This window comes from Tripterygium wilfordii, chromosome 2 (genome assembly GCF_013401445.1).
Source record: "Tripterygium wilfordii isolate XIE 37 chromosome 2, ASM1340144v1, whole genome shotgun sequence".
NCBI lineage: Eukaryota > Viridiplantae > Streptophyta > Magnoliopsida > Celastrales > Celastraceae > Tripterygium > Tripterygium wilfordii.
Window position 1 is genome coordinate 7,403,396 of NC_052233.1, and position 227,402 is coordinate 7,630,797.

Below are 227,402 nucleotides of genomic sequence, written 5' to 3' on the forward strand. Positions count from 1 at the left end.
TATATATATATGAAGAGATTTTTATTTGGAAAGGAAGTAAAGTTTCAGCTTTAACACTTCCACTTGTCTCCTCATATATATTTATCTCAATAAGAGTGAACAAATTATCTATTTATAGATTATTCATGAACAATAATCCAAGAGAACTCATTGGAAAATTCATTTTCTGCTGTACATTCGCCCACACAGCCAAATGTATGGAAGTCTCTTTGTATAATAATGTTGACGTAAAATATATTCTAGCTTTTTTGTTTTCTCAGGTAAGAATCACAAGACGAAACCCAAACAGAACCCAAAAGCTCTACAAACCGAGCTCCTGAAACCCAAGGGAGAAAAAGGAAACGACAACTAGAATAAAAGAAAAAATAAAATAGACAAGTATACTAGGTCTTCAAGGGGAGTATTGTAGCACCTGGCTCGTGTGGGCACGGTAACAAGTCTTTGCAGTGTTAAAATTAACTGTGTTGGACGAGCTACCGAATGTCGATGAGATTAATCTCTTGTCTCCATCGCTCATGAGAAGATGTGAAGTGCAATATAATATATAGGTCAAACTTCTAAACTAGTAACAAACCTTTTTCCTGAGTTTAAACTAGTATGGACTAGTGATGACTTAGGAAGACAAACCCTACAAATTACTATGTTCTTGTCCAAAACGGACAAAATAATACTAATACAAAAGGGCGGGCTGTTACAAGATTTTTGCCACTATAAAGGTTTCATTGAAGTGTCGGAAGATAACAATTGGGAATGTCTCGACTCCACAGAGATGAGACTGCCCACTTGACTATTTCATGCTCAACCCAATCAATTGCATTGCGTCACTTATGCACACCCCAACTCTATTCAAAGAGTTAACCAACCTGAGCCATGCGAATTCTGCCTGCTAATCACAATGGTGCAATGCTATTGAGAACAACAAAATGTATTGAGAGACGTGTTTTACTGAGGTGAATGGGAGTGAGAATGAAATGTTACATGTGTTTGTGTAATGGTGTAAATTTGCTTGTTTGATTTTTGATGTAATAGAGATGGGACCAATATTTATTTTTTGTGTATTTGTGAGTGTGGTTTAGATGGAGTTTATGTTTGGAGTCGACATGGAGCCCGATCATGTTTCATGCTTGCAAGTTTGGCCCAACAAATTTCGGACACTAAATACCATCCATTGGAGCCCTTTTTGTTTCCATGGCCCATTAAAAGGGATATCAAATACCATCCATGGACCATTAAAATGCACCATTGTAGTTGCTAAAAGTCACGAGCTATCTTTATAAGAGTAAACAAGTGCGAGAGAGTGTTAACATATATATATAATTTTATTTCCTTACCATCCACAACGCGTTTTCATGAAGGAAAACATTTCGTAATAACTTAGCAGTTAAGCATGCTTCTGAGAGAGCACTATTTCTAATAAAGTAATAAGTTACCTCAACTCCCTTAACGAGGGTGACCGGAAATTCTAGTAAGTTACCTCAACTCCCTTAACGAAGGTGACCGTAACTGTGGAAGGTGGTCGCGGGTCCGCCGCTTGACCGTGAGCTGGCAGGCGGGGCTTAGATTCCTTGGCTTTGCGCGCATTGCACTGAGCCAAGAACTCCATGGAAGAGGCTAAGCGTGGTTCCAAGGCATTGAACTCCATCCGCACCTTCGTAAGCATTCTCTTAAGGGCTACAAATTTTTCAAAAAAGTAAAGTCACGTGATGTAAGAGTACATACACTACCTACTCTGTTTAGACTGTTTTGTTTATAGGAAGCACTTTCACTCACGTTGTAATTCAAGTACGATCTTAATTTGTAAGCTAGATTTCAACCCAATACCTTACAGAGAATCATAAATTAGTAAGGCAAAGGGCAGAGCTTTTACCTGCAGATCCTCAGATATGCAGTGAGAGAACCTTCAGTGAAGGATTCTTGCCAGATTGGGAGGATTTCAGGGCATGAGCCAGCCGCCGCTCTTTGAAAAGAAGGGCCTTTGTTTTACTTGTATTAAATTTAAATGGGCTCTTAATTCACCTGAGGCTATGGCCCATGGTTATGAACGATGGGCCATGATCCATAACGTTGCTAGAGTATTCTTGTACCTGATATTGGCAGGTGATAGTTCATATTCATTGGAGTGAAAACTGTCAACATAGTATGATGACCCAAACAGATTAATCCACTATATATATATATATATATATGATCCAATTTCCAATAATGTTTAGTTTGATATTGCAGGTCTAAATTTATAAGAAATGGGCCAGAGAAGAGAACACAAATCCACCAAATTCTGATTTCGTACGTTATTATAATAATGCTTTCCTTCCAAGTTAGTGTTAGTGTAAATAGGATTTGGATAGATTTTGATTTTGAAGATAATCATGTCTGTCTTGTGATCGAAGCGAACCACCGGCCATAATCAAGAAAATGTGTATATATTGGCTGTTGGTTTGGATTTTAGTCACAACACAAAATCATTGTCGGGATTAAAATTGAATTTGAATTTACACAAAATTCAAAAAATAAACTCAAAAGAAGGTTTTGCCTGTGATTTAGACAGAATTCAAAAAATAAATTTTGAATTTTGGATAAGCCCAAAGATAAACTGGACCCACACCTGTCACATTGAACTAACGGCTAGGATTCATTTCAAAGTCATGATAAAAATGGGGAACTACTTCCCCCTATTTTAACAAAAAAATAATATTTTAGGGGATCTATATTTTAACACCACTCCAATTATATCCTTCATATCATTATCACATCTAATATTTTAGTATTTTCTAATATAACTACCTTAATTTTAAATTAATGTTTTGAAAAGAATGAGGAAAGAAGAGATTGATGAGAGATAATATCTTATAAATTAATATTTTTATAATTTGGGAATTTTTAGGGAATCTCAAACTTTGGGGGAGAGTGAATACTCCTCCTCATTTTGGGATATTATTTAGGTTACATGTTAGAATGATAAAAAAACTAAGAGTGTGTTTGGATTGAAAGATTTGGGGAAGAGAAATGAAATTTCTTTTCAATTCTCTTGTTTGTATAGTTTATAAAAAATTAAGGGGAGAAATTTGAAGAGATTGAGGGGAATATTTCATTAAATTTTTGTCAAAATGACACAAATACTTCCGCCAAAAAATGGGGTCATTTAGAGGAAATAGATAACTAATTAAGTTATATATATATATATATATATATATATATATAGAGGATTTCTCACATAAGAGTATAATGTAATGGTGTAAAATAAGGGTTACATTTTAATGTAAGGGTGTAAAATAAGGGTTACATTTTAAAAGTCATACCATGCGTTCCTGCTCCGGCAAAGGCTCTAAACACAATGTTGTCAATGTGTGGTCCTTTTTTCAGCCAGAATTCAAAATTGTATATTGTCTCAATACCATTCAACCTCCTATTAAACAGACGAACCAATTTAGGGGTTTAAAAATCCTAATAAGATGGTAAAGATGGAATTGAAACTTAAAGGTAGGGGCAACTTTCGGCAGAATCGTGTGACAAACAACAATGACATTACTTGTTATTTAGGCAAAAAAAACCATTCACTTCTTCCCCTCTGGTCTCCACTATGTCCCACCTTTTTGTTGCACAAGACTTCTCCTTGGGGCAAATATTTAATGTTGTCTTTTACTAGGTATTGCTCATATATCCCTTATTCTATCTCCCTTCAAACACAAGCTTCTTCTAATCTTCGGTTTGTTGAATAAAAAAACAATGAGTACTAGTTGCACCCCTCATTTTACTATGTACACTCCATTAATCTTTAAAAAACCTAATCTATCAATACCCCCATTTGACCCTATCATTTTGTCTCCAATTCTTATCTCCTTCTTCTTTCTCCATGAAACCCTAAAACCCAACTACACAACCCATAAATTATCCTCCTCCTCCGGCCCAACCTCCACGCAAACCCAATACATTGATTCGATTGAGAAGTGAAGAGAGAATAGACTAGGTTTGATTCTACAACTCTTATTGTTTCAAGAAAGTCTTTTGTTGCTGGAAGTGTTGCTTTTGGAGCTGTGGTTTCTAAAGGTTATGGGGTTTTATCGGGTATATGAGTAGTTATTGTTGCAGCTGATGTTGCTGGAGAAGAATGGCTATGGTTTGTAGGAGTGGATATGCGGGTGTTTATGGTGGTGCAAGTTGGTGTTGTTGGGCATAACAATGGTTGGTAGGTTTGGGTAGCAATGGTAGTGATGAGATGCCATTTTTGAAGTTTGTGAGCAGAGGAAGTGTGGGCTCTAGAATGTGGATTGTGGGGTGTAAATTGAAAAAACAAAAAAAAAATAAACATACAAATTGAAATATATTCATAATTATTATGTTTTTAATTGGAATTTGTTTAAAATGCGTGTACTTAATTATGTTTTTAATTGGAATTTGTTTAAAATGCGTGTACTTAATTAAAAAAAAGATGCAACTACACTACAGTGATCATTAAAAAAACATTGCCTGTGTGAGAAAATGCACCGTTTGATATCCAACTTTTTGGATAAAAAGTCAACAAAAGGACATAAATCAACTTACCACAACTTTTCTAATCAGCCAAGGAAAAGTGGGGCTTGTGCTAGAAAGTCCCTCCCTCTCTTAGAATTTTTGAACTGTAAACATAACTGTCTAACATCACTAGCTGTAAGCCATTTTACTGTCTGATAACAGCCCAATATCTGCTTCAATACTAAATCCAGTTCATATGGGTCTTTGGTCTTGAAAATTTGTTTTTTATAAGTGAAAGTCTAGGACAAATCTAACCATATCCTTATCATGTTACAGTGGAGCAACTTTAACGTTTACTAAAGGGAGTGATTGATGTGGTTCAGCTCCCATATCCCTAGCTGTGATTCTAGGTTTGTGGAAGAGTGTATTTTTTTTGACCTGTGTTGGAGGTTCTGTTCTTAAACCTTGTCGTGCTACATCAGTAATGCATTATAGGGGCAAAAATACAGGGGAATATATGGTTATCATGGCAATATATATCTATGCCCTAGATTGAGAAGCCTTTGAAACAACGATTCAACATAAATAATGGCAATGCCTGAGCATAATCATAAAGACATAAACCACATGAATGATGACTATTTTATGCAGCTAGGAAACATGGGTAACAGAAAAAAACCAGGATTACCCCACATGCACCTTGTCTATCCATGTTGCAGAACACTGGATTAATCACGGTTACATTAGCATTGGTTTTCAAACAGTATACATGTAATTATCTTTGAAATAAAGATCAATTGGAACAATAAGCAGATACCCCTAATCATGTGAATTCTAACAAATCTACTACTGTAAATTGGGCTTCTTGTCTAGTGGTCTGTTATGTTGGAGCCTGGAGGTGAAGAAGCCAGAGGGAGTACCTGAGCAGTACTTGAAGGATACTGAGTTAGATGATGAAGAAGCTCTTTCTCTTTGTCAATACTACTAGTACTAACAAGGAAATTCACAAATGACCCATTAATCCCCTCTGTCACCATTGTTGAATTGGAAGCTTCAACCCGAGAATCTTGAGCACAAACACCATTTTGTGATTTCTTTCTCTCAGATTCTTCCATCAATTTCCTCTGCAGTTTCTCGTCTGCATCCCGCATAAACTTAAATTTTGGAGGAGGTGAAGATCTCAACCTGTTAAGTTCAGCCTCAGTTATTGATTCAAAGAGAGGATTGAATCCATGATGTGAATAAGAATCTAATGAAGACTTCAAAGGTGGAGAAACAAAAGGAGTATCAACAGCCAATATAAGATCACTCAAGCTTCTTGTTCTTGAACCCTTTCTACTCTTACCATCTCCCCTAGATTTCCCATCCTCAGACTCCAAATCCTCCTTGGTTTCCTCTTTAATTGTGAATAGAAATCTTGGTGGTCCTGCCAAATTGTGCAACCTCATAAGCTCTCCTTCCACACTCTCTTCCCCTGCAATTTTTAGCACTATTCCCTCCCCTAAACCAAGCTCTATGTCTTGTCCATGGCCATTCCCAACTGGGTCTCCTCCAATTTCCTGATTTTTTTTGTTTTTCTGCAAATAAAATGGTCTCTTGAAGCAGATAAATTGAAGAAATTTGTTGCTGTAATCGTCTTCAACCTCTGTGCATGTGAGTCTTCTCTTCCACCAAATCAGATAGGACAGCTGTGCAATCAGAGCTAACAAGAGACAACCAAAAGCTACACCCAACCCAATACCTAATCCACTCAAAGATATCATCTTTTCTTAGAAATCCAAGCTCACATCCCAAAACAATCAATCTCGGAGTCAATACTGCTCGAACCCACTAATACTAATATATACTTATAAACAAAAATCCTTGAATCACCTTCTCCTGGGAGAAAAAGGAATTAGGAGGCAAACAAGAACGAAATTCCACTTTGAATACTCGCTATCGTTGAAACACACAGAATTTGTCTCAAAGAAGTAGAGAGTAGCCTTACCTTGTAAAATGAAATCCCAAAAAGAACAAAATTGAGCATCAACAAAGGAATTGGGGATACTAACAATGAAAACTTAGCTTATAAACAATCCTTGGAAGTTCAAAATTCGATCTTGGGTTTGAAAGAAAAACAGAGAAGGGAAAAAGATGACTCATTGGAGTGCAGCTCACATGGGGTTTGCAAAAGCGTGTGCAGCTAATTTTAATCTGGAGCTGTAATTAAATAATCGAAAAGGATTATGGGTGGGTGTAAAAAAAATTAAAAAAGGAATTGCATCATCCCCGTAACCTAATTGGATTAGTAGACAATGCCAGAGAATAGGAGGTATTCTGGTTGGTCAGGTTGTCTGTCCAGGATTTTGAAATCCATGATTCTATTCTCACGAGGGGTTGAGATTTGGATAGTTTCTATCAGATGTGGTGACGCCTTCATGCCCCTCAGGCATGACTTAGCATGTGTGACCTATGGACCTTAAAAAAAAAAAAAAAGAGTAGACAATGCCAAATAACACACCCGTAGGTAAAGGATTTGAATAAAAAAGAAAGTAATTGAAAATAATTATCTATTTCAGATCAATTTACATATATAGTTTACTTGATTTAAGAATATATTTGAATTGAAACAAAAAAAAAAAAACTGATTTTGATTTAGTATTATTTCATTGGATTTTGTTTCTATTAGGGGTGTCCAAGGTCGGTTTTTTATTTTATTTTTTGATATATGGAGGTTTAGTCGGTTTTTTTGGTTATTCAGTCAGTCCTCACTAACATATGGTTAACAATAATCGATCAATCTGTTGTGTTTGGAGGTTGGTTCGATTTGATATGATTTTTTGGACTGCCCTAATTTCTAGACATTGATTAATTGTGTTCGAGGGTGACTAAGGAATCTAGACCATGTTAAGCAAGCACCAAAAAGGCAAACTTGCTGCCACCAAAAATTTCCTCTAAATTATATATACAAAGACAAATGGAGGTCCTTTATTGAGTTGGGCCCAGCTTATCCCCTGCTAAAAAGAATAAATATTCCGTACAATTTATTCCCAAGACAAAAAAGAATTATCACTATAAATTAATTATCTTTTAAGAAAAAAATAAAAAAATATGATCATTTTAATAGGCTGAAATTTAGGAGAGAGTTATACATTTATACTTAATTATCACCATAAATTAATTATCTTTTAAAGGAAAAAAAAATTGTTATGATCACATTAATGGGCTGAAATTTAGGAGAGAGTTATACTTAATTAGCTGTCATAGGCCCGCATTGTGAAAGAAAACCGGGCCGCAATTTGTGCAAATTAAAAAGACGTGCATGGGCCCATCTGACCTTAAGTGGGCTGCACCGGGCCCACTTCTGAGATATGACTAGAACAAATCGAAACTACTTAATGATTAGCCTCATCATAAACTACTACTGCTCCTCCACATTGCCTGCTGAGAGGGACCCTCTCTAACAAAGCGAGTTAAAAGGGGTTGGTTCCTAACTTTGGAGTGGTGCCTGCAACACCACAGGTGAAGTTTTGGTCTTTCTTTTGGTTATTGAAAGGAACTTTTGTGGAGAATTGGCTCCTAACTTGAGTGGTCCTCTTGACATAATGTTCCATTCTATACGTCGGAGTGAATAACAATAGAGTGGGGAAGACATTGTGAAAAAGCCCAAAAAAAAGCCAAAAGGCAATAAAATATTTGAGTGGATTTACTAGTCATTTACTACTTTTTATTGTAACATAATCCAAAAAGGGATAATATGGGCCAAATCTGGAGCAAAGAGAAAATGTTTATGGGCCCAATGTAATTTAGGCCCGGCACAACCTTGTTTGCTCTAGCGTTTGAGAAATTTTATCTACACACCACAAAAATACTATATTTACACCACTTTTTTAACATGATAAGTTTACACCAAAAAATTATAAGTCTATACACAAAATTACAGTGAAAAGACTAATTTACCCTTGATGTGTAAAATATTAGAAATTCTATTGTTAAGTTTACACACATTGTCTTTTTAATCCTAAATTCATTCCCTAGGGTTTTCGATCCAGCTATGCTCCCTCTATACATATTTAGAATACTTTAATATATTCGAAGGATCTGTTTATGATGTTATACGCGTAGATACTTTGATGGTGGTGTTCTTGATTTGGGGAGTGTTTCCGCTTTCATAGAATCATCCGAGGTTTTGTCATGGGAAGGAGCAAGCTGACTGTATTGGACATAGAGAATTTCGCAGCAGTTGGGAGATCCAAGAACAAGGGGTTCGTGATTGATGAGGGTGAGTATCCAATTGCTCCAGAATTGTCTAAGGAATCCCAAATTCTGGAGAAGGATGTAACTAATTATGGAAAGAAGGGAGAAAAAGCTTATTGGAATGCTTCACAGACCAAAAAAGATGATAAATATGATTTAGAGAACGATGATGATGCATCGGGTATGGTGATTAAAGGGAAGAAGAAGTCAAAGTCTAAGGAGGGAGGGGCTAGCGGTGTTTTTTCTGCTGCTAATTTTGGGCTGTTTTTGGAGGAAGATGATGATAATGGTAATGAGATCAGTGAAAAAGTTTCTTGGTGTGAAATTTTTTTTCCTTTGTAGAACTATGGTGTAAATTTAATAATTTCTAATTAAATATATAAAAGATTTATCTTAAATTTGTAGTTTAAGGGTTAATCTGTCATTGTGTACATTGATATTTATGTGAACTAAAAAAAGTTAAAAAGTGGTGTAAAGATAGTGTTTTTATGGTGTGTAGATAAAATTTCTCCTAACGTTTTTGTCTTCATATGCATGGAATCAAGTTCAAGATTGGGCTCTCTCTCACACACACACACAGAACACAGTGAACATCAGAGATATGAAGATGAAAACCATGCAAACAGTAAATTGTCGTGATCCTTCAGTTCATCGTTAAGAAGAGACAACGCGCAGATAACCCACCAATCTGCACAAACTCCCCTCTAGGTCTTTGCAAAATTAACCTATATGTCTCTACTTGTTTTGGCATTTGACCATCTCTGGCTGCAAGATTTAGTTATCCACTCTTTCTTCCCATACATGCATTAACAAATTAATTATAAGAGAAAATTTTAATTATATTATTTTAATTTTCAATTTTTTTACGTGAAGTTGTGACTATATATTGCGTGTAACACTCTTCATTAATTAGTTTTCACTGTTTTGCTCTTTCACATGTGTGTTTGGCCAAATCTGCCCAACACTTCCAGCCAAAGGCACCAGGTTAAAAGCTCTTGTCGATCTTATATAGGAAAACTAATCTAGAGAGGGAGAGAGAGTTAGCTTAGTAGCTATATATAGCTACGAATCTGTGTTGAATTTGGTGCGAAGAAAGAGCAGATAATAGGGAAACGGTTGGTTGTGTTGGGCATGCATGGAGGCACCTGAATAATTCACAAACAAAAAAAAAAAATTGATTATATTAACTGCTACTAATAATATTCATACAATTATCGTCTGTTGTGTACCCTATTTTAATGACCGTGTGACTACGGCCACTAATATGGCGTTGACCTTTTTATATTGCTTGACATGCATGCAAGCATTTGGATTGAAATTTCTCTTCCTTTTCTCTTCTTTTTTTTCTTTAATTTTTTGTATGTTGATCTGTGCATCTGCCTGCGCACTAACCACTATGACAATCAATCGTGTGTGTAGGTCGTTTCTACTTTTTGTAGCATAATTCTTCTTGGGATAAAGTTTGGTGTTTAACGTGCGATTGATCTGCCTCGTGATCATCATTGAACTGTAATCTGTAAATATTAATATTATCGGTTTTAGGAACAAGAAAAAGAAAACGAGGCCCCGGTGTTGAATTCTCAATTAATTCACAGTGTATATATATATATATATATACGCACGAAATGAATATTTACATTAAGTTTGTGTGTTCCTTTTCAATTTTAGTAAATTATATAGCTATATATATCGTAGTGGTTTTTCATACGTACGTACTCATCATACATTCATATGGTATTGTATCTTGATTAATGGCAATAACTAGGAGGTTTAAATGGAAATCTCATTACTTATAGGAGAGCTATATTAAATATTAATCCATCCAACTCCCACCAGCTACAAAACAAAGTTTTTTTAAGTAAGCTAAGACATTTCTCAACCATCTGCGGCGCCCACTTCAACTCCCAAAGGCCAAAGCATAGCCTTTGCCTACACCTTACAACCCAACCGGCTGTCCTTTTCTATATAATAACATTTATACCCTTCAGCGGCGGAGCTTACGTTCTTTAGTCGGTCTTTCATTCCCGAGGCATCGCCATTTAAACAGAACATCATTACATACAACAAATTAGCAAAGTAAAAAGAGAATGGACAGTATTGTCTTGCGCCTGCTTTTTTGTCATCTAGCGAGGAAGACTAGCCTTCCTCAGCCGCTGCCCGCCTCGTTTTCAGCACCAAATACAATACACTTATACGCATGTTCCTCTATTTGACTCTCTCTCTCCCTCTCTATAGAGCATAGACTATAGTCTATACACTTACACTCTGTGCGTATAGAACCACTATATAAGAGTTCACGACCAAAGCAAGGAATTGCCCTAGTTTTGTGAGTCAAGAAAATCTTAGTCTTTTCTCTATATCTGCTTGCTGTCATGGAAAGTGATCATAATAGGGATATTGGTGGTGCGGGTGCGGCGTCACAAGGGAGTTCAAGGTGGAATCCGACAAAAGAGCAGATAAGCACGCTTGAGGGTTTCTATACACAAGGTATAAGAACGCCAAGTGCGGAGCAGATAGAGCAAATCACAAACAGGCTTAAGGTTTATGGCCAGATTGAAGGAAAGAATGTGTTTTATTGGTTTCAAAATCACAAGGCAAGGCAGAGGCAGAAACAGAAACAAGAGAGTTTGGCTTCTATCAGTCGCTATCTTCACACGACTCGGCCCATTTTTCCTGTCTCATGCACTCCAAACGGTCAGTCTCTCTTATCATAGTCTGTTCAAAAAAATTTGCCTCGAAATTTATTTTATTAGTGGTAAGAAAAAAACCACGTCATATGTGTTTTATTCCAACGTGATCTCTTCATGCAAATGGAATGGAAACACGTGCTCAATGAATTATATTATATTCTTTTTTTTATCAGAATTATATTATATTCTTTCTAATACTAGCTAAACCATTTCATGGTATTTTCTATGCTTCTAGTCCTACTTCTATTGGAGCTTTATTTTACTTGTTTATTTCTATATTGTAGTCTATTCTGTAATTAGGGTGGTTTCTGTATCAGTTACTTGCGGCCCATATTACCTACCACAGAGCGAGAATCTAGGATTTTACCCTCCATATCCGAAAGTGCTAATACCTGGCGGATTCAAAAGGAGGTCAAGGGTTGAAAAGACTGAAAAGAATAATAGTACTTATGTCGGTCAAGGATATGAGTATTACAATACTACGATGCAAAAAAGGAGGAGTCTGTACGAGGAAGCCATCAATGTTGACAGTGAGCAAGAAACGCTTCCTCTATTTCCATTGAACCCAACTGATCAAGGAACAACAAAAATGTCGTCTCTTGCTGGTTCAGCTTCTGCCGAGAGTTCCACCACTTCTTCTGATAATATTAATGAAGAAGGTTTCAGCGACCAACCCTACTATGACTTCTTTTCTAGACAAGGTTATTTTGATAGTCATTGAATGTTGTGGGGGCATGCAGTGACCTGTAAATTATCACTATTTGATAGTCAATAATTTTAGATTGTAGAATGGATTTCATGATTATTGGACTCAATTAGAGGATTAAAATGTTTTCGGTCATGGACCATTTTTTAAGTAACTTACGCTTATTTTGGTGAATGAGGAGCGTAAATAATGATTCTTACGATTTTACTCTGTTGGTGTTGCATACCTGTAGAAAATCCCACGATGGCACAACCCAGAGCCAGCCTCCCCACCATCTCGGCCCTTTGGGCCGTGGCAGTTCTCAGCCCATCCACTTGGAAAAGGCTGGACAATGAGTTGAAGACTTGGGCAAGCTTATAAGCTAGACACCAAGCCCCTCAACAACCGATGTGAGATTTTATCCCTTTAACACTCCCCGCACTCGTGGATTGGGTATCAAAGCCCAATGCCCAACGAGTGGACCTTTTATCGGGGACGAGCACACCGGCTTCGATACTATGTAGAAAATCCCACGATGGCACAACCCACATCGGTTAAAAATAGCAACAATATTCAGTTTATAAGGAGCAAGCCTTCCTCCCCTTAATAGGCCTTTTAAGGGGAGGGCCAAGGGCCCAACTTTATAAGATGGTATCGAAGCAGGCCGTTGTGCACTCGTCCTCGATAAGAAGTCCACTCGTTGGGCCTTGGGCAGAGATACTCAGTCCACGAGTGCGAGGGAGTGTTGGACAAAGTCTCACATCGGTTAAAAATAGCAACAATATTCAGTTTATAAGGGGCAAGCCTTCCTCTCCTTAATAGGCCTTTTAGGGGGAGGGCCAAGGGCCCAACTTTATAATACCAATTGGTTCCAGGCCATGAATCTTCTCCCCATATACATGTATAGTGTTTTGTGTGTGTGTCTATATTATATGTATAGATATATATGTGTGTGTGTGTATATTCCCGGTATTCAAACATTCATTTCCTTAAAATCTTTATTATTTTATTTTAAGTTTCATGGTACTAAAGATATTCATGTAGAAACAATAAACAACATAGTTTGAGATTCTGACTGCCTAATGAGGACGAAGGTCAAAAATTCAAAAAGGAACGTGGACCACGGACAGCTTGCTTGGACCAGACTCCGTCAGAGTCAATTTCATGGTGTCATGATCAATTAGTCAATAAGGATGGCCAAAGTCAAGTTTGGACTTCATACTAGAGAGTTGTGAATCGTAAAATTTGGACCTGACCGGCCCATATTAAAACCCTGGACAGTGTGTGAATTTTTTGTAAGAGCCCAACCAATTTATCAAATTATCAAAATCAATTTTTCGTTGTAGTATGTAGCGTTTTGCCATCAAATTTTTTTTTTAAATGTTACAAATATGACTTCCATGTGACGTCCATGTTATATTAACTATCAACCATGCTCTGTCAAGTGTCAACCATGCTGTATTAACTTTCATTGCTGTTATTGTGTCCCCTAGATACTTGTATATATTATTATATACAAGTATACCATGTACTCGAGCAAGCAGAAATTGAATAATAAGAAATACACTTCTAAAAAAAAAACCCATAAATTTATAATATTCAACCTAACAAATTCAACGATTATTTTTTTTTCAAGAAAAAATAAAATTAAATATGAAAAAGACATTATATTGTTGGATCTATTAAACCGAATACTACACATTTATGATTTTAAAAAATAAAAAATATATTGGACCCTAAAAGGGACTACAACGGGCATCCGTCCACAAATTAACAAGATCAATTGGATGATGATCGATACATCTGAAACAAAATAACTTTTTATTAATCTTCAAACAGTAATAAAATTACGCATACATATATTCCCACACATAAAAATACATAAGCACAACGTAACACAAATACAAAATACTCCAAACAGGAACTAGAAACTGTGTAATGTACGTTGCATTATTACATTGTGTTCTATCTACAACAGATTTGATGAAAAAAGAAAACAAAATTACAGCTTTAATTTAATTTATTCACCGCAACAATCTTCGATTTTCCTTTTCTTTCATGCATTAATTGAGCATTCGGGAGGAAATCCTTGTGAGAAGCGCTTGGTATCAGTGCAGTAGTTGTAAATCATGTAATTCTTCTGCACCCACTTTATTTTCTCTTGTCCTGCGATGTCCAGCGACTGCGCCATCCACGAAGTGTTGGAGGTACCCGAAGAGCAAGACGAAGAGCCTGAAGACCAAATGCATGCCTGGGAGCTGAAGTTCCTGTATGACGCGGTGAAGGGTGCTTGGCTCCAATCGGTCTTCACAAGCCCGCCACGTGTCGCCCAATCGTCGGCGTTCCAAAGACTCGAGTATATCCACATAGGTTGACTTTTAGGGAACGGAAGACCTTTTGATTCCAAATTCTTGAACTCTCTAATTGGTGTCCCGTCCACGGAAAAACTAAAATAACAACAAAAGAAAAGAAAAAAAACACATTAAAGTTGTGTGTATATTTATATTATCAGTAGAAGCCAACGTTTTTTGTTATAGTTATCCCGAATATTGAGATGGACGCATAGAATTTTATATGGAATATGTGAGGGCATGTACGTCTACAAAAATCGTTATGATTTCACATGAATTATGTGCGTTCATTTCAACATTTAGAATAATTGAGAAAGAAAACATTGAGATCCTCAGTATTTTCGCTATATTATTTGTTCTTGTTGTAAGAGCATCTGCATCAGTTTCTCTTAACAGATTCCTTAAAATACAGATAAAATGCCACTTTCCCCTATTTTACAGATTCCCTATCCAATCAACACTGCATCAGATTACCTATCATATTCTCTATTGCATTAAAATAATATTTATTTCTCTTTCCTTTATTTATTCTATTCATATAAATTATTTCTATTTAAAATAATAAATTAATTACATTTAAAACAATATATTAATTAAAATAATAAATTAATGTTATTAAAAATTAGAGAAAAAAATTGAGGAGAGAGAAAGAAGAGAGAGAAAAAGTGAGGAGAGATAGAGGAGAGAGAAAGGAGTGAAAAAGTGAGGAGAGGAGAGAGAAAGAGATGAGTGATGAGAGAGAAAGAAGAGAGAGAAAGAAAGGAGTGAGGAGAGAGAGAGGAGTGAGAAAGAAGAGAGAGAAAGAGGAGAGAGAAAGAAGAGAGAGAGAGAAAGTGAGGAGAGAGAAAGAAGAGAGAGAAAGGAGTCAAAATGTGAGGAGAGGAGAGAGAAATAGATGAGAGAGAAAGAAGAGAGGGAAAGAAAGGAGTGAGGAGAGAGAGAGAAAAAGTGAGGAGAGAGTGAGGAGAGAGAAAGAGTGAGGAGAGAGAGAGGAGTGAGAAAGAGAGGAGTGAAGAGAGAGGAGGAAAAAAATGAGGAGAGAGGAGAGAGGAGAAAGTAAAGTAGTAAAAAATGTTATTTTATGTTTAGAGAAGTGAATAGTGGTTCTCTAGATGTAGGGAACTACTGTTCATATTCTGTAAAATAGGGAACCTCTAGGTAATCTGATGCAGAGCTCTATTTTGACAAAATCTCTATAATCTTTCCCTATTTTACAGACAGATTCATGTTTAGGTAATCTGATGTGGATGCTCTAAGAGAGATGTGTAATTACATGATGCTTCGTGGGTTCCACAATACGGAGTAGGTGTGGAAGTCTTTGGTGGGGTCGAACCAAAGATGGAATTGCTGCTCTCTGTTTCCTTTGCCTTGTGTAAATATATTAGAATGGAGAATATATGGGTCTCCACTTAGATTACCTAGAAACTCAAAGTCTATCTCATCATGACCCGACCCTTGCGACGATAGCTGCATCCATCAATCACAAAAGTAAATAAAATTAGGTCGTACTAGTTTACAAAAACAATAAAGATTCTTTAATCTGCATTTTAAATCCTTATCAGAGAATTTATGTAATAACCAAAATTTGAAATGTACGGAAGAAACTAACTCACATAGTAAGCGGTGACGGTGCCAGCAGAGTTACCAGGCACAAGCTTTATTTGCATATCAATTTTTCCGAACAAGTATTGTTTCTTGGATTGAAACCCCGAACCAGAGGTCTTGTCCAAGGACAACGTGAGAAGCTGGCCGTTGTTGAGGATTTTAGCACGTCCATCTCCCCAAGTTACGTCAAAATCTTGGTTGAAGTTGCCACCCAAAACACTCACAGAACTACATAAGAAAACAAAAGCGACAACACTAATTTTAGAAGCCATTGTTATTGAGAATTAAGAAAGAAGTGATCGAAGAGCGGTTTGGTGTTGGTGATATATATGCAGGAGAAGGTGTATATATATATATATATATAGTGGAAGGAGAAGGGATGTGGTTAGGAAATCATGCATGCGTGGGTAGGGGAGAGAGATGGATTTGTTTACTTGGGTGACAGCTGGGTATTGGTACTTATGACGTCCAAGAATCAAAGTTGTTCTTGAATAATTGAATTTTTTTTTTCTTTGTAAGTGATGTGAGGGTAAGAGAATAGAGAAGGTATTGGTTCAACATCCAAACACAGCTGTCCAAGAGCTAGAGCTAGCTAGTTCGCACTAACTTTAACAACTTGTGTTAAATATCAATGACAATAGTCATTAATCAAAATTCATTATGTTGTAAAAGTGTCGCATCGTTAAAATAACGATATAATTAATAAATTATAATTTCATGGTTTAGTTGACTTAATACGATGCATTTTAAAACCGTGAGCTCTAAAAGGCCTTGGATCTAGAAGGTCATGGAAGATATGTTATGGGCTTGGATTTGTGCTTCAGAAAGCAGACAATACCTTACAATAATAATCAAATTTGAGCAAGTGAATCAATTGGTGTTTCCTAACACATTACTCCTGTAAACTAATGTAAATGAAAGATGGTGTCTAATTTTGTCACTTTTTTTTTCTATTGAGAGACTTTCGAATCGAATCAGTAGATTTTCATGTTCTAGAGACTACCATAACTATCCCTAGAATTTAGTTTAGCCTTGTATAAGTGTATAATTGTACCTTTAGTTGCAATTAGACATCTTATAGCATGTTGTACTTTACGTAGAGTGCTGAATATATATATATATATATATATGAAAGGAATCAGAGGTGATTTCGTGTTAGGAAGGTAGCTGTATAGATAGAGTAGTTGTTAATTTGAAATGGACCCAAACATGAGTCCGAATTCTAGTCAAAGGTTGCTTTCATGCAAGCTGTGCCGATTGGATTTGGTGACCAAGTGCATTAGCTAGCGTCTACCAAAAATGGTTGTATTTTCTCATTATTATTAATTTTCACAATTGATTAAGCAGTTTCGACGTTTTCTAGATGATGTAATGAGACGCAGACGTTGAGTTCATCTGGTGCAGGTGGGTGGGGGCTATATGTGGATCATCCAATGAGGAAGCTATACAATGCAACCTAGATTGATAACATTGACGTACGGCTGGTCATCTTAATACATACAATTACATTATATATGTGTGATTAAATATATGTGATTATCATTTTAAGTTGTAAGAGGCACCACATTATTTTTCCATGGTTTCAGATTATTAGGGCCTATTCATGTTTTGTTGGAAATTGACAAGTGATTGGAGTCATGTCGGATAAATATAAGAAAGTTAATTGATTAATATACGTGGGTTGTCCAAATTTATGCTCAAAACATATTGAAGATATTATTCGCTTTGAGTCATTGATCCGCATATATTTATTCTTCATAAGCTGTCGTCAATGATTATTAGGCCCAAACAACACATATATAATGTGAGAGGAGTTGAACACTTGAACTTTATTTACAAACCATACGATTGAGTTGTGCTAAATTGATGTGAGATTTTAATCTCAAAATGGGTGAGGTTAAAACCTAATAACTTAAACTTTTGGATTCATATGGATTTCAAATATGTAAGTGACGTAACTACACAACTTTGTGGACATTTTAAATTGAAGAGTCTTCTCAAGTCATCATTATCATCATCATCCGAGCCTTTATCCCAAAAGTTTGGGGTTAGTTACACGAGTCTATGAGAACATTATTGGAAATCCACCAAATGTATTTATTTTCTCCATTCATTTCTATTATGGATCATACATTCATCCACTCCTATTAAATTAATATTATTTCTTATAACTTCAAGTCATGTCTTCTCAACTAGTTTTTTTAATTTAGGTCATGTTTGGTATCCATTTCAAAAATTGTGAAAACAAAAACAAAAAATAAAAACATAAGATACTCATATACTTCTGAGTTTTGATTACCTCCATGTAAATTTGTTTGCTTATCAATAAGACTCAAATGTAATTGTTTTTTTTGTTTTTCGATGATTTTGATTGTTCAAAACCGTGGACAATTCGTTGAAGCAGAACAGTTCTTATCCAGTGCCCAAAGTTTATCCAGTCCAAGTATACAACCAAAAAATCTGTTAATCTGCCAATATGTTTCCATCCCAAATCACCATATTGGCAAAGCCCATTCACTCTCCTCTAGGATGTAGCTATGGATTCAAGTTATCTATGTCCTCTGGCTATGGATTCAAGTTATCAATGTCCTCCTCATGTTGTAAGCATAGTTCTCCAATGCATTCTTTGCTTCCACCTCCTTTTTGTGCTCCTCATCCTCAGCCTTGTATTTCTCAGCTTCCTCTACCATTTTCTCAATCTCTTCATTTGAAAGCCTGCCCTTGTCATTGGTGATTGTAATTTTGTTCTTCTCGCCAGTGGTTTTGTCTTCCGCAGAAACATTTAAGATACCATTAGCACCAATATGTCAAAGCAGACATTAATCTGTGCAACTTCCCTAGGAGCAGGAGGAATGCCAGAGAGTTCAAACTTGCCAAGCAAGTTGTTGTCACAGGTTCTGGTTCTTTCACCTTAAAAAAACTTGAAGCAACACACCAGGCTGGTTATCCAAGTACGTTGAGAACAGCTATACCTTCTTAGTTGGAATGGTTGTGTTTCTTGGAATCAATAGAGTCATAACTCCACCAGCAGTCTCCAATCCAAGAGAGAGGTGTGACATTCAACAACAAAAGGTCTTGCACCTTCTTATTACTCTCACCACTCCTGGACAGCGGCACCATAAGCCACAGCCTCCTCAGGGTTGATGCTTTTGCAGAGCTCCATCTCATTAAAGAAGTCCTGCAATAATTGCTGAACCTTTGGATCCTAGTCGAGCCACCGACAAGGAAAACATCATACACAGTGCTCGTACCCATCCTAGCATCCCACAAACACACCTCCACTGGTTACATACACTTCCTGAACAAATCCATATTAAGTTTCTCAAATCTGGCTCAGGTAATGGTAGAGTAGAAATCAATACCCTCGTACAAAGAATCAATCTCAATTGTAGTCTGAGAAGTTGATTACAGAGTCCTCTTAGCTCTCTCACAAGCTGTCCTCAACCTCCTCCAAGCTCTTGGGTTTCCACTAATATCCTTTTTGTTCTTCCTCTAGAATTCCTGGACGAAGTGGTTCACCATCCTATTGTCAAAATCTTCACCACCCAAGTGGGTATCACCAGCTGTAACCTGCACTTCAAATATGTCCTCATCAATGGTAAGAAGTGATACATCAAAAGCGCCACCACCTAAGTCAAAGATAAGCACGTTCTTCTCACCAGCGCTGCTGGCTTTCTTGTCAAGGCATAAGCGATAGGAGCAGCAGTTGGTTCATTGATGATACGCATCACATTGAGGCCAGAAATGACACCAGCATCCTTGGTGGCTTGATGCTGGGAGTCACTAAACTATGCAGGAACGGTAAGGACAGCATTCTTGATGGTGATGCCCAGGCAAGCCTCAGCAATCTCCTTCATCATTATAAGCACCATTGACCAGATTTCTTCAGCAGCAAAATGCTTCACTTCCCCTAGTAATTGAACACGATCATTGGCTTATCACCAGGGCCAGCAATTTCATATCAGCCTGAACAGACGCCTCACTGAATCTTCTACCAATCAAACACTTGGCATCTGTCAATACAAATCCATTAGAACATTACCAACAATAAGTATCACAATTTCAATTCTAATGGAATGAAAAAAACTACGTATCATGATTCTCTGACTTAAGCAGGACGATTTAGAATTTGGTAAACCATGCTAGATTTGAATGTGTCAAGCGAAGATTCAATTTCGTGTTTGTTAATCTCAAACTGAATTCAGCGTCACCTCAAACTCATCACAGCTAAATCATGTATGCATGCTTTACCCAAAATTCTCTCCCTACAAAACATAATTTTACCAATTTCCCCAATAATTGATGTCGCATAATAGTAACGATTTCAAATATTCAACGCAACCACAAAACCTAACGAAACATCGTCAAATTGAGTAAGCCAAATAACAGAGTCTACAGCAGTCTATCTATCATACAATACAGCTACTTTCGAGAACTATCTGATATTAACCGATTCAACTATTTTCCTCCATTCTTCCAGCAACCAAACAGGAGACAAATAAGAAACCGTGACGCTAAAATAAAAACTGTGACAAGTAAGCAGGATCGGAATCTAAGACTTACCGAACACAGTGTTGTAGGTTTCATTGCTACCTGATCCTTTGCTGTATCTCCGATCAGACGCTCAGTATCAGTGGAGGCCACATAAGATGGCGTCGTCCGGTTACCTTGGTCGTTGGCTATGATCCCAATTTCAGGACTTCCTTCGCTAGCCATGGATGATCAAATTCTGAACACAAATCGCAGAGAGAATGAATATCGATTGGCAGGGAGAATGAGAGCTTTCCTTGTTTCTGTTGCTTGTATAGAAGAAGGATTGTTTCCGACTTCTGGAAAAGTGGAGCCTTCCCATTGTGGTGTGAGCCGTTGGATGAAAATAACGGACGGGGCGTCTCCAGTTTGTTCGAGAGATTCAGTCTCTGTTCTGTTTTAAGAGTGAAACACGTAGGCCGCGTGCCAAAAGATCTCGACCGTCCAAAAAGGTAACGTTAAGCACAGTATTGTCGCCAACGTAGAATTTTATGCCTTTTCCTTCCATTTATCTACGTGGGAGACACCCATTGGTTAATCACCAAAAGAGCGCGCTTCAATTCACTACTGATGGATTTTGCTCGACTTCTCGAGTTCTTGTCAGTCGTTACTGCTTCTCCACCATGAGGAGTTGAGCTCCCACTCCCTATTTAACGTTTTCTATTGAATTCATCGATAAAACCCTAATTTCGTCTCCGTAGTTCATCGGCACGCCGCCGTCCATCTCTCGCCATGTTCTCCCTTACCGCAGACTCGACTCCACCGGAGTCAAGCTCAGCTTCCATAAGATACCTCCAATTCATTCCATGGACTCATCGATTGATTTCAACGCTAATGTTAGAAAATCCGAGGGGCTTCTCTACACACTAGCTGACGCCATGGTCGCTGTGGATTCTACCTCTGGCGCCGCCGATGCTACCGCGCCGCAGAAGAATGGTGGTTGGTTCGGATTTATCTCGGATGGAATGGAATTCGTGCTCAAGGAAGGTAATAGTCACGGTAATGAATCGCTTGCTGTTATTCAGGTATATGTATGTATTTTAGTATTTAGGTGCCTGTCGTCGCTGTCGATACTGAATTGGAGCTTTAAATTGTATTGATTATGATAATTTCGTCTGAAAAATTTTGTATGTAGAAATTTTATTATTGAAGATTGTTGAATTCTGGATAATAGTGATCTCAAACTTTCTAATTTTTGTGCAAATTTTTTTGGCCTTCTGCACAATCTGAAGTCCAACTCTTGCTCGCCTTGATTTGCTATTTGTCCCAGTCCAAGTGTAATTGCTGGCTTGTAGTCATTTGGCCCAGCTTTTGCTCACCTTGTAGACCAGCCATTCTGCTATGCCTCTCATCTTTCTCTCCTAAGCGTGAGATAGGGCTTGCTATTTGCTAGTATATGGGATCAATGACTAGTTAGTTGCTATGCGCCCCTTAAGGCATGCTCTCTCCAAATGATATCATCATAAAATGATTTCAAAATATAAATTAACTTTCAATTATTATTTAGTCCTATTTTATAAACTTTTAATTTTTAGTGTTATTTTTCCTACTTTTGAAGGCATTGTTAATGAATAAACCAACAAAAATTTCCGAGGTATTGTCCTCAGACTCCAGTTGACTTTGCCACCCTGATATAAAATCTTGCGTCTAATACATATGTTTATTGGTTATGAGTTATTGTTGATAGTAATGTCTTGGTGCTTGACTGCTTGTATCAGGTGTTGAAGGATGGATTGAGTGCTGTTCATGTGCCATATCCATATGGAGTTGCGATTATTCTACTTACATTTATTGTTAACTAGATGCTGCTACTTCCATTAACATATCGAATCATTTTTACTACCTACTGTTACTGTTTTATTCTCCGTGTAGGTAAGACCAAATATTCAATGTTGATTTTCATCACTGCTTACGTGTCTTGCATTGATTATATTTCATGGAGTCATAGTTCATGCCTATCTGATTTCATACCCTTCCCATGGTGGCGGAATTGTTATTAGTAAACCACATATGTTCTGATGCAGGTGGAATCCACAATGGCTATGCAAAAGCTTCAACCAAAAATCAAAGCCATTCAACAAAGATACACATGCAATCAGATAGTTCATGCCGCCTATCTGATTTCATACCCTTCCTTTTCTTCTTGAATAATCTACCTCCCTCCCCCCCCCCCCCAACTTCTATGGTCTCTCCAGGAAAGAATACAACTCGAGAAATCACGCTTACACAGGCGGGCCAGGGTGAATCCATTGGCAGGTGTCTTTTGATAATCACTCAATATATTGCATCTTATTTAAATTCTGCCAACTTAGTCCAAAGTTTTATTTTCTTCTTTCCTTGTGTTGTTGGATGACTCCATTGATTTGATAAAGTAATGGTGGTCTCTGATCGAGAAGAAAACCTTGCAATACTTTGTTGTTTCTGTCCAGCTTCCACTAATTGGCCTTGTTGTCCAGGAAATCAATGTCACTAACTTCATGTTTGTTTTGTTGTTTAACTTTAATTAGCGGTTATTAATAATTGTGAAAATAACAAGAAGTTTGCTAACACAGGGATTTTCATTTATCCAAGATAACATGGTTCTTATGTCGTTTAATATTGATTAAGACATCGCTAGCAGCGGTATTTTTTCTGCTGTCATTTAATATTGTCACCTCTACCCTTACCCTAATTTATTGGTTTTCCTATTCTGATCATGAGGTCATGTTGCAGCTACAGGTGAACATATGACCAAGTAGTAGAGTTGTAGGAGTGTAACTGAGAGGTCATAGGTTCAATTCCTCCAAACAACCTCTCCACATATTATGTGGAGGTAAGGTCTGCGTACATCTTGTCTATCCCCGACCCCGTCCACTATAGGAGCCTTGTGAGTGTTGTTTACTTAAGGTCATCCTACAGGCTGCATCTATTTTCAAATCCTCCTTATTGCCCCAAACAAACATTTGCTCCTGCATGAGCACTTGCACAAGTATGTGCTGTATTAAACATTCTCTATATGGTAATTATTTTATGCTTTATAAACAAAGCCAACAGGCTCTGATTTCATGGTGGCTTGACCTAGAAATTTGGAGTCAGCATGTGTTCTTATGAAGAATTCATGCAGCCAACCTCTTATAGTTGGGATTAATGCTAGTCAGTGTTGCAAGTAGTAGAGTAAATCCAAATATTAGAATCGGTATCTCTTTTATAACAACTACAGAGTTTGCACAAGCTTTAGGTTACCAGAAATCTCATCTTGAAGGATACATTATTGGAAAAGTCTTTTTTGTTTTATGTTATTGGAAGTTGCATTGTTGATCATATCTTATCAATGATGGTGTGAGAAGAGTTTGACTTGCCTTGTCTAGTGCTGATGCTCTTCACAAATTCTGTTTCTATTACAACGGTACTAAACTTAAGCTGGGTACTAATTTCAGGTTCTTAAAAGGGTGAGGAGGTTCTAGAAGATGCATATGCTTCTAGTGCAAGCAAGCAACTTCCCGATGTTTCTTTGGCAAAGAGAAGCAAGCGATCAAAGCGAAAGGGCGCTGTATAACAAGGAATGTATACTGATATTGTTTTAATTTGAGGTGAGTTTTGTAAATCTCATAAACAAATTTAATTCTTGTTAATATATAGAGCCATTTTTATACTGGCTCTTCCAGACTTGTGCTTAATGACAAATGTAAACTTTTGTATTGTTATAACCACCTTGCATGTAATATTAGACGTGCTGGTCACATGGGGAGAGGCAAGACAATACAATAGCAAGTCGAAAGGAGAGGTACTATTGGCCACAACTAAAGAGAGATGCTGGCAATTTCGTGAAAAGGTGTTGCAGTTGTCAAACGTCAGAAGGTTAGTCCTAAAATACTGGTCTTTATATGCCTCTGCACGTTCCTAAAAATATGTGGGATTATCTAACAATGGATGTCTTGCTAGGCGTACAACACACAATGAGATGTAGGCTCTATTAGCATACTACCCAACACACAGGTCCGAGGATCATAACCTCACTCCGATACCATAAAGCAGCATATTCTCAGTAACTTTAGTAAATCAATAGTGTACAGAAATATATATATAGCACTGAGTATGTGGACTACTATATCGTACAATACATTATAAGTTACAATACAATACAGTTCAATATAAAACTATGGGTAGTATGCTAATAGGCTCTATGTTTGTCGTTGCTGACATATTTTAAAAAATGACACATTTTCTACCTTGTCGGAAAATATCTGATGCCACGTAAGGTAATTAAAATTGGATTTGAGCACGTCAAATCCGTAGAGCACTCTCTCACAAGAGAATAACATACAGTGCAAAGATGTATTGATATAAAAGAGTTTTCAACAACCTCCTTAAAAGGTTACAAGATGGTCATTATATAGACCTAGAAACTTAACCACTAAGTAAAAAACTTAACAACTAAGTGAACTTAACAAACGAGTAAACTTAAAGACTAAAATAATCCGTATGATGATATTGCATTGGGGTATGCAATGGTTAATCTTGCATGGAGGTATGCAATGGTTAATCTTTTGCATCTGGAAACTTCCATCTGATGGAATATAAGTGTGTGTATCCCACCTAGTGATGTAGGATGTGTTGCGGATGATTTCTCAAGCGATATGAGTGTGACAATTCGCATAGGCATAAATAAGGTTTCAGGCTATGATATCCGGACTCTTCACTTTATCGTGCCTCCCTCTATGGTAGCTTTCAATTTGAAGAACTGGACACACGAATATTTACCTGTACCAGAGTCCATGTATCATAGGTTTCAGGATTAAGTTGGCCAAATTGGGAGTGCGATACCGTGATTTCTTGGGATTTGAGCCAAATATCAAAACCCATGGTGTCCCGCCATGGCATACGTCGGATTTCGGTGTTTCATGGTCGTTTAGGCCTTCATATTTTCGTTTTTACCATTTTAGAAAAACTTTTGTTTTGGTTATAACTTTTCCAATAAGAGTCCGATTTGACTTCTGTCAAATCATACGTGTTTAGGAAGTCAAGTACTATCAGGAATTATAAGTATTTTCATTTTGCTATTTTTGGTAATTTTTGTTAGGTAATCATTGGTTGAAGCAGACTCACTACTAAAGATAAATTGAGAAATATAAATGAACAAAAGGTATTTTTACGTGGTTCATCCAAAATAGGCTACGTCCACGGGCAAGTATAGAAGGATTTTAGTAGGAGAAAATGTGAGAATTACAATCGCTCTCAATGTTAAGGAGAGAACAATTATCACTCTCTCTACTCAACTCTGATTACTTGATGCTCATTTATTTTCACCATGTCGTGGCTGAGCGCCAAAGAAAACAAACACTTTTGTTCCTTTTTTCTTTCGAGGATTTCGGCTACCAACCAAAGCTTTCAAATATGACAACTACCAATCGATCTTTCAATGCCAAGTTGCTTTCTTAGTCCAAGAATGCAGCTCCATATGACAACTTGATGCGTGTGTAGTACCCGATTTTCGTCCGGCTAAAATACAAAAAATACAAAAATGAGAAAAAACACAAAAATGCAAAAAAAACACATTTGTTGTACCTATAAGCCCATAAATATTCTCTTTCTTGGATTCTTAAGCCCACAAATACTCATATCTTAGCCCAATTCATACCAACCTATGTTCAACATTTGTTGGCCCATTTCATGAAGAGCTAATTTGCTTGTGTCCACTACCATCTTGACCAATGTCTTGATTATCATTTGAAAGCCCACCACATGATTTGTCAAACCCATTACTATTTCCACCTATACATATATACACATATATGTATATCTCTCTTGACATCATTCCATGCATCACCATCATTTTAGTGCAAATTGATGTGCAATTTTAGTGCAAATTCAATGGTGGTGACTCCATTTACATTCAATGGTGGTGAATCCACTTACTTAGTGCAAATTGGTTATTCAATGGTGGTGACTCCACTTAGGTTTCCATGGTTGGTCATTCAATGGATGGGTAGCTCCTAATTTCCTATAAATAGGAGAGCAAGGAGAGAGCTAAAGGAGGAGAGCAAGATAGAGAGCTAGGGGAGAGAGCTAAGGGGAGAGAGCTAAGGGAAGAGAGCAAAAATAGAGAGCTAGGGGGGAGAAAAAGAAAAAGAGAGAAAGAAAAGGGGAGAAACTTCTTGCTATCAAGTTCATCAATCATCAAGCTTTCCTGTTTTTTTTTTGCTACAACAATCTTCTCCAATGCGAGCCTCTACAATCAAGGACTTCAAACTGCAGGATTTTCAAGACCCTAATCTGTCCGAGATTAGCAGACTGCTTTAAAATTTGAATTTTGCTCTGAAATTTTGATATAGTGTTTATTGAGGTGTTGTGACATTGTATATAAAATTTCGTTGCATTTCGACCTCATTTGATAGGTGAAATCAGAGTTGAAAAATCTGTGCGCAATGTGTGGTTTGAAAATCTGTTTTGTGCAAATCTTGATTCTTTGATATGTTGTCATTTCAATTAAGGAAATCATAAGTTGATTTCACTTATCTGGATTATGGGCCATATTTGATTTCATTTATGAATTTGCCATAAGTTGGCAATAATGGATTAAATTGGCAAATGACATTTTTTCCAAATAATCATTTATACCATAAGTTGGTATTTAAAATTAAACCTACCAAAAGTTGGTAGGGCATTTTATCATTTACATCATAAGTTGGTATTTAAAATTAAACCTACCAAAAGTTGGTAGGGTATTTTATCATTTACATCATAAGTTGGTGTTCAAAATTAAACCTATCAAAAGTTGGTAGGGCATTTTATCATTTACATCATAAGTTGGTGTTCAAAATTAAACCTACCAAAAGTTGGTAGGGTATTTTATCATTAACATCATAAGTTGGTGTTTAAAACTAAATCTATCAAAAGTTGGTAGTGTGTCTCCAAATAAAAACTATCATAAGTTTTTAGTAAAATTACAATTTTTTTTAATGCTATCATAAGTTGATAGTATTCTTACAAATCTTTTCCCAAAACTATCATAAGTTGATAGTGTTATTTCAAACCTATTTCCAAATAAAAACCATCATAAATTGATAGTAATATTCCAAGCTTTTTTTCAAACACTATCATAAGTTGATAAGTGTGTTGAAAGTAATAATTCAAACTTTAACAATTACACCTTGTAAAGAGCAAGTTTCCATAAGATCATTTATACCATAAGTTGGTATTGAAAATTAAACCTACCAAAAGTTGGTAGTACATATAATCATTTATACCATAAGTTGGTATTTAAAATCAAACTTACCAAAAGTTGGTAGGGCATTTTGTTCAATAAACCATAAATTGGTATTTAAATTTAAACATACCAAAGTTGGCAGTGTATTCCCAAATAAAAACTATCATAAGTTGATAGTAATATTCCAAACCTTTTTTCAAACACTATCATAAGTTGATAAGTGTTATTTCAAACCCTTTTTCCAAAGCTATCATGAGTTGATAGTATTTTTCATACCAACCTTTTTCTCAAAATAATTATATCTTGCAAAGAGCAAGTTTCCATAAGATAGCCATTAGATTAATCCGGGTAACCGTTTTCAAACGGGAGTTGTGGGGTGCCTAACACCTTCCCCACACTCAATCGATCCCTGTACCCTTTTCTCTGGTTCGCAGGTTTTTTACGGTGTCCAATTGCACCTTAAATCAATTGGTGGCGACTCTAAACATTTTTCATCCTTTCAAACGTCGGACTGCGTCGTGACCCCGGTTGCGACAACTGGCGACTCTGCTGGGGAACACCAGGTTTTTTAAACCTAAGAGGGTCAAGCCCATATGATTAAACTGATTGGCTACGGTTACTTCTTTTTGTATGATTAATTGTTTGTTTCCTTTATATGGCAGAGATGTTGATTTATTTTGTTGTGGTAAAGTATTTGTGATCTCATACATTTACACTCACTGTAGCCTACCAGCTGGGCTCTACCTTTAGTATTAGAGAGGGTTGACCACTATTCTCGTGAGATTCCGTCTCCGCATGGGTAGTGGAAGATATCCTCACCGGATCGACTTCCCTTAAAAGTTAAGGGAGGAGCTTTTGTCCCAATAGTTGAGATTTTAAAAGCAACATGATCTGGGACCTCGCGGAATAGTTAGAAAAACTTACCCAAGCACTTTATAAAGCCCTAGATCCATGTCCGAAACCTCCAGAAATTTAGGTTACCCCGTGTAATGGCATATTCTATTTTTTTGTGATTTATTCATTTGTCGTTGATGTTTTGTTTTACACCTTTTTAATTGTAATTTCCATTATTGGTTTCTTCTCTCATGCATTCACGTAGGCACAGTCATTGTCAAACTAAATAAGTTCATAGTCATGCATGAGAAACAAAAAAGAAAGAAAAAAGAAAAATACCAATTCACTCATGTCATTGCCATCCTTATAGTACAAGATTACAGTTGTGAATTGATAAAACAATGAAAAATGAACAGCAAAAAATACTGGGGCAGTTTTGAGAAAATTGACTCTTAATTTTCTTGTTGATCGAGTTGGAATGGATCATTCTTTGTCTGATTCTGAGGAGGTTCATGTTTTGGCTATCGATGACAACCTTGTTGATAGAACGGTCATTGAAAGGTTGCTCAAGATTACTTCCTGTAAAGTGACTGCGGTGGATAGTGGAATAAATAGTACTTCAGTTTCTGGGATTACACGAGGAGAATAATTGTTCTGTTGGGTTTGATAGTTTGAAGGTGGATCTGATTATCACCGACTACTGTATACGAGTTGCTGAAGAAAATCAAGGGATCGTCTGCCTTGAGAGAGATTCCAGTGGTAATCATGTCATCTGAGAACGTAGTGACTCGATCAACAGATGCTTGAGAGAAGGAGCAAAGGATTTTATTGTAAAGCCAGTGAAGTTGTCAGATGTGAAGCGCTTGAAAGGTTACATGACCAGAGATGGAAACCAAGAGAGATGCATCAACAAACAAAAGAAAGCTTCCGGGGACTTGTGATCTATGTTCATCATCATCATCACCGTCACCGTCATCCTCCACTCTTAGCTCTCCGCCCCCATCGCTGTCAGTTTCTCCTTCATTACCACCATCACCATTAGAGTCATGTTCTCCACCTCCGTTGGAATCTCTTATCAGACAGCTTAGAAGGTCCTGCTGGGATTAAATCCTGATCGTCTGTTATGTACCCTGCCTCACTGTGCAAATATTCGTAATTTCTTGGAGAGTGTGAAAGTTTTTTTTTTATTTTTATTATTATTATTCTGTTTTATTTTTATTTAAGTTGAAAAAAAGAGAAAAGAAAAAAGAGAAAGAAAAAAGTTTGTCCTCAAACGGGAAATGAACAGTTGAGTGTGACAGTTTTGTTTTTTATTATTATCTTTGAAAAAAAGAAGGAAGAAAAGAGTTGTCCTCAAGCGGGAAAATAACAGTGGATGGTGACAGTCAAGTAAGTACTGATGTGACAGGCACCGCAAATGTCTTCGTATATGTAGAGCCATTTCCGTCTTCATCTCCATCTCAATTGCAAAAGTGTGTTTTCTCTCTGAGCTATCTTCATCTCCATCTCCATCTCCATCTTCATCTCAATCATTCCTGACAAAAGTGTGTTCTCTCACAAAGATCAAGAGCTATGCCGAGACGCTTGCGCACCATCGCCTCAAGATTACAGTCCAGGCTTGCGTTGTTCAACAAAGCTGAAATTATTCCTGAGTGTAGAATCGACGACACGGTACAGCGAGAAGCACTCAACAAATGGGCGATGCGCTACTTGAGGGAGCATTCCTTGCTGTTTCTAGTAGACCCAGATCCAGAAAATGACTTACTGGTGTATCCTCAGATCGTTCGCTCCTTCTATCACACTCTCATCGAGCTACCACGAAGTGAGCGGACTAGGAATCAACTGGTTTATCAGGTCATTCTAGATGGTATAAAAGTTCAATTCACGACAGCAGATCTGTGTTGCTGCTTGGGATATCCACCAGTAGATGATAAGCCCACTGGATCTCGACAACCGATCTGTGCGTCAAAGCAGAAAATTGTTGATGATATGTGCGGAGGAAAAAAGAATAGGCACAGCAACGCTACACGCCGTGCTTACTTGCCTTCAAAGATGTGGTTGCTGGATGATGCTGTCAGGAAAAATCTGTGCCCTATTAGCCATGAGCAAGAACGACGAGGAAAATTCTTGTCAGTCTTATACTCTATGTATAAAGGGCAGTGGTTTGATATTGGGAAGATCTATCTGGCCATTATCTTCAAAGCCAAGGATTTTGTCGAGACGAAGCCAACAAATGCGGGGAAGTTATTTTTCCCACGGCTTATCACAAGGTTGCTTTTGTTCAAAAGTATTCGACCTCCTCGGCCTCAAGCATCTTTGGGATATCAGGTCACCATGCTAGAAAGAAGGACATGGCGTCAGAGCATCAACCATTTGAAAACAACTTCTGCTGGAAAAAAGCAGACCCAAGAAGGTCCCTCAGCATCACCACCTGGTGATTCCTCATCAGTAATTGCAGCATCTCCACAATCAGATCGCATGCGTGCAGCGATAGCCCGACTAGAGATGGGGCTACAAACACTAGAAGATGGACAACACAGGCTGGAGCACATGTTGGTAGCAGTCATGGATATGATACGGAAGTGAAAACATAGCAATCCAACAGTCAGAAATTTTGGGGAGTTATGTGAGCAGTTTGAGGAATTCCATGTTGCTATTATGGGGAATGATCAAAACTTTGCTGTTAAGCCTTGCCATGTCCTTCAGGTTTTAAGCTCAACAACTGGACCAGTTTTGAATTGCCAGTCTCTATCAACAGCCTTCAAGAGTAATATCCATGTGCACTATGATCTGTGACCCAGCTCATGGCCACTGATTGGGTTTTTGTAATGAGCATGTCTTTACTTTATCTTTTGATGAATTCGCATAGTAAGGCCTTTGCATGTTCTCATGTTTCTGATGATTCTGATATGCTTATCATACACAAAAATCGTTGCTCATAATTCTCACATCTATTCATTTCATTTCATCCATCACCTCCAAAATTCCAAATCTCACATATTCCATTTTAACAGGATTGAAATTGAGGATAATGAAAAAGATGAATCGAATGAACCAGATTTTGGGGCACCCATTAACAATGTTGAATCTGACCCTGACATTAAGGACGAATTTGAGACATCGCCAGAAATGTTGAGACAAGTTAACCAAGAAGAGAGGATAATTCAGCCACACAAAGAAATAATTGAGGTTGTTAACTTGGAACTGAAGATCAGAAAAAGGAGGTTAGGATTGGTGCAGCTTTTGAAGGAGAAGATAGAAAAAATTGATAGGTCTCCTACATGAATACCAAGACTTCCTTTGCTCTATATGGATATCGGACTTCTGTGCGTACATTCACTAGTGAATGAGTGGGTTCGAACTCGTTATGAACATCTAAATTTTATTGAGGAGAGAAGATTAGGGGCACTTTGTAGAGGACAACTGTATCAAAGACGAATGATAAGAGCACATCACAAGAGGGTGCGACCTCGTTGTTTCAGAGAAGGGGATTTAGTACTAAAGATGATTCACCCACCTCAAAAAGATCATCGTGGAAAATGGACTCTTACCTACGAGGGACCATATGTGGAGAAGAAAGCATTCTCTGGTGGAGCAGTAATTTTGACAAGGATGGATGGAGATGATTTGCCTCACCCAGTAAATATCGATGTTCTTAGGCAGTATTATGCTTAAAAAAAAATAAAAAAAAACCGCTAGAGTGAAAACCCGCAAGGGCGCTCTAGGCAAAAATTAGGGACAAAATAAGAAAAATCTCGCTAGAGTGAAAACCTGAAAGGGCGCTCTAGGCAAAAATAGGGGCAAAAAAAAAGAAGAAGAATTCCGCTAAAGTGAAAAAAAACCCTTATGGGCATTTTAGTTTGGGCTGCAAGATGGTTGGATCACGAATCTGTTGAATTGATGAGTATTGCCTGAGTTGGCTGTTAACTTGTCTCACATTGACATAGGTGGGAGTGCAAAATTAATTTCGTAATTGAAGGGTTGGAGATCAGTTAATTGGACATGCACCCAAAACTGGGATAGATTTTGGGGTGCTCTTGATACCATCAGATATTTTACCTTGCTAAGGTGTTAGTCTGTTACATAGAAAGAAGAAGTTTGTTGGCAGAAATGGAAGGTTCAGAGATAGCCTCATACAAGTCAGTTTTGATTATTGTTAATTGGGTGCACACCAAAATTGGGGCAATTTTGGTACAATCTTTGAATTATCACATATTTCATCTTGAATAAGTTCGGTTTGTCCTTCTTGCCTTTGACCTCCCTAATTTCTTGTACATATTTCATTCTAAAATATTTTATTACCACCCATCCTTTTCAATAAAAATTGTGAGGAAATTCATTTCTTCAATTTTGTGGTTTGTAGTCTCCTTTTACATATCTCAATTCAATTCTCATTTGATACTCCAAGAAACAAATTGTGAGGAAATTCATTTCTTCAATTTTGTTGCTTGTTGTCTCCTTTTCCACATCCCAATTCAATTCTCATTTCATACTCCAAAAATTTATCATTTGCTTTCAATAATTGACAAGCATGGCTGTACTTTTGAATTTATCACTGACAAAGTTTTGACAGGAAATATAATGAGTGCATCAGGACAATACTTTTGATAGGAAGTTGATGGATTTTGGCATCTTAAGCTGGAAAGGATCTGAGTGAAAAGCCTGAAGCTGAAGCAGGTGTTAGCAGGAAAGAGAAGCTCACATTCCTAAGCCGTGCAAAAAAAAAATATTAAATTGAATAAAGAAATTCAGATAAATGGGTAGCTTTGAACTCAGATGCGTACGAACATGCAAATTTCAGGGAAAATCAATTGATTATGGGAATGCACATTGGAGAAGGAAAAGAGATAGCCCAAGAGCTAGAATCCAGAATGGAAAAAGGCCTTCACTAATCAGATTAGAGAAGATACATTGAAAGCTCAGTGAGTCAGAAGGTCAACCCTAACAGAGAAACAAATTTGGTTTAGCAATTCGTAATTGTGCGCTTGTTGGAGGATGGCAAAGCCTTGAGAAAACATGCATTCATTCATTCATGAGACATTCATAATTGAGCAAAATAGGTCAGTGCATGCATCATCGCTGCATAAATAAAAATTTTCCAGGCAAGCCGGGAATGACTATAATGATCCCAAGCATCTTTTTCTCAAAAAAAAAATCAAAAAATCAAAAAAATCAAAAAATCTTTTCCAGCCAATTCGGGAATGGCTACAATGATCCCGAGCACCTTTTTCACAATAAAAAAATCAAAAATAAAAAATTTTCAGCCAAGCCGGGAATGGCTACAGTGATCCCGAGCACCTTTTCACCAAAAAAAAAAAACAAAAGAAAAGTCAAAGATTAAAAAAAAACATTGGCCAAGCCGGGAATGGCCTTGTGATCCCGTGCCCCTTTATTTTCCTGCACAAATATTTGGCCAAGCCGGGAATGGCCTTGTGATCCCGTGCCCCTTTATTTTCCTGCACCAATATTTGGCCAAGCCGGGAATGGCCTTGTGATCCCGTGCCCCTTTATTTTCCTGCACCAATATTTGGCCAAGCCGGGAATGGCCTTGTGATCCCGTGCCCCTTTATTTTCCTGCACCAATATTTGGCCGAGCCGGGAATGGCCTAGTGATCCCGTGCCCCTTTATTTTCCTGCACCAATATTTGGCCGAGCCGGGAATGGCCTTGTGATCCCGTGCCCCTTTATTTTCCTGCACCAATATTTGGCCAAGCCGGGAATTGCCTTGTGATCCCGTGCCCCTTTATTTTCATGCACAAATATTTGGCCAAGCCGGGAATGGCCATAGTGACCCCTGCATTTCAATTCTCGTACGAAACTCGGTTGACTATACCTTTGTTTGCCTTTTATTTCATAAAAGACATACAAAGGGGGGCAGCTGTAGTACCCGATTTTCGTCCGGCTAAAATACAAAAAATACAAAAATGAGAAAAAACACAAAAATGCAAAAAAAACACATTTGTTGTACCTATAAGCCCATAAATATTCTCTTTCTTGGATTCTTAAGCCCACAAATACTCATATCTTAGCCCAATTCATACCAACCTATGTTCAACATTTGTTGGCCCATTTCATGAAGAGCTAATTTGCTTGTGTCCACTACCATCTTGACCAATGTCTTGATTATCATTTGAAAGCCCACCACATGATTTGTCAAACCCATTACTATTTCCACCTATACATATATACACATATATGTATATCTCTCTTGACATCATTCCATGCATCACCATCATTTTAGTGCAAATTGATGTGCAATTTTAGTGCAAATTCAATGGTGGTGACTCCATTTACATTCAATGGTGGTGAATCCACTTACTTAGTGCAAATTGGTTATTCAATGGTGGTGACTCCACTTAGGTTTCCATGGTTGGTCATTCAATGGATGGGTAGCTCCTAATTTCCTATAAATAGGAGAGCAAGGAGAGAGCTAAAGGAGGAGAGCAAGATAGAGAGCTAGGGGAGAGAGCTAAGGGAAGAGAGCAAAAATAGAGAGCTAGGGGGGAGAAAAAGAAAAAGAGAGAAAGAAAAGGGGAGAAACTTCTTGCTATCAAGTTCATCAATCATCAAGCTTTCCTGTTATTTTTTTTGCTACAACAATCTTCTCCAATGCGAGCCTCTACAATCAAGGACTTCAAACTGCAGGATTTTCAAGACCCTAATCTGTCCGAGATTAGCAGACTGCTTTAAAATTTGAATTTTGCTCTGAAATTTTGATATAGTGTTTATTGAGGTGTTGTGACATTGTATATAAAATTTCGTTGCATTTCGACCTCATTTGATAGGTGAAATCAGAGTTGAAAAATCTGTGCGCAATGTGTGGTTTGAAAATCTGTTTTGTGCAAATCTTGATTCTTTGATATGTTGTCATTTCAATTAAGGAAATCATAAGTTGATTTCACTTATCTGGATTATGGGCCATATTTGATTTTATTTATGAATTTGCCATAAGTTGGCAATAATGGATTAAATTGGCAAATGACATTTTTTCCAAATAATCATTTATACCATAAGTTGGTATTTAAAATTAAACCTACCAAAAGTTGGTAGGGCATTTTATCATTTACATCATAAGTTGGTATTTAAAATTAAACCTACCAAAAGTTGGTAGGACATTTTATCATTTACATCATAAGTTGGTATTTAAAATTAAACCTACCAAAAGTTGGTAGGGTATTTTATCATTTACATCATAAGTTGGTATTTAAAATTAAACCTATCAAAAGTTGGTAGGGCATTTTATCATTTACATCATAAGTTGGTGTTCAAAATTAAACCTACCAAAAGTTGGTAGGGTATTTTATCCTTAACACCATAAGTTGGTGTTTAAAACTAAATCTATCAAAAGTTGGTAGTGTGTCTCCAAATAAAAACTATCATAAGTTTTTAGTAAAATTACAATTTTTTTTAATGCTATCATAAGTTGATAGTATTCTTACAAATCTTTTCCCAAAACTATCATAAGTTGATAGTGTTATTTCAAACCTATTTCCAAATAAAAACCATCATAAATTGATAGTAATATTCCAAGCTTTTTTTCAAACACTATCATAAGTTGATAAGTGTGTTGAAAGTAATAATTCAAACTTTAACAATTACACCTTGTAAAGAGCAAGTTTCCATAAGATCATTTATACCATAAGTTGGTATTGAAAATTAAACCTACCAAAAGTTGGTAGTACATATAATCATTTATACCATAAGTTGGTATTTAAAATCAAACTTACCAAAAGTTGGTAGGGCATTTTGTTCAATAAACCATAAGTTGGTATTTAAATTTAAACCTACCAAAGTTGGCAGTGTATTCCCAAATAAAAACTATCATAAGTTGATAGTAATATTCCAAACCTTTTTTCAAACACTATCATAAGTTGATAAGTGTTATTTCAAACCCTTTTTCCAAAGCTATCATGAGTTGATAGTATTTTTCATACCAACCTTTTTCTCAAAATAATTATATCTTGCAAAGAGCAAGTTTCCATAAGATAGCCATTAGATTAATCCGGGTAACCGTTTTCAAACGGGAGTTGTGGGGTGCCTAACACCTTCCCCACACTCAATCGATCCCTGTACCCTTTTCTCTGGTTCGCAGGTTTTTTACGGTGTCCAATTGCACCTTAAATCAATTGGTGGCGACTCTAAACATTTTTCATCCTTTCAAACGTCGGACTGCGTCGTGACCCCGGTTGCGACAGCGTGCTTCTCCACATACTTTCTTAGTAAAATTGTGGCTTCACATGACAATTTCTCAATTGAAGACTTTGATTGAAATGTTTTTTAATCGTGTGTTCACATACAATCATATTTACTGTAAAGATGATCGTGTGTGAAGACATGATTAAATTTTTTTTTAATCAAATTCTTCAAGTGGGAGAATTGTCATGTGAAGTCACAATCTTTGACTAAGAAAGCATGTGGAGATGCGCACATCAAGTTGTCTTGTGAAGTTGCAGTCTTGGACTAAGAAAGCAACTTCGCACCGAAAGTTTGGTTGGTAGTCGTCATTTTGAAAGTTTTGGTTGGCAGTCAAAAGTTGTGGTTGGTAGCCAAAATATTTGAAAGAAAAAGGGAACATAAGTGTTTTTTTTCTTCAGTGCTCAGCCTATAAATAAGCTTCATACTACAAGGTGAAATAAGTGTGCAACAAGTAATCAGAGTTGTGTAGTGCAGAGGAGGAGTGTTGTGAGGATTTTACTTTTATTGTTAGAGGGAGTGATGATTGTTCTCTCCTTAAAATAGAGAGTGATATTAATTCCCACATTGCCGGTGGACGTAGCCTATTTTGGGTGAACCAAGTAAAATACCTATTGTTCATTTTATTTTTCTCTTGGATTGTGAGCTTGCCCCAACCCATAATTACCTAACAGTGGTATTGGAGCCTGAGGAAATCACACATGATGGCAAGTGGAACGAGATGGATGGTAAATTGTAATGCTATTACTAATTTACTCAACTCTGATTACTTGGTGCACACTTATTTTCACCTTGTAGTAGGAAGCCTATTTATAGGCTGAGCACTGAAGAAAAGATTGTCGCAACTTGATGCGTACCACTCCACATGATTTCGAGTGGCTTTCTTTGTATACACTCATCACACTTGCTCCTTTAGAGAATTAAGAAGCCTCTTCTTTCCTCCTCTTACTTAGATAGGAATGAAAGCTCAAATATCTAGTGCAAAATGGCATGTCCACTTCTGCAAACAGTTTATAGGGGAATCTCTTGGCCCTTTTCATCTTGGATGCATATGCATAATAAGTAAAGGGATTTTGTTGATTTGGACTGAAGCTTTTCAGAAAAGTTTCCAATAGATTAGATGAGCTGCATTGATTCCTGGATACTACTCTTAGATATGCATATCTTCAAATAAATTTCATGTTTTTTGTACAGTCGCAATTGTCCAAGGATGAGGACATTCAAACATAAATGAATACAGCTGCCTTCTTCAATTTCTAGGAAATGCCTGAACTTGTCTGCTCATTTGCTGAACATATTAATCCTCTGATTCACTGCTTAGTTGGTTAATGGTGATTGCCTATTGGATTAGGCCCCGATGGTTGCTTATGAATCTTCTTCTCTTCAGTCTGCTTTAACGAGCATCAGACATGCAGGAAACATAAACCTTTTGCATTATCTAGATTGCATAAATTTAATAGTTGAATAGTATTTATCAAAAACAATATTTTAATAGAAGGAAACTGTGTCCTTGTACTTACCCAGCCAGGAAAGAGGTTTGCCTTTTGTGGTCTTGCACTTTGTTCTTCAGGTCCAAGTTTGAAATGAGATGTGCCTGCAAATACAGAGATGACACATGTTGAAGAACTTTCATTAATATGCGGAAAATATTCATTTCGAAAGGGAAAAAGAAAATAAACTTGGCAGAAGCAACCCTAGTAGTAGTAGTAGAGAGAGTCTTGCCTTGTGCCATAGCTTGAACCTGGATGTTGAAGTGATGGTGTTTAGATCCTCCAAGAAGTAGCAATGTGAAGATAAGAAGGATTAGCTTATTTCTCTGAATCTCTGGCACGAGGTATGTCATATTGCAAGTAAATGGAGCTCAGATATGATGGGGGCTTCATGATGATGCACCTTTTATCAGATAGAAATTTGGTAATCATACCACACTTGGAAAAAAATGAGGGAATGTCTCTGAAAAGTGATGGAGGTATCCTATGCCATTTTAGTTATTGTGCGTTGACTTCTTCTCTATGATTATTACTGGGTTATCATTGCATCCATGATAAATTTGTAAGTACATATGCTATTATTTTGGTTTGAAGTTCTTGAGCCATGCCATTGCCCATTGGCATGGGTGTCGGGACCCGTGACTAACTTTTGCCTTCTACGTTTTGCCCTTTCTTTGTGCACCGTATGAGTAAGTTATAGATGTGTGCACATGCAATCTCAGCCCATATAGTATGCATCATTTGTCTTGTTTTCTTTTCTTTTTCTTTCTTCATTTTTAAGTAGCATGTTCTTTGTTGGCTCATTTACCCTGTAAACTGTCCTTTCAGAAAAGTATTATCGATGTCCTATTGCCCTTGTATAGAGAAGTTGAGTAAATTGCATTTTGAGCATTCCTTGTCATCACTGGATAATGAGGAAACCTTGGTGAGACTGTGACGAGCCTATCGACCTATACAGGTTACAGGGAGGAAGAAGTAACCCGAGATACCTGTAGTTATCCTGCCACATCAACTGATTGAATACCTTCTGATATTGAATCAATAGTTGAGATTGGACATGATTAATATATGTCATTAGTTTGTTTCATTATAAGCACTCACTGGGTTGATCCAGGGTCTAACTTGAAGAAGATCAGTCGGTTTTTTATTATTGTATTGTAAATTTCTGTAGTGCTCCATGGATGGGAATTTTGGCATATTAGATGATTGAGGTGCATGTAGTTCATCATCAATTTGTGTTTGAAATTTTTGTCCTAATTGTGTTAAATTATTGTCCTAAGATGGCCCACACATTGTGTCCGAAACATTAACTTGAACGAATGGTATTTTTCAAACTAAAGGAGTTATGAGGACTGGGTGAATGGCGAAATTTCGTTATCTGATTACTAGAAGTCTTCAGCCTGGGCTTTTTTGTGGGATCGATTGGTCTTCGTTCCCCCTAACACAGTCCTAATTGATCTGGTCCACTTGGTGATTCCAGAACCCCATTGGCAAAAGCAACCTCAAATATTTCGTTGAGCGGCTCGATGAAAATGGTCCAAATTGAACACCAATAATTGCCAAAGCTGCAGTACGTGATATGTGATAATGTTCATAACCATTTCAATTTCGCCCTAAGTCGTGGCTTCGGACAGGGGTATGGATACGACTCATATGATCCTTCCAAGAGCCTAGACGGAGAGAGAATATAAAAGACGGAGGGTTGCATATGGCAGTCGGACATTGGGTCCTCTAGGAAAGAGTTTGGGCATTTGGGCTAATACAGCAAGTTAAGGAAGGCCCAAACTGAACCCAAATGATTGGGCCAGTTATTTAGTGCAAATAACAGGACCACCTACCGTTTTTTTATTTTATTTTAAACGCATTTTTCATTATTACTTTTATTATTATTCACAAAAATGCCTCCGTACTCAGTAGTTTTTGATTTTATTACCTCAGGTCGTCGTCAGGCGTGGTTAGCGCAACTGTAATGGTGTCAAAATATTGGACCGGTCCCTTTTCTATTAAATAAAAAATTAAGTCAATCACGTCTTTCAATATAATCATCTAAACAAAACATATCTTCCAATACAGTCACATCAACAAAACATAAATTTCTATACATTATCCCTTCTCATCTAATATGGAGGTCAACAACATTCCACATTTCCATATTGTCCCTAACGAAACTATACAAAAACACACAATCCCAATACAATCATATCAACAAAACACGTTTCTCAATACAACCATTTCTTCAAAACATATTTTTCAATACAATCACATCAACAAAAGACAATAGTTTTGTTGGCCCAACAACAATTTATCATTACAAGTGCCCTTACGTGGACAAGGTTGCTTTCTGTTCATCTGACGTGGACGACCTTCCAATGATACCCAAATGAAAATGGTAAATTCACTTTACTCACTCGAGAAACCACTGGAATTTCCTTTTATAGTCCACCCAAATTGACCAGCTCGATGAGGTGTCAAGTTTCAATTCGCAATCACTCTGGCCCCGATAAAACATACCCGTATAAGATTCTGGCTTCACATCAGCTCCATGGGTGTCCAATATAGAAGCTTCCCTCCCTCCTATCTATAAATGCGTCAAGTGTCGACTCTCAATCTCTCTTTCGTCCCTCGCGCAATCTCGCTGGAGCTTTGTTGAAGCTCGCTGTTTCCTTCTACCCCTGTAACTCTCTCTCTGAGGCCCATATCTATTTATGGCATCTCAGGCCAGCCTCCTCCTCCAAAAACAGCTTAGAGGTAATCACCGAACGATTTGTTTTGTTTTGTCTTCTTGTTTTAATTATGATGTGTCCCTGGGTAATTTCGATAGGGTTTTGATGGATCGGATTTTTTGGGTGCAGATCTTTGTAAGCATCCGGTTGATGGATTCTCGGCTGGATTGGTCGATGAGACTAATATATTTGAATGGAGTGTTACAATTATTGGGCCCCCCGATACGCTTTAGTATGTTTTTGCTTAGAGTTGGATGACAATTTTGGCATAAATTTTGTGTCTTTCTATTTATTTATGCGTCAATTATGTTTCATGTGGTGTATTTTGTGCATGTTTAGGTGATTGAATATTGAGGATTGGGTCCAGAGTTGAGATTTTGGTTTCAGGCGTACTTTTGGCATTGAAATTGTTTTGGTTTTGTTAAAAATTCCATTAATTGTAATGAATTTGAGGCTAGCTGAATGATATGTGGTTCTTTGGACTTTTGGCAGTGGTCTGTGCTTAAATTTCAGGTTTTAGAATTGCATTTTTGTGTCCAACAGGCATATGGGGTTTCAAAATTGATTGCGTATTTATGTTAGGTGCTGGTAGTTGGGAGAGGAAAATGAATTCGTGATAGCGTCATTCAAGTATCAAAGTTGCAAGTCTGCTTCAAGATGTGTGTGTACTGCTTTTATATGCCCCCTCCTAATGAAAGGAGCGTTTAAAAGTCTATTCAAAATTCGCCATGGAATGTTGTTTTTTCTACATCAAGTGTTTACTTGACAGTTGACACTTTTTTCTTTTCTTAACGGATGAGTTTGGCATTTCTTATTTCGAAGTGTTGCTGCATAATTTTATCTATTTTAATACCATGATTATATTCTCCATATTTAGTTATGTTTATGGATTGAGTGTAATCTAGAGTTAATGTACCAGGGGTCCCTGCATTGCTGTAACGTTAATGTTTGGATTCTGATGTGTTTAGGAATTGTTTGGCATTATGGCCTTGGTTTTCTGCTGGTATTGTTTTGTTGCATTCCTGCAAACTTAGCTATTTATTATTCTCGAAGCATCTTAGTTGTTCCGAATTTTTCTTCATCTCCATCAGATCATCGTTCCGCTTTTGTAAAAAATTTGAATCATTCATTAGAGGGCTTATGTTGTCTCTTTGACTGCATATGTGTTTCTCCCCGTTTCACTGTTTGACATGCGATTGTTATTAGCTACGTCCCTAACTTGAAACTTGCAATATGGTAAATGCCTTCAAGTAATGGTATGTTACATTTTTACGTTCTTTACTGGAAATATTCCAATTTCAGTGAGGGTGGATTCTTCAATGCCATCATGAGCTTCCCGTCCAATTACCCAAATAGTCCGCCAACAGTGAAGTTTACTTCAGAGACCTGGCATCCTAATGGTTAGTTGCTCGTCTCTTGTGTAATTCTGATATTTTTACCTGGCCTTGGTAGCTGCTCATAATATATGTTAATGGATTTCTTTAATGTACGAGTTGCAGTTTACCCTGATGGTCGTGTTTGCATATCAATACTTCATCCTCCTGGTGACGATCCTAACGGATATGAGCTTGCAAGCGAGCGATGGGTGCCTGTCCACACGGTATGTGTTAAAATGCCAATCAATTGCCTCTATTTGGTGTCTATATTTGTGCATCATAAAGTTTTTAAATTCAATTTGATTCCTGAAGTAAGAGCTTCTCTTGGACTTTTCAGTTTCATTGAGTGTGCCTAATTTATTTTTTCAATAAATTCTGCTGCAACAAAATCTGTTAGACCGGTCACTTTGTTTTCTTGATGCAATTTCTCTTTAGCTAGTAATTCTGGAGCATCCTGTGCACCAATGGCATGGCTGCCCTAGTGCATCTTCTATTTTTTGCTGCCATGATCTGACATTTTTCTACCTTTTCCTGATGAAATTCAACTTCTGCTCAAACTAAATTTGCCTCTTCTGGTTGAGAAAAATTGCTTGCACTTACAAATCGTGAATTGTATATGACAGGTTGAAAGTATTGTTTTGAGTATCATATCGATGCTTTCCAGTCCAAATGATGAATCTCCTGCAAATGTCGAGGCTGCAGTAAGTATCACAGCTCTATTAATGCCACGTCTTTCTTTCTTGTCTGTGTTGGTTGTTTTATGATGAGTATTTTCAATTCCTGCATTGAAAGATTTTTTACTAATTTGATGTTCCATTTATTTATGACCACTCCCTGAAAAAATACTTATGCAAATTAAAAGTCTCAATGTGATAATAGTGAATCAAATAAAGTCTGCAATGATGTGATGTCATTTCATGAATTCCTTAGATTTGCTGATAAGCACGTGTTTCTTATTGTGGCATACCCGCTTATGTGATATAAAGAACCAATTAAGATCACAGGTTTGAGTGCCTTCTCATGCCAAATAATAATGATAAAAAATACATGAATTATCAAATAAAAGGAGGCAAATGAAATAATGCTTATCATCTAGAACAATTTATAGCTCTGAATTTGTGCTGACTATTTCCGTGAATCTCCTCTATAGCAGACATTTAAAGAAAAACCCTAGTCACTCATATGCGGCTTGTTTATGTATTAAGAGTTTTTCTGTTGCTACTTATAGTTTTATACTCCTACTGTTGGCGATGTCATGCATTTTTTATATAATTCAGATGCACAAATTGTAGAGTGCCTAAGAAACTTGCTGATTAGTTTGATTGAACGCTTAAAACTATTGTAATCTGGTGGAGGAAATTTGGGTAACTTTTAGTGATTTTTCATCTTACTTTAGTGATTATCGAACTAGATGATGCATTCGTGCCTGTTCATAGTCATGCATGTGAACATATATTTGGCATGATCTGTGTTGTCTAATCTATTTTTCTTGCTGTATGAAAGTTTCATAGTAGTGCTTCAGGTTTGCCAAAGCATATAAACATACTGGTTTATTGATGTCTTATTGCAGAAGGAATGGAGAGAGAGGAGAGATGATTTCAATAAGAAGGTCAGCAGATGCGTGAGGAAGTCGCAGGAAATGTTGTGATCAGATGCCTCTGCTTGTTTAGGTAAATGCCTCTGCCAGAGCGCATTTCCTTAATTAATTGTCTGAGGGAACTGGTTCACCGGATAATATGCTGGATCTTTAGAATGCTGTTGGGAATCCTCATACCCATCTCTTTTGCCTCTATCCCAACATTTCTGCACTATCCAGTAATTGTAAACTTGCGACAACTCTGTACGCAAAAAGGCTTTTGGGTTATTGTCTAATGACACGTACTTAGTTTGTTAAGTCCTTATCTCCTGGTGTCATCTGTTTAGGCATTCCATTATTTGTTTTTGCTTCTGTTTTTCTTTGTTTTTTAAATGAGACTGTTCTTCTTCTGTTCAAATCAACACTCGAAAGCTGCTGTTTGTTTTTGTTGTGATGTAATGCAAGTGGTGGTTCAATAAACGCAAATACTTCCTCTCTCTACATTCAGTTTCATGTCTTCAAACATTGTTTGATGTTTCAAGTCCTGAATAATGAATCTGTTCAATGACTTTTTCACGTTAAGTTTAACTTTTGTTTCGAATAAAAGAAATTACTGTTGAATTAATAAAATCGATCAAAATATAAATATAATTTTTTTAGATTAAAAAAAATTGAGCCCTATGATGGAGCTACATCAGTGTCGGGGGACTCCACGTCCTTCACGTACACAGTAATTTTTTGTTAAGACATTTTGATTCTCATCTTGCGATGGTCTCGGATGGTTTGTTTTTGTCATTTTCGGTGTCATAGTCATAGACATCGTGGTAAGTCATCCCTCAGACTATAATGTGTGAGCAACTTAAACTGTGCCACCTGGCATCGATAATTTTATTAGATGAAAAGGTTCTTAATTATTCAGAGGCTAATTAGGAAAAAAAATATGTAATTTCATTTTTACCCTAATACACTCAACATAACGTCTTAGTGTGTGTTTGGAAAGTGGCATTGTTCTACCAAACGATTATCAAAAACCAACGATACAACTGACTATAAGCCAACGGTAGCGTCACTGGCAAAGAAAAAGCTCCACCGTGAAGCTTTTGTTATTGAACCGTGACGGTGAGTAGTCCATCAACTTTATTATTATTTTTTACTTGTTTTTCATTTATTTTGTTTTATTAAATTGTAAATAATTTTAAATTTATTTTATCCAAAAATTATTTTAATAATAAATATAAAATGTTTTTCACAGCAACTAGTATCATTAAAACACTTAACTTATTTCACAGTTTTTATTACAATTTTTTTTTACTACTACATAACTTTTAAACTGGCGTTGAAATTGCTCTAGCTGGCAACCGTACACGTGTCAATACTGGTGACGAAAAGTTGGCAACCGTACACGTGTCAATACTGGTGGCGAAAAGTTGTTTCCAGAGCCCTACTTCCGTCTACCTTACTTTTGTCAAGCGTTTATTGATGGCGATGAAACTGTAAACTGTTTAGAAGAACCAGAATCTAGCTACCTCTTCAGAAAGTTTCCTTTCAAATTTTCTCGCAAGCCAATTTACGGAGAGTCCAAAGGATAAGAAGATAATTCGAAATCTGAGCAATTGCGAGTCAATAGAAACGAGGGTTTTGCCACTACCTCCTTAGATTTAGGATCCAGAAAAACTTTGCAGGTCCTCTCGGATTGCTGCGGAGATCTTCAGGTCGAGGAATTCTGACATCTTGTTTCTTTCAATTGATCTTTCCTTCTTTTTTTCACAATAGATTTCTTGCTAGAAATTAACTTTATTTTATGCCGTAACTGATAGACTTGCTGTATATGGTTCGTTTTGCTTTAAACGTGTTTGTTGTTTTGATTGCGTGATAATTAATGCATGATTCGAACAATTTACAGCTTTCGTTAAGGGTCTACTTGCTGTAGCAGGTTCGAAATTATTCTTTCTATTTGTTTGTTTGTTTGTTTGTAGCACATGATTACTGGAATAATTGGGCAACTTTGTTTGGCAAATTTGTAGAATATACAGTTCAAATATTCAGCGTTTGCATTTATAAACATGATTATGACTATGATTTGGTATATAACATGCACAATAATTCATCAGCTTAAACTCTTTGAGGTATTAAGCTACCATGAGTAGTACGAATGTTAGTTCCCCTATTAATTCCCTTGATCAAGGATAAAGGCTTGTTTCTCTGGTTTCATACTAAATCGTTTTACCAGAGCTTGTCATTAATTTCTTAAACGATAAAGAAATGATATTTATTCTTTACTAGGTGTTTAAGCCCTGCGTATATTCATATCATATTCAATAATTTCAATTTGCTTACGATCAGATGATGATGTCTTTAACTTTACTTGCAGGATGATATGTGTATGTCTCCGCTGATATTTGAAAGCTAGAAAGTTACCATTCATGATGGCAGGTACAACCTGCAATCTCCTATGTGATGGCCCCTTATAAATGGGCGGCAGTTTGTTCCTTGTTTAACTCTATCTATTGGTTACAAACTTTAGTCTTACTGAAGTAATTTGAGGTGTGATGGAACTCTGAATTTTGATCCTTAATGATCAATTTAAATGGGAGATCCGTTGCGTGCATCTGGTCCAAGTAGGAACTCTGAACTGAGCAGCCTTACTTCTAGGAACAAGGTTTCAAATCGAAGTTTAGTTGCCTCTGCTCATAAAGGTTTCTTGCAAAGTGCTTCTAGGAGCATAGCTTCACTGCGCCAAGGAAGAAAATCTGGTGGGGTAGCAGGTGATGTAGCAGTATTTTTACTCAAAGTTGCTGCATTAGAGACGGTGCGACGGGTTTCTAGGTCTAGGTGTCCCTTTGTATGGCGCAACATTCAGGGATTGCAAGTTCTTTGTTATCCGCCATTTAAGTGGATTCAGAGATGGGCTCCATTCAAGGGGTTGATTGGAAGAATACAGGTTTGTTGAAAATTTTATGAATTTGAAACTTCATCATATCAGATTATTCACCAGAAAATACATAAATACATTTGATCTCTCATGGTATTTTCACCAGCTACATAATGTCAGAAAACTGTACCTCTAGTCCTAATGATCTGCCTACAACATTGAAACACATAAGCTATTTTTTCTCAGATTTTTTCAAGACCATTGTTAGTCATATCAGTAGCGACAGCTTTTTCTGATCCATATGCCTGCCCCGTTGAAACATCAGATGGTAGTGATAGTTCTCATGCTGATTCAGGAACAGGTGCTGAGCCACCCCCAGTGCTGTCTACACTGGACACCAGGTACATAGTCATTAAAATTTTCTGGATTGGTCTTTTTGTTTTGCTGTTTCATGACAAACAATTAAATCTTAGAATCATATGACTTGTGATATTCTCAGAGTCACGAGAAGTTCACTCTTCTTGTAAACTTTCTTAACATTTTGAAAATTGACAATAGATTCATCCAATTTAAAAAAACTCATAAACTATGTGAAGTGCACAATTGGAATGAGAAATTGGAGCTTGCTTATCCTAATTGACATCAACACCTCTCTTTGCATTTTATAGTACCTTGCATGACCTGGTAAAGAATATTCAGTAATTGTTGATTCCATGTTATCCGCAGAAGTTCTGACGAAGCTCTTGAAAGTCCTGTATCTGAAACATGGATGATACAACTCCATAAGGATCTCAAAAGTCAAGGAATCAGTTTACCTGAAAGGTGATTCCTCATTTTTACATCAAATCCACAGTTCCCATGCCATAGCTTCCTTTTATCTTTATGGTCCAATTCTGTTGACTAATGTCGACAATGGGCATTTCATCCCCATAAGCATTGGGGATAGGTCTTTTTTGGTGGTTTAAACCCTCTACACTATGGTCTTACTGTTACGATTTGAGTATTCTGAAGGGGGATCAGATGTACGCTATATAGGTTAATGCTGCGTACGTTTTCCTTCTCCAAATTTCACAATGGTGCAAGCGTCGCGGATCATATAAGATTTGTTTGAGTTCCAACTCCATGTCTTAAAAATAATCATGAACTTGTATATTAAGTCTATGATGAACGAGGACATCGAGGAGGCCCTTTCTGCATGTCTTCAACTAAGTTACTGTATATTAGCTATACGATTTAGTACTAAATTTAGCAGTGAAAATAAATTTGTGGTGTCTCGCTAATTCCTCTGATGTGGCAGTTTTCCAAATCACTCTTATGCACTCTGATCTTCTTTTTTTTGGGTGTTTATTCCCCAATAAATTCAACTCAATACTGGTCTGGGAAGTCACTGCATCTTTACTTTGTAGTTATCATATTCATTTTGGATGTCTTTCCTCTTGTTGCAGCAGAGAATGACCTTGTAATGTTCATGCAGAATTAATGAGGATGAGTTTGTTCGATTTCATAAAGCTGCAAATGGAGACTATTCTGTATTGCTACCAGCAATTAAAAAGACAATTCTGTGGAGGCAGACTTATAGAATTCTTTCAGAAGAAGAGCTTGAGACATGGTCAAATATGGTCTTCTGGCATGGAGTTGATTTGATGCACCGACCTTGCCTCATTGTACGGCTTGGACTAGCTTGCTCGCTCTTACCACCTCATGACAAACCTCGCTTTGCTCAAGCAATCAGTACGTTTCTTTTGCTTTTCCAATAAATATTTGGGGGAAAATGGATTTGACTTTCCTCTAATTCTAACATTTGCGTCATTGTCTCCGAGTGACCTTAGACCAACACACTAAAGAATATTTTGTAACTGCAGTATCTCAGGTGGAGCATGGAGTCCTGCATTTAGTCAATGCAGATAATCCTTACATAACAGTTCTGGTGGATTGTGAAGGATTATCTCCATTGAGAATCCCCATGCAAACGATGAGAACCTGTTCTTCTCTTCTGCAGCACCACTTTCCAAATCTTCTTGGGTATTTGTTTGTTATACGGCTTCCTCCAATGGTTCGAGTTATTGCTCAAACCTTTTTTCAAGTAAGACCTGATCTGATTATCTGGCCTTCCTGCTACCCATTTCCCACTTTTCTTGTCTTCAATTTTTCATATGAAATCTGCCTGTGGTTATGCTTTTGGCCCTGTCTAAAGAATGTCCACTTATCTTTGGTTTTTCTCAGATTATGAAGCCCACCACTCGAAAGAAGTTGAAAATTGAGGGGGATATGTACCACAGGGTTCTCTCTGGGTATCTTCCAACACTGCCTTCATATCTTGGTGGCGATTGCATTTGTTCCATATGTTCAGACATAAGCTTACACAGTATGCAGCAGCCACACACAAGTAAGAGGAACAGAATAGAGTCGGATGCATATCTTAGTGATGATGAGGATTTGCATTCACCACATCTGATTTATGAGCCCAATATTCCCTCAGTTAGCAACTGTGACTGCGTGTTCAGAACCGCAGTAATAGGCATTCTCATGGTGTGGGTTTTTATAGCTTTAATTGCAGGACTAAACGATCCTGAAAGCCGTCCTTTCTAGTCATATTGAGGTAAAGGAGAACAACCTTTTCATTTACCTTGATGTTATATTTCTCTAAGCATCCTTAATGAATAATTATACCATCTGTCTATGATATTGACATCGATCTGATCCTCAATATAAATAACAAATTCAGTTGTTCTGCTACATAAAGATGCATTATTGTCCATTATTATCATCTATTATTGAATAGCATGCGACTCTGTTTATTAATATCTACTTCTGCTCAATATTTCTTTAATCTTGCATACTATGATCCTATAAGGTAGCTTTTCTGAAGTATGAGGGACTGCCCTGCCTTCCATTTGTTGATTAGCCCGTCTGATTGTCTGGTTGTTAGGTGAAACTCTGCATGGTAACAAGTGAGAGCTAAAAGCTTAAAGCAAGTAAATCTTGTTTCAGTTACACTTGTATCCCAAAGATGTCTCTGAAATTATGAATGATTCCATATGTGTGCCTGACGTAGGAACATCATTCGTACCTCAAACCATATTTCTGTTAGAAAGAAGAAAAATAATAAAATCACACCCATAAATCATATGCTTTGTGGTGCAGCTCAAATCAATGTGTTTTACACCAGACCTTTTCCCCGCCCACACCAAAAAATACTGCTGGTCTAAGGTTTGCATCAACGATTACAGGTTTTTGTTGCTGAACTTGTGGATAGAAGAGTATATCGAAGGTTAGGAATCACATACTTTTAATTGTAAGGGTGGTTGACCTGATGTGAATTTGTAAGTAGGATATGAAACATTGGAGTAGTGATGAACATCATGAACTTACAAACGAGTGATTTGAGGGAATTAGCTGGTCATACAAGTTGGCTAACATTGGACATTAGCTGGTTATATAAGTGGGTTAATATTGGACAAAGTTAGACTAATGTTGGTAATAAGCGGCACGAAAAGTTGTGTCCTATTGAAAAAAAAAATGTTTCACAATGTGAGATGATACTAGTATAATTTTTATATCAAAAGATTCAAAAGTGATCAATAGGTTTACAATAAAATATAAATATAAAATTTGGTGTTGGTATTTTATAAGTAGCACAATCGAGTTCACGTGAAAAGGTTACTAAGTTATTAAGGAATACCTATTTTTGACTGATTTTGGGCTGCTTTTAGCAACTTAGCATGCCTCTAGTCCCCAACAAATACAGGATATACTCTTTTTAATACTTTCAGCAGACACTTGATTTATGTTTTAGAAGTTTGATGGGTTAGGTATCATTGTGTGATGAAAGTATGCTGAATTAAGATTGAAGAAAGCGGTTCAGACTGCTGACATATAACAATGCAATTTACAGGGTGAATTAATATCGTCAAATAGGCACCATATTAATTTCCCCTACTTATTTATCGTTGGCTGGTTGCTTTGTTTTGATTCTTTTTAAGAGATTCTTAGCACCCGAGAAGCCACCAATGTCGTTCAAGACGTCCATTAACACCATTTTTGGGAGCTCCAGGAATGTCCTTTTCCTATCATTTTTTGCTGCCGCTACTAAATACAACGTACGCAGATATTTTAATGGCACTAGTAGTATATACTATAATATGTGGATGAGAAAAATGAGTCATGTCTAGTCAGCATATCAGGTGTCATAGGAACAAAGTCTCCACACTGAAACAACTTATTGAAAACAGTTAGAAAGTCAAGATAAATACTCAAGGAAAATCCGCAACAACGTTCAACCCAACGTCAAAAGACATCTGGGATCATAAATCATATCATCAGAGTGTTTGATCTTACTATGACATGGTTTGAAATGATAGTCTCAATAGCCAATGAAAGAATTATCTAATCACTAGTCGATTCCTATGTAAAGGAGGTTGAGGTGGATCCAAGGTACGTATGATAATTTGCAATCCCAAAAATTATTAGAACTCCCTAAGTTTGACATTAACTTGAATGTCGGAGTGTTCTCAGGCCGCCCTCTTCTTTTGTTTTTGCAGTAGGAAGTTCGTCGTTGCGTCAACCCTCTCAACAGTTGATGCGTGGATGATTCAGAAAATTGCATCCACGTCATGTATAAACGGTTAAAGTGGCGTACTACTATGCATCTAACAAAGGTGGGATGCGATGTAGCAACATGATATGTAGACCTTTGGGATTCTGAACAGAAACAAATACTTACGAGGGTGATAAAAGGGCTTTGATAAGTTATCGTGCCTAGACGCGTTCCATTATCCATTTCTACATGGATATGTTCGATCGAGTCTCTGAAACTTCCTGAGTTATCACTGTTTTGCCTAACTAGAAGGGCTAAGAAATTGGTTAAGGTAGAGAACACGCCAAATTTAGCTCCTTCAGTGATTCTAGTAAACATTCCCTTCTTGCTAGATTTTTTCTTTCTTTGTTTTTTTTTGTTCATTGGGTTGGTGATGGTGACATGTTACATAAAATATATATCCTCATCCTCCCCAGTATCTATTGAAACACTTAAATTTTAATTTTAACAATTGTCCTACATAGAATCCCACCATACGCGGTCATACATGGGCGGCATGAAACCTTTTCAGCTTCTTTTGATGTCAGCAGAACTCACACAGGGTTGGGGGTTCTCTCATGGAGTTGTCGGCACCCTCGCGTGTCTCCAACTTTTTGTGACTCTAAATGTATAAGGGAAATGATAATGTGTGTCGTTAAAGCATAAATAATAATGTAAAATGCGTATTGAAATATGAAAAAGATATGTATTTTAAATTTTAAAAATTAGGTGAGAGAGTGACGTATTTGTGATATGTTATAATGAAATCTTAATAAGTATCTTTAAGACACACGTTATTAATACCTTATATAAAATAAGTCCTTGTGTACGTACGTCAATCAAGGCATATAGAAAAAATATAAAATAAATCCTTGTGTACGTACCTCAATCACCTAATTTTGTGATGTAAGTAATTGCATTAGCAATAGTGTGCTAAAACTGTCAAGTATGCTTTAACTAACTTTGCACTATATTATTTGATCACTAGAATGCCCCTCCTGGCCCTTCCTCCCTCTCAAAGAACACAGATTTATTTTCAGAGGTTCAGTGGAAATCTATGGCAAACCCACTTTAATTCTTTTATGATCAATTTGAGCAACCAGTAATTGGCCTAGACTTAATGATTTTGAAAATGGAAGACAACGTGCTTTTTACTCCTTTTGCAACTTGTCTCTATGGATGAACTTTACTGATTTGGCTTAGTGGCTTGGCGCCTAAGTTGTTAGTCATGATTTCACATATAATTTGTTAGAACTCCAAAGTCCAAACGTATTAAGGATATTGTCTGTTTTGACCACGAGCCACCACTAATTTAATCATCATCCCCATTGATTCTTAGGTTCAGAAAACGCATCCTAGTATGAGAGATGTTAAGACTTTACTTATATACCACTCGGTGGAGTTATGCTAATCTAACGCGGATATTATTCTTGACATAATTAGTTGTTTGTCAAGCAAGTCAAGGGAGGCTTATGCCCTGAAACTCCAAAGAAGCTCCTTTTTCATGTCAATGATTTTTGTATTTTTGGTCATGTGATTACTCCTAGTCAGGAGTCTCTGCCTTTTCATGTCTATATGTACTTTCAGCCTACATTTCTTAGCGAAGTAAGGAACAGATATCTACTGCCTTTGCTCTCTTGAAATGTGCAGCAATTTGAGGCTGCTAGTACTGAACTTTAGAATAAGGTGAAATATAGAACACCCAGAAAGAAAAGAAGGTTTACATATCGCTATAGTTTATCGCAGAGGGCTGCGGCCATAGCCACACTACAGATCATAAAGTAAAACTGACCTTATCTTGGTCATCTAAATCTTCAATAGCGTAGAAGAAAACATTCCACTAACTTCGTGGGTTGGGTGTAATTTGACTCGCTAAGCCACGCGATCATTTACAGCTTTAGTAATTTATCAGCTCTGTTCAACAAATCGAAACCCATTAACCAATAACCACAGTGGGCCACTTAGTTGTTTATACGTGGTTCCAATTCTCCAATATTCTTGATTCTCTTACCTTTAAAATCCATGGCATAAGGGCGTTTCTTCCCCGCTCACCAAAGCACACTACTTATCTTCTCTGCTCGATCTGCTTTTGCATGAAATTTCTCCACCAACTCTTCACAATGCCAGAAACTCCAACCACTCAGCATAGCAGAACTCAAACCTTATGGCAGACCTGCCTTGTCTCTGCATACCACACAGCACTTGCATGCACCATCGTTGGCTGCACAACCCTCTACGGCCCTGCCATTCTTACTAACCAAATAGCTTACCCTGCATTTTCATACGTGACCGTGATTCTCGTGATCACGGACGCAACACTCGGTGACACTGTCCGTGGTTGTTGGCTAGCACTCTATGCGACGGTCATTAGTATAGGGCCGGCAATCTTGAGCTTGTGGTTGATTGGTCCGGGCCGGTTAACGAGTGGAACTACAGCCCTTGCAGTGACACTTGCTGCATTTGTAGTGGTACTGCCGGAGGGAACTCACTTGATTGCAAAGCGCATCGCTTTGGGACAGATTGTTATAACTTACGTGATTGGTTTTATTAATGGTCCGCACACTGAGGCTGTTATGCATCCTGTGCATGTAGCGGCTAGTACTGGTGTAGGGGTCATGGCTTGTGTACTTGCTTTGGTGTTTCCCTATCCCAGATTGGCTTGTCTAGAGGTATGTACATACTCGGTAGCAGAATAAAATGAGACTCATATTTTTGACATCTATAGCATTACTCCTTGGTAGCATCTCTACCATGCATTCATCTCATGCTATGTTCATTAGGGACTTGAATTTCTGCATTTTGCAGGTCAAACAGAACTGCAAACTACTTGCAGACAATGATTCAGAAAGATTAAAGCTATTGGTGAAGGCATTCTGTGCAGAAGACAACATATTAGCACAGGAATCTGTATCTCAAGCGAAGTACTTGACCGTTACCGGAACCAAACTTCTCCAAAGCATTAAAAGATACCAAGTAAGCAACTTTTTTCTTCTTTTTTTAAAACTATTTTACATATATAGTCCATCTCTATATGTAGCTTAAGTACATTTATTAATTAGTTACTGATGTACCATTGTTTCGTTTCGTTTCGTGATCGATGAGCAGGAAAGCATGAAGTGGGAGAAACTCCCGTTCAATTTTCTGAGATCTTATTACATAAACCCAAGTCAGAAATTGCAAGAGCTAGAGATACCCTTACGAGGGATGGAAATGGCTTTAACTGCTACTACTACTTCATTTCCTGCAAGAATGCTTGATACACAGATCAAAGATAGTCTATTGAGACTAGAAAAGCACATTAGCCTAACCCTTAATCGAGTCAGGAACGGTTTGGCCAGTGATTCCATAACCGTTCCTGAATCAAACACGGATGAGATAATGAATTGTCTCGACGCCATTCAAATAACCCCAACAACAAATGAAGACCTGTCCTCTCTTTTCTTCCTATTTTGCATAAAACTCCTCCAGGGCAAATCGTTGGCTAAACCAGCAGAAGTCAATTTAGCAACTAAAGGTGAAAATTCAAGCATTGAAAGCAAGGAAAATGGTTTCTTTAAGTCCATCTTGGCAAACAAATTAAGCATCAAGAGATTCATGCCTGCATTTAAATGCTCACTTTCATTAGGACTTGCAGTGCTATTTGGATTGAAATACAGCAAGGAAAACGGGTTCTGGTCGGGACTCCCGGTAGCCATAAGCCTTGCATCAACTAGAGAGGCTACATTTAAAGTTGCCAATGTGAAAGCACAAGGGACAGTATTAGGAACTGTCTATGGAGTTATCGGTTGCTTCGTGTTGGAAAGGTTTTTGCCAATCAGGTTCCTATCACTCCTTCCTTGGTTCATCTTTACCAGTTTTTTAAGGCGAAGCAGGATGTACGGCCAGGCAGGTGGAATTTCTGCAGTAATTGGGGCTGTACTAATTTTGGGAAGGAAAAATTTTGGTCCTCCAAGTGAGTTTGCCATAGCAAGAATTGTTGAGACCTTTATTGGGTTGTCTTGTTCGATTATGGTTGAGCTTGTTTTGCAACCCACAAGAGCTTCTGCTCTGTCTAAGCTCCAACTCTCTAATTGTCTGAGGACATTGCAGAACTGCATGGGTTCAATTAGTCTTGGAGCCAACAAAGCCGAGTTATTTGAGAGCCAAAATAGGTTGAAAGTTGAAGTAAATGAGCTAATGAGGTTCATTGGAGAAGCTGAGGTGGAGCCCAATTTCTGGTTTTTGCCTTTCCATAGTGCTTGCTATGGTAAGCTCTTGGATTCCTTATCAAAAATGGTAGATCTATTGCTTTTTAGTGCTCATGCTGTGGGGTTTCTTCAACAAGAATCACACAATTCCTGGAAACAGAATTTAAATAAGCTAGAAAATGACCTTAAACTATTCAAGGATATGGTTGTCTCCTTAATAAAATGTTTTGAGGAGATCACTATGATAAAATCACTCACAGCTCTTGACAAGGAACTGGAAAAAAATAATGTTTCTTGTGATCTTGAACTAGGAAAATCAACAAGTCCCAATTTCTTTAAGGTCTCTGGTTCGGACGAGGCAGAGAAAATATCGACTTCTTATCTTCAGCATTCTAGAGAAGCCGTTGAGAAAATCTGCATGAATGAATGTAATGAGAAGGAGGTCAAGTGCCAAATGGTTTTGAGCTTAGGTGCCCTGGGATATTGCATGAGCGATTTGGTAAGAGAAACAAGAAAGGTTGAGAATGAAATCAGTGAACTTGTTCAGTCGGAGAACCCTTCAAGCCACGTTAACTTACATGAAATTTCATGCAAGATACGTGCCTTGTATTGTTGTACTGGTAGTTGAAGATTGCAAGTGATATGTTTGATATTGAATTGAATAAAACAGAAGATTGCTTCATATGTAAGTTGTAATTTCATACCTTTAATCGCAAGACTGCAAATAGAAATTTACCAAAATGTTAAGAATCACGTACTCCGCATCATTATATATATATATATATATATATACTTTTTGAAATTATATGCATCTATCTTAACATTTCGGATAGTTATATGAGGTAAAACTTCTAAAAATGTATATCCACGGAGGGTGGGCGTAGCACCGATTCCCCGTACGCCTGTCAGTGCCAGATACGTATTCGCACAAAAGACAAAATCTTGCAAGAGCAGCGTGTGATTTCTTGTTTTAGCAAGAGTGAGGAACTCAAGCCCAAATACATCACTGGGCCCGCATACATCAGATCAACACTAACTAATCAGATAATCTTCTCTGTTTGTTAATCTCAAAACCACTCGTTTAATCCCTAGATTTCTCAAAGCTAATTAAGGTAATTAACATTAATAATCCAATTTGTTTTGTCAATTTTGATTTCTGTTGTGTTCCGTGAGCTGTAGTTTGGTGTGATTTCAGTTATGGAGGAGCTATCATCATAACTCATAAGACACCAGCTTTTCGTAATTTTGAAGTTTCCGATTTTTATTTTATTTATTTCTTTAATAATTACATGTTTGGTGAAAGAAGCTTCGAAATTTTTTTTGACTATAAATACTACTCTCCGATCTCTATGGTTTCGTAAATAGAAAGAGTAATTAGGGCTTCGGTCTTTTTCCTTTGTAGCTCACGAACAGGTCTTTTTCCTGTTTCTGTTTCTCCGATCTGTAAGTCAAGCTTCATTATGATGAATCATATGTATATTGATTGATTGGTCTTCGGTAATTCTGCAGGCGTTGAATTTTGCGGAGGAGATCTGAGCAATGGCGAGCAATTCATCAAACGGAGAGCAGCAGACAACTAAGCCACCTCCATCGCCATCTCCATTGCGTTTTTCAAAGTTTTTTCAGGTGAAGATTAGATCTTTTACAAGTTTCTGCATTAACTTTGATACAGTGCTAAATTTTGATGATTCTCTGTGTTGCTCGTATTACTATGGCAGATCGTTTATATAGCTTAATGCATTTTCCATGACCTAAATTTATGGGTGGAAAGAATAGTTTATTGGAGTCATTTTGGTGGGGTCATATTTGTATGGATGAGTCATTGCATAACTAGCCACACCTGAATGCAGATGAAAGTGGATGGGTAGGTATGTACTGTTTTGATTTTAATGGCATATCACCATTCCTTGACCCCCAAAAGTTAACCAAATCATTATCATTCATTCTAGGTATTGATGCTCCCCTTTAATCACAAATATGAAGATTGTGTTTCTTTATTGGCTGCAGAGAAAATAAGAAGCGATCCATCTCTCTCTCCTAATACAGGGATTTTACCTTGACCCTTGATATGTGAAAATATAACTTTCAGCCTTTTCAATCATTAGTTTGAATAATATTTTAAATGAGATAGAGAGGATTTCCTGGAATGAAAATCAAATATCAATTCACAGGGATATGATTTGCTTCACTGCTTTCAGCTTTTCAATCCTTAGATTCAATCATCTTCGAAATGCGTTAGATAGGATTTCATGGAATGGATTTCAAATATCAATTGACATATGGATATGATTTGCTTCACTGGAACAGGAGATGTACCTCTAGGCTCTCCTTTGCTAAAAGTACTGAAACTTGAAACTTCTATAACAGATTTCTGGCTTGCTGATCCTGGTTTTTAAATCTATTACTATAGATCTCTGAGCCAATGATATATTTATATACTATTTTCCTCTTAAAAGTTCTACAGTATGCCGTTCACTTGCTCTTACAAGATCGCTTTCTTACTGCCTTTTCCTTGATCAATTTCTTGGATGGATGTTGTCATGTTTATAATATATGCTACTGTTCTGCTCTTCAATAATATTTTTGAGTGCTGATGTGGCAGTCCAACATGAGAATTTTGGTTACTGGTGGAGCGGGATTCATAGGCTCGCATCTAGTTGACAAATTGATGGAAAATGAGAAAAACGAGGTCAGAATTTTTATTTTTTTATTTTTTGGTATTCTTACAATTTGGATGTGATTTCCCCTTGTTCCCCAAATCAGATAGTGGCTGAAATGGCAGACACCTATTTTCTGCTCATAAGATTAAATACAGATTAGATCACTGTGCCTCACAGTCATTTGTATATTTGATGCATTATCTCAGGTAGTTGTCGCTGATAACTACTTCACTGGATCAAAGGATAATCTTAAAAAATGGATTGGTCATCCAAGATTTGAGCTTATCCGTCATGGTACGCTTCTGTTTTCTAGCTATAACTGTTCCACATGGTCCTAAGTTGTTGCGTTATGGGAACCATTTTGGTTTTTTCCAACCCCTCATGCTGTGTATTTTCACCAACGGTGGAAAATTCTAGGCTTTTTTAAGTTAAGTGGCTATGTATGATAACAAAATAGAATTCTAGTTAATTCCAGTGCAAATAAAAAAAGTAAATTTAGTAGCTGGGGAAAAGAGGCTGCTGAACACTACAATGAGATTAACTTTGTTTTGATGATAGGGTCAGATGCTAACAAGATATTAGATAATAGAGTTAGAAAAATGAAAAATTGCAATTAGAAAACACAGTGCATATAGCTTCATGTTGGAATAGCACTGTCGCGAAATTAATTGACTCTGTATCATAAGAGTTCCATATGCGCCTGACTCTTAGCCATTACCATTAAAATTTCTGTTGTGTTTTGTTTGCAATATCATCTTGTTTATTTGGTGAATTGCTTATGTTTTTTCTTCTAGATGTCACTGAGCCATTGCTGATCGAGGTTGATCGGATTTACCATCTTGCATGTCCAGCTTCTCCCATTTTCTATAAATACAATCCTGTGAAGGTTTGTATGCTTGCCTATCTGACATTTACAATAACTTATATCTTAGGTTTTATATTATATACTTGCCAGGTAGCATGTTCTTGCTAAGTAGGACTGAAAGTGCTCACATGTTCTTTGCTGTCTGCAAATATTTGCCACATGATGTCACTGTGAATTTCCTCTCTCTTTTTTTTGAAGAATAAATGTACTTCCAGTGCAAAGATCTTATACAAATGTGTGTTTATATGTATATGTTAAGTTAATTGGAAATACCTGCTGGTAGCTGTTGTTTCGGTATGTTTTACATCCAAAATTTCTATCTAAATTATCACTGTAATAATTATGAATAGGAGAAATCATCTCTTCATCTGCAATACTTATCCATTGCATTGATCATAATTTGGTTGCCATGCATTTTCAATTTTGAAGGTGCATGATGCCCAATTCTTATTGTTTCCTTGTCCCTAGAAGATAAACAATTTTCAGTCGGCACCTGCTTTCATTTGATACCAACTGCTATTTCCGTATGGGGACATAGAGAGCAGATGCTAGAGCCATGATTGAAATATGGCATTCATACATATCTTTCATTTTCCTAGACATTTTATGTTTAATCACAATGTTTTGGAGAGTGAATGAAAAAAGGTCATAGTGGAGCGCATCCTCATAATAGCTTGTGTTTTTCGAACAGTCTTTTTTTTCCCCTTTCAGTGGAGCATGTGTTGTACCTCAATCAACATCTGACTCTGTGGCGTATAACATTTTAACAGACAATAAAGACAAATGTGATTGGCACACTGAACATGTTAGGCCTTGCCAAGCGAGTTGGAGCTAGGTAAGCGAATTTGGTTTGCTGTTTTTTTTTTGCCACCATAGAATTGTTTAATTCATAATTATACACTGTTGAACAGGATACTGCTGACATCAACTTCAGAGGTATATGGAGATCCTCTTGTGCATCCTCAACCTGAGAGCTACTGGGGAAATGTCAACCCAATTGGTACATTCAGCTCTCAGTTGAAAGCTGTTTTATGAAACTTGGCTGATTTTTTGGTTTGATTGGACCAAGTGGATAGATATTTTGAGGAGAAACTAGTACTTATTATTTATATATTCTCCTTGCGGAACTTAATAATCGTATTTTATTCAATTTTCCAGCACCAATAGAGAATCAGTATCCGGTCATACAGCAAATGGTTCACATGAATAGTTCATGCTAGTTAGTCATTATGGAGAGATTTAAAAAAGCTAACAAAATAAAAGGTTAAGTAACATGACTAGTCCATGCAGCTCCTTTTCTATTTTGGCACCTGTTCTGCCAATGCTACGTTTGGTATATTATCACCTGTTGATATCCTTGGTACATGTACCAACTTTTATGATATTCGTGGTGGCACTCATATACATGAATATCAACAGTCTTCCCATTTTCCTGCATCACAATTAGTTACAGCTATAGGGTTAGCTTTTACCAAATAAATCCTATATTAATACAAGTCATGTAGATGTAACTCTCCTCATATACAATTTTTTAAAAAGAAAAAGGAAAACTCATCTGCATCATTCTTTGTCCTGTAGGGGTTCGAAGCTGCTATGATGAAGGGAAGCGTGTGGCTGAGACTTTGATGTTTGATTATCATAGGCAGCATGGGATAGGTAATTCTAGCTTCTTACCTTACCATGTTACAAAGTTTCTGATGGTTTTCCTCAAACTTATCTTTTCTTTTTACCTTTTTTATAGAAATACGCATTGCTAGAATCTTTAACACATATGGACCAAGAATGAACATTGATGATGGGCGTGTTGTCAGCAATTTCATAGCTCAAGCACTTCGGTAAGTTCCTGTAATGTTTCATGTTTTTATCGTTGTCCGTATTATTATTCCATCTGTTTCTACATAGTCCCCTTGTTCTGTTTCATGTGTGATGCATTGCAAACTATTTTGTGCTTTGCAGTGGTGAACCATTGACTGTCCAAAAACCCGGAACACAAACTCGCAGTTTTTGTTATGTTTCTGACATGGTATGCCAAACTTATGACTCAATTCGTTTTTTCATGTCATTAGATATTCACTCAGTGAGTAATTGAAGAATTATTTGTAAATGTTTCAGGTTGACGGTCTCATCCGACTCATGGAAGGAGAGAACACTGGGCCAATCAACATTGGAAATCCAGGTTATTTTGTTAACTGAGTTATGCTGGCTAAGAAGACCATTGCTTAGATGCAAAACATCTGTTCCTCCTTCTTTTTTCCCTTTTTTTCCTCAAGTGGTTGCTTAAGAAGGTTCATCATATTCATCCGCAGGTGAATTTACTATGCTGGAACTTGCTGAGACAGTGAAGGAGGTTAGTGCCTTTCTTTTCTGTGCGTATCAGTGTTTTGACCCACCTGCAAGTATATGATTTCTTCACAGTTCACATGTATTGCTTTATTTTGATATTAATAAAAAATGAAATGTTCAATCTTCTGCTTGTGTAGCTGATTAGTCCTGAGGTGGAGATAAATCTGGTGGAGAATACTCCGGATGATCCTCGACAGAGGAAACCTGACATCACAAAGGCAAAGGAATTGCTTGGATGGGAGCCAAAGGTCAAGCTGCAGGATGGACTTCCCCTAATGGAGGAGGATTTCCGCTCGAGGCTTGGAGTCGCCAAAAAGAATTGAGTAAGCTTTTGACGGGTTGGATGAATCCGACCTTGAGTTGCCAAATTGCCATTCGGTACCGCTGGTTTTTCTTCTCAAATTTATGCTTGTTAAATTCTCTATAGAAAAATAAGAGGAGGTGGGTATTGTTGTTCTCTCTTGTTCATTTTTTCTCTTCTTAATTATGGATGTTGAGAACTTTGAACATTCTCAAAGTTCGGCATTCAACAATGTTATTAATTCGAACTTGTTGAAAATAGCTGTGGTGAATACTGTGTGTCATTACCCAGAATTTTGTTTTGATAATATAATAAACGCATTTAGCTCTATGCAATTTTTTAATTGTGTTCTTCTGTTTTCAAAGCATTTAGCTCTAATACACAAGGGTGGTGGAACTTTGGTTGTTGCTTAAAAAGTTAATGGTAAGACTAAAACCAAAACAGAGTAGTAGAACTAGGAGGACCTCAGAGCTCTACTCATATGTTTATCTTATAATTTAAGCTTAATTCGAGCTTACCTAAAATCAAAACAATGTCATGTATCATTGACCGTATTCATATTGAGTTTTTAAGTTCTTATTGATTGCTTGGGATACACGACCAATTCAAACGGCCAAAATCATATAAGCTTATTTTATTGCTCAAAATTTATTCACAGGTCGCCTAAAATCAAACGCATATCAAGTAAAACCTAGTTCGAGTTCAATTGTTCATTTTGTATCTTTATTTCCCATACATTCTCATTAAATCTTCATATTTTCCCCCACCTTTGTTAAAATTAATATACAAAGCAGAAGTTATTGATGATTTTATCGTTTAGAAATTAGAATACATCGATACTCTCTGCGATTTATTTACTATGTTATATGCTATGACACTATTTTGAATAGTGTCATTAGGCAATTTCATAAAATAAAATTTAAGAAAAAAAACTAATGACGCTTTAAGAATTGTTATACATCTAATTAATTATTAAAAAAGTTTATACATTTAAATTGTGGGGAGGGTTTGGAGGCATACTTGTCCCCGCTCCGCTCCGCATGCAGGTTGGGCTTCTTTGCCCCGTCCCTGCCCCGTTTGAGTCTTAGATTCCGGAAAACCCGCGTAGATCATAGCAGATCACATCAAGTCGAGTGCAAATTGCAATCCTATGAAGGATTCAAATAGAGAAATAGTATTCCCACCCCTCAAAATTAGTAATTTCACCCCCACTTTTTGAAATTTATTTTTTAATATTAATTTACATATGATTTGACATATGATTTTTTCAATTTGCGTGTGATTTGACATTTGATTCTCACTCTAAAAATTAGTTTTCCCACTCTATCAATTAATTAAAGTAAACTTATTATATCACATCAATATAGATTGGCGGGTACATTTAGTCGATTCCCGCTAATAAATGCAGCCTTATATTTTCTCCGTGACAAATGTAAAAGCATATGGAAATTGTGAATTTAGGGCTATTGCTGGGTTATTAGGGTTCGATAATAATGCATGAGCGTACATCATCTATCCACAGCTCACTGACATTACATATTACTATCACAATAGGATTTGTGAATGGTAATCACTTCGTTCAATTGGCATTAACATCTGGTTACCCGATACCTCCTAGTATGATTCAGTGGTTTAGATACATGTGGTATGATTATGCAAACAAATGGATCACTCCGCACGGAGAACATCTTGCAGCATACATTAAATGTATCCGACAATTTGCATTGATGAGATATAATAAGTTTATTTTAATTAATTGATGGGGGTGGAAAAATTAATTTTGGGATGTGAATCAAATATCAAATCACACGCAAATCAAAAAAATCAAATACCATATCATATGTAAATTAATATTAAAAATTAAAATTAAAAGAGTGGGTTGAGATTACTAATTTTAGGGGTGGGATTATCGTTTCTCATTCAAATATTATGGATTTAAATGGGCTAAATGCCCTTCTAGTAGCCCATCATCCCTCATCATTAAAAAAAATTAAAAGTTTTAAGCGTGTCCCTCCAAAATGAAACACTTTTAAATTTGAAAAATGCAAAATTCGCACTAATTTTTTCCCTTTTCGAGACCCCGCCCGAAGACAAAGTCCTAATCCGACGGTTATCATAAAGGAGTTCATTCTGGCCGTGTATTACAGCCTTATCGACGGCTCACATCTAATTTTTCTTTATTGCGCGGATCGATCTTTTTAACCGTCGATTAGAATCAATCCAACAGATGATATTCACCCTCGCTTGACGGTCGAATATTGCATTACGAAAAAAACAATAGGCTTACGTCCAATGGAGCAACGTCACGCGGATTGACTCTTTTGACCGTTGGATGAAATTTAAATGAACGATCCACATCAAACTCCACCAATCTTGAAAACGCAAAATCCCTCCGCCTCCCCTCTTTAAATATCCCCAAAATTCTCCTTCTCCGCCATCAGAAGAGTCTTCTTCGTAGCAATTCTTTATCACGAATTCTGTAGTTACCTAAAAAACTTTCCTAGAAAATGTCTGGGCGTGGAAAGGGAGGCAAGGGATTGGGTAAGGGAGGAGCCAAGAGGCATCGTAAGGTCCTCAGAGACAACATCCAGGGCATTACCAAGCCTGCCATTCGTCGACTGGCTCGCAGAGGAGGTGTGAAGCGGATCAGTGGTCTGATTTATGAGGAAACCAGAGGCGTTCTCAAGATCTTCTTGGAGAACGTGATTCGAGATGCTGTGACATATACTGAGCATGCCAGGAGAAAGACCGTGACTGCCATGGATGTGGTCTATGCTCTTAAAAGGCAAGGAAGGACTCTTTATGGATTTGGGGGTTAGGTTTCTATGCGTTATTTTGATGCCAGGGATCTAGATGTCTAGATCTTGTATTCAAGGTTTTTCTGTTTAATCTAGATTGTTCATCTGTAATCCCTAAATTTGATGTTTCCATTTGAAGAAATATAATTACAATTTTATGAAAAGTTGTCTATGTTTTGATTGGCTTTTCACTTGATTCCCATTGTTATTAAAATTAAATTATTCTTGATAGGATCAGGTAAGGAGTTTGAGATTTAATTGTTGCCGAGTAACAGTTAGTTAAGGATCACGTGCTGGAATGCTTGGAAACCCTAGTTGTAATGTGCATTCAAACTAGCTATGAAGACTGGATAGACTTCCAATTTTAGAGGGTAGTGAAGCAATTGATGATGAATAGGGCCTTGAATATTGTATTTTCTAAAAAATATTCTGCTGGGCTCAATGTTTGGTGTGTGCTTTTAATATTAGATTTTTGAGCTTTCCATAATCTTGCATCATCCTATTGTTGAGGTCTACCCAATCAGATCTGGAATGGCTTTCTTTGGACCGTGGTATCTGTTCAACTGAGTGGGATATTCAGGTGCCGGTAGAACTTCATTCATTTTGTATTTAGCTATATCTTTCCAGTAAAATACTGAGGCAAAAGTATAGATCATAAGATCATTTTCCCCAAGTACTGTATATCCAGGACATGAAACTCTAATAAGTTCACAACATGTAAAGCATTGTCCCTATCAATTGCACTTACTTACTAGTTACTTGCAGTTTGATTCGCCTGTATAGTTTCAGTCAGATGGCTGGCAGCAAGATGAGGAATGCTCAGTATAAAGGTAAATGAAGAAAGAGAGACACAGAAGAAAGAAAGAACAGAAAGAGATTGAGAGTATAAAGGTGAATGATCATTCTATAAGTATTGTTATTTCCATGTGTTTTTTGTCGGATCTAAATATTCAAAAATACACTAATAAATACCGACTTGGCATTGTCTCATTTATATATTTGTGATACAATGTGTGGTCGTGAGGCCCAAGGTTGTTTATTCCAAATTGTAAGAAAGCCAAAGCCCATCTAGCTAAAAGCTCAATTGATTCTCTCTCGTGTCCATTTTGGTTAAAAAGAAGACCTGGTAGACATGACCAATAACTTGGATATTTTGTTAAAATTTTAGTTGTTCGTAGTTTCTTCCTTAGTTTATGGTCTTTACTCTCGGCACAAGAGCACAATCAATGTTTGGGTTCTCCCCGTTGGTTTGTAATCTCTCTTCATCTTGATTTTGTAAACTTCATTCCTATTGTATTTAGGTTGTTACTTTTCGATGGGCATGTATAAGTTTGTTGGAGATTAGTTTGTGTTGTTAAACTGAGATGATGTTCCTGTGATGGTGCTAAAGCATGAAGCTTGGAGAGTTTAGACACACTGGGGGGACCTTTATGCGTTGCTAACCTTTTTTGTTAGTTTTGTGCTGATGCACATAACCTATTCGACTAATGGTCTGAACCAGAATCTGCATCAATTTGTGAAGTTATCACTTATCAATGAATTTTGGGGGAACCCTCTCCCTCGGAGAGAACAAAAATCTTGCTGGGAGCTAGTTGCACTCAACGGATTCCCATTCGTACCCCAAAAAATATAAATAAAAAAAACATTGTCTAAAAACACCCCACGTGCCAAAACTGTTTCTTCCCTCCTTCCCCCTTTTCTTCCCTCTCCCTCTCTATTTCTTCCCATTCCTCTCTCTTTAAAATCTTCAACGCCGTCGTCCTTCTCGCTTTTTAGTTTTATCCATGACGGTCACTCCTTCTATCTTCCCGGTGTATTGATAGGTTTACTTGTTCTATCTTTTTACTGCATTGTGGTAGTTGATGGCCTGGTATAAGGGTTTAAAAGACCATGCAGTGCATATTAAGTAAAGGGAGGTGAAAAAGAGCAAAAAAAATCCATAGAAGTAACAAACCTGAAGCATTTTCAGTAGCACGCAGAAAAATATCCATTTCACTTTGGTTTGTCTTAACCAAAAAGTTTCCTCCAGTTCTAAGGATGGTCGAAGGAAGAAAACCCTGAGATAAATTGTTGGGTCGAAGCAAAGGTGAGAGAAAATTCAAGTGTTCTATCCACTCCTGATCATTACAAGTCCACACAGATGAAAGCCACTGCAATGTCATCGATGGTGATGATGCAATGTCATCGATAGAGATGTGCAGGCATCATCAGGAGATCCATAACAGTTGGCAAAAGATTCTCAATGATAATCAAAACGACCCTTCTATTAAAGTAAAGAATGAAGATTATTAAAGTAAAGAATGTTTGGAGAAAATGATATGTGTTGTATATATTATATTACACTGAGGCCTTGGACCCAATATATATACATATAGTGCTAGCGTGATTCTAGGATGTCTTAGACAATTACAGCTAATTGACAAGCCAATAGTATGACTATTATTCAGATAATTGATATCAATCAGTGTTGGCTGTATCTCAATAAGTCAACTGATTGATATACAACTAACAGTGATTGATATACAGCTGACAACAATTGATATACAGCTAACAGCCCTCCTCAAACTCAAGATGGTAAGAAAGAGACCAGCTTGAGTTTGGAAACTAACAGCTGAAGTCGTCCTGGAGGATGTGCTTTGGTGAAGACGTCGGCAATTTGATCAATGGAGGAAATAGGGTCAAGACGTATAGTGCCACAAGTGAGATGATGCTGGACAAAATGACAGTCAATTTCAATATGCTTTGTACGTTCATGAAAGACATCATTATGCGCAATCTGAATAGCACTCCGATTGTCACAATTGATGATAGTGGCAGAAGTATGAGTGACTCACATGTCCTCAAGTAACCAACGAAGCCAGAGAAGTTCTTGAGTGGTATCTGCTAAAGCACGGTACTCAGCCTCTGTACTAGAACGAGCAACTACAGTTTGTTTCTTGCTTCGCCATGAAATAAGGGAATCACCGAGAAAGAAACAATAGCCAGTTGTAGAACGACGATTCGTTGGGTCACCTGCCCAGTCCGCATCGCAATAACCACGAAGTTCTAGAGATGATTCAGCGGAAAAATGAAGCCCATGAAATAAAGTTCCTTTGATATATCGCAATATGTGAATAACTGCAGCATAGTGAGTGGAACGTGGTGCAGAGAGAAACTGACTGACAATGTGTACAGCATGAGAGATATCTGGTCGAGTGACTGTAAGATAAACAAGACTCCCTACTAACTGTCGATATAAGGTGGGATCATCTAGAAGTGTACCATCCAAAGGAGTGAGTCTCGAATTGGGCTCAAGAGGAGTAGTACAAGTCTTACTATCTGTGATGGCAGCTCGGGCAAGGAGATCTGAAGCATATTTAGCTTGTGAGAGGGAGTGTCCCTCGGAATTGGAAGTAATCTCAAGTCCCAGAAAGTAGCTGAGTTTACCCAAATCTTTCATCTCAACATGCTGGGAAAGATAAGTCTTGAGTTCCAAGATTCTAGAAGTATCATCACCAGTGAGTATCATATCATCAACATAGAGGAGTAGAAGGATAATGCCTTGATCAGATTTGCGGATAAAGAGAGCAGAATCATATGGGCTAGAAGAAAATCCAAAATTCTCAACAATGGAACTGAACTTAGCAAACCATGCTCGGGGAGCTTGCTTGAGCCCATACAAAGCTCGACGGAGCTTACAAACTTGATGAGGTGAGTGTGGATAGCCAGTAGGAGGGCGCATATAGACTTCTTCAGTGAGATCACCATGAAGGAACGCATTTTTAACGTCCATTTGAAATAAATCCCAACGATGAACTGCAGCAACAGCAATTAGACTACGAACGGACGTTAGACGAGCAACGGGAGCAAAAGTTTCCTCATAGTCGATGCCATACTCTTGTGTGAAGCCCTTTGCTACGAGTCGAGCCTTATAGCGATCAATAGTTCCATCAGAGAGGGTTTTTACTTTATAGACCCACTTACAGCCCATAGCATTCTTTCCATCGGGTAACTCCACCAAGTCCCATGTGTGATTTTGGACAAGTGCCTGCAATTCATCATCCATGGCTTTCTGCCAAAGAGGGTCAGAGCTGGCCTCACGGTAAGAATGAGGCTCATGATGTGAAAGAATAGTAGAAAACACAACATAGTCACGGAGATTAATAGAGGTAGTTTTTACCCGATTACTACAACGAGCTGGTGGAACTGTGGAATCAGAAGTTGTTGGAGCAGATCCTTCGGACAAAACAAACAGCTCGGGAGAGGGCACGGTGGACATTGCAGTGGAGTCAGTTACAGAAATAGGTGGTAAAGGTGTAGTGTCAGTAGGAAAAAGGTCAATGGAAGGATCGGTAAAGAGCGGAGAAGTGGAGACCGATGATAGATGGAATTGTGACATGGAGGAGAACATCTTGTGTTCCCAAAAAACAACATGACGTGAAACACGCAAACGATTTGAATGAGGATCCCAACATCGGTAACCTTTGTGTTCCACACCATACCCCAGAAAACAACATAAACGTGATCGAGAGTCCAATTTGGTACGCTCATGGGGCTGCAGTAACACGAAACAAGCACACCCAAAAACCTTAAGCAAAGAGTAGTTTGGAGGTGTATTATAGAGACGCTCATAGGGTGACTGATTGTTGATAGTGGGAGAGGGAACACGGTTAATGGTATAGATGGCAGTCAGGGCAGCTTCTCCCCAAAAAATTTCAGGACAAGAGGCAGATGTAAGAAGAGTACGAACAAGGTTGAGAATATGCCTGTGTTTACGCTCGGTGATAGGTATGATAATACCTATTGTTTTTGGTAGAAATCTCCCCCTCTTAAGCTTCCTTTTGATAAATAATGAGTTTATTTATGTGTTGATTTGTATTTTGATAGGTTGATTGCGGTTTGGATGAAAAGCGACAGAAAATGGGCTGAATTGAAGGAAATGTCCACCGACCTTCGTGTGTTCAAATACTTATAACTTTTTGTCATGTTATCGTAATCGAGCGAAATAAAAGGCATTGGAAACTAGACATCTCAAGCTTTCCGTAGACGCTAAAATCGTGCAAATCGGACGTCGTATGGAGATTTTGAAATCATTCCACGCCTAGGCGCAATATTTGTGCACGCCCAGAATCACTCCTGCACGCCCAGTCCAGGAGATGGACTTGAAATTGAAGTGGTGCACGCCTAGGCGTGGTGCGCCTAGGCGTGAATTCAACACGCCTAGGCGCACAAAGCAATTTTCTGGGATGTTTTAATTCGCGAATTGCCCGAGCCGCAGGGGACTTTTTGACTTCGAACTGATTTTCTGGAGAGCGAAACCAGAGGGGGAAGGCGACTCTTGGAGCTAGGAGGAGAGATTCTTCAGCTCAACTTGGATTTACTCAACTAATTGGGTTTATTCATGATTTTCTCATCTCTCCTCTTGTGTTTTTCTCTCATTATGTGTAACTAAACCTCTTTTGCCAAGGCTAGGTTGAAGCCTTGGGTTTGATGACTTTGTTTATGACTTGATTTACATATATATGAGTTGATTTGGGTATAAATCTTTTGTTTCTATGTTTGATTGCAATTTCTTCATGCTTGTGGTGTTTGGCCAACACTTTAGGTTTTTGGATGAAATTGTTTGGAGAATTTGCTTAGACAATAATATGTCAAGTAGATTATGCCTCTTGAAACACTTGATTATGAATGTGTCTCCCTTTAATTAGGTGACAATTTGTATGAATTCTAATCTCCATAGAACTCCATGAATTCCTATGCATGTTTAGACCAATAAGATGGCTAGAATGTGTTTAGGAATATCCGACCTAGACCAATAAGATGGCTAGTAATCGATTTTAGGGAGATTTGGCTTAAGTGCGCTAAAACCGACTTAGGTACGGATTCGTTATGCCCGAATTAGCAAATATGTGTGTGAATTTGTGTCATTGCAAGTCATTTCCCAAGGGGGATTCCAAAGCCTTGGTGTTCATCTCATTTGCATTAGTTGCATCCTTATTCTAAGAAAATACCAAAAACACTTTGCTATTTGCTTGTTTTAGTTTAATTACCAAACCAAACAATTTTGAGTTGAACTTTACTTTTGGTTGAATTGTCCATACATACATACAAATATACATTTGGATTAGACATAACACCGTCCCTGTGGATTCGACCTTTGCTTATCATTGTGCTGTAGTCGCCGACTAGTACACTTGCTAGTAAGGTTAAATTTAGACCCAACAAGTTTATGGCGCCGTTGCCGGGGATGGTAGCTTATGTTTGATCCATTTTTGTTATTTGTCCATAATTTTTTTTCTTTGTTTGTACATAATACTTGTACATAATATTTTTTTTACTAATTTTGCTTTTGTTGGCATATATTTTGAGATGGGATATCCTCCACCATGTGCTTATCAAGGAGCAGGTTTTTATGGGTCAAGCTCATATTTGCAAGAATATAGTGCAAGGACAACTCCACCAAACTATGCCCCATATCCACCATGCAACCCCTTCTCCAACACTTATAACTCTGGAAGGTGCGAACGACCTCAATTCCTATAGAACAACTACCAGCATCAATTTGTTCCTAAACAAGTAGCACCACCACCATTGCTTGAGCAAGCACAAGACTCATCTCTAGAAGACGTACTAAATGCATTGGTTACAAGTACCCAAAAGTTGGATGCAAACACTCAAGCTTGTAGAGAGGAGATGTGTCAATGGGCTTCACCACCACCGCTTGAGCAAAGACATGAGTCATCTTTGGATGACCTACTCGATTCCTTAAATGCGAGTACCCAAACTTTAGAAGAGGCAACGCATAGGATGGTATCAAGCAAGAATCAACCTTGCCAGCCTACAACGAAAACAAGTTGGGAGTCATTGGTTGAGAACTCGTTACATGGGTTGACTAGAAAGCTTAAAGGAGTGAGCATTGCACAGTCCTAGTAAGATGAAAATAAAAAAATAAAAAAATAAAAAAAGAAGAAGAAGAAGAAGAAGAGAAGTATGTATATAAATAAAAGTGCATTGGTATTACTACTTGACTGTTCTTGGAATTCTTGGAATGTGACTATGTTTGGCGCCTATGAACTCTTGGAAGCCAAATATTTATACATTTCTTTTTTGCACGCACGTAATGTAGATGAAATAATAGAGTAGAAGGATAATCTTCACTGAGTATATGGTTTGGATGAAGTGTGGGGTCTCCACATCTTTTTGATTGGATGGCATTGATGTATGTTGTTTCGATTCTAGAGATTTCCCTCCCATATGTTTGATTTGAGTTATCTTGAAACGTTTGTGGGTGTCGTTCTTGTAAGCCCTCAGGAGACAAAACTCCTCCACTAGGGACACCTAGGGGTTTAAAGGCTTGTTGCATACGCTAAATGCAATCGCGATTCCTGCGTTAGTGAGTTAGGTGTTGGGTCTAAATTAACCTTACTAGCAAGTGTACTAGTCGGCGACTACAGCACAATGATAAGCAAGGGTCGAATCCACAGGGACGGTGTTATGTCTAGTCCAAAGTTATACTTGTATTTATGTATATACAATGCAAACAAAGTAAAGATCAACTCAAGATTGTTTGGGTTGGTAATTAAACTAAGACAAGCAAATAGCAAAATGTTTTTGGTATTTTCTTAGAATAAGGATGCAACTAATGCAAATGATATGAATGACAAGGATATGGAATCCCCCTTGGGAAATGATTTGCAATGACACAAATTCACACACATATTTGCTAATTCGGGCATAACGAATCCGTACCTAAGTCGGTTTTAGCGCACTTAAGCCAAATCTCCCTACAATCGATTACTAGCCATCTTATTGGTCTAGGTCGGATATTCCTAAATACATTCTAGCCATCTTATTGGTCTAAACATGCATAGGAATTCATGGAGTTCTATGGAGATTAGGATTCATACAAATTGTCACCTAATTAAATGGAGACACATTCATAATCAAGTGTTTCAAGAAGCATAATCTACTTGACATACTATTGTCTAAGCAAATTCTCCAAACAATTTCATCCAAAAACCTAAAGTGTTGGCCAAACACCACAAGCATGAAGAAGTTGCAATCAAACATAGAAACACAAGATTTATACCCAAATCAACTCATATATATGTAAATCAAGTCATAAACAAAGTCATCAAACCCAAGGCTTCATCCTAGCCTTGGCACAAGAGGTTTAGTTACACATAATGAGAGAAAAACACAAAAGGAGAGATGAGAAAATCATGAATAAACCTAATTAGTTGAGTAGATCCAAGTTGAGCTGAAGAATCTCTCCTCCTAGCTCCAAGAGTCGCCTCCCCCTCTGCTTTCGCTCCCCAGAAATTCTATTCTAGGTCTAAAAGTGCCCGCAGCTCGGACAAATCGCGACTTAAAACAACCCAGAAAATTGCTTTTTGCGCCTAGGCGCGTTGTTTTCACGCCTAGGCACACGCCTAGGCGCACGACTAGGCGCAATCCTAGGCGTGCACAACTTCAAATTCAAGTCCAACTCTCTGGACTGGGCGTGCAGGAGTGATCCTGGGCGTGCACAATTTGTGCGCCTAGGCGCGCCACGCCTAGGCGCGTTACCCCTAGACACATGATTCAAATGACCATAACTTCTCCATATGACCTCTGATTTGCATGATTTTAGATTCTACGGAAAGCTTGAGATGTCTAGTTTCCAATGCCTTTTGTTGCGCTCAATTCCAATAATGTGACAGAAAGTTATGACTATTTGAACACACGAAGGTCGGTGGACATTTTCTTCAATTCAGCCCTTTTTCCGTCGCTTTTCATCCAAACCGCAATCAACCTATCAAAATACAAATCAACACATAAATACACTCATTATTTATCAAAAGAAAGCTTAAGAGGGGGATATTTCTACCAAAAACAATAGGTATTATCATACCTATCATTAGGATGTTAGTTGGTAGATGTACTTAGTTTAGTTTTACTTGAGGACAAGTAAGGTTTAAGTGTGGGGTATTTGATAGCACTTTCGAGATCGGTAAACATAGGTTCAGACGAGGCAAGTTGATCCCAGATGAAATACAACTCAGAGAGGAAGTTATTGATGGATTGACTTGGTTTTTGCTTGATTTGGTGAAGAGTGGTTAGGAGCTGGTATTGGTGAGCCAAATCAGAGGTGGTATAGCGTTGTTCCAGAAAAGCCCAAAGAGATTGGGCAATTGAGAAACGACCAAACTGGAGACTGATGGAGTGAGTGCAAGTGTTGCGAATCCATGTGATGATTTGGTGATTCTTGCTATCCCATTCTTCAAGCTTTTCTGGGTCTGCGGGTTCTTTGTCTTTTGGTTTTGGTTTGGTGATGTCACCGGTTATATAGCGCCATAATCGTCGGCCTTTGAGAAAACTGGTCATGTCTTGGGCCCAAGGGATGTAGTTTGAGCCGTTCATGATAATGACAATGGGTTGAGATGCATCAGGACGATCCATGGTAGGGAAAAAAAAATGAGAATGTAAAGATAATATGAACGGTGATATTGAGAGTAAGAACAAGATGAAGAGGCAGCGGGTATGATCAATCGGAATAAAGCTCCGATACCATATTAAAGTAAAGAATGAAGATTATTAAAGTAAAGAATGTTTGGAGAAAATGATATGTGTTGTATATATTATATTACACTGAGGCCTTGGACCCAATATATATACATATAGTGCTAGCGTGATTCTAGGATGTCTTAGACAATTACAGCTAATTGACAAGCCAATAGTATGACTATTATTCAGATAATTGATATCAATCAGTGTTGGCTGTATATCAATAAGTCAACTGATTGATATATAGCTAACAGTGATTGATATACAGCTGACAGCAATTGATATACAGCTAACACCTTCAACAAAGGCTCCATCATTCTTATCATTGCTTTGTTTATCTCTCTCTTTAGTGTCTATCACACGAATTAAAAAAAGAACCAAGTTAATGTAAATGGTCTATGTCAAGTTAATGTTCTGCTCTTTTTTTCTAGTTGTAAGGGTGTTTGAGGTGTATTCAGTTTTTTTTAAAAAAACATAAAAAAGGATGTACTTAGACCCTATCAAATTTTAATGGAGTTTTTTAGTTTTGATCTGTAAATGGAAATGTGTGGAGTGTAATTAGTCCCTATCAAAAATCTCATCTTGAATGATATGCAAACACTTCTAATCCAATTCAATGCGCACCGGATCAGGTGTCCAACTATCTGGACGTTAACACGATAGAGGGCAATGACGCGTGGCCCTTAATCATTTTTTTTCTTTCTTTATTATTCTGTCCGAAATCACAATAAAGTCGTTTTGTAATTCCGAATGCGTTAAACACGTGTAGAATGTAAACAGAAGACGTCCCTCTCTATTCCCTACACCTCGCGCAATTTCCAAATCCTTTCTTGACCCGCCAGATCAAGCACCGAAACACGAGTACTATCCATCATTTTATCCATTACGACACAGTGGTAAGAGCATCCACAGTATGTTATTTGTGTACGTATTCCAAATTTCATTAAATTATATTCTCTCTCTTCTCCTCCCTCTTTGGCACAATTTAATTGAATAATTAGATCCCACAATCTATACTATTCATCAATACTCTATACATTTCAACACTCTATACTCATTTTCTTTATTTTCTCTCTTCCTTTTCATTATCTCTATCTTATTTTTCATCACCTCTCTCTTCCTTTTCATCTTCTCTCTTTCTTTTCATCATTCTCTCTTACTTTTCATCACATCTCTCTTCTTTTTTTCATCATCTCTTCACTATTCATTAATTATCATACACTTCAAAGATCAAGTATGAACTAATTTTTCAAGATCAAGTATGGACTAATTTTTCAAGTGTGATATTTTTATCACAAATGTATATATAGTGCTTAACTTGTCAAGAAAGTATCATCTCATGATCATTTCAAGCACTTTAAAAACATCCCATTATGATGTTCGAACTTTCCAGTGTTTTCTTATTCGGTAAAAGATCAAACAGTTCTTCCAAGGAAAAGCCTCGCTTTTAGGAAGGGAAGACGTCGATATCTGTGTTCTACGTTCTCTGTGTTTGGATCTAATCTAGGGATAGGGTTCGGATGAGCATGTTCTAGGAATTTCTCGCCTTAGGAAGAGAAGACGCCGATACCTGCATTTTTCTGTTTTCTGTTTTCTGTTTGGATCGAATTTAGGGATAGCGTTCTTGATTCTTATCCGTAACAATTCTTCGATGTTCACGCGAGATTTATAAAGGTCTCAGTCAAGAGAAATGGAGAAAGCTTCGTTCTCGCTTCGAAGCTCCGCTTATCTCGACGCTCTTACCCAAGAAATCGAAAGAAAGCTCCAACGGGTTCGTTTTCTCTGCCGATTTTCTTTTTTTTTGTTTATTTCCTGATAAAATGTGGAATTGTAGATTTTTTTTCTTGATTCAGTTTATTTTTCCATTATTTATCTATGAAATCGAAGGATCGTGCCTCTCAAGTTGATTTTCCTTCTCTTTTTAACCTAACTAGTCCTGAAGTAGTTTCCGGGCAATATCCTGGTCCACCAATCCCAATTTGCATCCAGGAGCCATGCACAAAGATAAGGAGCAGGCTGGATTGCAGGCATTTTAGTCCCATCGGTCATTGGTCTGCCGTTAGTTTGTTCCCAAACCGGGGCGCACTTGGCCTCTGAAACATTGCTTATTTTTTTTTCTTCTTTATGGCTGGGAAATCAAGTCGGGACGAGTGTTATGCGCACCTTGTGGTGTGTAGCCTTCACAATGCGCAAAAACTGCCAACGAAAATACAAATTTTAAGTATTAACCAATACTATATAAAATTAATTATTTCAATATAAATGTATATGTTATGGCAATAGAATTATTACCATATATATGTTTATAGAGTGTAAATAGCATTACCATAACAATCACAGTTTGTTTTTTTTTTATTTTCAGTAAAAAAAAATTCTTCTTGACTATTGCCACGTGGCGTGACACTTAAAACTCTAAAGGTTTCAGCTTTTAAGCATTCTTTATAGATTTCTTGGCAGCTAACCTGCAGTTAATGCGCATGCTATTGCTAGGTTAGTGTGTTAATTCAGCTCTCTGGCCTTAAGAGCTTCAATATATGCGTGTAATCTATCTTTGAAAGCAATGAATGTAGTTACAGAACAGTGATGGTTTACTAAACAATGTGTGCATTGTAGGCACTAGCTTATCCATCGCAGAGGCTAAAGGTGTTGCAAGAGTTGTTTGCTGACATAGCTTTGGAAGTTGATGACAGAGCTAGAGGTGGGTCAATATAAGAATAGGCCCCATTTTTTTTTTACGAAACTCAATAAAGTGAAAATGTATAGATATGCGTGAAACTCTTACAAGCTTCATTAGCCACCAAGTTTCTTTTAATACACTGTGTATGGAACACTAGAAATAATTGTAATTTTAACTAATTTTTAAAATCTCAACAGCTTTTGTCTTTATAGTAATGTTGTGAGGAGTTTTAGTAAAATATGCCGAGAATTTTTGTGGAGATGATGATGCGCTGGGATATAGTGATGTGGACAAACGTGCATTTGCCAAAATTAGAAAAAAAAGGTTATAGGATATGGTGCCTATAGTAACAAATAAGTTCGATTGATGTCCTTGTAGGACTTGGTGGTATTTTTGGTATAAAAAACCCGAATACTAAAATGTAAAGAGTATTGCAGATATAATGGTAGTTCTCAGCATTTTTGCTGTGTATATTTTGAAAGTTTATCTCATTTTTGTATTGTGCTTGAAATCAGAGATGATTGTTAGGACGGAACAAGATACAATTTCTCCTGCTGAGGATAGCATTCATGGCCAATTATGCTTTTATGATGTGCTTGCTGATTACTATGTTGAAGCGCCCAAGCAAGGAAAACCAATACTTGATCTGATTGTCCAGCTTTGGAGCCAGTCATTTGCTTCACATATATTCTCCCTCTTGTTCCACAAATGGGTACGCGAGCTTGCAATTAGAGTAATGATTTGTTTCATCTATGTTGTGAAATTTCAGTTTGTACACATGCAGATTTTGGTTTTTATAATTATTTGTGAAAGACGTGATGCCTTTTTCTAGACGAACATGTGGTCTATTGGTAGAGTTGCTGTGGTACAACTTAGAGGTCACAAGTTCAATTGCAAGAGATTGTCTTTCCACGTATTATGTGGGGTAAGGTCTGCGAACATCATGTCTATCTCCAACCCCGCCCACTGCATCATTGAATATGCAACATTGGGGTCAGAGATGTTTATATTCCACAAGCTGTAGTTATCTACAATTGTACATCCAAATAACAGGTTGTAGTAAATTTACCTGATAGATGAGTGTACTGAATGATATTCTTAATGGCCTCAAATTGTGGTGGGGTTCATTTCATTTACTAGAATTTCTTCTTTGTTTCATTTATTGAGTTGTTTACATTCTAAGATGGAACCTTTTAGGGTAGTACCCTGAACTTTTTCCTCAGATTTTAGAAAATGGTGAATCTTAAGATACCTCCGTTTTGGATAAAACCTTGAATGGACAAATATTTTTCCATTGTACATACCAAGGATGAAATATGGTTACCTTCCTGTATTATTAAGGGTTATGTTTATTTTGGGGCCTTCAATATCTCACTGGTTCAACTTTTCATTCTGTGCTCTCTGAATTTTATGTCTATTGAGGCGCCTGAATAGAGTCCCTATGAAGATGGCGCAATGATGCGTGTCAGCTTGCCAGCTGTCCTGGATCATCTTAAGAACATAATCACTTGTTTGGCTCATGGCTGGCTTTAGTTATTTTTCTAGTTATTTAATGTTAATATTGACGTAACTGGCAGATTGTACTATCGCTACTAGCTAGTAACAGGTAGTGGCAGGTCCTTTTTGTATTATACGCATATCAAGTATGCCTGGCAGGTCCTTTTTGTATTGTACGCATATCAAGTAGGCCTGAAGGCCAAATTTTACCTGGGGAGAATTAGCTATTAATGGGAATAGTAGGGGTAGTGCCTGAAACTTCTAAAGGGAAATTGTATTATGGGTTTTTGTTGTTTTACCACAACTCCTTATTATCACATTGCTAAGGTAAAAGGATGCTCAAGTTCACTTCTCGTATAGATGCAAAATAAATCTAAGTGTCTTGCCTCTGGAAATTAATAAGTACAGCATTTTAACATAAGTTTAGTGTACTGTGGAACTGTTGACATGTGTTTAAACTGGCAAGTCAAAACCTTTTCAATGTGTGTCTGTGACTTCTCAGGTAAGTTCAATTGTTTTTTCCATTCTTTTATTTGCAAAGGATGATTAACTAAAATTACGGATTTCTGTCAACTCTGTGGATGTTGCACATTTAGGATTGGCAGATTAAAATGATTTAGTTATAAGGCGAATTGGAAATGCTATGGTCGTTTTAACTTGCATGTTGTTAAGGATCTGATCTGGCTCCCATATATATGCTCATTGTTAATGGTTAAGACTTTTCTTGATGTTGTGGTAAAATCCACATATTTCTTTATTAAGGGTTAAAATGTGAGAGTTCAATGCAATTTATTGAATTCTATCAAGAACTGTGACAGATGGTTAATCTTGTGCTGCTTCACGTGATTTCGTGCTGAACAGTAAATTGTTTTCTTTTGTGCAGCTATTTGAAGTCCAACTTGACAATTCTGAAGTACTTCTCCGTTTCTCATCTGCTCTCGTACAAGGTGCTACAAATGTTTTCTGGTAAGAATATTAGCCATCTCATTTGTATAATGGTTGATCGGCTATGATAGAATTGAATGCTGATGTTATATTTTCATTTGCAGGATTGACATCCATACAAATACAAGGCGATTCCAGTCTTTTTTTGGGGTAAAATTTCTTGGTTGTGATAAAATAACAGTCCATGTGAATCTATGTTGATTAAAATGTCTATTACATCAGTATTACTTTGTTTCTAAGTTTTACTCTCCCCACTTTTGCTTGCTATGTTCTGTGTTGGTTCCAGTATCTGCTTGAGGAAGTTGCATTGGAGCCCAAGAGGGTGAACAAAATCCCTGTGCAAGTAAATTGTTGACTCCACAATCCTTGGAATTCATATGTGGATATCATTTTCTAGCTTGATTTATACCAGGAGTCGTTACTTTCTTTTCGTTTGTGGTAATACACTTTCAAATGAAATTTGCAAACGAGAAATAACATGTCTGCCTTTTATTGTTTCTTAGGTCCAGCGAGATTTTTATCTTTTACTTTCAAGGTTCATGCTATTTTACAACTCAGGCAAGTTTCGTAGTTAGTGGCTAGGCTTGCTCACTCTTAAAAGTATCTTCAACATTGTTCTCTGATGCATGATTTTGCAGCTGACAAGCTTGAAAGCTTCTTGAAGCATTTTCCTGTTTTCCCTAATGCTTTCTTGGTTGGTGGTCCAGTAGACTTCTTTGTTATTGAACTCACAGATCAGGTTTTTGGGTCACTGTTTCATTGCTTAAGACAAAGTCATTCATGCTCATCTATATATTCTCATATTGTGTTGAATCCTTCTGTTCTTCAGATTCAAAAGCTAAAGGTGGAGCCTGTACTGTTGCATTACTTTTCACAACTTAAAGCTCTTCAGGGTAGGATTGTGATGTTTAAGGTTGTCTAGATATGACATAAGTTAACACTAGGTCTTCTTAAAATGTTAATACCATCAACTTATGCAGGCATGGAACTTCGAATGACCACAAGCACGAGGTTGAAGGCATGTTTATATAGCTTCACTTCGCCTGGTGGTCCCATGTATCCCACAAGAACCGTCCGTCATGCAGCATGGGATGCTTTAGATTTACTTTTTCCGGTCAGTATACTTCTTCCTTTTTTCCTCACATTTTAAATTTCAAATACCACGGCAGATTAGAAAATCTTATTTGACTTGCAAAATCATTCAACTTTTAGCATACTGGAATTTGATACTAATTTAGTTATTTGTTAGCTCAAGGAACGGTCACCCCTTGAAGTCTCATTGTAAAAAAAATGAACAAAAAAAAGAGGAGTTTTTTTTGAAATTATTCAATAGAAAACAAAGCTTCTTTGAAACCCAATTAAAAAGAAACATGAATTGATTCCTTGGAAGTCAAATGAATTTTTTTTTGAAGAAGAGGAGCCATGGAAATGCTGGCCTTTTCCACTGAGGTAAGAATTAGTGTTGTCTATCTTAAGGAAATCAGGTGATCGTCTCTCTTGATACAAACTCTTTTGATCACTCTCAAGTCTCTTAACTCGGTGTTCTTTGAAAATTGGATTGTTTTTTCCCAATTATTTTGACATGCACCACAAATGCCCATTGAGTCTTTATAAGAGCAACATTAATAGGAACGAGCATCATGGTATTTTCTCTTGTTCGTCCTTAAGATGGTTAACTACTGCCCAGCCTGCTCCATTCCTCCTCCCCAAGAAAACAATGGTGGAGAACAATATCCTTGTATTTAAGATGTGTGTTTAGTTGACATTGGTGTTTTGGTACAGGTTGGACGATATCCAAGGCATCTTATAAGCCTGTTTTTCCGACTGTTATATCCATGGTACTGGCCTTCTTCATGTTGGAATTTTATAGTATCATGCATAAAGGCGGTGTTGTACTCTGTGTTGGGGTTGATCTTTTCTAGTTGGGCAAAGTTGGAGGAGCCAAAGATGTCCTGATTATCAGGTGTCGTTTTTTTTTTTTTTTAACTGCTTGTGGCCATCTAACTTTGTTTGCTTTTGGTAATTGTCTTGCTTATTAGCTATACCAATTGAATTGAGAACCTACCAGATGGTGAGAGTTGGTGGTATACCAGAGTAATGGCTCCACAAGACATCAGAGCATAAATTGTCATAAAAAATTCTCCTCAAATAATCCTTGGCGCGGTATACTTGCCTATTGTGAAGATAATTATCAAAAAAAAAATTTGTTTCTTAAATGTTTGTCCAGTTTTCTAAGTTTGTCACTTGACTCACTTTTCCTTTTGCAAGTGAATTGCGGAGACCAAAAAAACCATACGCGGTAATAAACCTGGACTGAAATTGTCCCGGGGGAGCTTTCTTAAAATTAGCTTTGTGGGCCGCAAGGACCATATATATTGGGCCTTTCGGAATTCAATATGTTGGGCTTTCGGCCCAGCCAAATCTGGTCCAGTTAAAATTTTAAGATCCATTAATTTTTCAAATAAAAATTTGCCCTAGTTATTGAGCCTAAGCCCAATAATGCTTGTCGAACCCACTTGTTTCAAGTATATCCCATAATTGACCTCTAGGCAGTTAGCGTCCGAGTGTGGGCCAATTGCCTCTAGGCAATTTGTACATACGACAATTAGCTGGGCGCCAAAGCCCATTGCCTTTTAGACTATACTCTCTTGGGCCTCAAAAGTTATGCGTAGCCCATTCTTTTTGGACTTTACTCTCTTGGGCCTCAAAAGGTTATTTGGTATGATTCTGCCCATTAAATTTACATATTCCAAAAATCAGTATTAATTTAGTAAATATTGTAATCAGTACTAAATATTTCGAAATAATAACTAATACGTTCAAACTTCTAACAATCTTACGACCATGGCATAGGTGAAAACCAGGATGAATGAAAGTAACTTGGATTCATATAAACTGGTGCAGATGATTGGCAAATCATTAACAGCAGCAGCAGATGAATTTAAAGATCCACATCAGATTTGACGGACTGGACATGAGTCAAACTGTCGAACAATCTTCCAACAGTTAAAAAAGAGCCCTTAAAGAGTTGCAAAAGCCTAACAACGAATGTCATCCAAACAAGAAAACACGCATCAACCTGCAGGTTTCCGCATGCCTGCCCAGAAATCATAACTGCATTTCTTGATAGTGTCAAAGCATTACCTCTGGACTTGGTACAAAAGTCAATGCAGGTACCACAAATGCTTATTCAATATGCATTGAAAAACTTTTCTCAAAATTAATGGCTCGCCATCACATCACTTTCCTGACCAACATCTTACATTAGGAGCTCACACCTCACTGAACCCCCAAAAAGTAGCATCATGCATATCTAATTAAGGTTTTCAGAACAAACCATACAGCAAATTCGTTAGAACTTCCCCATATGCAAAAGATACATCAGCAGCAAACAGCTCCGACCACAAATCACTTTTTGACAAGTGACTGAAAACTAAAACCAAATGCCCCAAAGAAAAAAAAAGCATGTAAGAGGATCCGCATACATCAGCACTTGCACAAACCACCGAAGACGCAGCCGCTTAAAGCAGCACAAATTCACTCTTTGACAAGCTTCTAAAACCATTTTATTCTTGAAACCAAACTCCATTTATTGAACACTTACTAGCTTCAAAGTTAATTTTATCTTCACTGTTCACACCAAACAGGTTGAAAAGTAGCATTGACCAAGATAAATCACCATTCTATGCTACATCAAGTGCCACATAAAATTAGCATGGCAACTAATGTTCCCTGTACAAAATATAGAGAAAAAGATGTAACACAAAAAATAAACAAAAGCAAAGGAGAAACCTAACCATGATAGCTAACTGTACCCTAACCATGACAGCTAACTGTACATCAACAAAAAATCACAGTTGAAGAGACAAAGGATTAGGAACCTACCTCAATTGAAGACATCCATCGATTAACGAAGCAGAAGCAACCCAAAGTTTGGAGCTCTGGCGATTTTACAACGCTCAGTCCTTTCACAGTTTGCCTCCAACAGCCTCTTTTGTACATGAATAAAGACAATAGTTCCAATGCTCTACCCGACTTGCGAATAAGACACTACCACTTAAGAAGCTAGCAAAAAGTAAATTACAAGCACAGATTACATGCTGACAGCTGTCTAAATCCCCCATAATTGGTACCCAAAGCAAATGAACAAGCATTAATAAAAGCACAAACTCCATAAACCAATATCCTAACAGCTCTTTCTATGAGTACCACATAACATTATCCTAACTAGTAAGACTTTGGTACAAATACAGAAAAGAGTCCAATTCTTGCACGATCGCATCAAGGCCACAGAAGGATAATCAAAAGCCAACCTAGAGAATTACAAGAGATGGAAAATACTTTTAACTCGTCTCCATTGCTTCTGAATGATACTTCTCCAAATCAGCATCGAGATCTTCTGAAGAAACTTTTTCACCACGGCCACGTCCTCTTCCACGGCCCCTTCCAGATTTGCGGCCACCACCACCACCACGACGAAGTCTACTCATTGCACCACCCCTACCTTGCCCCCTTTGAACATAACACAAAACAACATCAATCAGTGCACAAAAGAAAAACCCATGTCACATGGAGGAAATTTCCCTGACAATGAGGTTTCTAGCTAATTAACAAAAAAAAAACAGCAAAAAGATCCTGAAAACTCATACACAGATGCAAGTTAGTTGAATCACAAAACATATGCAAACTTGCAAAGTATTGATTAATTCCTCCAAAACCCTAGGAAACCCTAGATAGAAGAGCTTTAAACATGAATGTTGAGACATGCATTAATTAATCAATAATGCTTGAGACCCCCAAAATATGACCCTCAATTAATGTGGAGTGTTGAATGTTAAGTGTGCCCTACATGTGTGTTTATAATCACTGGCTATTTGCATGCCACATGACTTTGGGGCAAAATGGGTGTCTATGTAGCATTACTCTTAATTAATTCCTCCAAAACCCTAGATAGAAGTGCTTCAAACATGAATGTTAAAACATGTATGGTGGATTATAAAATTCAGAAATAAAATATGAACTGCCAAAAAAACTCCCTCAACCATGTCGCAGGAAGGGAGGGAGGGAGGGAGGGGTGGGGGCAAATATGGAAAAACAAAAGAAAAAATAAAACCTTTGATGCGCCATTTTGTGATGCAGCATCATTAATAAAAGCCTGAAATCCATAAAAACTATTGAACACACTAGAGGGTATTATCTCAACCCATTAAAGCTACTCTTTTGGTTCTTTTTTATGGAAAAAAAAATTATCCGAAACAGACTTCTCCTAAAACATGTCAACTAGACAGAAATCGCACAAACTCAGGGACTAAAACATCACAAGAGCAACAGGACAGAACCACAGATGAAGGCACAACAAATCCAGAAATACAAGCAAGAAAATTGTCAAAACAAGAGGTCATGGTTAGAATAGCTGAGAGAAGGAGGTATGGAGCAACTTACCCTCTGGGAACTCCATTTGAGTTTCCAAAAGTTCCATTGCCAGCAGGAGGTGCAGGGGTTGCTATGTTTGTTCCGACAATCTCGATTTTCATTGGTTTCCCATCAAGCTGAACATTATTGTATCTCTTGACAGCAGCCAAGGCATCTGCTCGACGGGAGAAGACAACTTCTGCCGTTCCCTAAGAAAAAGAGGTTTTCTCAACTACAGCAAGAAATAATGAATTCATCAGAATGGACCAGTTCATGCCAAACTTGGAGTAGATACCTTCGATCTCCCGCTCCTGTCATAATGGATTGAATGCCGTTTAAGGTCACCAACTTCATTAAACAACTCCTGCGCATAACAATACAGAATAAACAAACATGAGAAAGCAAAGAAAAAACCTTTTCCAGTTCTAAGATCTCTCTCACCCTCTTTCTAACTTTTTCCGAAAAGATAAAAATAAGATTATATTGAAGAAGCAACAAGGGGGACCGCTCTAGGACAACCAAAAATCAGTAACATCTATAGGATACTAAGTTCATTACATTTAGAAAATATCCGTTTTCCAGTACGCCATCTGAAACTGGCCGCTATAAAGATTGTGTGCTTGATTACAATGCAAATAGTTCCAAGATAGTCCTACCAATCACCATGAAAACCTCAATCCTAAACACTTTGATGTCAGCTACATGAATCCACAAGGAAAAAATTGTTAGCATCTATTGCGCAGATTTATGGATTCTTTTTTTTTTTTTTTGAATGGAAAAACTTATTAAGGCACCAAAGAGGTGCAACCCAGCAGAATTACAAAGAGGATAAATTCATAAGGTCAAAAATATTCCCTAAGAAAGTGATAAGAAAACTCCAATATTTAAGGCTATCGAACCAACTATCTATGAAGCTATATGAACTAGATTCTATGTTGTTGCAAATTCTATTATTTCGTTCGATCCAGATTAGCCACATTAAAGACATCGGGATCAGTTGAACGAAGCTTCTTTGATGCTTGTCATTGCCCACAAAGAACCATGCTAACAACTCTTTATCCACAGAAGCATGTGTTACCCAGCGGATGCCTAGTAGTGACAGAGCATTAGCCCAAACCTTTGTGGACCAGGAGCAATGCAAAAGAAGATGATTTATAGATCCCATGGCATCCTTGCATAAACAGCATCTATTTACCAGAGAAATGCCCCTCCTGTGTAAATTGTCCATTGTTAAAATTCTGCCCCAAACAACATCCCAACAGAAGAAGGTAACTTTAGGAGGAGCCTTTGACTTCCAAACCCACCGCCAAGGAAATCCCGAGTTACCTAAATGAATCTTGTCTTTAAGAAGCTCATTATAAAAGGAACTCACAGAGAACAGTTTGTTGCTTGCAAAATTCCAGCAGATTTTATCTTCTGCTGAGGGACTAATCTTAGCACTGTAAACAAACTTCCAGAAATTTGTGAATTCCTCTACTTCCCAGTCTTGAGCATTACGAATGAAGTTAATGTTCCAGGAAATGCCCCCATCAGTGGCTTGGTATAGCTGACTAATAGAGGCCTCCTTTAAGGAAGCTAGACTGTAAAGATTAGCATAATTGGTCCTGATTGTTGAATCTCCTGTCCACACGTCATTCCAGAAGCTAATGGAGTTGCCTCTACCCGCCTGGAAGTGAGTTGAAGCAAACCAAATATGCCAACCTTTCCTAATGGATCTCCACATGCTGCACCCGTAAGGGTCTCTATTCTGCTTGGTGGACCAACCATTGTTATCTGTACCATATTTGCAAGCAATGACTTTCCGCTATAAGTGATCTCTGTAAAAAGCAATACTCCTATTGTGTAAATAATTTTTCATCAATTCCATGTATGCATCATTTAGGTTCTCCCTTCTCTTTTCAGAATCTCTTTAGTAATATCACAAATAAGCACGTTGATGCTAAACAAAAAGATAATGGGGTATTCTTTTCCTATAACACTACTTTTGATCAAAAAGTAATTCTCCTATTGCGTAAATAATTTTTCATCACTTCCATCTAGGCATTATTTAGGTTCTCCCTTCTCTTTTCAGAATATCGTTAGTAATATCACAAATAAGCATGTTGATGCTAAACAAAAAGATAATGGGGGTATTATTTTCCTATTTGACTGAACCACCCACCCCACATGGTCATCTTAATTGAATGTAAATTAGGCTATAAAAGAGTAAAACAACATGATAAAAGCCTTGATTTTAACTTCTTAAAGCTCTGAGTCCAATATTGGGCCATCTGCATCTCATTTCTTCTTCCATGTGATCCTCTCAGCCCTCTGAAATATCCATGTTTGGAGTAAATTGAAGAAGCAAATACAGGTCAAAAAAACTTAGTAGTAGGATCTTTTGTCCAAAATCTGTATCCTACGTACGTTTTGACTTCTGACTTCATTTCTACCTAGGTTTGCCTCAAAATCTTCTACCAGTGAGATTGCATAAAAACTATACTTCCCGTTTTTTAAATGCTAAAGTCAGTAACATATGATACAATGTTAGTATGGCATGATTTCTCACTCCTAGTACAACAAAGAGATTCACTTAAATTTTCGCATGGCATATTTTGCATGCGTATAGCGAAATATTAGCAAATACTGTATCTACTGCTCTTTGTCATACATCTCCGACAACAGGCCTAACAATAATAACCAAAAATTATGAAGGATTTAAACCAGACAAACAATTATGTCCACAAAATGATACATGAGCTGAAATCAACAACTATAAAGAACGATTAGTCTCTGCAGGTGCCAGAAAACTGCAGTAAAGAAATCAAGGATCCTATATTTCGTTACATACATATTTCATCTAAAGCAAAAACAATTCACTCTCGTAATCCTTCAGTTCCAGGACCCAATTTTCCAACTCAGTCAGTAGAGCACACAAACCACATAAACAGGCAGAGATGTACACGCACAAATAGAAGTTAGAAGCCCTGTAGTAAAAAACCCTCGAGTATCAAGAACTCCAATGAAAATCACAAGAAAACTACCAATGGAACAGTACAATCGACATTCATCTAATCATAAAATTTCAAATACTGGGATGATAAACTACGGCCGGTACTCCCCAAAAAAACAACTGGTATTAAATCTAGATATAATACCTTGATATCCTCGTTTGAGACACTGTAATCTAGATTGGAGATATAGAGCTTCGTTCCGGTCTCAATCGAAGACGCCCGACCAGCTTGTACTCCGTACCCCATCCCTGGATCTGTGTACATATCGTGTTGCCACGGCGTTTCCGGCGCCTGATAACCAAACGACTTCCATAATCAGGCGAATAAACTCATCACAAAAAGACGAATCTTCATGAGATCTCAAACACTAGATCATTTACCTTCGCGGCCGCATACGGCGCCGCACGATTGGCGCCGCGATTGGGGAAGCGTCGGGCTGGACCGGGTCCAGAACCCCTGCCGCGGCCCCGGGCGTTACCGGATCCGGATTTTTTGCTATTCTTGATGATATCATCAAGAGACAAATCTAAGGAGTTCGACATCTTTTAAAGTAAAACTGAAAGACGACGCGACGATGAGGAGAGGAGGGTCTATGAGGGAAATTAGGGTTCCCTCGAAGAGAAGGAAGAATGGGGCAGAGAAGGAAGTGTTCGGATATCGCGTGGAATACTTTTTGAAGGCAAGAGGGTAGAATTAGAATGGATGACGTGTATTTGCACCCCTTAGGCCCAGCTTGATAAAAGCTTTGAAAATAACATACATGCTAACACGAATGATGATAACATAAATATTAGACAATTTTAATATCAAATATGTTATAGAAATGTTTGATAGTGTTTGATTAAATTCTTATTGATTATAATTATGTTATATAGTATATTGTGATAAATTATGTATAGGGATATTATGTATTTTAGTTGTAATATACATATATAAATTTTTTAAAAAAATAAAAATTAATTTAAAAAATAAAGTTAAATAATTAAAATATTTATAAATAGTTAGAATACTTGACTTTAAATATTTTTTTTGTCTTACAATATCATTATAGTTTTTTTTTCTTATAAATAACACTATTATATTTTTCTTAAAAAAACCCCTAACATTTGCATCCAAACCCAATTGGACTCTTCTATCTCCATCCCATCTCTCACTACCGAGGTCCAACTCCACTGCCTCTCTCTACCTCCATCCCCATCTTCCTCTCTCTCTTTCTATCTTTTTCAATCTTCTTTGTTGGCTTTTGCTACTCATATATTGGGCGCTATCCATCTATTTCAATATGTTGACAATGGAAGAATGGGTCACCCTCGACAGTGTCAAGGGAGGAGAACATGCTGTTTTCATCGGAGGATTCTTCGAGCCTCAATGATCGTGTTCTCGATCTGGGATTGAGCCTTGCTTCTGTCGGCCTCCATCAGAAGTCCACCTCTGTCAGTCGTGGTCGAAAGTCCACCTCTGTCGACTGCTCTCTTCAGTTCACGAGGGATATAAGTGGTAAGGGTAAAATGGGGATAAGAATCGCTAAGGACATAATGGCAATAAATGCGGAAATGTACTAAAATGCTTTAAATTTGGAGCATCTTGAAAAGGCATTGAAATGTTTCAGAAAATGCCTCGGATTCACCGTCCAAATATGCTTGTTTGACATGGACAAATCATTTATGTTAGAAAGTAGTATAAATGCTTGCCAATGCGTGGCCAAACTGGCCCTTAGTTAAGTAAGCAGACTCTATTCTAAATAAACTTCAATCAAAGACATAACATTTATGACTATACCCTAATTTTAATTTTTTAAAAATTTAACAATTTATACCCTATAATTTCAACCGTTGGAGCAGAGATTAAAGAAAATTAAATTAAATTAGACAATTCATCTTCTTCTAAACCCTAAATTCAAGCTTGGGTTTTCCTATTGGTCAGATTGTGGGTTTTTGGTGAACCTTGGAATCATTGATCTTTGAATTGACTGTTATTGGATTCAATTTTTATCACAACTTTTTCGACAAAAGGGTATTTTTCATTCCTCAATTATTGGTCGGATTTCATTTTTGTCCCTTAACCTTTTTTTTCCTCCTTTTTTCATCTCCCAACTATGAGAAAGAAATCCAACATGACATCCTATTGTTCGTCAAATCAGATTTCTCCGAAGTGCCACAAAGGTGTCACACAAGCATTTTCCGACCCCAATCTCACTTGAAAGACGAAAATTGTACTTTCCAATAGTTGAGGGACGAAAATGGGAAGGAAAAAAAAAGTTTAGAGACAAAAATGAAACTCGCCCTATAATTAAGGGATGAAAAATATCTTTTTACCCTTTCCAATCATACATATAGGTTTTGCAGAAAATACAATTGAAATAAGTAAATAAATCCAAACATACCCGCAGGCTGCAAATGCAGTCCGCAACACTTCAACCACAATAAACAACCCTCTTTCCCCACAAAGCTGTGCAACTAGCTTAGAGTTTCCATCATTACAAGTAGACAGAACCATGCAAAAAGGGTCACAAACCTCCCGACTCCTGACTGTACCAAGCATAAGCAATTTCTCAGGAAACACCCGATCCCAAATAACCCTCTGATGGTCTGATGTTCTTCTCTGGCTAAAGAAACATTCGCCAGAACCTGCACTCTCGTAGAAGGAGAACTGGAGAAAGGAAATAATTTGGGGGAATTTGGTATGGTCAATTGGAATGTTGTTAGATTGAGGATTTTTTTTTGGGTTTTTATGGTGTATTTAGTTAACTCAGGGGAACAATTAATCCCCATCATTAGAATTTGAAATTGTGTGCAAACCGGGCGTATATGCTCTCTTATTAATAGTTATCATGAAAGGTTGTAAAAATCGGACCGGTTACCGGTTACTGGTCACCGAACCAAAAATTTTAATGATCATGTTTTAAGGTTCAATCGGAGTCAAATCATTTCAATATAATACATTATTAAATATAGATAATAACTGTAAAATTATCATATTTCATATGGCCGTCTTTGGAGTCAGGCGACATTCATGGCCACATGTTTTTTTTAAAAATTAGTATTATATTAGCACCAAATATATTTAAATTACATTTAGGGGAAAAAAACCCAATAACTACCTGCTCATTTCAATTATAAATTATATTTTCTATCCACCATGTCACAAGAGGTTAAATGGATTAGTTATCTTGTCTATTGGAAAGTGATTTGGTGAAAAAGATTGATTACATCAACATAATTAGAGATTTTGTATCTCATAATGTTAGAATAATCATATTTAAGTAATATACGATATTTAAATTTTTTTAAGGAGGTATCTTTTTTGGAGTTTGCCCAAGACCCCCGAAGACTCAAATATGCCACTAAATTATTTCATTATACTCATAATAAAATAATATATTCAATTAGTGTCCTAAACTAAACCAAAAAAAAATGTAGGTTAGTTGTTTGGAGTACGAGTTTTATTTATGAAGGTATTGAGTTCAAACCCCACTATGATCAATTTTTTTAAATCCCTAGCTTATACAAATAAATCGGTCGATCCAATCAGAAACTAGTAAGTTCTCTTAGAAAAAATCACTTCATTAAATTTTCGATTGACATGCCATGGTGGTCGGACTAGCCTATCCAGTTTTTAAAACCTTGCTCTTATGTGGATTTACAACATTGTGGCTTTAGGGTTTTAAACCATAATATATTCAATTAGTGGCTTAAACTGAACAAAAAAAATGTCATGTGGGTTAGTTGTTTGGAGTGTTAGTTTTATTTATGAAGGTATTGAGTTTAAACCCCACCATAATCAATTTTTTTTAAAAAATTCCTATCTTATACAAATAGATTGGTTGGTCCAATCAAAAACTAGTCATTTCTCTTAGAAAAAATCGCTTCATTAAATTTTGGACTGACATGCCATGGTGGTCGGACATTGCTCTTATGTCGGTTTACAACATTGTGGCCTCGTAGTTGTGAGTCTTCTATTCGACTTCAGGAGCTAAACCTAGCCCTTAGAAGTTCATCATAGTTAGGGTCCATTTGGCTAACATAGTATAAAATGTTGATTTATGCTATAGTGTACATTGTAAAATACGTTATTTAGGTGTTTGATGAAAACTGAATTTAGACATAGAATATAAGTTGTTTGATCATGTTATGGATCTAGAGATTGTCTCCACACAAGCTTTGGGGTCCCCGAGGTTACCTCAGGGGACGCTCGAGTTATATATGCAAGTAACAAGGCTAACGAGACAGCTTGGCATTTTGATCTCTCTACTTAGCTAATAGTTAATAGTGGGAGAAGTTAGGGGGATTTACCTGAGTGAAAGTTCTATTTTATTAATCATAGTAAATGTAACTTATTTATATAATTGTATTTATTACAAAATAATAAGTAATAATTGTCGATTGGTACATTTTAACCGAATGATTTGAAAATTGATTAGATTTTTTTCAAAAAAAAAATTACCCAATAATTGATCAATTAGTTTTTTTAATAAACTTCATTATTAGACTCGACATAACAGTTGGTTCGGTAAGTCAGATTGATTTTTTCAAATTTTTTATAGCCCTAAGCAAAATGACATTTCCATTTGCATCTCCCATTGCATAGTGGGTAAATGATATTTATAGAAAGAGTATGTTACAACTCAGTCCCTTTCATTTCAAACGTAACAATTTGGTCATTGGAGTAACTGAGTTATTGCACAGTAAGGTTTTTCATTGGTTAGGGTAGTCTAACATGCTGAGCTGTCAAAAAAAAACTATTTTTCCAACTAACATTGCACACATGGAATTTAGGTGAAATTCTTTATTTCCTCATTTCCATGTGGCACATCCTACTATTAACAACTGCGAGATCAACCAACTGGATATGATATATTTGTTTAACTGTGACAAAATAGTCATTGAAAAATCCAATTTATCAAAAAAATTTGAAACATGATCATGAAACAAAGTTTGCTTGTTGTGGTTGTTATAACTTGATTGTGAAACAAACAACCCAGTTAATCTAGTGATCAAATTGTTACGTTTTAAATGTAAAGAATTGAGTTGTAACGATCAAAAATATCATTTACCCCATTTATTGTATTATCTTTCAATATTAACAAAAACAAATGGGGGTGGAAGCCAAAATTTGGCCCCGAGATTGAAAATTTGCGTGGGTGGCGCTCAAATTCTACCAACAAAAGGAGTGAAAATTTGAAAAATCCAAACTGCCTCCCAATTGGCCAAATACAAAGGACGCGGATCGATGGTTCAAGAACAGACAACCGTTGATCCGATGGTAATCCAACGGTGATAATAGTGGACTTCCCACTCCATGCACTATTATCCGGGACTCAACCCGATTTTCACCATCTTTATAAAACCGTCCTAAAACACGCCATCGAACCATCCAAACCCGTTTCATTTCTGCTGCCTTCAAGAGCGTTTGGTATTATTCGGGTCGGGTATTTGACTTATGGATGCCGGAGGGAAGGTGAAGAAGGGAGCCGGAGGAAGGAAAGGTGGAGGTCCCAAGAGCAAGCCAGTTTCTCGGTCGGTGAAGGCCGGTCTTCAGTTTCCGGTGGGAAGAATTGGGCGTTACTTGAAAAAGGGGAGGTACTCTGAGCGAGTCGGTTCCGGTGCTCCGGTGTATTTGGCCGCTGTCCTCGAGTACTTAGCCGCTGAAGTAAGCCCCCATCTCCTTGAATCAAGTATATAATTCCCAGATCTGTTACTGCTTAGTCTGGATCTTGCTTTTGTTGCTGTTTCATTGTTTTGCAACATTTGTTTGCCTATTGTGTGTTTGGTTTCTGGGATTGGAAAGTATGATTGGTTTTTTAGATCACGATTGAAAATAGGGTGAAGTTGAAGACTTATTGTATTACTACTTTGGTTTGCTTTCAACTGATTGCGAAGATTGGTGGTTCAGATTTCTTAGCCATTCCTATTTTTTCGTGCTTCTACAAATTTTGCTTGAAACCCATAGAATTAGGGCAGTTTAGTTCTCTGAGTTGATTCTAGGGTTTCTGATGCCGGACGAGTTTGATATATAATATTGGTGCAGGTGTTGGAGTTGGCAGGAAATGCTGCCCGTGACAACAAGAAGAACAGAATTATCCCAAGGCATGTTCTACTGGCTGTGAGGAATGATGAGGAGCTCGGGAAGCTTCTTTCTGGTGTCACCATTGCTCATGGAGGTGTTCTTCCCAACATCAACCCTGTTCTCTTACCCAAGAAGTCGGACAAGGCCTCCAAAGAGCCCAAGTCACCATCCAAAGCTACCAAGTCTCCCAAGAAGGCCTAATTTATGACAGCCATTGTAGCTTGTTAGTCTTTTAAGATGTATGTATTTGGGTTTAGGATTTGAATGCCATTGTTCTCTTTAATTGTAGGAATTAAATGTGATCTTACTGGAATACTATTTGAACTTCGGGATCTCTGTTGGGGATTTCTGTGGAAGGTAAAATCAGTGAAACTGCTTGTTTCTTGTTTACTGTAGTCTCATTTGAAGGGTCTATTTCTACAATATTGTGATATGCTTTTTGGAAATTTTTTGTCAATTCAGATGGTACTGGATGTTGGAGGAAAGAACCTTTTAATGCTTTTGCAAGGATTTTTCCTGACCCCATTAGAAAATTTTTGGCATCATATTCCTTGACCTTTTTGGGAAAGATTCATTCAACCCAATAGAGTTTTAGCGTTGCTAAGTATTGATGGCTCAGTAATGCATATTTTAGATGGACTCACCAAAGAAAGAGTGTATTTTATATGGATGTCTTTGTCAGTGAAGCTGGACCGATTTACTGCCAAGGGTTGAGGGAATGACAATTTTATCCATAGCCCATGGATACTTCAACTAAGAGCAACTCCATCAAGGAATTGTATATTGAGGTATGTAAATTTTATTTTTTTTTGTGAAGAAATAGAACTTGTATTAAACAAGCAAAACATAGGTTAAACAATACATAGAGGAGACTGCTGTAGAAACACAATAATAAAAAGAAACTCCTAAATCAAGAACAAGGGATACACCCAAAACAATAACATCCGTCACAAATGGACTAATAAAGAGAGATATTCTTTAGAGGTGAGTAGGGGCTTTTGAGCAATCGTTGAATGTTGAGGAATCGCCTTAAAACCTATTCAAAGATTAGAGCATGTGTTGTAGCTTTCGGACATATCCTTCGCTACCTTGATCTGAGCTCTCATAAGATGGACATTGCTGCCACCAAAAGCTGAGATGAACCTGGAAAATGTTGAGATGGACCTGGAAGACCTCGAGATGAACCCGGAGAAACAACACAAACAATAACCACAAATCACAACAGCGGAAGCCAACCAATGGGGGTAATCTTGAGTTATGTAAATTGTACTATACATACTCTAAAAGATTGTTATATACTTATTTATATATTTTGACCAAAGTTCATTCCAACAATAAGGTATGAAATCAGGGGTGGAACCACCCTTTCCTAAGGGTGGGCAAGCGCCCCTCCTTGAATTTTTTTAATAATAAATATACATAGATTTTTTTTTTTAATTTAACTATATCGTCCCTCCTTAAACATTGAGGGAAAAAAGTGAAAGTGTTTGATCGAATTTGTAAGGTTCATGAGATTTTAGTCTTTTGGAGAGAAAATGGTTGCGATGAGGTATAATTTGATGTATCGCGTGTGTATAAACTAATAACACTAACATTGACTTTACCTGTGGCACTATAACAATAGAGAGGGCTTTTTTAGTTATGAAGATTGTGAAACTTGTGAAATCGAATGGGGGATTAATTGCTCAATAATTGTCTAGTTACATATATTGAGAAATAAAAATGTTGATCGAATTCCGAATGAAGTTATTATGCAATGTTATCAAAACATGAGAATTTAGTAAAAGCAATTGTAAATATTTTATTAAATTTATGTATATGATTTTTTATTTTTATTTTAATGTTAACAAATGATATATATAGAACCGAAAAAAATTACGGGGCCGGACCCCTGCAACTAGGTTTCGCCCCCCTAATATCCAATACTGGTTCCGACCCTGTATAAAATGATTTTCCATATATTTTAATCCAAAATATACAACTTTTCTTCAGAATATACATGAGATTTGAGTTCCGGTTCTTATATTTAGGGAAATAAATGGGCTGTGTTAAGGTTCCGTATCAGTGGGCCCAGGTGTGTTGAACCACCCGTCGGCCCAGACTGCAGTGTTCTCAGTCCAAACTCTCCAGCATTTCACTCCACTCTTAGTTGTCATGCGCCGCAACAGAATGCAGAGATGGAATGGTCTCACGTGCTCCCATCTTCGCTAGATGGCTATCGTTTCGTCACTCACTCCTGCACCAAATTATTCGTTGGAGTCTCTTTCGATTTGTACGTCTTTGATTTATTTCATTCGTAAGTCATTCGGCCCGAAAGTTCTTGCTCCACCGAGAGCCCCTTCTTTCCAAAGAGCAGCGGCTCGTGCATTTCGTGAAATCCTTGTTTTGCCAGACTTATTCTCTACTCTCGCCGCTTTCACTGAAGGTTCTTTCGCCGGATATCAGAGGATCTCCAGGTAAAAGCTCTGCCCTTTGCCTTACCAAGTTTGTTTTCTTTGAGTATAAAATTTTCATTGTTTCCGTTTCTTTTGAACCATTTTGCCAATTTATGATTCTCTGTGGGGTATTGGGTTGAAATCTAACATACAAAGATTTTTTTTTTATTATCAAAGTCTGATATTGCGGGAGTGGAGGTTCTCTCGCCGGACGTCAATATAAGTTATTTTTTATTTCTTCTTTGTCAATAGTTTTATATTTGAGTTAATTGTCTCGGATGAAAGGACTAACTTTTGATTTTGGTGAACATATTCATCTTTTGATGAAAGAAGTTTTTGGATTTAGTGTGTTGAGAAACTCTATGTGCTCATACTAATGTGGAGATTTGGTTTTCAAAGTCAGAAAGTTTATAGGAAGATGTTGAAGTTCCTGTCGAAGGTGCGCATTGAGTTCAATGCCTTGGACCCACGCTTAGCCTCTTCCATGGAGTTCTTGGCCCAGTGCAATGCACGCAAAGCCAAGGAATCCAACCCTGCCTGCCAGGTCACGGTCAAGCGGCGGACAGACGACCACCCTCCACAGATTACGGTCACCTTCGTTAATGGAGTTGAGGAAACTTTTGATGCAACTAGCACCCCAGCCCAGGACATACGTTCCATGATCCTCGAGAAAGGCCAGTTCCTTGAGACCGAGCAGATGTTCCAAGAGGCCGGCGAGAAGTGGCCTGTCGTCATCCCTGAAGAGGAGATTCGCATGCCTGCTCCTGGAACCAAGGTTGGTTTGGGTTGCTTATTTTTCTTCAATGACTGTCTTTGGGTTCCTTTCTTGCGTTATTTACTGATCTGGCCGTTTGTCGAGCTATTTGTATGCTATGACAAATAATTGAATCCATTGAATGATTGATTGAGTTTAGGTCGATATGAAACTAAACTGGGGGTGTGTAGGATATATGGAAACGTAGAGATGGGTGAGAGGGTAGCCAATGCTCTCATGAAGTTAGAGCCCACAGAATCAGGTTCATATGTGCTATTGTCCAGCTTGTATGCTGCAAAGGGTGTATGGGATAAGGTGGCAAAATAAAGGAAAGGAAGGCAAGAGAAACGAGTGAAGAATGAAATAGGTATTTGCGGGTATTCATAAGATGACTAAATGCCTGGGATTAGAAATGAAACTTTTGAAAGATAGATTCATCCGGTGTGACATCCCCATATAAAACTGAAACCTTGGTTGATATGGGGTAATGATTTCAATATCTCCTTGTAGTTATTCACGAAAGATTCCCTACTTATACTTTCCCGAAAGAAAAAAAGTAAGAATGTTGTTCAGAAGATGGAGGAGGGTATCTATTCTATGTGCAAATTTAGCTGATAAAAAAAAATGTCGTCTGATAGATCTCTTGTGAATTTCTCTTCAACTATATGAGAATTCCTTTTCAAACTTCTTGAGTATTAGGACAGGTCTGTTGTGGATATATTACACGTAATTATAGCTTCCATGGTCATGAAATCATAGACTCATGGCTGCTCCGGTTGGCCCTTTATATTCGATGTTCTAACCTTCTTCTTTCTAATTTTGTTTTTCAGCCGAGGAAAGCAGAAGAGAAGAAGCAGTGACCGGCTTTTCCCCCCTTTCAGATGATGGCAGCCATCAAAGACTGCACCACTGAATTTGAGCCTTAGATTACATTGTTGGACATTATTTTGAATCCTGTTTCCAACTGTATCTCTACTTCATCATAAAAGCTTTGTAATTGTTGAATTGGAATTCCTTCAAATATGAAGTGATTTTTTTACTTGCATTGAAATTTTGAAAATTCGTTGCCAACTAACAAATTCAGTAAAATAAATGTTTTCATTTTACTTTGATATATTTCCCAACTGATATATTGTGGAATGCAGCTACAGGCGCAAAGGAAAGTTATGCTGTGCAACTGAGTCTGAAAATTTACTTTTCATTTTTGTAGGTTGTATTGGTACATGGAAGACGATAAATGAATACTCTCTCATGATATTGATTTCTTGAATCCAATAAGAACAAGGTGAAATACTAGGGAATATTATTTCTTTCACCATGCCAACGCATTTCTAGCCAAAGTCGTTGCCTTTATATCACTTTTAAATAAAGTAGACTGTTAATAACTTATATCGCCACTTAAAATGAGCGATGACAAAACATCATTTTCACTTTTCTTTTCTAAAAGCTAGGAGTGTACAAAACCCATTTAAAACCCGACCCAATCCACGAAACCCGATTCCCACTCATGTCAATATGAGTCAGATATGTGTTATTATATATATATATATATATATACAGGTTTTCTCACACGCGGGATCCCGTGTGTGAATTTATTTGCGGGATTGTGTTAATAGCCGCAAGATTCATCCAACGCCCACCATTACTCAAGACTTCTTTACCCATTTTCACACCTAACCCATCCTTCTAACCCGTTTCCACCTCTGCTTCCCCTGCAAATCTCCATACCCATCTCTTTGTTTGTGCCCAAGACACGATTCTTGTGCGATACCGTCTTTCTCGAGCTCATCTTTCTCGATCTCCATCGAATCTCCATACCCATCTTGTAGCTGGTTCTGGTAGCTGGTGCCCAAGCCCGATTCTCTTCTTATATATAGCGGCTAGGGGCTACTATAGATATATATATATATATATATATATATATATATATATATATATCTATATATATATACGCTTTCTCCTACATATACTCCTAACCATTTCTCTGATGTTACTATGACATTAGTCACCGTGTCGATTTGCTACGACGACAAGCGTCTCTGAAAATCGCAACAATTTTACGGTGTTGGTGGGTCATCGCCCTTGCGTTGCTCTGCAGATTGAGTTACAGACATGCAATTTTGTAAAGTTGAGTTGATTAGGGATTTTGGGTTTGTTAGAGATGAGGAATTTTGGGTATTTGCATAAATGAGTTGATTGAGTACTGCCTTGTTTTGCTTTGCAGCTCAGTGAGAGAGAGCTTTCGATTGTTGATGATTGATGACGAATTGGAGATCGAAGGAAAACATTTGCAGCTGTTGTAGTAAATAAACAAGAAGAACATAACCATGGTGTACTGTGCAAAACCAAGAAATCTCTCTCTGTCTATCTGCAATATATATATATTCAGTTTGACATACAAGAACTTATGATGAAGATTATGAAGGATGGCAAATGCTCCTGCAACGAATACTAGTCATCTAATTCCTCCAAATAATGTGACTGATTTTACACTTCTCTTTGAACCCTTCATACTGCTATACAATTGCAGGACAGTCTCAGAATGATTGATTTAGCTTCAACAATTGCAGGACACTTCTCTTGGGCACAAGCAAAGAGATGGGTATGGAGATTTGCAGGGATGGAGATTTGCAGGGGAAGCAGAGGTGGAAACGGGTTAGAAGGATGGGTTAGGTGTGAAAATGGGTAAAGAAGTCTTGAGTAATGGTGGGCGTTGGATGAATCTTGCGGCTATTAACACAATCCCGCAAATAAATTCACACACGGGATCCCGCGTGTGAGAAAACCTGTATATATATATATATATTTTTAATACAAACTTAAAATGGGTCGGATGAGGGTTGTGTTTTTTAATCCATTTTGACCTGACCCAACCCCATTTAACATTAAGTGACATAATTTATACTTGTATACAGGGGCGGAGCCAATTTAGGTTGAGCCCACTCTCAATTTTGAGAAAAATTTATTAAATATACCCAAATTTCAATATAAGTCCATTTCTTTTAATTCAAAATAAACCCTAATAAGCCCAACTCTCCACAAGCTCTAATAAACCCAACTCTCCACAAGTCCTAATAAGCCCATTTTTTCCCCCTAAACTTCATACGAGATATCAGACTAAGTCAGTAGAACTTGCCCCGTCGTCTCCATCTGATTTTCTTCAAATTCATCAATCGATTCTCAAATACATCGTTCTATTGGTCTTCTTCAAAGTCAGAGGTGAGAGGTCTCTCCTTATCTCTGTGTGGATCTTTGAATTTTGAATGGTTACTATAATATTTCTAGTCGACTTGTAAGCTTTCGAAAGGCTTATTCATACCTTCTTTGAACTAGTTTTAGACTAGACAAAATAGTATGAGTATGCAGCTGAAGAGAGAGAGCACTAAGAGTTGGGCTCTTGGAGTAGAAAATTAAATTGTAAGACTTTATCATCATATTAATATATGGATATATTTGGACTACTTTTTGTTGGATATTTGTAAATAGCTCTAAAAGAAATTTCGACGCTCTCTCCAATAGACCAAGCCCCCCTCTCATAACATTTCCTAAATCCGCCCCTGCTTGTATAAAGATACTAATATATGAATATATCACATCTTATACCAATATGTATCCACAATAATCACAACCCTTAACTATTAAATCTAATATGAAGTTCTTTTATATTAATCCTTAATCCTTAATTTTTTTATACTAATCCTTAATGCATTAACTTAAATTAATTGATTGATAATTATGAATTCAAACCCAACCTAAAATGAGGTTGCTTAAGGGTTGAAGAAACCCTTACCCAAACCTATGAGAGTCGGATGAGGTCTCTCTCCAAACCCGATCCATGTGCACCTACCTAAAACCTAGATCCATATACAGACCTCATGGAAGAGAACAAGGGAGTGGATAGAGAACAAGGGAGTAGATTGGCCCACTTTAAAAGGAGGAAGTGGATGAACATAAGCCCAGAAGGTTGGCCAACTTCAAAAATAGCCCAAAAGTCTCAACTCTGGACCGTGAATGTAAATTATGTAAAAAAGGCCCATTACATTTGTAAAGAGGGGTATTTTTGTAAAGTTGCTTACTTCAAAGCAGATTTTGAGATTTTCCGTTTGGACGCCCAAGCTCAAAACAAAACCCTAGTTGCCTCCCTACTCCCAAGTTTCAAGCTATTGGACGCAATCGGCGTTCTCTGATTTCAGGTAAAGCTCATCCCGACCTTCTTCTATTATTGATATCGAAGATATGTGATTTCATATCTGCACTTCTCTCACTAAGTCACTATACGCATTTTATAATATTGTCGATGTTTATGGATGAAAGTACGGAACTACGAATTGGTCAGTCGACGACGAGAATATGTATGTTTTTGCGTTTACATGATGATCTGTTTAGTTTTCGAGGCATCTAACGGTTCATCAACTGAAACTGGCTTTTGCTTCTGGGTTTCTGTTGAACACTTATTGTCACGTACAGAGTCTTGCGTTGTTGTTCTGTTTCTTTTGACGAGATTAAGATTATCTTTAATTGCGACAATGTTCCTGCATCGGGTCTCGTACTAGTGGTTTTCTGAGCCAATTTCTTGATATGTTTTTTTGTATTTTCAGATACGTTCTGTTTGTGTTGACATTTTGTCCTTTACTCCTTTTGCCTGTTTGCATCTATGTGCACCTAAGGCCATACGATTTGTTATCGATTTAGTTTCACATAAGGGTTCTGCTAAACAAGAAATGTCCTGATCATAAAACTAAAGAACTCCCAATTAATCATAATATTTTTTTCAAATACTGTTGACTGACTTGACTTTGAGTAGTATTTACTATTTAGCCAATGAGTTGTTAAGTTGATAATGCTAACTGCTAAATGTGGACGAAGTTGTGGGTTTGAGTTATCCTTCGTGGTCCACAGAAAAAGGAAGATAAATAAACATATATCCTCCATGGATTATTAGAATTTAGTTAAGTTTGTATTAGGGTTTAGGGAGATTAATGGACTGTCTTGATGTTCCGTATCCATGGGCCTAGGTGTGTTGAACTACCCGTCAGCCCAGCCTGCAGCACGAGTTCCAGTCCAAACACTTTAGCATTTCATTCCTCTCTTCGTTATCATGTGCTGCAATCTGGCGCACATAACCAAGAATGCATAGCTGGAATCTCTACGTTCCTCTCTCACGTGTTCCCACCTTCTCCAGATGGCTATCAGTTCGTCACGCCTGCACCAAATTATTTGTTGGAGGTCTCTTTGGCTCTGCACTTCTTTGATTATTTTATTCGCAGCTCGGAACTCATGTACCAACAATAATGGAAATTGTTTCTTTTTTCCGCTCTAATGGCTATTTTGTGTTGTAAGTTGCAGGTCTTTGCTATGATACTAATGAAGCTATTCTAAAGGATGCTTTTGGACAGCATGGTGAAATAGTTGAAGGTAATTTTGATGGGTTCTTTACAGCCATAAATATTGTGAAGGCAAGTAGGCAACTACCAAATATTTTTCTTTTTGAGCAGTTAAAGTGATATGTGATCATGTGAGTGGCAAGTCGAAGGGGTTTGGGTTTGTGAAGTTCACTAGTGAAAGTGCAGCCTCCACAGCTTTAAAAGAAATGGATGGTCAGGTATGTTTTGGTTGTGATGGGGAACTACTTCATGTCGTTCATGTTTGACATGGAGTCCTTGTTGACTAGTTTTTTGTGTTTCTTTTCAGTTGTTGGATGGAAGAAACATTCGGGTACATTATGCGCACAAGGGGTAGCAGCGGCCATCCATTTTGGACACGGATGGATGGCAGCGCTGCGTACCTTAGCGGCACCCAACCTTGGACACAAAGTTGAGCCCAGCGGACAGGATTAATGCTAACCAAAAGAGCAGCAGCCGAACAAACTTCCAACTTTTGGAACAAGGCAGACTTAAGTAATGCGACCAACGTGAAACCATAGATAGCCGATCTCATTCTAGCTGCTTTGCCAAAGGATCTTTATTAATCAAACGTGTGTGACATGAATTTGGAAGATCATGATTCATATGGTTGACGTCTCCTGCCTGAAACCCTTGTGGGAAGTGGACTTGATGTATGTTATGATTTATAATGTTCTACATCGCTTGGATAACCCAAGTGATGTGGGTTTATAAGGAAAAGTTTATACCTTCTTGCTTGAATGAGACCTTTTCACGGGAATTGGCTGACAGCATCGTTGATGTGGGTAAGGTCGGGGTTTTCAACAATATCAAGGAGAAGGAATGAAAGAGGTTGGGCTTTAAAGGGATAAATTAACATTATACCACATCATTGCGCTCGGGACTGGGTCTCCTCTTAAAACACATCTCCAATGTCATTTATGATTTATGCAACATATAAAAAAATTTAATACGGTTGGTCATTTTATTTCCTTTCATTTCTATTTTTTTTTCCTTTCCTTTTTTTTGATTGTAATCCAGTACAACTATGGAACCACCAGCAACAACTGTCAATGATCCATCAATTGGTAGTTGCCGGCAGGAGAATGGAGAACCAAATCATTTATTCATCCACTCCTTTACTAAAACAAGGACAGTTATCAGTTCCCTTACAGGACAAGAAAGTCCAACTGAATTGGTCCTCCAGAAAGCGAAGCCATTTCGATTGTGCTAAAACTTGGTCAAGTCGTCTCAAAAGCTGACTTTCGAACCCAGCCTCTTATACCATGCGGGATCTAACAATATATTGTGGGTCGGGTCTACAATGCGTGCGACCATTTTTTTATTGGGGAATCGTTTTGGGGCGATTAATAGCGTGCGCAAGGGAGCGATCAGCGTAAGAGAGAGAAAAAGAGGTGTGAAGAGCAAGTGGCGCATTTTAGCGACGCACTATACTCGGTCCAGGAGGAGTAGATCTCTTGATTCTCTTGTATTGTAGGTGGTGAGTTGATCAGGCATGCCTCTCTTTTGGTAAAGAAAGAGAAGTTTTTACAAAATTAGAAACAAACAATTAACAAAATCTTCTCTCAAATCTCCATGGCTATTCGCTTCTGAGTTCTCCGTTATCATCCCTGATCTGGTCTCTGCGCCTTTTACTCTCTATCATATTATCCCAGATTTTCTCATTTTATACACATACATGTATATTACACATGCATTCTTCGGTTTATTGTTCTTATTTTGTTTCCTTTGTTTTCATTGCAGGGAGGAGTTTGCGGTTAATTAATTAATTTATTTAATATTTCAAATTTTCAATGGCTGCTCCACCTGCAAGGGCTAGAGCCGACTACGATTACCTCATAAAGCTTTTATTGATCGGCGACAGCGGTATGCAGATACGCAATTCCTAGTTTTTTACTTCCTGTTCTTTTGAGCCATACGGATCATTGTTCCCTGCACTTCGCAGATCGCATATGTTGTTATTCCAGTTGTGATTTAAGTTTCTTTTGGAATTGATCCCGTAGTGAGTAACTTTGGGATGCTTGCGTTTGACATTGCCTATGCATTTTAATGGTTCAAAATAGATTTGATTTTCCTCTTGACTTTCTCTCTTTATGGATCTAATCTGGACCTATCTTCTGAGTTGTAAAGATCAAAATTATTCTACAAATTTGGCAAATGTAGTACTCAATTGGTCTATATACTTCATTCAAAATTTTGTTGACGTTTCTGTGGTAGATATATTGTTTGCGCAAAATTTGGTACTCAACTTGTAAGAATTTGAGCTTGTTAACTCCTAATAATGTTGTGAGCTGCACTGCCTCACATATGTCTAATGTCTACTTTTAATATGTTCTGGTTTCTGGTTGTTCTGTTGAATGTTTACTCTCCAAATGTTTCTAATTATATGCCTTGAAAAGAATTACATCGTCCCAAGTAAGCTATGGCTAGCTGTAGAAATAAAGGACCAAAATATATATGCTGTGTATTCTAGCCCTCCATCTTTGAAATTTCTGACTTTTCCTTTTGTTGAGCTTGTATTGTGTCTGAGCCCTGAGGGACATTGTTCACTGCAGTGATAGGGAAGGGGTACATGCTTTAACTGCATATGGAAATTTGAGAGCTACAAACAGCTGAATTGCAGTTCAGCTTATTCTAGAAATATGTAGTCTGTTATCTTGCTAGGTTTATGTTTTTAAGAGAACATCAACAGGAATCCATTTTGAATGATCTTCTTTCTTGTTGTTTCAAAACCGAGAGATTATCCACTTTAGTTGTTTGGAGAGTTAGGATGCTATATTAACTAGCAGCTGAGGTTGCAGCTAGGATTTGAATGCTTCTATTTCCTCCTTGCAGGTGTGGGTAAGAGTTGCCTTCTTTTGCGTTTCTCAGATGGATCTTTCACCACAAGTTTTATCACTACCATCGGGTGCGTATTTTCAACCTGTGGGGTTAAATTACAAATTTACAATATAGTTCACACTTCCCATATTGCGAAAAATCTTCTCAACCTGCCAACTCTGTCTTCCTCATCCAGCATTGATTTCAAAATAAGAACAATTGAGCTTGATGGCAAACGAATCAAGCTTCAAATATGGGATACAGCTGGTCAGGAGCGTTTCCGAACAATCACAACTGGTAACTTATTTGTTGATCTGTTTTCAAGTGATTTTGGCCTTGCGAAAGGTGGTTTTTCTGTGAAAATGTTGTGTGCGTGTCTGGAACATGAACTGGTGGGAGAACTGTAACCTTTGCACTACCCACCTCTGGATTTTTCCAGGTTGAGTCAACAGATTTCATAAACTTGATATTTTTGCATCATTCATATGAAAATGTATTATTGATTTTTGTTTGTTTTTAGAATTTTCTTTTCTTAATCGAGGTTGGAGGTGGCTGTTTGTTTGTTTCTTGAGCGATGTGTACATGTACCTGACAGAATATATAAGGGATAGGGCTTTGGTCCTTTGGATTCTTAGGGAAGAAGTGTAGTATGAAATAATGTTGATGAGAGATTTTTGTTTCATAAAATCTCTATTCTGGTGATGTATATATTAATGAATTATGGAGAGTAAAGTTTATTTTTACTGGATTAAAAGTCCAAAGATTAGAGTATCGGGACAGTTGGGGACCGGATGTCCAAGACGCATACGGGGCTCTTTCGCTAGTCATTGACACAGGTCGCCATGGGAACGTGTTCGTATCTTCTTATCCTGTATTTTGGGGTTTGAGGACTGCATAACATGACTTTTTTTCCACCGTAAAAAAAAATTTATTATGGCACCATAGGTGGGTAACCCCAGCTGGAATTTACTTTCTGGTTAGTCCAATGTGAATGCCTGAGAAATTGCTATTAGAGCAAACGCAAGATATGCTGCTTTAAATAATGTCCAAGTTTGGAATTCATCTCTGCCTTCTGTATCACTACTAACATGTTGCTTACAACTTTTCTTTTACAGCTTACTATCGTGGAGCCATGGGCATTTTGCTGGTTTATGATGTCACTGATGAATCATCTTTTAACAGTGAGTTTCCTTTCTTTCTTATAACTTCTTAAGCTACGTGGACACTGATTTAAATTTGAATTGGGGTTTACCTTTGCTTCTTTGGATTTAGTGTTTGGATTCTGGTTACCTGAACATTGGTCTGTGGAGGTGCTTTTTGACATGGTGTCCAGTTCCACTGAGGTGGATGATTGAGAATTGATGCTACTTCATCAAACTCCTTTCCTTTGTTTATGGGTTTTTGCAGTCTCTGATGAACTCTTTAAGGAACTTGTCTCTCCATTTCAGATATTAGGAACTGGATTCGCAACATTGAACAGCATGCTTCTGATAATGTCAACAAGATATTGGTAGGGAACAAGGCTGACATGGATGAAAGCAAGAGGGTATGTTGCTTAATCAATATTTTAACTGTGGCACTGATATTTGTAATTCTTATTTTGTCTGATTGCACTCCATAATTATTTTGCATTTTCGAGGTTGTTCATATAACTATGCATGCTCTTGGCTTATGAAGGGCAATTTTTGTTGGGGATTCGTAAATGATAAAATCCTTCTCGAGTCTGCACGAAGGCATTCATTGATTTGAGAGTTTGGGCAGCTCGTCTCATCCATTTATAATCTCTTGTCACTCTCATTTATAAGTGAATCAGTGCTCTGATGTTTCTCCCTCCCCCCATATTTTTCTCTTTTGGTTAGGCTGTTCCTACCTCCAAAGGCCAAGCACTAGCTGATGAGTACGGGATCAAATTCTTTGAAACTGTAAGTTACCTTAAAAATCATGTAACTAGTTGGATTATTTTGGACATGCATTGATTGAACTTCCGGCTGCAGAGTGCAAAGACGAATCTCAACGTGGAACAGGTTTTCTTTTCAATTGCAAAGGATATAAAGCAAAGACTTGCTGACACTGATTCTCGGGCTGAGGTATTTGGTTTCCTCTCAACATTTACAATGAGAACTTACATTCATTATCATAATCCTGGTTGTTGCTGGACCACCTCCACTGTAGTCTAGCGGCAAGTGTGCTTACCATCACTAATCCTATATAAGTGAAAACATTATTTCTAAAATATCAATTTTGTACGTCCCTTGCATTGTTGGCTAATTGAATATCTTTCCTCATTATATGGGATGAATGTCTGGAACACTGGTATTAAATTACAGTTAACTGGAAGTATGAAGTACACAGACCGACTATAGCAAATTTAAATAAAGTACCTGCTACTTCATATAATTGTTGAATTTTTTTTCTTGCTTTTGTGCATTACAGCCTACCGCTATCAAGATCAATCAACCAGACCAGGGAGCTGGGGCAGGACAAGCAGCTCAAAAATCAGCTTGCTGTGGTTCTTAAAGAAAACAACAAATTAATGGGCTACAAACCGAAGTTGATACATCTGTTGGTTAAAGAAAGGGAACTAATTGAATGACAATCTAGCGAGAGCTAGTAAGTTTATCACTGCCATTCTTTCCTGTATTGTTTATACCGTGTGTATGTAATTCCTTGTCATGGAGTTTTTATTTCTGGCACACAGTTATTGTATCTTTTGGTGCATTGCCCTTCAAGTTCCTTTGTTAAAAATACTGCAACTGATGCTTGTTATTCCGATTCACAATAGCCGGATAGATGGGCGCACGGCTATAACAGAAACGACGCGCAAAATATTCTACAAAATTTTGAAACTAACAGCATCAATTCCAACAGAGGGTTTCAGTCACAAACATGAACAACAATGATAGGAATGCACCCCAATAACAAGGCATCTCGCCTACTGTTTGCTAAGTAAAAATTATACATCTGCAAAAAGAACCTGACTTCACTTGACCATAAATACAGCTACAAATTTACAACAGCACTTTCTCAGCCTTCCAAGTGGCTATTCCTACATTTTACAGGAATTACCAGATTAATTAAAACTTATTTATATGCACACAGATACCATTCTACACTTCAGGATAGCCCTATAAGTTTAGTTCTTCCTTCCCATATATACGCTGAAGCTCTCGAGTAGCAGCCTGAAAAGATTCTGATAAAGAGTTGGGGGGGGGGGGATAAAAGAAGAAAACAATGAATAGTAAGAATACTAGATGGGAATGAGAAATTCTTTAAAATAAAAGCACATCTATTACCTTTCCAGATACGAAAGGCTTTCTGATTGATTGGTGCACCAAACACAGTTTGAATTGTATCAAACAACAAGCTTTCAGGTGTGCTCCTTAACTCTTGTACAATCTGATAGATAGTTTTCCCATTTTCAAAGTATATATGATTGTTTGGGTGTTTTGTCTTGCAAGTAGCATGCCGCTCGAACTCATATGCATTAAGCACCTTGTGCAAATCATGTAATCTATCAGGCGGATCCCGATACATTATTAAGCATAAGTAAGAAACCACTAAATGATTTACCTTTGAATAGTTACATGATTGACATCCACAAAGATAGCCAGAACCTTTTATAACTCCGCGAAGCTCCTTTTCACATGCACAAACACAAATAAATGTCACTGTCATGTAAAGCAAATTACTGAATATACAAATTTATTTAAAGACTTTCAAAGATGATATTTACCTCCCTCGATAAGGATATGTACTTTACAGGCACTCCATCAAGCATACCAGTTGAAATCAAACTTCTGACATTTGAAGGGAAGCTATTTGGAGCCTCTTTTTTTGTTGTTTTAAACTCTGGCTTACTTTTGGAAGCAGATTCAGGTCTTGGTTTTGCTATTGGGGTAGCATCTATAACTGCATTTACATTTGATGCATCGAACTCTTTCTCACCTCGTGCAGGTGCATCTGATGTTTGACCCGAAGAATGATTATATGATGGGTCATACCCACTGATGGGCCTGCCCACATGCATAATATCATGTTCATCGTGAAATCCTCCAAATGATATCATATTTGCATCCCCCTTACTAAAAGTGTCCACAATTGATATGACATTTTCATCTCCCTTGACATATGCAGAACCTGCCAAACCAATATGGGTGTCCCCTCTATTGTAGAGATGGCCCATTAATGTAATATTGTCATCCCCCTTATCATAGGCCTGAGACATAGATATAAAATCACTTTCATTTTCCCTGCTAAATGCCTGAACTGCAGAGATGTCACTGCACCTTTCCCTATTGAAACTGTGTTTCTTTTGAGTAGCCATACCATTATCAGAATCCCTAATTGGACTGATTTTTGCTTTTCTGAAACCACCGTAGCTTAGACATGTTGCCGAATCTTCAATAGCCTGCGATATCGATAAATCAATCGACGCGTCATCAAAGTGGTCATCAATACTCTTTCTTCCTATTCTCGAGTCATTCATTCCAACAGGAGATACATTCCCTTCAGCAAAATTTACAGATGTTTCAGACCCAAACAAGCGGTCGATGAGTTGGTTTGGGGCAGATTGGAAACCAGAATGCCAAGATCCAAAATTCGCGGTAGAAATTCCCAAACTTGATTTGTTATTTGGAGTTTGTATTGCTTGCTTCTTGTTCGGAAACAGCTCCGACTCCGCAGCATTCCCAAACCACTGATGAGCCCGTTTTTGTTCAATTATGGATGAACTATCAAATGCTGAGCCTGCATCAGTTATATGTCCATCACCCTTCGCCATCCAAAAACTCTTGTTCTGAAAAAGAAAGAAGAAACGAGTCAGAAGACCCAATTCCATCACATAGAGGCAGAGACTACAGAAGAAATAAAAAGATAGCAAATGCCAGCTCCACTTAACCCCTCATCGTCATCGATATAAATGAAAAGGATCGAAGCATCAAATTTCTCTATTTTCCAAACCATTGAACACAGACATTAGTCTTGTCAGTCTGTTCACAAGCCATAAATGCTCAGAGAAAACACTAGTAGTGATATCAACTCACATGTTTCTTTCTTTCTTTCTTTCTTTCGGGTGTGAGGGTGGTAGGGATCCAAAACTATGCCCTCAAGGCAGGGAGTTGAGAATGCAACCACTGCAAAGTCACCCTTCTCTTCCATACCCAAGCAACAAAAGCCCATTCACCACTTACAATGGAGTAAATTAACACAAAAAATAACTTCAAATAGAGAGCAAAAGATTCAGTTACGTATCCCACTCCTAGAATCTTTACCACTAAAGTACGTGAAATTAAAGAAAGATCAAAGCTGGTGTAGACAATAAGATATTCAAACTAGCAGGAACTAAAGTACTGAAAGGAAAAGGAAAAAAAAGAATAATATATGAGACTTCAAATATTATTCCAGAGCAGTAAGTACCATTTTGCTGCTTTGCTAATTGCCACACTACACGTCAATTTTTTGGTGAATGAAATTTGTTCAGACTTCACAATGGTAACACTCAACGCCACAGCAATCCCTGATAACAAAAACATATTCCGATGCAATCAAGCTCAAACCAAGTTAATTAAACTAGAAACCAACACCAAATCGGATACAACTTTTCATAATTTACAAAATCAAACCCCATGCCCCTCATGACCCCCATTCAAACCATTATCACTTCAATTTCAAGAACTTCAAAGCCAGTTTTGGAGCCAACGAGAAAAACGCGAAGTTAACATTCCAACCCTAGAAAAAAGTAGCCAACCGAGAGATTTTGACGATCAGTACCTTACACGATGCCCATGGACCAGAACGGCGTGTTTTTCATCCGTAAAGAAACGGTACAATTACCGGCACCGACACAACGGCGCGAGAGTGTGAGAAGCCAGACCGGCGTGATCCGGGACAGTGAGGAGCAGGTGATCTTTTCTCGTGAAGAGGAATCAGATAAAATTGGGTAAAACTAAACCCTGCTGCGAGATGAGAGATCACACAGGTCCCCTGCGTGTGGGGCCTGAACGACACCAAAAGAAAAAGATCACGGTTACGTCCCATCTACCATACACGTGTACGATGATGAATGAATACATCCGTAAGTTAACTGTAGCGATTTTTGAGTGGCCAAGTTGGTCTTTATGTGTTTGGTGTGGTAAAGATTACAGAACGACGACGTATGGATGAACGGCCAAATGCTCACGTAAAAAAAGGTGAATGGCCGAAACTGCCAAACACGTGGCAAATTACTGATGGGCAAAGGATCGTGGGCCAAAGCTCGGTCCAAGCCCGAAAAAATATCGGATATGGATAATCCAAAAATATCTATAGAAGAGTCTAGGCTTTAGTGATGAGGACTTATTTTTGTGTGTGACGAGTGGCATTGGCATGTGAGTCAAATAAAACATTAATGAGAAAGGGACCTTAATCAAATGGTGCAAGTAAATTCAAAGAACATAAAATCTAATCCAATAGTAATATTATTGGCATATGTGTAATAATTCAATCTTGAAATGACCATTTGACTGTTGCTTGTTCCAATACTTCAAATGTCCAATGCTCTTGCAAGGCTGCAGCCAACAACTACAACTCTACAAGACCAGCCTGTTCGTGATTGTTTGTTTCTTTGATGGAACTTTGTTTCAAAAATTCATTAATAAAAAGCTTACAAGCAGCTTTTTAATTCTTTGATAGAACTTTATCCAAATACAATATAGGTCCGACCCGGGGATGAAGCTCGAATTATTTGGGCCTAGATTGGGCTTGAATTGTGATTTTTGTCCTTGCCCCGGCTTGAAAAGTGAATCCGGGTTTGAACCCTAAATTTTAGGGTCGGGTCGGTCCTATCCCGATGCTGAGGCCTAATAGGATGGAGCTTCAGTGTGATCAGGGTTTTCAAATACTTGATTTTAATATATTGACAATCCAGAGAGAGGAAATTAAGTTTATGTATGACCAAACACATAAATGAAATTTCAAGATAGTATGTTTGCCTTGCTTTATTTGTCAATCCCAAATTAAAATTTCGCTATGCAACGATTATGAGAAGACATCTATTATTTTTTGACGTGGCGGTGGTACTACGTAGTTCCTAGCTGAATTTTTATTGTGACTTCTTAGAGTCTAAAATCTAATGATGGAGAAAAAAGGTAGATAAATTCACCAACTAAATCATTGGATTAAAATTGTAAACGCTTATATGTTAACATATATAAATGATTTCAGTTTCCAACCATCAACAACTCGTTTTCTTGGAGGAAAATATCTCGTAGTAACTCAATAGTCACTATTAGGATGGGTGGGTGACCTTCTGGGAAGGTAAAGCCGTGCGGGTTCGATGTATCCATGAAAACCGAACAATCCAAAGTGGACAATATTGTTGATGTGTATTGGGTTGGAAATTCTAATATTTATTCCAAAAATAAATTGCGAAATCCCTAGACCTAATCTATACTAGAATAAATCCAATCTATACTAGAATAAATATTTTGCTTTCCTTTCTTTTGTTCTTATTTACTCAGAAAATGCTTGCATATATTTTAATTATTACTTGCAACTTTTTTTCTTTTATAGAATAATTACTTACAACTTGAGGCACAAGTATTAGGTGTATTTTTTTAAAACTTGTAATGTATAAAACAAATACAACTACAACTATTATGCAACACTTTCGCTTCAAACAAATTAGTTGGGATTGATATAGAGAGTGACGTTGCAATTAATCTTATTTTAAAACGTGAGTTGGAAGCCATGACTTAGTTAAAAAGCTCATGCCTTATGAATATACAACTGAAATACTGAATAAGATAAAAGATAATTAGTGGTAAAGGAACTCAAAACAAAGAATCAATTAAAAAAATCTCTCTATCACTAGGTAACCAAATAAGTAATTAATAAAATCAACCAAATAATGCACTATATTTTTAAAGAAAAAAAAATAATCATAGTAAAAAAACCCTAAGCTAACTCTAGGAAGCTTTCACAAAGGATGGCCTCATGAATCTAGATAAAGCGATACAAAGGAGCCTCCTTTTGAAACTTCAAATCTTCATTCTCCGATGGCATCAAATTCAAATCCAAGCACAAGATCACTCTTTTACTCGTGGATCTCTTCAGAGCTGGCACTGACGGCAACAGAGGACGAGTAGTCATCAAGCTACGGTCACTCACAGCCGTGGCGCCGCTAGCTCTGTGTCTCCTCATGTGTCCTCCCAAGGCTTGTCCTATAGGAAATTCGAGGCCGCATATCGTACAAGCGTGTGTCTTCGGCTTCACAGGCGAACTCGGGGCTTCTTCTCGATCGAATTTGGGTTTCTTGTGACTTGCGCGATGTCCTCCCAGCGCCTGAAACGACGGGAATTGCCTGTTGCATGTCTTGCACGAAAACAAACGGCGTGTCGGTGTCGTTTGGTTTGCTTTGGAGAGTTGCATCAGGAGGTTGGCCATGTGTGCGGTCTCAATCTCTCCTTCCTCTTCTCTGTCTCTCTTCATTGTTTGTGAAATCTCAACTTACAAAAAGGTGGTGCGTTTGTTGAACGAATAAGAATGAATATGCAAGTAATATCGAGGAGTGAGTTGTGTTATGTATATGTATATGTGTGTATATATATATGGAGGGGAGACTTGCATAGTTGCATGCTACTTGCTAGATAAAGATGATTAGTGGGGTGACGTGGTATGGATCGAGGGCCCAATTTGCTCTCTGACTTGTTGATTAAGCAAAGGAAGAGAGTGTGGTAAGTGATGTAATATAAGAAACAAGCGAGGGCGAGTGGGTAGCCGCCTCCTTGGATACGGTTTGCGTTACCGCGTAGCGAAGCGCACCTGAGGAACAGAGCGAGTAATAAAATAGTAATTTATGAGTCTTCGTTAACGCCTTTGACAAATCTAGAACCTTTTACTAGTCAGAGTGTCCATACCCTTTTGCACTATCAAGGCGCGTATGGACACATACTATCAATTGTCTTTGCTTAATAGGCACCTGTAGATATGAATAAAAAATGTCTAGTCCCCATCACAGGTGGCACATAGAGAGAGGACAGTAAATCTTTAGCACATAGAGGAAAACCTCTTAGAGTCTATCCAAAAAGTAGTCAATATAGATCCTCGTATCACAATGAATCCAACGATAACGATAAGATCAACCTCTAAGTTAAGATTCTAGCAAACTTAACAATTGGGATAAGATAATCTTAACAAATGTCTCACAACACTTGTTATTGATGTTTTTGTTCGCCCCAACAACGCCTCCGTGGCTCGAACTTTTGATTTGGTTGGTGTGAGGAAGAGTCACTAGCACTACACCTATAAAATTAACTATCAATATGAGATAAAGTATACACTATGAATTGTTGCATTTGATACTTCATTCATTCTTGAGAAATACACTGACTTAAGTGTTAGAATGTTCCTGGGCCACGGAGGGCTACCCTCCTTTTATTTTTGTAGGTCAGAGATTTGCTTCCCACGTCACAGCTTGGACCCCAACTGTTGATGTGTGGGTGGTGCAGATTTTTGCATCGACAGTACCAAACATAAAACTAAAATGCCAAGTTTCTCATTATTTTTTTTGTCTCAGTTATCCCAAATCAAATGTTAAGATGGACGTATGCGATCCATATGAAATCATGGGTCACATATGATTCATATAAAATCATGTGTGTCTATCTCATCATTTAGTATAGTTGGGAAAAAAACACTGAAATCTGTAAAAACTACCGAACATTAAAAAAAAAAAATTATTGTGAGTACTACTACGTGGTCTTCGAAGCGCGTGGACGAGGACGGTCCAGTTAGGTTACCATGACCTTCCCACTTTCACACAACACATACCATCAATTGTTGTTTGGTCTTACCAGGACTAATAAGAAAGTGAGAACAATCACAATCACAAGGGGACAGAAACTTCCCTGGCAACTACACAATTGTTAAAAAAAAAAAAAAACAGAAGAGAAATGTAAACACACAATTGTTAAGTAGTGTGTATCAGTAACTCAACGCGGTCCATTTAGGTTACCATGACCTTCCTACTTTCACACTCTTTTATTTCCACTTGTGATCGTACATGCCTGCGTCAGTATATATGGACCTTCCTTGGTCTTACCTCTTCACAGGATCAATCCAACGTAATTTTTTTTGTTTATTATACAATTATTCAATCCAACTTTAATTATTATGATCATTCAAGATATGTTGGCGGTCCACTGGCTGATGAGCATCAGTGCATGATCGATTAGTTAATGTGAATCTATATAATATGTATGTATATATATATATAGCAAGGTCCACGAGGAGTAGTTTTAACAATGGTATATATTTCTTCTTCTTAGTCTGAACATCATTATCTTCTAGAAATGCAAACCTAAGCACCATGAATTTAGAATTTATATTGTAAATGTTCTTGAATTGACTGGATTAATCTTCAAGTGTAGTTTCTTAATTTCTTTAGTTTGCTCGCACACAATGATGTAGACCTTGATTTGTGCCTCTGAATTTTGTATGTGAACTTGGGGGAGGGGCTACCAGATTCGCAAACTTTGAATTATGACCATTTTTTATAAATTAAAATCTGATGGGTAATCATGTTGTCCAAAGGTCAGAACGAGGCGGCTTTTATAGGTTGTGAACACAGTGCCAAACGAGGCACTCGCATTTGTCGGTGACTCTCTCTCATAATGCCATTCTAGAATGAGCCGCCAGGCCCACCTACAATCAATAAGTCTACGGATCCCAGTAAAATCAATCCCAGTTATCCCAATTCATAGCTGCCATACAGACTTGGAAAAAAATGGATCCACTTCAACCCTATCTCTCAACCATTGTTCCCTCCCCTCTCTTAACCTAGGTTAACTTAATCAATTCCTTTATTCCAAGTTTCCACCCAAGCTGTGCGCCTCATCGCTCATTCTCGACATCAATGCCGAACTGAAACAATACTCTCCGATCTCAACCTCCACGCTGATCTCAAACTCCACGCCAATCTCAAACTTCAAGTCGATCAAGGTCGAGTCTGCAATTGCCAATGTATGGGTCTTGTTGATCCACCTCCGATTTGGTAAATCAAGTGAAAAAGCGAAGAAGATTGTTGAATCGAATGAAGAAGATACGAAGATGGTTCTGGGTGTGGGTGTGGGTGTGGGGTGGAACTGTTCGACAAGTGTTATCTACAGTTGTTTCTCTTCCTTCATGGTCTCAAATCTGTATAGGGAGATTTAGGGTAGTTTAATGGATAGCTTGATTTGAGTTGGTTAATTTTGTGGAATTGATAATGCCGATTTAGGGTATTTGCGTTAGGTATGAGTTGAGAAGATAGATGGGAATTTTACGTTAGGTCTGAGTTGAGAAATAGATGAGGCGCTAGGTATGGATTCGTGTGGAGGTTGAGATCGACGTGGAGTTGCAAAGAAATTGATTAGGTTAACCTAGGTTAAGAGAGGGGAGGGAACTATGGTTGAGAGATAGGGTTGAAGTGAGCCCATTTCTTTCCAAGTCAGCACTGGGATAATTGAGATTGATTTTACTGGGATCCGTTGACTTATTGCCCTATAATTGTCTACCCAAACAAACACTCTTTTTTTTTTTATAATATGGAACGCACTCAACTGTCCATGTTCGTTAGATAATTCCCTATTAAATTCGGGCCACATGAAGTTGTAGGTAGATAATTCACTGTTAAATCCGGGTCACATGGAATACCTATAAATTCATGGACTAGTTGAGAATCGTACTGAGGGCCCAGTATAAAAAGATAGTCCAATGTAATTATTCGCATACGCTCAGCTGAGTTAGATGGAAACGACCACACCTCCCGCTTATCGCGCTTAAGTTCCATGTGTCAGCCAACGAGAACCCGCGAAGCTCTTCGCCATGAAGAAGCGCAAATCTTCGCCGTCAATTCTCCGTCTCGACGACGAACCCGAAACCCCTCGCCAAACCACGAAATCGCTGATTGCTGGGCTTTCCTCCTCTTCCGCCGCCGCTTCGACTCCCTGGGAGAGCTTCAAACTGCCCGATGATTGGGTCGTCGAGAGAAGTCCCCGTGCTCGGTCCAACCAAGTCGACAAGGTGCAGTCCTATTTTGTCATTTTGATTTTCAGATTCTTGTACGCTGTATGATTCCTTTCGCTTGGGCAGTGTTTGTCTACTGAATTTATTTTTCAATTTTCCAGTAATTGGCATCATTGTCATGGTAATTTGGTATGTATATAGGGATTCCACCCGTTTGTTCGGGTTTGAATTCAATAAAATTGCAGTTCACGTATTAGGACCCGCCTACACTATCCAATCCGAATCCGACTGGACAAAATGTTCAGCATTATGCTAATTGTTTAATATTTGAACTGGCCATTCTCCAAATTAAGTTTGTAGGGCAGCGGTGTCTCACCAAGAGGATGGTTGATTTGTCCGAAGATATAATATTTTCAGTTGGAGACTGAAGTTATACTTGTCATGATAGCATCCCAGAGAAGATATTATTAGGATTTTGATTCTGGTATATCAGAGTATATTGGTGCAATTTCTGTAAGTTTAATGTAATCTTATAATTGAGTTTAGACCTGCTAGCCCAATGGAAAATCTCCCAGAATTGGAATATGGTAGTGGATTAAATGATTTGGATAGTATCCTACCTGGTCCTGTTTCTGTATGTATAAGAAATAGTAGTTGTCTGGTAATGTATAAGAAATAACGTAAAGGAGGTCTATATGTTGTTCTGTGCCACCCAATCATTGAGTTATTATTAAATAAATATGATGCTCATAAGCAGGTGGCAGGGAGGAAACTCGTAACAGCTAGCAAATTTAGTAGATTTGCTTCATCTCACTTCCTAAACATAGATTTTCCTTCATCTTTATCTTTAGCTTTGAAGAGAAGGCATACTAGTGCACACAGAGTTATATGTATATATCTCTAAATACGTACGCATATGTGAGCCGATTCTTTTTTATGGTTTAAGCCATGTTTGTATGAAACTGTAGAACCTTCTTTTTTTTTTCTTTTTTTTTTTCTGCTGTATCGCTTCTTCGTTTGTGTGTACTATTTAACTATTAGTTTACGATAGTCTAGGAAATTGTTAGATATAGTCATATAGATGATCTGTTGTCCTGTACGGAAACTTTATGTGCCTGATTCCAGTACCTTTCTATCAATGCTTTGCTATGATAACTTTTTGTTTGCTGTTTCACACATGTGAAGCAGAAGAGTTTTGTTTATTACGTTTACAAGTTCTGTATTTAACTTGCATGGTGGAACTTGGAAATCTTGAGGGTTCATATTTGTTGTGCAGTATTACATTGAGCCGGGACTAGACAACAGTTTCATTCCCGAATCCCTAGTTTCTGTGGAGAGATACCTTGCAGGATGGGAAGAATATTGTACCCCTAAGGCAATAAAACCTTCTGGATTTCAAGAGAAAGAAACAAAGTTCTGGAGAGGAGGCTGAAAACTCAGTGCTCGACTTTACTAGCCCACTGCCAAAAGTAAAGTGGATTATGACTTCTCGGGGGAAATATGTGGAGCCCTTTCATAGCTGATTCGGAAGTCCCAGAGTTCATAAAGCAGAAGTGCTCTGAGACATTTATATCATCCATTCGCAATAAATCCTAATGGACCTAGTTTAAGATATCTTCTATTCTATCATGATGACAGTGTTCTATGTTTGTGCCAGTTAACGCTTCAACTGATATCTATGAGTTTGCAAATTCATGCTAGCTGCTATTTGTCTCGGCTTCCATCTCTGCATTTGTTGTGCTGAACTTGTTACATTCTTCTTTAAAGACCTACTTCAAATGAAGAGTACTTGAAAGTTGAAAATGACATTGATATCGTTTCTATTAGCCTGCCAAGTAGCTCTAATTAATCCTCACTTGTTTTATTTGTGCTAGAGCTGACTACCATTGGAGGAATGTGGGGAAATTTGCATTGCGGAAGGTAGCTGCTTCTAGCATTTTGTTGGAGCCAGTTTCAGGTCGACCTAGTTTACCGTGTAAATAACTTTTGCAAACGTACTTAGAATGGCGCTTGCAGATGTATGAATGGTGATCTCCTATGCTAATGGTAGAGAGCAAGGTTCACCTTACCCTATGCCACTGTAATATTTTATTTTGCTGACTTGAAAAGATGATATGGCAGTATTACCGACATAGTTTGCTTCCTATGATCATTTGATTTTTTCCCCATCTTTAGTCCTTCGGCTTTTTTTTTTCCCTACTTTATCTTCGCTCACCAGTATCATCCCAAGGCGCAAGCTGTCATGGTAATAGATATAAATGTTGCAAAACAGGTTTCTCACAGACAATCACATAGAGAAGCAATCGAAGGGAGGGAAGAACACAACCATATAAAAATAACCAACCTACACCCAGAGTGAATGATCACTTTTTTTTTCCATTGCAAAACTTCAAAGAAGCCAAGGGACACATTTATCAGTAACGAAGGAAACTGAGAAATTTCTTATGTCTAGAACCATAAAACACCCCACATAGGAGCAGAAATATGCTCTTAGAGAAAAGACTAAAGGCATGAAATTATCCCATCATAAATCCAGTTTAAATCAATGATCAATCATCCATCATCAAACTCCGTTCCGTTCAGTTGAAAGAAAATATTACTGAGATCCTCACAAAATTCATTAAGAAAGAACATATAAAATTTTCTTCTTTTGGCAGGTTGCCCTGTTGGTGCATCTTTAGTCTGATTTGATAATTTGTTGAGGTTGAAATTCTCCAAAGCAGCACAAAGACAGGTTATCTCTGAGGTCAACATCCTTTGTGTCAACTCTCTGACAAATTTGCTGCCTGTAGCCAGGGTCATGGTCATAGAACAAAGGCCTTTCGTACTGCATCTCATCCTCCATATCAATAATGATATTATGAAGAATGCAGCAGACATGAATGATCCTCGGCAACTTATTCTTATCGGGTCTCCACAAGACACTTCCGATGATTCTCCACATCTCCTTCAACTTAGCTAATGCCATCTGTGCCGCCATCTGAGCAGCAGAAAGCCGTTTGTTCAACTCAGCCTTTAACACTGGAAGTTTTCCCTTCTGGTAAGGAGTCACGAGAAAAGGCAGCAAGCGGTAGGCAGCATCCCCTATTAAATATTCCCCTATTTCCAATCCTTCTGAAAGCTCAAGTTTCTTCCCATTCAATCTTTCTCCTTCGTTGCATAGTTTGCAGAAACCAGAACTTTCAAACACTGCCCATTCTTCTAATTGTCCTGGCCATCCAGTGACTATGTCCAAGAACCTCATAGAGTGATCCACAATTGCCTGCAATAACATGCTGTGATTCTTCTCGTGATCAAGCCACTTCTCGCTAGCAGGGTCTAAGGTTGACAAAGACATCAAGATATGAGTGGTATCAATCACACCACAACAATTAGGGAGGCCTAATTTTTTCTCGAAATTGGATTTAATTTCAGTCATTTTTGCTTCTGTGGAAGGCCACTGCAGGTGCCAATGACCCTTTTCTTGCATGGCCACCACAAAACGCCAGGTTACTTGGGCAACAGTCGAGTGGTTCAACCCAAGTGAATCACCAACTGCTGCCAGAGAGTCACCAGAGCTCAGCCTCCGCAAAGCAACAGCTACCTGATCAGGCAACGACAAAGGCTGGCCATCTGTAAACGTCAAATGCGCTTTCTTGGCCAGCATGTCTGCCTTGACAAGTGAACATATGTAATCGAATGTTCTTCTTGAAAACTTGAAAAGAGATTCAAAACTATCAAAGCCATTTGAAGAAGACGGTATACCTGCAGAGAGGAGAGAGCCAGAACGATAATGAAACAATTCTCAAATCTGAAGCATTTAGGCCAGATTCTGATACTAAATGTCGCACTAGGTACAAAACATCATCATTGTATGAAAAGGTCAAAACCCCAAAGATGATGCGTTTTCTGTTTTGGCATAAGACTAAATTAAGAAGGTTACAGAAAATGATGCAAGCTGAAATGAAGATACTAAAATTGTTGCAAGTTGAAGACCAGGAATTTACTAAGTCCGGATTTCAGAAGCCTAGTCTTGCTGGAGTCAGGATAAAAACCCAGATTGAGAACCCAGCACAAGCAAATAAAATACAGCAACAGCAGTGAAAGACGCATGCTAGATAGCCTTGCAAACTAGCATAGTATATTTTACAGGCACACTCATAACCTAGCAATTACATTCAATCATACATTACAAATGGGATGAAGTACCTAATTTCAGTAGATTAAATTGAATAATTAACTAGAATCTTAAAAACTAGCAGACATCGTTGCATTCTCATTCATATCCAGCACTCAAAACTGATGTCAGTCATCATCTGACAAATTGTAGTTACCTACAACGAAGGCACCCTAAGGGCATGAAGTTTTCTCATCAGGACATGCATGCTTATGGGGTATGAATATTAACAGCTTTAAATCAAAGATTTCGAATGACAAAAAAAAATTCCCTAGAAGAGTAGAATATGCAGAAATCTCGATTTAATTGGTCAAAAGGTTTGTATGGCTGGTTTTCAGACAATTTGTGTGTAATAAGAAAAATTAGAATACCAAGGATGCATAAACATTCAAATAATATTCAGCTGATGGCATGCCTTGGCACCATTACTAACTATCCTTCTAACCACTAGATCTCCTCTTCATTGCAGAAGGTCTATCAGTTAGTAAAATACAAACGTCAAAAGCAACTTCAAGGGTTTGACATCAAATATTCCAACTCTTCTAACAAACTTTAGATGAGATTTTCTTATAGTTCAGAAGAAAAGGTCATGAAAGCCCTCTTAAACTACATATAATCGTATGATATCCAAAAAAACATAGTATATTATATAATATTTGTACACCAGAAAGAGGAGCAACTTCAATCCCACTTCCAGGAACTTTCAGGGAGTCAAAATTTGAGCTTTTTCAAGCACCTAACTAAACTGCAGTGTGTTCAACAATAACTTAGGATGAACATGATTAAATACTCCGACGGAGAGAGCACTCCCTTTCTTTTTTTTCCAACTGTGTTACATATCTGACAGTCAATTTTAAAACTACCTAGTTGTCAAGAAAACATACCAGTGATTGGAATTCCCCAACTTAAATGAACAAATATCAATTCCTATGTGTATTTTTAAAATGAGAACGCACCCACAAGACGGCCAACCCTGGAACCCCCTCCTACGTGAGGAATTCAGAAGCAGCTGTACGGCCCAAGCACGAGTCCGATCCTCAGATGGGATTTGAACATCATTTTCCTATGTTTAACATTGTGATGTTTCAAAAATGGAAAAAACAAGAAAATTTTCTTATCCTCTTTTGCCTTTCTAGGACAAAGCCACATAGGTAAAAAAAGAGAACACAAAAGTCAGGTTGGGGATCCTCCTTGTATAAACCCAAACGAATTCGCAATGCCAATTCAACTTCAATGAGAGATAAATCATAAAGCAGTTAGAATTCAGCCAAAATCATGATTAACTCAACCCAAACCCAATTAGCTACAGAGGAATCAACAAGAGCGAGGATGAATGGTCAAAAAGAGAGATATCAACATATCAAACGAAGGAACAATAAGAAACAACTAAAAGCCAGAAAAAAAAAATTAATTGAGAAAACTTTATTAAAAAATATTACCATTAATCCTCTTGGAGAACTCAAACCACCAATCTACATACTCTTCTTTCCCCAAACCATTCTCTTCAACCTTTATCTCTGTCTTTCTCCTCTTTCTAAGCCTTCTTGTAGAACCCATCAGCGCAAAACGACCCAATTGAATAAAACCTCAAAAACCCACTTGTTCTATACAGCCACAATCAAGGAAACTCCGTTAGAAATCCAAAAAAAAAAACAAAACAAAATACACTCCAATGATAACACTGCAACCCTTTCTACAGACACAGAGAGATCATGTAACCAAGATGAGAGAAATAGCGGGTCATGACATGCAAAGAATTAACTAATAGACAAGATTATTTGCAGAGTTTCAGTGTCTCAAATGTTGTGTCTTTTTATTTTTTGACAACGAAGGCATGCAAAAAATAAATGAATAAACAGATAGCATGATATTGGTGAAATATGAAGAGTGTAGGAGAGAGTGAAGGTATGTGCTTGTGGGTAACCGATGATTAATCCAGGCAACACATGTGGGCTGGTGTTTGTTTTAGACCATGTAGTCATGTACCAAGACAAGTGAAGGGGGAAGGGAATCGGTATTTTAGTCAAGAAATGGTTCATTTTTCCCCTCTTTTACTATGTGCTCTACTCACAGAGAGAATGAAATGTGTAGTTTTAAGAGGTTTGCTGCTTACATTTTTGGGTCTTCTTAGAATAAGAGAAGAAATTGCATTGTCTAGTGCCTTGATGCATCATATATATATATGTACACTTAGAGAGCAAGAATTGAGGGTTATTTTTACCATTAATGTTGGTAGGTTGCGATATTTCTTATTTCCTTATCACCTACCGCAATCCTTTTCCTTTTTTCGTACGACGACAAAAAAAGATTAATTGAAACGTTACAATTAGGAATAACATAAATACATTTATATCTTTCGATATTGAATACGGAATAGATATGCTTTTGGACTCTTTTTTAAAATTCAAAGCGTATGTTCTCGCGTGAATTTCGACAATCCGCTTAGTCTTATCCCCTAGGGCTATTTTAGTGATAGATTCTATAGGAACGGTACATTCTTATTTGGTCAAATACTTAGAGAAAAACTCCCATGTCCTTTCACAATAAAGAAGAAGAAAGAAGGGGGAACAAATATACTTGCAGAACGCACAATGGAGAGTTGTTTAAGTTCAGAAATTAGGTTTGTGATAATTTGTAAAATACATATACTTGTGAGATAGTAAAGTTGACTTCATTCAGATAATAAATCATGGGTGAAATTAAGTTGAAATTAGGTAAATAAATGTATAAGTTGAAATTATGTGTCCAATTATTAGGAATCTCACATCGGTTAAATGTGAGAGTTTCATTCATTTAATAAGATGTGTCCAATCTCATAACACTTGAGGGCTATTTTAGGGACAAAATTCACAAGGACCTTTGCCCCAATATGAAACAATATCTCAAGTGTTTATTAAAACAATTTTGCTTGTCTACCCATTCTTCAAATTATTACCCATTCTTCAAATCATTACACGAATGCAATGCTACGGATGTACAACTAATTGAAGTATAGTTTGAAGAAGGCTGCATTAGAATTAAGCCCATATCCATATTGGCAACCACAAACCTAATCCTTTTGGGCTTCAATAAAGCTCAAACCTCGTATCTTACAGCGGATCAGATCCACAGGACCATAGATAAATAACAATACAAGTCGCCCCTGGCCCACACATTCTTGGACTAATAGTCATAGGTCATGGAAGTCCACGAAGCGATTTGTTCTTTGTCTGAAACAATGGGCCGTGCGAAAGATTGTCTTTGATGCGTGTCGGTTTTATCGAATGGTTTGCTTTTGTTTTCATACAAAAGGAATGAAATGAAAAGGCACACCTAATGATCATGGAGACAAAGTTGCCGTTCATACGATATCGCAACATATCAATTCTGCATTTCTGTGTTGTTGGCTTTCTCATCATAGGGATAGTTGGTTAATTATTGGGTGCTTACATTGCAACAAAAATAGAAGCCATACGTCAAAACATCACAGCTTCTACTCTGCTGTCATAGCTCCTCCTTTTGTCTGGGGAAATTTTGCTTGCTTCGGTTTGCAACGCTGTCGAGGAGGATCCTACAGTGTGGGTGTAGGGTGTGGCAAAATTTTATCCAATCCGAATGATCGAATTTGTCTGATTCGATTAAATCAAATTTGAACATAAGTGATATGTCCGAAATTCGGGTTTAAAAACAAAATTTTTATCCAGTTTAAAACCGAGTCCGGGTTCAGGCACATAAATCTTGTCCGTTTTACTTATCCGGACCCTAGCTCGAATTAAATTATTGTCCGATTTATTTATCTGATCTAAACCAATATGAGTTTGGTCAATTAAGTATGCCCGAAATCCAATCCGGGTTAAGGTCTGTACATATCAATATTTTGTAGATATGTGTTGTTGTCTGACCCGAAAACCGATTTTTTACCACCCTTAATAGGTGAGGCGATAGTTTTAGTTTGGAAGTTCAAAAATGATTAGATCTTCAATTGCAGTAGCCTTAATGGTTGTTAATGCCTTGTTTAGGTTTGGTTTCTTATTGGGCTATAGAGAATTTGATTGAGAAAGTCCGTAACAAATTGAATGGGTTGGAGCTGGTTTTGTGATATGGTTTGTAGTTTTGATTTAGACAATGTTAAAAACCCCCCAAAAATCCCTCAAATTTATGTGCCATTAAAATAACCATTGATTAAAAACATATATATAGAACCCACTTCATATCCAACACTTCACATTAAATGAATATTTTTTTGGGGTCACATTTTAAAAGTCTCAAGCATTATTCTTTTCATTTTTATGTGCCAAAAAATGGAGAGGAAAAGCCTGAAAGATTGTTAGGCCTGTTTGGTTACAGTTTTTAAAACTGTTTTCTGTTTTTGAAAATTCAAATGGGATTGAAAATTCGTTTGGTTGGGTGTTTTTAGAAACTGTTTTGTAAAATTGAAAACTGTTTTTGGTTTTTAAAAACTAAAAAACCAAAACTGTTATTTAAAGTTTTGTAAAATTATTTTCTGTTTTCTCTTTCATCTTTCCTCTTTCTCCGTGCAAAATCCTCTATCAAATGAATTTTGTTTTCATCATTATTTCTTAAAATTGTTTTCAAAATCTAATCTTAAAATCAGTTTTTGAAAACAAAAAACCAAAACCATTTCCAAACACACCTATTAATATCTATGTTTTCTAATGTGGACGGTGCCTAGGGCAACGTTCTACACATCCCATGTTTCGAAGTCGAAAATCAACTAGTCAAAAAGCATTAAACAATTGGGAGTTTAGCACCTAAGTCACCGGAATTAAGGCATATTTAACTCCCAAAAGCATTAAAGGGTACGAAAATGTCGACAGTTTTACATGCTTCAACAAAAATAACTTTATGGGAACACTCCCAAGTCCCATACTTTCTCGTAGCTTTTTCCTCCTCATAATGCGAGCTCCAGTATTCTTCACCATGTATTTAGCCTTTGTACCTTGATTCATTCATATTTCAGTTTGTTTTCTTTGTCTTTTTCAGGTATTTCCAATTAACGAAGCTCACTTTCATTTCACCCAACTTGTTGGACCTCGAGTCTTTTGCTCCATCGTTGACTAGTACTGCCACTATCCCCACCATGAATATCAGTGTTGCTTTCACTCTTGGATGGCTGTGTTTTAGGCTTCCCTGGTATGCATTTGACTCGTACTCCATCCATCTCATTCTCTGCCTTGAGCAATTGCGAGGTCCTGCATAAACAGGCCAAAAATATTACATCAACTCCAGCACATAGAACTAAAAGTCAACTCTTCAAATGAGAAGAGAATAGTTTGGTCCCCACAGATGCAGAATTCCAGTACAGCTGCTGTTCCAGATGATGATGGATTAAATTCTCAACGAAATATCTGACACTCACATGGTGGGAAATTGAAGATTGACAAGCTTAATGCGCATAATTCATTTGGCTGGTACGGATTAAATGTAAATTAGATAAAAAAAATAAATAAAACATAAATGAGATGTAGACAGAAGAACACTGATAACTCAATATTTTACTATGGCCAGTGTGCTGTCCATCAGAGTGGCACAGTAACTAGTTGGCATTTTGTCCAAGTTTGGTTCAAATCTTGCATTCAATCACAACCAAAAAAGCTAACAGAGAATCAATTGTATTCTGATTCAGAATCAAAGGACAAGAAGCCATACAATGTACTATGGATGAGTTACTATTGTTAGGTGAACTGCAAGAAAAGAACAACAATTACTTCTCGGAAAGGATGTGATGGCAGTAGAGTTATTGCGATGTCTTATCTTTTTCCAAACAGGAGGTAATGAAAATAGCATCGCCAGACCATACCCATATGACAAATAGGTGAAAACAAACAACTCTAGTGCCAAACAAGTCAATTGAAACAAGAAAACTAAACTATGAAAACAGACTTTTTCAAGTTGGATTGTTCATTGTTTATCAAGCACAAGAGACATGAATCTTAAGATCTTAATGGATAATGGATAATTAATCCACTACCAACATAGGAAAGTACATCATCATGAAGCAAAGACCAAAATCATACAAGTCATTTGAAACAAGAAAACTAAACTACGAAAACAGACTTTTCAAGTTGGATTGTTCATTGTTTATCAAGCACAAGACACATGAATCTTAAGATCTTAACGGATAATTAATACAGTACCAACGTAGGAAAGTACATTATCATGAAGCAAAGACCAAAATCATACATCATTAAGCAGTAAAGATCAGTCGAGCAACCCAAAAGGAGTTGAATTTGCTATGGCATCATAAGTCTGATAATGTAACAAGTGACACTAACTAGTGTTAATTTGATTAGAAATTACTTACCGATCTGCATTGTAGGAATTGGATCTCTTCAGAACTGGAATATCCTCTTTCTTGCTGTCAATCAGGCTCCCACTAAAATACTCCTTGTCTTCCAATTTTACCCCCGTAAAATTAGAAATTTCTGTCGAAGTCCCAACCTGATTCCCTCCGCCGCGAGGCAACCTCGCCTTGTAGTGCCCAACCAATGAGAACCCTTGATCCTTCGCCAATGTAGGTCCACAGTCCTTAAACGACATCGAACCGCAAGAAATCAACTGCATCAGGACCATGGATGCCTTCATTCTCCCGCTCGGGCAACTCTCAGATGTCCGATTTACTGCAGCTTCTTCTCCAGAACTCAGCGTCGGCCGTCCACAAGCTTTCATCAGGGACTCTAAAGTCTCCGGGCTAGAATCAGACGGTGGAGGTGATATCTCTTCCCTACTAAGTTCCGTACTCTGGTTCGATTCCTGATCTTTCTCTTCTTGAGATTCCTGTATTTCTTCTTCTTTGACCGGTTTTCTCCGTCTTCTCCTATCATCCGTCTGCGTAGACGCATCAGCGGCGAGATTTCGAGTCGACTCGGAGGTTGCCTCGGTCTTGTAAACCTTATACTCGTTAAGATCGATGGAACTCCAAGACTGGTTCCTTCTCCTCGTGATAACCGGGAAATCTGATTCTTCACCCGATTTCTCTATATCAGGCGGTTTAAGGGCTCGAAACGACGTCGTCTGAAGGGGCTTAGAGTTAATGGAAGCAGCGTCGAACTCTATAATCTCCGATCCTTTGAGAACGTACTCGTTTCCTTGAGTTGGATAAATGAAATCGTTCTCTGCTAAATCGTTCCATACGAATCCGTTCTTGTAGCTCCTGGTGATGTAAAAGATGATAAAATCAAATCAGATGTGCTCAATTAGATCAGGCGGTGAGGGAGTATTTCGTTTGTTTACCGTTTGGATGACCAAGAATAGAGGCTAGCCATTCCATTTCCTCGAAGTTGATTTAAGCGGTTTATCACATCTGAGAAACAGAGACATTTTACGAATGAGGCACTAGTAACGAATTACATGTTTTCTGTTTGGTTGCTGCGAAAATGAACGGGAAAGCAAAACAGAAAGGCAAAATGTAAGCTTAAATACTTTTCGTACTCCCTTTTTCCATCAAATTTCTGGGCAACCAAACAGAAACAAAAGAACACAAAAAAGTGAAAAACTACTACATTTCCGTTTGTCGTTTTACCTCTGAGATGGAGTCCTTCGTTTGAAGCGAGGGGGACCTCCATTAAGTGAGGTTGCTCAAGCTGGCCATTCCTGCAGAGAGAATAAACGACAGGAACTTTCCTCTCAGTGCTGGTCCTGCTTTTAGGTTCGATCCAAACTCTGTTCCTCTCTGGACTAGTCTCTCGCTCTTTCCACCTCCTAGAAATCCGTAGCTCTGCTGCCGCGGTGCTTCCTCTGGAACTGACCGCCATGACTTTCTCCTTCACGTTCTTTGTGTCTCTATTTGCATACAAAGACAGACAGACGACCAATAGAGTGAGAGTGAGAGATGAAAGGAGTGGTTGTTTTGTTTGACTGGCGAGAAACTGATTCAACGTATAGGGAGAAAGTGAGGGAAGGTGATTTTGGATTTATAGGAGGAAAGGGTGAGAGGGAGGGATGGTGTGAATAGAAAATTTCAAAAATTAGGGATGCGGCGGACAACAGCTACACAACAAAAACTGTTGCTGTCATTTTCTGTCATATGTAAATTACGGGATTAGGCTATTTTATCATTTTATGGATTGCGCTTAGATGCAGATCAGTCACAGATACCAGAGGGTCTGTAAGACGATGTCGTTTGCTTGACTGCCAAGTGCCAAGGAGTGAAACCTCCTTGGCAGAGACCATATTCAAATTTGAGAATGAAGTCAATTATTTCGGGTTACTTTAAACAAACAATTGAAAATTCAGCCTCTCAATTGGCTCAATTCTCAATTTGTTATGAATCTATTTGAGCTCACTCTACAACAATTTACATTACATCCCAAATAAAAAAAAGTGTAGCTTAGTTGGTTGAGTGACAAATTCTACTCCCACCAAGCATCAGGTGCTCCCTCAACGACATATTCTCATAAGGCTATCACGAAAATAAAATGGTGGATAAGCTCAGTCTCTATGTCTAAACTTATAAAATAAAAAAAAAAACTCTCAATCTCGTGCTCACATACTATAAAGAGGATAAATATGACAAAACTTCACTAAAGAAATGCACAGTATAGTAGTCTTCGTTTTTCTGCTTTCGATAACTATTAGTATTACTTTTTAATGTTTTTATGAAGTGATACATGTGATGATTATTCTATCAATCTTTTCTCCGAAATTCAAATATATATATATATTTACTCAAAGTAAGTGAGATGAGTTGACCTTTGCTTTGTGTTTATTAGGTCCACACCTAACTTTGACTATATCCAAACACAAGCGCTCATTGAGAGAAAAAAAGTATGGCCGTGGAGCCCACGTTAATTCAATCCCAGTTGACATGAAGTGGACCCAGAACCCATGAAAGATCATGGGCCAGGTTGGACAAGAATCGCACCGATATCAGTAGATGGAGCCGGCCACATGGACGACTAGATCAATAAATGACGCTCGCGATGCTGCCAAATCTTAGAACATCTTCAATGGGCACTCTTGTTTCCACACTCCATACACCTCAATTCTTGTGTATCTATTAATTTATCAAGTGTAACACTCCAATAAACCCACAATGGGTACTCTTGTGTTAACATTCTAAATGTTCAGTGGGGCTTACAAGAGAAAAACAAAAACAAAAGAGAGGCAAGAGATGATGTGGCATCAATTAATTGATTGAGTGGATCCCACAAAATTACTATTCATCAAACTAGAGACACCCAAATATGAAGTATGAATAAAATTTTTACATGTTTTCAAGTATGAAATGTTGTCAATTGTGGATAACTAACACTCCATTCATAAAAAAAAGTAACATTTGGAGCATCCCAAATGGCTCCCATTGGAGTTGTGATTTCTCCTATAAATGACGGTGTTATGTTTCTTAGAATGTGTTTTAGACCACCAGGAATACCATATGATTTTATGGTGTAAAATAATATACGCAAGTTTGAATTTTACGCATTTGGCATATTAAATATATATTAAGGTGGTCGGAAGTCTAAATTATCGGCGAAATAGTCCAAAACTTTCCCACACCATGCAAACATGAAATTACACGTGCATTGACCCACGACACTTTTACAATGCAGTTGGCCCCATCAAATGATATTATTGAACAATTACATTTCAAAAATAGTCAGTCTCAGTAGAGTAACCTAAATAGACTGCTACGTACAAGGAGGCAAAGAAGCAGTTGGGTGTTATAATCCGTCTTTGGAGAAATCTGGACTCTAAATCTGAATATTTGACCACCAAAACATTTCAAATCAGTTGAAAGCATAGATAAAATGAGGAAGAAGGTCATGGGTTGGTCACATAGAAACTTATCCAAGATAGGTAAAGAAGTTTTTATTAAATCTGTGTTACAAGCTATACCCACATATGCAATGCAATTATTTCAATTTCCTAAGAGTCTTTGTACTGAGGTGGATCAAATCCTGCGTAAGGTGTGGTGGGGTGATAATTCCAAAAGTACTTATAAAGCTTGGCTTTCTTGGTCTAAACTTTGTGAATCAAAGAAAAATGGAGGGATGGGTTTTAGAAATATTGAGGCGTTCAATGATGCATTACTTGCGAAACAGTGTTGGAGAATCATTATAAACCCAACCTCGTTATCCAGTCGTGTATTGAAAGCCAAATATTTTCCGAACACTGATTTCCTTAAGGTGGAGAAGAAGAGAAATGCTTCTTACTTGTGGACAAGCTTCTTGAATGTACGATATCTCATAGAAGATGGATTGAGGTGGAGGATAGGGAATGGAGCAACAGTACATATTTGGGGGAATAATTGGTTGCCGGAACCAATTATATATAATGTTAATATAGAAGAGTTAGACATTCCCAGGACAAATATGGTGGATACTCTTATAGATTGGTCAATTGGGTGGTGGAATGTTAGACTATTAGAGGAATTGTTTGAGGTGGAAACAGCAAGTATGATATTGAAACAACCAATTGGGTCTCCTTATGTTAGTGATTCAGTATATTGGAATGGGACATCCAATGGTTCATACACAGTTAGAAGTGGATATTACCGTGCGATTGAAATAAGAAAAAGACCATCTGCTTCTTGTTCGGAGCCAATAGCTAATCCTTGTACTACGGTTTGGACTCATATATGGTCCTTGAATGTCCCTCCTTCCACGAGGGTTTTTCTTTGGAGTGCAGTCCATGAAATATTGCCTACTAATTCTTTGTTACATCATAGGCATATTCTTGATAACCCGGTTTGTCAATTGTGTAAGCAGAATAATGAAACAACACTCTATGCACTTTGGGAATGCCCTTCGGCACGAGATGTATTTTGTGTTAGTCTCCGAAAATTACAAAAGCTGAATTCGTACTTCAATGGGTCCTTTGGGCAGTTTTGGAATGATATAAGGTGTGTTCTTTCTACCCAAGAAGTATCTACTTTGGCAATCACAATGCGGATGATCTGGTTAAGGAGAAATAAGTTTGTACATGAAGGGAATTTTGTGCATCCTACACAGATAGCCTTGAGAGGCATTCATACAGCTGATGATTTTATTAAAGCTAAACAAAGCTTGGAAGTCCCTCAACCTGGCGGAATTTCGGAGAATAATCAACGGATACTAGAGTTCTGGCGAGGTCCTCCTAGGAATGTCGTTAAATCTAATTGGGATGCTGCTATACATACTCAAACTAATCGTACAGGTATGGGTATTGTATTTAGAGATGAATATGGAGACGTTTTGGCCAGTTGTGCATTGGTGAGATCTACTATACTAGACCCGACCTTGGCTGAAGCTTTGGCTTGTTTACAAGCAGTGAAATTGTCTTCTGAGTTGGGCTTTACTGAGTTGATATTTGAAGGTGATTCTGCTGTCATTGTTAATGCAATTAATGGGAGTGTTCCAACCCGTGCTGTATGGAGTAAAGTGATAGAGGAAATCAAGAGATTGCTAGGCTATTTCATGAGTTGGAAGGTTGTCTTTGTGCGACGTACAGCAAATTTGGCTGCTCATTCCATGGCCAAACATGCGCTCCTCGTCCAAGACATGCATGTCTGGATTGAGGAAGTTCCTAGCTCGGTTGTGAATATTGTTTATGCAGAGAAGCTAGCTTGGGAAAGAGATATGCAAAGCCTAGGAGGAGAATCAGTATAAGGTGTTTTATAAGCTGATTTATCTCTTATTATTATATGTTTTGTCCAACTTTCTTATTTTGGTTGTATTCCATCATTATGGTGACCCGAGTACCTTTGATGGTCTCCATTTCTTTTACTCACGTGGTGAGTTATGAAATATATATTCAGTCTTTTGACCTTTTCAAAAAAAAAAACTAGGGTGCCTTCATTCAAGATGAGAAAAGGCCAAAAGGAAAGAGTAAATATGAGTCTCTCATAGATTTCTTTTGTGGGTTTATTTTAGTCCATAATCGCCAACGATCAGCGGAGTTTGTAGACTCGGAATGCAAATGGGCCGAATAAGATATCCATATTATGTAACGACTAGGAGTCAGCCTGTTTGGACACTGTACTAGTGTACCTACCGAAAGTCTTGTAGTCCAGGCCCAATTTTTTCCTATCTCACATTAAAGCTTCAAATATTGGGCCCATTCACCATCCATTACGTACAGCCCAATATACATTGGCTACAAATTAATAAAATGAGAGCTTTAATCACTCCCCACCATCACACCCCCACCATCTCTTTCTTCTTCCTCACGAGCACCCATTGCCTACTATGGTGTCATCAACGTTCGAACACCAATCCGGTAACCACTACTACCAAATTGAAGCTAAAGCCACTATGAACTAAACCCGACCAACCCCGATGAGTTTTGTCCACCGTAATCATCGAAGTCATGTTCGAAAATCTATGGCCATCACGAGAAAAGTCGTCCGATCTGTACAAGCTGACCACTGTTGGAGGAAACCGACACCACCTTTGGACTCCTCGTGACAAGACGCTTTCATTCCACCCATTTTTCAATCAATACGCTCTCAAAAATTGATGACCCGAGTTTGATCCCATGTTATAATAATATTTTTCATGGTGATTTCATGGGTTATGCTTAACAATGAGTGTATTTAGTAAATATTGAGATGCGACTAAAACTCCCCTTAATGAAATTATCCCAAACAACAAAAAGTCCGCATGACTTAAAAATTCAAGTCCGCACTAGGGTGACTGCTAACTATCCGGGAAAGAGGGCTATGATCCAATTGCAACAAAAAAAAAACCAATAAAAATGTAAGAAAACCAGTCCTGTCGACACGCTACCTATTATAGGCATGATCTTAAGTGTGTCAAATTAATCTTTGATCATGTTCTTATCCCATCCCACGTCAATAACAAAAACAATAAAACAACTTATTAAAAAAATATATTATTATAACATGACATCACCATGATTAGGGTCAAAATAAAATATTATCTTTGGTTAGATGATAAAATTTTCACTGCTTCGCTTGGAATGGGGCTATGGATGAGTTGGGATTGAGAGTTTGGTTGGGAACGGCTGGGAGGGGATTAGTTCAAAGACTAGTTGTACTTATTTGGGGAAAAAGGAGTTTAGTGGGAGTGTTCGCGAACACCATTGGACACTCCCTGAACCCTCCAACCAGCCAAAACCTAAATTAGGTGTTTTGCCACATTCCTCTCGACTTTGGAAAAGTGAAACCCCCCAGAAACCTTTGATAAAACAGAAACCATTGGATGACAGGATAAGAATCAATGGTCATATCCAATGGTCCCGACCAGCACTTCTCGATAAGCGCAGTTTGCTCGTATCCTATGGCAAATTCACCCACCCATTTATCATGTTAAAAAACAACAATAAAAAGGACGCAATATTTTAAGCAATATATGATATTGTGTACCTAGTGAGAGTTAGAGATTAGGTTGTAAACTAGATAGAGATAGCTTACAAACAACACCATCACTACAGAGCTCACACTCGCTTAAGATGGAATCTTGTCATTGGCTAACATAGTATTATCCTTAATCTTTTCTTGTCAACAATGTCATCTACTATGCTCCAGATTTTGGATCACTAATCCCACTTTCATATACTTTCAAATAACTTCAACAGGTCCTAGCAATGAAAGCAACAAGTTCACTTTGATTTCAATGATTTACAACCACTGCCTCCGCGCAAGGGAAAAAAAAAAAAAAAAGGTAGCAAAGGCCTCCCGCTTTAGATTCTTCATGGACAACAAATTGATATAGCTAACATAATAGGCTAATCGTCCATGCTAGGTAGGGTGTCAACCGCTGATTCTAACCCTTCTTTTTTTTGCTTAAAAATAACCAACCAATTGATCAATTATTGATGATTTAATCGATTTTTTTGGGGTTTCAATCGATCCTCATTAACATATCTTTGACAATAACAAACCAATCGATTCAAGCGGTCAGTCTGAGAGGTTAATTTCAACAGCCCTAATGCTGGGGTCACAATTCTTTTAATTAGAATTGGCTACAATTTTTCCTCCAAACCATTTTAAATCATGAGATTTTTTTTCCTCAAAAATGACATATTAGGGTTTAGAATTTAATGTTTAAGGTATAAGATTTAGAGTTTTAAGAATTTTTTTTCTTCAAAATTACTATTTTCTACCATTATGAGCACTCAAAATCCTCAATAACACATTTTAAATCATGATTTAACATTATTTTTATGAAAAATTTGAACACCATCCAAAAAAAGGTCAAAAAAAATTACAATTGGAAGCACTATCATGCAAAGTCGCCATCATTTGGCCCCTATAAATAGCAACAGTTAATTAAATAACACGTAAACCTGATCAATCATAATGACAAAGACAATTCTTCTAGATCCCGACAAATGGGACTCCCTCCACCACAACAAGTAGTTAAGTGCAAAATGCAACGTCAAAACCAATATGTACCATTGCCAGTCCTTTCTATTTTTAATCCCATCGAGCACAACAAGGAAAATAAACTATATGTGATCTAAAATCACCTCACCTTATCATATCAATTATTATATATTATCATGGACTTCACAATGTATTGGTCCAAGGATAGTATTAGAAAAGTGGGCTAATTGTTGGAGCCACTATTTCTTTCTTTAGTCCCGCTAATATATCTATAGCCGCCTGAAGAAAGTGCACGTGTCCACAACCCCTTCCACAAAGCAAGTCGAATTAAAAAAAAAATCATAAAGTCAAAGAAGTAATGAACAATTTCAATGGCTGTGGAAAAAAGGACTACGAGTCTAGGCCCCATAGTTGTTGAACTCACGATAGCAAATCTGACTGGAATTATGGGGGCAAGATTCAACAATCAATGATTTATATCTAGGGGCTACTAGCAATCCTGTAAAATTCACACAACACGTTAGAGGATCCTTGACGAGAGATTCCGGCCAAGGAAGCTTCATTGCGATCAAGTTAGTGTGATGAGATCAATGATGCAAAAGACCGTTTTTATATCCCACAATTGATTCTTCTTAGATGTGGTTTTTAGACCAAAGATACGAGTCTTTAGGTTGATTGGACAATGGTGGTTTGTTCCAGATGTGTCAGAAGTAAGCTCTGAAGTTATTTTTTGTCATAAAAAAGTCTAACATTTTGATTTATTGTTACTCACGAGACAAGTGTGTGTTTCGAGATAAATATGAATGAATGATTGATAAAACAAGGCTTCGACTCGAGACCGGTTCAGATGAGGGATGGAATTATTGCTTTCGATAGAAAGTCTCATATGGAGAGGTATTTCAACACAAGGGTCGAGGTCGAGGTCAAGGTGAAGTGGAGGTCGAATTCAAGACGATTAAGGAATCAAGGTCGGAGAGATATGGGTTGATGTCATCGATGTGGAGGAATTGATGTCGACGACATGGAGTCTTGTTGTCAATGAGAAGGGGAATTGGTGTCGAAGTGAAGAGAATCAAGAGACACAATATCGAGGGAGGCCGAGAGAGGTCGGACTGAGACACGATGTAGGAAACAATAGATACGTAGTCACGGGGTCATACCTGCTTTGGAATCATGACTTTGCTGATCAATACCCGGACGATTTTTTATTATTAGAAGAAAAAATTTTTACGAAGATACAATACACATCTACGACGTACTTATTAATTATTAAACAGCCACTGCTAGTTTCATGGGCTTCTAAAACTCAAACAAGCACTAATTACAATCTATAGACATAGTTCTAACCATTTACATAAACAGAGCTATTTGTAGTTTAGTTTTAGCTTTGTATTGCTTCTAATTTTGTAGTGATGCTTACGAAACTTAGCAGATACCAGAAGATATCAACAAAAAAAAAAAAAAAAAAAAAACAAACTCGAATATCAATACTCTACACACAATTTAACAACGATGCCAGACACAAAATATATATATATATAGTTGGGATATACTGAGGAAGACATGAATTCTAATGAAAATTAGCATTCAATAAATATCATATGAGTATATATATTTTCGTAAGTTGCAAGTTTAACTGCAAAAAAATATCATCCAAAGACCATGGGAGATGGTCTACTGGTATGTTCATGAGAATAATCTTTTCTACGGAAGAATGTAAGGCAGTACACAAATCTGTGCGGACACACTTTAGACTAGATTCTATTCTAATAAAAGCCAAACACTCGTACCAAAAGTACAGTTAGTGACTTGCATACGAGAGATTGGGGATAATATTAAGTGGAGCAGCCACAGGTGGGTGGTGTCCACATCACAGTGCTTTGTCTTTTTGGGTAATCTTTTTATCCCAACCCCACTAGTCTCTTAATTCTTAAAGCGAGGAGGCACCACCCCCTTTCATTTTCTTTGAAATTCTTTGCTTCGTGGAACTCATACCGTGCTGGATACAGTGCTAACATCAACCACCCCCATATATGATGCGATATTCCACTTTGGATATCCCCTTATCTCGTTATTTATAGTGCCATATATATAGAAGCCACCTTCAACCATTTCCAAATATTGAGTCGTCACATCATATTGAAATAGAAAGCCTAGGACAGGACAAAATTTTGTGTTGATTGGTGGTCCTTGTATAACGAGTGGTCTTAACAACTACATAAACTATATCTAGATCTTTAGGAATCTTACCAGTTTCGATCCACCTGTAGAATTCTGAAAGCAGGAACCAATAATCAAAATGATGTAATCACTGAGACCTGTGCATCCAATAATATCACAATACATATTAGAAAGTAATAGAAGCAAGTTCAATACGTTAATTAATTCTAACAAATGCTATAAACAATCTCTGCAAATGCACTGTAAAGCAATTTACGAACATTTTTTAATTGAATGCCATACTTAACCCACATTTTCAACAAAGCTTGAAAAGACAATGTTACACCCCGTCCATTCTAATTCAAGATAGGGTTTTGTTAACCAATGCCCTTAGGCGATGGTTAAGAATTCACCAGCATGCCATGATGGAAAACTATCTCACCTAACTTTTTAAACTTAAAATACATATTCTAAATAGAGCTTTTTCAACTACAAAGCAATTAAGCATCTTTATGTCATTTATCCAATGCCCTACGGCCACGAGATACCTTTCCCTTCAAGATAAAACAAAAAAATAAAAGTTTGAGGTATTTTTTTAATATCGAATCAGCTATGCAAACATTCTGTATTTGAAATTCATATCACTGAGAATTAAGAGAGAGCTTGCATATCTGTTTATAGAAGCAAATATCTCACAAATCTCGATGTCAATGACTTTGAGTAAAAACTCAACAGCAGTCAATTCTTGAAAACAATCTATGTTAAAACGTTCATACAAACTTCTTAAAGCTTATGACATCGATGTATAAATAAGGCAGTAATAATACTTGTTTTAACACTAGTTGTCAAATGAAACCCATGACAATAATCTCCAATGAAATTAGTGATGCAGGGTTAGGAATCCTTATTAGAGTAGAATTTCCTTTAAATTGGCAGCATTCCTTTAAATTGCAGGTCAAGTCCTTATTAGAGTAGAATTTCCTTTAAATTAAATAAGCAGGCATAGTTGCTTCTAGGTTTTCTAATATTACTAGGATTTCATTGTAACATCTATTTAAAGGCTTGTTTGCCTCAGTAATAGGCAGCCTGAAATTTTACAGCAATATTTGCAATAGGGGAGATTCCTTTACAAGCTCAGTGAGAGGTTGAGAGGGGAAAGTAAGACTATCCAACCCTACCTGAGAGATTCAGGACAAACTGGTCTAAAATTTAGTGTCTAGGTTGCTCAATCCTAAACACAAATCTGCATCACTAGTTTCAAACTACATTGGTTGGTATCGGAGCAGGTTCTAAGCAACCTACAATCTCTCTAATCGTTTATGCTAACAAGGAGTGGTATAAACTACAGTCTTCAAATCGAGGAGATGACGAAATCTACCTCCGAGGGGGAGAACCAATCCTCTGAAATTACACTGGAGTCCCTCACAACATCTATTAACTACCTCGTAAAGAAACTGAATAGCACTTCAGAGCGTGTAGACCACTTGTGGAGCAAATCTATTAGTGAGCCAAATGAAGAAGCTAGCTTTGAGAAAGAGGGACCAGGCAGTAGCAAAAAGATTGCTGAAGGAAATTCTACTCTAATAAGGATTCCTAACCCTGCATCAATTAGTCATGCTAATTTATTCACTCTTAAACCACGCCAAAGATAACAATTTCATAATCTATCTATGATGGCAAATTTGTCTAGAGCATGAATGAAACAACACCAACAGCATCACCACGTTATTTAGAAGAACTCACCAGGCTTTATTAAAGCAAAGCTACTAATTTTAGCTAGTTTTGAGTCACAACAGTATATCTAAAGTAAGACAAAGCTGCTAGATGCACTAAAATCCAACTTCCGTATGCACTCTTAAGTACAAAGCCGTTTAATTAACAATTAAAACATATTTCCCAGAATAATATCTTGTTCCATATACACTTTTAAGACGGAGCAGGCCACTTATATGACCCCTGAACAGTTCCTTTCTATTCCCTGCTTTCCGAGTTTTGTCCTCTTCTTTTTCATTCATTTACCTAGCTTCTAAAATTGTGGCTTTTCCAAAAGTCAAGAGACACTACCATCATTTTCTTAAATTGAATGGACGGGAAGGAACTATAGGGACTTCCATCAATTTATTCTCCTCTATCCAATCAAGTCCCGTGCTCGTCTTTTTTTATATACAGCACTCTTCTTTATGCTTATACTTTTTGCCACTTTATGTGACAGGAATTACATAATACCGCCTATACAAAATCTTAGCATACGAGTAATATTGAACACTATTATAAGAAGGAGTCTGTACTTCTTAATTAGTAATACAATAATTTTTTACCCATGACTAGCTCATATAGTCAGAGACACCATTGATTGATCATATAATCAAAATGCGTCAACTTAACATCTTAGTCTGCAATTCAATGCTTAGAACAGTGCTATAATTTAGTATTGAAGATGATAGCGAGGGCTGGTTATGAGAGTTACATCAACAGATCAATCTCTTACTTTGGTTATTGCATTGTACGTAGCGGCTGACATCATATGCATTAGGATCCTATTATTAAGTAAGTATGTGCGCACTACACTTACTGTGAAGAAGCATTTTCCTATATTATAATAACAAAAGATTTTGCACAGTTACCAAGCGTATGGAAAATGGCTTATATATATACTAGTTGTATACACCAAAGTCTCCAAGTAGGTAAAGTAAATTGTCTTCTGAGGAAAAAGTTCTAGAGCAGAGATAAAGGGAATAATAATGAAGATAGTGCAAGAGGAAGTTCGAAAGGGTCCTTGGACAGAACAAGAGGACATTCTATTGATCAACTTTGTTCACTTATTTGGAGATCGTCGATGGGATTTTATTGCAAAAGTTACAGGTTTGAAGGTGGCGGGAGAAAAAAATAGGTAGGCTTTATATGGAAAAGGGTGGCTTCAGAAGGAGCATCCTTTAACCAATGATTTTGTTGTAGGTTTGAACAGAACAGGAAAGAGTTGCAGGTTGCGCTGGGTTAATTACCTACATCCAGGTCTCAAAAGAGGGAAGCTGACACCACAAGAAGAAAAGCTTGTGTTGGAACTGCACCACAAATGGGGAAACAGGTTCCATCTCATTTTTGGTTTCTTTTATATACTTCATCTAGGACATGCCGATTCTTCACTTGTTCTTTTTCCTGACTTTTCCATGATGCACACCTGTTTTCAAGATGGTCTAGAATTGCTCGGAAGTTACCGGGGCGAACAGATAATGAGATCAAGAACTATTGGAGGACTCATATGAGAAAAAAGGCTCAGGAGAATAAACGAGCAATTTCCCACTCAAAGTCATCTTCCAATCATTGTTCATCATCATCAAATGTTACGGCAGTGAATTCATTCCCGGTTCAAGATTCCGGAGGAGTTAGCTTTTATGACACTGGAGGACCTGACAAGCTAGATTTGGCAGGAAAGAACCAGGAGGTAGTCAAAGAAGGTGAAAAGGGTTACTCTATGGATGATATATGGAAAGATATAGATCTATCAGGGGAAAGCAATATAACACCGATTAATGGATTCTATGATGAAGGAAGTTGCAATTTTTTATATCCTTCAGTGGCTTCCACCTCATGGGAGTATTGTTCAGACACACTATGGAAGCTAGACGGAGAAGAGAGTAAGATGTTTCTCCCTGGAGATGAATTTTTTCCCTGCAATGAAGACGCAAGAGTGTTTTTAACCGGCTAATCAGAAATTCATTTATTTAGATTCGTTCATATATATAATAAGTTCCCAACAAAGCTCTAACCTGTACAGTAAGGTTTTCTCTATGCTTCCTGATGTAGTTTTCTATGTCCTTAAATCAGTGTAACTATCCTGTGGATATTTATCTTCCAGCATTTTGTGTGTGCTCACTTATAATAAGTGAGGAGGAAACTTCATCAGACCTCCTACATGGAGATTGGCATCTTCATGGATGTAATGTATAATATGCCTCTAAGTTTTCATTATTAAGCTTGTCCTATTTTACATCGATTTCATGGTTACCAGGGCAATCTGTCTATGTAGTTCCTACATGTAGATACCCACACACACACAAAAGATACATAAGTATCCACATAGCCAAGTGATATCACGCATAATACGTGTAGCAAATTGTTTTGATTATGTCCTCTCTTTTACCCTTCTTTTTCAGAAAGAGCTTATATCGACCCTTCAGTTAAAAACTTCAAAATTGCAGGAGTAAGTTCTCATCAAAATATAACGTCAATGCCAGGCATTGGTCAAAAACCTTAATCTACTTAATGCCTCATTTGACATCTACAACCTCCTTGGACACCTTCACAATTATGGTAAACCCCATACGCTTTATAGAAGATATCGAATAATGAAGTTAAGAATATTCACAGGGAAAGAAAATTTGTGACGTTGTCTATAATTGATTGTCAACAAGACAATATTCATCTCAGGTACTATTTTGCTTCCATCCCTCTTCCAGAAGAATTGAATTTTCATAAATAATTTTCACAATATAAGCCTTCTTAGGGAGATAGAAAATCATGCACAATTTGAGAACATAGGTAGGATCTTCCATAAAACATTTATTAGATTTTGATTTTTAACTTTTGGTCGAGGGTAAGGAAAAAGGAGTGATTCGCCAGAAATATTAAATTGGCGAGGGCAGAGATGCCAAAGAACAAAGAAAAATGGAAAACAAATCAGGAAGGAGAATGTCATCGGCCACACTGGCTGATCTGTGTGACATATTCAGCTCATTGGATACAGTCCTAATACCAATTTCTTTCAATCCTTCCGTCCTACTAGCACTAGCTCAGTGATTAGATACCAAGGTAAAATTACATTTATTTAATTGAAGTTTAAGAACATTCCATCGACCCATTCATGAAAAAAGTGGCTATGGTATTTGGTCAGCCAACAACCTAACATACACAAATACATCATAACATCAGAGGCGAAAGTGCTCTACTGCTTAACAGATAAGTAAATTTCCCAAAATCCCTAGTCCACATGCCTAACAAGTCACTTGAACTTAATTGACTGTCATGGTAAATGAAATAGAACAGGAGGAACTAATATGAAAATAACAAAAAATCGAAGTACCTTTCCTGGCGAAGCAATTTCAAAACCCTAGGAACCATGTTTCTTAATGAGACTGAATCTGCATTCAACGGAAACGGTGCTTGAGGGTAGGAAAAGACTTAAAAAAATGCGGCTCTAGTAATTTCACAATAGAACTCTCTGCGAACTTACTAGGGAAGCTTCAGTACCAATCGAGACAAACGAGAGAGCAAAGCTCTTACGAAACGGAGGGAAACGCGACTATTACTCCTTAGCAATGCACCGTTTGGTTCCTGCTTAATAGGGATACAAAAAACAAGCATTCAACGAGATTGTGATTTCACCGTATTTTCTCAAGATTTCTTGGAAACCAAACGAAACAGCGAGGGACTCTGCTTTGAGGCGGAGGAGTAGAGAGGAAGGCACGAATGAAACCGCGGCGGCAATTTAGTAACTTGTGGTCTTTTTAGAATTGTTCACGCGCGAGAAAAAGTTTTTAAACGCGGCGGATCTATCACCCAGGAATGGGCCGAGCCAGGGATTTGGCCCAAATGAGTTTCTTATTTGGGAGGCTCAGACTTACGACTGGGCCAAGCCCAGAATAAAAACCCGTGGTGAAATCCATATCCAAGAAAAATTTCTGGTGGCTGTCTAGGAAAAAATTGCTATAAGCCTATAAAGATTTATCTTTTTTATTTATTTATTGTTTTAATGTTTATAGTTACGAATACTTTCTAGAGGAAGTGCCATGGGTCCATGTCCCGGGTCCAGATTCTTCGACCAGCTGGCCTATTTTGTGTTTGTGGGCCTATGCATGTCAATTTGCTAAGCCCACTATTTTAATCAGATGAGTTTGTTGGTCCAATTATAGAAAATGTGACCTTACCTAAAATTTTGACCACCAGACTTTCCCAAGTACTTAGCAATCGATGGAATTAAAACAAGACGAATCACATTACATCAACAATTAACAAAACCCAGATACAAACAAATTTTCATCACAAGGACTGAGTTTGTAATAGACTTTCGAATTCTAGAAGCCAGAAGAGGGAAGTTGTTCGTGGGTGCTTGTGCTGATGAAGAAGATCTCATAAACAATGGCAGCGATGGCAGAACCAACAAATGGGCCGAGCCAGTAGACCCAGCAGTTGTCCCATGTCCAGCTAACCACGGCCGGTCCAAATGAAACAGCTGGGTTCATGGACGCACCATCGAAGGCACCACCGGCTAAGATATTGGCACCCACAATGAAACCAATTGCGATTGGTGCAATCACCCCAATACCACCCCTCTTTGGGTCCACGGCAAACCAAAGGTCATCACGATTTCAAACACTACTGCGTTCCAAACACCAACCCCGCTCGACAGGCCAAAAGCCGCTGTTTCCTGAAACCCAACACATCAAACACAAATTTTAATCCGAAAATATTAAGCATTCTAGTATTTTTTGTCTCAGCTATCTCAAATACTAAGATAGAAATCGTATCTTGAGCCTCTCATGATCCATATGAAATCGTTTACGTTCTATCTCAGTATTTGGAACTCCCACAACAAAAAACACTGGGATTTGTAATCAAATTCAATGGTTGACATTAATTGTGTATGGACCATATTGAAAAGTGGTTAATTAATTCTTACAAGTCCACCGGTTGAGAACTTAAGGAGCAGGCAAGCCACAACAGATCCGAGGAGCTGGGCAATCCAGTAGAGAATAGTCCTAATGAATGTTATGTGGCCACCAATGAAGGCACCAAATATGACGGCAGGGTTTACATGCCCTCCAGAAATGTTGGCACCCACTGAAACCGCCACAAACAGTGCAAATGCATGGGCTAGCTATGCTGCCACTAGGCCTGCTGGTGTAGTTGCCCCATCACTCGTTAGCCTGTCTATCAAAAACACCACAAATCCCAATCATGTTTGTGAATTCTACAAAATACTAATCAATTTCTTCAATTTAACCAAAAAGTACAAAGTTTATTCTCACTGAATGACATGCCAGAGCCTTCACCGGCAAAGACAAAACTGAGCATGGAAATGAACTCAGCGAGAGCCGCCTTAAGGGTGTCCGGTTGGCCGACTTCAGCCGGAGATCCAATTGCAATTCTACTGATCGGCATCTTTGAAACAGAGTTGCTCACTTGCTCTCTGTTTTCTTTCTACTAATGGTGCTTTCTTGTTGCAATGCTCAGTCGTGTTATACATATATACATGATATTTGGGGAATTAACTGGAATAGCCGGTTTGCGTCCACCTGTCTCTGTCTTCTAGGACGGTTAGGCGGGGAGCCTCCTATTTGTTCCCATATTGCCACGTGTATGGCTGACTTGAGAACGGACCAATTAGAGTGCGGAAAAATTCTTATGATCACCGACTATGGGGCCCCAATGATTACTGTGGGTCTCGGCATGACCAACCACGAGGTTTGTTTAGGGAAATGTGCACACATATGTGACGTAACCCATCGAGATTTAGGGTTTCATAATTTTTTAGAGTGTATAATTAACGACATGTAATAGAGGCGAAAAAGTCACACAAATTTAAAAAAAAAAAAAAGTGATGTTATATGACATACTTGTTAAATTATTAGATTTAAATTATAAACTCTATAATTCTAAATAAATTGCGGAGCTCCCAGGTCTAATCTATCGTGGATTAGTCGTGCTGACCTAGCTATTATCTTGCACTAATCATTTTAATTATGTTAATTTTGTTTTAGTGGAGATCATGAAATCGTTATGATGTGAGCAAGATCATTGACGTGGTCAAGACTGTAATTAGCGAAAGTTATAATTTTCAATCATGATCTGTATTTGCCTCGTCCTCGAATAAAAACGTGAGAGGCATTAGTCTAATCATATCCACTTGTATTTATTAATCGTGGACGGCTATTAGGGGGGTATTTTTAAATGAAAAGGCCGGGTTTTTTTTTATTATAATTATTTACGTTTAAGTATCTACTATTATAAGTACTGAGTTGGTCCATCCTAAGACCAAGAGCACTGGACTAAAGCTTCAAATTTTATTCAAGCCCAGCTACTCTTGTAAGTTAGTCCTGATGCGCGACACTGGGCTTCATACTTTCATTCTAGCCCACAAGGGCACCCACGTATGAAATAGAAATGTAGAACCTATATCAAGTTTATCAACGGCTCAACCAAATCAAGCCCAAAAATTACACTTGCTGGTCGCCCAGTCTTATCCAACGTTTAGGTCAAGTCCAAACGGCCCAACCAAAGGTTTTTTTTTTATCCGGGCCCAACCAAACGTTTGGTTCACAAGTGTAACAACATTAGGAGTGTGTTTGGATTGAGAGATTTGGGAAAAAGGGAAGTAAAGGAAAATATATTTTTCTTTCAATTCCCTTATTTTGATAGTTTATAAAAAAAAATAAAGGGAGGGATTTGAAGGAAATTGGAGAGAAGATTTCATTAAATTTTTGTCAAAATTCTTCACCTCAAAATGGAATCATTTGGAGGGAATGAATGACTAATTAACTTAATTATAAGTTAAAAATATATTTTATCATTGTACATAACATTTTGATATAAAAATGAGGACAAATTAGTAAATTAAACTAATGTTCTTTCATTTCATTTTTTTTTTATCTATCCAAACATGAGAGAGAAATGTATTATTCTTTCTCTTTTCTTCTCTTCCCTTCTCTTCCTTTCCCTTTCCTTCCCCAAATCCCTCAATCCAAACACACTCTAAAGGGAAAATCCAAAACTTGGTTCATTGTGTACTATTTTCACACATGTTGGTTAAAGTTGAGCACTCTATTACACCACAATAATTTTGGTTGGAATCCATTTCTACTACTTTTGCTGACTTGAGAATTTGCTAGAGATATTTTCCACTCATATGTTCGGATAGTGTCATATTCACACATGTTTGCCTTTTTCCCAATTTGAACAAAAAATGTCTTTTCAAATTTCATGGTTCATTAATTCCACAACAAACCATCTCATATAAATATATATATACACATGTACATAATACATATATATGTAGTTGTAGTTGTACACTGTCTGCATATATATATTATATTTACATAAATAATGTATGGTGTCTAATTGGGTCCCTAGAAATGGAGCCTAGGCCTGCTTGAGGCATTGAGCTGGGCTGCCCAGGTCCGATATAATTTTAGGCCGGGCCTAGGCTCGCGAGCCAAATGGTGACTCCTACCTATATGCACCAAGAGTGTTTACATGTATTATGATATATATATATATATATGATACCAAAATCACATTTCACTAAAATACAATTACATGTCGGATGAATTTGGTGTGGTCTACCTTGCAAACGACTAAACAGGTATTTTGTGCATATAGAGTATATATGCTGATTAGACATCGTGACCATCATTACATGCATGATGATAACTCTCGCTGATGCGATACATTCTCAGAACCTACAAAATACATACGTATCATGAAATGTAGTTTTACTCTAACAACATTCGCATGTGCCACGCCGCAAGGAAAGTCCTTCCGGGTGGCGTGTTGTGAGGGGCACGTCCAGCACGTGAGAGACTTCGCTAGCTCTGCATTTTCCAACACGTGTCGTCTCGTAAGGCAACCCCATATGACTTTGTACCTAATCACCATGTGCTAACCGCAAGCTGACAATCTAATTGGCTTGCCACTGTGAGTTTCTTAGGCCCCACCATTCGAAGACAAACTGTTTAATTAATTGGAATTTTAAGGGGTTTTTTTTAGTTAATTTAATGTGCCGCATTACGACAAAAAGTGCTATTTTTTTAGAGGCTTAGAGAACGATAGAGTCTGTTAGGGGACTGATACCAACATCCCACATTGTTTAGATGTGAGAGTTGTGATCTATTAATAAAGATGACAAATAGGGGTATCAAACAATTGGTTTGGTCGGTTTTTTTACATAAATTTAATCGATAGGTTTTTGACGGTTTGATCAATTTTTTCTGATTTTTTACTAGTCCTGAATAACATATATTTTATAATAACCGACCAATCGATCGGTTTTACGGTCGGTTTGTACAATTTTTTTTTTGACCACCCTAAGGACCAATGTCTTCCTTAATAAGCCAACATGTTTTTTTAGGTAAGTAGCCCATTTTGTTGATTACAACCTGCCCATATGTGGATAGTGATTGAGTTTGTGTGATTGGTTGAGAAATGTATGAGCTTGTTGGGTGCGTGAGCCTGACTTGATTCTTAATAGGGACACGTGTCACCGTTTAATAATGAGAGGAAAAATCGTAGCTTTTCACGATTTCACATGAATAGGTCGACAGGTAAAGTCGTTACAGCTAGTTGGAGTAGGAGTAGGGAGGAGGTAAAATGTGAACTGATCCACACTTTTCCAGACCAATCTTCGAAGATAAAATTATCGTAATATGATCATATTGTTGTCCGTATATACAATCTTCAAACATCATACACTTCGCTTTCTAACATACTTTGTATTCAAAATTCTTTGAAGAAAGAAGATAATATGAAAATGTCGCGATCATGAGATGATTTTCCACTCAAAACCGTGTGAACTGTTGATGAAGAATTAATAATGATCTTTTTTTTAAAAAAAAAAAAAAATTTCTTACCTCATAAGATTTTATTTTCTTTAGTAAATTAAGTTATTAAATATATGTTTAGACATAATAACACGCATAAACATGGTACACTGCATTAAGAGAATTCTTTTCTTTAAAAAAATATATAGAAGCCTTGTCTTATTTGATGTATATATAAATAAATAACTTTTGTCCGTTTCGTAGTGTAATAAAATAGTTAGGCAACAAATGTTCATATTGTATCATATAAAGAATGAGTAAATTAAGAAACTATTAGGGGAGACCAAACAGTACTTCTCATTTCTTGGTTGTATGTCACATGCATGTAACTTCAACCCCAACAGCTGGATTAAAGAATAATTACATAATATAAGACAAATTTGGTCATCATTATTGATTAACTAATGGCCGTGGTTGTGGTGGTATAACGGTTGCATAGTTTTTTTTTTTATTACAACCTAAGTAGATGTAAGAACAACTACACACTATCCGTGAGTATTGCATAACGGTTGCATAGTTATGTGATATCTTAGCATACTTTGTTATAATTATTGGAAGAATTTAAGAGAGATAAGAAGAAGAAAATAGGGAGAAGGAGAATAAGAGAAAGAGGTTTAACCCAATTCACTTGAAATATTGATCGTTTTAGGTTTAAGGCCAGTACTTTTTTTATTTTTAGATATATAAAATGTTATAATGTTGGATAAGCTTATAAATCATATCACTCGACTTTCACTAACCAATGTGGAATTTTTTTTTTTTTTGTAGTCTTAACATGCTTTGCCTCTATAAAGTCCAAAAATGATAGTAGAAAATTTTAAAAGAGTGTTGAAACAGCTTGTCGGCGTTAAGGCTAAGAAAATTCTACGTGATATATATCCATACATATATATATAATATTAGTACATTATCCATGTTCATTGTCTGTTAAAACTTGGGGTATATATTATGATCGGGGTTGCTTTAGTGTTAAAAAAAAAATGAGGAATCAAGGTTACTAAAATAAATAAATAACAATGTTTTGTTGCCACATATCGATTGGACTCGTGTTGAAATGGAAAAGGACATAACATTGTGTTACTTGTAGCTTATAAAAGAAAAACAAAAATAAAGGCATTGATTCAAAAATGATACATATCTTAGTCATTCTAGTGGCTGACATGTCACTTTTTGGTTCAATCATTAGGTTTTGTGGACCCCTACAATTACATCAATCAAGTGACAAGATGAATAATTGGGATGATTTAATTTCATTAACTGCAATTTCAAACATTTTTTGTATTGTTCTGTATTAATGAATCGGATATATACCTACATGTGATCACTAATTGGGTTGGATACATGCAAGAAAGTAAAATAAGAGAATTTGTATGCGTATATGTATGTATGTATGTATAACCGGACTCGGTTTGTGGATATATAGCATTACCAAATAAAAGAAAGTTATAAAAATAAGTAAACTATTATTATATAATGGAGTAGATTTCAGTTTTCTCGAGCAGTTCACAAATCAATCTAGTACACCCCCTGTCTAGATAGTAGATAATATAGGAAATTGGGTCCATCTCATAATTAATGTATAACTATTTTAATCCGCATTTATTTAAATACATATATTATACCAAAAATGTGAGATATGAAAAGGGTATATGATCCGACGGCCAAAAATGAATCCAGTCATCCAAGTTATTCAAGTACAACTAATAAAGAATGTAAAATAGCATGAACTCTTGTATCTTTATCATTGGATATAAACTGTTATTTCTGAAACTCGAACTACAAAAGAATCAGCGAAGTTCACACAAGTGCACGTATATATATTTTGTATATATATTTTTATGTGTGTGTGTATATATATATATATATGTATACATGAATTCTCCTATGTGGACCAAAAAGTGTGGACCAAGTTTGTGGACCAAAATTCAATAGTTGTAATAAACCACAACATAAGTGGGGGCCACACATTTATTATGGGACCCATTACATCTATGGTTGAAAAACAAGTCCACAAACTTGGTCCACACTTTTGGTCTACATAGGAGAATTTCTGTATATATATATATATATATGTTTGGATATTTAAACTATGATATTTGAAAAGTTTACTTTCACTTATTATCTAATAGTAATGAACAATACACAATAACCTTGAAATTATACATTTTATTATTGTTAATATTAAACAATAACACATAACAATACTTATGTGTTCTAGTTATCCATTTATATATAATTTAGTTTTCATTAATTTTAATATATATTTATGTTGACTTTTTGAGTTAATTTATGAGACCAAACATTAAATGATGTTCATCGATAATATCATTTAGGTTGTATTATTATAAAATAGTCCTAACAATTTTGTTGGAGTCACTGCCCTGAACCCCCACTAAATTTTTTTCAAATAAATCAAAATGCATTAGCCCAACCCATCATCAATTTCTAGCTCTCCCCTGTCCATAGTGGTTAGGTTAGTGTTTTGACGCTGGTCTTTAGATCTGACCTGCATATAGAGTCCTGTCAAGCATGTGTGCGGTGTATGATTCAATTCATTCCGAGCCGCTCGTGGGTGTCCCTCGTTTAAATCTATTTTATTTGATATAATTACCCCGCGTGTTTTTTTTTTCCACTTGTTCATTAGATCGGAGTTGTTTCGATCTGTGTTACTGAAAACATTATCGCGAGGCCTGTGTCTCGGTAAGTTGGTTGCACTCGTTTCGAGTTGCATTCTCAGGGTTGGTGTGAGCATCCCTTGTACGAGGTTTTATTATTAGAGTAATACGACATTAACTCAAAATAAGACCATCATTTTACTCCCAAATTTATGTGATATCGAAATAGTCATTGATTACAAATACACATGTAGGGTCTACTTAATATCCAACACTCCATATTAATTGGGGGTCACATTTTGAGGGTCTCAAGTATTATTTTTATTATTAATAAAAATATTGATTATAAAACAATTAAGAATGAAAAAATGTAAATTTTGTGAGAAAATTTTCAATTTAAAGGAGTGAAACCAAAGATCTCGAGGGGTTCAAAAGAAAAAAATCATAATAATTTTTAGCCTATTTCTTTTATACTCACTTATTAATTATTGAGGAAGGGACTAATATTCGCTTTAAATAGAGTGTTGTGAAAAAAAAAACAAAATAGAGAAACAATCAACGGTTGAGATTGCAATTGGAGATCCATCATAATCCCCTTTCCTTATTTCCTCGGGTTGACCCGAGTAATCCGCTGAAATACAATTTCGTAATAATTTGAGAAAAACTTGCCTTTCAACAGAACCAAAACCGCGTAAAAACCAGCAGTTCAGCACATTTCATTTTTGAGGAGAACAGCCGTTTACATTTCATTTCCACATATACAAAAGGAATATGGAAAAGCTAACTGGTTTCGAGTGATTGACTATGAACACAAGAAAATCAATATTAGTGCCATTAGAAGAGAGAAAGAGAGAATATAAGAAAGAGACAAGAGTCCCGAAAGAGAGGGTGGAGGAGATTTTAAATTTTAATTGAATATTGTGATTGGAAGGAAAAGAAAAAAAAGAATCAAGATGGTATCTTTTTATAACTGGAAGTCTTTGGGTATTCCATATTTTTCTTTGATGTGGACTTTTTTTTTTTTTTAATCATTTTGGAGTCTTATGAGAAACCCATCTCTCTATATTGTCTTTCTTTATGTGCCTCTCTGTTTTTGCTCTATAAATGACTGGTCATATTTGTTTAAACTCCCCACCCAATACTTGTCTTCCCTGGTATTTCTTTTGTTATGCAAAGTGAGCATAAGCTTTTAGAAGTTAAAATGGAGGAATTGGATTTTGTTTGGACTTATGAGGAGGTGGGTTTCTTTTACTTTGCCTTTTTGGTTATTGTACTTCTGTGGGTCTTGTCTGTTCTGACATTCAAGCCCTGTGTTTCTTCTTCATTTGTCTAATCAATATGATTTTTCAGTGTCTTTTATATCATACCCATCTTGATATTTTACTCAATTGTGATTCATATTTATGTTAATTAGTCTCCCAAGCTGAATTGTTGCAAGACGACTTGAGTTTTTTTCTTGAAAATCTTCAGTTTATCAACTGTTTGACGAAATGCCTACTTTAAACTGACTAATCTGTTATAACATTTCAGGCAATTGAAGATTTGAAGCAGAATCTTCTATACACAACCATTGAATTAGAGTCACTGAAAAAAGAAGCAAGTGAAAAGATACAAAAACAGAAGGAAGATATGAAGTGTTTGATCAATCTTGTAAGAATTGCTTACCAACAAAGAGATGAAGCAAAAGAACAGCTGCAGCTACTACTAATCAAGAAATTCAATCCTTCAAGCCCTACTGAGCTTAATCCAATCCTTCCTCATACCCAACTAGAAAGTCCACTTTTATTGCCAGCAAAAGCAAATTCAAGCGTAACTGAATCCAACAGTTTATCTGAGACTTATCATAGTCACTACTCACATGGCTCTCCCCCTGTTGATTCCTTTTACAATCCTGTTTCATCGCCCGATTTCTCGACCATCAATGTAGTTGATTCTAGAAAATTGGGTGCTTTTGTGAATCAACCATTTGTTCTGGACGTCAATGGCTCAAACCCCTCATCAGTTTTAGTCTCTTCAGGAGTGCCTAAGATTGATAGAGCTACTTCTGTTATTGACAGTTTTGCTAAGGGAAAAACTTTGCCTCAAAAGGGTAAGTTGATGAAATCAGTGATGGAGGCCGGTCCTCTGCTTCACACACTTCTTCTTGCTGGTCCACTTCCTAGGTGGAGGAATCCTCCTCCAATTCAACCATTCAAAATTCCTCCTGTTACCATTTCTGAGACTCTGAACAAAAATCCAAATGGAGCTGCTGCTAATCCAAGCGGAATTGTTCAGAAATCAATTAGTCCACCGATAATATTTAACTTGTCTTCTCAAATGTGTTCAGCATCAATGTTAAGTATTGTTTCTTCTCCTAGTTCAGGCCATAACAACGGATTGCTGTCCTCTGGTGCCCTTACGACCAATCAAGTCCCTGCTACCAAGCGACAAAGGTTTCATTGATGTCTTTAACATTTTTTATTGCCATTTTTGTAAAAATTTAATGCAGTATTCGAAAGAGTAAAATGGATACCCTTTTTTTTGGGTTTGAATGACATAAAGTCAAATTATGCACTGATGCATTCTTCTCCCGGTCGAGTTAATTGATCTTTCTTTCTAGATTCATTTGCGTAAAAGTAGTTGTTTATAAAATGTCTTCAAGTCTGCTGATAGCTCAGTTCAAGAAGAAGAACGATGCAGAAGAATCAATTTGATTTTGAAGAAGGTGAAGGTGAAGGTGAAGGTGAAGGTGAAGGTGAAGGTGAAGGTGAATGTGATGAGGGTTGTTGAGACATTTTGTCGAACACTTGATAGGCGTACGCAATTTCACAACATAACACCTCAAATCTTAGCATGAACCAGCTCGTATAAAATTAAAAAAAAACAAACAAACGAGAAAGCCACAGCAATATCTCACAAGCATACAAATGACCATTATACGTCACCAACATCAGTTAATCTACACATTTTCATGAATAAAACGAGGCTACGCAATGGGTGCCGGGGCTCTGCTGTAATAAAATTACAGCAGGCCCCGCTGTAATGACAGTTTGGGATAAAAAAAAATTTTATTTTATTTTGAAAAAATTATAAATGTGTAGTTTATGGTCTAACGAATCTAACGGTATATTTTTTGTTCAAAACAAAAATCATATGCTATATGAAAAATGCTTAACAATTTTAGACCGTCGGATATAAACTCAAAACATTTAGGTGTCTGGATCACGATGAATTTGATTTTTGTTTCGAACAAAAAATATACCGTTGGATTCGTTAGATCATAAACTACACATCTATAATTTTTTCAAAATAAAACAAAAAAATTTTTTGTCTAAAAGTGCCATTACAGCGGGGCCTGCTGTAATTTTATTACAGCAGACCCCTGCCACCCCTATGCAATACTAAGAGTTCAACGACTCACGAAGTAAACTATAAACTAGACAAAGGAGCAACATGAATGAACAACAAGATCTCAGATCAGCCCCCCCAACACTTTGAAGCAAACCCAAATACTCTGAAGCAGGTTAAATCGCAAGCCGACCTTGTTGACCTTGAGTGGCTGCACCAGGCACCGGCTGTGCCATATCAAATTTTATTTTTGAGACCAAAATTGATTTTCAGACTTAAATTTAGTAGCACCCGTAATTATTGCAAAGAGATCCGACAATCCAAAACCAAGGGTTCAAAGGGAAAATCATTATATAATATTTTAATGAAGTAATAGCACATTTATTTGATTCTCATTTATTACCAATGGAAGGGTCTTCCCTGTTACTTGAGGAAGGGGCTAATGAGGATTTGGAAAGAAAATATTCGCATTAAATAGAGTTTGATTATAGAAAAAAAGAGAGAGAAACAAATCAGTGGTGGGGATTGCGATGTACATTCATCACAAGCACTAAAATTGATTAATTTAAGGGAAATTCCAAAAAATAAGGTTTATGTGCCTTTCTGTTTTGCTCCATAAGTAACTCACTAGTCATCTTTGTCTGAACTCTCCCAACCAATACCTTTGTTCTCTGGTTTTTCTTTTTTCTTCTTTTTTTTGGACATAGAGAAGCTCTTAGGTGATGGAGGAATTTGAATCCAATATTTGGCCTTATGAAGAGGTGGGTTTTTTTTTTTCCTTCTCATCAACGATGATTTTTCACTATACACGTGATGGATTCCCGGTGATGTTCTCATAGACTCGTATAGCCGATCCCAAACTTTTGAGATAAAGGATCGGATGATAATGATGATGAACGATGATTTTTCACTGTTTTTTTTTAACAATACCCATGTTGATCTTTTACTCATGTTTGGTTAATATTACTGTTGCTTTGATGTCAAGTTATCTGTTTTGCAATCTATCAAGCACACTCTCTTGCATTATATGCAGAAGTTAATGAATTTGTTTCTGTATGATTGATTAATTGACTGTGTTTGTCTCTGCCATGATTAAGAATTTCTCACTATTAAAGTTAATCAATTTTCCCCTTTATGTCTCTTGCAGTAACTGTTTGATGAAATCCCTGACTGAAGAATCTGTTATTGAATTACAGGCTATTGAAGAGTTGAATCGGAGACTTCTGTACAGATCCATTGAATTAGAGTCGCTGAAAAAGGAAGCAAGTGAACAAATACAAAGGCAGAATGAACATATAATGAATTTGATTGAACTTATAGGATTTGCTTACCAACAAAGAGATGATGCCAAGGACCAATTGCAGAGACTGCTCCACATACTCAAAAGCCCTTCTCAACTGAATCCAATCCTTCCTCATAACTATTCACAAAGTCATCTTTTGATGCCAGAATATGCAGACTCAAGCATGACTGAATCCAATAGTTTCACTGAGACTTATAATGCTGTGCCTTCACCCAATTTCTCGACCGTCAATGTAGTTGATTCTAGACAATTGTGTACGTTTGTGAATCAACAACCCTTTGTTCAGGACTTCAATTGCTCAAATCCGTCAGGTTTAGTCACATTGGGAGTGCCTAAGATTGACAGAGCTACTGCTGTTATTGACAGTTTGGTTATGGGAAAAGCTTTGCCTCAGAAGGGTGAATTGAAGCAAGCTGTGATGGATGCAGGTCCTCTGCTTCAAACACTTATTGTTGCAGGTCCAGCTCCCAGATTGAGTAATCCTTCTTCAATTCAACCCTTCAAAATTCGTCATGCTACCATCCCAAGTTCCGCGGCTGGGAGCCAAAATCCAAATGTAGCTGCTTCTGCTGCATCAATGTTAAGTAATGTTTCTTCTCCTAGTTCAAGCCAGAACGACCAGTTGCTGTCCTCGGTATGTTGTAACCCTACTACCAAGCGACAGAGGTTTCATTGATGTCTTAAAATATTTTTTAATTCATTTTTTTAGAAAATCTAATTCAGCTGTCAAAGGTTTTAACTTTCAATTGGATATACCCTTTTATTCTGTCTGAATTCATTTGCATAATTCTTTACTTTGTCACAATAGATAATGAGTGAAGTGAGTAGAAGTAGAAATAGTGGATTTGAATTTGGTGTTTAATGTTATGGGTTGGTTGCAAATATAGTTTTATGTTTTCATGTTAATGAGATATCCCTCGTATGGATTCCTATATATAAAGCCAAGCCCTTAGCCCTTTTTCCTTGGGCTCAAATACTATCAAGTGAAAAGGTGTAAGGGAGAAACAAAGTCGTACGGACCCGACATATCTACGGGAAATAGATAACCTAATATGAGTCCGAAGTATCCACGGGAACCGGACAACACAAAACGGACAATATTGTTGGCATCTATGGGGATGTGGATTTACAGCATTTCATTAACATTATGAAGCCCGAAACTTTGTGAATGGCCAGAAACAAAGTAAGAAGTTGACAGAATTGTTCCAAGGAATAAGTAGGACGTTAAAGTCGTACAAAATCAATGAAGAGATGGACTAATAGATGACAATGCTTAAACTTTGGTATCATCTTAGCAGACTTAATTAGCTTGATGACAGCATCTATATATCATTAACATTGGAATTTTTGGATGATAACTAGCTGTTCCTACGAAAAGGAAACTTTAATGGGTAGTCTTGTGCCCATATACGTTGCAGCTTTACTTCAATCGTTTCATCTATATATATTTTTTGGACATTCCCTTGGAGCCTCTCTGGTAAATGTAGGGAGGCTAACCATCACAACTTCTGTTGATGGCTTTAGCTGCCGTTTTTGGCATCAGCTTTCTCTCATTGTGTGTTACTTCAGACTACCAGATCAAATTTGCTTCTCAACTAACAGAATAGGCATCTGGTTCCAAAACAACCCGGAATGATGCCAACGCTGATATTTCACCCCAGTTTCACAGCTTTGGACTAGAACCCTCAATCGTATAATCTCTTCATATGCTTCAGTTCAAGAAGAATGAATCAGAAGCTGCTGAAAATAAAATTGATTTCAGCTGAGCAATTTGCTATGGTGAAGTTGAAGGAGGTGAAGAGTGGTCAAGACATCTGCCTATCTGGGCTCATGCCTTCCACATAACTTGCTTTCATAGATGGTCACAGGGTGACTCTGACTGCCCTCGCTGTAAGTCGTGTCTATAACTTCGGTATTGACCAGGAATGTTCTGTTCATATAACTTCTGATAACTTACAGATATAATAATCATTCAAAAACATGCCAAACCATGGCACAAGAACTAGAATCTGGGGATTAAACTTCATGCCTACACTGTCCCAATGTCAGATCAATAAAGACACAAAATAAACAGCCTTCAATGGCACAAAATTACAACTTTCAACTAAATTTCCAAGTACCATGGCTCAAAGTTCCAACATAACTGTCTCATTCTGGATAACCGGAAAAAAAAAGAAGGAAAATTGCTCAGAAATGACCATGCATGGCTTAAATGATTCCAATTTTGTTCGCCACATCCAAAGCATCATAGTCTGGCGTCAACCTAACATATGCTTTCTTGGTACCATCAGGCCTGCACAACACAAAATCATGAAATGTTACTAACCCTTGAACTTTTGAAGAGAAGTAGAAAACACAAAGCACCTTTCCTACAAATAAAACTTGGTAACTCCAATAGCATGTGAGATGTTAATTGATGGAAAGGTCTCTTCTTTATGCGCATTTATTTGTGAATTAAAAAAGCTATCTACCCAGAACAATAAAGATCACAGAAACACAGAAAAAAAGGTTCCAAATCAACCACCAAGTATTCTGCATCTCAAGTACTCAAATACAATTGTAAGAAAAACCCAGGAAAAAATGAAAAGGATTTATAATGAAAACGAGCCACCAAATTAATTACATGCCAACATTCCGAAACCTAGCCTAGACATGCCTTCAAGGCTACAACTCTCCTTAAGAAGCTAAGATAGACATTCATAACAAAGTAATAAAACTAAAATTTCTTACAACAAATTGCAACTCTTTATATGGCTGTTTATTATTGTGTACCTTGCTGCACATACGCCCCAATGATAATTTCATATGAAATTTAATAGAAAACCAATTATTGACAACCATCACACAGAATTCGTTTTTTCAAAATATTCAACTCAGTCACCATTCACCAAGCATTCAAATCCAATACAACAAAAGGTTTGCTATCAGTGCCAAACAACACAACAATTAAGATGAACTGGTGTAACGAATATCAGTTCCGGAAGATCAAAACAAAAATTGCACTGAACTTATACTAGATGAGATTAGTCGGGGCTTGAAACTGCATAAGTACATATCATAATCTTGAAAAGTGCACTCAGCAAAAATAAAATTGCAGGCAAGAGAAATAGTGGCTTTGCATTACCTAATCAAGGTATTCACTTTCTTAGCCTGAATATCATACATCTTCTTCACAGCATCCTTGATCTTCTTCTTGTCAGCACGAATGTCAACAATAAAGACCAAAGTGTTGTTGTCTTCAATCTTTTTCATGGCAGACTCGGTGGTGAGAGGAAACTTGAGAATCTGATAGTGATCAAGCTTGTTTCTAGGTGGAGCACTTATACGAGGATACTTGGGATTCCGATCCTTCTTCAATGTCCTAGGTCGATGAAATGTAACTTTCGTTCGGATCTTTTTAGCCTTCTTCTTGAAGGTTGGTCCTGATTTTACTGCTTTTGCAGCCTTAGCAGCCTGGGCCTTAGGATCAGCCTTCTTTGTACTCTCTATTGCAAAATTAATTACAACTCAACATATAAATAAATATAAATATACGTATAAAACATAAACATATAAGAATGCATATTACCAAAAAAAAAACCTGTACAAAGGGATCGAAATGTCAGAGGGATGCAAGTTCCTTAATTTCTAACTACATATTAAATTCCTCGTTTCAGAACTTATAACACCAAATAAAGCATCAAGCTAAATATAAGCTTATGAGTCCACAAAATTTACTACAATTTTTCCCTATCCAAAGATTCCAAGGGAAAAACATTCAGAAAATATAGTAGAACCGAAATCAATCAACAATGAAAGCAAAACTAAAATCAATTTCCATATAAACCACGCCTAGAGCTACAACAGTACACTGAAATGGTCAAGATGTCCCGCAACTATACATGGTTCCTTCAATATCCAGTAAAAACCAAAGAAACGATACAACAAATCACACTGTCATTCTCTTCTCATCGTCCGTTCTATCGGCGACATAGAGCCGACCTCACGAACATTGAACAACATACGTATTCAAAAAAAAAAGGATTACATCCGTACCTTTCGGAGGAGCCATCGGTTAATACTGAAGAAGACGCTGCAGCTCTCAACCCTTCCACTTACCTGGAACCCTAATAAAAACCGAAACGTATTAGACAACACAAAAGCTAATCGCGCACAAAAACTTGTGCTAGAAAGCGAGGGAAGTTAAGGGGTCTGAGACGGACCTGAAGGAGGGAAGCAGATTCGCCGTCTCTAGGGTTTGGAACTAAGTAAGACGAAGCTAGGTATATATCAAAAGTTCCATTGAAATTACATAAATGTCCAAATGCAAAGCTAAAATGAGTACCAGATGCTCGTGATGTGGGCCGAGAAAAAATTGGGCCGGTCTTAACTAATGAGCCCATATTTTAGTTAAACTAATTGCCCAGGTCCTAGCAAATGGGCTGAAATTTGAGATACTAAATTGGGAAGCTTGGGTGTGACTAAATTTTCCCAACTAAATTTTAAATTAGAAACGGTGCCGGACGCTGGTGTACTGCTACAAACTTCAAAGTAGATTTATTGACCAACAGAACACGAGCAAGCTCACGTGGGCAAAATCTAAAACCCATGCGCGTGAGCATTGAAAGCAATAGCATAAGAGCTCGTTTCCACACGAGAGCCAAAAGTAAAGACGAGAGCAAAAGTCGCCGGCGAAAACGGAACTCGGTGATCTCTCCAAGGTCTCTCGCGCAATACATCAAACACTTTGCATTCATGGTGGTCTCCTCTAAATCTCTCTTGCCACGTGCCTCTGAAACTCTCTAGCTGTGTTGATTCCGAATCACTTGCCACACATCAACGGCCCTCCTTTTCTCCGATTACCTGAAACGCTCACCACCGGTACATAGTCGATCTCAGCTTCAGCATGTACATGATTTTGTGATTTCATTTTCACGATTTTATTTGGACGCATTTCAATGCGTGATGCTTTGTGTGTGTGCGTTTTTTTTTTGTGATTGTTATGTGTGATTAATTTGTGGTTATGTGATAAAGAGTGTGGATGGGCTATGGCGGAACCGGTAACATGGGCGCCGAAAGAAAGCAAACTGTGGAAAGCGGTTTTTGCAGTGTCTGGAATCATGAGCACTCTTGTGATTTACGGTGTTCTACAGGTAATTTTTGATAGTAATGTATGCGCATCTCGTGGATCGTCATATCCTTAAATCTTTGCCTTTGTGTGCCGGTTTTTGCTTCTCCTTTTTTTTTTTAAAAAGAGAAATCGAGATGTTATCTTTAAGCTTGCAGATGGAATGCTACATTCTCAGTTGGGAACGGGGATAATTGTCCATTTACAGCTGAAATAATAGAATTTTTTTGCCCTAGATGAATACTAACTCCTAGACTTCTAGTATGCCTTACAATGAAGGTCATAGAGAAGCTCAATCTTTTAGCTTATCCATATTAGGGTTTATTGGATATGAGAACAATTTGATTCTGGAGTTGTATGTTCTACTATGAGTTTCATAAAGTATATAGAAGGAGACTTTTGATACAAACTACTGCTTGCTTTGGTAGGTTGGTGCAACAAATTATACAGTGATGACTGATGTGTGATACAGGAGTGGTTACGACTCATTTAAAGCCTATGATTGCTTAAATGTTGTGTTTTGTGTCTCGTTGTAATTGGAATCACTTTTATGACTGCATCCTTGTGTATGGAGAAGTAGAAAAACAGAGATGTGAAATTTTTTAAGTTCGGCAAGCATGTTTGCTTCTAATGGCGTTAAGGATAACGAATTTGTCCTTTCAGAAAAGGGCTTCTTGTTGGAGTTTGTCAGTCGTACAATGTTGTTAAGTGCCTTTATGATGCTCAGTTTCTTTGAATTGGATATTGTTATGAAACATAAAAATTACATATTGAAGGATTTATTTGGATTTGTCTATGTCATTCACAAATTTCTTTTTTGTATTTTAATGTAACTTTTCATTTTCTACATGAGAAGAGGCTGTAAGTCATTGAACAAAATAGGAAGAAGGAAGCAAATATGTGGAATAGGAGGTTCTGAAGAAACTAGTTTATAGGAGATTGAAAATTATTGTAGATCTCATTTTTGCTTAACGTGTTGGTAGTCATTAGTGTTTCACTTCCTGAGATATTTCATCCTGATTCGTTCTTATACCAAAATCATTTGTGATTGATTCTTCTAATATTTTGAATAAAAGTTGTCATGTATTACTTTCAGTCATAAGTGGTGCTATCTTATTTTAAAAAGTAGTCCATTGTATGTTTTTGTTGCAGGAAAAGATCATTAGAGTCCCATATGGGGTGAACAAGGAATATTTTAGGTACTCATTATTTCTTGTTTTCTGCAACCGCATTACAACATCTGCTGTCTCTGCTGGCACTTTGATTGTGAGTAGCTATGGTTGTTGATTTTTCACTTCCCACTTTTTCATTTTACCCTTGTTTTTCTTCTTTTATTTCCATGGGGTTGGGAGGGGGTGATTGGGGGGGTTCTTCTGGACCCAAATCAGTTCATGGATGATGCCCCCTGCATTGCAATTACGTATATGATGCTATGCCTCTTGAAAGGCCGGTGAGCATCCATCTATCAAAGAAGATGGCTGGATGAGTTGATGTCTTTGATGACTTGAGTATGAATTATATATCGTAGTAGACGAGGATGTTTAAATGTCTTTAACAACTTGAAATTTCCATTTTTTCTAGGTGAGTAAAAAAGCCTTGGATCCTGTTGCACCAATTTACAAGTACTGCCTTATTTCCATATCAAACATACTAACAACGACATGTCAATATGAGGTAACTAGTGCTGTCATTAGCATTCTTTTATTAAGTCATTTTGGTCAGTAGTTTCCAATGAAATGAACAGCGTATGCATATTACTTATATTCTTTGACTGATACTTGATTCAGGCACTCAAATATGTAAGTTTTCCAGTTCAGACACTGGCGAAGTGTGCGAAAATGATCCCAGTTATGGTATGTTTAACTTGAAAATGACCCTCATATTCACATTAGATCATTTTTTTGTTGGTTGTGCTATCAACATATAGGCGAACATGTGGCACAATAGTAGATTTACTGGGGTGCAACCTAGAGTCACAAGTTCAATTCCTGAAAACAGTCTGTCCACATAATATGTGGGGGTAAGGTCTATATACATCATGCATGTCCTCGACTCCACCCGCTGTGAGGGCCTTGTGCATGGTAGTTGTTTACCCTTTTTTTTAGTTTAACGTTGTGCTATCAGCATAAAGAATAAACTTCAGTCTCATACTTTCCTATCAAATTGTGCAGGTTTGGGGAACTATGATTATGCAAAAGAGATATAATGGACCTGACTATTTGCTAGCCTTTCTAGTGACTGTGGGCTGTTCAATTTTTATTCTATTCCCGGTAATAACTGCAGTCCTTATCTCCAATTCTTAAACTTTCAGTATGATTTAGTATGAATAAACTGGTTTCAGTGCCAGACATGGACATGTGTTTTTTGTGTACCATGAAAACTAGTAATGATTGTTAATAGGGCTTCAATTAAGTGATCCTTCTTGGTTTGTCTTAAATTAAATTTCGTTAAAAGCCAAGAGCACAAGTACCAAACCTAATGAACTACTTTAGGATCTTACTTTCACGTATAGTTTATTGCACAAGGGGGGGTTAAATGTCTATGGATTTCTGACATGGCTTTCCTTAATTTTCAGACTATCTTAATGGATCAATATGTTTGAGCTTTAGGTTTTGTTATTCATTTACTGTTTTATAACGAGTTGACTGAGAACGTAGCATTGTAATTTGGATATAATTGACAAGAATGGAAATTAATGTCTGCCCCCTACTGATATAGGATAAAGGATCTTTCAAGTAGTTAGACCTCTAGTTTGTAATCTGTCCTGATTAGTTTCATAGGTGGTGGCAACCACGTGAAGTTAAATGTTTAATATCACTGTTGGTTACAGTATTGCTGGAAGCCTATGAACCTATCCTGTCAAATATGAAAGTACTGCGACTCAATTGACTTTTGTATATCATTCAGTGGCTGGAAGACATGCACTGCATACTTATACATCCAGGATAGTCATATGCCCATGGCATAAGTCAATTTGATATAGTGGTGCACTTGGTGCACTTAGTGCACGTAGTGTCTGGTGAAGGTAAAGGCAGATGTAGGCATTCTTTCCTCCACATTGTGAAGATATTGTTTTTGTGGTTTGGACTTGTGATGCATATTTTCATTAGGGCAACATACAGCGGGAAATGACAAAATTAAACAATGTTGATTGTACTATGTGATGGGTTGGCTGTTTGTTCGTGGCAGATTCTTGTTTACTTGTGTAGCCAATGGGTCTAAATTAGTGGTATCCGTGTTCATCACTGATGAATGACTTTGTGTTATACATTCTTTTTTTCTTTTTTTTTTCTATACGTGTGGCCTAGTGGTAGAGTTTCAAGGGTGCAACGTAGAGGTCACAGGTTCAATTCCTAGAAACATCTCCACATATTATGTGGGGATAAAGTCTGCGTATGTCTTGCCTATCCCCGACCCCGCCCACTGCGGAAGTTTTGTGCACGAGGGTTGTTACCTATGCAATAGAATATATTGATTTCACCATAGGCTTGACTAATTCTCTTCTCTTTGTCATTGTAGGCAGGAATTGACATTAGTCCATCTAGCAGAGGAAGGGAAAACACTGTTTGGGGCGTTTCCTTAATGGTTGGGTATCTTGGGTATGTAATCGAAAATCAATTCTTCTCTACATAAAGATTGTGGATTTACTTTTCTCATTATTTTTTTATGTGATGCAGCTAAGAAAAAACACTAATGCATATGTCATAGTTATAATGCCATGTCAGAATGCTTGTGTGTAATCGGTATTCATTTATCAGACCACAAAATATCTCCTCGTAATATTCAGAAATGCTGATTGCAAGAGATGAAATATTTTCTTCATCCTTAATAGCCTTTATTTGAACTATTGGTTGACGAGAGCATATACGATTTCATGGCCTGATGTCAAGTCTGTTTTGGAATGCTAAATAGCTTCTATATGATGACTTTCTGAATGATTTTAGGGGAACAGTGTGTCTAAGGTTGGTTTTACTTTACTAATCAACATACTCATCTTAATGTTTGACAGGTTTGATGGCTTTACAAGCACATTCCAAGACAAACTATTTAAAGGATATGACATGGAAATACACAACCAAATATTCTATACAACCGTGTGTTCTTGTCTTATCAGCTTCACAGGTGACCTACATTTTCATTGGATTAGTATTCTTGAGAATATTCTGGCTATGACTGTCTCTTTAAAGTGTCTTGAATACTACTCCTATTGGGTGGCTTGGTCATGAAGCAAATAAATAAATAAATAAATCAACCAAAGTAAACATATTTAAATTCCCTGATCAGAGTTTCTTGGCCTGTTATGTGTTGTTTGTGAACGTGTTGGCTTCTTCAAGAATGACCTTATTTGAGACTATTCTAAAAGTAGATGGCCAATTCATATTTTGCATTTGCTCACTTCTAGCTTATTTATTGATCTTGTGGAGTTTTATCTTCTTAACCAGGACTTATATTACAAGGGCATCTTCTTCCAGCTATAGATTTTGTTTATCGCCATAATGATTGTTTCTTTGATGTTGCATTTCTTTCAATTGTAAGTATCTTTATTTCCTTGATATAGTTCAAGAATGATATACCTCTGATGCACTTCAAACATTTCATGCTGTTCTTGGTCTACATCCATTTACTATTTACATATATTCTGTTGATTTGCTTTCCTTCTACTTGTTATTGAATTACATGGAAAGGTAAAACATGCCTTGAATTAATGAGGGGTTTCATCTGGCAGGTGGCGACTGCTAGTCAATTTTTTATTTCTTACACTATTCGCACATTTGGAGCTCTCACATTTGCCACCATAATGACCACAAGACAGGCAAGCAAATATATCAGCACTACAGAACTCAAAAATCATGCTTTTTCTATAGCTATGCTTATATTTGATGCACTGTCTCACGCGTTCTGTTTCGTCTTTCACTTTCTAGTTGGCTAGCATCATGCTGTCTTGTGTGTGGTTTTCCCATCCCCTTAGCTGGGAACAGTGGATCGGATCTGTAAGCCTCAAACTTTTTATTATCCTTTTTTCTCATCAAAACTTAAATCGGATTTTTTTTAACCACAATCCTGATACTTTGATACACTTATCAGGTTATTGTCTTTGGTTCTTTATATGCAAAGAACTTCATGAAAAAGGCACCTCAGAAATCCGCAGCTCCAGAACATACGCTAGATGGAGCTTCAAGTCCTGTGAAGGCAATCCCTTGAGACTGTAGTTTTCTTATGGTTGTGTTGGCTTGCACTTAAGCTGCTTCTACTTGTGCTCGACATAGGAAGTATTACTCTAGGTCCAGGGCTCCTGAAGATCCTGAATGAGGAGCGCAATGGGTTAACAGTCATCCAAATTCAAATCTGCATTATAGGCAATTTTGAATTACCCCCAAGTTGGCGGCAGTTTAGCAGGTAATAGTTGAAAAATAGTTAGTGAGATCCCAAATTTCTGAAGGGACGATGATATATAGATTGAAAGAGAAAAAAAAATCTCAGTAATTTTTCTCTCGATGTTCTGTCTTTTGAACACAAAAGTGCAAAAGAAATGTAATAACTCTTCTTTAACCCTATAGTTGGGAAATTTTGGTGTTTGATTGAGATCTCTCAAAAACTATTTTGAGTGCTTGACCGATTGTCATGCTTATCTTCGCAGAATTTACATGTGCTAATTCTTTTAGTATGATACGATTTATTTCCACTTTTTAAGTGTAATTGTTTCAATCAGTTTTAAGTTTTTGAGAAGTGTAGCACCAGTCTTACACATAGTGAACTATGCTGAGTCATTTCTGGAGAATGTATTTTCGTGCCTGGTTGGATGGCACAAAGCCCAAGTCACCATGCGACTACAACAGTACAACTAAGGTGGTGGTATCTGGTATGTACATCCACGCTCCAGCATATGTTTGGCAACGCCTACCTCATAAAGGCCCATTTTAAGTTAACTGTTGGCTTGGGAACCAAAACAGTACAGATGATTCTCTTATTCTAATTGTGAGCCCAGTGTGATTAGAAAGAGATTAATAAAAGGTTTTCTTATGTGATTAAATCTCGTATGTTATGTTGTAACTTGTAATGATATAATATGAATGAGATACACTTATTACGATAATGGAGATTAAATAAATACCAATGGGATTAAGACCAAGAGACTATGGGATCAAAACCCCAAATGCTACTACTCATTCTTGATACTTTTATGTCTAAGCACCTACACAACTAGAATCAATAGCATATAGGAGTATAGGACTACACACTTGAGTCACTAGTTGGAGTTGAAGTGGTAAGGTGATGCAGCGAGGCTCGTGCGGAGACATGACACACCTGCAGCCCACATGAGGGCCTAAGCCTAGGAGTATAAATTGGGCCCTCCCCGCAGGCCTGGCAACCTGGCCTCTGATATCAAATTGATGTAGTGAGACCCGTGCGAAGACATGACATACCTACAACCCACACTTGCACATGAGGGCCCAAACCCATCAACATAAGTTGGGCCTAACTAACCACTAGAAAATCAACTTATCAATGTTAGTATTGTCCATCCTTATAAACCTTACTTGCAGCCCACCACTATCCTATGTGGGACTCCAGGCTGCATCATAAGGATGGTGTAGCACTTTCTACCGATCAGAGCGGCTATATATACACCAGCAAATCGCTTGACTGCCATTTCTTTCTCCGCTTCCATGATCCTGTCAAGAACAAAAGTTATCAATACCGGGCGATGGGTCCTAATTTATCAGTACATTGATCAGACACCCTCTCAATCTTACCACACTCACCGTTTGAACAACAGACACAACTCCAAATCCAAGCCTGTTCAACGTCATACACCGAGAATCCCACGCCGACCAATACCTTTCGTTACCGATGTCAAAGAAGTACCAGACCCAGATAAAGCATTGTCTCTCTTTCACGAATATCATCAAATGGGTTTTAGACATGATTACCCCTCATATTCTGCTCTTATATACAAGCTCGCTCGCTCTCGAGACTTCGATGCTGTTGACACGGTGCTTGGTTATATCCAAGATCATAACATTAGCTGCAAAGAGGCCCTTTTCATTGCGCTGATTCAACATTATGGAAAAGCCAATTTGGTTGATAAGGCGATTGGGCTTTTCCATAGAATGACTTCTTTCAACACAGTCCGCACTATACAGTCTTTCAATACGATTATTAATATTCTTATTGATAACGACAGGTTTCCTGATGCCAATAACTTATTTGATAGGGGCCATAATCTGGGTTTTCGATTAAATTCTGTATCATTTAATGTGATGATCAAGTGGTGGTTACAGAAGGGCGAGTGGGAGGAGGCATGCAAGGTGTTTGAGGAAATGCTTGAGAGGGAAGTGCAGCCAACTGTTGTGACTTATAACAGTCTTATAGGGTATTTGTGCCGGAAGGGAGACTTAGATAAAGCAAAGGCTTTGCTTGAGGACATGATCAAGAAAAAGATATACCCCAATGCTGTGACATATGCGTTATTGATGGAAGGTTTATGCTCAAAAGAAGAGTATGCAGAGGCCAAGAAGGTGATGTTTGATATGGAGTATCGAGGATGCAAACCGCGGCTTATTAACTTTGGTGTCTTGATGAATGATCTGGGAAAGAGAGGAAAGTTTGAGGAAGCAAAATCTTTGCTTGTTGAGATGAAGAAGAGGCGGTTTAAGCCTGATGTCGTTACTTATAATATACTGATTAATTATATTTGCAAGGAGGGAAGGGTGGAGGAGGCCAACAAAGTTTTGACTGAGATGCAGGTTAAGGGCTGTCCTCCCAATGCGGCCACTTTTCGAATGATGGTTGATGGGTTTTGCAAGGTTGGTGATTTCGTGGGAGGTCTGAAGGTTTTGAATGCCATGTTGACAAGTAATCACTGCCCACGCTTGGAAACTTTTGGTTGCATGATTTTGGGGCTTGTGAAGTGCGGGAAGATTGATGAGGCTTGCTTTGTCATGGAGCAGATGGTAAAGAAAAAGATGAGGCTTGGTTTAGAGGATTGGGAAGCTATAGTTGGAGATATTTGTGGTGAAGACACAGATGCAAGGGAAATTGTTTCTGAACTCATTTCAGCCGCATAATAGCGCCAGGAACAGAAGATCATCACCATATGGCATGTTGTTGGTTAAGTGCTTGTCCGATCAGTATCATCGTTTCATTGCTTGGACTTGGAATGAATATGAGAGAATGGAGATTTTATATGAAGATATTTATGGTGAGTCAGTCACTGGTGGCTTTGTCCATGACTAGACACATCTTGCAAACTTTCGAGGTCCATGGCATTCGGCTATGAGAAAGTAGTTGGTCATTTGTTGTGGAACGAAATGGAGATGAAAATTTGGAAAGCTCAGAAATTCTACCGCTAATATTTGGGATGACGTACAGGTGGGCTTGTAATTGATCTATGACTCCCTATGAACAGCACCATGGAAAGAGGTCTGGTACTTGAAACATACGCCATTGTAGATGGGTTATGAATGCCAAGGCCATAAGTTTGTTCTAGATGGCCTCTTAGGCTCGGTGCATAATTTTTTTTTTATGGCATTGTGTATTAAAGATCCGGAAAGATGTGAGGATTCTTCCTTCTTTATAAATCCGATGTGGGTTTTTTCTTCTATCCACAGAAACCCATAGATTGTTTTGGGGTTTGGATTTATGACATTGTGGACACATAAATCATCCTTGAAGTTGATAGACTTGCAGTTGCAGGGGATCGCTTGTATTCATATTTTTTTTTTTTTTTTTTGAGAAGAAATGTAGACTTCATTAAACCAAACTGGGGTTATGGTCCGAATCAAGAACAATTCTAAGGAACTCTGGACACTCTCCAGACCAAGATCTAGAGTCAGAGCAAGAAATAGCCTTCTTGGCTAGAACATCAGCAACAGAATTAGCAGTCCTTTTAACATGGCTGCAACTAATAACATTAAAATGACTAAATAACTCCTTAGCACTACTAACACATAACCCGCCTTCTGATAGAGCATGTTCATCACTCCTCAAAGCTGAGATCACCAAAGACGAGTCCACTATCGAAATTTAAGCCCAGAACAATAATTGGGCATTGTTGAAAATTGAAATCCCACACTTTATTAGGTGGCACTCAGGCCCACAATGAAATATTGGGCCAAGGCAACCCCATATTTAGTTGACACAGGCCCAGGAAGAAATCTTATGTGAAGCCCATAGGTCAATCCGCACGTGCTCAAGTGCCACTGCTCGTGTGATAAATTAGGGTTTTGCGGAGACACATAATAAGAGTGTAAGACCATAGAACAGAATCCGTGTTATTTATTGTTCACTTTTCACTCCGGCAGAGACGAACAGAGAGGCAGCCATGGGTAAGTAGTAGTAGAAGACGATGAAGAAGAGAAAACTGTGAATGCTAATTTGCTTTTGTTTCGCTTTCAATGAACTGACAGATGAATGTTGTTTTTAATATGCGAGTATACAGCGAGGATCAAGGTACACGAGTTGAGGAACAAATCCAAGACGGAGCTATTGAACCAATTGAAGGATTTGAAAGCAGAGCTTGCCCTCCTCCGCGTCGCTAAGGTTACCGGTGGCGCCCCCAACAAGCTATCCAAGATGTATTCTCTCCTTATCGCTCTCGCTCTCGCTCTCATTGTAAATTTGTGTCCACATTTGGATGTATCTGACGGTGATGTGTATATATGCATATGGGCAGCAAGGTCGTGAGGCTGTCAATAGCGCAGGTGTTGACGGTGATTTCGCAGACGCAGAAGGCCGCTTTGAGAGAAGCCTACAAGAATAAGAAGTATTTGCCTCTCGATCTCCGCCCCAAGAAGACTAGAGCCATCCGTAGACGCCTCACTAAGAACCAGGTACTAAGAACCAGTTACTTCCAATATAGATTCATAATGTTTGATCATCCCGTCTTTTGATGCAAAAAAAGTAGGCAAAGGGAAGAAGTCGATTGATGGATTGTCTGATGCTGTGCCATTGATTTGCTTATAATGTTTCATAGGGTATGGTTTCATTTGAATTTTCTGTGTTTGGTATGATTGTGTGCGCATGGTGTTATGTGCTGTCTTCATGTTTATTTCGAAATATACACCTGGGTTTTTTTTATTTGATGGGGATCTGTATAGAACCTGCTGCCTCGCCTGTATTTATAGGCTAGCAGTTCTCCTTTTAGTGAACGTGCAAGTTCTTTGTCAATATGCAGTTTACTTCAACGTAACTTTTTAATGACGCTTCTGTAATGTACCTGTGGTTGTGTTGTGGACATGGAGATTAGAGAAGTATTGTTTCTCTGATAATCTTGGTCATGCCCCTTACATGCTTTTGAGTTTTGACATGTCCACGATTTATTACTTTGGAATTTGGGTGCATTATATTCATATATGGAAATATGAACAACAGTTCAATTGCATAACTTTTTTGCCCATGGTTGTGAATATGTTATTTTGAACTGAGATATAAGAAATGGTTCCAACTTGTAAGTTGTAACATCTGCAAATGCCTACGCTGTTGTTTTCACCTTCTTAGCTAATGAGATTCTGTTTCTATGGAATTCATGTTTCTGTCTGTCCAATATGATTAAACCTCATGCCACTGGCAGTGTGGGTATAATTTTTCAATGTTTTAGATTGTACTTTTCGTGCCTCTTTCCCCTTGCTCAAAATTATTTCACTGCAATGTTGAGCCATATACTGTTTGGAAGGTGATGTCCACTTAACTTTTTGATATTGGGCCTTTTAAAGGACAGTTGCACAATATAAGAACAATGCTTATTGCTTAGAAATATGATATAAATGTTTCAACTTCATTGTGGGATTTTAGCTCCAGATATAGTCCACATATTAGTTAGAATAAAAAATGACAGTAGCCATACTATTTTGTTGTTCTGACTGCTTTTCCTTGTTTAGTTTAGCTATAAGAGTTGGTCATTTTCCTATTAAATCAATTTCAAGATTAAGTAATTGTGAGAGGTGATTGATGAGAGCAAGTCCTCATCATGAAGGAATATATAGACTTTTATATGTTTGTGCAGGAATAACAGAAGAACCTCTCAGATGTTAATTGCTTTATGTTTTTTTTTTTCTGCATGTTTGATGGTTTTTGTTTTTTCCATCTCAGATGTTAATTTGTTATCTGTTTGCTAGAATTTGTTGCCCACACTAGTACACAGTTTCTTGTCATCTGTTTATCCTGTTACTTCACTGAATTTACCAGTGTAATATTTTGTTGGTCTGTTTTCTGATGACTTCTTGTCAGTGTTATCCAATTTTCAAATGAGCATAAGAATGGCAATTCCTAAAAAAGAATAATTTAATTTAAGTATAAGAGTGGATTAGTAATAATGCTTGGGTAGTTGGGTCGTGTTCTCATATGGATCTATGTCAACAATATATTTTACAAATCGGGTTGGCTTTGACTGTTTGCTCATATTTAATTGCTATGCATGGTCTTCTTCTGCTTAATGAGCTGTTGTTGAGTCATCGTCTGTTCTTTTCATTCAATGTAGGCATCTCTAAAGACAGAACGCCAAAAGAAGCGGGAGATGTATTTCCCAATGAGGAAATATGCCATCAAGGTGTAAGATTGAATCAACTGAAGAAGGAATCTGCGGTATTTGATTCATCAAGTTACAAAGGATGGCTTTCTTTTTTTGAATTTTGGCTTTAATATAGTGTTTGCCTTCTTTATCCCCATCAAACTCAGAGAATGAATGAATTTTTGGTAGTCCAGCATTTCCCATGTTGGAATTTGATTATGTAACTTGCGATGAGCTCTCAAGTGCTAAGATAGAAGTACGATTTGATTCACTGTGATCTTTAGGCTAGACCGACCGACAGGTGATGGTGTTTCCCTCAAGAAAGAAGGGTTGATTTGTTCCTGTAATCATTCAAAAAAGGAAACACCAAACCAGTCTTTAAAGATTTTGTTAAGATTAATGCATTTGACTCTCATTTCACCACGTCAGAGAGTCGCTCTATAGTTGCAGATTTGAGGTGGTGACATAGCTTTCTTGATTTCTTAATGGTGTTGAGCGGTTTTACATGTTCTTAACTAAGAGCATCTTTCAAGACCCCAACTCCGACCATCCTTCAAATACAAACGAACAGTGACGGAGATGTTACAGCAAACAACAAAATATGGTAGTTGGTACCAAGAGAAAAACATCGAGCGGCTCATTAGTATGTAGATCCCGTTTGGTAAGCAATTTTGGGACCATATATGCTATTGAGTAGCATAAATTGTTAGTGCAAAACAAACAGTCATTTCATGGCTTGAGTTCCGAGACTATTTTGGGACCATAATATGGTCAAATTGAAATTGTCCCATTTCAAACAATTTTGGGATCATTTTGAGATTTGTTCCCAAACAACCCTCACCTAATTGTTGAACTACCCAAAATACCCTCATCATCCTCCTATCTCTCCCCCTCTCCCCCTCTCTCCCTCTCTGTACCCATTATTTGACAACTTAAGTAATTATTTTTAAAAAAAATCAATTAACTAATTATTCTAAGTAGTTATGTTTGTTTTATAAATTAGTTGTAATTCATTTCACAACTTTTTTGTATTTGTTACAATTAAAATGCATAATACCCCTGCATGTAATTTGCCACATAATATTAGTAAAAATATATTACCAACAAAAGTTGAACCAAACACCACAAACCATTTAGACAGCATATCTGCTACCATTATTGTCCATCATATCTGCTACCATCATATCTGCTAGTATATACGCTACTGATAAAATTATCTGTCAAACGGACCCATAATTCTGAACAACCCAATTCATCGGCCCAATATAACTTGCTGGAAGTGTAGCCCATTATTTTGAATGCTGGCCCACCTCACTTAATGACGTCATTGTTGAATACTCGCTCATTACTCTGAATAACAATTTGAACTAGCGGCCCATAAGCTCAATAACTAAGCCATACAATACATTGCGTTCAAGTCTGTAACTAAAGGCTCAATTGAACAGTGACTGTCCATAGATAAACTTTAGTCACACCCCTAAATTTATTAAAAACACTTCAATTTTGGTTGACTATCCCCTGTAAAAATCAATTGATGGGGTGTCTTTAATAAACTTAGGGGTATAATTAAAGTTTACACTGTCCATATAGTCGAAATGAAGTCCATGGCAGCAACTAGGATCCCAATTGCTGGGGTGTATGAACCAAAATTAAAGTGCATGTAATGAGCTCCACATGCACTTTAAATGTTGTCTATCTACCTCAGCAACTGGGATGGGATCACAGTGGCTAGGATGACTAACACTTCTGTATTAAAAACGAAAAAGATATTTGCTTCATCAACTAGGATAACTGGGTTGTTGAAGTGCGTGAACTAAAATTAAAGTGCATGTGATGGGCTCCACATGTACTTTAAATGCTTTCCATGCACCTCAGCAACTGGAATCACTAGAATTCTAGTTGTTGAGACGACTAAGAGCACCTGCATTAGTTTCCCTTAACAGATTCCCTAAAATACGGACAAAATGTCACTTTTCCCTATTTTACAGATTCCCTATCCAACCAACACTGCATCAACTTACCTATCATATTCTCTACTACATTAAAATAATATTTCTTTCTCTTTCCTTTATTTATTCTATTCATATAAATTACTTCTATTTAAAATAATAAATTAATTACATTTAAAACAATAGATTAATTATATTTAAAACAATAGATTAATTAAAATTATAAATTAATGTTATTAAAAATTGGAGAAATTTAACTATTTTTTTTTGCTTGATTTCATGATCTGGGAAGAAATTAGAATGCAAAGTGTCATTGCATAGTTTGACTTTCATTGGAGCAAAAATCTCAAACCGTAGAGGTACAAACGACGGTTTTGTGTTAAAATCATCGATACCCATAGATAATAACACCAAATTGATTGATCAAATCAAGTATCCAACCTAAACTAAGCAGAGAATCAAGCAATCAACTCAATCTGCCCTGACAGCTTATCACATGGCCTTTATTTTTAACCATGTGATCCATGTGGAAGTGTTGAATGTAATGAGAATCATATATTTATGTTTATAATCAATGGTTATACCACATGTCACATGAATTGAGAATAAATGGATGCTCGGAGTCTGTTGTAATTTTTTGACAACGCCCCCCATAATAAAAATTGGATAGTTATTTGATTTTTGTCATGTAACATTGCTCGTGCAAAATTGACCTCTCTTTATCTTTCCTTTTCTTTTCATATTGCTTCATATGTGTACAAAATTGAGGCCTTTTGCTTCAAATTCAAACTACGTAATTTAGATCGCTCAGTCACATAGCTTGTCTTTGTCAATCTTGTCATAACTAACGTACGCGGTAACGTTGTTATTTAGGCAACATATAGAAACTGCATGGCTATCTTTCCCGTCAATTCACATTTAACGGCTCTTTTTTCTTAAATACTCTTACGCGTCTCCCCATTTACAAAATTAATTAAATTTGCAAGCTTGGAGAAATTATAATTATAATTAATTAACACCTAATGATCAATGTTATACACATTCTTTCATTCTTAATTTCATATATATATGTATATATATTATAATTAATCTTGGACTGGCCTTTTGGTCCAAGATTGTGGCACACTTGTGACTTGGCTGACCTTCTAACATTAATTTATGTCATGAGATTTATTCAAAAAACTTCTCCACATTTTAAATACACCATTTTTATAAAGTGCCTCCGGATCAACAACATATAGAAGAGACTTTCAGGCTCCGTTTGGTACACCGGATAAGACTCCGTATAGTATAAAATTATCCTTTAATGAAGTTATCGGGTGTTTGGATGTTTTTTAAAAATCTCTGGATAGTATAATTTTATACAAAAGTGGCTCTTATACGATGCAGGCCGTATAATATTAAAACGCCTCCAACTCATTTTTATTTTATACGGAGCGCTTAGTATAAGAGATAACATGTCAAATGACAAAAAAAACCTTCACCCTCGCTTTATATAGGAAGAGAGAAAAAGTAAACCCTAGAACTATACATAGCAACGGTAGAAGTCCTAAAGCAATCAAATGGGGAATTTAGACATGCTGCTAATCGTTTGGGTCATGGAATGGCAATCTGGGAGGACCAAAGGAATGTTACAGGTGAGTTAGCCCGACTTGCTTTCAATGAAGATGAATGTGTTGATGCAAGGATCCAGTTGCTTCGTGACAATGCCACACTACAATTATTTTGGGGCTCTGATGATGGAGTGAAGATGACCATTGTGAAGAGGTTGTTTGACTAGCTGTATAATATTCTTATGCTTATACTAGTATTCGAGAGACTTATTTACTATTATATTTGAGTCTATGATGACTGAATTGTCAAGATGTTTTCATGAGAAATTGAGTTGTACTCAAAGCATTTGCAAATAAATTTTCTTGGGCTTTTTATGATCTTTTTTTTTTCCAAGTTAGTCTATACTGAAAGCATTTCATGGATGTTTGACAAAATCTCTTAATAAAAAATTATTGTTTTAACTAGGGGTAATCTAGACAAAGTACCATAAATCTTATACTATCATTTTGTTTAACAATAAACCAAACACCGTATTGTATAATAATTATACTATACAGAGTTAATATTATATTTTTTTCAAACACTGGATAAGATTAAATTATACATCAACTTATCAAAGGATTAAATTATACATTGGATAGTAATATTATACTATTCTATACGACCTACCAAACGGAGCCTCAAGGTCATAATTAAGCGTCGCGAATTTTGAATATTGTTTGGTATAATTATCAATGCATTTATTATATATATGTGTGTATGTATATATAAGGTGATGGAAACCTAAAAACTTAAAACCCTTTGAAAATGATTATGAAGAAAAAGTGAAAAACAATTCAGTATTATACATTTTATGAGCTTATATTTAATGTCTTTGTAAGAAGACTAACATCATAATAGCACGAGAATGAGAGATAGCTTGGTTGGTCTGGTTATCTGCCCAGGACCTTGAGGTCTAGGATTTTATTCTCACCAGGGGGTTTGGGATTTGGGTAGTTTTCCATCCGCTGTGGTGGCCTTTATGCCCCTCGTGCATGGCTTAGCGTGTGTGTGGCCTGTGGAACTTTCAAAAAAAAAAATCAAAATAAAAAAAAAACAAAATAGCACAAAAAAAAAAACAAAATAGCACCAAAAAAAACACAAAATAGCACAGCTCAACAGACAGAGAGTGACTGAAACATAAGGGTCTGTTTGGTATCACTTTTGTTTCTCGTTTTTTGTTTTAGTTTTCAAAAAATTAAAAACAAAAACAAAAAATATTGTTTCCAAAACTTTTAAATTTTTTTTTTTTTTTCAAAAGTTTTGAAAACTTGTTTTTGGTCATAAAACCAAAACAGAAAATACAAACAAACAATATTTTTTTTGTTTTTGTTTTCTATTTTTTAAAAACTAAAACAAAAAACAAAAGTGATATCAAATAGACCCTAAGATATGAGCCAAGACGGCTTTGTATTTTGACCTAATAACATAACATTCAGCTGGCTTAATTGGAGAGTGGTTGATAACCAAGTAATATTGTCAAGAAACAAAACGAAAAACATGTTCCCCGAGGAATGATTAATAATTCAATCTACCTACTATCAACAAAATGAAAAGCATGTTCTCATAAACTCGTGTGGCGATCCGGATGATGAGTTAAAAATTGAATTTTATTATATGTGAATTCATTTACCTTGAGTAGCGGGAGAATTTCAATTTATTACTTGCATTGCAAAGCCTAGCCGTTAATTACCCTATGGTTGTTCGTAAATCAATTGTGGATGAGGCTCTGTATCATCTTGGAGTGGAGAGACTGACTTTCTCGCAGCTTCAAAAGATGGACTGGGAGATTGTGGAAATAAAGATCAAAACCTGGTTGAAAGCAGTGAACTTTGCTGTTAAAACTATCTTCACCGGCGAGAGAATCCTCTGTGATCAAGTGTTCTCTGCTTCTCTGTCAGTTGCAGAGTCCGTCTTTGTGGACATTTCACGTGAGGGGGCCATGGCTCTGTTCGTATTCCCTGAAAATTTTGCTAAATGCAAGAAAAGTCCCGAGAAAATGTTTCGTACATTGGACCTATATGAAGCCATAGCAGATCTCTGGTCTGAGATTGAATCAATTTTTGCTTTCGAATCAACCTCAGGCATCCGATCCCAGGCGGTTAATTCCCTGGTAAAGCTCGGTGAGGTGGTCCGCATGATGCTAACGGACTTAGAAGCGGCGATTCAGAAGAACAACTCCAAGAAGCCGGTCCCAAGCGGCAGGATCCACCCTCTGACGCGCTACGTAATGAACTACCTAACCTTCCTCACAGATTACAGCGCAATCCTCGCCGATATACTAGCCGATTGGCCACTAACGGTGCCGTCTCCGCTACCGGAGGCCTACTTTGGGAGTCCGGTAGCCGATGACAACATTTCGTCTCCAATCTCATCGAGACTGAACTGGCTCGTCCTTGTCTTGCTCTGCAAACTGGACGCCAAAGCAGAGCTCTACAAGGACGTGGCACTGTCGTATCTGTTTTTAGCCAATAATCTGCAATACGTCGTCGTTAAGGTCCGAACGTCGAACCTGAACTCCCTATTGGGAGACGAATGGATTGAAAAGCACGAGGCGAAAGTGAAGCAATACGCAGCGAATGGGATGGAGCAAAGTATTAGCTTCGTTACCGGAAAATCCAACGGGCGATATTTCGCTTCTGCATGTGAAAGATCATTTCCGGAGATTCAATTTTGCCTTTGAAGAGACGTACAAGAAGCAGAGCTCGTGGGTGATCCCGAACTCCAAACTCCGAGAAGAGATTAAAGTTTCGGTGGCGAAGAAGCTTGTGCCGGCATATCGGGAATTTTACGCCATGCATCGGATGGTCATTAGGAGGGCAGTTGGGAGTGAGGAATTGGTCAGATTTGCCCCTGATGATTTGGGAAATCACTTATCGGACCTATTCTATGCAACCGGGGGACCAGGGAGTGTTTCGTCGAATTCCAGTACTTCGTCGTTTTCTTCCAAAGCCGGCCGTTGAGCCGGTTTATTGGAAGATTTGGAATGGCCGGCCAAACAAATCCAAGAACATGAGAGAGAGTGTAAAGAACAAAGAACACGTGCGTGTATACATCATTGTGTAGAGATTGACCGTTGATTCGCGGGTGTAAAGTAAAAGAATCACAACCGCTATTCATTGGATATAAAATAAATTGCAATTGTTTTTGTCTATTATCGTTGTAGTTAAGTTTTTTAATGGAATATATAATTAAAGAATCATTATCATAAATGGTCATAAGAAATACCAAAATAATATATGTATATAATTTTGATGTCCATAATCTAGGTGGCATGAGGAGAAGTGTGAGGGGTCATTTTGTATTAAATGATCCTCACACTTCTCCTTATGCTACCTAGATTTATACACTTATGCATACCAAAATTATGGACATGTAGTGCTTTTGTAAGAAATATCATCAGCACCATTTTAAACTTCAGAAGTGATAGGGATTCCAGTAAAAAACATCTCAATTATCCCTGTAGTGGATGTATCACTATCTGGTTCAATCACAAAGTTTTGTAGGCCCGTACATTTACATTAATCAAGGGACATGATTCACAACTGGGATAACTTGAATGCTTTTTACTGAGATTCCTAATATTTTGGTTTAAACTTTAGATGGCTTATTACAAATACAATTATAACAGTTTTGGAGTATACGAGTAAAGTTGATAGGGTATATATATTGCAACAGTGAGAGATGTGGACCAGTTGATGGGTGGCAGGGGTCTGCTGTAATAAAATTATAACAGGCCCTGCTATAATGGCAATTTGAGACAAATTTTTTTTTTTATTTTATTTTGAAAAAATGATAGATGTGTAGTTTATGATCTAACGAATCCAATGGTATATTTTTTGTTCGAAACAAAAATCAAATTCATCGTGATCTAGACACCGAATGTTTTGAGTTTATATCAGACTGTCTAAAATTGTTAAGCATTTTTCATATAGCATATGATTTTTGTTTTGAATAAAAATATATCGTTGGATTCGTTAGACCATAAACTACACATCTATAATTTTTTCAAAATAAAATATATTTTTTTTTGTCTCAAATAGCCATTACAACGGAGCCTATTGTAATTTTATTACAGCAGAGCCCCAGCACCCCCTGTTGATAGGGTATATAGCAACAGTGCGCTGTGGACCAGTTGGACCACTTAAAAAAAAAAAACTCCTCCATGCTGCCCATGGATTAGCTCAACATCGGTCTTGTCCCGCACTGGGCCTTAAAAAGTTGGCTGGACCTACATTCAATCTCCAGTTATCGGGCATCAAATACTTGTCCACTCTCTGCCCAGTCTGCAATGCAGTGGGCCTACTATGTAAGGTGTTTTTTATGGAGGCCCTATAGGCTATAGGTTTATTGAGAGTCCTTCGTGAATCAAGACTGACCTTCTCACGAATTGGGCCTTAACTGTAATATTTTGTTGGATAGGATTTGGATTCAAAATAAATGAATCCCCAAGAAAATATCCAATCCCGTGTCTGAAATTGGTTAATTACCAATCCCTACGACAACTTAAGGTGATCGAGGGCATGCAAAAAACTATCCACCACCTCTTTCTACCGTTATCATTGATGACTTAGGTTATCATCATCAATCGAGTCTTTATCCTAAAAGTTTGGAGTTAGCTAAACTTAAGTCGTAAATTTTTTATTTTCGAAATTAAGTTGAGTGGAGGACTCGAACTTGATGACTTAGATGCATGTCTAATTATGCTAATAAAACACTTCCTTTGCCAATTTTTTGAATTACCTTCCTGAGTAACTAGAAGAAACAAATTCGATGATCAAATAGTACCTAGTACCATCGATGTAACTGTTGTGTGTGGTATGTTTGGTTAATATTATTATGACAGTTGAAATCAAGTTCCTGCTGATCATGAATAGTGCACACACCTAATTTGGCTGCAATTATTGTTGACCGAATTAAAGAGAATACAAGGGTCCATGTATGTAATTAATGTTCATCGTTGACTTGTGTGAAAAATCACAACTCTACTCACATCTAGGGGTATGAATCGGTCGGTTTGGTCGGTTATTTTACATTGGGACACCCGGGCCGAAATTTCGGTTTTTTTAGATATGGAAAACCGATAACCAACGGTCACGCTTAACTTGACATGAAAACCGCCCAACGGTTTTCGGTTATTATGGTCGGTTTTTCGGTTTTTTGGTTATTGGTCAAATATTTGGGCTTGATACACTAACTTAGTATACTAGCTAAATATGTGAAAAATTAAATAGCCATTTGGCCCTTGCCCATAAGGCATATGTTGCACATCCAATATCCATAATTCAAAGAAGTAAAGAAAGATTGAAAGACTAAAGTAAAAAACGAATTTAAGGTCTAAGGACCACACTTGGGCCATTGATTCAAAATTCAATGGTCCAAATTACAATTATCATTATAATATATTTAAGTCATTAGTAATAAGAAATTATTAAGAATAAAAGATTATAATTTTATAAGTAAACTTGTAAATTTGTACATTTGTAAAACTTTAACTTACTTAACTATATTATATATTTAATATTTATAAATATATAATTTCGGTCGGTTTGATCGGTTTGTCTTGATAAATAAAAAACCGACCGAATTTTCGGTTTTTTTAACGTAGCATAACCGATCAATTCGGTTTTCATTTACATGTATTATAAGAACCGTCCAATCGGTCGGTTCGGTCGGACGGTTCGGTTTTTTCGGTTAATTTTCACAGCCCTACTCACATCCATAATGGGATAGGGGGCTTCAATTTCGGCTCCAATTCTCCCTAAAAATAAGCTAAACCATGAATTAAAATGTGTGATTAAATATTTTAGTGTGATTAAAGTTAGAATATAGTTGATTTTGGGAAAAAAATTTCTAAGCCCTAAACCTTAAATCTTATTCTCTAAACCCCAAATACTAAAAATTAAGTTCTAAACCCTAAACACTAATTTCTAACTCCTAAACTCTAATGTGTCATTTTTAAAAATAAAAATTATGATTTAACATGATTTTTGGGAGATAATTGGAGCCCCTCCCATCCCATCTAGGATATTGTCCACATTGAATTTATTGGTTCCCGTGAATACACTGGACCCACGAGACTTTGTTCCTCCATAAGTCATCTCACTTAATGGTACTTGAGCTCAAAGAAAAATGTTCAAGCAATGATGTGGGACATATTAACTTGTAACAACTTTCGATCTTTATTTATAAACCACATTGGGGGATGTGGAATATAAATTTTTAACATTTTCCCGCACGTGTGACCATGTATGCTTGATTATGCGAGGGACAACATGGGCACTATAGAGGTCTTTTAGGATCGAGTCTATGTTTAGATATCATGTTATAAATAAGAAACTGGTGAGTGCACCGCATAAATTCAACTCAAAGATGCATTGTTGCTTTAGGTCTAAAGTCTGCACATTTTTCTCCTAACGAGTCCTTTTGATTGAGAGAGATTGAATCTTTACTTATAAATCACATTGCTCATGACTTACACATAATCAATATGTTTATCCTCTTTATATTTCATTAATAATGTTTATCCTCTTTATAAGAATCCCAAATCAATCGAATCAACATGGTTCACTCCATATGTAGGTAGTAATATCCAACCCTAGGTTTTACTGTCACACCGTGCATACAATTAAGGATAATGCTTGAGACCCCCAAAAAGTGATCCCAAAAGACCTTCATTTAATGTGAAGTGTTGGATGTGAAGTGTGCCCTACATGTGTGTTTTTAATCAATGGTTATTTTAATGCCACATAGATTTGGGGAACTTTTGGAGATCGAATTTTGAGGGTCTCTAACATTGTCCTACAATTAAAAGGCCATTGTTTTGGACCAACTAAGGCGCGTGCTAGTTGTTGAGCTATTAAGTGAAATTGAGTCGAGTGAGTCTCCGAACTTGGGAAATGATCAAATGATTATTATGCATGTTGGGGAGATTTAATCGGAAAGTTTCCATGTTTGTAGCTGTATACCATAAACATACGCGACTAACATATACTTTTGAAATTCATCTAATTAATCTAAAAGTAATAGATTAAGAATCATCTGTGTATATGAATCATTTAACTTTCTTATACTTAATCCATACGAGACTCGTCACATGTGTATATCCCAACAATGTATCGGATAAGCATCAAAGATTTGAATTCAATTTCAATGGTTGTAAATTGATTAATTTAAATAATTGATCAGTCTTTGACTTTGGAGTAATACTCATGACTTTGAAGTCCAAAAAAGATATTTATGATGAAAGCCACAAGTTGCTACTTTGATTGCAAGTTAACCTGCAACAATTACTCGCTGGCTAGGGGTCAACTAGGATATATATATCTATTGTCTCCGACCGTACACTTTTATCATTAATTAGTGGGTTGCGTAATTTGACTATTTGGATTGTATATAGATAGGGCTTAATTACGTTGTCATCATCAAATATTACGCATATAAGATCGTATCATATATATAATATAACGGAATCACTATACATCCATAAAATAAATATCCATAAATTTACATAAACATGTGATATGCCTACGTGGTTTCTTTAATAAAATTTGTTTTTTTTAATCTATGTGGTATGTCTTTTTTGCTTGCTACATAGATTATGTAAGTTTATGGATGAAAAAATTATGAATATATATCATTTTAGATAATATAATATTGCACGTCCAAATTGCCTTGTTAGACCCAGTCAGCTGATCAAAGTCGATCCATCAGCTTCAACGAGTCAAACAACTTGACATGCATATGAATATGGTGTCGTTTAACTTCGGTCTAACATGCATATTGTGGGCCATTAGTATTTAAGACATACAATTAGCTAGTTAGATAGATTATTAATGACGACCTACCATGCATGATGAAGACAGGAGAGACAGTCGATTGCTGTTAAAACAGTAACGCTTAAGGTAGCAATACAGATTACAAGGTGGTTCCGCTGGAAAAGAAAAGCTCGAATGAGGAGCATATTTGAAGACGTTTCACGAGTTTTTTCATTAACATTGAAAATCAATATTTTCGCTCTACTCAATGGATGCTATGTATACTTGGAATAATTGAGAATACTAAAGAATTAAAGGTTAATAACTTAATATATATAAATATATAGGTCCAAAAATGATGACCGCGTCAGTGTGGAATTTTGTGTTCTAAATTACGCAAGTCAATGTGTGCGATGACCTTGTCGAATGTGGTGGGCACAACAATGTTGATATAACAAGTCAAAGTGAGACGTCCACCCAAGTGCATGTATGGGGCTCGGACGTTAAGTGGTTAATTCCTCGCATGGCTTATGTCCTTCATACTTCATAGATATAGCAAGAGACCGTCTCTGCAGAGAATCGTACGTGTCGAAGAACAAGTATTTAGAACCATTTTTACGGTTGAACTGAAAATTCTGAAAATTCCACCCAACACAACCGTCGATGATACTTGCTTTATAATGTCACGAAGTGCAATTAATGATGATGTAATGACTGTAATGAGTGGAATTGACTGGAATGATACCAGCCACACCCATGCCCTGCTGTTTACTCACTATGCATCTTTTTTTTTTTTTTTTTTTTTTTTTTTTTTTCCTTCTCTGGTTTCGTTTGTCAAAGTATTAATTATGCTCTGTTTCTCGTTCTTCCTTCAAATATCGAGTTTGAGCATCAAAGAAGTTTTATAATCAAGTGTTTAATATGGCATTAATTCGTATTAGCTAGAGATATTGTTGTTTCTTCGAATTATCGGTGATGATGTTCAAATTAAACTAGCTCGGTTTTGGAGTCGTATCAGATGGTCGGATTAACTGTCAGAGATGATTGTTCGATTGTCATTCTCTTCCTACAAAGGAGAAAACATAAGCTAGGGAGGCCCCCGAGTTTGTTCTCAGTTAACCTTTTCGACTCTCAAGTCAGTTTGAGATGATATTAGCTGGAAGTGCTCGAAGCTCTTTCTTTAGACTAACAATCAAAAGTGCAGGATTCAGAATCGTTTACATGGAGCTGGTTGGAGACCCCATTTTATATGAGTGTGAGAGGTTTAATTTTGGTAGGGGTAGATCTATGCATTCTTGATTTTTAGGCGGATTTTGAGGAGGGTGAATCCCATCTTGGTTCATTTTCCTAAATCCTAATTAAAGTATGCCTCCTTTAGGGCTCTCAGTTTCTCTTGGTATTCGGCCACCCAAGATTTCCAAGGTGATGATGATCGATTTAGTACCAAGATGTCTTCTTGACTAGGCCACAATACTCGGATGCCACCTTATCGGCTTGTTACTTTGACTATACCTTGGTCAGGAGCTCGGAGCGAGCTTGTTCGGTACTACGATCAGTCCATCAACATCTCCACGTCACTCGCCATCATTCTAGTGGAGGGTGATTTTGGGTATTATCAATCCATATTTAACTTGGGTTGTTACAAATCACTACTTTCGTGCAAAGATAGCCTCAAGAAATTTTTAATATATAATTCAACTCGACACGAGTCATACTAGATGAGATTTGGGACTTGTCAAAAACTTAATAAATGTTTGACGTAGCTTTGGAAAAGAAACGAGCGACAGAGAGGTACATTAAAATGAAACTAAATTTGATACCCAACAAGTTGCCTCAATTATCATACATGTGTGTGTGTATATATATATATATATATGAATTCTCAGGGTTTAAAGTAAGGATGTAAAATAATAATCACTTTTTAATGGTGTGGATGAGTGAGATAGACAAGTAGGGTCCACTGTTTTGGGTCTCATATGTTTCAAATCAATGATGTAAACATAGATATTTATTTTACACCCTTATATGTATGGTAGCGATTAGGGGATAAATTGGATTACTCTTATGCTGTTTATGTAGTAGGTAATTGATTCTTTGAACTAACTTACATAATACGCAACACAATTTGATTCAAATGCATGGTCTCTTTCTGGGATTAATGCCATGTCTAATCAAAATAGCCAAATTATAATCAAACAGCTTGATTGATCACCTATAAGTGTCTTAGGATAATGACACAAACTAATGTGAGAGTTGCATTTGAATATGGACAAGTCAAAACTAATTTTAGAAATAAAGGCAAAAATTATGAACTTACTAAAATATCCTTACATTGTCAAAGATATTTCTTCTTCTTCCTTGCGCCTGCGAAAAAGAAGTCTATCGTCCAACCATCGTTCCTGAGGAACAAACCACCTAAATGAAGCTTCATGGCAATTCAACCAAAGCCCAATCATCACCGACCATCGATGATCACATGAGTTGCCGAAAAAGCTTGGTGAAATCGTAAATCGTCGTTGGAAAAACAGTTCTATCCAAGCCAACGTCGGCGATCATCAACATCACAAAATAAACTCACCGGAGCAAGGCACATCATCTTTGGAACTGGATTTGGTAAAATGAGTGAAACTTTCTAATTTCGTGAATATTATATCTGTTTTGAATATGTTGATATTATATTTGTATTGGATATGCCGAAATTATATATGTTTTGGATATTATATATGTTCTGGATCTGATGATATTATATATGTTTAAATGAAGTTCTTGTATTTCGACCATCATTGTGGTGACATTACCAAATAAAATTCTCGCGTTTCAATGTTCAAACATATATAATGAACATAGATATAATAAAACAAATTTAGTAAAAGACATATCTAATAAAAACAGAGATAATATCAACAGGTTGAAACATATAACATATCAACAGATTCCACGACCAAGGTGGACTAACATCGTCTGACCACCGATCAAGGTCGTTGACCCACCAAAGAGAAACGTTGGAGCACCACAACTAATCTCCATGCCATCATTTGCCAACGTCAGCTGCTGGTTTCACCGAAATCAGACATTGAAGCTGAGGCCAACCATGAAGAAAATAGTCAAATCCGGCCACTAGAGACAACGCCGCCTCAAGCAACCACCACGGGAGTATTGGCCAAACTTAGGCTCACTATCCCCATCTATTGATTGGTTGGAATAATTTTCGGAGTAGGAAGATCCGATTTGGGTATCAAATGGGAAAAAAGATGGTATTTATGTCAATAAAATAATTGTTTATAACTTTTTGTCTTTTACGAAATATTGTTTTAAATTTTATGGATCTCATGGAACAAAACTTATTTGAGTGTTCTTATTGAAAAAAAAACTTTTAACTTAGAGAATTATCTTTAATTTTTCTAAAATATTATAAGCTACACCCTCAATATCCATTTACACAAATTTGTTATGTATATTTTTAATGAAATTTATTACGGATACATTAAAATTGTTTCCTATGTCAAAATGGGCCAATTGACACCCGGCAATCAATTAGTAATTCTCCAATTAGTTGGTAATTGGAGGGGATCTCAACCCCCCACCCCCACCCCCACTCCCACATACACACTCTTATAAATAAGTCTAAGCTTTTATGATTTCCATCTGACAAAACAAAAGTTGCACACTTGTTGCAGAGCCATATAAACCTCTGCCTCCTCTGTTTTTTTTCTTTCCTTCCCTCAGTACTTCTGTCTCTTCATCTGCTTTTCTCTGATTTCAAATGGGGTTTCTGATGTTAGTCTATACATTCTTGATATATCAATTTCTCTTCATGATCTGGAAGTGGATTGATAGAAAAAGAGACCAAGAATGTTATGTACTAGACTATGAATGTTACAAACCAAGTGATGATAGAATGGTCGATACAGAGTTCTCTGGGGAGGTTATAAAGAGGCAGAAAGCTCTGGGTCTCATTGAGTACAAGTTTCTCTTGAAAGCCATTGTGAGTTCTGGGATTGGAGAGCAAACCTACGCACCAAGAATCATGTTCGAAGGCAGAGAAGAAAACCCAACTCTTCAAGATGGGATTTTGGAGATGGAGGAATTCTTCCAAGATACCATTCAAAAGCTTCTGACCAGGTCAGGAATTTCTGCTCAAGAAATCGATATTCTTGTTGTTAATGTGTCAATGCAATCAGTGGCTCCTTCTTTGTCCGCCATGATTGTGAATCACTACAAGATGAGGGAAGACATCAAGGTCTTTAATCTCACCTCGATGGGTTGTAGTGCGAGTTTGATATCTGTCAATATTGTTGAAAGCATTTTCAAGTCTTACAAGAACAAGTACGCACTCGTCGTGTCTTCAGAGTCTCTGAGTCCAAATTGGTATTCCGGGAATGACAGATCGATGATTCTTTCAAATTGTTTGTTTCGGAGTGGTGGGTGTGCAGTTCTTTTGACAAACAATCGAGCTTTGAAGAACAAATCCATGTTGAAGCTCAAGTGTCTAGTCAGAACCCACCACGGATCCAAAGATGACTCTTACAATTGCTGCGTTCAAACAGAGGATTCACAAGGAAGACAAGGGATTCACCTCGACAAGTCCCTCCCCAAAGCCGCAACCCGCGCACTCGTCGACAATTTGAAAGTCACAGCTCCCAAAATCCTGCCAATTTCGGAGCTGATTCGGTTCATGGTGGTCACTCTTGTTCGAAAACTGACCACCGTTAGCTCAACCAAAGGAGGGTCTAATTCTAATTCTCCTAGGCCATTGATTAATTTCAAGACTGGTGTTGACCACTTCTGTGTTCACACAGGTGGCAAGGCAGTGATCGATGGACTTGGTATGAGTCTGGAATTAAGCGAGTATGATTTAGAGCCAGCGAGAATGACTCTGCATCGATTCGGGAACACATCGGCTAGCAGTCTATGGTATGTTTTGGGTTACATGGAGGCCAAGAAGAGGCTGAAGAAGGGAGACAGAGTGTTAATGATAAGCTTTGGTGCAGGGTTTAAGTGCAACAGCTGTTTGTGGGAGGTGGTGAGGGACTTGGGTGATGGACCAAATGTGTGGAAAGACAGCATTGATAACTACCCACCAAAGACACTGGCTAACCCATTCATGGAGAAATATGGATGGATTAATGACGAAGACCCTTCAACATTCGTCCTGCCTAAATAAAAAAGAAGGCGGAATTCTTTTTTCTGTGTAAAAAAGGTATTTTCCTGTACACTATTGTTCTCTTCTTTGTTCTTGTTATTATTGTTCAATACCTTTGTGGATTTCAAAACCCAATAAGGTGGGAACGTATTGGAAGGCTACATGTATTTTTTTTTTCAGGAAAAAAAAAAACTTCTCTATCTTTATTTTTTTTTTCCCAATAGCGATATGTATCCTAAGAGCAGATATTCCAGTTATCTCAATCCTTCCTGGTTGAACTCCAATTAATTCTCTGTTTAATTGATGTTGAAATGAATCCGTGTTTGTACAATGAATCATTTAGCATGCAATTATGGTAGGGATATGCACTTATGCGTCTAACTAGTTGGGATAATTGAGATTCCAACTGCTTAGATGTTTATCATTTTTGTTTAACATGACATGATCCTACACCATATCTGAATGACTTAACAGTGACACTAAAATGACACACCTCCTTCCTGGTCGAACTCCAATTAATTCTCTATTTAATTGATGTTGAAATGAATCCGTGTTTGTACAATGAATCATTTAGCATGCAATTATGGTATAGGGATCTCAGGAACACGTATTTGAGTTATCACAGCTGTTAAGTTGTATAAACAATATTTTATATGCTTCATGCAAAACTCACGAATGCACTTGTGCGTCTAACTAGTTGGGATAATTGAGATTCCAACTACTTAGATGTTTATCATTTTTGTTTAACATGACATGATCCTACACCATATCTGAATGACTTAACAGTAACACTAAAATGACACACCTGCAGCCCACACGAGGGCCCAAGCCCAAGAGAATAAGTTGGGCCTAATTAACCACTGGAAAACCGGCTTACCAATGTTATGATTGTCCACCCTTATAAACTTAACTTGCAACCCACCACTATCCGATGAGGGATTCCCAGGCTGCATCATTCCCACCCACTACACAGGCCACACCCATCCACGGGCTACACAACCTCACTCACTCCTAGCGCTCCCCGCAAGCCTGGAAATCAGCATTGCAATATCCACCACTAGTCGATGTGGGACTCCCAGGCTACAGCTTTGCTTTTATCGACATATTCGATGTGTGCCTCCCATGGTTGGCTTCCGACTTCCACCCACTACACAGGTCGTACCCGTCCACGGCCTGCATGGCCTCACTCACCCCTAGCCCTCCCTGTACTCACCCCTAGCCCTCCCCGCAGGCCTAGCAACCTGGCCTTTGATACCAAATTGAAGCAGTGAGGCTTGTGTAGAGACATGACATACCTACAACCCACACTCGCACACAATCGATGAGTATAAGTTAGGCCTAACTAATAACTGGAAAATCGACTTACCAATGTTAGCATTGTCCATCCTTATAAGCCTGACTTGCAACCCACCATTATCCGATGTGGGACTCCCAGGCTGCATTGTGATGCTCTGCTCTGCGTACATTGAGGTGCGAGGTGTGGGGGTTACTGTTCTGTGATGAAATACCACATCGGCCAAGGAAGATCTTTGGGTGCAGAATATAACAAGTTGCAGACCTTAAACTATTGTCCAATCTTTTCTGGTATGGGCCAGAGGGATTGGGAACTGCCAGGCTGGGCGTGTTACGGGCCGTCCAGTGGTTGGTGGGGAGATTGGGCCGTAGTGGGTCTGGCTGTTACAGTTGGTATCGGAGCCGACCTTGGTTTGGTATGTGGGTTTCGTCCCTTGCGTATAGCCGGGGCGCGGAGCCCGTGTCTGGCGTAACCCACGGGGACGTGGGCTCCTAAGGGGGGTGGACTGTGATGCTCTGCTCTGCGTACATTGAGGTGCGAGGTGTGGGGGTTACTGTTCTGTGATGAAATACCACATCGGCCAAGGAAGATCTTTGGGTGCAGAATATAACAAGTTGTAGACCTTAAACTATTGTCCAATCTTTTCTGGTATGGGCCAGAGGGATTGGGAACTGCCAGGCTGGGCGTGTTATGGGCCGTCCAGTGGTTGGTGGGGAGATTGGGCCGTAGTGGGTCGGGCTGTTACATGCATCATAAGGATGGTGTAGCACTTTCTACCGATCAGAGCGCCTATATGGCTATATATACACCAGCAAATCACTTAACTGCCATTTCTTTCTCCGCTTCCATGATCCTGTCAAGAACAAAAGCTATCAATCCCGGGCGATAGGTCCTAATTTATCAGTACATTGATCAGACACCCTCTCAATCTTACCACACTCACCATTTGAACAACAGACACAACTCCAAATCCAAGCCTGTTCAACATCTTACATCGAGAATCCCATGCCGACCAATACCTTTCGTTACCAATGTCAAAGAAGTACGAGACCCAGATAAAGCATTGTCTCTCTTTCACGAATATCATCAAATGGGTTATAAACATGATTATTGTTTATGTAAATTATCGACAATCGAATTGTTTGATGGTGATTGGGTAAGTATAAGACAAAACAGAGAGATTTTACGTGGTTCGGCGTTGAGCCTAGGTCCACGGTGCAGAATGGTATGGTATTTTTATTTATCACTTGAGATTACAGAGTGAGTAAGAAATCAAAGTCTCCCTACCCCAAGCCTCTCCTTCCTTGTCTTAATGAACTCCTATTATGCTTCTCTTAAGCAGTTACCAGCAGTTGTGGCAGTTGAAGAAGTTCATAGCAGTTTCGAGGAGTTTATGACAATTTGGAGGAGTTTGCAGTAGTTTCGACTGTTATCATTTAACGAGGAACTGTCTTATCTTCGGCTTCGTCCTTTAATTATTGGTTCAGCCTTACTTGTATTGGTTTTGTATTGCCTTTTTTAAGACCAAGTCCTTTTTGGACTGTATGTTTTGGTCTGATTGCTATTGGGCTTCGTGGACCTAGCCTCTGTTGGGCTTTTATGTTTGGTCTGGCCAGTTTGTATTGTAAATAGATTGGGTTGAACAGGACCCATGTAATTGGTTGGGTTGAACAAGACCCATGTAATTTGTAGAGGTTGGACTTGACCCCTACAATTTGCCCCCTATTTTTAAGTTTGATTTAAACTTAAAAATATTTTGTTTGGGGTTGAGTCTTCTTTAGAGTTCTTCGTCTCTTCACTTCTGTTGGTGATTTTTGTATCTTTGACTTTTGAAGTTCTTCTGCAATTGTAATTTCAGAACAATGAAAGTAACAGTAAAGATATTTCTTTCAAGATAAAACATAAATATTTCATTCATGGAAATAAATATGCAATGATGTAACTTTTAACGAGCCCAGGTATGAATAACATCATTTATGATATTCATTGCATTCCCAACATGGGCTGCAAGGTCTAAAAGGGATTCTTGTAATCGATGAACATTCTGATTTCGAGAATGACCCCAAGCGTTATCACGAACTCTGTTCAACGCATCTCTAGCTGCTCGAAGCACGTCCGGATAAGACTGGTTTCGTTCGTACTCGTTTTGAAGATTTCTTTCGGCCTCCTCCAGAAGTCCTTTCAAGCCTTCAATGGAGTTTTGAGGGTTTTCCTCATACAATTCTTCAGATACTACAAATATCTCAACGACAGAATCGTCTGGTTTATCGTTGTTTCGAGATGTGGAACCTTCCCCTTTGGTTCCTGCCTTTTTGAAGACGATGGGTCTTCATTTCTTGCATTCTTTGAAGGAAAAGGATTCTCTTTCTCATCTAGTGTTCTTTTCGCAGGAGTGGAATCAGAAGAACTGATTTTGTTATGTGTTGATAGATTTTTGGATGGAAGAAGGAATGTCTTCTCCTTCCTTCTTATCGTGTATTTAAGGGTGAAGGAATCACGTTCAAAGAAGTAGTTATTTCTAAAGAACGTGGGGAAGCTAAACGGTTGCACCGTTTTTAGAGATTATAGTGTCTCTTCATATTTTGGAATTGAATTTGAAATAAATGATTCAAATATCCCGCCTTTTATATTCGTGGTAAATTGTTTCTTTTCAAGAAAACAAAATGGAATTTCATGGAAATCTTTTTTGAAATAAAATTGAAGGAAGGAAAATAAACAGGAATTTTAATTTAGCGTGTAAGGAACATCATCTATTCCATCTACAACAGATCTAAGCTGTACTATGATCTCAGTGATTGCTTCGTGCAATTTATCTGGATCATGACTACTTGCTTGTTTGCCCCATGACATATGTCGAATGCCTTGCATGGCATACTTTGAGACCATGAGTTGTCTTCTATAGTCTTGAACTTTGTCGGTTGTTTTCTCGAGTTTTCTTTTGGTTTCCATTAAAGCTCCTTGTAGTACCCGATTTTCGTCCGGCTAAAATACAAAAAATACAAAAATGAGAAAAAACACAAAAATGCAAAAAAACACATTTGTTGTACCTATAAGCCCATAAATATTCTCTTTCTTGGATTCTTAAGCCCACAAATACTCATATCTTAGCCCAATTCATACCAACCTATGTTCAACATTTGTTGACCCATTTCATGAAGAGCTAATTTGCTTGTGTCCACTACCATCTTGACCAATGTCTTGATTATCATTTGAAAGCCCACCACATGATTTGTCAAACCCATTACTATTTCCACCTATACATAAATACACATATATGTATATCTCTCTTGACATCATTCCATGCATCACCATCATTTTAGTGCAAATTGATGTGCAACTCCACTTAAATTCAATGGTGGTGACTCCATTTACATTCAATGGTGGTGAATCCATCATTTTAGTGCAAATTCAATGGTGGTGACTCCATTTACATTCAATGGTGGTGAATCCACTTACTTAGTGCAAATTGGTTATTCAATGGTGGTGACTCCACTTAGGTTGCCATGGTTGGTCATTCAATGGATGGGTAGCTCCTAATTTCCTATAAATAGAGAGCTAAGGGAGAGAGCTAAAAGAGGAGAGCAAGATAGAGAGCTAGGGGAGAGAGCTAAGGGAAGAGAGCAAAAATAGAGAGCTAGGGGGGGAGAAAAAGAAAAAGAGAGAAAGAAAAGGGGAGAAACTTCTTGCTATCAAGTTCATCAATCATCAAGCTTTCCTGTTATTTTTTTTGCTACAACAATCTTCTCCAATGCGAGCCTCTACAATCAAGGACTTCAAACTGCAGGATTTTCAAGACCTTAATCTGTCCGAGATGAGCAGACTGCTTTAAACTTTGAATTTTGCTCTGAAATTTTGATATAGTGTTTATTGAGGTGTTGTGACATTGTATATAAAATTTCGTTGCATTTCGACCTCATTTGATAGGTGAAATCAGAGTTGAAAAATCTGTGCGCAATGTGTGGTTTGAAAATCTGTTTTGTGCAAATCTTGATTCTTTGATATGTTGTCATTTCAATTAAGGAAATCATAAGTTGATTTCACTTATCTGGATTATGGATCATATTTGATTTCATTTATGAATTTGCCATAAGTTGGCAATAATGGATTGAATTGGCAAATGACATTTTTTCCAAATAATCATTTATTTAATGCTACAATAAAAACTATCATAAGTTTTTAGTAAAATTACAATTTTTTTTAATGCTATCATAAGTTGATAGTATTCTTACAAATCTTTTCCCAAAACTATCATAAGTTGATAGTGTTATTTCAAACCTATTTCCAAATAAAAACCATCATAAATTGATAGTAATATTCCAAGCTTTTTTTCAAACACTATCATAAGTTGATAAGTGTGTTGAAAGTAATAATTCAAACTTTAACAATTACACCTTGTAAAGAGCAAGTTTCCATAAGATCATTTATACCATAAGTTGGTATTGAAAATTAAACCTACCAAAAGTTGGTAGTACATATAATCATTTATACCATAAGTTGGTATTTAAAATCAAACTTACCAAAAGTTGGTAGGGCATTTTGTTCAATAAACCATAAGTTGGTATTTAAATTTAAACCTACCAAAGTTGGCAGTGTATTCCCAAATAAAAACTATCATAAGTTGATAGTAATATTCCAAACCTTTTTTCAAACACTATCATAAGTTGATAAGTGTTGTTTCAAACCCTTTTTCCAAAGCTATCATGAGTTGATAGTATTTTTCATACCAACCTTTTTCTCAAAATAATTATATCTTGCAAAGAGCAAGTTTCCATAAGATAGCCATTAGATTAATCCGGGTAACCGTTTTCAAACGGGAGTTGTGGGGTGCCTAACACCTTCCCCACACTCAATCGATCCTTGTACCCTTTTCTCTGGTTCGCAGGTTTTTACGGTGTCCAATTGCACCTTAAATCAATTGGTGGCGACTCTAAACATTTTTCATCCTCCAACGCCGGTCCACGTCGTGACCCCGGTTGCGACAACTGGCGACTCTGCTGGGGAACACCAGGTTTTTTAAACCTAAGAGGGTCAAGCCCATATGATTAAACTGATTGGCTACGGTTACTTCTTTTTGTATGATTAATTGTTTGTTTCCTTTATATGGCAGATATGTTGATTTATTTTGTTGTGGTAAAGTATTTGTCATCTCATACATTTACACTCACTGTAGCCTACCAGCTGGGCTCTACCTTTAGTATTAGAGAGGGTTGACCACTATTCTCGTGAGATTCTGTCTCCGCATGGGTAGTGGAAGATATCCTCACCGGATCGACTTCCCTTAAAAGTTAAGGGAGGAGCTTTTGTCCCAATAGTTGGGATTTTAAAAGCAACATGATCTGGGGCCTCGCGGAATAGTTAGATAAACTTACCCAAGCACTTTATAAAACCCTAGATCCATGTCCGAAACCTCCAGAAATTTAGGTTACCCCATATAATGGCATTTTTATTTTTGTGTGATTTATTCATTTACCGTTGACGTTTTGTTTTACACATTTTTAATTGTAATTTCTATTACTGGTTTCTTCTCTCATGCATTCACGTAGGTATAGTCATTGCATTTTGTCAAACTAAATAAGTTCATAGTCATGCATGAGAAACAAAAAAGAAAGAAAAAAGAAAAATACCAATTCACTCATGTCATTGCCATCCTTATAGTACAAGATTGCAGTTGTGAATTGATAAAACAATGAAAAATGAACAGCAAAAAATACTGGGGCAGTTTTGAGAAAATTGACTCTTAATTTTCTTGTTGATCGAGTTGGAATGGATCATTCTTTGTCTGATTCTGAGGAGGTTCATGTTTTGGCTATCGATGACAACCTTGTTGATAGAACGGTCATTGAAAGGTTGCTCAAGATTACTTCCTGTAAAGTGACTGCGGTGGATAGTGGAATAAATAGTACTTCAGTTTCTGGGATTACACGAGGAGAATAATTGTTCTGTTGGGTTTGATAGTTTGAAGATGGATTTGATTATCACCGACTACTGTATTCCTGGAATGACAAGATACAAGTTCTTGAAGAAAATCAAGAGATCGTCTGCCTTGAGAGAGATTCCAGTGGTAATCATGTCATCTGAGAACGTAGTGACTCGATCAACAGATGCTTAAGAGAAGGAGCAAAGGATTTTATTGTAAAGCCAGTGAAGTTGTCAGATGTGAAGCGCTTGAAAGGTTACATGACCAGAGATGGAAACCAAGAGAGATGTATCAACAACAAGAGAAAGCTTCCGGAGACTTGTGATCTATGGTCATTACCACCATCACCATCGGAGCCATGTTCTCCACCATCGCTGGAATCTCTTACCAGACGGTTTAAAAGATCCTGCTTGGATTAGATCCTGACCGTCCGTTATGTACCCTGGCTCACCATGCAGATATTCGTAATTTCCCGGGGAGTGTGACCGTTTTTTTTTTTTTATTCTTTTTTTATTCTTTTATTATTTTTATTTTATCTAGTTGAAAAAAAGGAAAGAAAAAAAAGAGAAAAAAAGAGAAAAGAGTCGTCCTCAAGCGGGGAAATGAACAGTTGAGTGTGACAGTTTTGTTTTTTTGATTATTATCTAGTTGAAAAGAGAAGTAGGAAGAAAAAAATTCGTCCTCAAGCGGGAAAATAACAGTGGAAGGTGACAGTAAAGTGAGTACTGATGTGACAGGCACCGCGAATGTCTTCGCATATGCAGAGTCATCTTCGTCTTCATCTCAATCTCAATCATTTCTGGCAAAAGCGTGTTTTCTCTCTGAGCCATCTTCATCTCCGTCTCCATCTTCACAATCATCAAAAACACAATGTTGACCTAGACGCTAAGTCTTGGTCCAACACTTCCTTCATATTCCATTCGTATAAATATTCAAAAGTAAGAATCAGCAGAAACCAATTTCTTCCTCAAGAAATCTTCAAGGATGGATACTCCTAACTCTCCACCTGCAAAAAGGTCTAGAACTGATGAAGGTTCTACTTCTAAAGAAGATGAAGGTGGAAATGATCTCAGATTCAACCTCTCCCCTATAAGGGAAGACGAATACGAAGACGATCCCCAGGAAACTATCGAATCTCTACAAGAAGCTTTGAGGGAAATCAAAAGGAGACTTAAAAAAGCAACCGACAAAGTTCAAGACTACAAAAGGCAACTTATGGTTTCAAAGCATGCCATACAAGGTGTTCGATATATGTCATGGGGCAGACAAGCAAGTACTCATGACCCAGATAAATTGCACGAAGCAATCACTGAGATCACAGTACAACTTGGATCTGTTGCAGATGGAATAGACAGTGTTCTTTATACCCTAGAATAAAATTCCTGTCCAACAGTATGATTATTACTATGTATAAAGGGCAGTGGTTTGATATTGGGAAGATCTATCTGGCCACGATCTTCAAAGCCAAGGATTTTGTCGAGAAGAAGCCAACAAAGGTGGGGAAGTTATTTTTCCCACGGCCTATCACAAGGTTGCTTTTGTTCAAAAGTATTCGACCTCCTCGGCCTCGAGCCTCTTTGGGATATCAAGTCACCATGCTGGAAAGAAGGACATGGCGTCAGAGCATCAGCCATTTGAAAACAACTTCTGCTGGAAAGAAGCAGACCCAAGAAGGTCACTCAGTATCACCACCTAGTGATTCCTCATCAGCAGTTGCAGCATCTCCACAATCAGATCGCATGCGTGTAGCGATAGCCCGGCTAGAGATGGGGCTACAAACACTAGAAGAGGGACAGCAAAAGCTGGAGCACATGTTGGCCGCAGTCATGGATATGGTACGGAAGTCCAAACACTAGAAATTTTGGGGAGTTATGTTTTAAACTCAGTAACTGGACCAATTTGGAATTGCCAGATTCTGTCAGCAGCCTTCAAGAGTAAAATCCATCTGCACTACCATCTGTGGTCCAGCTCACGGCCATTGATTGGGTTTTAATAATGAGCATGTCTTTACTTTACTTTGATAAATTTCTCTAGTACAGCTTTTGCATGTTCAATGCTTCCAGTTCTCATGTTTTTGATGCTCTGTTACACTCATCATTCCTACATTTATTTGCCCAATTCCCGTGTTTTTGATGCCTTTGTTACATTCATCATCCCACATTTATTTACCTTTATTTGTCTATCACTTGCAAATTCCAAATCTTGCAAATTCCATTTTGACAGGATTGAAATTGATGATAATGAAAAGATGAACCGAATGAACCAGATTTTGGGGCACCCATTAACAATGTCGAGTTTGACTTGAACATTGAGGATGAATCTGAGATATAGTCAGAAATGTTGAAACAAGTTTAATCAAAAAGAAAAGATAATTCAAATGGATGAGGTTGTTAATTTGGGGTTGGAAATTTGAATTGGTGCAAACTTGGAAGATTAGAGATGAAATAAAGAAGCAATTTGATGCGGGATGTCTTGCTGTAGTAAAATACCCCGAATGATATGGAAATATTGCACCAGTACTGAAGAAGGATGATTGTAATCAGATCACGATGGCACTAGAAGATAAAGAGGAAATTACTTTCATCACTTTATGTGATACCTTTTGCTATGAAGTCATGCCATTTGGTCTAAAAATGCAGGAGATACTTATCAGCAAACCAAGGTCATTCTGTTTCATGATATGATGCATAAAGAGATTGAAGTGCATGGGGATAACATAATTGCCAAGCCAAGTGAGGATGAAGATCACATGATTAACTTGGAAAAGTTTGTTCAAGAGGTTGAGAAGACGCTAGTTGAAGTTGAACCCCTCAAAATGCACATTCGGGACAATTTCAAGGAAGTTGTTAAGTTTTATTGGTAGAAAAAAAATAAAAAAAATATTCCCGCTAGAGTGAAAACCCGCAAGGGCGCTCTAGGAAAAAATAGGAAAAAAAAAAAAAAAAAAAAAAAAAAAGAAGAATTCTGCTAAAGTGAAAAAAAACTCTTATGGGCATTTTAGTTTGGGCTGCAAGATGGTTGGATCACGAATCTGTTGAATTGATGAGTATTGCCTGAGTTGACTGTTAACTTGTCTCACATTGACATAGGTGGGAGTGCAAAATTAATTTCGTAATTGAAGGGTTGGAGATCAGTTAATTGGACATGCACCCAAAACTGGGGTAGATTTTGGGGTGCTCTTGATACCATCAGATATTTTACCTTGCTAAGGTGTTAGTCTGTTACATAGAAGAAGAAGTTTGTTGGCAGAAATGGAAGGTTCAGAGATAGCCTCATACAAGTCAGTTTTGATTATTGTTAATTGGGTGCACACCAAAATTGGGGCAATTTTGGTACAATCTTTGAATTATCACATATTTCATCTTGAATAAGTTCGGTTTGTCCTTCTTGCCTTTGACCTCCCTAATTTCTTGTACATATTTCATTCTAAAATATTTTATTACCACCCATCCTTTTCAATAAAAATTGTGAGGAAATTCATTTCTTCAATTTTGTGGTTTGTAGTCTCCTTTTACATATCTCAATTCAATTCTCCTTTGATACTCCAAGAAACAAATTGTGAGGAAATTCATTTCTTCAATTTTGTTGCTTGTTGTCTCCTTTTCCACATCCCAATTCAATTCTCATTTCATACTCCAAAAATTTATCATTTGCTTTCAATAATTGACAAGCATGGCTGTACTTTTGAATTTATCACTGACAAAGTTTTGACAGGAAATATAATGAGTGCATCAGGACAATACTTTTGATAGGAAGTTGATGGATTTTGGCATCCTAAGCTGGAAAGGATCTGAGTGAAAAGCCTGAAGCTGAAGCAGGTGTTAGCAGGAAAGAGAAGCTCACATTCCTAAGCCGTGCAAAAAAAAAAAAAATAAATTGAATAAAGAAATTCAGATAAATGGGTAGCTTTGAACTCAGATGCGTACGAACATGCAAATTTCAGGGAAAATCAATTGATTATGGGAATGCACATTGGAGAAGGAAAAGAGATAGCCCAAGAGCTAGAATCCAGAATGGAAAAAGGCCTTCACTAATCAGATTAGAGAAGATACATTGAAAGCTCAGTGAGTCAGAAGGTCAACCCTAACAGAGAAACAAATTTGGTTTAGCAATTCGTAATTGTGCGCTTGTTGGAGGATGGCAAAGCCTTGAGAAAACATGCATTCATTCATTCATGAGACATTCATAATTGAGCAAAATAGGTCAATGCATGCATCATCGCTGCATAAATAAAAATTTTCCAGGCAAGCCGGGAATGACTATAATGGTCCCAAGCATCTTTTTCTCAAAAAAAAAAAAAAAAATCAAAAAATCAAAAAATCAAAAAAATCAAAAAATCTTTTCCAGCCAATTCGGGAATGGCAACAATGATCCCGAGCACCTTTTTCTCAAAAAATCAAAAAAATCTTTTCCAGCCAAGTCAGGAATGGCTACAATGATCCCGAGCACCTTTTTCACAATAAAAAAAAAATCAAAAATAAAAAATTTTCAGGCAAGCCGGGAATGGCTACAGTGATCCCGAGCACCTTTTCACAAAAAAAAAAAAAGTCAAAGATTAAAAAAAAACATTGGCCAAGCCGGGAATGGCCTTGTGATCCCGTGCCCCTTTATTCTCTTGCACAAATATTTGGCCAAGCCGGGAATGGCCTTGTGATCCCGTGCCCCTTTATTTTCCTGCACCAATATTTGGCCAAGCCGGGAATGGCCTTGTGATCCTGTGCCCCCTTATTTTCCTGACATATGTCGAATGCCTTGCATGGCATACTTTGAGACCATGAGTTGTCTTCTATAGTCTTGAACTTTGTCGGTTGTTTTCTCGAGTTTTCTTTTGGTTTCCATTAAAGCTCCTTGTAGTACCCGATTTTCGTCCGGCTAAAATACAAAAAATACAAAAATGAGAAAAAACACAAAAATGCAAAAAAACACATTTGTTGTACCTATAAGCCCATAAATATTCTCTTTCTTGGATTCTTAAGCCCACAAATACTCATATCTTAGCCCAATTCATACCAACCTATGTTCAACATTTGTTGACCCATTTCATGAAGAGCTAATTTGCTTGTGTCCACTACCATCTTGACCAATGTCTTGATTATCATTTGAAAGCCCACCACATGATTTGTCAAACCCATTACTATTTCCACCTATACATAAATACACATATATGTATATCTCTCTTGACATCATTCCATGCATCACCATCATTTTAGTGCAAATTGATGTGCAACTCCACTTAAATTCAATGGTGGTGACTCCATTTACATTCAATGGTGGTGAATCCATCATTTTAGTGCAAATTCAATGGTGGTGACTCCATTTACATTCAATGGTGGTGAATCCACTTACTTAGTGCAAATTGGTTATTCAATGGTGGTGACTCCACTTAGGTTGCCATGGTTGGTCATTCAATGGATGGGTAGCTCCTAATTTCCTATAAATAGAGAGCTAAGGGAGAGAGCTAAAAGAGGAGAGCAAGATAGAGAGCTAGGGGAGAGAGCTAAGGGAAGAGAGCAAAAATAGAGAGCTAGGGGGGGAGAAAAAGAAAAAGAGAGAAAGAAAAGGGGAGAAACTTCTTGCTATCAAGTTCATCAATCATCAAGCTTTCCTGTTATTTTTTTTGCTACAACAATCTTCTCCAATGCGAGCCTCTACAATCAAGGACTTCAAACTGCAGGATTTTCAAGACCCTAATCTGTCCGAGATGAGCAGACTGCTTTAAACTTTGAATTTTGCTCTGAAATTTTGATATAGTGTTTATTGAGGTGTTGTGACATTGTATATAAAATTTCGTTGCATTTCGACCTCATTTGATAGGTGAAATCAGAGTTGAAAAATCTGTGCGCAATGTGTGGTTTGAAAATCTGTTTTGTGCAAATCTTGATTCTTTGATATGTTGTCATTTCAATTAAGGAAATCATAAGTTGATTTCACTTATCTGGATTATGGATCATATTTGATTTCATTTATGAATTTGCCATAAGTTGGCAATAATGGATTGAATTGGCAAATGACATTTTTTCCAAATAATCATTTATTTAATGCTACAATAAAAACTATCATAAGTTTTTAGTAAAATTACAATTTTTTTTAATGCTATCATAAGTTGATAGTATTCTTACAAATCTTTTCCCAAAACTATCATAAGTTGATAGTGTTATTTCAAACCTATTTCCAAATAAAAACCATCATAAATTGATAGTAATATTCCAAGCTTTTTTTCAAACACTATCATAAGTTGATAAGTGTGTTGAAAGTAATAATTCAAACTTTAACAATTACACCTTGTAAAGAGCAAGTTTCCATAAGATCATTTATACCATAAGTTGGTATTGAAAATTAAACCTACCAAAAGTTGGTAGTACATATAATCATTTATACCATAAGTTGGTATTTAAAATCAAACTTACCAAAAGTTGGTAGGGCATTTTGTTCAATAAACCATAAGTTGGTATTTAAATTTAAACCTACCAAAGTTGGCAGTGTATTCCCAAATAAAAACTATCATAAGTTGATAGTAATATTCCAAACCTTTTTTCAAACACTATCATAAGTTGATAAGTGTTGTTTCAAACCCTTTTTCCAAAGCTATCATGAGTTGATAGTATTTTTCATACCAACCTTTTTCTCAAAATAATTATATCTTGCAAAGAGCAAGTTTCCATAAGATAGCCATTAGATTAATCCGGGTAACCGTTTTCAAACGGGAGTTGTGGGGTGCCTAACACCTTCCCCACACTCAATCGATCCTTGTACCCTTTTCTCTGGTTCGCAGGTTTTTACGGTGTCCAATTGCACCTTAAATCAATTGGTGGCGACTCTAAACATTTTTCATCCTCCAACGCCGGTCCGCGTCGTGACCCCGGTTGCGACACTCCTTTTAGAGATTCAATGGTTTTCTGGCGATCTTCTTCGTTTACTTCTTCTCTTATAGGAGAGAAGTTGAATCTGTGATCATTTCCATTTTCATCCCCCTTAAAAGAAGAACCTTCATCGATTTTGGATTTCTTTGTGGGTGGAGAGTTGAGAGTATCCATCTTCAAAGATTTCTTGGGAAAAATATTATTTTCTCTTAATTCCTTCTTTTGTATATTTATACAAATGGTGTATGAGGGAAGTTGTTTTTTCTGGGAAGTTGTAATAGATAGTGGGAAGATGGACGGTTGTGAAATCAATTCACGTTTCTTCTCGAGGAGTTGCAATGCCTTTTGGTTGCTCGAGGGTTAAATGTTAACTTATTAGAATTGATGCTAATTTATTGGAGTAGAGTTATCTTTGGAATTTTGGGAAGCTTCGTCTTCCTTTAATAGGGCTTCGTCTTCTAATCGAGGAGATTTTTGTTTTGTCTAAAAGTTTTATCTTTGACAGAGATCAAATAAATATGGAATAAGATTTATAAAAAGTTAATATATAAACTATTCGAGCCTTTAGGGTCTTGGCCATAAGGCGTGATACATTCTAACTAGATTATTTTTCATCAAAAGATTGATGTTTTGCAAAGCTCGTCGTAGCTTTCGAGGGTCCTCCTCCATGGCAGCATATTCCCACATATTCCGAAGCCGATAAAGTGAACTTCCTGCCAATTTGTAGGCTCTGGTAAGTTCCATTATCCTTCTCTCAGCTTCATGGATGTCTTTATCCAAATGTGTCACAAGATCTTGCAGATCAAAAACATGTTGGTGAGGATCATATTCATCGGAAGGTTGAGACGGTCCTTCGTCTGAATTGACTGATGGTTTGGACATTATTTTTCGATATTCAGGCCTAATGGGAAGTTGGGAAGAACTCATGTCTATAGAAGTTTTTTTGTTTTGGCAGTGATGATTCTTTGGTTTTTCTTCAGTGTATTTATAGGGAAAGGAGCACAACTTTAGGAGTTAAATCGTGTTTCGATTCTAACTAGTCTTTAAGGAGATGTGATAATGTAGCGCCGCCGTTTTCACCATTTATAGAGAAGTTACTTTTGATCGAACCGTTCTGATTATTTCGGGAATAACGATTTTCGAGGAGTTTTAACTTTTGAATTTCAAATTTACTATTTAGTCCTCGAGGGTTTTCTTTACTGGGTTTATTGTAACCACCCACTATTCCAAACTTCAAGAACACGATTAGATTTTCGGTACGTTTCTTGATTTCTTCTTTTTCAAGTTTTCAATCGTGGCTTGGTTTGGTTCCTCCGAAGAATTTATAGATAGGTTTGAGAGAGAAAATGAAGGGAAGAATCTAATTTTGGTCCCCCAACCATTCCGAGTGAAAGTCAGGCTATTATGGATACTTAAGATGAGTTTCCTGAAGGCGATATATCTGAAAGAGAACTAGGAGATCAAACCACTAGTCTTAGGGTTTCATCTTACTCCGAATCTAAACGAGGATTGAGCAAAAAGGTGATTAGTCCATCCAAGCTAAGTTTTTTACCAACTACTCGTTCAAAGAGTAAGACTCAAAAGGTTTTTGAGGAAGATATAATAGTGGACAAGGATCCTGCTGCTGTGTTAATAGAAAAGGATTTAAATAGCTATAGGGCTGAATTTGAAATTCCTCAAGAAATAGAAATGTGAATTCCTGCTTCTGGTGAATTAGCTTCTTATGAATTTCCAGGGTGGACTGTTGTGTATGTGTTAGCATTGAGGTGTGGGTTAAAATTTCCTTTAGGACCTTTAGTTAGATCCGTATTAAGATTTTTTGGAGTTGCCCCCTATCAACTCATGCCTAATTCCTGGCGTATTTTGCTTTCTTTAGAAGCTCTAAGTATGAAATTCAATCTTACTTTTGGCCTTCATGAATTTCTTGCTGCTTATTCTTAGCAAGAAAATAAAAAAGATGTAGGTAGATTTATATTATCAAAGAAAGATAAGGAAAATTTGATTGCTGGAACTACATCTAGTGATCATAATTGACAAAATAGGTATTTCTTGGTGAAGAAGGAAACTCTTTTGGAAGATGACGATACTATTTCTAGTTCTTGGAGAATTCAAGGTATAATCAATTTAAATTTTCTTTATCTTTATATAGTTCCTGCTATGAGTAATTATTTTATTATTGCAGGAAAATCCCCTAAGATTACTATTACTAAGGAAGCTCAAAGGAATTGTCAATTATATTTGAAGACGATTCCTCGTTCCGAAAGAGATTGGAAACTTGTTTCATCAAAATATCTTTTTGGAAGTAAGTGAATGAAACGTTTAAGGTGTTGTAGTAACCGGATTTCGTCCGATCCGAAAAAGAAAAAATAGGAAAAGAACACAAAAAATGCAAAAGCTCATTTCTTTGACCTATAAGCACATAGATATTCATAATCCCTTTCTTGGATCCTTAAATACTCAAATCTTGACCCAATAAGATCAAATCTTAGAAAATATCTAAAAATAAGAGAATTGTTTTAATCTTTTATTTGTTTTTGCTAGAAGAATGGAAAAGTAAAAAATAAGAAAGAAAAAGCCAAGAATAAAAAGAAGGAGACAAAGAGAGAAATGTGGCACAAATTGGGGAAAGAATAAAAAGAAAGAGACAAAGAGGGAAATGTGGCACAAATTAGGGAAAGAAAAAGAATAAAAAGAAAGAGACAAAGAGAGAAATGTGGCACAAATTGGGGAAAGAAAAAGAATAAAAAGAAGGAGACAAAGAGAGAAATGTGGCACAAATTGGGGAAAGAAAAAGAATAAGAAGAGGGGAGAAGAGACTTTGTGGGGAGGAAAAACAAAACAAAAAAAAAGAAGAGAGGAAGAGAGGAGGCGTGAGAGAGAGGAAGAAAGGAGGAGACTTTGGTTTTGTTGGGGAAGCAAAAACAAAAAAGAAGAGAAAGAAGAAAGGAGGAGATTTGGAGAAGCAACCGAGCAAAAGAAGAGAAGAAGTTTGGTTTTCTTTGTCTCCTTGAGAAGGTAATGACTCAAATTCCTTGATTCAAATTTGGTTTTATTCTATGTGTTTGTTCGGACTCGTTGCCAATATGTTTACGTTATTGTTCAAACCTTTTGCTCATAGATTTGGTTCATGATGTGGGTTTTTGTTTTGTTCGATATTGATGATGATTGACTAAGGTTATTCCTTGTTTTTACCCTGCTAGTTGTAATAGATTTGCTGGTTTTTGTGCTGGATTTGGTCTTGTAATTTTCAAGTTCTATATAGAATGATAATCGGTGGTATTGGTACGGGATTTGGACTTGGTTTTGCAATACTGGATTTGGATTTGACTCATTCATAATCAGTCAATATGGCATGCTAATATACTGAATATATTTGTTGTTTGTTTGAGTATATTTTGATGTCCGGTTTGAGTATAATTGATGTTTTGTATATATGTTTTTTTGTTCAAAACCCGGCAACATTAGGAATAAGTTGTATAGGTTTTTTTAGAGATTTATGTTTATATGTGTACGGTATGTGTGTATTTATACATGGTTTGGATGTGTGTATATGCATATATTGTATATATGTTTATATGTATATGTAAATCTTTAAGTATGTGTTTGGTTTGATATTATATTTGAATACCCATATTGACCCCCATTTTTGTGTTTATTTGTTGGGTTTGGATTGAGCTGAACATCATTTGGGCCGGGATCAAGGAGAACTTGAATAATTTTAGGATTTTGCTTAAGATATTCTTTATTCTTTGTTTAAGTATGTATATTTGGCCCTTATGTTGAGTATATCACCCCCATTAACATGTATAACTTGGACATTAATTATTTGGATTTTTATTTATTTATTATAAGTATATGAGTTTAAAATTGAATATAGGTCATTTCAATTAAGAAAATCATGAGTTGATTCCCTTTATTCGAATTATGGACCTTATTTGATTTCATTTATTAATTTGCCATAAGTTGGCAATAATAGATTAAGTTGATAGATGACACTTTTCCAAATAATCATTTATACTATAAGTTGGTGTTTAAAATTAAACCTACCAAAAGTTGGTAGGACATTTTATTAAATAAACCATAAGTTGGTATCTAAAATTAAACCTACCAAAAGTTGGTAGGACATTTTATCATTAACACCATAAGTTGGTGTTTAAAATTAAACCTACCAAAAGTTGGTAGGACATTTTATCATTTACACCATAAGTCGGTGTTTAAAATTAAACCTACCAAAAGTTGGTAGGACATTTTATCATTAACACCATAAGTTGGTGTTTAAAATTAAATCTACCAAAAGTTGGTAGTGTGGCTCCAAATAAAAACTATCATAAGTTTTAGTAATATTACAATTTTTTTTTAATGCTATCATAAGTTGATAGTATTCTTACAAATCTTTTCCCAAAACTATCATAAGTTGATAGTGTTATTTCAAACCTATTTCCAAATAAAAATCATCATAAATTGATAGTAATATTCCAAGCTTTTTTTCAAACACTATCATAAGTTGATAAGTGTGTTGAAAGTAATAATTCAAACTTTAACAATTACACCTTGCAAAGAGCAAGTTCCCATAAGATAGCCATTAGATTAATCCGGGTAACCGTTTTCAAACGGGAGTTGTGGGGTGCCTAACACCTTCCCCACACTCAATCGATCCCCGTACCCTTTTCTCTGGTTCGCAGGTCTTTTCGGTGTCCAATTGCACCTTAAATCAATTGGTGGCGACTCTAAACATTTTTCATCCTCAAACGCCGGTCCGCGTCGTGACCCCGGTTGCGACAACTGGCGACTCTGCTGGGGAAACCAGGTTTTTAAACCTAAGAGGGTCAAGCCCATATGATTAAATTGATTGGCTACGGTTACTTCTTTTTGTATGATTAATTGTTTGTTTCCTTTATATGTTAGAGATGTTGATTTATTTTGTTGTGGTAAAGTATTTGTCATCTCATACATTTACACTCACTGTAGCCTACCACCCGGGCTCCACCTTTAGTATTAGAGAGGGTTGACCACTATTCTCGTGAGATTCCGTCTCCGCATGGATAGTGGAAGATATCCTCATCGGATCGACTTCCCTTAAAAGTTAAGGGAGGAGCTTTTGTCCCAATAGTTGGGATTTTAAAAGCAACATGATCTGGGACCTCGCGGAGTAGTTAGATAAACTTACCCATGCACTTTATAAAGCCCTAGATCCATGGCCGAAACCTCCAGAAATTTAGGATACCCCATGTAATGGCATGTTTTATTTTTGTGTGATTTATTCATTTGTGGCTGATGTTTTGTTGTACACATTCTTAATTGGGATTTTAGTGCATCATTAATCATAGCTTTCAAAAAGCAACATCGTCACCCCTATCAGACTCACCTACAATCAAGAATTATTGAGAATATGGAGCAGGAAATGGGTGAGCATAGTCAGAATCAGGATATAGCTGAAATCAAAGAACAGATGGCCTTATTGATGAAGAATATGGTGTTGCTGATGAAAGGAAAGGGAGTAGCTGAAAATTCTGAAATACTAGAGATTCCTGAGAATCATCTGCACCAGGAAATACCAACTTACCCACCCGGGTTTACTCCTATTCGTAATCAGCCTTTGCCTGGTTTGCATCAGCATTAGTATGTTTCCCAACAGGCAACCACTCAGAACCCGACATATATTCATCCAGTTGAGACCCATGTGCATGATAATCCCTTCCCAGTCGATGCTAATATTGCAGGAGTTGTAACAGCCGGAGTAGTGAATGAGGGAGTTCAGAATGAAGAAAATAACTCAATAGATGCCACTAAGAAGTTGGAAAAGAGATTAAGAGCCATGGAGGGTTTTAATGTTTCAGGGATGCTGAATCCGACCAATTTGTGCCTTGTGAAGAATCTGAATATTCCGCATGATTTTGTACTACCAAAATTCAGTGTGTTTGATGGCACTGGAGTTCCATTGGATCATTTAACGATGTATTATCAACGTATGCAGCCATATGCAAGCAATGAGTGTTTATGCATTATTTCCAAGATAGTCTGATTGGGGCAGCTCAAAGGTGGTTCAATACCCTTAATCCCTCATCAGTAGCTTCGTGGGAGGATTTGGTTGAAGTGTTTATGAAGCAATATAAGCACAATGAAGAGAAGATCCCTACCATTTATGATCTGCAGAATACAACAATGAAGAGTGGGGAAAGCTTCAGGGAGTTTGCTCATCGATGGAGGGATTTGGCAGCTCAGATAATTCCACCACTATCAGAGAAGGATTTGTTGAATGCTTTTATTGATGCTCTCCAGGAACCTTATACTTCCAACTTGGCGGGCGGTGGCCACAATAACCTAGCTGATATGATACAAGCAGGAGAACGAGTTGAACGATGTATGAAGAGAGGTACTCTGCATTATCCCACCCTTGATAAACCGGACCCAGCTAAAGGAAGTAAAGGCAAAAAGACTGAAGTGCATTCTGTAAATTTTGATCCCGCTGTTTATGGTGCGCTTACTTCAGACTATCGCCCTAGAAGCAATTCCCCAAGGATGTCAAGTCCAGGAGCCTATTATAACCATAACCATAACCACACCCAGAATCCTTATCCACCCCGATTCAACGCACCATCACCCAATCAATACCCACAAAACCCAAACACTTACCAAAACTTCCAAAAACCAAACACTTATCAAAATTTCCAAAGCCCAAACACTTACCAAAGTCCTCGTCCAAATTTCCAAAACCAAAGACCCAGACGGCCCGTTGAGCATTTCGATCCTTTGCCCATAACCTATGCTGAATGTTTCACGAAACTTCAAGCGCAAGGAGCGGTAGCTTCTGTTCCGGGACGGGTCCACCAATCTCCATATCCCCATTGGTACGACCCTAATAGCACATGCTTATATCATGGAGGCGCACCCGGGCACTCAACTGAAAGTTGTCTACAATTCAAAAGGATAGTCCAGGGGATGATTGAAGCGAAATGGCTGGATCTTAGTGCAATCAATAAACCCAATGTCAACAATAATCCATTGCCTAATCATGAGAAGGAGGGGGTGAATGCCATTGAAGAATTTTGTGCTTCAAAAAGATAGGTTTCAGAGATTGCAATGTCGTTGGGCCAGTTGTTTATGGTGTTGAGGAAAGAAGGATTGGTCGAAGAGATAGCAGTGGATATGTCCGTTCAACGTGGACTTTTTGATGCCATGAAGACTTGTGAGTTCCATAAAGGACAAAAGGGGCATGCTATTGAGAATTGTTACGAGAAGGTACAAGAGTTGATGGATTTGAAGATAATAAAGTTTGAGGTGAAAGGTCAATCAAATGAAGTCAATGTCCTAGGAGGTTACTACCAAGGACCAAGGCCGAATTACGTGAAACCTTTTGTTTTGCAATACTCTATAGAGGACAAGCCAGTGACTGTGATTCCGAGGATAGATACTTTGTACAAGAATGATAAGGCTGTGCCATGGAATTATGAAGCAGAAGCTAGTGGAAAGCAAGAAGAAGTGGTAGATAATATTTCTGGCATTGGTGGAGTTACCCGGAGTGGGAGATGTTACACGAGAAATGAGACAGAAGGGAATCTAATGGTGGACCTTGAAGCAGAGCGTAAAAGGAAAGGGAAAGCAATACCTGAGGTTGAAGAGTCAGGTTTTATTCCAGAAGAAGGTCTTTTTGTGCGCCCAGAAGAGAAAAAGAAAGTTGTAACTAATGTGGAAGTTCAGGAGTTCCTGAAAATTATTCGGCAGAGTGAGTACATGGTGGTGGATCAATTGAAGAAAACCCCTGCAAAGATTTCGATCTTGGAGTTGATAATGAGTTCTGAACCACATCGACAAGTCTTGACGAGAATGTTAAACCAGGCATATGTATCAGACAAGATTCCTACAGACTCTTTCAATGGCATTGTGGGAAATGTGTTGGCCACCCATTAGTTGTCCTTTACTGAAGATGATATTCCGCCTGAAGGGATGGGGCACAACAAAGCTTTGCATATTTCCGCCATGTGCCGTGGAAAGGAATTAGCAAGTATCCTGGTGGACAATGGGTCATCCCTCAATATTTTACCAAAGGAGACTTTTTGAGAAGCTACCAATTGACAGATCTTATTTAAGACAAGTACCAATGGTAGTGAGGGCATTCGACGGAACACGTAGAGAGATTATGGGAGAAATTGAAATACCTTTACAGGTTGCAAGCGTAACGTTCGTTCAATGTGTCGTCTGTGGTAATGGATATCTCACCAACCTATAGTTGCCTGTTGGGACGCCCTTGGATTCACACTGCTGGATTCACCAACCTATGATGGAAGGGTTTACATAGTGAAGGGTCAGTCAGAATGGATGGTTGCCAGCTTGTCTAATAGTTCTCCTATTGATGCTCCGACAGAGGGGATTCAGAGTTCATTCCAATCTTTTGAAATTGCTAGTGCTAGCTACGGGAAGGAAGGACTTTCTCCCCTAAAGCCACAAATATCAAAGGTTACGAAGAATGTAGCAAAATTTATGTTGAAAAAGGGGTTTCGCCCAGGAGAAGGACTCGGTAAGAATCGACAGGGAATTAAGAAGCCAGTAGAAATGGTGAAACATCCAGAACGTTGGGGTTTGGGTTATAAGCCAACTAGGGTTGACAGAAATCGTGTGCAAGCAGAAAAACAGGCGAAGAGGCTTGCCCGTCTGGAAGGAAAGGAATTGGAAGTTGAAAAGAAACCGATTCCCTGGCTTTATGACAGTTTTGTGTATGGAGGGATGCAAAACAAGATAAGTTTGACTGACACTGGGGCAGTTTTTGGAAAACTGTCATTTCAAAACTCGACTGGTGTAACTAGGGCGATTTTGGCAAATATATGTGATCAGTTTGAAAAATTCCAAGTTGCTGTGGTGGAAGGGGAACAGAGTTCAGCTGCTAGACCTTGCTTTGTCATCTCGCGTCCTTCAAATTTCAAACTTAGCAACTGGACCAGTTTGGAGCTCCCAGTATCTCTCAAGAACCTGCAAGAGTAATCCCGAGTGCACTACCATCGTGGGCCTAGCTCACGGCTTTCGTTTGGGTCTTTTGTAATGAGCATGCTTTACTTTGCTTTCAATAGATTTTATAGTATGGCGATTGCATGTTCTATCTTTGTTCACATTTCCTTTTCCATGAAATGAAAATCTCTTGATAGTCATCCATATTCATGTTTCTTCATTTCCATTCAAGTGTTATTCTCCATTCTCAAAACCACTTTCATTCATTTCTTTAACAGGATTGGAAATGATGATAATAAAGAGGACGAACTTAATGACCCAGATTTTGATGCACCCATTAGCAATGTTGAATCTGACTATGAAATAGACGAAGAAATTGAGATTTTTCCTGAGATATTAAGACAAGTCAATCAAGAAGAGAAAATAATACAGCCGCATCAAGAGTTAACTGAAGTCGTGAATTTGGGAACTGAAACGGAGAAAAAGGAAGTCAAGGTATGAGCTGCCTTTGAAGGAGAAAGCAAAAAGAAGTTGATAGATTTATTGCATAGTTACCAGGATGTTTTTGCATGGTCTTATCAGGACATGCCGGGTCTTGATACAAACATTGTTGTTCATAAGTTGCCATTAATTCCAGAATGTACCCCTGTGAAACAAAAATTGAGGAGAATGAAAGTAGACATGTTGTTGAAGATAAGAGATGAAGTGAAGAAGCAGTTTGATGCTGGTTTCTTGGCAGTGGCTCGATATCCAAAATGGGTGGCGAATATTGTACCTGTCCCCAAAAAAGATGGCAAAGTTCGGATGTGTGTCGACTATAGAGACCTTAATCGCGCAAGCCCAAAGGATAACTTCCCTCTTCCTCACATTGATGTTTTAGTGGATAATACAGCCAGACATTCTACCTTCTCTTTCATGGATGGATTTTCGGGTTACAATCAGATCAAGATGGCACCAGAAGATCGCGAGAAAACAACTTTTATTACTCTATGGGGAACCTTCTGTTATAAAGTCATGCCTTTTGGTTTGAAGAATGCCGGTGCCACTTATCAAAGGGCCATGGTCACTTTGTTTCATGATATGATGCATAAAGAAGTTGAAGTATATGTCGATGATATGATAGCAAAATCCAAAGAAGGTGAAGATCATATTGTGAATCTCCAGAAGTTGTTTGATCGATTAAGGAAGCATCAATTGAAGTTGAATCCAGCTAAGTGCACATTTGGGGCAACCTCGGGGAAGTTGTTAGGTTTCATTGTAAGCAGGAAAGGAATCGAAGTAGATCCTGATAAAGTGAAGGCGATCTTGGAGATGTCACCCCCTCGGACAGAAAAGGAGGTTAGGGGTTTCTTGGGAAGATTGAATTACATTGCCAGATTCATTTCACAGTTGACGGCTACTTGTGAACCTATCTTTAAATTGTTGCGTAAAAGTAACTCTACTGAGTGGAATAAAGATTGTCAGGTAGCCTTCGAAAAGATCAAGCAATACTTGAAAAGTCCTCCAGTGTTGATGCCTCCTGTGGCTGGCAGGCCGCTTATTCTCTATTTGACTGTCTCAGATAGTTCGATGGGATGTGTGCTCGGACAACATGACTCATCAGGAAGGATAGAGCATGCCATTTATTACTTAAGCAAAAAGTTTACCAGTTGTGAAGCAAATTATTCGATGTTAGAGAAGACTTGTTGCTCGTTGGTTTGGGCTGCGCATCGACTTAGACAATACATGCTTTATCACACTACATGGTTGATTTCCAGGATGGATCCTATCAAGTACATTTTTGAGAAACCTTCTCTTTCAGGGAGGATAGCTAAATGGCAAATGTTATTATCAGAATATGATATTTTATATGTCACACAGAAGGCAACCAAGGGGAGTGCAATAGCAGATTATTTGGCAGAGGGAGCGATTGATGATACTCAAACTATGGATTTGAAATTTCCAGATATTGATGTCATGACTGTGTCGATAGAAGAAGGGAATCAAAAGAATTTGGCAAAATGGACTATGTTGTTTGATGGCGCTTCTAATATTATAGGATGCGGAATTGGTGCAGTGTTAATATCACCTGAAGAGAAGGTTATACCGTTTACAGCTAAGTTGTATTTCGAATGTACCAACAATGTGGCTGAGTATGAAGCATGTACGATGGGAATTCAAGCTGCCATTGATATGGGGATTAGGAGGCTACAGGTCTATGGTGATTCACAGTTGGTGATTAGGCAATTGAATGACGAATGGGAAACCAAAGATGACAAGCTTATTCCATACTACCAGCATATCAAAAAATTAATCAAGTTTTTTGATTGGGTGGAGCTGGATTATATCCCAAGGGGAGAAAATCAAATAGCAGATGCTCTGGCAACTCTGGCAGCAATGTTTGATGTAGACCCAAAAGGGGAAGTGCAGGTGATTAAAATCGAGAAACGAGAAGTTCGAGGTTACCGTTTAAATTTGGAGGGAGAGCCTGATGGTAAACCGTGGTATCATGATATTCAACAGTACATTGAGAAGAAGGAATATCCATCAGGAGCATCAGAAAATGATAAGCGTACCATCAGGAGATTGGCGGGATCTTTCTTCTTGAGTGGAAATGTTCTTTATAAAAGGAATGATGGGATAGTTTTCTTACGATGTGTTGATATTGCTGAGGCTAAGCAAATCATGGAGGAAATTCATGAAGGGATATGTGGGACTCATTCTAGTGGATATGCAATGGCAAGGAAGATTATACGTGCAGGGTATTATTGGTTAACCATGGAGAGGGATTGTATAAGTTATGCAAATAGATGCCACAAGTGTCAGATTAATGCAGACAGGACACATGTTCCCGTTAATCCATTACATGTGTTGACGTCACCATGGCCTTTCTCTATGTGGGGATTAGATGTCATCGGTTCAATTGAGCCAAAGGCTTCTAATGGGCATCGTTTCATTTTGGTTGCCATTGATTATTTTACCAAATGGGTGGAGGCTGCTTCATATTCTAATGTGACGAGTAGCGTGGTTGTTCGGTTTTTGAGGAAAGAGATTGTTTGTCGATATGGAGTCCCGGAAAGAATTATTACTGATAATGGCACGAATTTCAATAGCAAAATGGTGAAAGGTTTTTGTGACCAGTTCAAAATTCGTCATCATAATTCGACGCCATACCGACCAAAGATGAATGGGGCTGTTGAGGCGGCGAATAAGAATATCAAGAAGATCATCAGGAAGATGACAGAGAATTACAAAGATTGGCATGAGAAGCTCCCTTTTGCTCTATATGGTTATCGGACATCAATACGCACATCTACCGGGGAGACTCCTTTCTCTTTGGTGTATGGTATGGAAGCAGTTTTGCCTATCGAAGTGGAGATTCCATCCCTTCGAGTAGTTCTGGAGGCAGGTTTGGAAGAATCAGAATGGACTCGAACGAGATATGAGCAGTTGAATTTGATAGAAGAACGAAGATTAAGAGCAATTTGCAAAGGGCAATTGTATCAAAGAAGATTGATGAAAGCACATAATAAGAAAGTTCGGCCTCGCAGCTTCAGGGGGGGAGAGTTAGTGTTGAAGATGATTTTGCCACCTCAAAAGGATCACCGAGGGAAGTGGACACCGAATTATGAGGGACCATATGTGGTGAAAAAAGCTTTTGAAGGAGGAGCATTAATATTGACAAGAATGGATGGAGAAGAATTGCCTAATCCGGTGAATGCAGACGCCATCAAAAAGTATTACCCCTAGCAAAAAAAAAAAAAAAAAAAAAAAAAAAAAAAAAAACTCGCTAGATTGAAAACCCGAAAGGGCGATCTAGGCAAAAATTAGAGTAAAAAGCTCGCTAGATTGAAAACCCGAAAGGGCGGTCTAGGCAAAAATTAGAGCAATAAAAATCCCGCTGGAGTGAAAATCCCCCGTGGGCGCTTCAGGCAAAAATTAGGGAAAAAAGAAAAGTCTCTACTATAGTGAAAACCCTTCATGGGAGCTTCAAATAATATTGAGATCAGAAGGGTGTGGTGAAAGCAACTAAGGGGAATGAGGCAGAGGCCTTTCGAGGATTTGAGATGAATATAAGGAAATACAATGAATGACAGATGGCGAGGCTGTACACAGGTGAATTGGCTATGTTCAGGGGTATGCATGATGAGGCTGCGAAGGAGACGAGTGATATGGAAGTAGTCAGATTCAATAATTGCAAAATGGGGGCACACAAAACTGGGGCAGTTTTGTGCGGAATCGGAATTATTTCATTCATATCTTGCAAAGATTTCTGCTATTTCCTTTGTTTCTAACCTTCTGGAATCATATACGTACCTCGTCAGTTTCTCTTGTTATCTATCCATTTTAATAAAATGCTCTGAGGTCATTCATTTCTGAGTTCCTAATTCATTGATTGTTTTCATCAAAATTTTGATTGCTTGCGCAAAATTCTCATATAGTACAAGCATCGCCATGCTATTGAATTTATTTGAAATTGAGTAAAGTAATAAGAGAATTATGACAAGTGCATTAGGATATTGTTCTTCACAGGGACTTGAAAGATTTTGGTGTTCTTGGCTATGACGGAGCTAAAGGAAATTAAATGACGCTAAAAGGCATGGGGGAGTCGGAGAGATTGTGGTGTTCTTAACTCTAGGAGGGCTAAAAGAAATTAAATGGCGTTAAAAGGCATTAGTGGAGGCCAGGGAGATTTTGTTTAGCATTAAAGATACGTCGGATTTGATGGAAATCAGATGTAAACAGTAAATCGATGGGAAGATCAGACAAAAGAGAATGAAAGATACAAGAATAAGGGTAACATGGCAGATTGAAGATAGGATGGAATCAAAAGATGCAGTCTTCTCATGAGGGATAATGGCAGGATGATAGGGGTGATGGTGCTGACGACAATTAACCGAAGTCGAATTTTCAAAATGAAAAAATAAAATACAATTTCTCTTCATACATTCATACACTCATGGATATTTTCTTGCATAAAGTTCACACAAACATTTGGCCAAGCCGGGAATGGCCTCGTGATCCCGTGCCCTTTATTTTTCTGCACCAACATTTGGCCAAGCCGGGAATGGCCTCGTGATCCCGTGCCCTTTATTTTTCTACTACCAACATTTGGCCAAGCCGGGAATGGCCTCGTGATCCCGTGCCCTTTATTTTTCTACTACCAACATTTGGCCAAGCCGGGAATGGCCTCGTGATCCCGTGCCCTTTATTTTTCTACTACCAACATTTGGCCAAGCCGGGAATGGCCTCGTGATCCCGTGCCCTTTATTTTTCTGCACCAACATTTGGCCAAGCCGGGAATGGCCTCGTGATCCCGTGCCCTTTATTTTTCTACTACCAACATTTGGCCAAGCTGGGAATGGCCTCGTGATCCCGTGCCCTTTATTTTTCTACTACCAACATTTGGCCAAGCTGGGAATGGCCTCGTGATCCCGTGCCCTTTATTTTTCTACTACCAACATTTGGCCAAGCCGGGAATGGCCTCGTGATCCCGTGCCCTTTATTTTTCTGCACCAACATTTGGCCAAGCCGGGAATGGCCTCGTGATCCCGTGCCCCTTTATTTTCTTGCACAAACAGTTGGCCAAGCCGGGAATGGCCTTGTGATCCCGTGCCCCTTTATTTTCTTGCACAAACAGTTGGCCAAGCCGGGAATGGCCTTGTGATCCCGTGCCCCTTTATTTTCTTGAACAAACATTTGGCCAAACCAGGAATGGCCATAGTGATCCCGTGTATTTCAATTCTCGTACGAAACTCGGTTGACTACGCCTTTGTTTGCCTTTTATTTCATAAAGGACATACAAAGGGGGGCAGCTGTAGTAACCGGATTTCGTCCGATCCGAAAAAGAAAAAATAGGAAAAGAACACAAAAAATGCAAAAGCTCATTTCTTTGACCTATAAGCACATAGATATTCATAATCCCTTTCTTGGATCCTTAAATACTCAAATCTTGACCCAATAAGATCAAATCTTAGAAAATATCTAAAAATAAGAGAATTGTTTTAATCTTTTATTTGTTTTTGCTAGAAGAATGGAAAAGTAAAAAATAAGAAAGAAAAAGCCAAGAATAAAAAGAAGGAGACAAAGAGAGAAATGTGGCACAAATTGGGGAAAGAATAAAAAGAAAGAGACAAAGAGGGAAATGTGGCACAAATTAGGGAAAGAAAAAGAATAAAAAGAAAGAGACAAAGAGAGAAATGTGGCACAAATTGGGGAAAGAAAAAGAATAAAAAGAAGGAGACAAAGAGAGAAATGTGGCACAAATTGGGGAAAGAAAAAGAATAAGAAGAGGGGAGAAGAGACTTTGTGGGGAGGAAAAACAAAACAAAAAAAAAGAAGAGAGGAAGAGAGGAGGCGTGAGAGAGAGGAAGAAAGGAGGAGACTTTGGTTTTGTTGGGGAAGCAAAAACAAAAAAGAAGAGAAAGAAGAAAGGAGGAGATTTGGAGAAGCAACCGAGCAAAAGAAGAGAAGAAGTTTGGTTTTCTTTGTCTCCTTGAGAAGGTAATGACTCAAATTCCTTGATTCAAATTTGGTTTTATTCTATGTGTTTGTTCGGACTCGTTGCCAATATGTTTACGTTATTGTTCAAACCTTTTGCTCATAGATTTGGTTCATGATGTGGGTTTTTGTTTTGTTCGATATTGATGATGATTGACTAAGGTTATTCCTTGTTTTTACCCTGCTAGTTGTAATAGATTTGCTGGTTTTTGTGCTGGATTTGGTCTTGTAATTTTCAAGTTCTATATAGAATGATAATCGGTGGTATTGGTACGGGATTTGGACTTGGTTTTGCAATACTGGATTTGGATTTGACTCATTCATAATCAGTCAATATGGCATGCTAATATACTGAATATATTTGTTGTTTGTTTGAGTATATTTTGATGTCCGGTTTGAGTATAATTGATGTTTTGTATATATGTTTTTTTGTTCAAAACCCGGCAACATTAGGAATAAGTTGTATAGGTTTTTTTAGAGATTTATGTTTATATGTGTACGGTATGTGTGTATTTATACATGGTTTGGATGTGTGTATATGCATATATTGTATATATGTTTATATGTATATGTAAATCTTTAAGTATGTGTTTGGTTTGATATTATATTTGAATACCCATATTGACCCCCATTTTTGTGTTTATTTGTTGGGTTTGGATTGAGTTGAACATCATTTGGGCCGGGATCAAGGAGAACTTGAATAATTTTAGGATTTTGCTTAAGATATTCTTTATTCTTTGTTTAAGTATGTATATTTGGCCCTTATGTTGAGTATATCACCCCCATTAACATGTATAACTTGGACATTAATTATTTGGATTTTTATTTATTTATTATAAGTATATGAGTTTAAAATTGAATATAGGTCATTTCAATTAAGAAAATCATGAGTTGATTCCCTTTATTCGAATTATGGACCTTATTTGATTTCATTTATTAATTTGCCATAAGTTGGCAATAATAGATTAAGTTGATAGATGACACTTTTCCAAATAATCATTTATACTATAAGTTGGTGTTTAAAATTAAACCTACCAAAAGTTGGTAGGACATTTTATTAAATAAACCATAAGTTGGTATCTAAAATTAAACCTACCAAAAGTTGGTAGGACATTTTATCATTAACACCATAAGTTGGTGTTTAAAATTAAACCTACCAAAAGTTGGTAGGACATTTTATCATTTACACCATAAGTCGGTGTTTAAAATTAAACCTACCAAAAGTTGGTAGGACATTTTATCATTAACACCATAAGTTGGTGTTTAAAATTAAATCTACCAAAAGTTGGTAGTGTGGCTCCAAATAAAAACTATCATAAGTTTTAGTAATATTACAATTTTTTTTTAATGCTATCATAAGTTGATAGTATTCTTACAAATCTTTTCCCAAAACTATCATAAGTTGATAGTGTTATTTCAAACCTATTTCCAAATAAAAATCATCATAAATTGATAGTAATATTCCAAGCTTTTTTTCAAACACTATCATAAGTTGATAAGTGTGTTGAAAGTAATAATTCAAACTTTAACAATTACACCTTGCAAAGAGCAAGTTCCCATAAGATAGCCATTAGATTAATCCGGGTAACCGTTTTCAAACGGGAGTTGTGGGGTGCCTAACACCTTCCCCACACTCAATCGATCCCCGTACCCTTTTCTCTGGTTCGCAGGTCTTTTCGGTGTCCAATTGCACCTTAAATCAATTGGTGGCGACTCTAAACATTTTTCATCCTCAAACGCCGGTCCGCGTCGTGACCCCGGTTGCGACAGGTGTGTTTGGAAATGTTTTTGGTTTTTTGTTTTCAAAAATTTATTTTAAGATTAGATTTTGAAAACATTTTAAGAAATAATGATGAAAACAAAATTCATTTGGTTGAGGATTCTGTACGGAGAAAGAGAAAAGATGAAAGAGAAAACATGAAAGAATTTTACAAAACTTCAAATAACAGTTTTGGTTTTTTGGTTTATAAAAACCAAAAACAGTTTTCAATTTTACAAAACAGTTTCTAAAAACACCCTCCCAAATGAATTTTCAATCCCATTTGAATTTTCAAAAACATAAAACAGTTTTGAAAACTTTAACCAAACAGGCCCTTATGTTTTTGGTTTTGTTTCTTGTTTCTAACAATTTCTTTTCGATTTTTGACAAAACCTCATATGGCCCCAAGAACAATTGTTCATTTGACTCTGAAAGAGATTGCTGAGAAGAAGAAAATCCAGAGAAGCTCTAAGGAAAAAAGAACAAAGAAGAAACATGAGTCTAGCTCAAGACTTCACAGTGAATTAGGAACAATTGCTGAAGTTATTGAAACTCCTGAAGTTCCTAAGAGCAATGTAGATGATGACTCTACACTTGTAAGGAAGAAGAAACCTAGGTTATCGTCTCCTTCTTTGGTAGGTGAAAATGCAGGATTGAGCAAGGAAGTCGATGACATCATACAAGTTCCTGATGATGAGGTGAGAGAGGAAACCGTAAGAAGGGAAGCAAAAGATCTTGTCTATCTAGTTTCACCTTTGAGAGCTCTAATCGAAAAGGAGTTAAGACTGTCTGGTGCTAATCTTCCATCGAATCTTCCGGCGAGGAGCTTCGAAATGTTGATCCCTAACGTCTCCCTTTATTCGAAACCTGGAGAATTTTTTCCTGATTTACGTAAATTGACATATCCCCTTGGTTTTACTCCTCCTAAGTTGGATCTTGAGGATGCTTCTCTTTATAGCATTTCTCATGCTTTTTAGGTATTTTCAATACTTAATTTATTTTTTATTTCAACGTTAAATTAAGATTAATTGTCATATGTTTATCCTGTTACTTCATTGAATTTACCAGTGTAATATTTTGTTGGCCTGTTTTCTGATGACTTGTCAATGTTTTCCAATTTTCAAATGAGCAAAAGAATGGTAATTCCTAAAAAAGAATAATTTAATTTAAGTATAAGAGTGGATTAGTAATAATGCTTGAGTCGTGTTCTCATATGGATCTATGTCAACAATATATTTTACAAGTCGGGTTGGCTTTGACTGTTTGCTCATATTTAATTGCTATGCATGGTGTTCTTCTGCTTAATGAGCTGTTGTTGAGTCACCGTCTGTTCTTTTCATTCAATGTAGGCATTGATATGCCAATTATATTCATATAATTGTGCATCATTTTACAGGAAATCTTGCATTGTTTAAGAGTTATTTTGGATTATATGCTGCTTAAAGAGTGTTATTTGTGCATTTCAGGTGCCGGGGCACAAATGGAAGAAAATCAGCTAAATGAATAGGAAAGGGCAAGAATTGGAACCAGAGAGGAAATCCGATCGATCGACCCCAATTCCGATCGATCGGACATCCATAAAGCAGAACCAGGCAGAGAAGAATTTCGATCAATCGGACCTATGTCTGATCGATCGGCCAGAATCGCGAAAGGATTCTGAAGTTGTGCAAAAGGCCCGATCTTGCTAAAAACCCAAATGGTCTCATTCAAAACGGGACAGACTTATTAGAACAAACGACTGGAGGGTTGTGAGGGGTATAAAAGCTTAGAATTTTAGGGTTTTAGGAATTTTTCACTTTTTGAGCAAAACCAAGGGTTTTGGGAGCTTCTGATAGCAGCCATTGGTGCAAGCGCAAGGGGGTTAAAGGGTTTTCCTTCTTTTCTTCTTTGATCTTGTATTTAATGTTTGCTATTTTGGATCTTGTGCTGTATTCCTTAATTATGAGGAACTAATCCTCTAACTAGGGGTCCTAATGGAACTCTTCTTTAAAGATTGAATGAAATCGGTTTATTGTTCTTGAATCTCCTTTTATGTTGTTGATTTTCTGTGGATATACTTATTGCTTTCAAATGCTTGATCATCATTTGAATAATTTTTAGCCTAGGTTGAGATCGGAAGGATAAATCTAAGGTTGCAAGAATCCATAGAAAACATAGGTTGCATGAACCATATGAATATAGGTTTATGACTTATGCAATCATTAATTGATTTCCATTATTTTTAATGGATTTTTGATATGAATCCGAATGTTAGGAATAACATGGATTATATTGAAAATACTTTCGGTGTATCTAGGAATAGGACATTGAATGGTTTGGGGAAATCGATTGTCAACAACTAAATTGAGAAGTGAAAATTAATGAATTAATGGAGTTCAATCGGATAAGAAGTGGTGAAGTTAGGAACCATAGTGTTTACTTTCTTGATAACAAAAATTCTTGTTTGTTGCTTTGTTAAACACTCAATTTGTCATTTACTTAGTAGACTTTTAATTACTTGTTTAGCATTAGATAATACTCAATCAACAATTCGCATTGCCATTTTAGTGTGTTAATTACTTAGATTGTCATTGAATTGGAATTGCCAAAATATCTTCATGGGAACGATACTCTATTCACTCTTTATTACTTGTGCGACTTGTCCGCTTGCGAATAATTCACACCAGGCATCTCTAAAGACAAAACGCCAAAAGAAGCAGGAGATGTACTTCCCAATGAGGAAATATGCCATCAAGGTGTAAGATTGAATCAACTGAAGAAGGAATCTGTGGTATTTGATTCATCAAAGTTCCATAGGGAGGAGGTCTTTTTATCGAATTTTGGATTTAATTTAGATTTTGCTTTCTTTATCCCCATCAAACTCGGAGGATGAATGAATTTTTGGTAGTCCAGCATTTCCCATGTTGGAATTTGATTATGTAACTTGCGATGAGCTCTCAAGTGCTAAGATAGAAGTACGATTTGATTCACTGTGATCTTTAGGCTAGACCGACCGACAGGTGATGGTGTTTCCCTCAAGAAAGTAGGGTTGATTTGTTCCTGTAATCATTCAAAAAAGGAAACACCATACCAGTCTTTAAAGATTTTGTTAAGATTTATGCATTTGACTCTCATTTCACCACGTCAGAGAGTTGCTCTATGGTTGCAGATCTGAGGTGGTGACATAGCTTTCTTGATTTCTTAATGGTGTTGAGCAGTTTTACATGTTCTTGACTAAGAGCATCTTTCAAGACCCCAACTCCAACCATCCTTCAAGAGTTCAAATACAAACGAACAGTGCCAGAGATGTTACAGCAAACAACAAAATATGGAAGTTGGTACCAGGAGAAAAACGTCAAGCGGCCCATTATAGTATTTAATTTTGAACAACCCAATTCATCGGCCCAATATTACTTGCTGGAAGTGTAGCCCATTATTTTGAATGCTGGCCCACCTCATTTAATGACGTCATTGTTGAATACTCACTCATTACTCGAATAACAATTTGAACTAGCGGCCCATAAGCTCAATAACTAAGCCATACAATACATTGCGTTCAAGTCTGTAACTAAAGGCCCAATTGAACAGTGACTGTCCATATAGTCGAAACGAAGTCCATGGCAACAACTAGGGATGGCAATTCGTGCCCGACCCGCACCGATCTTCACGGATTTTCTCAGATCCGAGACTTGTGCGGGGCGGGGATGGAGGTAAAAATTTTCAACCCGCACGGGGGTGGGTATGCCTCTTTCCCCTCAACGACCCGCCCCGCAATACATGTTTATGTACATAATATATATATATATATATATATATATATAAGATTTCTTTTATAATATAGATAAATATTTGTTTATCTAAACATATATTAATTAGATATTATTATTCAAATCAAAGTAACCCCTAAACTTCTTTAAAAAATCTTAAATCTAAGTACTTAAACATTAAAACCCTATACATAATATTTACAATACTCCTATACTCTTAATTAGATTGATTATTGAATAAATATTGATAAAAACATAAAACCCTAAATCTTAAATTAAATATACTCTACTCCTAATTCAATTGAAGTGATATTGATAAAAAATAATTTAAGATCCCTAAACCCTAACTTAATTTCAAAATAGAGATTTGAATGCTTAGTTTTAATCCAATATAAATAATCCCTAAACCCTAAGCACTAAATAATCCATAAACCCTAAACCCCTAAACCTAAGGAATAAATAATTCATAAACCCTAACCCCTAAACCTGAGCGTTAAACCCGAAACCATATAATTAATCCACTATAAATAATCCCTAGACCCTAAGTCAATTGAATTGATATTGATAAAAATATAGGACCACAAATCTTAAGTTAAATATGACTCTATACTCCTAAATCCTAATCTCCAAAACCGTAAAGGTCCTAAATCCTAAATCCCAAATCCCTAAAGACCCTAAACCTCTAAACCCTAAAGGTCTTAAACCCTAAACCCCAAAACCCTAAAGGCCTTGAACTATAAACCTAAGCACTAAACCCTAAAGTCATAATAGGACCCTCTACTCATTAATGTTGATAAAATCTTTAAGACCCTAAGATTTTATAAAATAAAGTATAAAATTAAACAATTTAATTTTGTAATTTTTAAAGATGTTGAATAGGGGCGGGGCGGGGCTGAGCGCGGGGCACCACCTGGAGGTGCGGGGGCGACCATGATCTGCCCCCGCCCCGCCTCGCCCCATTGCCATCCCTAGCAGCAACTAGGATCCCAGTTGTTGGGGTGTATGAACCAAAATTAAAGTGCATGTAATGAGTTCCATATGCACTTTAAATGTTGTCTATCTACCTCAGCAACTGGGATGGGATCACAATTGCTGGGATGACTAACAATTTTTGTATTAAAAACGAAAAAGATATTTGTTTCAGCAATTAGGATAATTGGGTTGTTGAGGTGCATGAACTAAAATTAAAGTGCATGTGATGGGCTCCACATGTACTTTAAATGTTGTCCATACACCTCAACAATTGGAATCACTAGAATTCCAGTTGCTGAAACGACTAGCATTTCTGACAATCAAAGAGAATAAAAAAAAGAAGAAGAAGAAGAATTGACACTGGGACCTAAAAATGGAACAAAATCGACCCCACCATTTATCTTCCAGGAACAGATTATATATACGAAAAGGGTTTAAACTTCCAAATCCATGGAAGTTAACAGTTCACGCAACCTTCTAGGAGGATGTCTCTTTCATGGCAGTGGTGAATTGGTCGTTGGGCCATCTTGTCATTTAACTTACACGGTAACGTTATAATTTGGACACACAACAACAACTACGTATCCCTGCAACTGCATGCGACAATGTTTCTTAAATAAGACAAAACATGTTGACTACATTAGTTCTAACGAAACCCATCTCATTTGGCTAATTTTCAATTCTGATCCAATTTGGCCTGCTCCAACCAATCTTGAAGGCGAATCAACTGTGTGTTGACTTGGTTATCCAACAGTAAATTAAGATTTGATGGAGTCGTGAGCTAAAGGGCAGGGTTCCCCATAAATTGCATAAGCAGACAAGCTTCCTTTAATTTGATATTTTGACGTTATGAAAAATTGGGTCCCCTACACATACCTAGTTTTTGACATAATGAAAACTTGCCTTTCTTTCAGGCATTAATAATTACAAACTTAGAAATTAGAATGCAAAGTGTCATTGCATAGTTTGACTTTCATTGGAGCAAAAATCTCAAACCGCAGAGGTATAAACGACCGTATTGAGTATTCAACCTAAACTAAGCAGAGAATCAAGCAATCAACAATATCAAAACAATAAAGAGATAAGACAAAATGATATATGAGGTTCGATACACAAAGGCTTACGTTCACGTATGGATAACAGATAACTAATTTCACTATATGGAGAAGTTACAAATTGAGAGACTATTCAATACAAGTAGAACAAGCCCACTCTAGATGTTATCTTGTTCCGACAAGCTCTCTCTACATAAAAACCAATGAAGAAGACAAGAAATCCACTTACCCACAAACAATTGGAACCCCAAAAGCTGTTCTTTCTCCTATCTCTTGAATCCCTTCACTATCTCTCAAGTGTTTCCCCTTTACAAGTGCTCTCTCTCTAAGAGACGGTCATGCCAACCTTCACTCAAACAAAATCCTAAAATTTCTATTTAATGTGTTATCCCGAAATTGGAGATTTGCACAATCTGCCCTGTCAACTTATCACATGGTCTTTATTTTTAACCATGTGATCCATATGGAAGTGTTGGATGTAATGAGAATCATATATTTGTGTTTATAATCAATGATTATACCAGATGTCATATGAATTGAGAATAAAAGGATGCTCGGAGTCTGTTGTAATTTTTTGACAACGGCCCCCATAATAAAAATTAGATAGTTATTTGATTTTTGTCATGTAACATTGCTCGTGCAAAATTGACCACTCTTTTTCTTTCCTTTTCTTTTCATATTGCTTCCTTCATATGTGTACAAAATTGATGCCTTTGATTCAAATTCAAACTACGTAAAGTAGATCGCTCAGTCACAAGGCTATCTTTCTTTCCCGTCAATTCACGTCAACGGCTATTTTTGTCTTAAATGACAAACCCAAGTTGCAAGAAAGATGAAAGACCTTTAATGGAATTCGTTAATATACAGCTTTACTAATCCCATATTAAGTCATTCGATTAGCCAAGTTGGATGATTAGCATTGGACTCCCTAAATGTTGTTAACTGGCTGCTGCAAGGATCAATTTCACTGTGGTCTTTGGCTCAAGACTTTAATGCTATTATAAATCATTGTAGAATCGGACTCCTTAAATGTTGTTAACGGGCTACTGCAAGGATCAGGTTCACCGTGGTCTTTGGCTCAAGACTTTAATACTATTATAAATCTTTCCAGCCACCTATCTCCCACCTTCAACCATGTGTGGAGAGAGTCCAAATTCAGTGGCAGATACCCTCGCCAATCAAGGCACTGTGAGGAATGTTATGTTTGTTGCATGGTTAGGGGATTAGTTTGATCATTAGGTGTCAATTAATTATAATTATAATTTCTCCAAGCTTTGCAAATTTAGTTAATTTTGTAAATGGGGAGACGCGTAAGAGTATTAATTCACAGTTTAATAGGGTTGAATCTAGGTTCTAGTGTGGAAAAAGCGCACGTAGTCTATGAATCCATGCTAATCATCCAACTTTTTTTTTTTGATAAACTGACTGATTTTATTCAAAGAAAATGAAGATAAATACACGTAATATGGATAAACTGAACTAAACCAACCAGCCCCACATCAGTATAACAATCAGTCGCCCACTATACAAGTTGGGCCCTTTGGCCCTCCCCTACAAGGCCTATTATGGGGAGGAAGGCTTGCCCCATATATACAACACGATGTGAGATATTCTGACACTCCCCCGCACGCATGGACTGGGTATCTTTGCCCGAGGCCCAACACGTGGAGTAGAGTCGTTATAGAGCCCACACCTGCTCCGATACCATGTCAATAAGTTGGGCCCTTTGGCCCTCCCCCTAAAAGGCCTATTAAGGGGAGGAAGGCTTGCCCCATATATACAGCACTTTGCTTGGGTTATTACCTGATGTGGGATATTCTGACAGTTATACACATTCTTTCATTCTTAATTTCATATATATATAT

General features: G+C 37.4%; 28 protein-coding genes, 2 long non-coding RNA genes and 3 pseudogenes across 46 annotated transcripts; 21 read left to right on the forward strand and 12 right to left on the reverse strand.

Moving 5' to 3' along the window:
- Nucleotides 1-5,024: 5,024 nt before the first annotated feature.
- On the reverse strand, nt 5,025-6,626 carry LOC120005027. Its single transcript, XM_038854457.1, has 2 exons — nt 6,437-6,626; nt 5,025-6,327 (listed from the first exon to the last, which is right to left on the reverse strand). The coding sequence occupies exon 2, from the start codon at nt 6,210-6,212 to the stop codon at nt 5,319-5,321; it is 894 nt and encodes a 297-aa protein (XP_038710385.1). The 5' UTR covers nt 6,213-6,327; nt 6,437-6,626; the 3' UTR covers nt 5,025-5,318.
- Nucleotides 6,627-11,057: 4,431 nt separating this feature from the next.
- On the forward strand, nt 11,058-12,096 carry LOC120010744 (WUSCHEL-related homeobox 2-like). Its single transcript, XM_038861572.1, has 2 exons — nt 11,058-11,379; nt 11,693-12,096. The coding sequence occupies exons 1-2, from the start codon at nt 11,058-11,060 to the stop codon at nt 12,094-12,096; spliced, it is 726 nt and encodes a 241-aa protein (XP_038717500.1).
- A 1,764-nt stretch (nt 12,097-13,860) lies between these two features.
- Nucleotides 13,861-16,348, reverse strand: LOC120006236 (probable xyloglucan endotransglucosylase/hydrolase protein 23). Its single transcript, XM_038856200.1, has 3 exons — nt 16,025-16,348; nt 15,685-15,878; nt 13,861-14,507 (listed from the first exon to the last, which is right to left on the reverse strand). The coding sequence occupies exons 1-3, from the start codon at nt 16,286-16,288 to the stop codon at nt 14,117-14,119; spliced, it is 849 nt and encodes a 282-aa protein (XP_038712128.1). The 5' UTR covers nt 16,289-16,348; the 3' UTR covers nt 13,861-14,116.
- Nucleotides 16,349-18,348: 2,000 nt separating this feature from the next.
- On the reverse strand, nt 18,349-20,890 carry LOC120006228 (annotated as a pseudogene).
- Nucleotides 20,891-21,119: 229 nt separating this feature from the next.
- On the forward strand, nt 21,120-22,358 carry LOC120006268 (inner membrane protein PPF-1, chloroplastic-like). The gene is made up of 2 exons (XM_038856246.1): nt 21,120-21,533; nt 22,265-22,358. The coding sequence occupies exons 1-2, from the start codon at nt 21,353-21,355 to the stop codon at nt 22,342-22,344; spliced, it is 261 nt and encodes an 86-aa protein (XP_038712174.1). The 5' UTR covers nt 21,120-21,352; the 3' UTR covers nt 22,345-22,358.
- Nucleotides 22,359-22,649: 291 nt separating this feature from the next.
- On the forward strand, nt 22,650-39,494 carry LOC120006273. The gene is made up of 4 exons (XR_005469963.1): nt 22,650-22,802; nt 23,963-24,115; nt 24,254-24,383; nt 39,078-39,494. It is a non-coding gene; the product is annotated as an uncharacterized LOC120006273 (long non-coding RNA).
- On the reverse strand, nt 37,816-39,079 carry LOC120006245. 4 transcript variants are annotated; one of them, XM_038856233.1, is made up of 3 exons: nt 38,482-39,079; nt 38,280-38,353; nt 37,816-38,147 (listed from the first exon to the last, which is right to left on the reverse strand). In XM_038856233.1, exons 1-3 carry the CDS (start codon nt 38,600-38,602, stop codon nt 38,085-38,087), a joined length of 258 nt encoding a protein of 85 aa, XP_038712161.1. In that variant the 5' UTR covers nt 38,603-39,079; the 3' UTR covers nt 37,816-38,084. The 4 variants fall into 4 exon arrangements, with proteins under 4 accessions (XP_038712161.1, XP_038712155.1, XP_038712146.1 ...); XM_038856227.1 differs by having other exon boundaries at nt 37,816-38,150; XM_038856218.1 differs by having other exon boundaries at nt 38,280-39,079.
- A 1,339-nt stretch (nt 39,495-40,833) lies between the features above and the next one.
- On the forward strand, nt 40,834-44,425 carry LOC119982630 (ubiquitin-conjugating enzyme E2 7-like). The gene is made up of 6 exons (XM_038826110.1): nt 40,834-40,997; nt 41,102-41,204; nt 42,275-42,372; nt 42,472-42,572; nt 42,972-43,049; nt 43,919-44,425. Exons 1-6 carry the CDS (start codon nt 40,955-40,957, stop codon nt 43,994-43,996), a joined length of 501 nt encoding a protein of 166 aa, XP_038682038.1. The 5' UTR covers nt 40,834-40,954; the 3' UTR covers nt 43,997-44,425.
- Nucleotides 44,426-45,408: 983 nt separating this feature from the next.
- LOC120013580 lies at nt 45,409-49,562 on the forward strand. Of its 3 annotated transcripts, none has more exons than XM_038865444.1 (7): nt 45,409-45,636; nt 46,296-46,865; nt 47,043-47,197; nt 47,526-47,618; nt 48,271-48,527; nt 48,659-48,879; nt 49,020-49,562. In XM_038865444.1, the coding sequence occupies exons 2-7, from the start codon at nt 46,512-46,514 to the stop codon at nt 49,383-49,385; spliced, it is 1,446 nt and encodes a 481-aa protein (XP_038721372.1). In that variant the 5' UTR covers nt 45,409-45,636; nt 46,296-46,511; the 3' UTR covers nt 49,386-49,562. The 3 variants fall into 3 exon arrangements, with proteins under 3 accessions (XP_038721372.1, XP_038721381.1, XP_038721362.1); XM_038865434.1 differs by having other exon boundaries at nt 45,411-45,636; nt 47,523-47,618; XM_038865453.1 differs by lacking the exon at nt 47,526-47,618 and having other exon boundaries at nt 45,410-45,636.
- A 3,930-nt stretch (nt 49,563-53,492) lies between these two features.
- Nucleotides 53,493-56,236, forward strand: LOC120010750. The gene is made up of 3 exons (XM_038861583.1): nt 53,493-54,041; nt 54,178-54,345; nt 54,478-56,236. Exons 1-3 carry the CDS (start codon nt 53,493-53,495, stop codon nt 56,185-56,187), a joined length of 2,427 nt encoding a protein of 808 aa, XP_038717511.1. The 3' UTR covers nt 56,188-56,236.
- Nucleotides 56,237-56,440: 204 nt separating this feature from the next.
- LOC120013598 (UDP-glucuronic acid decarboxylase 6) lies at nt 56,441-62,071 on the forward strand. Of its 3 annotated transcripts, none has more exons than XM_038865474.1 (13): nt 56,441-56,671; nt 57,069-57,185; nt 58,162-58,248; nt 58,426-58,513; nt 59,014-59,105; nt 59,855-59,919; nt 59,996-60,084; nt 60,663-60,740; nt 60,826-60,919; nt 61,041-61,107; nt 61,197-61,260; nt 61,391-61,431; nt 61,565-62,071. In XM_038865474.1, the coding sequence occupies exons 2-13, from the start codon at nt 57,099-57,101 to the stop codon at nt 61,748-61,750; spliced, it is 1,038 nt and encodes a 345-aa protein (XP_038721402.1). In that variant the 5' UTR covers nt 56,441-56,671; nt 57,069-57,098; the 3' UTR covers nt 61,751-62,071. The 3 variants fall into 3 exon arrangements, with proteins under 3 accessions (XP_038721402.1, XP_038721410.1, XP_038721394.1); XM_038865482.1 differs by lacking the exon at nt 56,441-56,671 and adding an exon at nt 56,776-56,798; XM_038865466.1 differs by lacking the exon at nt 56,441-56,671 and adding an exon at nt 56,819-56,972.
- A 2,088-nt stretch (nt 62,072-64,159) lies between these two features.
- Nucleotides 64,160-64,717, forward strand: LOC120007342 (histone H4). The gene has a single exon (XM_038857541.1). The coding sequence runs from the start codon at nt 64,236-64,238 to the stop codon at nt 64,545-64,547; it is 312 nt and encodes a 103-aa protein (XP_038713469.1). The 5' UTR covers nt 64,160-64,235; the 3' UTR covers nt 64,548-64,717.
- Nucleotides 64,718-75,443: 10,726 nt separating this feature from the next.
- Nucleotides 75,444-81,353, forward strand: LOC119982949. 4 transcript variants are annotated; one of them, XM_038826563.1, is made up of 11 exons: nt 75,445-75,822; nt 76,665-76,749; nt 77,244-77,440; nt 79,109-79,191; nt 79,275-79,320; nt 79,457-79,513; nt 79,674-79,728; nt 79,809-79,909; nt 80,000-80,063; nt 80,151-80,284; nt 80,953-81,353. In XM_038826563.1, exons 1-11 carry the CDS (start codon nt 75,742-75,744, stop codon nt 81,124-81,126), a joined length of 1,077 nt encoding a protein of 358 aa, XP_038682491.1. In that variant the 5' UTR covers nt 75,445-75,741; the 3' UTR covers nt 81,127-81,353. The 4 variants fall into 4 exon arrangements, with proteins under 4 accessions (XP_038682508.1, XP_038682499.1, XP_038682516.1 ...); XM_038826580.1 differs by lacking the exon at nt 76,665-76,749 and having other exon boundaries at nt 75,444-75,822; XM_038826571.1 differs by lacking the exons at nt 79,674-79,728; nt 79,809-79,909 and having other exon boundaries at nt 75,444-75,822.
- A 1,703-nt stretch (nt 81,354-83,056) lies between these two features.
- LOC120011953 (THO complex subunit 4A-like) lies at nt 83,057-88,265 on the reverse strand. Of its 3 annotated transcripts, none has more exons than XM_038863171.1 (5): nt 87,956-88,265; nt 87,720-87,866; nt 84,878-84,946; nt 84,613-84,791; nt 83,057-83,682 (listed from the first exon to the last, which is right to left on the reverse strand). In XM_038863171.1, exons 1-5 carry the CDS (start codon nt 88,115-88,117, stop codon nt 83,514-83,516), a joined length of 726 nt encoding a protein of 241 aa, XP_038719099.1. In that variant the 5' UTR covers nt 88,118-88,265; the 3' UTR covers nt 83,057-83,513. The 3 variants fall into 3 exon arrangements, with proteins under 3 accessions (XP_038719099.1, XP_038719087.1, XP_038719093.1); XM_038863159.1 differs by lacking the exon at nt 87,956-88,265 and adding an exon at nt 85,700-86,399 and having other exon boundaries at nt 87,720-87,858; XM_038863165.1 differs by lacking the exon at nt 87,956-88,265 and adding an exon at nt 85,700-86,355 and having other exon boundaries at nt 87,720-87,856.
- A 4,669-nt stretch (nt 88,266-92,934) lies between these two features.
- On the forward strand, nt 92,935-94,074 carry LOC120011974 (histone H2A-like). Its single transcript, XM_038863183.1, has 2 exons — nt 92,935-93,224; nt 93,603-94,074. The coding sequence occupies exons 1-2, from the start codon at nt 93,015-93,017 to the stop codon at nt 93,840-93,842; spliced, it is 450 nt and encodes a 149-aa protein (XP_038719111.1). The 5' UTR covers nt 92,935-93,014; the 3' UTR covers nt 93,843-94,074.
- Nucleotides 94,075-95,722: 1,648 nt separating this feature from the next.
- LOC119980009 lies at nt 95,723-97,890 on the forward strand. 2 transcript variants are annotated; one of them, XM_038822653.1, is made up of 3 exons: nt 95,723-96,097; nt 96,476-96,851; nt 97,661-97,890. In XM_038822653.1, exons 1-3 carry the CDS (start codon nt 95,853-95,855, stop codon nt 97,688-97,690), a joined length of 651 nt encoding a protein of 216 aa, XP_038678581.1. In that variant the 5' UTR covers nt 95,723-95,852; the 3' UTR covers nt 97,691-97,890. The 2 variants fall into 2 exon arrangements, with proteins under 2 accessions (XP_038678581.1, XP_038678589.1); XM_038822661.1 differs by having other exon boundaries at nt 95,958-96,097; nt 96,480-96,851.
- Nucleotides 97,891-100,926: 3,036 nt separating this feature from the next.
- LOC120012573 (glycine-rich RNA-binding protein 2, mitochondrial-like) lies at nt 100,927-102,961 on the forward strand. Its single transcript, XM_038864017.1, has 5 exons — nt 100,927-101,023; nt 101,846-102,056; nt 102,177-102,245; nt 102,326-102,432; nt 102,522-102,961. The coding sequence occupies exons 2-5, from the start codon at nt 101,960-101,962 to the stop codon at nt 102,567-102,569; spliced, it is 321 nt and encodes a 106-aa protein (XP_038719945.1). The 5' UTR covers nt 100,927-101,023; nt 101,846-101,959; the 3' UTR covers nt 102,570-102,961.
- Nucleotides 102,962-103,540: 579 nt separating this feature from the next.
- Nucleotides 103,541-107,818, forward strand: LOC120012559 (ras-related protein RABE1c-like). Of its 2 annotated transcripts, none has more exons than XM_038864005.1 (9): nt 103,541-103,712; nt 103,976-104,098; nt 105,068-105,140; nt 105,249-105,349; nt 106,168-106,233; nt 106,501-106,598; nt 106,912-106,974; nt 107,047-107,139; nt 107,486-107,818. In XM_038864005.1, exons 2-9 carry the CDS (start codon nt 104,026-104,028, stop codon nt 107,567-107,569), a joined length of 651 nt encoding a protein of 216 aa, XP_038719933.1. In that variant the 5' UTR covers nt 103,541-103,712; nt 103,976-104,025; the 3' UTR covers nt 107,570-107,818. The 2 variants fall into 2 exon arrangements, with proteins under 2 accessions (XP_038719933.1, XP_038719937.1); XM_038864009.1 differs by having other exon boundaries at nt 103,710-103,850.
- A 93-nt stretch (nt 107,819-107,911) lies between these two features.
- On the reverse strand, nt 107,912-111,024 carry LOC120012544. Of its 2 annotated transcripts, XM_038863990.1 has the most exons (6): nt 110,822-111,023; nt 110,468-110,567; nt 108,786-109,847; nt 108,623-108,688; nt 108,346-108,544; nt 107,912-108,242 (listed from the first exon to the last, which is right to left on the reverse strand). In XM_038863990.1, the coding sequence occupies exons 2-6, from the start codon at nt 110,468-110,470 to the stop codon at nt 108,178-108,180; spliced, it is 1,395 nt and encodes a 464-aa protein (XP_038719918.1). In that variant the 5' UTR covers nt 110,471-110,567; nt 110,822-111,023; the 3' UTR covers nt 107,912-108,177. The 2 variants fall into 2 exon arrangements, with proteins under 2 accessions (XP_038719918.1, XP_038719924.1); XM_038863996.1 differs by lacking the exon at nt 110,468-110,567 and having other exon boundaries at nt 110,822-111,024.
- Nucleotides 111,025-112,848: 1,824 nt separating this feature from the next.
- On the reverse strand, nt 112,849-113,666 carry LOC120007264 (zinc finger protein ZAT12-like). Its single transcript, XM_038857468.1, has one exon. It carries the CDS (start codon nt 113,516-113,518, stop codon nt 113,030-113,032), a length of 489 nt encoding a protein of 162 aa, XP_038713396.1. The 5' UTR covers nt 113,519-113,666; the 3' UTR covers nt 112,849-113,029.
- Nucleotides 113,667-115,783: 2,117 nt separating this feature from the next.
- On the forward strand, nt 115,784-118,840 carry LOC120016053. The gene is made up of 2 exons (XM_038868630.1): nt 115,784-117,091; nt 118,311-118,840. The coding sequence occupies exons 1-2, from the start codon at nt 116,894-116,896 to the stop codon at nt 118,464-118,466; spliced, it is 354 nt and encodes a 117-aa protein (XP_038724558.1). The 5' UTR covers nt 115,784-116,893; the 3' UTR covers nt 118,467-118,840.
- A 676-nt stretch (nt 118,841-119,516) lies between these two features.
- Nucleotides 119,517-123,119, reverse strand: LOC119981853 (protein ALP1-like). The gene is made up of 2 exons (XM_038824997.1): nt 122,630-123,119; nt 119,517-120,778 (listed from the first exon to the last, which is right to left on the reverse strand). Exons 1-2 carry the CDS (start codon nt 122,745-122,747, stop codon nt 119,712-119,714), a joined length of 1,185 nt encoding a protein of 394 aa, XP_038680925.1. The 5' UTR covers nt 122,748-123,119; the 3' UTR covers nt 119,517-119,711.
- Nucleotides 123,120-125,826: 2,707 nt separating this feature from the next.
- LOC120006882 (protein UPSTREAM OF FLC-like) lies at nt 125,827-129,151 on the reverse strand. Its single transcript, XM_038857002.1, has 4 exons — nt 128,713-129,151; nt 128,424-128,493; nt 127,495-128,343; nt 125,827-126,382 (listed from the first exon to the last, which is right to left on the reverse strand). The coding sequence occupies exons 1-4, from the start codon at nt 128,942-128,944 to the stop codon at nt 126,205-126,207; spliced, it is 1,329 nt and encodes a 442-aa protein (XP_038712930.1). The 5' UTR covers nt 128,945-129,151; the 3' UTR covers nt 125,827-126,204.
- A 7,871-nt stretch (nt 129,152-137,022) lies between these two features.
- On the reverse strand, nt 137,023-143,102 carry LOC120008504. Its single transcript, XR_005470522.1, has 3 exons — nt 142,850-143,102; nt 142,700-142,757; nt 137,023-137,777 (listed from the first exon to the last, which is right to left on the reverse strand). It is a non-coding gene; the product is annotated as an uncharacterized LOC120008504 (long non-coding RNA).
- LOC120008495 (transcription factor MYB59-like) lies at nt 140,303-141,592 on the forward strand. Its single transcript, XM_038858840.1, has 3 exons — nt 140,303-140,481; nt 140,575-140,704; nt 140,809-141,592. Exons 1-3 carry the CDS (start codon nt 140,361-140,363, stop codon nt 141,323-141,325), a joined length of 768 nt encoding a protein of 255 aa, XP_038714768.1. The 5' UTR covers nt 140,303-140,360; the 3' UTR covers nt 141,326-141,592.
- A 465-nt stretch (nt 143,103-143,567) lies between the features above and the next one.
- Nucleotides 143,568-144,777, reverse strand: LOC119981783 (annotated as a pseudogene).
- Nucleotides 144,778-151,751: 6,974 nt separating this feature from the next.
- Nucleotides 151,752-153,406, forward strand: LOC120016166. The gene is made up of 2 exons (XM_038868808.1): nt 151,752-152,063; nt 152,357-153,406. The coding sequence occupies exons 1-2, from the start codon at nt 151,995-151,997 to the stop codon at nt 153,266-153,268; spliced, it is 981 nt and encodes a 326-aa protein (XP_038724736.1). The 5' UTR covers nt 151,752-151,994; the 3' UTR covers nt 153,269-153,406.
- A 4,012-nt stretch (nt 153,407-157,418) lies between these two features.
- LOC120014788 (60S ribosomal protein L23a-like) lies at nt 157,419-159,742 on the reverse strand. Of its 2 annotated transcripts, none has more exons than XM_038866848.1 (4): nt 159,659-159,742; nt 159,492-159,562; nt 158,581-158,941; nt 157,419-157,749 (listed from the first exon to the last, which is right to left on the reverse strand). In XM_038866848.1, exons 2-4 carry the CDS (start codon nt 159,505-159,507, stop codon nt 157,665-157,667), a joined length of 462 nt encoding a protein of 153 aa, XP_038722776.1. In that variant the 5' UTR covers nt 159,508-159,562; nt 159,659-159,742; the 3' UTR covers nt 157,419-157,664. The 2 variants fall into 2 exon arrangements, with proteins under 2 accessions (XP_038722776.1, XP_038722785.1); XM_038866857.1 differs by having other exon boundaries at nt 159,492-159,554; nt 159,659-159,739.
- A 290-nt stretch (nt 159,743-160,032) lies between these two features.
- On the forward strand, nt 160,033-166,209 carry LOC120014779 (UDP-galactose/UDP-glucose transporter 5-like). The gene is made up of 12 exons (XM_038866840.1): nt 160,033-160,316; nt 160,470-160,588; nt 161,716-161,829; nt 162,145-162,237; nt 162,351-162,416; nt 162,735-162,833; nt 164,083-164,162; nt 164,573-164,685; nt 165,006-165,094; nt 165,290-165,376; nt 165,486-165,554; nt 165,649-166,209. The coding sequence occupies exons 2-12, from the start codon at nt 160,484-160,486 to the stop codon at nt 165,763-165,765; spliced, it is 1,032 nt and encodes a 343-aa protein (XP_038722768.1). The 5' UTR covers nt 160,033-160,316; nt 160,470-160,483; the 3' UTR covers nt 165,766-166,209.
- Nucleotides 166,210-167,119: 910 nt separating this feature from the next.
- On the forward strand, nt 167,120-169,365 carry LOC120008569 (pentatricopeptide repeat-containing protein At1g07740, mitochondrial). Its single transcript, XM_038858947.1, has one exon. It carries the CDS (start codon nt 167,232-167,234, stop codon nt 168,630-168,632), a length of 1,401 nt encoding a protein of 466 aa, XP_038714875.1. The 5' UTR covers nt 167,120-167,231; the 3' UTR covers nt 168,633-169,365.
- A 411-nt stretch (nt 169,366-169,776) lies between these two features.
- On the forward strand, nt 169,777-172,476 carry LOC120007201 (60S ribosomal protein L35-like). Its single transcript, XM_038857406.1, has 4 exons — nt 169,777-169,892; nt 170,006-170,141; nt 170,240-170,396; nt 172,043-172,476. The coding sequence occupies exons 1-4, from the start codon at nt 169,889-169,891 to the stop codon at nt 172,115-172,117; spliced, it is 372 nt and encodes a 123-aa protein (XP_038713334.1). The 5' UTR covers nt 169,777-169,888; the 3' UTR covers nt 172,118-172,476.
- A 4,790-nt stretch (nt 172,477-177,266) lies between these two features.
- LOC119982290 lies at nt 177,267-178,716 on the forward strand (annotated as a pseudogene).
- An 8,271-nt stretch (nt 178,717-186,987) lies between these two features.
- LOC120008741 (3-ketoacyl-CoA synthase 3-like) lies at nt 186,988-188,735 on the forward strand. The gene has a single exon (XM_038859118.1). It carries the CDS (start codon nt 187,135-187,137, stop codon nt 188,533-188,535), a length of 1,401 nt encoding a protein of 466 aa, XP_038715046.1. The 5' UTR covers nt 186,988-187,134; the 3' UTR covers nt 188,536-188,735.
- Nucleotides 188,736-227,402: the final 38,667 nt, after the last annotated feature.

Bases quoted from the DNA above. Each gene is read 5' to 3' on its own strand.
- LOC120005027 (XM_038854457.1), bottom strand. From the start codon at position 6,212: ATGATATCTTTGAGTGGATTAGGTATTGGGTTGGGTGTAGCTTTTGGT.
- LOC120006882 (XM_038857002.1), bottom strand. From the start codon at position 128,944: ATGGCGGTCAGTTCCAGAGGAAGCACCGCGGCAGCAGAGCTACGGATT. The intron at 128,494-128,712 runs GTAAAACGACAA...TCTGTTTCTCAG, and splicing joins CGAAGGACTCCATCTCAGAG to ATGTGATAAACCGCTTAAAT. The intron at 128,344-128,423 runs GTAAACAAACGA...TTACATCACCAG, and splicing joins TATTCTTGGTCATCCAAACG to GAGCTACAAGAACGGATTCG.
- LOC119982630 (XM_038826110.1), top strand. From the start codon at position 40,955: ATGGCATCTCAGGCCAGCCTCCTCCTCCAAAAACAGCTTAGAG. The intron at 41,205-42,274 runs GTATGTTTTTGC...TTCCAATTTCAG, and splicing joins GGGCCCCCCGATACGCTTTA to TGAGGGTGGATTCTTCAATG. The intron at 43,050-43,918 runs GTAAGTATCACA...GTCTTATTGCAG, and splicing joins CTGCAAATGTCGAGGCTGCA to AAGGAATGGAGAGAGAGGAG.
- LOC120006268 (XM_038856246.1), top strand. From the start codon at position 21,353: ATGGACTCATCGATTGATTTCAACGCTAATGTTAGAAAATCCGAGGGG. The intron at 21,534-22,264 runs GTAATAGTCACG...TGCTTGTATCAG, and splicing joins GGAATTCGTGCTCAAGGAAG to GTGTTGAAGGATGGATTGAG.
- LOC120008569 (XM_038858947.1), top strand. From the start codon at position 167,232: ATGATCCTGTCAAGAACAAAAGTTATCAATACCGGGCGATGGGTCCTA.
- LOC119982949 (XM_038826563.1), top strand. From the start codon at position 75,742: ATGGAGAAAGCTTCGTTCTCGCTTCGAAGCTCCGCTTATCTCGACGCT. The intron at 77,441-79,108 runs GTACGCGAGCTT...TCTTTTGTGCAG, and splicing joins CCCTCTTGTTCCACAAATGG to CTATTTGAAGTCCAACTTGA. The intron at 79,729-79,808 runs GCAAGTTTCGTA...ATGATTTTGCAG, and splicing joins CATGCTATTTTACAACTCAG to CTGACAAGCTTGAAAGCTTC.
- LOC119981853 (XM_038824997.1), bottom strand. From the start codon at position 122,747: ATGGGTTCTACAAGAAGGCTTAGAAAGAGGAGAAAGACAGAGATAAAG. The intron at 120,779-122,629 runs GTAATATTTTTT...TCCTCTCTGCAG, and splicing joins GTTCTCCAAGAGGATTAATG to GTATACCGTCTTCTTCAAAT.
- LOC120010750 (XM_038861583.1), top strand. From the start codon at position 53,493: ATGCCAGAAACTCCAACCACTCAGCATAGCAGAACTCAAACCTTATGG. The intron at 54,042-54,177 runs GTATGTACATAC...TGCATTTTGCAG, and splicing joins CCAGATTGGCTTGTCTAGAG to GTCAAACAGAACTGCAAACT. The intron at 54,346-54,477 runs GTAAGCAACTTT...ATCGATGAGCAG, and splicing joins AAAGCATTAAAAGATACCAA to GAAAGCATGAAGTGGGAGAA.
- LOC120012573 (XM_038864017.1), top strand. From the start codon at position 101,960: ATGCATAGCTGGAATCTCTACGTTCCTCTCTCACGTGTTCCCACCTTC. The intron at 102,057-102,176 runs GTCTCTTTGGCT...TGTAAGTTGCAG, and splicing joins CACCAAATTATTTGTTGGAG to GTCTTTGCTATGATACTAAT. The intron at 102,246-102,325 runs GTAATTTTGATG...CTTTTTGAGCAG, and splicing joins GCATGGTGAAATAGTTGAAG to TTAAAGTGATATGTGATCAT.
- LOC120006245 (XM_038856210.1), bottom strand. From the start codon at position 38,602: ATGACATACCTCGTGCCAGAGATTCAGAGAAATAAGCTAATCCTTCTT. The intron at 38,151-38,279 runs GTAAGTACAAGG...TGCTCGTTAAAG, and splicing joins CAAACCTCTTTCCTGGCTGG to CAGACTGAAGAGAAGAAGAT.
- LOC120014788 (XM_038866848.1), bottom strand. The intron at 157,750-158,580 runs GTAATGCAAAGC...TGTGTTGTGCAG, and splicing joins AAAGTGAATACCTTGATTAG to GCCTGATGGTACCAAGAAAG.
- LOC120007264 (XM_038857468.1), bottom strand. From the start codon at position 113,518: ATGAAGAGAGACAGAGAAGAGGAAGGAGAGATTGAGACCGCACACATG.
- LOC119980009 (XM_038822653.1), top strand. From the start codon at position 95,853: ATGGCTATCGTTTCGTCACTCACTCCTGCACCAAATTATTCGTTGGAG. The intron at 96,098-96,475 runs GTAAAAGCTCTG...TGGTTTTCAAAG, and splicing joins GGATATCAGAGGATCTCCAG to TCAGAAAGTTTATAGGAAGA. The intron at 96,852-97,660 runs GTTGGTTTGGGT...TTTGTTTTTCAG, and splicing joins TGCCTGCTCCTGGAACCAAG to CCGAGGAAAGCAGAAGAGAA.
- LOC120006236 (XM_038856200.1), bottom strand. From the start codon at position 16,288: ATGGCTTCTAAAATTAGTGTTGTCGCTTTTGTTTTCTTATGTAGTTCT. The intron at 15,879-16,024 runs GTGAGTTAGTTT...TGATGGATGCAG, and splicing joins GCACCGTCACCGCTTACTAT to CTATCGTCGCAAGGGTCGGG. The intron at 14,508-15,684 runs GTAATTACACAT...TTGTTATTTTAG, and splicing joins TGGAACCCACGAAGCATCAT to TTTTTCCGTGGACGGGACAC.
- LOC120013598 (XM_038865474.1), top strand. From the start codon at position 57,099: ATGGCGAGCAATTCATCAAACGGAGAGCAGCAGACAACTAAGCCACCT. The intron at 60,920-61,040 runs GTAAGTTCCTGT...TGTGCTTTGCAG, and splicing joins TTCATAGCTCAAGCACTTCG to TGGTGAACCATTGACTGTCC. The intron at 61,108-61,196 runs GTATGCCAAACT...TAAATGTTTCAG, and splicing joins TTTGTTATGTTTCTGACATG to GTTGACGGTCTCATCCGACT.
- LOC120011974 (XM_038863183.1), top strand. From the start codon at position 93,015: ATGGATGCCGGAGGGAAGGTGAAGAAGGGAGCCGGAGGAAGGAAAGGT. The intron at 93,225-93,602 runs GTAAGCCCCCAT...ATATTGGTGCAG, and splicing joins TCGAGTACTTAGCCGCTGAA to GTGTTGGAGTTGGCAGGAAA.
- LOC120013580 (XM_038865434.1), top strand. From the start codon at position 46,512: ATGGGAGATCCGTTGCGTGCATCTGGTCCAAGTAGGAACTCTGAACTG. The intron at 47,619-48,270 runs GTGATTCCTCAT...ATGTTCATGCAG, and splicing joins GGAATCAGTTTACCTGAAAG to AATTAATGAGGATGAGTTTG. The intron at 48,880-49,019 runs GTAAGACCTGAT...GGTTTTTCTCAG, and splicing joins TTGCTCAAACCTTTTTTCAA to ATTATGAAGCCCACCACTCG.
- LOC120016053 (XM_038868630.1), top strand. From the start codon at position 116,894: ATGAAGAAGCGCAAATCTTCGCCGTCAATTCTCCGTCTCGACGACGAA. The intron at 117,092-118,310 runs GTGCAGTCCTAT...TTTGTTGTGCAG, and splicing joins GGTCCAACCAAGTCGACAAG to TATTACATTGAGCCGGGACT.
- LOC120011953 (XM_038863159.1), bottom strand. From the start codon at position 86,305: ATGTGGAGATCCATTAGGAAAGGTTGGCATATTTGGTTTGCTTCAACT. The intron at 84,792-84,877 runs GTATCTACTCCA...TCTTTTTCTTAG, and splicing joins ACAGGAGCGGGAGATCGAAG to GGAACGGCAGAAGTTGTCTT. The intron at 83,683-84,612 runs GTAAGTTGCTCC...TTATGTTCAAAG, and splicing joins TCAAATGGAGTTCCCAGAGG to GGGGCAAGGTAGGGGTGGTG.
- LOC120012559 (XM_038864005.1), top strand. From the start codon at position 104,026: ATGGCTGCTCCACCTGCAAGGGCTAGAGCCGACTACGATTACCTCATA. The intron at 105,141-105,248 runs GTGCGTATTTTC...TTCCTCATCCAG, and splicing joins AGTTTTATCACTACCATCGG to CATTGATTTCAAAATAAGAA. The intron at 107,140-107,485 runs GTATTTGGTTTC...TGTGCATTACAG, and splicing joins ACACTGATTCTCGGGCTGAG to CCTACCGCTATCAAGATCAA.
- LOC120014779 (XM_038866840.1), top strand. From the start codon at position 160,484: ATGGCGGAACCGGTAACATGGGCGCCGAAAGAAAGCAAACTGTGGAAA. The intron at 162,238-162,350 runs GTAACTAGTGCT...TACTTGATTCAG, and splicing joins CAACGACATGTCAATATGAG to GCACTCAAATATGTAAGTTT. The intron at 162,417-162,734 runs GTATGTTTAACT...CAAATTGTGCAG, and splicing joins CGAAAATGATCCCAGTTATG to GTTTGGGGAACTATGATTAT.
- LOC120010744 (XM_038861572.1), top strand. From the start codon at position 11,058: ATGGAAAGTGATCATAATAGGGATATTGGTGGTGCGGGTGCGGCGTCA. The intron at 11,380-11,692 runs GTCAGTCTCTCT...TTTCTGTATCAG, and splicing joins TGTCTCATGCACTCCAAACG to TTACTTGCGGCCCATATTAC.
- LOC120007201 (XM_038857406.1), top strand. The intron at 170,142-170,239 runs GTATTCTCTCCT...GCATATGGGCAG, and splicing joins CCCAACAAGCTATCCAAGAT to CAAGGTCGTGAGGCTGTCAA. The intron at 170,397-172,042 runs GTACTAAGAACC...CATTCAATGTAG, and splicing joins GACGCCTCACTAAGAACCAG to GCATCTCTAAAGACAGAACG.
- LOC120008741 (XM_038859118.1), top strand. From the start codon at position 187,135: ATGGGGTTTCTGATGTTAGTCTATACATTCTTGATATATCAATTTCTC.
- LOC120012544 (XM_038863990.1), bottom strand. The intron at 108,545-108,622 runs GTAAATCATTTA...GATTTGCACAAG, and splicing joins AATCATGTAACTATTCAAAG to GTGCTTAATGCATATGAGTT. The intron at 108,243-108,345 runs GTAATAGATGTG...ACTCTTTATCAG, and splicing joins AGCCTTTCGTATCTGGAAAG to AATCTTTTCAGGCTGCTACT.
- LOC120008495 (XM_038858840.1), top strand. From the start codon at position 140,361: ATGAAGATAGTGCAAGAGGAAGTTCGAAAGGGTCCTTGGACAGAACAA. The intron at 140,482-140,574 runs GTTTGAAGGTGG...ATTTTGTTGTAG, and splicing joins TTTTATTGCAAAAGTTACAG to GTTTGAACAGAACAGGAAAG. The intron at 140,705-140,808 runs GTTCCATCTCAT...CCTGTTTTCAAG, and splicing joins CACCACAAATGGGGAAACAG to ATGGTCTAGAATTGCTCGGA.
- LOC120007342 (XM_038857541.1), top strand. From the start codon at position 64,236: ATGTCTGGGCGTGGAAAGGGAGGCAAGGGATTGGGTAAGGGAGGAGCC.
- LOC120016166 (XM_038868808.1), top strand. From the start codon at position 151,995: ATGCAAAGTGAGCATAAGCTTTTAGAAGTTAAAATGGAGGAATTGGAT. The intron at 152,064-152,356 runs GTGGGTTTCTTT...ATAACATTTCAG, and splicing joins TTGTTTGGACTTATGAGGAG to GCAATTGAAGATTTGAAGCA.